Raw genomic sequence first — 288,358 nt, forward strand, 5'->3', positions numbered from 1 at the left:
CAAATGTCGAATAGACGCTGTAACCGATAGTTTGCAAGTAATTCAGGTGCGACACTTAGTTGAAACACCCAGTATCCTGTTGCAAAGAGTCATCTTCGAATTCGATGAACCATCTTGCAAAAGTTCGTATAGGATACAGCGTATATGACTTGTGCAAAAGTCGAAGTAGTCGACTAATAAAATTGAATGGGCGTGTATCGCAATTTGGGGAATTATTGAAGAATAGCGGGGCCTCGTTAAACGAGCGCGGCGTGGGTTGCGCGATTGAGTGCCGGTATAAAACCGAGGAACACGGTGAAGCTGAGCTGCGCAATGCCTCCGATCGGGCCCCGTATTTATTTGAAACAAAAAGTTTTCATGTTTCGCAGTATCCCGTCGACGACGGGGCTGTGAACGCGGCGAGCGGATGGCCGGGCTCTCGAGAACACAGCCGGGAACAACACAAAGTCGTATGGCTTTCTGTTAACGATACGTGCGTTATAGCTTGGCGCGCATGTAAATATCGCGTATCGCGCGTCGGATGTTCCCCGAAAATGGTCGGGGAAAGCTTGCGAGAGAGCGCCGTTTTCGGTGGATGGGCGCCCGCCCCGACGACGGAAAACAGGCGTGCGTGTTCCCCGAGTCTGCCTCGTATGAAAATTCGCCGACGTTCCGCGGAAACGGAATATGCCTCGACGCGAATCGGATTATCGTTTCACCTGTTCCCTCGGGGCGAGCATCGCCGTATTTACATGCTCACCCGGTACATCGCCACTCCACTTTCTTCCCGTTTACGGTCTCTCACGACGCGACGCGATGGCTGGATTATTTCTATATCTGTTCGCCGACCGGCGATATAAAGTCGCTGCGAAATTTGTTAGTCCGCTCAGGCATCTTCCAGCGATCCGTTTCCTTTTGTTCCTCGCATGAAAGATTCGTTGCTTAATCCATTAGCACCCGAGTGTGCCCCAACACCGACAATTTTATTCAATACATTCTGAAAAGACAATTTCATCCTATCAGACGAAGTGCCGTCTTTACTTGATATATGTCCCGAATATCTAGCAGATAAAAGTCCAACTATCCCCACTACCGCAGGGCATCCCCCCCCCTCGAGGGGCCATGAACCGAGGTCTCTCACGGGGGAGCCCCTTCTGGGACTTTTATCGGCTAGGCATTTGAGACATATATGAAGTAAATGGGCCTATTAAAATTGGACTACAGATCTTTGAAAGACCACTATAGCCATATTTTTCTCTTCCTTCTTTTCAGATTTTACAAGTCAGTTCAATTGGTTGCCATTTGACATTATCTCCGTAGCTGTCGCAAACGTCTCTACCGTAACTGTCAGAGTTCTATCCTCACCACTGGGGGGATCCCCCTTGGAACCAGCTATCAAAATGCGACATAGATCTTTGACAGCCCAATATAGCCATATTTTTCTCTTCCTTCTTTTCAGATTTTACAAGTCAGTTCAATTGGTTGCCATTTGACATTATCTCCGTAACTGTCGCAAACGTCTCTACCGTAACTGTCAGAGTTCTATCCTCACCACTGGGGGGATCCCCCTTGGAACCAGCTATCAAAATGCGACATAGATCTTTGACAGCCCAATATAGCCATATTTTTCTCTTCCTTCTTTTCAGATTTCACAAGTCAGTTCAATTGGTTGCCATTTGACATTATTTTCGTAACTGTCGCAAACGTCTCTACCGTAACTGTCAAAAATTTATCCTCACCACTGGGGGGATGCCCCTTGGAACCAGCTATCAAAATGCGACATAGATCTTTGACAGCCCAATATAGCCATATTTTTCTCTTCCTTCTTTTCAGATTTTACAAGTCAGTTCAATTGGTTGCCATTTGACATTATCCCCGTAACTGTCGCAAACGTCTCTACCGTAACTGTCAGAGTTTTATCCTCACCACTGGGGGATCCCCCTTGGAACCAGCTATCAAAATGCGACTATAGATCTTTGACAGCCCAATATAGCCATATTTTTCTCTTCCTTCTTTTCAGATTTTACAAGTCAGGTCAATTGGTTGCCATTTGACATTATCCCCGTAACTGTCGCAAACGTCTCTACCGTAACTGTCAAAAATTTATCCTCACCACTGGGGGGATGCCCCTTGGAACCAGCTATCAAAATGCGACTATAGATCTTTGACAGCCCAATATAGCCATATTTTTCTCTTCCTTCTTTTCAGATTTTACAAGTCAGTTCAATTGGTTGCCATTTGACATTATCCCCGTAACTGTCGCAAACGTCTCTACCGTAACTGTCAAAAATTTATCCTCACCACTGGGGGGATGCCCCTTGGAACCAGCTATCAAAATGCGACTATAGATCTTTGACAGCCCAATATAGCCATATTTTTCTCTTCCTTCTTTTCAGATTTTACAAGTCAGTTCAATTGGTTGCCATTTGACATTATCCCCGTAGCTGTCGCAAACGTCTCTACCGTAACTGTCAAAGATTTATCCTCACCACTGGGGGGATGCCCCTTGGAACCAGCTATCAAAATGCGACATAGATCTTTGACAGCCCAATATAGCCATATTTTTCTCTTCCTTCTTTTCAGATTTTACAAGTCAGTTCAATTGGTTGCCATTTGACATGATCCCCGTAACTGTCGCAAACGTCTCTACCGTAACTGTCAGAGTTTTATCCTCACCACTGGGGGATCCCCCTTGGAACCAGCTATCAAAATGCGACTATAGATCTTTGACAGCCCAATATAGCCATATTTTTCTCTTCCTTCTTTTCAGATTTTACAAGTCAGTTCAATTGGTTGCCATTTGACATGATCCCCGTAACTGTCGCAAACGTCTCTACCGTAACTGTCAGAGTTTTATCCTCACCACACAGGGGGATCTCGCTTGGAACCAGCGAGGCGGTGAACACGCTCAGAGTACAAAAGATTAATTATTATAAAACTTGTTCAATTGTTGTTAATATAAAAATTTTGATTATGGGTTTGTAAGTAGATGAAGCAAGAGTGTCGCGACTGATTAAGGAGGCATTACTAGTTTTTCTCGCGTTACATTGTAATTTGAACTTTGCAGTTTTCTTGGCTCGATTATGAATATCTAATTATTCATGACCTTGACTTATTCATTAGATCCGCGAGGAGAGTCTCTTCTAATACAGCTCCGTGGTTTTCCGGAGTTGTTAGCCGGAAGACTTAGCTCGCGCTTCGCTGTGCTAACAGTGGAAATTCTTTGAGGACTTGTTTCCGTAAGGTTTCCCTGTAGTCCGTGTCTGTCGAAGGTGTTTTTGCAGAACTCGGCGAGACGGTGGCCGTTTACACAGATCTTGAAGTTGAAAGTTTCCGGTCGAGTAAATTGAATTACTAGGCACGGTAAAGGTAAGCTATTATCCCGAAAAAAAGTAGTTTACCTTACCGCAACGGAGCGTTAATTATTCGCAGCCTGCTGGCCCCCGTAACGGTGATTAAAACGTTCGTCTACCGAGCAACTTCGCGAACAAAAGCCGGCCCCGTAATTAATAGCCATAAAAAGCGGAAATGTCTTGACAAACCATGGGCCGACCGGTCTGTGAAAATCACTCGAAACCTGAATTAAACACGGGAGGTGTGCAATTAACTGCAGACAGGGGCTGCTTATCAATTTCGCGCAAATTAGAGGGACCACTCTCCCTCTCTCTCTCTCTCTCTCACTCTGTAAATCCAATAATTCCTTATTAATTATGAGGGAACTCTCCTAGCGCGTAGCTTCTGGATAATTAGAAAAGCGTTCGATAATACAATGTTTACTCGATTTATGTCCACAACACGGGTCCTCCCAGGACATATATCGGCTAGATCGAAGTCTCTCGAGCTCCTTGACCCCTCACGGGGTATACCAGGACTTTTGTCGCTTAGACATTTGGGACATATATCGAGTAAATAATTCTTGAACAGTCAGTCTCGGACGCCCGCCCGACAGGAATTTTGTGAAACGCCTGACACCTGTCACACGTGTTCATATTAACCCCTTCTCCGTCTGCATGTTTTACGAGCACACGTCGCACGTGCTCGAGAGCTTGTATTATTTAATCAACGAGCTATATTTAAAACAGTACACCGGGAAAAAAGGTAAACGAAGTCGATACGAATTCAAAGGGCAATTGAATTACGAATGACGGTCAAATCGAACAATCCCGGAAACAAGAACGAAATTCCGGCATACTTACAATTAGCGTAACGGCGAGTCCGATCCAATTAAACGGTGATCGTCGCTCTCGTCAACGTTTCGAACCGTTAGTATTGAAATTTCAAACGATTCCGGGAATCTCGTCTCGGCGTTGGCGTTGCGCGCCTTTGTTGCGTTTCTCGGGAAAATGGTAACCCCACCGGTTAGGGTTCTTTACCGGTTTCCCTGCAAAATTCCTCACGCTTATCGCCCGATTCCCGGAGAAAATCCCCTCGAACGATCTCGAACCTGAACAGACGCTTCTTCAGAGGATCATACCGAAGCATCTGGTGGGTGGGGAGAGGTGTACGCACGGCTGGTCGCTGTATCGCATCAGGAATCTATAATTAACGGAGGATTACGTGGTTTTCTTGCTCGCTCTCTCGAGGCTATCCCGAGTGGCGCTCGATAGATGCACCACCGGATGCACTCGAGGGTCCGACGATGCAGGAGGAGACGAGCGCGGATCCTTAGACGGCACACCAGGGAAAGGGATATCACGGTGTCCGCGGGGTATGGGTCTCTCTGTTACAGCGAAACTTTTTCTCGGTAAGTTACAAGATAAAGGGAAACGTTATCGCGCGGGTCTGGCGCGGCGCGTGTTAGGACACCCGTCTGCGGAAACTTTTCTGATTTCCCGGGGCAACGGGCCGCGACACACGTGGCCCCGCGCCGGACACAGCCCGCGGACAACTTTCGGCCACATTCGGAATTTCGTTGTTATTATTGTTGTATTCGTCGATCGTATCGCGGTCGGAACGCTCGATACGGCTCTCGACGCAGCGCGCTAAAATTGGTCGGACAGACGCGTTCCGGGAATTATCGGAACGGGTGAAGCCAAGTTGCTTTGCCAGGGCACGAAATTAGGTTTGCATTTCTCATTGAATATTCTCTACGTTGCGACGACCGTGCGGTCCGAAAATAATAAAATACCAAGTACAGAGTTTACTCGATACACAGGGTGGCCCACATAACTCTGAACAGCTCAATATCTCGAAAACTATGACATCGATTTTAAAGTTCTTAGTCTTAAATTGCATGGAACTGAAGGGTCTTTCTGACTACATAAACGTGAAGTGGCCTCCCTTCCCTTTTAACGGGGGAGGGGAGGTACCTTTATAATTTTAAATGGAACCCCCTATAAAATGTTGCATATTTAGATTCTACCGGAAAAAACAAGTCAATTTTGTCTGAAACATTTTTTTGTCAGATACCTCCATGATGAGATGAGAACAACCTGTACGTATTAATGAAAGTATGTCTAGAAGGAGTGTTTCGCTCGGGGTACCTTTCTTCATAAAGTAGTCGGGCCTGCACTGCATTTTTTCTACATTCACAGTAAATCGTGATCATATCACACTTTTCAGTCATCGAATATAACATAGCGGAATCGCGTTTGGAAACATACTGATAGTAAATAAGAATGATGAAGGACCTTAGTATGTTCACTTTAACTACGACCATAGTATGTTTACTATTTCCTACAAGTCTCAACCGTGATAAACGTATTCTGCTTCCATATTTTAGTTTTATACGTTTTTTCTGTCCTTGACCTTGAATGACCTTGGACCAATTATAGTCACTGAATTCCTAATGAAAGGGACTATCATTGTAGGTGTTTAAAAAAGGGTGGTTCCATTTAAAAAAAGTCAAGGTGACCTTGATATCTCCAAAAAATGACATAAAAACAACATTTTTTTTGCATCGTGTCAGCTCCATTGTACCATTCAACTTTGTCCTTACCATGTTTTACGTATCTTTAGAAACAACAAAGATATTTGAGGTGCTAACGTTTGGTGACTCACCCTGTATATCAAGAAAACACTGTACCCCGTGAATTCTCGATACATGTCAACAATACTGGTCTTGTATCGTCCAGGAGCCACGTTATGTTTACTTCCTGACCCTGCGGTTGCGACTTTTATCGCCCCGGTCCTGGCGACATATATAGAGAAGTCACTGTATTTTTATTTGTATCGGTATTTCCGAATAAATATTTCGGAACCAGGTTGAAACGCGACGCGACAACAAAGGGACAGAGAGGAAGAGAGGGGGAAGAGAGTCGCGAAAAAAAACAGAGCGCGTACGAAAGGAAAAATTTGACGCGGGTCGTTTCGCAGACAAATTTATCGCTTTCACTTTTCGCCGGGGGATTTTTTTAAAAACACGAATCACCGGTGGAAGAATATTTTTCCGACGGAAGAGCATTTTTTTTTTTTCGGCGTGCACCGCGTGAACGAAAAGAGACCGGTGGGATTGTTGAATAAAAGCCGGTGAAAAATATCGGCCGCGATATCTGGAAATTTTACCGGTGCTCCGCAAAACGATCGACTCGCAATTTCGAAAAATATCCAACGGTCGTGTGCTAAGAAAACCGTTGAATTTAACTGTTTGCACCCGAAGCTATTTAACTTTCGAACCGAGAGAAACTAGAAACATTATTCAACTTGGCGTACACGGTGGATGCAAAAGATATTTGAACAGTGCATACCTGATTTGCGAGAAGTGGTATTTGTGTTCGTTCAACTCTGATATTCATATTTTGATCGAATATTTTCTGCCACGGGGTAAAATTGCAATCGATTTTATAATGTCGCGGAAAAATATAAAATCTTGTTAACGTTTCGAGTGGATTTTAACCGTATTATTTCAATCTTGAGAAAATCGTTTCAGAACTCTCCCGGTAATATTTTTCTGATACTTTTTGCACGGTCTTCACTTTCAGACGGGGACTCTTAAACTCCATTTTATTCGAGATTCTCGGATGGAGAAATTTCTCCTCGGATTAGTGTATTTCACTCGAATCTGGTTGCAATCGCGAGGCTTTCCATCCGCGACCACGGAAAACTCTCAGCTGATTATCGGTTTGCTATAAATACACACGTCAGACGGCGCGTTCGTGTTCGTGTTTGCGAACGATGTTGCAATTAAATTAATAATAGAAAATTATACGTTTAACCAGAACGTTGCAAATTCTGCGGAATTTTGCAGAGACCACGGAACGGATTGACGCATTCAAGTACCGAAAATGTACGAAATTCCGCTCGGCTTCGGTTTATGCAAATTTCTCGTTCGAGAGACACGATTCCGTTTCATCGATGCCCTGAAAACACTTTTATGGTCACGAAGGACAAAACGTCGCGTCGAAGTAGATTTTTACCGCAGATAGGAAAATGTTGCGCGAACCGTGTAAGCTCCGTAAAAGCTCTGCGGTGCACGGGGGCGATTATGGCTGCTAGAAGGGAGAATTTTCGTGGGGCTAGAATATGCTAATTTCCTCTTAAGAATAAGGTACATTACGGCCACGGTTCGATTGACGTTTACGACCATCAAATATGGCGATCTCGCGACATAAAATTTTATTCAAACTTGGCGGTAATGTACCGTGTTCGGCGAAATGGAGCGAAAGAGTCGCCGCTATTCCGTCTTAAATGAGACGGCGAAAACCTGAAAGAAAAAACATTAACTGACGTATTCAATCCTATCACGTGCAAATAAATTATCAAGTCGTACCGATTTGTCGTCTTGCAATAGATACGCGATGGCACATAAAAAAGAAAACAACATCCACAAAGTGAAAAAGAGAAGAAAATGGTATAAAAATCTTTACTCGATATATGCCTGAAATATCTCCCCGATATAAGTCAGTAAACCTCCCGAGGGGCCCCGAAGCTCGAGAGACGTCATAATACGTATTACGTTACACTCGGCGACCGAGATCACTCGAGCATCAAAGAATAGTACCTTCTACACGATACATGTCGCTAAGTAGACCGGCGATGTGGACAAGTATCGAGTAAACACTGTATTCTGTGACTTTGTAGCGTCCGGTCGCACGCACACAAAAGAGTCTTTCTTTCGTGCAAACGGCCAACGCAATTTACGACTCTCGTTCGACGAAGCTATTTTTGAGTGGACATTTTCCAGACCTAGTCGAAGTATGTTTATTAGAGTTTTGTCCCAAAGTCCTCAATAGGAAACTGAGACCGTCGTAAATTAAGAGACGAACCGAAGGGCACTTGAAGCGGACCCAACGGTCTATCGACACTTGGGTCAAGCATGGGTGGCCCGGAGGAAAGTCCCATCATCTTCTCCGATCACCTCGCCGTTCCGAAAACAAACACGCCAAGGGCGGAAGGAACGGGGGTGAGACGATGAAAAAGAACAGCTCCGATTGGAAGGACCCAAAGCGTGGGTTAGCCAATCAGGGTTGTTTAGGATTTTTACCAGGGCAAACGAAGGCGTTAGAATTAAGTTGTACAGGACTTTCGAGGAGTCAGTCAGAAGTCGTCGCGAGATACACTTCGGAGTAGTAGACAGTCGTCGAGCGTTGTTCGAAGACACCTCGCATAAAATTGTACAGTCGCGAACAATACGTGTATATATAGAGATTAAATTGAGTTCGCCAGCAAGTGTAGTTAATGATAAATAGACCGTACCCACAACTTCAAAGCCTGTCGCACAAATTGGTATCGTCCGTAGGCCGTTTGATTTTGATCCTGGCGCGAGATCGCCCTCCCTGTCTAGGTTGTATTTCAGTTTTTGAGTCCTGTCGGAGGGTGTGTGTGAACAAGTGAACATGTCTCATTAGAATCGTAGGCAACAAATTGGTCGATCTCCAGGCGACAGGTCCCTGGAGGTCAGAATCCAATATTCCGTGGAACAATACCGAGGCATTCCTCGGGCCGAGTCGGGCCATTCGAGGGATCGATCCTCTCTCCGTGGCGAAATGAATCCAGCGTGGAAGTCCAATCACACTCGTCTCGCGTAAGTCACGCTGTCAACGTGTCGTTAAGAGATCGATGCGACCGGGCCGGCAGACGTGGCATTCGTTGGCACCGTTGTCGAAGAAATACACGCCGTACGACGGACTATAGCGGTACGTTTCCGCCTAGTCTCCGCGCGGAATAGGAAATCGTCGGATCAGCCCCCTCCCGAGCCAGCGCAGCGTGGCAGCCCTGGGAATCATAGGCATTCCCAGACCCCCTTCAATAAGTCTCCTTAATTAGAATCTTATCGGGCCATGAAGCAGACACGAAGGACTGTCGGGCTACCAGGTGTTCCGGAAGCAAGCCTCCCCCCCCCTCTCAACAATAGGGGCTCGTGCGAGCTATAATCCAAATGATCTGGGGATTATTCTAGTCTGGTAATATTTTAGACTAACTTTCAGATTTTTTAATAGGGTCGCACGCGCTCCACGTGTTTCTTCACGTTTTATCAACCCTGAGCCCTCGAATCGCGACTGTGAGGCGCCACTAAAAATTGCTGTATTCAAAATAGTTTTTACGTTATTAACACGTTAACTGCCACGTCAGTCACGTATGACTGACAATGGTTTTTGACTGGGTTTAGAAATTCATTTTTATTGTAAGATATCCAGATAAACCGAATTTTATTGGGGTCTTTCGAATTTAAAAGGGCTAAGAGAGCATCCCCTGCAATACATTTTAAATTTCTAGGTGTGGTTTCATTAATTAAATTACTCTGATTTTTGTAAGAATCTCTGGGGTTGATATTTGGCACTTAACGTGTTCTTGTTTGTATAAATTACTAAACACTTCAGTATTGTACGAGTAAATTGCACCATTTTATAACGTGAAAAAGATATGTAGAAGGGAAATATTCTAGGTCGGAAGAAATGTTTCGTTTTCGAGTTAAAATTGCTTCGAGTGCAAAGGGTTAAACTTAAGCTGTAAATATCTGCACGGAAGATCTTATCCGTTTCTAAGAAAAACGTGGACGTAAACATTTCAGCTCTAAAGTAATCTGAAAGCATACCAATATATAATTTCTCACATTTGTCATTAGTCCAGGTCGGCCATAATTGTCCTGTACACACTATACATTCATATATGTAGGATTGGGTTTTCTGATGCCTCCCAATAACGTATCGGTAATAATTTGACTTTACTAAAATAGTTTACTTTATTAACAAAAATTGGACACAACCTGACATTGCTTCTCCGCTCGTCGCCCCTGGTGTAGTCCTTCATGTATCCGAAAATAGAACCACTAAAAAAAGAATAAAAAATAAAAGATTAGAAGAACATGAAATTTTAGAAGAAAATATCTTCAAGATGGCTGCCGTGGCGTCTCAAGATGAAGACAAAACTGTTCGGAACAGTCTACAAAATGGTAAGGATTAGAAGAACATTACCATTTTGTAGACTGTTTTAAACAGTTTCGTCTTAATCTCGAGACGCCGCGGGAGCCATCTTGGAACCATTTTCTTCTAAAATTTCGGGGACCTAGAAAAGCTTCCTCCGATCTTTCGGGATCTGCGTGTATAGTGTTTTACAATGCTTTCAGAAAATGAGAGACAAAAGGACGGAAATATTGATTTTTTAGAGCCGTAACAGTAGAGGGATCCCTTAAATTGTTACCTCTGGCAGCTTTAGAACATGCCGGCGAAACGAATTGCAACGAACACCAGACCAGGGATCACCGGATCCAGAGGGTAAGCTCCGCCCTCGCATCGTCCAGAGAGAATCGGTGTGCTTCTGTTTCCGCGACGATAGTTAGTCCAAAAGCGCCACCATTAAACGTAAGCGGGGCGCTCGCGTAGAAAATCATCCGACAACCAGTCCCCTGGGGTGTATTTTTTTTTTTTTATTCATTATTACTTTCATTACCGGCGCGCCGGTTCGTGCCGTGAATATGAAGGATCGTTGATGACGGATCGAGCGGACGGGTTTCTCGTTGCGCGCACTAGTGCGTTCGTTCACGATTACTATACGACTGTTGGCGGGCTTTTAAATAATTGAAGAGAGCGGACGTCGTCGAGAGGAGTAACACGGTGCTTCTAGAGACGGTGGAGAGTAAGATGTCGGAGAAACGGGTAATGCTATCCGAGTAGATGCCGAGATACTAGAGTCTAGAGAGTTGGAAACTGGTCGGGAATAGCCGGGAAGGTGTTTCTGGAGGAGTCAGGCGATGGGAAAAGAGACCGGAAAGTGAATAATAGTGTCTAGGTGAATTCCGAAGGTCTAGAGAGTTGGGAACCGTCGAGAGAGAGAGGGAGAGAGAGAGCAAAGGAGAGACAGAGTTCCGAAAGAGTTAGGGACAGGGCCAAAGAGACTGGGCGAAGTCGGTAATAGGACCTTTGTTGACTGCTGCGAAGGTCCTGGAAATTAGAATGAAAGATATTTCGAAAGAAGACGAATATGCAAACGAGAGCGGAACCGATGAATAATGGAGCCCAGATCGATTATGAAGGCTAAGAGGATTAGAATGCGCATAAAATACGAGAGGAATCATCCTGTTGAGCTGTGTACATATTGCATCTCTTTCAACGTGAACCTAGCCATCAAAATATAATTCCTCATCGTGGAGAATAATGGGCCTAAATACGCCAATGAACCCCGCGCGGCCGCAAAATCGCTTCAACAATCGCATGTTTCGCGCAATGGATCGCTATAGCGTCGATTCTAAACGATCCGTTGACAATGCGTCCAAAGAGTCTCCGCGAATTCGGAATCCTCTTCCCGCTGCTCGGCGGAAGAGATCCGCCGACGAGACGCGGGGTCGCATTTGAATAATTCCTCCGGCAAGTTGTTTTCACCCTGTTTCCGTTTGTGTAACGTTCCGTCGACGCGATAAAACCGTTTACCGGTCCGCGGGAGAAGCCTCTCGTAAGACACCCGAGAAACCGGCAAACCGGCAACCGGCCGAGCGAGCAGTGCATCCGAGGATAACGGCCCGAAAGTTTTAAGTGAAATTCCACTCCGGAATAACCGGGATGTGCGCGTTCGCGTTCGTCCCTCCCTCCCGGTTATGCGAACGGGAGTCGCGCCCGTTGCGTGCTGATTTGTCAACTGCTCGCGCGCGCCCGCCCGCCTGTGTACGCTTGTATACGCGAAGGGCGACACGCCGTTCGGCAACCGTCCAACAGAGGCATTCCCCTGAATGCGACCAGGAACGTTTCACTTCGCCTCGGTGACTTCAAACGACGACGCGCGCCACCCTGCGATGTCTACGGAATTCCAAGGGTGGGTTGACTCGATTTTCGATGAGCGTGCAACGACTCTCTATACACAGTCTTCGCTCGATATATGTCACACATATCTGGACGATAAATGTCACGGAACTATCCCCACTGCCGCGCTGTATACCCCGAGGCTACTAATCCAATAACAAAACTTTTTATTTTCTTATGGGACTTTCATCGCCGTATTCGTGGCATTTTTCTAATGAAAATGATACCAAACATGATATAATTCCAATCAGCCCGGTCACCCAGTGTAAACATAGTCGGGAAAAACTTCTTTATTTTCTTATGGGACTTTCATCACGGTATTCGTGGCATTTTTCTAATGAAAATGATACCAAACATGATATAATTCCAATTAGCCCGGTCACCGAGGAGTGCAAACATAGTATGGGTCGGGTGCATCGGTGTGACCAGGACCACTACTAGATCAGGAGACCACTACTAATCCAATAACAAAACTTCTTTATTTTTTTATGGGACTTTCATCACGGTATTCGTGGCATTTTTCTAATGAAAATGATACGAAACATGATATAATTCCAATCAGCCCGGTCACCGAGGAGTGCAAACATAGTATGGGTCGGGTGCATCGGTGTGACCAGGACCACTACTAGATCAGGAGACCACTACTAATCCAATAACAAAACTTCTTTATTTTCTTATGGGACTTTCATCGCCGTATTCGTGGCATTTTTCTAATGAAAATGATACCAAACATGATATAATTCCAATCAGGCCGGTGACCGAGGAGTGCAAACATAGTATGGGTCGGGTGCATCGGTGTGACCAGGACCACTACTAGTCCAATAACAAAACTTCTTTATTTTTCATTATTTTTTTATGGGGCGTTCATCGACTTATTCGTGGCATTTTTGTAATGAAAATGACACCAAACATTATGTAATTCCAATCAGGCGTGGATCAAAGAGTAGTATCTCCTGGCCGATATATGTCCCTGGTCAGACCCATGATTTGGACATGTATCGAGTGAACACTGTAGTAACAAGATTCAAGTATACCCCTTACAATAAAGACACTCGAGAAGACTTTTACGTCTTGATAGAAAAGCAAAATTGAAAAAGACTAATAATCATATTGTATGCTACTCTTGAAACCATACAACTTTCGTTCCAACCATTTTTTGGGATAAAGAACATTGCAAAACTGTCTTTTATCCCTTCGTTGAAACACTCGCGTAACCGACAAATAAATGACTGTCTAGTCCTTTGTGCACTGATAGTTGATCCACAATTCTTTGTCGCATATCTTCCGGCCTTGTTGTTAGAAAATTATAGGAATATTTCTAAAAAATTCACCGTGGCCTTGAAAATTCCTGAAAAGAGAGTTGGCAAAGTTCTATAATTGTCTTAAAGCTCGGTCTGAACAGTGCTATGCTTGATAAAAAGAAATCTCGATCGGCCCGCTAATAACAGAGTGTTACTCGATATATGTCCAAAACACGGGTCTAGCCACTGACAAATATCGATCAGGAGAATTCCTTGATCCACGCGACCGTAAACTCGAGTAGTGGAGATAGTTCTGGGACTTTTATCGGCTAGGTATTTCAGACATATATAGGGTAAACACTGTAACCTAAACTGGTCACGTTTCGTGGTTCGCCCTGTACAGGGTGTATAAAAATTATACGTCACGACCACCATAGCGCGATTCTACACCTCCGGCTCGGTGGACACCTTGACCTTGAAAATAAAGGTCAGAGTGTCGAAAAATTTGTTTCACTGTATCGTATAATCACTCAAATTTTTCGACACTATGACCTTGATTTTCAGGGTCAAGGTTGCGGTGCATTTTTTGAACAGATCTCCACCGATCCAGAGGTGTAGAATCACGCTCTGGTGGTCGCGACATGTAATTTTCGTACACCTTGTACAGCTTGTAGAAAGCAGAGAAACTTTTCCCTTTGAGAAGTACTAACCTACCGTCTACGGAAAGAGTGGTGATCGGTGAACCGCCGGACACCCTGTACACTGACAATTCCTCAAACGTATTCCGTGTCGAAGCAGAAAAGGCTAGTGCAATCAGTCCTGGATTGCTGAAAAGGGAATGTTGTGTCAGCGTGCCGAGCACTGCAATCTGTCGAAAGCTGATTAAAAAGTTAACGCAGAGCTCACTTTGTCAAGGACTCGGGGAATGGAGGAGATCGTGACTTTTGTGCGCGAACAAGCTCGGCTCCGAGGAGGAGGAATCGTTGGTAAATGCAGCGACGCGCGACGATTGAACGTAGCGCGAGACGACGCGGAGCGTCGCGGCTGGGCGGTAGCAGTAAAAGAGAGGGCAAAGCGTTTCTTAATGTTCGGTTTCGTGCGAATCCAACGAATTCCACGGGAAAATACGAGCCGGGTGTCGGGAACGGGCGCACCGGGGAATCCTCTTTTGTGTTTCAATTTGCCGCGCGGATCCGCGACGCTGCTTTATCGTCTCGTACCGAGCCGATGAACGGATTTCCGTGGGCACTGATAGGCGTGTTCGATACTCCATCTTGCGGATTTTCGGAAGAGTATTCGCCGAGAAAAAGCCCCTCGAATACATCCGGGCCAAGATTGTCGTGAACGACAAGGCCGCACGAAGGGTCTCTTTTGTCGCGGAATAATAAACTCGCCGCTAATACCGACGCGAAATTGAAAGACAACCCGTGACACACTTTGTCGGCCGGATGAGCGACACGGGACATTTTATCGGCGTCCGTAGACAGACCGAACTCTCCGAATTGAAGCCGAAGAGAGAACGCTTCGACACAGACGGCTCGCGTGTCAAAGCGAGTACATCCGCGTCAAATTTGGCCGCTGAATAAATACTTGAAGAAATCTCTCCGATAAATCGATATTATTCGCACGGTCCTTCGAACTAAACTGTTTCGCCGGTATGAATATGTACGTCGGCTAACGGGACCGGAAGCGAAATTTCGGTCCCGAGTTTCGGATCGGAAACCGTCAATCCGAGCCCCGAAAAGGGGAGTGGCACAGATGCTATTTCAGGAACAACAATAACTCAATTCCGCATTGCTTACAAAGAAATCCTGTAAAGTCAAATCAAATTCTGAACTAGTCGCTTCCATTTCCTGTTCAACTTTAGAGTGCTATTGTATTATATTATAGATAGACGGCGTTAAAGCTTCGTGCAGTTTTAAAGGCTCCAATTTCGTTGTTCGGGGAACGAGCATTCCGATTCGAAACTGTGTCAAAGCGGAGCAGTCTAGATGAACAATCGAACCGCCGAAAACCATGACCACCAGTTTTACTAAGAATGTTGTATTTCCTTGAAGGGGATAATTCCTGAGATCATTTGAAGCAACTTTTTCCTTTGCGAAAATGTTCTCCGCGGCGTTGTTAAGGAGTTATTAACGAAAAACGCGGACCAATCAGAGCGCGGCTATAGACGAGACTCCGCCCCGGCGACGGGTCCCGCCGAGCGTGACGTTGGCATTGGCCGAGCCAGAATCCGCCCGCTGTAGCCGTGTTCCGATTGGTCCGTGTTTTTCTTGAATAACTTCTCAACGAAACTGCGGAGAAGATTTTTGCAAAGGAAAAAGTTGCTTGAAACGACCTCGGGAATCGACCCCGTTCAAGAGAGTACATTTTTGGGGTAGCCCGTATTATTCAACTAGATTAACATTTCCGCGTACCAATAATATCTACCGACAACATAGCAACCGGAGCAAGTCTCGTTTCTAAAACCGGTGGTTCATTATTTATCGAGTATATCCAGGTATTATTCGTCGTAAACGAATCGATCGATCGTCCATTTCGTATTTAACGGACCGATGGCGGAACACGCGAAAACTTTCGAGACACGAAACAACGTAATATTTTTCCGAGGCACTGTTCGACGTCCACGCCCTCGCACTATCCCTTTATTTGGGCTCGTTTCCGCCAACAAGCCGTTCGTCTTGCGTTCTTCCTTGGCTTTTCCGGCGTTCTGCTTCTCCGGTCGTACTTTGCCAGCGTAATTGCATAATTTTACGAACGGGTCGACGGTCGAAAGACTTCATTATTTTTACCGGCGAAGGTTTTACTATCCGTCCCTTCGTTTAGTATTCTCGACACGGCTCTGATAATTGAAGAGAGGCCGAGAGAGCCGGTGAGAGAGAAAGAGAGAGAGAGAGAGACAGGAGCATCAAAGAATATTTTACGAAGGTGCTCGAATGAATTCAACGATGATCGCGCGCGGAATACACGAAAATCGTTTCGCTTCGTGTCCGCGAGGTTTCTGTGCGCGATACCAATATTCCTTCTCAGATTGCCACCCCCCCCCTTTACCCCTCCACTATCTATGTGGTATCATCGGCCACGATCAGAAAGTGCGCGTCGCGGACGACGAAAGCTCCACTCGGTAAATCCTCTCGCGTGCGACACTTACCGCGAGCAACGCCATTGCGGTTGGCAAGTCTGACGCCATATCTATCCGCAGATCAATGGAGTTCCCACCGTTGCTCACCTCGTGAAATCTCCTCAACGTTAAACGTGCCTAACCTTCGCCAATGCCGGATCACTTTGATGCGACACAAAAAGACAACACACCTCTGGCATAGGTTACCTTTAAGTCAACGACAAGGTCGCTAATCTATATTTTCTATAAAACCGAAGGTCACCTTCGTTTCTGGAAAAATATCGGAGAACAACTGATGTACACCGTTACGTAGCTTGCAGAAAACAGGAAAACTCTCTAACATATTTTTTAGCATTTACCTTTTATGTGAAAAAACACTGCCCAGTGAATCTCGAAACACTCTGTATACCGAGCTCTTGTCATGAATGATTTCGATTTTGTCTTATAACACCATCAATAATTGAAATACAGTGAATTCTCGATATATGTCGCCGAGCCCTGTACAATAAATGTCGCGGTATTATACTCACTCCCGCGGGGTATACTCCGTTAGGGGTAGAGAGACGAGACCTCGGTCCCTGAGAGTTGTAACATAACCGATATATGTCGGGTAGACCCGTGTTGTGGACATATATCGAGAAAACACTGCGAATTGTTTTAAAATTCGCAGAAATTGCATTCTGCGTGGAGTATGGCAGGCCGAATCGTTTAATAACAAAAATTGCTCCGACAAATATAATTGTTTGACAGGAGAAAATTAAAAATCAAAAATTAAGTTTGACGAAAACGAATCGCGAAAATAAAGTACATAGCTAAGTCGAGCGAATTCTGGAAAAGGATGAAACCAAGGACAAGAAAATTATGAAGACGTTCAGGGCCGTTGTTGAGGTGTTTTTTGGGGATCATCTTGAGTCGTATTGGTTCGCTGTCTGAGCCCAGTATTAAAAGGGTACCAGCGCGTGATACAACCCATAAACTCGACGAAGTCACGGCGCAATGGGTTTTCCCGAGGGCGGTGATTTTCATCGGTATCTCGCTAAACGGTAGCAATTGGAAGACGAATGTCCTCGCTATATCCTCACTAACAATTCGAGGAGCTAGCTCAGTACCGCACCGCCTACGTCTGAACCGGAGTTCGGGATTGTCTCTCCCTTCCAAGACCGCCGGGAGCCTGTTGGCGATAAATCCACGATTTCGCTTCTCAGCCGAGAGTGCCAGCGAAGCAACCTGTTCCATCGTTAACCGGATTTCCGCGAACTCCGACGCTGGTGCGTTTGCATTTTATGCGCCCGGTGCATTACTTTTATAAATAACGTTCGTTCCGAGTGTAACAACTCTTCTAACGCCACTATTACATCCACAATTCTTCGCTACGCTCTGCGATAATACCGCAAGGCACTCTACAGAATCGTTCAAATCGAGGTTATTGAGAAGAATTTGTCCCTGTCCAAAAATTTCGTGTTTCCTTGGAGGAGGTGATTCCCCAAGTCATTCGAAGCAACTTTTTCCTTTGCGAAAATATTCTCCGCGGCTTTGATAAGGAGTTATTAACGAAAAACACGGGCCAATCAGAGAGCGGATACAGCAGACGGATTCTGACGTCAGCCAATGCCAGCGCCACGCTCAGCGGGACCCGTCGCCGGGGCGGGGTCTCTCTGCTATAGCCGCGCTCTGATTGGTCCGCGTTTTTCGTTAATAACTTCTTAACAAAACCGCGGAGAACATTTTCGCAAAGGAAAAAGTTGCTCGAAATGATCTCAGGAATTATCCTTTTCGAGGAAGTACAACATTTTTGGGACAGCCTGTACATTGATTACTTCATGTCAAGTATTTTTAATTTTGCATTTTGTAATTTTATCTCTGTGGAAAATACGTTACATATTTATACTTCTTTCATTGAAATTTCGATGGATTTTTGTATTAATTTTATCCTAGCTCTCGTATCTGATATTATCTTATTAAACGTTCTCACAAAACTGTTTTTTTCTGATGCTTTCACAGCGGTTAACAATTTCCGGAGCAAACCAATTAAATATTGTTTGCATCAGCAAACTGTAGGATTATTTTCTTCCTCATAGTATGCATAGTAGCCAATCTAAAAATGTGTGCCTCATATTTTTTCGAGTTTCATATTACGTGGATACGTTTTATCAATATCTGGTAAATACGGTGTATTTTATTAACTATGCTGGAAAATTCTGTCCGATGTTCAACAGAAATTACGTTTATCAGTTTACGCATTTCGAAAGGTAATGGATTCGTGTAACTGCAACTTATCAAAATTTGACGTCACGAATTAGTGAATAGCAGTGTAAACAACTTTAACTTTATCGTGGGTAATTAATGTTGGAACTAGTAGAAATGCAGGAAGAATGTCACATAGTAGTTTAAAAGAAATTTCACTTTGATGTTATTTATCCACGTAACTTCTGTTTTCAGTCACTTCAGTTCACTTTCTAGCCCATGTATTTTAATTATTTTTCCTTGTAATTTTACAACACCACTGACTCTCTCTTTGAACACTTGATTTCCGTAAAACTACGATATTACCTCAGTATGATAATAGAACGAAATCAAATTCTGAAAGAAAATCGTCTCTCATTAATTCGACAGACCGGTTTTCTGTTCAGAAGCAATCGAACGAACTGTGATGCGGCGACATTTTTTTCTTCGTCCAATAATATTCCGAAATTCTACCTCAATTTTCATCACGCTTCCCCGTGTTCTTCTGACCGTTTAAACTCACAATTTCGCAATTGTGATCCAACGACGCACGGTCGAGAGAAAAAAAAATAGGTATATAAAAATGAAATTCGTAGAATTCTTTTTCCGGAGGTGAGCGTAAAAATCTGCGACCTCGTAAGCTACGTCGAATATATCGGTTCGCGGGCATGGCAGACTTATCGAGGAACAGAGTGTCGTTGTTTTACATTTTTCGTTTGTTTTTGTTTGTTTTCGAGCGGGTTCCCCGTTCTCGCCCTCCGGTTATATCGCATTGTTTATAATTGAAAATTTGCGTAGGAAAACGCGCGCGACTCGGCTCTTGTCGACCGGCGGAAAATAAAAATATTTCTCCGTCGTACGTTACTCGGCACAGTCGATTAAACAGAATCGCTACATGGACGAGTTTTTTTTCCCTTTCTGCTCGCTCGGCTCTGCGGATTCGCCATAGACCGTGAAACCGTGCCACGACACTGTCAATCGTTTGGCGGATAAATTCTCAGAGACGGTTGTGACGTTCCATTGACCGTGCCTGATGCCTCACTCTCGCGTCCAGAGAATGAATTTCGCCATAAGTCGACACATTCATCGATAGACTTCGAAACAGGAGAAAATGTCGAATGCACCAAAAGCAACCTGCGCAATCCTAAAAGTCCCTGAAGCGAACTGATTTCTCGATATTTGTCAACAATGCGGGTCTTGCCGGTGACATATATCGTGCAGGAGATTATTCTTTGTACCCGTATTATGTTTACACTCCTCGGCGTCCTTGGCCTCCCACGGGGTATACCCCGCGGTAGTGGGGATAGTTCTGTGACTTTCATCAGGTATTTGCGACATATATCGAGAAAAAGACTGTATCTTAATCTGTAATTGCCATAACGCGTGCCGGGTATTTCGATCGAGCGATTGCTTCCGTGATTTTAATTTATACTCGATGCGCAGGAAGACAAGAGAACTAAAAAATACATTTGCGTTTATCTTTTACTTCATTTTAAACGTTGATTACGACTTTAAGCGTTAACATTTGCGCCGATGCTTCGCGTGCACCGAAGATCGGAATTTATCAAGCACAAAAGGGATGTACGCGTGTAATCGCTGCAATGAATCTTAATTTGTCGGCTTTTGTTTCACGAGGTAAATTGCATCGAATTCGTGTGGTGTTTTTATGATTTCTGATCTGAGAGCGAACGGTGTTACACGGTTTTAATCGTCGATAAAAATTATTCATAATAATTCGCAAAAAGGGAAATGGAGTTTTGTGTTTTTCGATAGTGCTTGCATTACTGTAACACCGTGACCGCAGCGAATACATCACTGGGAAGTTTATCGATCCCGTTTAACTTTTATTTAAAAGCTTATTTTGTACAGTCGATTTAAGCTTATTTGTCCGGTACGTGTTTGCGTTGGACGATTTTCTGTGTATCACGATTATGTGCGCAATTATTTACCGAACCAATATTATTCTCTAGGATTTCGTGAAACTCGAACTCCTAAACGGAGAACAAATAACGGGGACTGTTGACCTACGAGTTTTATCGCGTCGTTATAAAATGATATGTTCCATTTTATTGGTCGTGAATCGTCGTCTCATATTTTCGTCCAGCAAAGTGCGTGTCCGGGACTTGAAGTGGTCGATTTCCGGTCGGCGAGTAACACGAACCGAGCTTTATTGGATTGAAGAGATCCTGCCCGTCCATTTTGTATCTCTATGTGGACGATTTTTGATATTTTTCCGATCTCGTTAACATCGTCGGACCATCATATAATATTAAACGCCTCACTACCAGAGACAGAGTTCATGTCCCAACGAATCGCTATATTACATTTCATCGTGATCTTGTAGCAAAGAACGTTTGAATATGTGTCTTATTAGCTCTTTCAACGATGAGGAGACTGTCGAACCGAATTGCCACGTCGAAAAAGAATTATTGAAGTACCATACTATACTATACTATACTGTAGGCTATACTATACTATACTATACTATTCAGTAGACTGTACTATACTATACTATACTACACAGTAGACTGTACTGTACTATACTGTAAGCTATACTATACTATACAGTAGATTGTACTATACTACACTATACTATACTATACTGTACTATACTGTAGGCTATTCTATACTATACTATACTATACAGTAGACTGTACTACACTATACTATACTGTAGGCTATACTATACTATACTATACAGTAGACTGTACTATACTATACTATACTACACTGTAGACTGTACTATATTATACTGTACAGTAGGCTATACTACACTATACTATACAGTAGACTGTACTATACTATACTATACTACACTGTAGACTGTACTATATTATACTGTACAGTAGGCTATACTACACTATACTGTACTATACTACACTACACGGTAGACTGTACTATACTATACTATACTGCACAGTAGACTATAATATACTTTGCTATACTATACAGTAGACTACACTATATAGTAAAGGAAAAATTGCCTTCAAATCACCTCAGGACACCCCTTTCGGGGAAGTACAACATTCGCGGGACACGTTGTACATCGGGGAAGTAGCGAGGACGTAAACATAGTCGAGAAAGCAGAGTGACTCTCGGACCAAATAGAACGGACCGGTTGAAAGACGCGTTTCAATTGCGACCTTGCTGACTCGGGAAACGATACTCGGTGGAGGTCTGATGGGATGGACGGTCAGCGCGTCAATCTCGAGCAAGACGCTCGCCGCAGGACTGGGCAGTTAGGGTACACAAGCGGCTGCTCACGAGTGTGTCCCATCAAGGGTTATCGAAGCGCACGGGCTTCCTTGGATCCCCGGCGTGTTGTCTCGGTCCGAAGCCGGAGTTGGATCATGCTTCATCGGGTCAGAAAAATCTTGCCGCTCTCGCGGGAAAAAAATGGGGGAAGGCAGGCAGGCAGGCAGGTCGGGGTGTTCCGGATAAAAAAAAATGGAAAAGAGTGCGTCGGAGGCAGCGGTAGATACTATACACGTAAAGGCCGTGAAAAAGGTAAACGAAAGACGAGGGATGAAGGTAAGCCGCAGGTAGAGCTCTCTTCCGCGCGCAGCTTCGCGTCTCGTCGCGTCGTGTCGTGTCGCGTCGCGTCGGCCTTTCACCCGGCTCGCCTCTTTTTCCCCCGCAAAACGAAGACGAGCCGAAAAGGGATACCCCTTTGAAAAATTATCCTCTCAAGTGGAAGCTCGCGTATTACGCGCGCGCGACGCTGTTTCGCTCGCCTTTATTTTTCAACTGGCGCCCGCAGACGGACGACGCGGCGCGGCGCGTCGCGGCGCGGTTCGGCGTCCAGGACCCGCGTGCGTGTGTCACCGACGACGGTCATCCGGGCTTTACGACCGTGGAAAATAGTCCGGAGGTTTTGTGTATCCTCTCTCGTGCTGCCACTGCTTTCCACCCCTCCTTTTTTCCGGCCACGGAAAAAAAGCGAAAGTTCCGAGAACCTGAAGGGTTGCATATGACCGCGGAAACAAGGTATCTCGTATTTGTCATGCTGCCACCGTTGCTTTCGTATTGTTTCACACGATGCCGCATTTAGCACCTTGGGAAGAAGTTATTTTGCATTAAACTAACTACTGCTTACAACCCTCCGCAGGGCGGACGCTTCTAACGATTTCGCTGGTATTGAGGACACACACGATCCGACTTGTCGTCTCTTTTATTTGCGCAGACATAAATAAGCAATGCAAGACTACACGATAGATTTTCTTATCAGTTCGAAAAGAACATGGCTGATGTACGGACAGCCGCAGTCGCCATTATCGTAAAGAAGAAAAGTAAGCAGCGACCTCGAACGAAATTGAATACAGTGATTTCTCTATATATGTCGCCGAGACCTGGATGATAAACGTCGCGGAATTATCCCCACTACCGCGAGGTATACCTCGTGAGGAGCCGAGAAGTTCGAGAGGCCTCGGATACCGAGGAGTGTAAACATAACACGGGTAAACATAACACTTACGTCTCCTGGACGATACACGACGCGTTGTTGACATATATCGAGAATTCACTGTACCAATTTTTCTGAATTCGCTTACAAGAACTCAGATTTGCATAAACTTCGACAGTGTGATCAATATTTGGAAGTACAATTTCCTCTTCCCGAAGCAATTAAATTCTGTTCTTACTGCTTGGTTGGAGATGATGAGAAACAGTAATGAAAGAATAATGAATTAAAAACCAATTTTATGTAAATTTGTTGGTCAACGTATTAATAAATATGAAATAATAAAGACGTTAAAATAAATAGGTAAAGGAATACACAACTAAGTCGATTAAAGAGGGGAGGAGGGTGCTCGGTAAGAGTAGACGAATAAAATAAATATTAACAAGCAAAGCGAAATGTGAATATTATGATTCGAACATCATTCATTCTCGGTTAATTAGAGACCGCATTTTAGCCTACCCGCGGAATTATTCCGACAATATCTTTAGCATATTTTGTAACCAATCAACGATTCGATGGTCACATCAGATATTACAGTAGGAATATATTTAAATAATTCATTGGCAGAAGAATATAATCGACAAAAACTAATCCACAAAAATGTTCTAACGGGAGAAATATGTTGTTACAGATAGACGATCGCAGGATGAGGCAATTACCGTGGATTTCGCTGTGTTTTCAAGTGCTCCTGGTGACGTCGTTGCTCTCCTCGAGCCTGTCGGCCTCGACGAGGTCGCGGGGCAAGAAGAAGATCGCCAAGGAGACGAAGGAGGTGAACATCTGTAACATAGAGGGCCAACATGTGCCGATTTACTGCCTCTGCGACAGCAATCTGATCAGGAACGCGACCACCGCTAAATGCTTGATCTTGAAGCCGATCAATCTGACCGACTCGACCTGGGATTACTTCGGCTCGCAGATCTATCTGCAGGAGTTGACGTTCAACGTGCAGACGATGAACAGCTTGGAGTACATACCGACGCAGTTGTTGCGCCAGCTGAAAAATCTGCAGAAGATCGCGTTCCAATACGCGAAGATCGACCAGCTGGCCGAATACGCGTTCTCGAATCTGTCCACGATCATGGAGATCAACGTGAACCGAAGCTCCATATCGACGCTGAAGAAGCACGCGTTCGAGAACATGAAGAACCTGGCGATCGTCAATCTGAACGAGAACCGTATCGCCGAGATCAACAGGTAACGATCGCATATCTTTGTTAATTTGTTTCGCGAGTCCACGCAATTTGCGACACTCCCGAGAACGGCGTATCGATATTTACCCGATTCGTTGTTACGGGCATCATTATTATAATAACATGTTATCCTTATTTCTGTCCATGATGATTGCTCGCTCACGTTTCTTTCTTTTCGGTTTAATTATATCGTGTTGCCGATAAATATACGATCGACATCGATATTCACTCAGAAGCTGTTTAATTTTAATCAACGAATGGGTTGATGTCCACGAAATATTTGAAAATTTTCTTTCGTTGTCTTAAACACTGTGGACGATGGGGCGATGAATCTGTTAAACAATTAATAATACTAACTAAGCTTTGCTGCGTGTCGTAATATGTTACAAGGCGATTGTTCAAAAACATGAGAACTTGGAGGACAGAATTCACCTTATCATAGGGGTTCAAAAATTTCCTAATTGACTCTGTCGTTTTATTTGGCAACATAATTCTTCCTTGATCGATTCTATTTGAAAAAGAATGCATAAACTGAACTTCACAGATTGAAACAATGTTCTAGTCAGTGTTTCTACAGCGTTCACTCTATATATGTCCCAAATGCCTAGCCGATAAAAGCCCCACTACCGGTGGGATATACTCCTTGATCTCCTGGCCAATCTATGTCCCTGGCTAGACCTGTGGTTTAGACATGCATCGTGTAGGATACGTATGTTAACACTCCTGGGAGATAGAGGCCTCTTCTAGAGCATCGCTGTTCTTTTCTACGTTTGGCGTGGATCATAGTATCTCCTGCCCGATATTTGTCACTGGCTACACCCGCGTTTTGGACATATATCGAGTAAACCATTTGTACCCTGTCAGTAACATTAAAATGGACATTTGGTCTTTACCAACAGTAGTACCCAGGTTATAGCACAAAAAGTGAATCTCTCTCTCTCTCTCTCTCTCTCTCTCTCTCTCTCTCTCTCTCTGAGTATGAGTCTTCCCTATACTAAAATTTGGGCTTGCAGATATATCTACGGAGTACTAATTCGGTGCAGGAGGTTCTGGATTCACGCGCGAGTCTACATCGGGTAGTCTCGGAACGATAAGAGCCCCCTCCACCGAGCACCCTTCATAATTCCGAATGATTCGTTCAATTATCCCGTATTGCGAGCGCCGACACCGCGGGGTCGGGTAAATTGGAAACGTCTTTAGCCGGCATAGGGCGATACTTAGGAGGAATACCGGCTGGATAAATTGCCGAGGAATTTCTCGAGTTCACGATGCCCGGGGTATACGTTCGGTAAGGCTCGAACACGTTTCGGTGAATCGGCGTGTTTGATAACATAATTGAATCGACGCGGCCGCCGGGCCGAGCGCGCGATGTCGCGAGCCTCGAGCGCTCTTGAAATCCGGATAAACCGGTGTTTGACGCAGTTAATAATTGATTGATTAATTAGTGACAGGGCATACGGGTATACGGGTTGCAAGGGCCCGTTTCTCGCCCGCCTGCGATCGATCGGTGGAATTAACCAATTCGACGAAAAAACTCCTCCCCTTGCGACGGAGCTTTACCAAATCGTTCTATCTAGTCGAATTTATTATTCATTCACTGTCATCAAATGGGAATCCTAGTGTACTACCACTGACGGAAAATATTCGATCGAAATCGTGAATATGATTATTAAACGAATTAATCGTATATTAACCCTTATCAAAACCGTCGTGTTAATTTGACACATTCTTCAAAGAATGATGTAAACAATGATGCTATTCCGTCATTTGTAGAACAATTTATTTGAAACTTTTCTTTTTTTTAATGTGACATATTTAATATAGCAACATTATTTGTAGTTTTTGATGCTGTGTAGTAAAATAACTCTTTCATTTCGAAAAGAGTAATACATTGCTAAAAATAAATTTTAGAAATTTATAAAAATGAAAATAAAAAATTAGGATTTGCCTTACACTTATAAAATATGGCTAAAGTATTCAGATTTTAGTAGTCTGTAGTCTACTGCATTATGCACTTATTTTTATAATTCAGTTTTTGACTAGGTCAGGCCTGGGCAATCTCTAGCATTGATTAGTTGACTGCAGCTGAGAGGGGGAGATAACTTTGTAATACAGTTTCTATTGTCGGTATTGGACAATCTTATTCCTCCGCAGAATTCATTCAATTTGAAGAGTATAGCAGAGGAAGAGCAGAACTTTGTAATATAGTTTCTATTCTACGTAATGGATGATCATCTTTCCCCGTAGAATTAATTCATTTCAAAAGTATAACTTCCATCATCTGGCCCGAATTGTAATATTCTACTCGATGACACAGAAATTCATCGAGAAAGTATACCATACTATATTGAACACGATTTTAATATTCAATAAAGTTTCTGCTTAATTTTAGAGGACATCTCGTATTATGGCTGACTTAAAAGAGCTTATACTACTTGAAAATGATAGTACGTATGAACCACGTTCAGTCGCGCTACACAGACTCAACGGAGTTCATATAGTTTGATATAGTACTTCAAATTGTAACCGTAGCACTTTATAAAATTATTTTATTCCATCACGTCAGTTATAAATATTTATTCGAACAAAACTCTCTCTCACAATTAATGGTTTTACGATGGTCATGAAATACTTCCTGACTGAGACACCAGATTTAATGATTGCTATATTTATTATTATAATGAATTCTTATAAACATTCTTAATTTAAAATTATTTTCCATTAAAAATCAACAACAAATTATTATTTTTATTAACAATATTCGAAGTACCAGAAAAATTCAAATGAATATTGTTGCAACGTGTATATTGGTACATTTTGTCGAGCCCCGGTTTAAAATAAAAACGCGTAGCAATTTAAAAATTGCGTTGTCATGTGTAGTAATTATTAAATCAAACTTCAATATTTCATGTTCACATGTAGAGAATACCTTTTTTTTTTATTGTATACAGTGTCGTGAAAGCAACTATATTTGTCAACTTGTCAACAAATTTTAAAGCTTTAATATCGTTTAAATGCACAATTTTTTTCGAAATGATCGATTCAAGTTTTCCAAAGCTTTGAATGTTCTCAGTTACTTTTTCTCGGACGTACAGCATTGAAGTTCCATTAAGGATCTAACGATCAAAGGGATCCGCCGGCAAGTAAATCGGTAATTTCCATATTTCAAAGCAAACACGTGCTGGTACCACTAATTAGGTCATCGACTGCAGTAGGCATCCCTTATCGATGAAGGTCCTTCATCGGCAGGTCCCTTATGGCATTTCAAGTTGAAATTTCAATATCGTGGGTCGGAAAGGCGGTTCTCTCCTGACCGAGAACCTTTTAAGTTCATTTTGAGAAATATGACATTTATTTTCATTGTATTTCACCGTAATTATTGTCATTTTACTTTCCTTGTAAAATACCTTTACAACAGCGCTTTCTTACGAATATTCGGACGGCGGACCATTCTTCTAACCATGCAATTAATAATGACTAGAACCGCTTACCGATTTATTTATCAACTTTTTAAAACATATTTTTGTAGTTATTTCTCGTTGATACGTTAATCTTTCTATTGTTCCTAAAGCAGTTCACCGAATTAATTTGCCAGAAACTGAGCAATTGATTGGCGACATGGACAAACTGGGTCAAAACAGACCCGGACGCTGGCGTTGGAGGGTTAAGGGAGAACCCGATTTGAGAACTTGAAGAGATCGATTTCTTTACATTAGTGAATACGCGGAGAATAAATCGCTAAAGTTTCTGCCGGAAATTCGATGTAGTTGTGTGGGTATAGTTCATGAAGTAGTGGCATCACGCGGATGGATATGCTTGTTGAAAACTTCAAACGCGTTTTTCTCGGATCCACTTATTCGAAATTGGATAGCGAAAAAACCGTTGAATCAATTGAAAAGTCCTATCAATAGCCAACTCCCACCGATCAACCTAAACGTTTCTAAAAAAGAGTCGTTCAAAAAGGCTTAAATCGTTCAAAGCCATGCCAATTTGTCAGAGTTGTTCGGGTTCGTTCAGATAAAGTGATCATGAAATCTGTACATCTAAATCAATTACTACAACTATTATTCGGTCTTTTCTGGTTGGTTGTATGATTACGAAGAAATCCTTGCTTCTATTTATAAAGCGAGTACTGTTGCTCTCCATTCGGCCTCCCATTGTTGTTTACGTACCGTACAACCGGAGAGTTTTGATTATCCAAGCTGAACATAAATAATGAAGTTTGCACTGTTTGTCTCGCGTAGTTCGGCGGACCCATATTTACGAGCATCGAACGTCTACACAAACAGAAAGACTTGTGTGCAATATTAATTTCTATTTGGTCTAAATTAGCGGTCCGCGATTATGACGACGGAACGGTTGACTCGAGACCTATAGTTCCTTCGGGACTTTTGTTCTTCGCGACGAGTACTATAGGATGCAGCAAAGAAAAAATGTTTGACCTTGAAAAAATGGTCAAGGTCAATTATGACTCGAGAGTCAATATTTATCCCGAGGTACAGGGTATAATTTTTAAACACCCTGTGCACGCATGGGGTAGAAAAATAAGGTATTGTTGAGAATTGTTTACGAGTGATGTGTGCCAGAAACTGGAAAACGGTTGGAAGCGTTAAAAAATGATGGCGGTGCAGGATTAATGCGCCGCGAGAGTAGGTGTATCGCGGTTTGGTATCTGGCGTGTTCGCGGAGCGTGCATACGCAATGCATTATCGAGGGATCGACGTGGGGAGGGGTGAGGAGGGGGAGGGTAGGGGAAGGTGGCGCGGGGGAGCGCGAGTTCAGCGACACGGTTCTCCGTTGAAAGCTCCTTATCGGCGCAGCTGGAGGGTGTCGCGCGATCACGATTGCGCGAGACTCGTAATCTCGGCATTGTTGCTGCTCGCTGCGACACTATAAATAAACGCGGAGATCGCTGACGTTCGATACCGGGGCCAGCCACGCGATAGAAACGCGGACAATGCGGTCCGGAGGATGCCGCAGTTTTCACGGCTGGCGAACCGCGCGCGGCGGCGCCGCGCCGCTCGACTTTCCCGCGCGTTTAAAAGCCCGACGCGTTTAGCGATCGCGGTCGCTGATTGAGTGACAAAACTTCATGACCGTCCGCTCGTTGCACCGATACCGTCGATTCCAGCACTCCCGCGAGCGTGTACCGACCGTTTAAAAATGTGTCCCGTCGAAACTGCGGTAAAATGGATTTTCGTTTCGGAAAGCAGTTTCTTTTTACAGGGCGGTTATCCTGGTTTTTCCGGACCGTTTTTCCCGCCAATTTGTCGGAATTCTTTCGGACGAACCGGTGAACTTTTTGTATCAGAATTTTCCACTCGTATTTGCGGATATTCGAAGTGCATATAACCTATTTTTTCCAAGTGAAAGTAATCGAAATTGATCGAAAATAAAGGAAGAATGTGGGCTGCGGTCTGAACCAAAATAATTGAACAATTTTAATTATTTACGAAATTACTGTTTTCTTTTTACTTTTCCGCCACGTTTACCTTGGACAATCAGAATACAGATTAAATTTTCTAAGTGCTCCGTCTAAATTATTAAATAGTCGTACAGTACTAGTAATTGTTTTGTGTTTGCACTATTCTTTTAGAAATGGTGATCTTCGGTGTTTTAAATAGAATGCTATAGGTACACTTTTCTGTATCATATGATAGCGTGTGTCAAGACAAATTCGCTCTTACACTACACAATGACGTTCAAGGTCGTGCAAGGTCAGAAGTGCAAGAAACATTTGGAATATTTCGTACTGCTGTGTTCACAAGTATTATTTATTGGCGAGGCTATAGTGTATGTTCAATATTCTGCAGATTTTATACATTTATGTCCATAACTACTAGATTCAATACAAAGTAAACAATGCAAAGTAAAATTGCGATTAGTCCCAACCGAATGATCAGAAGTTGCAACGACATGACCGTCAAGGAAGAATTAAGTTTGCCGATCATTGGTGCCACATGCGAGCAGTTATGCCAGGTACTGGATCCCGCGGCAGAGTAAAGGAGAAAAGGGGGGACGTGCTAATTGGAAAAAATTGTCGCAAGATCTCCCCCTCTAAGAAAATCCAAACTCCGTAGCGAAACCCGGCGCCGCCGATTCAATTTGGCGCGCAAGTGCGCAGAACTTTCGGGTCGCCATTAACACGGTCATAAAGCTCATCCTCCGGCAGGCTCTCCCAGCGGAATATCTTCGAAGACGTTCCCCGGCCCCAGTGTCTCTCACCCGCCCCATGCATCCAAAACCGTTTCCGATTCACACTGACACGAGTTCGTTTTTCAGGGACACGTTCGTGAATCTGCCGTCGATGAAGAGCCTGTTCCTCTGCCGCAACAACATCAGCACTCTCCACGACAAAGCGTTCATGCATTTGACCTCCCTCGAAGAGCTCGAGCTGGCCGACAATCAGATCAAGGTGATCACCATCGACAGTTTCCACGGTCTGAGGAACTTGATGAAACTCGACCTACGGAACAACCTGATCGACATGATCGGCGACCGTACCTTCGTCGAGATGTCCGCCCTGCGCGAGCTCAAGCTCGACTCGAACAGCATCCAGTTCATCTCGGAGAAGGCGCTCGACGGCCTGAGGAACCTGCGGAAGCTCGGTCTCAGCGACAACAGGCTGGCCAGCCTGAAACCCGATTTCCTCGCTGGAGCACCCGGCGTGTACTTCCTGGATCTCAGGGACAACCAGCTGAAGACCATCACCTTCGACAACATCAAGCCCATCGCGACCAACCTCTACAACAGCTCCAGTCACTTCTACATCACCGGTGAGTCGACTCGATGCATGCTTTACTCTCTTTTTCATTCTAGGTCAACAGAACTGTACAGCAAGGTTGAATCCATGGAACCAGTCTCTCAGAAAATTAATCACGTAGAGAGTTGCCAGATCAAGACTTGTCTCCCCACTCCTCCTTCCCCTTCTACCGCGCTGTTCCCTCACGCTTCCACGCGGTCACGTGACGCGGTTCGTCTCTGTCGCGCGTGCGTCGCAACGTCACGTGACTAATCCGATACTGGCAGGGAGGGGGTAACTTGTTCCCCTCCGTTCGTGGTCCCTCCCCTCATCTGGCGACTCTGACTTAAACCTAAAATCACTACCGAAAAAGAGCATGCTGAGTAAGAAGCTAGTGCTATTTTCGCAACTACTGTGAAGAAACAGTATTTTTTATTATGAAGAACGACCACAATCAACCATAAGTTTCCGCAGAGCTGTCAGACAGCGTTTCCATGAAATTGACCGAACGTTCGAGCCGTATCCCCGTTCTCTAATTGTTAAGCGGTACGGTTAATTTTCGTATTACCGCGAATCCATCAGTCATCCCCGAAGTTTAATAATTCCGGCGGGCGAACTTCGACGATCAAACCCGAACTGAATTTTCCCGTCGCGTCGTCGCGACGCGCTAGACGGTAACAGCCAAAAATTTTGATTTAATAATACGCGAACTTTACGAGCAAGAAATTTGGGTGGGGGTTGGTCGTCGGAAACTTTAATGAAACAGCCGTAACAGGTTTTATACGGGCCACAGGTTGAGGAAGAACTCTGACACAGCCATAAATTCGCCGCCCGTTGTTTCAAGAGAGCGACCGTTCAGCCTCCATTTTTATCGTCGGATAATAGATAATTTCGCGAAGGTATCCGTAACGGGCCGCCGTTAAAGAATATCTCACGGTGAATTTGAATCTGGACGACGAGGCGGCGCGACACCGGTAATCGCTCGCGCAGCGAACGATCACGCAGCTGGTTATCGCATCGTGGAATCTTTAATTCCGCTGGTTAGAAGCGATGCGTGCCAATTTCGCGGTCGTTACAGATCGGCCTTTCAAGGGAGCCCCTCCCCTCCCCCTGCCGCACCGCGAGCATCATGGTCTTTCACCCTTCTCTACGCCCCTAGACGCCCTGATTATCTTCTCCAGAGCTCGTCGATCCTCCACAGTCACAACCAGCAGCGTTCCTCGAATGTTTGGCCCGAACTTTGCCACCGTAATCTACTAACCGTGTTAGAACTTCTCTGGAACTGGCCTTATGACACGTACGTTCGGAACAGTGCCATTTCGGAGACCATAACGGAAGAGACCTAAAAAGATCGAGATTAGCGAAGAGTAGTCGTGGCAACTCAATTACTCAGCCCGGGCTTTCTGTAATTTGTACGGAACGTCTAATATTCGGGGATAGAAGTTTCGAAGCGTTCCAGTGCTGACACTGAAAAATGCCAGATCCCGGTATTTAACAATTTGCACTCCGTTCAATTTTGTTCTGAACGTAACTCGTTTGAACCCTTCGCGAACGAGGTTTTGTTTTGGGAAATTGAAAACATTTTTCACAGACAACTGGATTACGTGATCGAAGTTTTAAATACAGTGTATACTCGGTATATGTCCAATACACGGGTCTGGCCAGGGACATGTATCGGCCAGGAGATAGAGGCCTCGGTTCGTGGCCCCTCGCGGAGTATGCGGCAGTGGGGATAGTTCTGAGACTTTTATCGGCTAGATACTTGGGACATGTATTTTTCGATATATGTCGCCGAGCCCTGGATAATAAATGTCGTGGAATTGTCCCCACTGCCCTGGTCGCCGAGTAGTGAAAACTTCTTCATTTCTCATTATTTTTTTATGGGACTGTCAACAACATATTTCTGACATTTTTCTTATGAAAATGATACCAAATACGATACAATTCCGATCATATTTACATGTGTCACGAAAGGTGGAGAATAAACGACATCAAGAGTGTTGCCGACATATATCGAGAATTCACTGTACAGAGTGAACACTGTAACGGGAAAATGAACGCTATGTACTGATCTTCTCTTCTGTACATAAATAAATTACGTGCAGCAGAAATTTTGTAGGACTCGATGTCGTGAGTACGTCGACCTTCGTCGTCAAAGGACGAACTGTTTTGTTTCATATTTACTCGAGAGACGGTGCCTCTCGAGTAATAAATAAATTATCCTTTCTTACTGATTATTTAAGGTCGATTGTCGATTGTAATACGTAAATGAAATTGCTGAACGGTGTCAGGGCTTACCAGCAAAGCAGGTAAAGCAGGATTGTAAACAAATTAATTGTAGCTGCGGCAAGAGAAGAGAACGTAAATGGCATTATTTCGTTTCAATACGGAAGTTCTGGCAAGGAGGACTGAACTCGTTCTGAAATTAGTGTAACGCGTTCTCGTGACCGACTAACAATAAGTGGTTCCCGCGATCGGACAACCATAAAACGCCTCCCGGTAACTAACCTCGTAAACCTTGAAGAAGGTTGTTCTCCGCGCCGGCTTCGCCGCTGTCCCTGTTCCTTAGTTTGAAATGTAAATAATCCCGGGCACAATATTTCCATCCAGCGCGCGGTTTCCGATATACCACCGGGGCTGGTCTGTCTCTGCCAGGGTTCCATCCATTCTGAAATTACCATAGACCAGCAAAAAGACTGGCCGCGTGGGCGGAGGGGGGGGGGTGGTATCTGCCCCGTAGTTACGTAGCGAGGAAATAGTGGGAGTTACGAGAATTCGAATAATGCTACACGCCGAGCAAATGGGGACGAAGGTCCGGCTCTTTATTTCACCGGCGATCGAACGGAAAATAAGCGAAATTTGAAACTCTGCGAATAGTGAAAAATGAATGGTATGTATTTTGATACTGAATTAAAAGATCATCTCTGATACCGACCAGTTTCGAAAGCGGTTTATTTGAAGTCCAACGAAGCTTTTTCAATGGAGTATGCAGTAGACCGTCGTTTGACTACTAGAAAAACCGTTTGGCAAAAGTTCCTGCAGTGGATCAAAAAAAGTATTTAAAAAAGTATTTCCGATTCTCGGTAGCTTGTCAATGTTTAAATTGTGAAATTCATACTATGTTTTAATATTTCGTGAATGAAATAGCTATAAGAATAATTTCTCGGAGTCATTTTCTACGGTTCCTATTGCAAAGGTGAAATATTTTTTTAATGTCTTCAAAGACCGCCATAAGCGGTAAGGGTGGTTTAAAAATAAATTTAATTTTTCCGGACAGAATGTTATGGTTTTGTCTACGTGATGTGACAGTGCATATTTTAACGAATTCATCGAGGTGCTAACAAAGTCATTTTCGTTCGTGAAAGGTCGTGAAATTATTTAAAAAAAAACGAGCGTCGGAACACAGCACGCTCGTTACTGTCATGTCTGTCCGCTAAGCCTGTTTAAACTTGTATGCCGGTAAACTGTAACAGATACGACTATTACAGACATTTTTTTCCTCCGGAAAAACTACTATGGAGTAAAGCTAGTAAATAATTAAAAGCTAAAAATTAATGACTTTTGCGCTAAAAATATTCTTTTCGTTACAGCAGTTCTAGAACTCACTCAATTGTTGGCTGTTGTTCTATTTGGCTGTTCCATGTAACACCTTACATTTGTTTACATCAAACGCCATGGGGATATTAAGTTTGTTTTGGTTCAGTTGTACACAAAGTCAAATAGGCTTAGAGGACGGACAAGACAGTTAGTGGCGTATTGTAGTCCGACGCTCGGTTTGTTTACGATTTTGCGACCTTCCATGACAGAAAATGACCTTGTTAACACCTCGTCTAAAAACGCACTATCACATTGTATAGACGAAAGTATAGCACTCTATTTGAAAAATTAAATTGACCTCGTAATCTCCCTCGCCATAACAGGTATCAAAAGACTGTTTATACTACAAAACGTCCCCGTCTAAACCAAGCAACTTCTGTTACATTTTTTATCATAAAAAAAAATATTTTCCTTAAAAAATATTTCACCTACCATCATTTTACCATCACATTCGTCTAGTTTTTCTGATTAAATTGACACCGAACACGACATACTTACGATAATAATTACTTGTATAACAAGCCATTAAAGTTTCTTGTCAGTTGACAATTACAGTAGAAGAGCTACACGAATTCTCAACTTCGCTTGTCACACAAGCAATTGTGATCGCAATTATATCGTGTTTGGTGTCATTTTAATCAGAAAAAGGAGACGAATGCGATGGTAAACGTTTCATTAAAAAAAAAAAAAAAAATTAAAACCATTGCTATCTGTTGCCTCGCTCGCATTACCGTGAGTTTCACCGATGCTCGAGCGTGTTCTTCACCTTTCCTTCGAGCGCGTTTGTCGCGTGACTGGTTCCAAGGGGGATCCCCCTAGTGGTGGGGATAAAATTTTGACAGTTACGGTAAAGATCTTTTCGACAGTTACGAATCGAAGACTGTACAGAAAAATCCACTAACCAATTGTTAGTATTCGAGTTGCGGGCCAGACGAACAATTCCGTCCGACGTCCAGGCAGTGTAATAATAAATGTAGGTCGTCGAATTGGGCGAACGAAGTAGATTCGGGAAATCGACGTGCGGGTACGTGGTAGCTTGTTATCGAACCTTTCTTCGATATTTGACCATTCGCTCTATGGTCCGGTGAACTATCTTCGGACGGATGTATTCACCACCTAATACGACCGAGTGTTTGGCGGTGCCGGGATGCCGATGGGATCTGATAAATTGATGGGGACGCGCAACACGAGGAAAGGAACCATGGAAAGAGGGAAATGCCGGACGTGTTTGACCAGCACCGAGATCCCGAAATTCCATTTCACTGTGCAGTAGCATATGCTCCAGTTTGCATATTACTTCTGAAATGTTTGAATTTACCGCCGACCTGCCCTTAGCCCTTTCGAACTTACAATCAAATTCGCCTTCGTCCAATTCTACCATTATGTTGGTTACGCTAGTTTTGTTCCACGTTCTGCAACATGGATGCACAACTTAACTCTCGACTATTGTGCAATTCGACCTGGAAGCAAACCTTTAATCACACCACCGCCCGTAAGTCCTATTATAATACTCACAGTGGAGCCAAGAAGTATTAACTAAATTTGTCAATATTTGCTAATTTCGTTAAAATAACATAGCACAATAAGAAAGTTGGAAATATTTGCTGAGTGCAAGAGAATTAAAAGAGGAATTAATAAACTTTCAAATGTTTGTTTGAAATTTCCTTGGGAGGGATGATTCCAGAGGCGATTTGAAGCAACTTTCTCCTTTGCGAAAATCCTCTCCGCGGCTTCGTTAAGGAGTTATTAACGAAAAGCGCGGACCAATCAGAGCGCGGATACAGCAGGAGGATTCTGACGTCAGCCAATGCCAGCGCCACGCTCAGCGGGACCCGTCGCCGGGGCGGGGTCTCTCTGCTATAGCCGCCCTCTGATTGGCCCGTGTTTTTCGTTAATAACTCCTTAACAAAGCCGCGGAGAGCATTTTCGCAAAGGAAAAAGTTGCTTTAAATCATCTCGAGAATTATCCTTTTCAAGAAAGTACAACATTTTTGGGACAGCCCGTATAAAATCAATTACTTTAGTCTCATGGAATTTCTATGGTTGTTCGGTTCGCAGTCGACGCGTTAAACGATCATATGGAAAAACAAAGTTCGAAAGTTTTCCAATTACTTTAGTCGATGAAGGTTGAAGTAATTGTGTTGCTCGTTTAACTGTGCGGATAATGCGTTGCATATTATGCACTTGAGAAAGAGTTTTAATCTGTGTGATCGTCAGGCATAAGATTACATAAAGATAATATGTATTCGGTGGATGCACTTTATGCGCTAACTGACAACAAAATATGTACGGAGATCCAGACTCTCGTTTTAATGCACATCAGCGGAGGATCATTACGGTTTAATGTGCCGTGCACATTTTATGATTTTGCGTCGCGAACGGCGCGCTTTAAGCGAGATTCATTTAGGATCGGAATGCGATTTAAAGGAACGATACGAATCGATGAGCCGCAATTCGATATTCGCGAATGAAATCTTCGATGTGCTTACTTAATTGAAAATCGATCAACGTTAATACCGTGGAATTATTGTTTGATAGAACTATATTGTTTTAGGCGGAGTTGATCATATATTTCCGAATCGATAAAAACGTATCGAGCGTACATTTTTGAAAATTTTTCCAAACACATGCGAAAACATTGAAACGCATCAAACACGTTATAATCAGAGATCTCGATAATCCATTTTCAGCAATTGAACTTTTTGAACGGATTTCACCGCAGGGAAATACGAATTACAATATCGAAATGTCTCGAACAATTTATTCAACCGTAACGGTATTGATTGAATCCTAAGTGATTGTACGAATTAATAATATTCGTAGGAGCCGACACGAGCATGCATATTACTGCTGTGTTACGTTATACCAATCCGGAACGAGAACAATTTATCCAGCTGATCAGCGTTAATTTTGTCTGTCATTTTAACGTGCACAGGAGGAATTGTTATCGGTCGGTTGACGTCCCCTTTATCAATACAATTTAGTGGTCTGCGGTTTTTAATTAGCGCGAGTTCTTTTACCTTCCAAAGTCTCGTGACTAGACTGTGGATTTGATTCATTCATAAGAAAAATTAGTGGGCCAAATGGAAAACGGTCAAAATATTTAAAGAACTCATGTTTATTCTGTTTTCCACGTATTACAATGATTAATAAAAGAAATAAATGTCTAGACAGTTTTTATTTTGCATAAAAATCCCCAGTCTACTCACAACAGACGCCTTTGGCAGGATCTTTAACAATTTGCACTCACCTATTATTTATGAAATTAATTACTCTATTTAGGTAGGATTGGGCACGAAATTTTATTAAAACTGAGTTCGAAATTGATTTCGATTTTCCATTGAATTTTTAACTACGTACATTGTTCCTCCGAGTATAGAAGTTTACAATATTGCATAATATATCTCCAGAAAATTAAAGAATGAAAAAATCATTGCTCTCGACAATAGCTCACACTTGAATTTACATAAAACTGGTATCTTTAAAAATAGTAATATATATTTCTTCGGATTTTTAGAGTTTTCGAATCCTTTCTAACGTGTTTGCCTAATCAGAAAAATCCGAAAAAATACATATTAATAAGATACAACTACTATAACGATATAAGCGTGGTCATCTGATAACTTGAACACGAAGTCACCAATTTTACGTTTCTGGAATTTTTAAAGAATCCATTCCCTTGTTAAAAATTCGGAAAAAATCCATAATTGCGCGTGCTATGAGATAGAATGTTCGTGAATTTTTTCGTAATTTTTTGTAGAGCGAAACCGAAGAAAAGAGTACAATTCATTAAAACCGTGTTCGCCTACCCTCGTGGTAGAAATTTGAAACGTGCCACACACGGTTCTCTACGGTTGAAATCTGTCGATTGTTCGTGATACCATTAAACAAATGACTTCGAATTTCCACGGGGAAAAGGGCAGAACTTTCCCTTACACATAATACGTTGCGAAACATAATTCCAGCAAAAAGAAGATGGCCATTCAACTAGCAATTTCAATCGAGTTATTGGTGTTCGGCGAGAAACAGCGCCAACTGCGCCCGGAATCAGTCCTTCCGGTTACGTTCCCGGAATTTCTAGTTCGCAGAAACTCTCTCCCTCTCTCTCTCTCCCTCTCTCTCTCCCTCTCCCGGAGAGAGACCGGCGATCACGAGCGAGGGCGTCGGGACGCCGCTCGTCGCTTCGAAGGATTGTGTAACTCCGCTCGCTAATGGAATCGGACGAGGCAGCCTCGTCAAAAAGTTGATCAACTTCCCGCGCCAGACCGTGTCCGGACCCAACGATTCCGCGGCAAGAAATTTCTGGAAGCGTGAGTTTAATAAGGAGGCTGATGGACACGTAACGTCCTGTCGAGTTTCCTCCGAACCCGGAGACCAGTCCAGTTAAAGGCCGTTGACCCCGAACAGAGAAGCTTCGAACAGTTTTCGAGTGGATGGGGTGGAGGGGGGGGGGGGGGGCTCCTCCATTAGGAAAAAAGAAGACTGATTCGTCCAGACCCCGGGAAAACTTCGACCCAAAAGGGTGCGCTTTCCAGGAGGAAATTAGATATATACGCATCTGACAGCGATCCCTGCTACAGACGGAATCTATTGAATTTTCTCTCGAAGAAAATAGAACATGATGCTCGGAGTTCTTGTACTGAATCTGAATAGTTCGCGACTAGGGGGAGGGGGTTTCAATACTTTTGGTATCCTTTCCTTTGAAATTAACTTGTACCAGTTTATTTATTACCGTAGGGGCCCTTCAAATGCCTTTTTTTACCGTGATGGTAATCTCTTATTATGGATTCCTCGCTGTCCCTGGGGTCAAGGGAAGGGATAGTGGGGCTCCCACTGATTACACCACGGTGACCTTTCCAGGAACGCCACTCCGGGGGGAAGTGAAGATTCCCCCGGAAAATACCTAAGCTATTCGGACACCTCGAGAATCCCCCACCCGGTGTCCCCCCACCCGGGGGGCCTCACGGGTGGGCCCCCGGTGACCCCCCTCCTTGCGCATGGGAAGGGGGCCCGTAGGTCCCCCCCTCCGGCCGTGGGAGGGCCCCCCGAATGCCTGCTTCTCCCACCAACCTCTTCTTCCCCCACCGCGCACCTTCGTCGCGTTCGCTAGCGTTTTGCGTCTTCGTGACCCCACGGTGCCCTTCGATAACGGCGCTTTCTGGAAGGGGACAGTGGTCGCTGTGGCGGGGACGGTCTTGTCTCAGTTTAGACTAAGTTGCCCATCCGTGCGGACAGGACCATGGATTATCCTCACCTGCGATGTCTTGGAGGCTTTAGTGTTCCAACATGATTTAGATGTAAGTAGCTTGATCTGATCAAATTTGTAAAGTGTCAGTCGTTTACTATACGTGTTCAATCGTGCAATCTGAAGTTAGAAGCCTCTAGTTCGGAGTAAATTTGTGTATTTAATTATATGTTAAGGGGGAGGGGTTTAAATATTTTTTACTGTCGTCGTTTCATATTTGTGGAAATTATAATTTTGACACTTCAAAGGGATATATTATCATTTGATTAATACGGTCTATCCATCGATTTAACTGTTAAAACAATACTACTATTGTGACAGATACTCGTTCACAGAGAACAATTTGCGAAGAAAAGGGTTATAGATTAGGGTACAATAGATTACGTATCTGGATACATATCACAGTGGACACTATTAAATGACAATTCTATTATAACGCGTTACCGCAATAATTCTGTAATCTCGTCTGTACAGTTCCCAATAGTTCGACCCTTTCTCGATTCGGTAATTAAACAATTTAATTACAACCCGTAGCCTTGACGCACTCGACACTTAATATTTCTCATGTTTCGACGAAAATGAAACGCCCGAACGAATTTTCATAACGCGTGCCAACTATTGCGATATTGCATGCGTACATGTGAATCATTTTTATTTTTCCCTGTTCATTTTCCGGTATATCTTGTGCATACTGCTTCATTACGTCATGCATGTCGTTCATTTATAAACAAAGTGGCATAACTCAAAATATATTTGTAAAAAGAATTATAATAATAGATATATAAATTGTGGTGTCCTGTATAATTAATGTACACGACAGTTAACGCAGTATCTAAATAACAACAAATTATTTTACATTTCTAAGTTGGTTATATGCGATAAAAAATTGGCAATTTTAGATCATTTTCAAATGGCACTCCTGTAAAATTTCCCTTTTCTGACTTATGTCACTTTTTCTATGAATGAACGACGTTCTCACAACTTTGACTAATATTAAAATGTTGTTTTAAATAGACAGACAAGTGATTTAAGTAATGACACTCAAATTGGATAAATTGCCTGACATACAAATAAATCAAGAGTAATAAGTAAATGGTAGTACATCATATCGTAATAACAAATCAATAGGTACGTATGCTTACATTAATAATTAATAATTTCGGTCGTTAATTGCAATTTGTCATTTATGGTAACCGGTACATTAACGGAAACGTTTCCTTAATTATCCCAGTGCTTCATTAACTTTACAATTCCATATTGATAATAAGAAAATCATCAGAAATTACTGTTTTGCATTGATGATATTAATAATGAAACATTATTTTGGAACACCCTGTACTTCATTTTTAATAGGAGAAATATCCAATTGAAGAAAGAATTTTTTCCCTGGTCCGAATTTCTATAGAACGGTTTCATAAATTTTACATACAAAAATATTGACATACGTGGTTGTTTATGATAATAACAAAATAGCGTATTAGTGCAATTTAGAACGCGAAAAAATTACTACTAGGAAGTATAACACCGAAAACGGAAATCTTGTAGTAAAAATAATATTAGCACATTACTGATTTAATTGCACATTTAGGAGCATCGCGTTATAAAAAAAAAAGCAACAAAAAATTCGATCATGTGTCGAAATTGAATCCAGCGATATCGCATAATGATCCTATTGATTTCTATAAATTTTATTTCAAATGCAAATCTAAAACTGTTAAACTTAAAATTGCTTTATTTTAATGGTTGAAGCACTAAGATCTTTTCAAAAATTATGATGCGATACGACCGGATAAAATTTTAATTATAAACGCAGTTTTTATTGCTCTTTCTGGAACACGGCGCTCCTACTTGCACAATTACATGCAAATCAGAAATGCGTCGATACTTGTTCCACCGCAAGGTTTCCGTTCTCTGTACGGTATTTTTTAATGTTAAATAATGACTTTTTCCAAACGAGCGTGTTATTCTCGTACGTAATAAATAGACTCGCGGATTTTTCTGTAAAATAAAATTTGCTCCATCAATTACACGGGAGTTACATAAAAATTGATTTGTTCTCTCAATAATTTTAATAGGTTCTAAATAACGTATTAAATTAATCTCATTCATTTTTGCTATAAATGCATAAAATAATTTCCCTATATCGAGATTAAAGCAGTGGACATATTTAAAAAAATTCAAGGGCACCAGCGTATTAGAGTAATTAAAGGAAGAAAGTAATTTTGATTTCGTTCCTGTGTGTTGCAATCAATGAAAATATTTTGCATAAAGATCCGCAGTCTAATTATCATAAAAAATTGATGCTGAATACTTTCTTTGTCCGCTCTTTCTATATCATTTTCATACGGAATTTATGGCGTTTCAAGCTTATGGAAAAAGCGTGCGCATAATACGTCTCTACGTACGGGTTTCAACGCGACGGTTAATAAATTGTCGTCAATAACGATGTTTCCAATCTTTTTTTTTTTATCTGGCCGTCTTTTTGCTCGACACGGTCGCCGGGTGGATTAGCAAAAACGTGAATGAAGAGAAGAAAAAGGACGATGGCTGGAAAGACCACCGGCTCGAGATTGATATTTCGTGTTAGCCACTTTTTATTTGTCCGGATATAATGAATGTTTCGCGGCTTTCTGTCGTGTCCCGCTTCCCTATCGATCCTCGTATTAGAAGAGAAAGAAACCGTGGTTCAAAGCTTATCAGAGTACTCGATAGATTACTAATGGACGACCGATAGCGCAGTTGCGATACCTGTTTCATTCTTTTTATACTCCAATCACACAGAATTCGCAATTAATCTCGCGGACCATAATATCGAGCAGAGTCACTTCGGAGCATTCGATTCAACTTCATAATTATAAATATATCCAGCGTTTCTTTTAGCAATCGAATAATTTATTAGCCTCCTTTCTGTCAAGTTAACTTTTTCAAAATTAATATTAAGTTCAATCAAAAAGTCGTAATCCATCTTTGTGTACTATATTACTACACTACGGATCTTCATGCAGTTATAGTACTTACATACCCATTCCTAAAATTCAAGAAAACATTTGCAGTAACAAACAATGAAATCTCTATGACTACCACTAGAAATTTTTCAGTTAACAAATCGAACTTGTTCCTGATCCTAATTTTTTACAAAATAATCCACGAAAGTCGAAATTGATATAAATATGTCCACAGTCTAATTATTACGGAATTGGCATTATTTTTACTGCAAATAATTTTTGAAAAGTTGGAGAAAAACATTTGGGAGATAAAGAACCTTCAGGATACTGACCACTTGATGTGTCATTCAAATTAGGTACTTTTTGCGTTTTCAAAAATGAACCAAGATATTCGGGGGAGCAGATTTGAATAATTAACTGTATTTTCGTTTGACAATTATCGAAGCATATTTTCGCGAAAGGGGTGTGCAAAATGTCCTGTCAGATTATTCCAGAGATTTCTCCACTTATGCTGAAAATTTAGAAGACCGGTACACGGTGTTATTAGTTGCTAAGGTCTCTGTTTTTACCTGCAACAATTGTTGCGTTATCTGGCGACCGGTGCTCAACTGTCCGAGCACGAGCGTAAATTTCCATGGCTGTACGTAATCTCGCGTGACTATAAGGAACAATATTGGGGGATGGGGGGGTGGAGGGGTGGGGGTAAATATTGGAGCATCTGCGTGCCACCTGTGGCGCACATATTCAAGTACGTATTTCCTATAATCGGGTGTTTCCTGTATCCGATATCCAAGTTTTCCTCTTGCAGTTGGAGGAACAGTTTTCGCGATGAGTTCCCCGAGAGCTGGCTATACTTGGGGGATATTCCCGTATACATAAATTTGTAGATCAGGATACAGATCACGCGGACCGAATAAAAATTTTCCTTCGGACAACGGTAGAACTGGAGTTGTTCGAAGTTGTTCGATTTCCTAGCAAATATCGAAGCATTACTAGATTTTGCATTTACGTCGTTTATGGGGCCCTCTATTTTATTAATCCTCGCTTGGCAGTTACTAATTTGAGATCGACGTTGGCCCCCTTATTGGGCCCAATGCAAGTACAAAAAATAGATACTGGATAATTAGATACAGTAAATTCTCTATAAATGTCCACAACACGTCATATATCGGATAGGAGACACTATTCTTTGATTCTCGTCGAACGTAGAACAGGACAGCGGAGCTCTAGAGGAATACAGTGATTACTCGATATATGTCCAGAACACGGGTCCAGCCGGGGACATATATCGGCTAGGAGGATACTATTTTGATCCACGCCGAACGTAGAAAAGTATAGTGAAGCTCTAGACTCCTCGGTTTATGGCCCTCGCTGGGTATACTGTGCAGAAGTGGGGCTCCGGGACTTTTATCGGCTAGGCGAGTGTGACAAATATCGAGTAAAGTTTGTACTAGAATTAGATGTACTGGATAATTATAATACTAGCAGGGGTATTTAACACTAGATTTACGGGATCCGTCAAAATGACGGATTCTAATATTTTTAATTCACGAATATTGAGATTGCAAACATGGATCCGTGTGAAATTATTTAACAAATTCATTTCTCTAGGTATATATCATTTAAAAAATGGCTACAGATTTCGATAGATATATCCATGTTATCCCTTTGCACTCGAAGCCATTTTAACTCTGAAATGAAACATTTCTTCCGACCTAGAATATTTCTTTCTACATATATTTTGTCATGCTATTCATACGAAAATGGTGCAATTTACTCGTACAGTACTGAAATGTTTAGTAATTTATTAAATAGAAACAAATTTAATAATGTAAAAAATATTTTTAATAATGATACAGGAATTTTTAGTGGCGCCTTATGGTCGCCATTCGAGTGCCAAGGGTTGTTTTTATAAGGAAATGTAAAATAGTCATTTTTAGTGCTCCGTGAACCTAGTGTTAATCCCAGTGTTCGCGAATAAGTGAAGTTTCGAAGTCGCGTTGATTTTCGTCCCACTTTTTACAAATAATCGACCACCTTGCGTGGCGAGTTCAAGAACCCCGGACGCGGCGTCTCCGTCATTACGGATGACGCAGCCCGTAGTCGTTTCATTGATCGCTAATAGATCTACCGTGTCCGGCGGCAGTAAATCGCGATGCTGATCGCCGCCCCGTTCTCTTTAAGCACGCCATCGTAATAGAATAGAGCGACTCGGGGCGAAAGGCATGAAACAACGGGACGACGAATGCTCCCGGATCGGATCCGTGTCTCGAGGCTTCTGAAAACACTTGAGAGAGGGATGCAACCGTCGTGCGCCCCGAGCTCGCCGGAGTAATCGCCGCGAATTTATTACCCCATCGCCGTTGCTACGCTATATATCAGAATGCTAGCAGGTGGCACGACCGCTGCGGACGATTAATAAAATCGGCACGCGCCACGTTTTACTTGGTTTCGCGTAATCACGCACACGCGCATCGCTACCTACTGCCGCAATTGAGTAATCGCCGCGTTTCACAGCCACCAGTTTCGCCTATATACGGCATCATACGATTTCCTTGGCTGAACTTTACAACCCCCACTCCTCCCCCGCCAAGCGTTTGCTACCTATTATACGTCACTTTGCTCGTTTCGAATGCCACACCATGCCCTCGACGACAATTTCTTTTTCCTTTCTTGGCTCTCTACCCTTCTTCTCGAGGACTCGTACAGGCCTCTCGAATTTCTCCAAATTTGGGCAGATTTTCATACAATTTTTCACGTCAATCTCTGCATAGCTTGTCCAGGGACGTAAAATCGAAATTATTAACCCTTTGCACTCGAGGCCTTTTTCGCTTGCGCGAACCAGCAACTCGAGACGATTTCGGCCAAATTAGGGAAACATTTTACAAGTACTTTAAAATCATTTATCAACAAACAAACGTATACAAATAACAAAATTTCACCAATTTATTTATTTTTATATCAAAAACAACAAAATTTTAGAAATATTATACACTGTAATTAGTTTTTGTATGATATTGCGTGAAACAATGCCTAAGATGCAACCTAGGTTTATCAGGACACGTATCACAATAATATGTTACTTCCCGCCTACCTCCAGGCGTATTACGGTCAGAGCAAACCTTACAGTCCCTTTTCGGCCCTTTAAGTACTATGTGCAGCTTTCCATTGAGTCTAATGTCATCAGAATGCGACGTAGACGCTTGTTCACGATGCTGGCGATATGTTCCTCTCAATTGCTAAACAAGTGTTTTGAAAAATTTCAAATGGCTCAGTGGCTTTTTCCCTTTTTTAGTCTTCTCTTGTTTGTAGAGAAGGTAAGAATTGATGAGGCAAATTTCCATGACCCAAAAAAAAAAAGACTGTAACGCCGCAGCAGCGTCACACAGTGGGCAATTTGGACGAAAACGGATTCAAAATCAAAGAACTTTCGATAGAAATGATTTCATTAGTTTTTGTCACAAAAATCTATTTTTTACAACATCCTGACGTCGTAGACAAATTTTGAAACCAAATTTGAAATCAGCGTGAAAAAATCTATGGGAAATGGTGTATAACATGTTAAAAAAATTTTCCGCGCGTTGTATTGGAAAAACCACAATTTTCTTGAAATTGTTCAAGTTTAACGAATTTTCTCAAGGTTAAAAAACGTTCGTACCATAATCTCCTTATTTTTCCCTTATTCTACAAAGTTTCAGCTTTAATTAAAAAAAAAATTTCATCACTCTACCTCATTTCTATCGAAAGTTCTTTGATTTTGAATCCGATTCAAATCAGCCGGGCGCCGTATCGGCGCCGCTCGAGTGCAAAGGGTTAATATTGTTATTATACTTGTCACTCTCGGGCGTACCAATTTTTCGGAATTTATTCCGTGCTGTAATGTTATTGTCTTAGATATATAGTGTTTACTCGATATATGTCCAAAACACGGGTCTAACCAGAGACAAGTATCGGCAAGGAGAGATACTATTCTCTGATCCACGCCGCACAGTGGGCAATTTGGACAAAATCGGATTCATAATCAAGGAACTTTCGATAGGAATGAGGTAGAGCGATGAAATTTTTTTTTTAATGAAAGCTGTAACTTTGTAGAATATGGGAAAAATAGAGAGATTGTGGTACGAACGTTTGTTAACCTCGAGAAAATTCGTTAAACGCGCACAAATTCAAGAAAATTTTACTTTTTCCAATACCACGCGCGCAAAAAATTTTTTTTTAACATGCTATACATTACTTCCCATAGATTTTTTCACGCTGATTTCAAATCTGGTCTCAAAATTTGTCTACGACCTCAGAATTTTGCAAAAAATGGATTTTTGTGACAAAAACTAATGAAGTCATTTTTTCGTTGAAATGATTGGATGATAATAATCTCCCTATTTTTCCTATATTCTACAAAGTTTCAGCTTTAATTAAAAAAAAAATTCATCGCTCTACCTCATTTCTATCGAAAGTTCCTTGATTTTGAATCCGATTTTGTCCAAATTGCCCACTGTGCGCCGGCCTGATTGGAATTATATCATGTTTGGTGTCCACTTCGTTAGAAAAATGCCAGGAATATGTTGCTGAAGGTCCATTTAAATAAATAATGAAAAATAAAGAAGTTTTGTTATTGGATTAGTAGTGGTCACCCGACCCATACTATGTTCACATTCCTCGGTGACTGAGGTCTCTTGTGGGTACTAGTGGGAATAGTTCTGGGACTTTTATCGGCTAGGCATTTGGGACATATATATAGTAAACTCTGTACATCTCAATTTTCTCTTCACGCGCAAGAATCAAATTAACCCTTTACCACAGAGAAACTCGGAGTGACCGTGTGGGTAAAAAGGCAAAAATCAGGTAAAAACTAATTATCCCGTCGTGTGCTATGCTTGAAACCGTAGAACTTTTGTTTCAACTATTTTTTTCATATACCGAATAGTTCCCGTGTAATTTAGGCGGTTCACTTGGCTGAATCAGCCTGTACGGTGGAGAATCAATTTCGAAGAAACTTGATAAATTCGTATTATACGAACTCGTTGTAAATTAGCGACTTGTAGACAAACACGGGGCCAGTCGGAACGTCTAATTTATCATCGTGACCGCAGTACATTTAATTTGAAGAAAACACTAGTCTTCAATGGAGCAGCCACATGATAAATGTGGCGTCCCCGGCACACCGCGAAATTTAATAGAAGTATTTGTTGTGCCGGTGGTTGTTCGACCACCTGCATTAACGAGGATTTTCCTGCGGGGAATCGGGATTGCAGAAGGGTGGAGCGGGGGTGGGGGACGGGGTCAAACCGTAACAAAGACTACGGAGAAATCATAAATCAAGCACGTCCATTCTTTCCTCGTTGCCTCCGTGAATGGCCTATAAAACGTATTTAAGACTCGCGGACTTTCCGAGGAACGGGAAGTTCGTGTTTGAAGCAGTGAAATATCGCGGAACAAGATGATTGTGCCGTCGTTGGCTGAAATCGATGAATAAATGGCGGAAAGCTCTGATACGATCCTAGTGCGCTAGATTCAACCGGCGTGGTCTGCGGCCTTTTTGTTGCTCCCACCTCTCCCCTCCCCACTGCCGTACAAACTGCCGGGGCGTACAAATAATTTCGGTACGAATTACCCGTCGAAAAAATATTTAGTTTATCCGGGGGACCAGCTTGATTGTCCATCGACCGGCAGCGCCGCGGAACGCTCGGACATCATTTTTTTTTTTTTGCTAAGCTAATCGCGAGAACCAACGCAGCTGGATCGCCTGCGACTAATTACCGAAATATCGGAAATAAATTAGCGCGCCGTAAGTTCGTCAATTGCCGCGAAATGAATCCGCCGGCCAAACAAACGACCACCGCGAATCGGTCGCGATAAATAATGATCTGAGCGACAAGGGGCAAGATTTCTTGATCGTCTCCGTTTCAATCGTATTAGGTCATTGCATGTGAAATGTCCGACAGCCAGACAGCAAATATTCCGAAGCGTTTCAGTCAAGAAATACTGTTATACAGTGTTTACTCGATCTATGTCCAAAAACGGGTCCAGCCACGGACACGCATCGTCCAGGAGATGCTATTCTTTGATCCACGCGACCTCACACTTCTCGGAGACAGGTTCTCGAGCTTCTTGGCCCCTCACGGGGTATACCCCACGGTAGTGGGGATAATTCCGCGACACTTATCATCGAGGGCGCGGCGACATATATCGAGAATTCACTGTATTTACCAAGGGAATCCAAGGGTAGTTCTACGAATGAATTTTCATCCTTCAATAAATCTGACGGAAGAAAATCGTATTGTTTATTGTACGCGGTCGCCAATGAAGTGGCAGCCTCGCCCGTATTTTATTTGTGCCCGAAAGAATTCCGGACTTTCGGCGCCCATGTTTAATTATGCGGGTTCTTGATTGCCGCATTGTCGGGCTCGCCTAACTTTCTCGGCTCGATTTTAATTGACGCGTCGAACGGCGTCGCGCGAACGCGTCCGCTCGGTCTCGTCGCCGCAGAATACGCGCGCGCGCGGCCGTCAAATGCAAAAGTCACCCAGAAGCCACGCGTCAATTTTCGAGCCGGTGCGCTTTCGAGAGTGCAGCGGCCCGGTGCATCAAAGTTCGCTGGCACCCCCTCGAAACACCTACGAGTCGCACGCGCTCAGAAACCGCGGGGTAACAGCGGGGTGAAGGGGAAGGGGTGGGGGTGGGGGGTGCACGTGTCGGCTTCGAGATGTCTTGTTAGGCACGCGTGTCGGGGAGACACGAACGCGCATACAGCACGCTTATAATTATTCAAGCGATAGCGAGCACCGGGTTTCGCTGAGTTAACAACTTTGTTGAACAAAGAAATACTGTGTGTGACCGTCGCTCGACGAATAATTCGGCACGCAATCGTTCGCGCGCGTTTGTTCATGCTGGAAATTTGCGATATTCTCGTTTGATTAGGCAAACCGAGAGTCACGAAATTGTTCGATTCCATAGAGTCATCCGTTGCCTCCTGACGCGAAGTGCACATCATTCTTCGAGACATCATGGATCATGGAATCATGCAATCATTGGAATCATGGGTGTTGGATATTGTCGGACAAAATAAAAATTGTCTACGCATCAATTGCAAGAGACTTGGAATAACTAGAAATATGTTTCTTCCTTTGAGAATGCTAAGCGGTTGAAAGTGATATGTATTAATACTTTGAATCCTTCTAATGTTCTATAGTGCGTTTAAGGATTGTTGTGCTGAATGCACAAAATCCGCAATGTAGTCGTCACAGTTATATCTTTTTTAGAATTTGTTCCGTGAACATCAAAGACCGTAGGAATTTTCTTTCTGTTCATAAATATATGTGTACGTACAGGGTGTACCTAAAAAATCGTATCACCCACACTTTTCGAGTGGAGGAATTTCGTCCGGAAAAACGGGCTTTTGAACGCACTCTGTGCGACGATCGATCGAACTGCGACAGCGGAGAAGTAAATTGCACCGTAAATGTGCGATTTATTCGCGGGGAGCAGTGCCGGATTAAGCGGGCCCCAGACAAAATTTAACGCTAAACCTACTTTCTACTAAACATTTTCTACTTCACAATTATTGAAATCATAAAAATGTTTTCATAGGCAACTACTGAATCGACTTCTTTATTTAAGCACATATAATGAAAATCGTACGAAGTTTAAGTAAATTCAATCTTCGCCGTTGTATAAGACGTTTCTCTTTTATATACAGGGTGATTGGTAACTGGTGGTACAAGCGGAAAGGGGGTGATTCTACGCGAAAAAAGAAGTCGAAAATATATAATAGAATAAAAATTTTTCGTTTGAGGCTTTGTTTTCGAGAAAATCGAATTTAAAGATCCGTCGGGTTCGCGTGCTTTAGTATGCGTAGGAAGTAGAATTGGTAGGTCATGGTCAGACGCAGCAGACAATTCCTATCGAATAACACGCGCATTGGCTGCATTTTCAAACTCAATGTTCTCGAAAACAAAGGCTCAAACGAAAAATTTTTATTCTATATTTTCGACTTCTTTTTTCGCGTAGAATCACCCCCTTTCCGCTTGTACCACCAGTTACCAACCACCCTGTATATTGCGTGCTTGGTAGGTTTAGTGTTAAATTATACAAGCTGTTTCTGAAGAAATCTTGAGTCAGTTAAAATTTTTACATTAAAGATATATATTAGAAAGGTGATTTTTTACTATTTTTAAATTCGTTGTTTATTTTACTGAGGCCGGGCACTAGACATTTGTGTCATTTGTGGACGGGTTAATCCGGCGGGGAGCATCGAGAACGTCGGACTATTAAAACAGTTCGAGAATCGAACCGCGTGTTCCGAAGGGCCAGACCGGAAGCAAGGGGAACAATATTTTCCCGTGTACGCGGTCCCTCTAACGAGGAACTTTTTCTCCGGAGCAACAGTAACGTTGGCTCCGAGAAAATTACGTAAACAAGAGCCGCGCGGCGAAAATGTTACCGGAGCGGCTTATCCTCGCGGCGGTACCGCGAGATTGAAAAATTGAGAAATAAAATTAACCTTTGCTCGGGCGACGGGGGCGGACGTCTTTCCCCGGCCGGGTAATTTCATATTTCTCCCTTTTACGGGTCGCGTTGCCCACGTAATCCCCGTGTATACAGCCTCCGCGGACAAAGGAGCGGCCCGGTGTCGTTTGCCAAATGAGACCCGGAGACGAAGAAACGCCAAAGGGTGGAGCAAGAGGAGAACACCTGGAGAGAAACAGAGAGAGAGAGAAAAAGAGACTGGATTTCACGAGCAGAAGAGACGAGAGGGCAATGGCGTTTGGACGCTGAAACGAATCGAGCCACCGAACGATTCTGATTCGACATCCAAGGCATAAAGTTCGATTTTATTACAGCCACATGGTCCAAGTGTGATAGAACGTAGTAAAGAGTTACGGGCGTGACTCGGGCCGAGTCTATCATTTTTCATGGGCAGATCTCGCGGGGACCCGGGGCCAACGAAACCCGGATAATTACTCGACGCCCCGCGACTGGAAGCGCGTGTCCTGGTCGCGTTAACGTACACCATCCCCGGATACGAGATCGTGCTTCAATGCGTGCCGCTTTGCCTCCGTGAAATGTAGCGTGCGACAAAAAACTCGTATCGCGAAGCTCTAGACCCGTCGCCTGATAGCATTCTATGCAGTCTTGGGGTTTGTGCGGCTTGGCAGAGATTGGGATGAGAACAGCAATTTTTCTAATTGTATTAGAACAATGTTCGCACGTGGAAGCTACTCGTTTTGCGTATTTATTTATAATTTATTTCCATCTGCTCACGTTAAGTGTAAAGTCGTCAGCGACCATGGTACATTGGGGCTGCTAAATGCTCTCTAAATGAAAATTATTGATTAAAGTAAGCTCCATCGTAATCGTCGTCTTCCGTCTTCAAATCACGCAGCTTTCGGAATTGGAAAATTTAAGTTTTTGGACGTCCACGTTCTTCATTTCCGTCTCTGACCTTGTCTGACCTTCAAGGTTGTACACGAATTGATTCCATTTGGCACACGCTTTCAAAAAATTGAAGGTGGTCTCTATTCCTACAAAAATAATGCAGATAAAAAGAAGTTGCAGACACCATTACATTGCTTGCAGAAAACAGTATAACTTTGTCCTCTTTCATTTCCGTTCCACTGTTTACTATTTGCTAGAAAGACGCTGGTTAGCGTGAACACCCTGTATATTTGCGTCCGAAGTGTACACAGAGTGTGCCCTAGTGTGAAAACTTCGCAGGTTTTTGGTCGTCCACGTTCTTCATTTCCATCTCTGACCTTGTGTGACCTTCAAGCTTATACATCAATGAATTCAGTTTGGCACACGCTTTCAAAAAATTGAAGGTGGTCTCTATTCCTACAAAAATAATGCAGATAAAAAAGTTGCAGACACCATTACATTGCTTGCAGAAAACAGTATAACTTTGTCCTCTTTCATTTCCGTTCCACTGTTTACTATTTGCTAGAAAGACGCTGGTTAGCGTGAACACCCTGTATATTTGCGTCCGAAGTGTACACAGAGTGTGCCCTAGTGTGAAGACTTGGCAGGTTTTTGGTCGTCCACGTTCTTCATTTCCATCTCTCTGACCTTGTGTGACCTTCAAGGTTGTACACCAATTGATTCCTTTTGGCACACGCTTTCAAATAATTGAAGGTGGTCTCTATTCCTACAAAAATAATGCAGATAAAAAGAAGTTGCAGACACCATTAAATCGTTTGTAGAGAACAGTATGTCTATGTCCTTTTTCATTTCTTTTCCAATGCTACTACACTGAATTCTCGATATATGTCAACAACATCGACCAGCGTCGTGTCATTACATCGCCAAGGAGACATATACTCGTGCCGTGTTATGTTTACGCTCCTCAGAGTCCTTGGCCCCTCACGGGGTACACAGTGGGGATAACTCCGCGACGTTTATCGGCGAGGCCTCGGCGACATATATGGAGAAATCACTGTATTTGCAAGAAAATGGCTGGTTAGCACACCCTGTACATTTGTGACCGAAGTGTGCACAGAGTTGTGCCGGAACGCGAAGACTTCGCGGGTTGCGATTCCTCATCAGGGATCAAATTTTTCGCAGCATCGGGTTTACATAAGCGAATGAAATTCCAGCGTTGTTCGCGTTCTTCCCTTTTGTGCGACGGTCCGCGCCGGCAAGCGGAATATCGCCCCGCGGTAACTGCGAACGTAATTCCCTGTCTCTATCTCAATCTCTGACAGACCAACGTCGCCAGGATGAAATAGAGACAAAGACGCGAGCAGAATTCGAGCGGAAGCGTTCATCTCATCCCCGGGCGATGTTCATCCGCCAGCATCCCGTGAAACGCAATGATTTAACGTCCGAGATAAAACAAACTACTCGAAGACATTACTTTCCGGCAAGTTCTCGTCTCGGCACGGGGTGTTAACTTTATGACTGGCGTCTCCCGTCTGATTCACAGTGCCGGGTCGTGGCTTGATCGTTCCGACCCGCTTCCTTTCCTATGGCGTGCTTGTTGAATTTTTATACCCGCGCTAATTCCCACTCATTCTTGCTTCTGTGATCTTTTTCGACACAATTCTGGCGGACCGGATCGCTCGAAAAAAAAATATAGCCGCGCTTTTTTGATGGTCGAAAATGGCCCTTTGATCAAACTGAACGGCCTATGGACCGTTCGATAGGCCATCGGGGAAAAATACGTTCTGTAAAATTTTAATCCTATATCTCTACAGAGAGGGGTAGTTACGGGGTAACGGGGAACAGATTAGGTTTTGGCCTAGTTTCCCCAGTTAGTCATGTTCGAAAATTCTGAAAAAAATACGATAAGATGTCAAACAACCGGATACGTGTACCGCAATTAATGCAGATTTTTAAGTCGAAAATCCTGGTTGCAAAAAATCAAGAACCTCGACAAATCGGAAAAATGCAGACTTCGCATTGAGGTTTACGAGTAACAATTTCTATTCTTACAGTATCGGTGTATACTTCTTCTCGATTTATGCCACCAACACTGGTCTTGCCAGTGACATATATCGTCGAGGAGATAAACGCTGAACGTCGTACCCGTATTTCTGAACCAAAGTGCTTCATAACATTTGTATGTTAAAATCGGTCGTTTCACACGCAACAACCTAGTATCATTCTTCCAAAGTTTAAAAATCTTGAAACCATACAGTGGCGCTATAATTCTACACCGCAGTGCACGGAGGTTAAATTTTGCAAAACCTTTGAAAAGGTGTTACGTAGGATTTTGACAAATGGGGGTTTCGTTCGATCGACAGAACCAACCCTGTTGACATGGTGCGGTGTCGATCGGGCATTGGAAGTGTGAAAATAGCGCGAGTGACGGTGCTTACCGGTCGGGGCGGCGTTGCAAGGAAAAAAAAAAAATCGGTTTATGTGTTACAAGATCGTTGATTAAACGGCTGTCCGCGCGGTTAAAGATACAACGGCCCTCTTTCCTGGCCGATGCCCGGTACAAGGCTCGGGTGTTCCATTCCTGTCACCGATAAAAGCACCGATATTTCAACCCCGGGCCCCGCCCACGGTGAGTCGCGTGGAACGCGTATCGCTCGGCCCGAAACCGTTTAAGCATACGCTTAAGCGCCACGTGAAAAGTCCCCCGGGGGCAAAAGAGCACTTTCCCGGCGCGCGTTGCGAATTAAGTGCTACCGATCCTCTAAAGTAACTGCTTAACTGAAGCACCCCTCTCTGCCAGGAGGACGGCCCTCTCTCGCGCGGTGTTTTCAAGTAGCTGTACGCTTACCCCGCCCTTTCTCCGTTTTGTCGCCGAACCCCGGCGAATTCTTGCCGGTTTCTCGACCCACTGGCCCGGTGACTTCAGCCTTTCCAGTTCTCTCGCCTATCCCCCTGTACCCCCACTCTCTTTCTCTCTCTTTCTCTTCGCATTCTTACCCGAGAGTTTCCTTTTCGTGTCCTACGCGCTCCCCCCGGAGGTGGTGACTCCTTAATTGCTATCCGAAAGAGGTATACTTGGGGGTAACGATATGAGGAGCTAGTAAACCCAGCTGAGCCATGAACGGGGGAGCGCCTTTTATGGGGATGGGCCAGCTAGGATCGCAAGAACCATCTCTGGGGCTTCTTGCGAAATTTATTTCGAAGAGAGAACCGATCCACGGAAGCACAAAGTGCCACGCTTCCGGTAGAATGGCAGCTTCTATTGTCACGCAAATACTTTCCACGCGTCTACCCGTTTCACCGACCTTAATATGTATTGTAGATGTAAGTCAGTTTTGGACCTCTCACATAAGCGTGGATTCCCTAACAGAAATCTTTCGGAAGCCTTTCTAACAGAAGCTTTCGAGATTTTGACACTCATTGTGTGCCCATTATCTTTGACAATATCAATAAGTAAGAAACTTCCTTTATAAATACAGTGAATTCTCGATACAAGTCGCCGAGGCCTGGGTGATAAGTGTCGCGGAATTATCCCCACTGCCGCGGAGTATAGCTCGGTCGCCGAGGAGTGTAAGGGATCAAAGAATAGTATCACCTTGCCGATATATGTACCTCAATAAGTAAATACCGACCTTAATATGTATTGTGAAAATAAGTACTTTTGTGGACCTCTTACAAAAATGTGGATCCTCTAACAGAAATCGTACAAAATCATTGCTTTCAAGATTTTGACACTCATTGTGTGCCCATTATGTTTGACAATATCAGTAAGTAAGTAACTTCCTTTATAAATACAGTGAATTCTCGATATAAGTCGCCGAGGCCTGGATGATAAGAGTCGCGGAATTATCCCCACCGCCGCGGAGTATAGCTCGGTCGCCGAGGAGTGTAACGGATCAAAGAATAGTATCACCTTTTGCCGATATATGTACCTCAATAAGTAAATACCGACCTTAATATGTATTTTGAAAATAAGTACTTTTGTGGACTTTTTACAAAAGCGTGGATTCTCTAACAGAAATCGTACAAAGTCATTGCTTTCAAGATTTTGACACTCATTGTGTGCCCATTATGTTTGACAATATCAGTAAGTAAGTAACTTCCTTTATAAATACAGTGAATTCTCGATACAAGTCGCCGAGGCCTGGGTGATAAGTGTCGCGGAATTATCCCCACTGCCGCGGAGTATAGCTCGGTCGCCGAGGAGTGTAACGGATCAAAGAATAGTATCACCTTGCCGATATATGTACCTTAACCCCATAACGCACAGTTTGTTTTTAAAAAACCGGCCAAAAAAATTCAATTTTTGATCTACTGCGCTTTTGTTCCATGGAAAAAGGCTATATTTTATTCTTGAATAAATAAGTGTTATAGCTTAAAATCCCATGTAAATGATAAATATCGATAAAACGATTTTTTTTTTCTTTGCTTTCACATTGTTATTTTCAATTCTCGATTATATTCGAGTGTGAAAAATTATATCAGCATAAAATACAACGCCGCTCGAATTATCTCGAGTGTGCACAGTTTGGCCTGTTTAGCGCGCTCGAATTAACTCGAGCGTACAAGTTAAGGGGTTAATAATTAAATACCGACCTTAATATGTATTTTGAAAATAAGTACTTTTGTGGACCTATTACAAAAGCGTGGATTCTCTAACAGAAATCGTACGAAATCATTGCATTCAAGATTTTGACACTCATTGTGTGTCCATTATCTTTGACAATATCAATAACTAAGTACCTTCCTTTACAAATACAGTGAATTCTCGATATAAGTCGCCGAGGCCTGGATGATAAGTGTCGCGGAATTATCCCCACTGCCGCGAGGTATAGCTCGGTCGCCGAGGAGTGTAACGGATCGAAGAGTAGTATCTCCTTGCCGATATATGTCAGTAGCTGGACCCGTGTCTTGGACATATATCGAGTGAACACTGTATGTATCCTACTGTATATACGGTGCCTGTTTTCCCAGTTTCTCTGTACACAGGGTGTGACCGCATGTCAAGATAAGTCGAAGAGAAGGAATAATATTTTTTCGTCACGTGGCGTCAAGCGAAAATTCCTGTTTTTCGACTTATTTTTCACACGTAGGATCATCCCCTGTCCTATATTGTACCGTCCGTGTCCGGTGGCACCCTGCATTTTGTAACAAATGTTGCACCGTCGACGTAAGCCGACTACAGGATCGCACGCATTTGCGAGTATTCGTGATGGTTGTTGCGCGCGGCGGAGTATGTTGCCTTTTGTCGAACGGCAGTTGCGAGTCATCGCGGAATAAATTCGGGAGTCGCATAATGGTATTGGAGCAAGCTGACAGAGGAGTTCCTCCTTCCTTTTTTCGCCGGTTTTGTTTCAGCTCGTTTTTTGTTTTACTTCGGTGTTCCCCCTTTCTTTTCACTCGGCCGCATGCAACAGCATGAAACAAAGAACGTTAAACCCCCCGACAGGGGTGGCAGAGGGGGCAGGGGCCGTTCCGCGACGGTGTTGCGGTCGCGAGAGATATTCTTCGTATATTTTTTATTTTAATTTCCGTCGCTTATTTACCCCGCGCCTTCGTCCTCCCGTGAAGATAGAACCGGGAGCAAAAAATATTAACCCTTTGGGGGCGTAATTCTTTCGAGGCAGGGTATCGTACGGGACGGAATTATTTTGCGGCGTGACTCGGGGGATACACGCGAATCCACAAATTTCATTTTAATAAACTGTCAGTGAGAGGCTGCGTGTCAGGTATACAGGGTGGCCCATTTGAAATTCCTTGGGAAAATATCTTGAAAGATATGAACGATATGAAGAGAAGTTGGATGGAAGTGGTATGGTTTCGCGGGGAACATATTTAATCGGGGGATACACTATAAGGGTGGCAACTTTGAATATTTTGGAAAAGTAGTGTTTCGAAAACGTCTCGATGCCGGAAATAATAATATACAATATGAATTCCAATTGAAAAATGTATAGTCGCCCTTCATAGGCCTTCTCAAGGTCATCTCAAGGTCGAATCAATAACAGCTTAAGCCATTCATATCTTTCGAGGTATTTGCCCAGGGAATTTGGAATGGGACACCCTGTATACAGCGCATGTGCGCCCACCCTTGTCTCTTTTATTTGAAAAGAAGTCATAAGGTCGAGTTTCCAGCTTCTTTAAAATGATAACCGGCGAAACGCACCCGGCATCATCGCGACAGATTAATAATTTCGTACGGAAGATTATTTAACACGGTTTGCGAGCCGGTTTCATATCCCAATGTCAATAATAAACGTACGGGGAACGAATGTTCTTTTTAATTTTAAATCACTTTGACATTCGTTCCCACCGGTGATTATTTTATCTGGATAACTATCTCGCATGATCTCGAAGAAGCGTCGCTGGCGGGTCCGTTTTACGAAATTTCTTAATCGAATCGAAACGCAAGGAAAATAGAATCGACGACTCCTTTTTGCTTTTCGTGGCCCGATTACTATGGTGCATTTACCTGGGAGCCGATTATTTCCGGCGAAACCGGCCAATTGTCCGTGAACTGATCGTCCTGCAATAAATCACGGTCTGAGCAATAATCGGCCACCAAGCAGCCGGATCGATCGGTAGCCTTTAATGAATAAAAATCAGCGGAAACGATTGAACCGGCTAATGAACAAAAATGATTCGGTCGGCGGCAATTGATTTTTTACGGTAGAACGGACCGCGGCTACGGTTTCACCCAGCCGGCTTTTAATTAGACTTCGATTTTGATCCGGTGTAGCGGCGAATTAGATTTTAAATATGTACAGTGTTTACTCTGTGTATGTCCCAAATGCCTAGCCGATAAAAGTCACATTGCCGCGGGGTTTCCGTGAGGATCCATAAACCTGGTCCTTTTCTACGTTCAATCAAAGAATAGTATCTCCTGGCCGATATATGTCCCTGGCTAGATACTCGCTCGGATTAATATTCGGACGTTCTCAAAAAAACAATAACTTTTGTAACCCTTTGCACTCGAGCGGTGACTCTGAACCGCCACTAGAAATTATTGTGGCATTATTTAAAAAAAATTACAAGAAATATTGCAAAATATTTGTTACATTTCAAAATTTGTATTCGATAGATTACTAAACGTTTAAATATTATACGTGAAAATCTGATCATTTTCGTATGAATAAAATGGAAATATTCTAAGACGGAAGAAAAATTTAGCTCCAAAATAAAAATAGCGCCGAGTGCAAAGGGTTGATATTAGACTATACCACTTGAATTTTTTAAAAATATCAAGATTCGCCCAAAAATTTAGCGTTTCACTTACCCACGGAGGAAAGTCCGAGGTCCGAGAAATATTCCAACGATTTATGCAAAATCGCTTAATGAGAACCCGGTCATGTAAAAATATTCTAATCGAATTCGACTCGCTGGAAGTTCCTACGATCGCTTGAACGCGCACGAGTCATAAAGCAATTATCGCGAGATCGTCGAAGTTCGATCACGGGCCGCAGCAAGAAATCACCGCGAAGATAACAAGCTCCTCGTAAGAATTATGTTTTCGCGCGCGCTGTTCTTGGCGCGAGATCAAAGGATCACCACGGTGAAATTTTTCCTCGCAGTGGGGAAATCGGTTGAGAACGATGCGTCTCTATTCGTTCGCGCGAACACCCTCTCGAGTTTCCGGTATAGCCGGGGCGCGTCCGCCTTAATCGCGAAGGCGAATTTAAAGCTCGATCACCATAAAATCGGCCGGAATTATGGGAAATCGATCGCCGTGATAAATTGCGCGCGGGATAACGCGCCTCGCGCGGGGAGGTGAGCAGCGTTGCCTCTCGCGTAACGGTTCTCGCCGCGCCGATTCATTTAAATAAAGAATGTGTCCGCGGAGAACCAATCAGCCCGGGGGATGGATGAACGATGGAGCCACTCGAGAGTCTCTGGCCGGCCGTCATTTCCATGGTGGTGAATGGAATGCAATCCTTGCACCCCGCTGCGCGGCTGCACCACCGACTGCAACCGGTATAGCAACAGCAGCGCCGCGAATGATGCATTATCGAGAGAACATCGTGCTGTAACTCCCCCCTCCCTTCCCCCTACCCTCCGGTGTAACGCCGTTGACGGGGTAGTCGAATAATGGCCACCGGAATACAGAGAGAAGGTAAAAATTTCCGTACGTCGCGTCCGCACAGTTCCGTACTTTTTACTGGAACATCGGCACCCCCGTGCCACGGGAAATCGGCCGATTCGGCTCATTGTGCTCGACCGTAAATCATTGCCAAAGAGAGATAGATAGTGAGAGACACACAGATCGTCCCGCCGGCAAAATAAATGACAAAGCGCGGCCAGACGCGACTCGATGACGCTTTTCTGCGGGGACGTTCGTTAAAAATTGAAGTTGATCAACCGTGGAATTTCAGTCTCCGAAATTGTTCGCTCTCGATGCAGAAGTTGTTCGATAATTGCGTCGCTTATTCATGCTGCCTCTCGGACCCGGTCACATTCGATACAAGCTTTTCCCGCATTCATGATATGCGAATGCATTATCTATACGATTTTCATTCGGCGAGGTTTTACAGGTTCGGCGTTGATGATTCGCTATTTTTGAAATGTTACGTGTATATTTTCAGATGTTTTTGAAACGTTGTAGGAATCGTACTATTTTAGAGAGGTTGTTATTTGATTACGGTGCTTAGCGGGACGCGCGAGAACACGTATCTGCAATGTAGGGCAATTACGGGGGTCAACTTCGACCGAACCAAAGAAAGATGGTTGGGACTGCTCATACCGTGAAACAGAGTTCAGTTATTAGTTGGCAATGTTAGCGGCCGCAAATGCTCCGATTTATATTGCAGAACCACGCGGCAACCGAGTGAATGAGTTGAGTACGTCGGTAAAATATCTAGTCGGAAATAGTCCTTCACATGCCTTAACGGGATTATCAGTGGACCGGTGAATCTGTCTGTACTTCGTTCACCTCACGTTACATAATCAGTGGTGAGGAGTGTGCGCTTAGCAGGTCATTATTATTGTTGAGCACATACACAGTATTACTGTGTGGTACGTGTTATATTTTGACGAATTTATTACAATTGTGGTGATCCAGGTGCGTCGTTAACGTGCCCAACGCGTTTTGTAGAAGATTAACCCTTAGCACTCGAATGGTGACTGTAAGGCACCACTAAAAATTGCTCTATCATTATTCAAAATATTTTTTACAATATCAAATTTGTTTGTATTTAATAAATTACTAAATACTTCAATATTGTACGAGTAAATTCTACCATTTTCGTATGTATAACATGAAAAATATATATATATATATATATATATATATATATATATATATATATATATATATATATATAGAAGGGAAATATTCTAGGTCGGAAGAAATGTTTTGTTTTGGAGTTAAAATAGCTTCGAGTGCAAAGGGTTAATAAAATATTTCTTTATTTGTTCGTGTTCTATAAATCTTCATTTCTCATCGCAAAACTACAATCCTTTGAGATTTCTTTGTAATACTAGATGTCGTTTTCACAATTCGCCGCATTTGCCTGATTTCACATTAACAACGCGAGACACTTAAACTTTTGGATAGTTAACTAATAACTAGACTGCGGATTTCATGCATTTATGACAAAAACGGGGAAGCACAATTTAAAGCAGTGGACACATGAAAAAGATTTGACGACAGTAGCATATTGGTTTCAGCTTAATAAAATAATTAAAAGAAGAAAGAAATTTTCATTTCGCTCCTGTGTCTTGAAATCATGGAAATATTTGTTATTTTGCATAAAGATCCGTAGTCTACTGATAACGTAAGAATATCTATTTAATTCCGTAGTATTTTCACCTTACCACTTAGCATAATTGTAATATTCTTGAGTACAGTACAGTGTTTACTCGATATATGTCCACAAGACGGGTCTGGCCAGTGACATATATCGTCCAGAATATTCTTCGATCCACACTGAACGTAAAAAAGGACTTCATAGCTCTAGGGGCCTCGGTCCCCCAGGAGTTTAAACAAACATGTCCTACACGATGCGTGTCGAAAGCACGGGTCTAGCCAGTGACATAAATCGTCCAGGAGATTCTTCGATCCACACTGAACGTCATACCGGGCATCACGTTCACACTCCTCGGCGTCCGAGGACTCTCGAGCTTCGTAGTGGGGACAGTTCTCGGACTTTTATCGTCGAGGCATTTCGGTCATATATAAAGTAAACACGGTATTCCGCTCATCGTTCGAGAAAAGATTGCTTCGAGACGACGAGGGTCCTTCGACTGGTTCGAATTCGCACACGCGGTCCCCTCCGGCTCGGAGAAATAAATATCCGGCGTTTACAAATGGCGGGAAGCGGTCATGGTTCTTTAAACGTGCTGGAGGGTCCGCGAATTTCCATCCCGTCGACACTTGGAATGCAACACCTAGACGGGCGTAAATCATTCATAGAGGTCGGCCGGTCGAGAAGCGGCGGGATTAGAAGAAGGGTCCGTTTGCCACGGAACGGCCGATAAGCCGCGCCATTTGCAGCGACCCCGTCGCAAGCCACGACGCCATCGTTTCATTTATTAAAGCTGGCGATAGACGACGGCCGCGTTCGCGCGAATTCGGCTCGTGAAAAAGTTACTATTATACCACGCCTGAGGAGAATCCGGTCCGCGAAAGGTCCCCGTCGTCTCGAAACTCTGCTCACCGAGATTCGTTGCACCGACGTGAAATCGGATGGATCCTCCAGGGGTGATTCACCCCCGTGTCACCCCGTTTCCTCCATCTGACGTGGCTCTGATCATTTATTTGTCTTGCTCTTTCCCCTACGCCAACAAATCAGGTAATTCGAGAACTTTCTAACTTTTTGAAAAGTTTGCTCCCGGGAAATTTGTTTTAACGAACGTTTAGAAATATCGCGCAATCTTCCCTGAACACAAAACGAGTTAACTCGTCGTGATCGTGAGAAACAATTTTCGACTTTAATGTTAATAATCATGTAGCATTCATGATTGACTGCGGATCTTGAACATTTTTTCCCAAAAACGAATAAGTGGAATACAGAACATTACACTATTCTCAGCTTATTAAAATTATTAAAATGGAAAATACCTTCTTGTGTAACTCCTAGTTACTGTGAGTGAGGTAAAACATTTTTATTCTTTTTAAAAATCCCGCGGATGACAATGAGTAGATTGAATGCAAAGCAGGTAAAAATATTCAAAGGGTTTACAAACAATGTTGCATTATTTTCAATTGATTAAAATTATATGAAAAAGAAGATGTAGCTATATGTATCGCTTGTATCTTGAAACGAATGCAGACAATTTTTATTTTGCTTAAAACTCCACAATCTAATAATAACAATGTTGTAAAAACGTAAGATCGTTAACACTAGATTTACGGGACCCGTCAAAATGACGGATTCTAATATTTTTAAATTGTGAATATTTAGATTGTAAAATGCATCCGTGGGCAATTATTTAACAAATTGATTTCTTTGGGTATATATTATTAAAAAAATGGCTACAAATTTTGATCGATACATTCATGTTATTTTTATAAAGCAATGTAAAATAGTCATTTTTAGTGCTCCGTAAACCTAGCGTTAAACGTATTTTAAAGAATAAATAATCATTAGTTTTATGATCTTCACGCCTGAACAAGTTACTTTATTCTTGTAAATTTGCTAGGACAAACAGGTGTCTGAATCCTCATTTATTACGAGAGTAAAATGTTTGAAAATCGGATGGGATTTCGACGAGGAAGAAATAATATTTAGATCGGTTAAACTCCGGTTCCGTAATCTTCAACAATAATCCGAACCGGCATCGCCAGACAAAGGATTACTGAATTGATAAAATCGTTTAATAAACAATTTCCCCGAAGCGAAACATCCGGCAAACGAATGGAGAAATCTTTGGAGGCGGAACGGTAAAATATTCACGGTAGAATGAAATATGTATGTTACCATTACAACTTGTAGGAGGTTACGAACAATTGAAGTTCCAACAACTTTCCCCGGGAACAACGCGGGGAGAAAATTTATTTAACCAACGAATAACATTCCCTTCGAGCGAGACGCCTTAATTATTGCAAACGAGAACAGCTAACAAGGGGTTAACAAGGGGTTATTCGTCAATCATGCGAATCGATCATAAATTTGAATGATTCAAGAGTGCTACGTGTGGTGGTTGACGGTAGGGGGTGGGGGGTTGTGCAAGAACAACGATCAGCCGAGGGACCGCATCTTATGCAAATTCCATACTAAGACACTCGGTAAACATCGCGACGATGACGGTGGTTGCCGTCTCGTTGAATTTATTTTAACATCCTGCCCAGCCGAGCGTTAATTAAGCTCTGAAAGCACAGCAAATATAGTGAGTCCGTGAGTCGTTTGCCCCGGAGGAACTGCTGCCGGCGCGCTGCATAGTTCCGAGGGAATACGAGGGTGAGAATGAAAGGAGACGGAGCGGATCGAGTTTATTAGATGCGCCATATTTGTCCGCGTACGGAGCTACCTCAACACGGAAATCGACGGCTCGACGAATCATTAAAATGCGATCTCCGACGTCTTAAACGACGCCGCCGAACTGTCGATGACAATGGACTCGTAGGAAATGAACTGAATCATGTCCGGTAAAATTAGGCTAAACATAGGAGACACTCTTGCATTAGAAGCCAACAATAACTTTGTTTTCGTAGTACAATCCTCCCTCGATATATGTCGCAAATACAGCGATTTCTCTGTATATGTCGCCAAGGCCTAGATGATAAACGTCGCGGGATTATCCCCGTCTCTGAGGAGTGTAAGGTCGCGTGGATCAAAGAATAGTATCTCCTTGCCGATATATGTCCGCAGCTAGACCCGTGTTGTGGACATGTATCGAGTAAACACTGTAACTAAAAGAATTTATTTTTTCGTGTAATAGTACGTCCTTGCATATTTAAGAGCGTATAAAGCTAACAAAAATTAATGTATCCTAATCAAACTTTTTTCTAAAAATGCCTGAGAGATCACCTATTTAGCCTATGTACACTTTACCATTTGTTTTCAATCATTCTGACATAATCAGAGCTATCCTAACGCCACCTGCAGAAAAACGGCACGAGATTTCCGGACAACCAGATAATTTTTAATAATTTGTTAGAAAATATAAGACCAGGAAGATGAACAGAGAAAAAAGCTCCGTGTTCATGTTTAACACGTTGACTGCCATGTCACCCATACGTGGGTGACGGAATTATTTGTCCAGGCTTTAAAATGAATTTTTACGTTAATGTGTTCATTGTACCGATTAGGATCTGTAGAATGCAAGGAAATTGGAGGATTACCAAATATCATACATTTAATTTTGTCAATTTTCATTTCATTAAATAATTTACTTTGATTTTATGGAATTTTTGAGGTTTCTAGTTTGGCAGTCAAAGTGTCATTTCATTAAATAATTTACTTTGATTTTATGGAATTTTTGAGGTTTCTAGTTTGGCAGTCAAAGTGTCATTTCATTAAATAATTTACTTTGATTTTATGGAATTTTTGAGGTTTCTAGTTTTTGGCAGTCAAAGTGTCATTTCATTAAATAATTTACTTTGATTTTATGGAATGTTTGAGGTTTCTAGTTTGGCAGTCAAAGTGTCATTTCATTAAATAATTTACTTTGATTTTATGGAATTTTTGAGGTTTCTAGTTTGGCAGTCAAAGTGTCATTTCATTAAATAATTTACTTTGATTTTATGGAATTTTTGAGGTTTCTAGTTTTTGGCAGTCAAAGTGTCATTTCATTAAATAATTTACTTTGATTTTATGGAATTTTTGAGGTTTCTAGTTTTTGGCAGTCAAAGTGTCATTTCATTAAATAATTTACTTTGATTTTATGGAATTTTTGAGGTTTCTACTTTTTGGCAGTCAAAGTGTCATTTCATTAAATAATTTACTTTGATTTTATGGAATTTTTGAGGTTTCTAGTTTTTGGCAGTCAAAGTGTCATTTCATTAAATAATTTACTTTGATTTTATGGTATTTTTGAGGTTTCTAGTTTTTGGCAGTCAAAGTGTCATTTCATTAAATAATTTACTTTGATTTTATGGAATTTTTGAGGTTTCTAGTTTGGCAGTCAAAGTGTTAATCTAACTTATTTGACGACTTTGTCCGCGCACGATGTTTTACCCCCTATCGGATAAAGTAGAGCGGAGAGAAAGGCCAAACGACGAGGAAAGTTCCATTATTGAAAAATTACGAAAACGGGAAGGTTGTCGCTTTCAAAGTAATACCGATGGCCCGAACTTTTTCCGGCCGTCAACCAGCCCGAAACAGCTTCGAAAGTTTTCCCGGAGCCGGAATGCTTTTTCGGCGGTCCCGCGTGCTCCTTTGTGCGGGACCGAGTCGGTCGTCAGAATGCTTTCTTTCTGCCGGTACAAAGCATTGTTTCATCGCCATAAATGTTTCAAACGTAACGCCGCGCCGGCCTCCGGTTACAGTGTTTCGTCGGATTTGTCGGGAAGTTTTGCGCCGGAACTACGCGCCGCCGTCGTCCGAAATTTTTCTCGCGTTACCCGTCCGGAAAAAGAAGATGAATTCCCCCTTTTGGTTTCAGTATACATCATTTCATTGCGCCGCGCGCACCGGGAACAACTTTTTAATTCGCCCGCGGCGAGCTTCTTGAATTTTTCACCGGCCACCCCCGCAGAACGCTGTGTCTCCGTTTCTCATTTTTCTGAATTACATTGCTCTACGCTAAACCCCTCGGAAATCCTCGAGTTACGTATCCGCACCTGTCCATTGATTAATTGCCCCACGGAAATGAAACAAAAACTTCCAGAACAATTTTAGACACCGGACAGAAATATTGTATAATTTATAATTCACATCTTCCTTGGTCGAAAACATTTTCTATTTGGTCAAGTGTCCTGGTTGGGATATTAATTTTTGCTCGATGAGATTTGAAATCGTCGCACCTGAAAGTTCCAGTGGTAATCGCAGTTTACTCGATATATGTCCGAAACACGGGTCTAGCCACTGACATGTATCGGCTAGGAGATACTATTTTGATCCACGCCTAACCTAGAAAAGGACAGCGAGCATTGACAGAGTAAACATTGTATTGGGTGGTTACATAAATTCGTTCTGTTATCTGCAATGACTTCTTTTCATTTGTTGACGAAGTGAAATATTAATCAATTACGAACTCGAACAAAGAATAGCCAATCAATTATAAAATCGTTGATTACAAGTAGCAGCTTTCATTTAATCACAGTTGTCTGCATTCACAGCGAGTCACGAGTAAATCGTTAACATTAAATGATATTAATATTTACAACCGAACGAGTTTACGTTTGCGAGGCAATACCACAGTATTCTGCGCTTCCTTTTAAATTAATTAGTACAGTACGGAATATAAACTTCCTCTGTATTTAGCTTGGATATCGGTATAAATACGTATCGTGATAATATTCATCGAAACAAAACGAGCTGTGTTCCAGAGTAATAACGAGTTTCTCAACGTTTCTTCATTTCTTTTTTATCAGTTTGTATGTGTTTATATCACGAATCTAGGTGGATTTGAAATTGTTCAAAAAGTGGGGCACGAAACGAATTTTTACAAAAGAAACAATGGAGTAATTTACAAAGGGAACAACCAGTTTTAGTATTTTCTCTGCAATTCCGATCAGTTCCTATTGTTTCCAAAGTGTTGTTTGCGCACCAGCTAGTAAACTACCCCTTCTAATTTCTCAAAAATGCTCGAGTTGTTTGCACTCATTTTCAGAAAGTTATTCCGTTTTCAAGTATGTACCGAGGCATGTTTTACCGACTGTGTATTGTTCAGTATTCCCACTAATTAAGACCGATAGGCATACAATTTAGTTCTCTGAAGGTAATATTCTTTTGCAAAATTCTCGTCCGCAAATGGTTCAAACTCTCAAGAGTAATAGCACAGTGTTTGCACTATAATATGTCCTAAATGCCTAGCCGATAAAAGTCCCAGAACTATCCCCACCTTTAGAGGCCTTTAAAGCTTCACTATCCTTTTCTATGTTCGGCGTGGATCATAATAGTATCTCCTAGTCGATATATGTCCCTGAATAGACCCCTGTTGTGGACAAGAATCGAGTAAACACTGTACTCCTGGGCAACCGAGGCCTCTAGAGCTTCACTATCCTTTTCTACGTTCGGGGTGGCTGGGAGAATAGTATCTCCTGGCCGATATATGTCCCTGGGTAGACCCGTGTTTTGCGAGTAAACAAGACACACACACACACACACACACACACACACACACACTGAACTCGATCCCAAATGAAGCCAGGCTATTAGGCTCCCGAAGCATGGGCATACTTTTTCCAAAAGCGCATGCCTCACACCAGAGAGAACCTCAGCATTTAGAGCTTTCCCGCTCCACCCCGCTCGCTCCGCTTGGCCCGAGATTTTTATATCGCGGGAGACCGTCTCTCTCTCTTTCTCTCTCTCTCTCTCTTTCTCTCTCCGACAGGAATCAAAAAGAATTCAATTTGCATGAGAAAGAATCTCCGCCGCTCAAACGTGGTTTTACGCACGCTCGTAAAGGGGGTTGCAAAAAGGAAGAAAAAAGGAAACGGAACGGAGAATGAAAAAGCGTATAGCGACGCGGGAAGGGTGCAAGGAGGGACGGGGCGAGGGCGAGAGCGGGGGAGGCGTGACCACATTCTTCGCGGCATAAAAATTACGCGAAATTACGTATGTGCCGGAAGTAGTGGCTCTGGCATGCGGCCCGGTCCCCCGTTTTCGTAAATATTAATGCGCGTTCCTTCGTGGTCCGGCCACGGAACGCGTAATTATTTACGGGTCCCTGCGGGATCGGATGCCGCGGGGACACACGGAGGCGGCGGCGGCGGCCTCGAAGAAGAAGCAGACGCATTCCCTGCATCCTCGGGACCGACGAGACGCGACCATGCGAACGTCGTAAACCGTTCGATCGTAAAAACGGGGGAAATTCTTCGTGGTCTTCCGCGACGTGAAATCGGGCATGCTTATCGGGGCAATTTCGGCAACGTGTATTCAATCGAGCAGCTTTATGGGTGGGAATGTATCTTTGCTGCGGCGCGGTCGTGATAAGCAAGCGCCGATGGTTTACGAGCCAATTATCGGCGGACAGCCTCTGACCCCGTTATCAATGACCCCGAGGCCCTTTAGCTTGCGCCTCCGATGCAGATTCGAGTTTTACTGTACTATCGAAAAGGGTTCGTGCTCTACCCCCCCGACCGCGCTGAGGTTTTCTGTCTCGAAAAGTTTGCCCGTTTGATCCGCCATTGTTGCAACAAAGCAGTTCTTCGTTTCGAGATTCCTGCGGCGCGAATTCCCGAGTATGAATTTTCAACGCGTTGATCGCCGAATTACAATCTTAACGAAATTCGGCATCAAAGAGTAATATATCTGCTGAGAATAACGTTTCAACTACCCCTTTAACCCATTTGCATCGTAAGGAAATATGGAGAGAAGTCCTTTATCACCAAACACCTTTTTCGTTTTTATTATTAGGACCTTGAATAAGTTCTCGCTGTTTCTTTTACAAAATAAAAGCTTTTACCCAATGTCCTTGCTTCTGGATCATTCCTAAAACTTTTAAACGTTATGAAACAGTTGACTCATCTACTTGTAATGCTTTTCCAAGTTCTGCTAGCGTCTGACATCGGTCTTGATCGAGTAATTCCTCCAACTTTTCGTCTTCAAATTTTTTCGGTGCGCCAGAACGTTCTTTATCCTCAAGTTCAAAATCATTATTTTTGAAGCGTCGAAACCAGTCTCTGCATGTCGTATCCGACAAAGCATTGTCCCCATAAGTCTCAACAAGAATTCTATGTGCCTCAGCTGCAGATTTCTTTTGAATAAAGTAGTGCAATAAAATTCCCCGCAAATACACTTTATTTGGCACAAAAGTAGACATTTTCAGAAGTAAGAAAAAATTACTTTGTTTACACTAAAGTGAACTACCATACACTGAAATTTAAGGTTAGATACACTACTGCCTTGCATGTGTGTTACCATTCGAAATTCCACGAACGGGGTACTGCTACTGCCATTTTTGAAGAAACAGCGAGAACTTATTCAAGGTCCTAATATATTTAAGTACAAAAATGACTACAAGTGAAAGAACTTCACGTTTCAGCATTGTAAGAAAAAATAAATTGATAGTATACATTGTATATATGCACTAATGATGCAAATGTGTTAACATGGTGGCGTCCACACGTTCACTGGTGCTCATGGAACTCGATAGAAACACGTGAAATTCGCAAACAATGTTTATAATTTTGTGAAACATCAAATAGAAAATTTGCTGGCTTCAAGTTACTTGTCGGGATCTGTATGTCTTCATATTCCTAAATGTTTACAGTGTTTTCTCGATGTGTGTCATAAACACGGGTCTTGCCAGCGACATATATCGTCCAGGACTATTCTTTGAACCTCGTACAGGACCCGTATTATATTTACACTCAGCGTCCGAGGACTCTTGACCTTCACGGGAATATACCCTGCGGTAGTGGGGATAGTTCTGCGACTTCTACCAGCCAGGTATATGCGACATATATCGAGGAAAGACTGTACATTGAAGTACTAAGCTACACACAGCTTAATTTAAAAATCAATATTTAAAAATCACGAAACTCGTTGGGTTGTATGTCTCCACGTTCCCATTTAATATTCATATTGAAGTATCGAAGCTGTACATCGCCTAATTTGTCAAAAAATTACACGAAACCGCTTCGGAAGCATTTTTCCTGGAAAACCGTGCGTGCCTGTCCGACATCAGTTACGACACGAGCTGTCATCTGACAGCAGGTGAAGCTAATTCATCCTTCTCTAACACGATATAATATTCGTATTCGTAATTAGCCCGCGCTCGTGCGTCCCCAACGCTTCTGTACATTAATGACATATGGACATTAGCGAACGTAATGGCGTCCGCGAAGTAAGCGAACGCGCGTTGCGCCATGTTCGAAGAGAAAAATATTTTCGAAGAATCCGTATTCCCCCCCTAACGTTTAAATTAATCTCATGTTCGAAATAAACGTCATAGATGTCGCGCGACTGTTAACGATCGAACGGGGAAGATAGACGCGACCTCAAAAATAATTAAACGGGAAAACAAAACAACAAAAAAAAAAAACGGTGCTCGGTGAGTGGAAAACAGTCCGGGCACGATGGGGAAAACCGGGAAAAAAATTAACCAGACCGCCCAGTCGCATCTGGGGATACGCTCGATTGTGCCGGGGAATATTGAACACGAGAAATAACTTTTCCATCCATTTCCGGTGGATTTATGCAGCCGAGGTGTCCCGTAAAAATTTTCACCGGAAACGCGCGAGCCCCGGCATCGTTATTGCCGGGCCGCCGGCGACTTATAAAGCCCCGGGAACCGTCGTTATTTAAAGTTTAACGACCGCCAATAACGATTTACCGCAAAAATTACGCGTGTATCCCACGTAACGAACAAACAAAAAAAAAAAAAAAAAAAAAAGAAACGAAACCGAAATTGTCGATCGCCTTTAAATGAAATCGTCGAACCGGGACGAATATATATATATATATATATATTTATTTACACACGAGCAGGTTGTTGCAATTTGGAAGGGACCGCCGAAATACAGCCGCCGACATCGGTGAAAGAAATATTTTTATCCGTGCAGTTTAATTCTGACGCGAACACACAAATACACGGGGTGATTCAGCAGGGTAAGAAAAAGATCATTATTAAATTGTATATTTTTGCATATGGGAAATATCTTCTTTTAGGTCGCGTGCTTAGGTGAATCCGCCCTGTGTCGCGGGAGATTTGCGGAAGAAACGCGCGTGCGTCGATGATTGCAATAAAACGGACAATAAATCTTCGGATAAGATAAGGATCGTTAAGTCAAAAAGCGAGCACTTAAACGAGTCGACGAGAGCAAGCCGGAGGAGACACGAATATTCAAGTCGAAAGAAAAAGAATCTCGAATGAAACGGGGAAACGAGAAGAAAAGTAGGGTGGCTGGCGAGGAAGGGGTGGGGGTGGGGGGGTGGCGGATGAAAAGAAGAAATGTATGAAGTCTGGTTTATGGAAGGGAAAATATATTCATTGCATCCCCTTTTTCTGTCATAGCACGGCTAAAGAAATCCTCGGTGGCCGTGCTCAACAAAATTGCAAGACTTTTCGCGTGCGCGCGGTCTTGCGTTTCCTTTTCAATTTGTCATTTGTCTTTCTATTAAATTTCCGTCTCCGAGAAATCCGAGTCGTCGACGGGGGAACCCGGACACCGCGAGTTATGCGAATATTCGAAATTTCCCTGAAACAACGCCGGCGCGCGATTTCGAACGGAATTTTTGGCTTTTCGACGACAAGTCAATTTTCCGCGTTTTAAATGGGGAAAAAAAACAACAGAGCGGAGCGAACGGGAGAGGGAAACTTTAAAATAGCGCGCGATTTAATTTGATCGCCGAGCGAAATTTACGTGTGCAGCTTGTTAACTTTTTAAATCGAGTTATCCGACCTCGTAACAGGTCCGGCCCGGACGCGGCTGCTTTTGTTTAGCGATATTACGTTACGCGAACGTAAAACGTTAAAAACAAAACGCCTGTGCGCAACCAACTCGTTTATTCCGTGACACAATCTCTTGCATAACGTTTTGCCGCGTCCTTCTTAGAAGACGATCTTTTTTGCAGGGAGTCCGTAACGTCTTGACAATTTTTTATTCACGAAATAAACGTTTTCTGCATCAACCAGTCGGAAATCCGCAGTTTGAAAAGTTGTTCAAAATAGTCATTTCTACGACATATTAAAAAATTGTCGAGATCGGTGAGAGAACAGTGTTTACTCGATTTATGTCCAAAAAACGGGTCTAGCCAGGGACATATATCGACTAGGAGATACCATTTTGATCCACGCCGAACGTAGAAAAGAATAGTGAAGCCCTAAAGGACTCTAAAGGTGGGGATAGCTCTGGGACTTTTATCGGCTAGGCATTTTGGACATATATACACTGAACACTGTATCGATAATTACCAAATCTTAATAATCTTTAATCATTTAAAATTTATTATGCATAGCCTTCTATTTATCGGACAACGTCACATTAATAACAAGATCATTAGCAACGACTACTAGAACTACAATTAAAATTTTCTTCCAGAGTTTAATAACTTTGTCTCTCGCATGTAGCTGAGTGTAAAAATAAAAATTAGATAAAATGATTTTGCATGTTTGTAAAATACTTTGGAGAAACGTAAGTGGAAATTTGACGGCAGAAATCGAAGATTGTAATTATTACCATTAATTAAGCTCTTCCGCATATTAATTATATCCAGTCGAATATTATATGACTGTACAACGAAATACAGTCATCGATCGGTTATTGTGTACACGGAAATAATCTGCGTGGAGGAAGAGAGCCGATCGAGTTCTGTATGGATGCAAATATATGTTGCGCTAGGCAGGCGTCGCATTTTTGCTCAAAATATTACAACAACGGCGGTGCATTAATGCGATTGAACGGGAACTGCGAACTCGGCGCGGAAGCGGAAAATATGTACGCGATATTGTTTTCCGTAGCATCGGAAAAATCCGACTACACGCATACTTTATTTCCCGTTTATGATCACGGGCTCGGTGTCTCGTGTTTCCGAAAATGTGGGACACCTTCTTCCACGTGTGCAACGACTCGTAACGATCGTAAGAATGTAGGTTTCTATTGTATTCTGCGAGCTCTCAGGCACCAATCGCAAAAGTATTTCGCATTCCATGATGAACCTTTACTTTACACACCGCATAAAAATTGCATACTTCACACGTGAGGTGTGACAGACCTCCACTTTGAAAAATCTGGCAAAATTATATGTTAACAACCATAACGCGATGCTAGAACTGTAAAAATATAAACTTGGTATCTCGTTACCTCTACAAGAAATCGGCATTTCAAATATTCTATTTTTTAAAATTCCGTTTCGAATCTAAAAATTCTGCAAAAATTCATAGATGTGCACTCCAGTAGCTAAAGTATGCCAGATTTTTTTTTTTAGAATTTTCAATTGAAGAGGGTAGCGAAAATTACGGAAAAACCTGATTTCCTTTTTCACCCCATTGCTACCCCCCTTGGCAGCATATAGGGTTGAAAATTGGCAGAAAGTATTTTCTTTGGATAACCCATCGAATGGCCTATTGCAAATTTCCTTGCAAAATATATAAACATTTATTTCTGTCCGTAACATTTCCTCCGCCACTTTTGAAAGTGTCAAATTTTCTGGAATCAGAGATGTTCTTTATTCGACTTATATATATATACTGACTCGGTTCGTTGTATCGAGTATAGTCATTGCAGGTTTACGTTAAACGGTGTTGTTATTGCTGGTTGAAGTGACGAGGACGCGGATTTAATGAACATCAGGCGTCGGCATTTCCTCGTTCACCGGTGATCCAGATTCATAAAGGGCGCACGCCTGAACGACAATAAACGTCCGCGCGAGTTCGACGATGAAAAGAACAGAATCCTAACCATATGTCGTACGTAGAAGTGCCATAAATCGTTGGATCTTGAGCGCCCAGCCACGCTGCCTCGATTCAAGTTTCCGCGCGACGTATACGTGCACGCCTGCCTGAAATATCAGTTGTAAAGTAGCGAAGCATTTTCGTATAGATCACGACGGGAATTGCTACGCAGCGTTTCGACGCTGTCATCGATACCGATACGCGAATTCTTCTTTATATTTCTGCAATCCGTCGGACAATTCGCGGATTCCGTGGACACTCTGCAGTTTTTTTCTGGCCCATATATTTTATACGTTCAACGAATGCCGATATTCTACGCGCGCCAAAGTTTTAGAGAGGCTCCAAATATTTCGCAACTGCACACTCTGCACGCTGCATTCTCAGCAATTTGCTAGCATTGTGCAGTCGTTGAATTGGCTCCGTGCGCCATTTACTACAAAATTTTATTAAACATTCCACGAATATTCCGCGTAGATTTAATTCGGTGCACAATAGACTTAGTATTCTACGCGGTTTTATAGCGCGGCGCGGCACTCTTCGTTCGAAATCGAAATAACAATTGAACGGGGACAAATAATTACTCCGAATAAGATAAGATTCCTACATTTCTTAGTATTTCGAAATGTATATGGGTTTTGGTATAGTGTTACTTGAATTTCATATTTATATAAAGCTAGGAAAATAAAATGTTAAAATACTTCACCTTTTTAATGTATACTCAAATGCTGTTAACTGAGATAACGTAACAGGACAAATAACAAACGAATTAAAAAGGTCTCTTAAATAATTATTTGATAAATGTTTCATGTACAACAAGTTCACTTCCTACAAGATATTTAAACGTTCTATACACGTATATGTATCCTCTAATGGCCCTGTATTCTATTAGAGGTGCGCGAGAACCCGGGAATTTCGGGTACCCAATACTCGGGCCAGTTCGGGCCGGGTCGGGTCCCCGAAAGTACAGTCCAAGAGAACCCGAAAAATTCAGGTACTTCTATGGAATAGGGTATGTACTTACAAGGAAATCGGAGAACTGCGTTCCAGGACGAACTTTGTCCGAACATGACCGTGAATGTGACCGAGAGCCCGACCCGGCCCGAGCTCCGTGACGGCTGCTCGGCCGATCCCGGGAAGATGGATGGCCCCGTAGATTTTTACGGGCCTATAAATCTTCCGGGCGCGGCGAATCCCATTAATAATTGAAAAGGACGAAATTAACCCTCGCGGCAGAGCATTAGCACGGGGGATGAGAGGGGGTGAGGACACGCGTGCCCATCCTGGGACCGCTGTGTTTGCGGATTATTTGACACGGGGTAGGCGCGTGTGTGTGTCGTTTTGTCCCCTAATTCGATACATTTTTTTTTGTTGCTCCCGTCGGAAGACGCACCGGGCCGCCGTGTAAATGAACCCTTTGTGGACCGGACTGTGTACACAAACCGTGGCTGGAAATATTGTCGGGAAATTTGTGGTTATGTTCTCTGTTGGAGTTAAGAGCCCCCGAGGTTTTCCACGGGGTGGGGCCTTCGCGTCGAGTTCTCTGCGAGCGTGAGTACGAACGTGAGTATGACAGGGTGGGTGGGGGTGGGCTGGTGACTCTCAGGAAGCTGGTTTTGATGGATTTCATTTTAGTGGGGGGTGCGGGATAAAGTATGAAACACGCGGAACACGTAGAGACCGCGTACAATATTCGGGCATTCCTTTTCGAACACTTGTTGAATATTTATGGAGTTTTTGCGGAATGTTTGTCGAACATCTTTGGAATATTTGCGCGAATGACGCGGAGAATCGGTGCACTGGACGGGGCACAGTTTCTAATGTCTATGCACCATTTGACAATAGGATCGCTCTCTCGAATATCTACGGATCTTACTCAACGGAATTTATGCAGCGTTTATATTGCACTTGACTGATATTTCTAAAACCATGTGGAAATATTCGAACTTCAGAAATCGCGTTTCTTCGGTTAATATCTTTGCGAAGGCCAGGTATTTTTATAAACATCGCGTGCGAAATTCCAGTGTTGGATTTTATCGAGTTAATAGAATGTAATTAAATTTTGATGAAACTTCCACGAGAAATATTTGCATTTTTCTCGGGTTTTCGGAGATTATCAATTTTTTTAAATATGTTTGCCTAATCCGAAAAATCTGAGACAGTAGACGTCAATGATCATAATGAAACACAACTAGCATAATTATGTATAAACGTGGTATATACTCTTCATTATAAAATCAGCAATTTTAAGTTCTGTTCAAAAATTGATTTCGCAGTGTAAAATTCGGAAAAAATTCACAGTCGCGTGTACCATCAAGTAGAATGTTCGTAATTTTTTTCCTAATTTTTTGACCAACAGAACGGAAGAAATCAAGCATAATTTATTAAACCGTGCTCACCCTGTAACTACCCTTGTGGTGGGGGTACCGACTTCAAACTTGCCACAAAGGGTTTTCTTTGGGTACCCTATCGAGTGGTATGAAGAATGATCAATTTGGCTTGGGTCACAGTGTTTACTCGTTATATGTCCACAACACGGGTCTACCCAGGGACGTATATCGGGTAGAAGAATTCTTTGATACACTGCCAAACGTAGAAAAGGACATAACCCGCGGCAGTGAGGATAGTTCTTGGACTTTTATCGCCTAGATATCTGTGACATATATCGAGTAAAGTCCGTATACCCTCTCGAGTATCGGATACCCGAAAATTTTCGAATCCTCGCACACTACTACTTTCGCGACCCGACCCGACCCGATATTTTCGAGTTCTCGCACACCTGTAATTTGCACGTAGGCCTGTAAAAATGTGCAGGGCCATTAATTTTCGGTCGACCAGCCGTCACGAAGCGGTTCGGTGTTATGGCTTCGAGCGAGGCGAATGTAAACGAGTCGGCGACTGAAAGATTCAGGAAGAATCGCGCGGGCGGTTTGTGGATGCACGACGCCGACGCCGACGCCGACGCTTCTTTCCTTTGTTTAACGCCACAGCTACGGCGGGAAGTATTGTTTTTATGTTTAACGAAGCTGCGGTGCTATAGCTGCGCTCCCTTATTCATGGTTAAAGAGGAACCTGCTCTGGACTTGCCGAGACCCGGACTCCATTGTTCCGTGAACTTTCCTCTTAGATGCCTTGTATTATGGATCTTCTTTTTCAAATTCAGCGCATTACGCTGTTCGACTGTCGTCGAACGTACGCGATCCCCTATATGCACCGTCACTCACGTTAATATTCGAATACGATCCTATTGTTCCATTTCTGATCATTCATTTTACATCGAAAACACGCAAATAATTTTTTCCGGACGGCAACATTTAATTATACGCTGAAAACGTAACGGTTCCACATTATCCCCGAGGTAGTCAGTTGTTGTGTGTATAATTTTCGAAACATTGGGATTTCCGTGTTCCGTTGCAAAATTTAATAACCTCTCGCGAAATGCTGAAATTTTCATGAATATTCTGGAAAAATTCGATTTTTGTTTGGAACTCGGTCTTTTTAATTTATGGGATTTTATCTCTGTCGGTTTGAAGTCTGTGGACACGGCATATAAATTGCTCCCTGCTGCGCGCGGCAAAGAACACAGAAACAAAAGTAATTATTTTATTAGATATACGTGTACGATAAACTTCATTACGCGTCTCCAACCGGCGACGTGGATTTAAACCTTTCGACCCTGTTAGGTCACATATGTGTCGCAGGGAATTTTTCTGATCTTCTGCGGAACAATAAGTGTCACACGTGTAAGTTACTTTATTATTTTTCCGCCACGTAGTGTGCAACGTGCTGGTTCATTTTTATTTTTGTGGGGTACGTGGCAGAGCAGAGTCATAGTGACAGGAGACCTCTTTCTTTACACGCGTAATCCAACAATTCTCCGAAGTTTACTAATTTTCTAAATTGACATAAAACTTCCTTTGATTTGTATCTATCCACAGTTTACTAAATCCTCAATTTCTCCAAAAAAAAATATATAATAATACTCCGAATAGAAAAGTGTCCGTGACTGTGGATCATACGTAATTGCCTTAGTACAGTGTTAGTACATTGCTCGAGTAAAATTGTTATCAGTGAAATCTGTTATAGGTCAAACCTCGACTCGATGAAATATTGTCGGTCAGTAAATATTGAAATATCGTCAATTTAAATGGGTCCCATGGAACCCTGGGACTACCGTCTATTTGAGATTATTCTTTGTGTGGTTCTCGCACGGAGCACACACGTACGCACCAATGGGAGCGTACACATGGAACGACGTAAAAATCGACACGTATATCGCGACAGCAACATCCCGTAAACCCAGAGCGACGCGTCTCCTTCGTTTTTCCAGCGGACAGAGTGTATCCGCTCCCGGTTTCAATTATTAACGTTTACGGCTGCCGGAGGATTTACATGGCGTTCCCCCGGAGAGCGTCGGCGTCGCGACGCTGCCGGAGCCCTTCGAGCCGGGGGGGCCCCGTTCGTCGAAAACACGGCCAGCCGCCGCGTCCCTGCGTACATTGTTTTTCCGTCAAAAAACTCGGAATTCTCGAGCCGATCCCGCGTAACGGTCGTTCGAATCGACGACGCCACAACCCCCTCGGCACCGACCGGCAACCCCTACGCGCGCGTTAACACGGCGAACGAGGGTAGTGTGATCGACGAGGACAAACGGCAACGGGAGCGAAAGAGATATTTCCCACGATATCTCTCGCGGCGGTGTGTCGCGTGTACACGAGACACGCGTGTATACAGGGTGTCCCGGCTAATCTCGATTATCGCGAGCGACTGCCCAACAAAGCTCCGCGCAACTTTGGCGAAAAAATATTTCAAGTATTTTAAATAAACGTTGTTCCACGAGTCAACACGATTTTTAACACTAGGTTTACGGAGCACTAAAAGTCACTATTTTGCATTACTTTGTAAAAACAACGAGAATGTGGTGCCCAAATTTTTAGCCACTTTTTTTTAAATAACGTGTACCCAAAGAAATAAATTTGTTGAATAATTCCTCACGGATGTATGTTTAGAATTTTAATGGTCGTAAATTAAAAGTGTCAGAACCCGCCATTTTGACGGGTCCCGTAAACCTAGTAAAATTTCTACGAATCAACATGATCTTTAAATCAGTAAAATTTGTACGATTCAACACGATTTTTAAATCAGTAAAATTTCAAATATGACTCTGAAACTGTTTACTGACCTTGAAATATGTCGTCAGGGTCATAAATCTGATCAACTTTTTCCTATGTATGTGTGTATACTCTATATGTATAAATGTACCGAAAATATTTTAATTTTGATAATCTGAAACATAAAATAAAATATTTTGAGGAAAATAGTTTGAGGAAACAGGTAATATCGAAGTGCAAGAAACCATAATTTATTCCACATCTTTGACGTATTTTCTCACGGAGATGTACCCTTTCCATGGTTGTACTCAATACTGGGACACCCTGTAGACATATAGAATGGAATAGTTTCCGTAACTTCAAAGTCGTTTTCAAGAGAATGGTTCATTTGCGATCTATGGTTCCTCCGAGACTTTGGTTCACCGTTACTATTCGACACGATGGAAACAAAAATGTTGACCTTGTCCAAGGTCAAGGTCCTGCACGGACTTTTCTTTACTAATCCCCTAGAGGTATAGAATCACGCTGACTTCTAATTTACTTTTTATACACCCTGTGCATTAATATTTCCAGAAATATTTGATTTTACGAGTAGGAGAAAAAATAAATTAAAATAAGTAAAAACGAACAAGATTCTCACTATTTTGAGAATCTTTCGACTAAAATACAAACTTAAACACTCTTTCTAGCAAACAAAATATTTTCAATACTGCACGTACGATTGCAAATAAAACAGACTATTTTCCACTTGCTATTTGAAACAGTAGTCAAGGTTACTATTTATTATGAGCTGTGCGCACAACATTGACAATAAAATGTCTTATTCGCTGCAACCGGTTCTCAAAATAGTATTTAGAAATAATACTTTACTTGAAGAATATTGCAGATATTTCGATTTGATCTTAAAGTATTTTAACTCATTTTACTTATTTTAAACAGATTAAAATAATTCGCATCAATAAATTTGCGAGTACAAATTGTTTCCCAATGGAAACAACACGCTGTTTATCAACAAACCGCGGCAGAAAACTGCAGCTAAAACTTTGTTAACCTCCTGCGGCTGATCCTTCGGGGGTCAAGTTATTTTCATCGGATAATTATCTGCCAGGACCTTAACATTGCTCGTATAATCGTTTGACATGCGAGCAAAAATTATTTCCTTTTCGGGAATCGACTAAATAGGACGTTTATAGCTTGTGTAGGTTGAATTTTGTGAGTAACTGTACGGACAAAACGGCCCGGGGGCTCTTGTAAGCCGATCGACGACGCCATGTGGCTCGCGTCGAGACGCATTGTACGCCGCGCCGCGCGGCTCCCATAAAACAATGGTCGGATCGCCTTTTAATAAATGGAACGGATTACGTCATACAGAGAGAGGGAGAGAGAGGGAGAGAGAGAGAGACAAGGACGCCCCATTCTAACCGGTGGAACACACGGACACCGTCGACGTCGCGTCGAATCTCCGCGTCGTTCACTCTCGCCTTTCTTTCCCCCTTTTTCTCTCATTTTTCGCAACCGGGTTCGCCGAGAGTTTGTTCCCGTTGTTTAAGCTGATTATTCGTCGAACCCGTGTGACGGAGAGGAGGCTGGAGGAACATGTAACTTCGTTTTCATTTTTCCCCGCTTCTTTCGCGTGCCTCGCGCCCCCTAGCCGTTTTGTTTCGAACGGACAATGGCGAAGCTGACATCGACGACCATATACGCGCAGACGGATAATTTTTCTTGCAGGACTCGATGTCGAGCGATTCGCCAGAATATTTTCCATATTTGTTCTGTCTCGCGGGGCAAACAAGCGGGCAGCCGTGTTTGTCCGGTTCTGTTGCGAAACGTCGTGTTTACATCACCGCTGGAACTTTTAAATAGATACAGCGGTCAAGTGACAACTTTGAGTATTTTGACGGGCGATTTCGTGGAACTTTGGAAGATTAATCTGAACGAAGATGTGACCGACCCTAAATCAGTAGTTCAGGGTTAATACAGTGTTTACTCGATGCATGTCCAACGCACGGGTCTGGCCACGGACATATATCGGCAAGGAGATACTATTCTTTGATCCACGCGACCTTGCACTCCTCGGCGACCGAGGACTCTCTCTTCTTGGCTTCTCACGAGGTATACCCAGCAGCAGTGGGGATAATTCCGCGACGTTTATCATCCAAGCCTTGGCGACATATATAAAAAGTGTATACCTGACCTTCTGATAAGCTTAAATAAGGTAGTCCACAATGTTAGTAGTTATGCTTGAACACGTGATATAGGTTATTAAATAGCTTGAAAGTAAAAGCTTGAAAGTAAAAGCTTGCTTAATACAGGGTGTCCCACCCGGTTTTCACTTCTTGATTTTCTTATTATTATTAATCGTAGCGGAAAATGTTCCAGGAAAAAAATTTGAATGGTATCGAGTGGGGAAAACTTTGAGTGGAGGCGTGAAGGTCAAATGAAGGTCAACTTCGTTTTTTTTTTAAATGGAATGCTTTATTTTTTGATACAACAATGTATGCATAAATTAGTTATAAATAAGCATTAACCTACTTGTAAAAGTTAATAGTTTAGGAAATTTGGTTGTATTATATATTTGTGCATTGGGAATATATGTATATTTTATAAACTTCACACCTTCCTATCTAGGATAAAAATAATGTTTCCCTTGACATCGAATAACTATCATTTGGACCATCAGCGTTGTCATTCAGCGTGAATTCTGGATTCTTTTTTCCGTCACATGCTACTGCGACGATACAGACAGTACTGTGACAGTTAACGATACCTCTCCTCGCATGCGTTATACGCACACGCGCGAGAGTGCCTACTCTAACTTGAATTAGCTGCCAGGAGTGCATAGGTAAACGATATGAACGGTGTGAACGGTGTCAGGTGTCAACGGTGTCGTGTTTAACTGGCATACCTTTGACAATGGAAAGTATACTCAACACCTCGAAAACTGTTAAAAATCGAGATCGCACTTCAAACGCAATTGCATTCGTCCCCGAACGAACTATCGAATGATCTGAAAAAGAGAAATATACAACAAACCGTATATAACAACTCCATTTAAATCCGCGCGCATCTGCAAACAAATAACGTAAAACAAATTTATTATCTTAGTTTCTTCAAAATCTCTTTTTTCCCGGAATTTTCATTCACACTTTCTTGTATCTTCAATAGTTTCGAAATAGTTGACACATCAGTGTATACTTTGTTCTATGTACGATGATTCATCTAGTCATGCATCTAAAAATGACTAAGACAATTAACGTGATCGAATTTCGTGTCCCACCGTGTGTAAGGCTACAGCAAAAACGCGAACAGATGATCAACGAAGCCCTAACAGCGGGTATAGTTATCAAATGTCTATCTAATGTATGCGAGACTACTGTTTGTCTAATACAGGGTGTCCCATTTATTCTGGTGTCTCTAAAAATTTCTGTTACTTCGAGTAATGCAACAAATTTTCACAAAATAACTAACAGTTTCTTAGCCTATACACATGAGTATATGAATAGTTTTTTTATTCAGGATTCGATTCTCCTCTCAACCACAAGACTAAAATGTACCCTTCAGTATAAAGATGCTCAAGGTGACCTTTGTATCTTGGTAAAAGAGCAGAACAGAAAAAAAAATGGATTTCTGCATTCTATGCTACTCTTGAAACCGTACAATTCATTAATCAAATAGCTTACAATTAATTCAGGTGGTTGACGCTTAGCTGAATCACCCTGTACACCCTCCCTCGAATGCACGCGTGCATGTCAATCGTTTCATGGCCGCGAATTCGCCAAAGTATCGGAGTATCAATATTCGATGCGGCTGATATTTTATACTGGCCGGGATGCATCGAGCAAATATTTTCGACGATCAGAGGGATTGAGCGGTAACGAATTATGATTCGTCGAGAAGAACGGGCGGAGGGGGGAGACGAAACAAAAAAGGAATTTTCGCCGCGGCACAGCGTACCTTAATGAAATATTGTAGCGTAACCACGCGAGGGGGATGATGGTGCGGAGCAATAACAATTTCCCCGTCGACGTTGGTGGCTGTGCTGCTGCTGCTGCTGGCCAAGGCGATTTTTTATTTCAGCGGGGATTTCAATGAAACCTCTGCCGGCCGATAACGCCGCGGGAATATTGTCCAATGATCACGATCTGAATTTCAAATCTATAGATTCGCGCGACTGGTAAAGAGCCCGAAACCTGGGGAATTCCTTTTCTCCGCGGCGATATAGTAATAATCGCGGAACGAGATTATTCGCCGGCACGTGACGCGCGGCCGGGGGATTCGTTCAATCCGCCATTTTAAAGCGCGTTGCATCGGGGGGCATCGACTGCGTTTCCCCGCTTTTACCGGTTCTCGACTGCCTGGAAATAAATTCCCTCTGTACGATTCCCGGAGATTAATAACGGTAAGATTCTCCTGCGCCATCGCCTTTTTCATTTGTTGTGCTCGGCCGTTTAATTGATTCTTACAAAGTGTTCGGTTTACGCGAATTCCACGTTGATTCCCTCTCGGTCGGAGCATTAGCCGTGAAGCCTATTGTTTTCGGACTCGAATTCCTCCTCGATTACAAGACTTTGATAAATATTATGATATCAGAGAGAGAGAGAGAGAGAGAGCCCCGTGATTCGGAATTCTTTGTTTCCTGACGTTATAATTATTCTCGTAACGTCGTTGTCGATTAAACCAATATACGCATTTAATTTGAACGTGTAGAAATACGCGATATTACAAACAGAGGAAGATGTGCAAATCGATGTGCAATTCCTGGAATTGTTGTCCACTTGGCCGTGTGCAGTCACTGAAAAATCATTCGAAATAAATTGTATCTATGTTTTTCGTTTAAATGCCCGAATTGAACTGCAGGATACTTCATATTTCAACGGGAAAATGCAGAGCTACTGGCGCGGAAATGACGGATATTAAAAAGTATCGCGGAACTGAAAATACGTCGAGAAAAGTAATTTTACTAATGACTTGAAAAGAGCAGTTCAACGTTGATTTGATGCAAACTCGTATGAGAAATCTACAAAAACGTTACAGTTATTATAGAACACGTTTAAAGTAGTTTTGTTAATTGCATCATCTAAGACACTAATTTCGTCGATCATATCAGCATTGTTGCTGAACACCTTAAGCGCCGGAGATCGGTGCCAAAATTTCTCAGAAGATCAAAGTGAAAATTAAAGTTAATCGACGAAATCGAAATTAGAAAGTTGGAATGTGTTTTCTAAAAATTCTAATAAAATTAGGTTCATTCTTAGACCGACGGTGGAGTCAACTTGTTAATTAGAAAATTGATCAATCGTTGAATTTGCTAAGGTGTTCGTTACAGTTACAATGTTTACTCTATATATGTCCCAAATGCTTAGTCGATAAAAGTACTAGTGCTACAGTGATTTCTCTATATATGTCGCCAAGGCCTGGATGATAAACGTCGCGGAATGATCCCCACTACCGTGGGGTATACTATATATACAGGGGGGTATATTATATAGTAAGGTCGCGTGGATCAAAGAATAGTAACTCCTGTCCGATACATGTCCCCGGCAAGACCCGTGTGTTGGACATAAATCGAGTAAACACTGTACCGTGTCCCTGTTTCGCAGAGAACGCTGTTGAATATAAAAACGGTATAAAACTTTCATCTCAATCATTTTTAGTATTTTCAAATTTGTTCGCCAGTGTATATTCGAACAGTATCGAAACAAAGACTTCAATCAGCATTATGTACCACCCATAGACAAATCGTCCGGGAAAAAAAAAAAAGAAAAAAGAAATCGTACCGCGAGCCAACATTTCCAACAATTCCAACCGCTCGATCCCGTGTTTCTCCCGCTCGGTGACGTCCTCTCGCAATTCCGATTCAGACGTTCAATTTCCGCGCGTTGTCGCGGTTCTGTTTCGTCGGCGAAAAATCGTTTCGCCGCTCCCGCTAAATTAGAGTGGCGGTTGCACGGGGCTTGCTGTTTCCGCGCGATCACATTTTAAGTTTCGACGTAATCGCTCATAAACAACGCACGCCATTCCCCTAGTTTCCTCCCTCTCTACTTAAAAAAAAAGACAAAATCGACACGTTAAACGCGGGGATTGTAATCGCGGCGTTCGTCGACGCGTTTCCTTCTGTCTCTCTCTTTTTCTCCTCCTCTCTCTTTTTCACCCTCTCTCTTTTTCACCCTCTCTCTTTTTCACCCTCTCTCTTTTTCACCCTCTCTCTTTTTCACCCTCTCTCTTTTTCACCCTCTCTCTTTTTCACCCTCCCTCTTTCTACCCCTCTCTCTTTTTCACCCTCTCTCCCTTTTTCACCCCCTCACACTTTTTCACCCCCTCCCTCTTTTTCTCACCATCTCTCTTTTTCTCACCATCTCTCTTTTTCTCACCATCTCTCTTTTTCTCACCATCTCTCTTTTTCTCACCATCTCTCTTTTCCTCCCCCTCTCAGTGTTTCTACCCCTCTCTTTTCCTTCCCCTCTCTCTCCTTCTCCCCCTCATTCTTTTTCTCCCCCGCATTCTTTTTCTCCCCCGCATTCTTTTTCTCCCCCGCATTCTTTTTCTCCCCCTCATTCGTTTTCTCCCCCTCATTCGTTTTCTCCCCCTCTTTCTTTGTCTCCCCCTCTTTCTTTTTCTCCCCCTCTCTCTTCTTCTGCCGCTCTCTCTTCTTCTCCCCCTCACTATTTTCCTCCCCCTCTTTCTTTTTCTCCCCCTCTCTCTTCTTCTGCCCCTCTCTCTTCTTCTGCCCCTCTCTCTTCTTCCGCCCCTCTCTCTTCTTCTCCCCCTCTCTATTTTTCTCCCCCTCTCTCACATTCTTCCCCCCTCTCGCTTTCTCCCTTCCCCTTTTTCGCGGAATTATTCACACCCGCGAACGACGCGAGCGCGAACGCGTTTATCTATCCATTTTTCAAGTGCGTCCGACGATTCCTTCGTCCCGTCCGCAGCAGAGAGAGCCGCTCGATGAGAATGAAACGAGCCGCGCGCATGAAAATCATTCGATTAATTAAAACGCGGCGATCGAAGGCGACGAACGCGTGCGTGCGGCACCGATGTCCGCGCGAATCTTTGCTGCTAACGACTCCCCGTTATTAATTGCCGCGGCGCACTGTTCGCGGCAACTTCTCCCGGTAATTTTTCACGCTTCGGCTCGCGCTCTCCTAACCGGAGCATTATTATTCGCCGCGTGCGGCGAACGTTCGCGCGTCCCGTTATTTATCGATACAAAGTAAACTAACCGCCTCCGAACTGTGGAGCCTCTCCGAGACTCTCGAAAATCGAATCGCTCGTTACAATTTATTGTGCTGACTTACGCCTTGTGACTTACGCGCGGTTTCTTTTTTAATTAATTCGAGATTTCTCTTCTTCGCGAGACTCGATTAGAATTTCCACGAATAGCTATCGCTCGATAATTATCATTTCCGGCACAGTTGCCGTCGCAGCCGTTCACACGAAACACCGTTCCCCGGAGCGTTTGCAATGATCAGTTTGCGTTTTAATTAATCTCGCCACGGGTGGTGAGGGGGAGGGTGGAGGAGGAGGAGGAGGTGCGCATCGCTTAAGCGTCGCGTCCGCGACGAATAATTTTTCAGTTGGGCCATCGGCGAAACAGTAATTCGCGTTTCCCGAACAATATTGTTCGGAAAACAAGCGTTGATAGAGCGCGGGGGCGTTCATGAATGTATTTACAAGCGACCGGAAAAATACCATCCGGTCGCATTTGCAATCGGCTCGGAAAAACACGACGGGAAACCGTTGCGCCGCGGAGGAGGAAGAGGACGAGAGGACGGTTCTGTTCATTACAAACGCGTTAAAACCGATCGGTCGAGTGTTTTCCCATTCGCGCGACTAACGCGGCCAGCAGAAAAAATCGGAGATAAAGAAGAAACGACAGACGAAGGGATGAGAGAGAGAGAGAGAGAGAGAGAGAGAAAGGGGAACAAGTAGGAGAGAAAAAGAGGACGCGAGAAAGCCGCGAAAAGGGACGATCAAAACGGAATGATTTGAGAGAGCGACTCGGTTCGGAATGTTTAATTGAAATCCGAAACAACCGGTTAAGCTCCCTTGAAAATCCACCATACGATCGCGGCTCGCGCTGTGCTCGAGGTTTAAAGAGCCGCGATTTATGGCAACAATTCGATTTATAGCGGCGAAAACAATGGGGACCGGCCACGCTCGTCTTGTTCCCCTTTATTTGTTAACAAATGGACCGGATCGGCGCGGTCACATTCCTCGCGCGATTCAACGCTTTGCCCGCGCGCATCACACGGGAACACCCTGCGAGCGTGAGAAGGGACTATCGCGTTGCAAAATTGTATTTACGCATTGCAAAATTCCCTGGGCTCCCGGGGCTCGCCTAGGTCAATTTAGAATAATGTTTATTTTCGCTCACAGCTGCTTTGGCCGGGCCGGGCCGGGCCGGGCCGGGACGAAATATTTCAATAGTGTGCAAAAACGGGAGGAAATTTTTTAATTGTTTGCCTTCGCGCGTGTTGACGAAACGATAACGACGCACTCTCTCCCTCTTGCTCGCAGTGTGCCAGAAACATAGCGGAGAGTAGAAAGTCGAAAATTAATTTTTTCAAGTTTTATTAGGGATGGGATACTACATTAGCCTATCGTAATTTCGCAAGGAACAATCGCGCAGCAATAAACTTGGACTCGTTTTTACACTAAACGTACCCAGGGCCGGTCAAATTGACCTTTTCAAACTTCTGCGTATAATTTCGTACGTACAATATCGCATCGCTATTACTTATATTTACGACTTTCCTTAAAGTATGTGTACTATGTATTTTTCAGTATTTATTGCTCGTTTTATTTTCTTCCAAGAAATGTACGGAGCCTGTCCTGCCTACCGTGGTTCGTCAATTTGACCGCACGAGATAATACGGTGTTTACTCTTCGAAATTTAAACAATCAGTATAAAAGAAAGGCTATTCTGAAAGCGGCAACGCAAAATAAACGAGCCACCTTTTTGAATGAGTCGCTGTCAAGTTACGCACGTGCCTGATTAATAATTAGACTGCGGATTTTATGCATTTATGACAAAAATGAGTTTGTTAAATTTGGAACAGTAACAACATTAGAAGAATTTAAAGGTACTGTTATACCACTTTCAATCTATCAAACATAATCAAAACGAAATTAAATTTTTATTTCACCCCAGTCCGTTGCAATTCGGATAGAAAATTTTTATTTTCCATGAAGAACCGCAGTCTATTAACCCTTTGCACTCGGCGCTATATTCATTCTAAAACAAAATTTTTCTTCCGTCTTGGAATATTTTTATTTTATTCGTACGAAACTGATCCGATTTCCACGTATAATATTAAAATGTTTAGTGATCTATTAAATACAAATTTTGTAATGTAACAAATATTTCGTAAAATTTCTCGTAATTTCTTTGAAATAATGCCACAATAATTTCTAGTGGTGCTTCACAGTCACCACTCGAGTTCAAATGGTTAACAATAGACTGTGTTTGTTTCACGGCAAACACGTCCAAATCGCAATGGCGGACGACACAGTACAATTTTGTAAATGGAGGACAGAGCATAGCAGTATTTTTTATTTAAGATTATATAAAAATGAATCTGTATCGTCATTTTACGAAAGTTGTTCATCTACTAATTCATTCGGCAACAAATCGACTGTTACGCTGTTGTTACACGATGCAGCGAACTAGGAACCGAAGACGCATTTTCCAGCAAAAATTTCAAAAAATCGAGACCCCTGTGCAATTTCGTTAATCGTGGAGAAGATATTCGGTCGTTTGGTGGGTTCGGTGTTGAACGCAGCCTCTCATCGCTAACGACGCGCGTTGCAAACGGAATAGTTGCAACCCCCGTGTGCGCCCTCGAGTCCGCATTGATATTCCGTGGCAACCAGTTTTATCCACTTTGCTCGGCGAGGGCCACGTACCCGGCTTGTCCTCGTGCACAGGTAACCTCATTAGGATCTCCGCGAGAGGGTAACAATAACGTCGGACGATGAGGGGGCGTAGGGGCGCGGAGGCGGCGGGTCCGGTACGCTCGTAAAGAACCGGAGGGGGTGAGAAACGCATCTGGCCGGATTAGAATCTGACCTTCGTAATCGCTTTAAAACCGACGGCTAATTTATTCGCGGCACAGCTCGATCTCTGGGTTGACGCTACTACAGTCGATGCTCAGTCCCGTAGAAAAATTGGCGCAACCCCTTTTTTCCCCCGACGGAACTTGTCGGAGCCCCCCTCTCCCCCATCCCTCCGGGCCGAGGACCAAGGGGTGAGGAAATATCGATCGTGCCGGCGCGGCGCGATACTCGAACACGGGGCTGCTTGAATTTCGATGAGTACACACTCCTTTTTCCACGTTTTATCCTATCCCCGTCCCCTCCTCCTCCTCCTCCACCTTTCTCTTGCCACGAACCGCCGGTCCAACCCCTTTCTTTTCTTCGTTCGTTTTCGATGAGCCGGGTAGACCTGGCGGCGGGGGATGAAATTCCTCGGAGACGCGGCTGGAAATTATCGTGTCGCCGATATTACGCTCGAGTGCGTTCCTACGAGACGCGTGCCGGAAAACGGGCCGCTGCGCGGATCGGTCGATCGAATGGACCCCGAATTTATTATTCGCTTAATTCCTCGGGGATCCATCGATCCTTGCGGCTCCGGCGCCAAGATCGGCCGGTGAATACGTGGAATTTTGAATATCCCGAACGTGCACGGCTTTCATCCTGGAGATTTCCCGGGCACCGTACTCGCGAGAATTCGGCGGATAGCTCTATCACGTTACGCGTTTTTCCGCCAATTTGTCTACACTATTTCGCTCCTGCGCGGTTAACAATAATAACGACAATACGTCCGCGAAATGAGATTGCTTAAATACGACGTTACAGAAGCAGGTAGCTCGCCGTTTACAGTGTGGATCGAAGAATAGCATCTCCTGGCCGATTTATGTCCTGGGTGGACCCGTGTTTTGGACAAGAATCGAGTAAACACTGTTTCTCGAGATCCAGTTGCACGATCCACTTCGAACTATTGAGAGAATCTTCGGAAAATTCGTCGGTATTACCTGAACCAAAAATATCGATAAGTATTCATGTGTTTGTTATTTTTTTTTTTTTTTTTTTTTTGTTATTATGCCAAATGTGAGGAAGAAGCCTGAGAATCAAAATGCCACCATTTTGTAACAGGGGAAAATATTACGTAGCCCGCTTTTCGCAAACGACGAGGTAACGGTGCATGTCAAAGTTGGTGTTTGTGATATTTTTTTCGGGAAACGAAGGTAACATTCAATTTTTTAAACCACCTACTTTTCACATCATCGTATTCCATTAAAGGAATTTATCACGAGACATGTTCTACATTCTTTAACCCTTTGCACTCGAAGCTATTTTAACTCCAAAACAAAACATTTCTTCCGACCTAGAATATTTCCCTTATATATATATATATATTTTTTTTTAAGTTGTACATACGAAAATGGAGCAATTTACTCGTACAATGCTGAAGTGTTTAGTAATTTATTGAATACAAACAAATTTAATAATGTAAAAAATATTTTGAATAATGATACAGCAATTTTTAGTGGTGCCTTACAGTCACCATTCGAGTGCTAAGGGTTAATTTACTATTATTTTGATCGTAAAAGTGCATTTATAGGAAATTTATTTAACACGTTTATTCCTTGGAACACATACATTATGGTAAAAGCTGCTAAAAATCTGGCTGTTTATTACTATTTATTAAAATGGTCCAAACTGGCCACTTTTAGTGCTCCGCAAACCTACAGTAATGTTAGCTGAAAATGCACGTGAGTTCTCGATATATGTCACCAACACGGGTCTTGCCAGCGACATATATCGTGTAGGAAACACCCGAGCCCGTGTTATGTTTAAACTCCTCGGCGTCCGAGGCTTCTCAACCTTCGCAGTAGTGGGTACAATTCCGCGACATTTATCGTCAAGGCCGTGGCGACATATACAGAGAAATCAGTGTATTTCGTTTACAAAAGCAATTGAATTTTTCATTTCTTTCGAATACCACTGCGCCAGTTGAAAGAAGAACGGTGAACAATAACTTTGCGAGCATGTTGTACACCTGCATCAGAATTCACAGCGCGACTATAATGTAGAGGGTAAAGGAAACGATTCTACAATAGTTTCTTTGTCAGGAATCTAATTCTTGCTTTCTTCTCTTTCTCCCATTGTTGGTGGAACTGGAACAAAGCTTTTCTGCTGTCGGCGAAGTCTGAAACGTGTCGAGTATAATGTTGCCACTGCAACGAAGTCGACCGAGCATGATAACGAGGAGATTTTGATTCTTTCTCGCTATTATTCTTATTTTTCGTGTGCCGTGTACACTTTGTACATGCTGTGCGATTGTTGTTACTGGACTAAGGATTTTATGCATTTGTAACAAAAATTAGTAGGTGTAGTTTTAAGTAGCAAAAATATTAGAAAAACTTAGAATGCTTAATTTTTAATTCTTTTTTTTTTACACTAAACCTACCACCGCGGGTCAAAATGACCGTTCCATATTTTCTATTTTACAATTACTAAAATTGTAAAGATGCTTTCGTGGGAAATGATTAAATAAATCTATTTAGGAGAGAGAGGAGAATTCACAATCTCGTCATTTTTATTTCGACATGTATTAGTTACTTTTAAGGCTCGGTAGGTTAATTTTTTAAAAATAGAAATTGATTCTCTTTCTTATTATGCTTAGCAGATTGAAAACAGTATAACAGTATGTTTAAGTTTTTCGAATATTTCTGCTACTTAAAACTGCGCCTATTAATGTTAAATTTTGATCAAATTAAAAATGTCTATTTCAATGCAACAAAATTTTATCTTCCATAAATATCGGCAGTCCAGTTATATCGCATACCGCGAAACCGTGGCGTTATCATAAATCAGTGAGGTAAGTAATTGCTGGAGCAAAAGTTTTAATGTTGAGTCTGGCTCGAGGTAGGACCGGAAAGGATTGGCCGTGTTTTACGCACGATAATTCATTGCGCGAGCAGAGAAAGAGGAAACAGGTCGCCAGTTTCCGGCAATCATCTTCTCCCGTCCGACGGGGTCAGTCTTTTTTATGGTAGCCACAGGCGTGCGTCGACGTATAATCATAACCTCCTAGCCCGGGCCGTTTAGAATTTTTAGGTCATCTCGGCGAGTCGCGTGTGCCTCTGAAAATATTATGCAACAATTTCTGGAATGAGGCGAGATCGTTATCGGCCGCAGAATAATTACACGCGTGCGTGCATACGTGCAACGTATACGTGCGACGATACCGCGCAATTTTCCCGCTGGGGAAAGAGAAAAAAAAAAAAAGAGAAAAAGAAAACACGACGATAGTCGCTCGATACACGCGTCGAGCTGAACGGTTCCGAATGTGATTCGATAGCTGTTTCCGGTAAATCGGAGACGAGACGAGTCGACTCCCCGGGGAGCTTTTTCGCTCGCTCTGTGTTACTCGTTAGTAATTAATCCCGTTTCTAATGGAACACCCCTGGGCCGTCTACAGAATGCTGATGACGTGCCGGTCGAGATCTTGGCGATGCCGATCCTTCTCTTTGTTTGTCGGGAAACATTGTCCCGGAAACGCGGAGACTGGCTCCGGTGGAGCCTCGGTTTCTCGCAGAAGTGTTTCGTTTCGTGTTGTCCCGTCCCATTTGAATCTTTAACGCCGCCGCCATTTTCACCATGACTAACAACATAAGGTCAACGCGACTGCACGTCTCGCTTATAATTATTTATTTTACATTGAACACGTTCTTACTGTCGGGTCACCCACGCTTCGATGGCGGAAAGATTTCTGGAAACTTCAATATTCATTTCTCCAGTGATAGTGTGTGATTATTGTCCTTGGAATGTGAAGGGATTGAAGAGAGGCAATTAACACCAGAGATCTTAACCTCTCGATTTTAGTTGTTTCGATTTTACACAATTTTTGTGGTCGCTGTATATATTAATCAAGTCGATCAAGTGACGAAATTTTAATAAATGCGGTCTTATGTAAGACATTATTAATCACTCAACACTGTTCACCGATGCGACGCTAAGATTGCAAAGCAGAATAAATAATTGGGCAGTTCACGTAACTAAAACGATCGAACTACAGGCAATTCTCGATATATGTCGCCGAGGCCTGGATGATAAACGTCGCGGTATTGTCCCCACTACCGCGAGGTGTGAGGGGCCCCGAAGCTTGAGAGGCCTCGGACAGCAAGGAGTGTTAGCATAGCACGGATCGGTGTGTCTCCTGGACGATCTATGTCACTGGCAAGACCCTTGTTGCTGACATATATCGAGTACTTCTTGTATCGTTTTCCGCAACACATCAAAAAATCATTAAAATCATACATCTCAGTATTAACCCTTAATGGATCAATGCCGCGTACATGGCGGGGAAAATCAAATTAATTAATAATATAAATATCTAAATTTCCAACCCTTTCCACTGGAGTGGTGACTCTGAAGCACCACTAGAAATTATTGTGGCATTATTTCAAAGAAATTGCAACAAATATCACAAAAAAATATTTGTTACATTACAAAATTTGTGTTTAATAGATCACTAAACATTTAAATATTATATATGGAAATCGGATCAGTTTCGTTTGAATAAAATGAAAATATTCCAAGACGGAAGAAAAATTTCGTTTTAGAATAAAAATAGCGCCGAGTGCAAAGGGCTAATATAAATATTTTCCTCTCTATACTTGATACAAAAATGTGTCGAGTCCACAGTTTCTCTTCGTATGAAAAATAGCTGGTGGGGGGAAGTAAACTTGAAACATTTCCGGACCGTTTAAGGGTTAAATAGAGAAAGATCCTAAACTCGATAAATATAACCTCTCCGTGCCTCTCCGCATCCGGAATTCGCAAAGTCCGCCGGCCACTGATTAATTTGATCAACATTTTCCGCAAGGTGGATCGTCGCCGTAGGGGGTGTTCCGCGTCGGCCATTAAAAAGAGAAAGAGGATCCGGGAAAAAGAGGAGTCGGCCAGGATCGAAAATAAAAACGTCGCGAACGGAAGCACCGTGGATCGGATAAATTCCGGGAGGACGGGTCTCCGCCGACTCGAATTTCGCGAGAAGAATTTCGCAGCGCCGTAGGATGTGCATAGATCGGGTCCCGGGCACACGGGATACGTGCAGGTGAATCTCGAAATCCTGTCGAGTGTAAACCGAGAAAGGCGAGGAGAAGTTCTTCCGCGCCACGTGCGCGACGGGTGTGTCTGGCCTGGAATTCAATTTGATCGTTCCATTCGTCTTTGCACGGCAACATCGCGAACAACCGGTCCTGGTCCTCGGGACATCAACCCCCATCGGCCTTCAGCCCTTTCCCCTCCCCTTTCTGTCCAGTGTTTCTCGATTTATTCGACCCTTTGTGCCGACGCCGGTCGACGCGGTGCGTCGCGACGCTTGCCACACCAGCCTAGTCAGCCGCCAGCAAAGCGTAAACGTTTATTAATGCGCGTAAATCAAATCGGTGCTTGATATAATGACCCTCCCCGTGGCTGGGAAAGGTGGCTGCCCCCGCCGCTCTACTATCTAGTCAGATAAGGAGGATCTTCCTGTCGTGATTCCAGGGGAAATATGTAGTGGTACGGAGAGGGCGTCGAGCATTATTTCGCCTCCCGGGGAACATCGTCTCGGTAATCTTGTCGGGATTTTTTCCCGCATTCGCTTTACATAAATTCGACCGGGATGACCCTCCCTCGGTATGCGCTACGTATCCCCCCGACACCCTTCCGAGAATGCTTAACCCCTTTGATTTGAATTCTTTTATGAGCCGAAGATGATTTATCCGCCGGATTTTATTTGCTTCTCACGCTCCGGGAATATTTGTGTTTCTCGACGCGGGACTCGCCGGGCGTTCGCGAATCGTGAAATATTACTTGATCGTTCCCTGTCGCGTAATCCCTCTCGGTACTATTGTTTTTCACTGATACAATAATATTTGACACCTCTTCGACCTTGGTCTTTTAACGCGTTAAAAGACTGACGGCGATTTTTGACTAGGCTTAGAAGATTCATTTTTATCGTGACATGTCCGGATAAACCGAGTTTTGTTAAGATATTTAGAATTCAAAAGGGTTGAAACAGCATCCCGTATAATACATTTGGAATTTCTAGTTGTGGTTTCATTAAATAAATTACTCTGATTTTGTGAGAATCTCTGGGAAGTTGACGTGTTAGGTAAGTATTCAGTTTGTGAATTAGAACTAGCGCTGAAGAGTCCATAGTATACAAAATGTATGATAATTATTTGCAAAACAATACCTGCAGGATATTCATTATCAGTTGTCAACATAAAATTAAGTTAACACTTTATCTACCGGAAGCCTACTAATCGGCTTTTCAATAATTGTGCTATACCACGTGGGAGCTTGCAAATCTTCTTTTACACAATAATTCCAAACGAAATTATTATATTACGCTATTCAGGGTGACTTGCTGGTTCGTGATAGAAGTTTCTGATGCTCTAGAAGGATCTATTTACAAAATCCTCAGCCATGGGCCACAGACTTCCAAAATTATGGAATAATCGGCCCGGAGATAATGTGTTAAGAAGGTGTATTTTTAAATATTCAACAATCTTGCTCTAACCACTGTGATTTCTCTATATACGTCGCCGAGGCCTGGACGATAAACGTCGCGAGATTATCCCCGCGAGGGGCCAAGAAGCTCGAGAGACCTCGAGGAGTGTGAACCTAAGCTCGGGTATGTGTTCTCGACATATATCGAGAGTTCGCAGTATTTTCAAAGATCGGAACGTTTCGGAAATAAAAAATCTTCTCGTCTCGAACCGATCGGCAGTAAAGCGTGCCCAAAGAGAGGAAACCGTGATCGATAAAAGTTGAACTCTCGTGTCCCGCTCTCGTCCCTGAAAATCAATCTTCAAATGTGGGAATTTCGGGAGTAGAGTGCACACGCGGGGAAGAGTTCGAAAGATTTTAGGCGCGATTGCATGGCGCCCGTCTCGCGAACGCATTGTCGTCGAATTGAAAGTGACCGGAAACGTCGCGAAGCTCGTTCGCATCTTGTAAATTCCTCACGGTGGATCGCGTGTACCCGACATTTTCTGTACCGTTGCCACGGGGTTTGTATGTAACTTTCAGTTACGGTCTTTCCCCGCTCGCCCCTCGCCCCGTTTCGCCTTGTTCGCGCTTGTCATCCCCGGGATTTACACTGCTCCGTAAAAATGTAAATAAACGATAAGCGGCGGTCTGTGCCCCGTTTTTCTTTTTTTTTTACGGGAGGGCTTCATTTCGCTCGACCCGCGGTTATTAGCGGATTGCTTCGAGAATAACTTCTTATCGTTCGACGGGCACGTTGATAGACATCGTACACAACCAGGCATAATTAGCGAGAGGCACACGCGAACGCTGTGTTGACGATCGTTCGCCTGCCATTCCAACTCCTGCGGAACGGTTAATGTTATTGACAGAAACATTTCATCGTCTGATTACTCGGTTGCGGATTTTATGCGTTTACGAGGAAAACGAATGAGGGAAGACGTTGCCGGAAGAATATTATTACCTACACATTATTTTTACTCATTTTGATTGCTAGAAGCAAGAGTATATTTTTAAAATTCCATTCTTTATTGATCGATTCTTTAGGGAAGACCATATGCACTTGTTTAGGTTATTAGCGAGCACGATTGGGCCGTCCAGGCATTCTTATATTTGGTAGTACAATCGTTGGTTAAACTTCACCGCAGGAAACCAGAAATTTTTAACTTTTCTTTATGCGAGCTTGCAGATTTTAACGAGAAAATGTCAAAGAACCATGTTTCGATCCTAGGAGATCAGTAGTTGAAATGTTATGCGTGCTCAAAGATGTGTTAAGGGCGCCGCGTCACATACATATATAGAGTAAACACTGTACTCGGGTTATGAAAGAAAGACGGATACAGATACAGAAAATGTTTTCTCTGTCGACAAATCGTCACCGTGGTGGACAAATAAAACATTCGTTTCGTTAGAACGAATACACATAAATTTGCGATTTCGCAGATGGGAGTGCGATGCTCATGTTCCGAAGCGTTCGAGCGGAAGTCTGTAGTTCAAGTGCGGATTCTTGAAATCATTCTGTAGGAGGTTGCAAGCCCCATCGACAGATGAAGATTGATCAGAAGCCCCGTCGAGGGGGTAACGCCCTCGAGCTCGGAATTCGATCGGAAATGTCCGATCGTTATCGTTCGGCCGAGATTAAACTGAAAATCTCCGGGCGTCGCGGCGCTGGGCGTCGGAGAATAGAGAGAGAGAGGAGTGAGCATATTTTCGCCGCAGTGATCCGCCGCGAAGTTTGCAAAAGTATTCGTAGGGGCGCGTGGCGCGGGAGTAGTTGTCCGAAAAGTGCTCGAAACCGAGGAGAGGAGACCGGGAAGAAACTGGAGCGCGCCACGATTGTTCGTTTTTCACGGACCGGCTCCAAATAAATCAGCGATAAATCAAGGGCCGGCCGCCGGAAGTACTGTCGCGCCGAGCCATGCCAGACAGAAACTGAATAAAATCTCCGAGGCTTCCGAGGACGGGGCACTACTCCCGCGACTCAGACTTCCGCTCCCGACGCCTCGTCGAGTCGATAAAACGTGGTCAGCGATTTATCTTTATCCGCCGTTAAATCGTGTACCACGCGAACTCCTCGGGGTCCCCCGGCAAATGGAATAGAATCGGCCCCCGTGGCTCTCTCTCTCTCTCTCTCTCTCTCTCTCTCTCTCTCTCTCTCTCTCTCGAAGCGAACGTTTAACCGAACAAGCAACGGAAACGCTCCCGGAGACAAATTAGGTGCGCGTTCTTCACGGTGCTTCCGCTGCCGTATTACCCCGATATTAGATCGACGCTGTCCGTTTTGAGAAACGATCCGATTTAATCATTGCTCACTGATCGATCCCGCTCGAGGCTCCGCCTACGCCTCTAATCGCGTCTCCCCGTTTCTTCTAGATCGGTTCCGGATCTCTATGGCACTTAGGATAACCTTTATGCACTTTATTCACAATTTGTAGAAAATGTAAATCAACTTCTATATCGTCTCGACATAGGGAGTGTATAAAAATTATAGCGCGATTCATGAAGGTTTTGTGGAAATCGATGTACGAAAGGTGCTAGGAATTAACCGTCACCCTGAACTTCAAGGTCAAAAGGTAACAGTATTCTGTTCATCGTTCAAGGATAAAATGTGCGGAAGGAAGTATCGGTCGAAACTCAATAGTTCTCTTAAAAAATGATAGTAATGTTCTTTCGTTATGAAACTGATTTTATTTATATTGTATTTTATTTTTTTATTCCTCAGTCGGATGGAGTTTATGCACGTATATAGCTGTGCTATCGATGAAGCTGTTGGAAATTATTTCCTTGCGTGTGACGCGTACACTATCGCTCAAAAGTACAAAAGGACACTCCGCGGTGGATACGTCGATGAATCTCGTATTTAATTTTAGTGTAGCATTGGTAAGTTCCACATGAATAATTTTTAATTTGAAACATTTGATATTTCATAAGAAACTAATAAAAATCGACAATAACTTTCATGCAATGCTGACACATATTTCGCAAGTGTCCGAATACTTTTGAGCGGTAGTGTATATATCGAAATTATTATATAAAGTCAGTTTGACAATTACAAAAAACTTTATCGTAATTTTTTGAGAGAACGGTGCAGTTTTGACCCATGGTTTTTTCTGCAATTCTCTTATCCTTGAGACGAGTGGAATGAGACGCAAGGAACAAAGAATTGTTGACCTTCTGACCTTGAAATTAATTTTGCGGTGGAGTATTATTACATCAATTTCCACAAAACCGAGGGTGTAGTGGAATCATGCTATGATAGTCGCGACATATAATTTCTTTGCAATTTTTTCTCATATATAATTTTCTCATATTATTGCAAATGACATAAATATTTAAGATGGACAGAGTTCGTGGATCAACACTCCCTGTATATTTGTACCGTAGTTCAGCGATGTTTCTGAAATTTTTAGTGATTGTAAAAGTGCACAAAACAAGTGTTTTTCTATAAAAAAAAGAAAAAAAGAAATCCACAAGCTTATGAAACTGATTTATGAAACTGTGTGCGCCTGCTCGCTTCTACGATATCTTCATATAGGTCACGAACACATTTGCAATCGTCTAATGGGAACATGTGACTCGCGCAGATTCGCCCGACGTTCACAGATGTAATTGCAAAAGCAAAGCGCCGAACGAATAATAATGATTTACCGACGATCCTGTTCGCTCTCTAATCTTCAAAGCGAGCGCTTCTCGCGAGAGGCCTTTGGAATTTATTGCGAGCCGGAAAGGATATTCCTTTCGAAAATTCCTCGAGCAAACGATCCGCGCGGAAATTTAGGAAGCAGAGAAGATCAAACAGTAGACTAGGGCTGGAACGTATTATATTTTTCTTTTCTATTCATCAGTTTTGCATACCTAGTGCGGCAGAGCGAGAGGAAGCGCGATCAGCAAGAAAGAAAGGGTGGGAGAGAGAGAGAGGGAGGAAAAGTGATAAAAAAAAGAGAGATGAATTAACTGGCGAACGTGACAAAGAGCCGGGCGAATCAGCGCGGGTAATCGGCAAAAGAAATTCTGGCTGTCCCGCTTGCCGGTGATTTTTAACGTCGACAGTAAAAAAAAAATCTCGGCCGGATATGTATTTTTCACAGTTGCGAAACCATTCCTCATTGTTCCGCGTTTCGTGTTCCGTGTCTTTAGTCCCTTTATCCCGCCTGGAATGGAACGCAGAATAAAAGAAACAAAAAAAAAAAAAGAAGAAAATCTCTCGCAGCGGGCGGCCGGTACGCGCGCGCATCGATTGAAACAAAAACAAGGTTTTAATCCGTGCCGTTTCGGAGAAACGAAAAGAACGACGACAGATAAAAAAATGCTCGATCGTACATTCATTTACCGTCGCGGATTCATGCTCATGGATCCGAGAGATCACACACGCTGCATCGGAGAACAGATACCCTCGGTTTCGGGTACGCGTTCGGAAAATTCTTCCTCGTCCCGGTAGCAGGGGGTAATCGATTTTCGTTTACCCGGACATTTTTTTCGCATCGTTTCGGAAGCGGCACACACGTCCCCGGAAATTACTTACACAGAAGCCGCGGCCGTGATACCACTCCGAGACGAAAAGGTAGGCGAATCTTGCATTTCTTTAAAGTTTCGTGATCGAAACTGGTAAAAATACGGTTTTTTGTTGACAATAATAACATACATTCTGTATGGACAATACGCTCGATATTGTACAGAATAAAAATTGTGGGAATGAAACGATCGCGACGAGTACTATAGGATGCGGGAGCGAACAATTTTTGCCTTGAAACAGAAGGGTCAAGGTCAAGTACAACCTTGACCGAATAGCAAGTATATGAAACATGTAGTTTTCTTTCCCCTAATCATTTTTATAAGTCGAAAATAATGCAACATGTATTGTTAACACGTTGACTGCCATGTCACCCATATGTGGGTGACGGAATTATTCGTCCAGGTTTTAAAATGAATTTTTATGTTAATATATTCATTGTACCAAATTTGATTAGGATCAGTAAAATGTAAGAAAGTTGGAGGACTGCTCGATATCATACATTTAATTTTTTCAATTTTTATTTTATGAAACAACACTTTGATTTTATGGAATTTTTGAGGTTTTCAGTTTCGCAGTCAAAGTGTTAAATTTCTAGAATATGTTCTAGTTATAAATGAACGAAATCCGGAATCTAAATATAATATAGACTGAATCCAAAAAATGTTTGAATATTCTCGAGTAATTGTCGATATTAGAGTTCCGATAATTTCGTAATTTCTGGAGTACTTTCAAGCCTATTGTAAACATTATGGTAAAGTTTTTTCATTGCCAAATTCGTCTTGTTCATTTTACTCGTTCTGTATTAAAATTTCGAGAAGGAAAGTAAAATAAACGAAGTAATACGAAAACGCGACGTAAAAAATCTCCGCAGAGAGGAATAAAAATCAGCGAGCGTAATATAACATTATGAATTGCCCGGGAGCAAATATTCGGATACATTTCCAAATGTATTAAATGAAAAGCACTCCGGACGATGGATTGTAACTTCGCGATAAATTTATTCGTTCGTGTTCGTTTATTAACTTTGGTATAAAATATCAAATTCTCTATAGAAAAAACCTTTTGTTTCGCTGTTACAATGAGGTGGAAGCTTACGAAACGTGAGAAATAATCGCTAAGTAGCTAAAGCAAAAGAAAAACATAGTCATAAAATACTGCGAGACCCCAAAGTATAGTCCTCTCGTCCGTCAGAATGAAAAAGACAAGGGAGAGGGAGGGTTACGATCGTTGTCCCGAAATCTCTGGCGCACCCTGTTCAATCCCGATAATTTATTTACAATGACTGCCCCTCCCTCTATAGCAAACGTTTTATCGAAACGGGGATTAAGCAACCCATCCGCACCCTAAAACCACCCTTCCCCCGTATATCGAATCAAACAAACATAAAGCACTCCGCGTCGACGATCCGACGACGCAAGAGCTATTCGACGTATCACTGGCCTCGGCCTTTCTCACCATACATGTACAGGGTGTTGCGTATGCAATGGTGACCAATCACGGAAGCCATCCAATTCTTTCTCGTGACTTTCAAGTAATTTCCCCGTAAGCAAATACTCGTGTGAAATAGTCGAAGCTTATCGAAAGGTAAGGGTAGTTCTGTCTTACGATGGTTATCAACGTGTATTTTTTTTTGAGAATTTTCAGATTAGATAAACATTTTTTAGAAATATTTCAAAACTCCGAAGAATGCGTTGGTCATTCGAATATTTTTGGAAATGGTGTTTGGCCCATCGCCGCTTATGAGAGACAACGGTTGTCCGTGGTATCACGGAAATCCTTCGGGGTCGGCGGAAAGGCTCTCAGCGGTTTTCGAAGACGAACGAAATGAAAATTTCGGTAGAAAATTTAATATGCCCGGAGTATCCGAAGACTCGTGAGATTTCTCCGAAACTCCGCCGAAACTTTCTGGCCCCTTTGAAATTCATTAAAACTGTTAATGAACTATTCAAGGTCCTTAAGAAATTACAGTGTTCTGGAAGTTTCCGGAGACTTTCGAAGCTTTCAAGCTCCTCAAGGCCACACAGAGAGTCGCCCGAGAGAGATCGTCGTGGCTTTCAGGCTCCGACTGCGGCTAAACCTTGACGAGATACGGAATAGTGGATACCTACTAGAAATTACTTGAAGAGTTGTGGAAAAGATAAGCGCTCGTGAGCCTTGAAGAGATTTTAATATTTTGGAACTGGTCCCGGGGCTACCCCGTAGTTCTCAGCCTTGGCCGAAGGTGCCTCATTGCTTCAGCATCGTCTAAAACTTCTTAGAGCGTTCTGGACAGATTATTCGACTGCCGGGGAGCTTTGTGGTTTTGCAGTTGATAAACAGGAATAAAATATCAGGTAAGTATAAAAATATGCTAGTTAATCTCAATGTTCCGGAATCGTGTTATCAAGATTACAATTTTTAATCTGGTAGTTCTTAAACGACGTTCATTTTCTGCATGGAGAAAAACCATTTTGTTTTCTCTTCGTTCTTTCAACTATTAATCTTGATACGTTCCTTGGTTAAAAATAAAAAGAGGGTTAAATCGGCCAAATATTTCTTAAAGAGAATACCAAAAATTACAATTATCATCATGCATTAGAATATACTACGCGTGACTTTATCGAGTGACAAACAGAGGAAAACAAAAGCTTTCCATGCAGGAAATGTTACACAATTCAAACGAATTGAAACAGTTATAGCTAGGAAATGTTGTAGAGGAAAAAATAACATCGAAAAGTTCTTTTTGACGAATTCGCGTTTTTTTATGAATGCAACGACGCAAATATTTGAGCATCTACATCGATTTTTTGGTACATTCTGCCCAACAAATATTGTGGCAGAAATAGTGATTTTGTCGCTTTCAAATAGTCAGCAAAATTGTTCGCGAATCATTTCTCTATGGTTCTATTGACACGATTACGTGTTCAGTGTGTGAAAAGTTTAGTGTGACCAGTCTTTGTATGTTTTTCATTGAAATGAATAGCTGCGAGCATATACAGTGTTTATTCTCTGTGTATGTCTCAAATGCCTAGTCGATAAAAAAACTCAGATTATCTTCATATATTTAGTTCTTGCTAGTACAAATATTCACGAATACTTTTCAGATGTATTTTTTGGCTGTTTTCGTTCTACGCTTGACGAGTTGTGTAGCTAGGAAAATTATTAGAGCAACAATTCGAACTCCACCCAACTCTATTTTGCGCAGCTGCCTTTTTAAGTTTCTACGAGCATCTTTCGCGTTTAGAAGCTCTCAGACCAGAGAACGAGACAGCTAATAGTTTCGGATACAACATATCAAGATCGATCCTCAGAAACAGAAGAAAATACTCGTCAACACTGCACGGCACATGGCCCATACCGGCTACATTTTAGTTGTATTTCGTTCTATTTTATACGTATAATCAATCGTTTAACATTGTAATTTATTTGGTGCGAAATAAAGAATATTAGTTACAACAGTCAATGTGTTCTTCTTTCACCACCCTGCACACGAATAATAATATTAGAATAAAATTAATCTTCGAAAATTTCGGGAAAAGCAAAATTATTGAAATTGCCGCGAAAATTTCGACCGTCTGACTCGACGTTGACTTGTACTACTGAAATTTTCGTGCCACCTCCTTCGATATCATGTTCTCCCAATACAAAAGTTCAATTTTCACGAAAAATTTTCGAAAATTCCGAGAATCGATTCAGTAGTACAAGTCAACGTCAGGCCAGACGCTCGAAAAATTTTCGGAATTTCAGTAGTACGAGTAAACGACAAGCCAGACGGTCGAGATTTTCGCGAAATTTTCCGGAAATTTTGGACTTTTGTATTAGGAGAACATGATATCGAAGGAGGTATCCTATTTTCAGTAGTACAAGTCAACGTCAAGTCAGCCGCTCGAAAATTTCGAAATTTCAGTAGTACAAGTCAACGACAGGCCAGACGGTCGAGATTTTCACGAAATTTTCGGAAAATTTGGACTTTTGTATTAGGAGAACATGATGTCGAAGGAGGTATCCGATTTTCAGTAGTACAAGTCAACGTCAAGTCAGACGGCCGAAATTCTCGGAAATTTCAGTGGTTCAAGTCAACGACAAGCCAGACGGTCGAGATTTTCACGAAATTTTCGGGAAATTTGGACTTTTGTATTAGGAGAACATGATGTCGAAGGAGGTATCCGAATTTCAGTAGTGCAAGTCAACGTCAAGTCAGACGGCCGAAATTCTCGGAAATTTCAGTGGTACAGGTCAACGACAAGCCAGACGGTCGAGATTTTCACGAAATTTTCGGAAAATTTGGACTTTTGTATTAGGAGAACATGATATCGAAGGAGGTATCAGATTTTCAGTAGTACAAGTCAACGTCAAGTCAGACGGCCGAAAATTCTCGGAAATGTCAGTAGTACAAGCCAACGACAAGCCAGACGGTCGAAATTTTCACGAAATTTTCCGGAAAATTTGGACTTTTGTATTAGGAGAACATGATATCGAAGGAGGTATCAGATTTTCAGTAGTACAAGTCAACGTCAAGTCAGACGGCCGAAATTCTCGGAAATTTCTGTGGTACAGGTCAACGACAAGCCAGACGGTCGAGATTTTCACGAAATTTTCGGAAAATTTGGACTTTTGTATTAGGAGAACATGATATCGAAGGAGGTATCCGATTTTCAGTAGTACAAGTCAACGTCAAGTCAGACGGACGAAATTCTCAGAAATTTCAGTGGTACAGGTCAACGAACAAGTCAGACTCCCCAAAATTTTCGAAATTCAGTAGTGGAAGTCAACGACAGGCCAGACGGACGAAAAATTTTCGAAACTTTGGTGGTGCAAGTCAACAACAAGTCAGACGGTCCAAATTTTTCGTAAAATCGAACTTTTGTGCTAGGAGAATATGATAGTAGAAGAGGTGGCACAAAAATTCGAAAAATTTTGTAGGAACTTCGGGAAAAAGTGAGGGTTCAACAATTAAATACGCAAATACGTCTGCTTTCACTGCATTGTCTTTATTTATTCATAAAATTCGTACATAAAATGGTTATGTTAAATTTGAATATAAATTTTTATATGTAATGCGCGTATGTAGTCGCGTAACTAGCGTACGCGAATTAAAAGGACACAACATTCTTTCGTTTGCTCCATTATATATAAGCGTCCCCGATGATATTTCAAATTCTATCTGTAACATCACCGTTGAAGAATATTAGGTTCCGCGATACTAATTCTGGCCGATACGATGTGACATGGAATTGTAAGGGGACTTCTAGAGCTCGGGGAAGTTCTATACCTCACGCGCCTCCTTAATATGTATATATATGCATATATATAAAATAAAAATACCTAGGCCTCATAAAATTAGGTTTAAGGTGATATTCTCGTGAACTTGTCGTGCCACGAAGAGTTAAAGGGGATTTTCCATGTGAACGCTTCGACTTTAAAGCATCTTTCTAATGCGATTAAAAAGAATAGTAGTTAACATTCTCGGTACAATAAGAATAATTCCCATCGTAGTTACAGTGACTAGTAATTAATCTGTATTAAGGACAAAAATTTCAATTGCTGAGAATGCTTTTGCATGACTCACATGAATCTACAAACAATTTTAAACTTTCTTTCTTTTAAACTTGAAAACGTAGTGGAGAAGCTTGAATTTTTGTTCTTATTCAGACTACAAAAGCACTCGACAATTTTCATTACAGATCGTTTAGTAAACTAATCCATCTCGCTTGCCAGAAAAGCTGAGGGTCCATTCGGACCGTTTATAATAAATTTATTCTAATTGCCATCTGATGCCTGTGTGCGCCATCAATTGATGATAGTTACTGCATAATCAAACGGATTGAGGGTACGTCTGTCCGATCGGTGGTGCACGGAACCGATCCGTGTCTGCGCGGATGGTATGAATCGGCCTTAACTCGGTTGGAAAAGCAGCTAGCGTCTCTTTGGCCGCATCCCTCGATCACCCCCGAGATAGCCGCGTTCCAATTAGCGGGCTCGAATCGCGCTACTACGCCGGTAGTGGCACACTCCAAGCAGCCCTAGGGGACCCGGGCACGCAGCCGGTGCCCTGAAGAACACGACGTGTGTGTATCCCTCGAACGAGCGCGCCAACGAACGAACTAACAATGGTCCGTTGATTTTGCATTCGTCAACGGACAGAGAGGGTAGGCCCCGGTGAACGCACCCTTTCGGCCGTCAGCCGACGACGCGCGCGGCCCACCCCTCTGTTTTCTTCTCTATTTTTCGTTCATTGTTATCCTCTACGGGTAGATAGATCGGGACCGGCCCGGTGATTCCGCGCCGATGTTTTGACGTAATCCCATAAAGCGCGTTATTCGTGTGTAAATAGCCGTTCCGCCGCGAGGGTTGGAAAACGATACATCGGACACCCGGTAGGGGTGCCGTCCGGAAAGGTCCGGTTAATTGCCAAAACGTTGCCGGGTCAGGACCGGTGGGAACGCGCGGATACCGTAGGGGATCGTTTCTTGACTGGGCTGACCGCAGACTTCTCCATTCAACCCCCCAAATCTCGGCACAAGGGACGCTCGATTGATTCTTTCGCTAATCTTCCAGTATTATTGCCGATTTTCGCGCTGTCTGAATTTCAATGGGCCACGGAGCAGAGTTTTTATTCGCCGCCGGAGAATATTCGATACACGACCCGGCAAAATTTTTGAAAGCGGCGGCGAACCACCCTCGAGAGCACGTTGAGTGTGTTCGTACGTTTGATTTTTAACGTTTCCCTCGCCGTCTTATTTTCTTCTGGCACCGGTTCCCCCCGTACGGTCTTCGAATATCCAAGCTTCTTTTTAAAATAAACACGGCCCGCCCGAACACTGATATCGGATATTTTCTTTCAATTTATGTCGCGCACGACACGTCGCGCGCCGTTTGTTTAACATATCTTTTACCTTGATCAAAATTTCAATCGCCGCGCCCGTACCTTTCCGGCGAGCGGAATTTTAATATATCAATGCATTACTGCGATGACGGGAACCTCGGTTGCACGCTGCAATGGTCGCGCCGCGCGATCTGGACGTGACCCCGTTTCCTAATCGGTCATCGAACACAGTATCATTGGATGTCGCATTTCTACCTCGTAGAGAATGTTGTTATCATTTCGCTTTTCAGCAATTATTTCATCAAACTGACGTCGTTGCAGTCCTCCCCCCAGGATTGATAATTGGTACAGTAATTTCTCTATATATGTCGCCAAAGCCTGGGTGATAAACGCCGTGGAATTATCCCCACTACCGCGGGCTATACCCCGTGAAGATTCCAAAAGCTCGAGAGGCCTAGGACGCCGAGGAGTTTAAACATAACACAGCTCGGGTATGTCTTCTGGACGATATATGACGCTGGCAAGACCCGTGTTGTTGACATATATCGAGAATTCACTATATGTGGTGCGTCGTGCGCGTCCCACGAGATATTCTCGCTCTCTTTTATCTGAAAGAAAAAGGTCTAAGTTAATGGTAACCGCACACAATTTCTGTTAATAAATAGTAAAGGTCACACCTTCTTTTCCACTAACCTACCTTCTACCTAAATGTATTATTATTATTTCGATCGGAGAAAAATCCTGTTTCCAAATCAGTTTTGCAGGGGAAAAAAAATTGTCTCGGATTTCCAGAGAGATTCTCTTCTACGGGAAACAATTGTCGCGCAGGCCTCCGTTTTTCGCGGCCGGTTTGGACCTGTCATGATCAGAGATCGATTTCTGGACAGGTATCGCGTGGAAATGATGCGCGACGCGACTCGTTCGAAAATCATCCATCAACAGAGAAGTAGCGCAACGGGGAAACCAAAGAGAAGTGGCGGTCTGTCATTCGCAATTCCGCCTGGAGGCCTGTCTTCGATGCGGAAACCGCGCCCGATGACATCGAAATCGTTCGCGTTCATCGGAAACAATTCGAATGAGACATTGATGCTCCCTTGATACATGACCAACCCCTTTCGAAACCCACGATGAAAAATCTCCGATTTCGCGTTACCTCGATTCCAGTTGCACGCCATTTCCAACGATTCGGGATCAACTTGGACGGCACAGGGTGGTTTCGGAGAAGATTAACACTGAAATGAATAAAAATTACAAAAATAATAATGATAATGAAAATAATTCTGAAGTTACGAGTGATATCCAAAAATGTTTCAGACAAAAGTTATATGGTTTCCAGGGAGGCATAATTTCTGTGAGAACGGTTTTCTTGTAGGGGGAGTAGTAGAGGGCATACGAAGGTCACGAAAGTCCAGAACAAACCAAAAACTTCGTTCGGAATGTTGAAAACTGAAGTGTGTTTCTATCGAGTTTTATAGAATAAAGGCTGCAATACGTGTATCTTCCATTTCGTACTCCGGAAACTCGATTTTATTAAATTTCATATCATACCTTTTCAAGGAAGCAGTCCACGTTGTCGTGGGATGCTTGAAATATTTAATAAAGAAAGAGGGGAATACGATATCAAGAACAATTTGCATGACATGTATACATTCACTCGCATTTAAACAAGAAATACATATTTCCGAAAGGAAATAAAAGTCGTGAACTGTCGTAATGAAAGGAGATACGTCTCTGAAAATGTGTCCATTGCTAATTACTAGACTGTTGAACTTTGCACAAACTCGCCCAGTCTCTTTTAACCCCTTTCACCATAAGATAAAGTCGTAATGCAATAAGGAGCGCTTTCTTGATGAATGACTTATAAAAAACAGCCTTATTGACTGACACGATTACAGGCGTTTCGTTCATAAACTAAATTTAACTAAAACTAACTTATTTCAGGGGTAAACTAAAAGAAATAAAATGTCTGATTATTCAACAAAATTATTTCCGTACACACGCCATGTCCACTCGATAATTGTCCAAAACATGGGTCCAGCCAGGGACAATTACCGGATAAAAGAAACTCTTATATTCGCTAGAAGATATTATATCATATTTGGAATCATCTTCATTGAAAAATTGTCACGAATACGTTGGTGACAGTCCCATAAAAAGTAAAAATAAGTAAATAAAAAAGTATTGTTATTGGATTAGTAGTGGCCTCACACCGATACACCCGATCCGTATTATACACTCTCTCTCCGCGGTAGTGGGGATAGTTCTGTGACAATTATATGCTAGGTATTTGTGACATTTATCGAGACTATAAAAGGTCATAATTTAATTTCTAGTTTACATTTCGCGACACGTAAACCGGAATCAATTCCGCGAATATGTAAATATCCCGCTCGTTCTACGTACGCAATAATTACGAATTATCTTGAATGCGGTCTCGTTCGTTTCTCGCGTTTCCGCGGACATTAACGTCCGCGGGCAACGGCGTGTAATTGGAGCCGGTTTAAAATAAAAGGCCCCTGTCTCGGTCGTCGATGCGCGGGACTAGAGAACGTTGTAAGAAGGTCCCTTACCGAAAGAGAGCAGGTGAAGCGTCGGGGAAAGCCGAGAGTCAACAACGCGTCGCGTAGAACGTTTTCCTGTTCCGCTCCGGAAAAACCGATACCGTGTCTCGTTGTACAGGGTCAAACAAAACATTGCGGGAGCCGTGTTTGCCGGCTTAATGGCGACCGCAGTCGCTAGCCACCCCTCCGCGTCTATCTCCCTGAGAAAAAGACGGCGCTCATGTTCGTTCCGTGGAACACGGGAAATAAATACTCGGAAACAAGGAACAAGGCTCGCGGAAGCACAAAGCACGCCGCGGAACGGCGCTTACGAAACAGGCATGACAGAGTGCGAGAGGGTGAAAGTTTGGACAGTGTCCCCATCCCCCTCTCTCTCTCATTCTTTCTCTTTCTCTTTCTCTGGCCCGACACACACCGGGGGAGCGTTTCCATCGAGCGGTAATGCGATTCATGCGGGTTAATGAATGCCTCCACGTGTCCCCCGACCGAATGACTTTGATTCGACTCGCAGGGGTGGGGGTTAATCGTGATTCGATTATTTCTGTATGTTCAGACAGACCTGGGTAAAGTACTGTATCAAGTAAACAGCAGATAGCCTGTTTCATTTGAAGTCGCACGCGCCCCTTTGAAAATAAACTATTTTATTTGTTAAAGTTTTTGAAATGGTGCAGACTATTCTCGATATATGTCGAGAAAACATACCGTGCTATGTTTACACGCCTCTCGAGCTTCGTGACCCTTCACAAGGTATAATTCCGCGACGTTTATCCGACAGGCCTTGGCGACATATATAGAGCAAGTAATTGGAGCAAGATAGTAAAAATATACCAATTTCAACCGTTCAAATTTTTAGTTTAATTTCATGTCGATAACTGACGATAAATATTCGGGTATTGTTTTGCAAATCATTTTCATACATTTTGTGTACTATGGACTCTTCAGCGCTAGTTCTAATTCAGAACTGAATACTTACTTGAAAGACTAAGGACGAAGAGGTTTCAAATTATTGGGTTTCGTTTGACCGATCCTCAAAATAGTGATCATTTTATTTATATCTCTTGTTCGTAACGATCGAATATTACTTCCGAAGATATTAACGGTATAATATTATTAACTCCTTGCAACTCGGCGCTATTTTCATTCTAGAACTAAATTTTTCTTCCGTCTTAGAATGTTTTCATTTTATTCAAACGAAACTGATCCGATTTCCACATATAATATTTAAATGTTCAGTGATCTATTATCCCATTTGCATCATAAGGAAATATGAAAAGAAGTCCTTTATCACCAAACTTTTTTTTTTATTATATTTAAGTACAAAAATGACTAGAAGTAAAAGAACTTCATATTTCTGCATTATAAGAAAAAATAAGTTGAGTAATAGTGATCAGGAAAATTGAAGGTATATACAGGGTGTCCCAGGTTTTAATGTTCAAACTTTGTCAGTATATTCTACGGCACTAAATGAAGAAAATGTTATGTAAATGTTATGTTAGATAGTGAACACTCAGATAGTAAACACAGCTTACATAAACACACTGAATGTAAACATTGCTGATCTATTTGAGCCAATGCTTGCAGTAACAGCCAGTCGGTTACTATTCCTATATTACTTCTATTCTGTATTTTAGTTATAACTTTTTAATAAAGCTCTATGTGACCTACGTTTACATAACATTTTTTTCTTATTCAGTGCCACAGAATACATTGACAAAGTTTCAACATTACAACCTGGGACACCCTGTATACGCTAACGACGCAAACGGGTTAAATACAAATTTTGCAATGTAACAAATATTTCGTACCATTTTTTCTAATTTCTTTCAAGTAATTCCACAACAATTTCTAGCGGTGCTTCGGACTCGCCCCTCGAGCGCAAAGGGTTAAAATATTATGTACAGAAAATAGTTTCAAAATATCGATCAGCAAAGCGGTAAACGGTCCGAAAATCGTTCACGGTTATAAAAATGACCTACCGGTTCGAGGACGGAAGAAAGCTGTGATATGAGATATCATCTCGGGACGAATCACCGGAAGAAATTGCAAGGGGTTAAGAAGTCCGATGTGGTTCCCGGGCGGATCATTTCGACATTGTTTCAGCGTTCTCCGTGGCGGATATAAGTAATCCAAAGACAAAGGAATTCAAGCTCGGCGGGTTCGCCGGGAATCGATAAGACGCGGGATATCGGTGCTCCGTGGGGATAGCTACTCTGTCCACGAGGGCCGGCAAACAAGCCCGGAGGCTTCAGCCTCCGTGAAAGACGCGGGACACGCGCGCAGGATACCCGTGGAAGGGAATCGCCGGGGTGAAACTCGAAACGCGTCGAGTAAACGGACGGTCCCTCGGGGCGCAGACAACTAACCGCCCTCCGCCTTTCCCGTTCGTTCTGTCGCTCGGCCAAAAGAGAAAGAGAGAGAGAGAGGGAGAGAGAGAAAGGGGGCACACAGGATCGAAACAGAGGGCCTAGAGGCCTGGCAGCCGCGGACCCCCGCGGTGTCGTAACGTTCCGTCAGGGAAAAGCGGGCAGGAAAAAAGGGAAAAGAGAAAAGGGAACTCGCAACAGTGCATTCTGGTTATTAGCGCAGACCGGGCCGTGTGTATACCTTCGTGATGGGGAGTCGAAATATAATTAAAGGTTCGCCCTGTGGCCGGCCTAAGGGATGTTTTGGTTCCATTATAACGTGCTGCCAACCCCTACGAGTTCGAGGGTGGCCCTCGAAACCCGTGGCCAGTCTACAATTACTGCCCCCCCCCACCCTTCGCACGACCGGCTATAAATTTCGATGCATGCATATTCAAAGCGTACGTTATGTCTCTAACCCGGCCGGCCGGCCACCCCCTCGCGACCCTCCTTTCTTACCGGACGCACCGGTCGCTTTTACTTTATGCCCACCTGTTTTCTCCGTTTCTCCGGCTCTCTGTATCCATCACCTCACCCTCCCTCCCTCCCCCTCCCCTTATGGAATAATCATGGAATTATTGCACCGCGCGGCACACACGCACACACACACGCGCGCGGAAATCTCTCGAACGGAGAGGGTGGCCCCCGATTTATAATGCCTGGCAGCGAGACTTAAAAGGGCCCGGGGTTCTTCCCGGTATACACCCTTCCCGAGTTTTTCATAGAATTATCACCGGTGGCCGGGCAACACCGTGTAACGCCGTGTCAAAAATAATTCGGCAGAGGGCGGAGGGAGAGAGAGAGAGAGAGAGAGAGAGAGAGAGAGAGAGAGGACTCGTCGGGGATGGTAGCTGCACCGGTTCGCTCCGTCCGCGTTAATTACTGCAGATTAATTTCGTCCCGGCGTTCCTACGCGATTTCTTTTATCCCCCCCTAGGCTTTGACGCCGCGCGGACGTCCGCGGTTTTAATGGGGCCGCGTTTGAAGTCCACGGGCGGACGGCGAGTCCCCGGTGCCACGTTTCAATTTCACGTTTCGACGAATTCCTTCGGGCCCCCTTGTTGCACCCCCACCGCAAGCGCTCTTCCTTTCGAAGTATCCTTTTGTGCTTCCGTTCGGAATGTTTTATCACCTGCAAGCTTCCATTTTTTCGGATAATTTTTCGTCGTACCACGTGGACCCAGAGGTTTCAAACTGTTATACGATTTTCTTTTGTTCGCACACGACCTACACGAGCTGTGTCGCCAGTCTATTACGAAGTTTTAGGTTATTCTGACACCCGGATAACTATTGCACAAACAGGCGAAGAATTTAACCAATCAACTGCGCCCGACGTGTATACTCGTCAAAACTCTATTGCGCGCGGTTAATGAATTGTTAATTTCTTGTCGAATAAAAATGTAATTCTTTCTCATTTTGCTTTACTTTTTTCGTAAAATTTATAGTAGCGGCATTTGGTCTGCGTAAAATTAAACTCCGCAGTTAACTGGTTAACCATTATTGTTGCAAGCAGACGGGGGAGTTGACGCATTTATGACAAAATTGGTCAAATACAAAACTGTAAAGACATTAGCAGAATTTAAACATTATTATTTCCGACCAGAGAAACATATTAAGGAAAATAAATTTCCATTTCAATCCAGTTTGTTGCAATCCAGGAAGAAAATTTGTATGTTTTTAATAACGTCCGCAGTTTAATCATCACACAATTATAAAGAATGATACTGAATAAACTTCACCCTAATAATAGGTTTTGTGGATCTTTGAAATAAAAAATATTTGCATTGACCACAAGAGCGAAATAAAAATTTCTTCCTTCTTTTAAGTATTTTCTTAAGCTGAAATCAATACACTGGTGCGTTTACATTTTTTTAATATACGTCTACTGCTCTAAATTGTACTCATTTTTGTCATAAATGCACAAAATCCACAGTCTACTAATAAAATACGCCGGTTTTAGTGTTTCGGCACCGTGTTAACTATAATTATGCCTGAGACAAACCCTAACCTCCTGAAGACAGAGTTTTGGAATACCGGGTGTACGGATAAAAGCGATTTCGAGACTCCTGGCGGGATTCGTTGTTTCAACAAGGTCGGACAAATTCCGCCGTCGAATTCGTCGGAGATTTATGATTCGTTGTAATCTTTTATTTCATTAGGGGTCCAGAGCATTGCTGCCAGGTAAGGTACTAAAATATACGGACATTCAGCAGAATTAATTAATTAGCCTGATTCGAACAGAAGCTTTCTCGGCGATTGTCTCTCTCCTACTCCTCTCTCTCTCTATGTCCCCTCCCCCCTCACTAAAACGTGAAAAAGTGTCTCGAAATCGCTGCGATTCCTCGCGATCCAAAGGACGACGACTGGCCCCCGGGTAATCGACCCGCTCCTCTTCTTCTGTCTTTTTTCTTTTTCTCTCTCTCTCTCTCTCTCTCTCTCTCTCTCTCTCTCTCTCTCTCTCGTTCCCTGGCAGAAGTTTGCCGAGATGATTCACAGCGATTACGGCAGACGCCGTCTGCGCCCTTGTTGTAATCCATTAAAAGCACTTTAATAAATTGACAAATATATGAAATATCACACGGTCGACCCCTTTGTCTCTGTCCCGTTTGCATGCGTGGGTGGATTCGATTACTGGGCTAGGAGAATCTCGAATTTCTTGTCGTTGCACGGTGACTCACAAATTAGTTCGCAGCGTCCCTTTTTTAATAATCCAGAGAGTTGTTAACACTGTGCACGTTTCATCTCGCAGAAGTATCTTATTTCGTTCCCGAATGATGCTTCGACATTTATTCGCAACGTGCAAACAGAACTGTATAAAATCTGTGAACAATAGCCACAGATAAAATCACTCATTGTAACAAAATTTATTATGACACAATATTACACGAATTTTATTAGAATGAGTTATTTCATCTGTGGTGACTGTTTATACATTATATATATTTCTGTTTGCCAATAAATCAGAAATATAGAATCTTGATAGTAAAAAATTAATTAAAATTAATTCCTTTCGACTGGAAAGTAAACCTTATGATTCTATATTTCCGATTTATTCATGGTTCTAGATTAACAAATACAAGAAATCTACTGAATTTTATTACACGTACTCAATTAATCGACTCTCGTGAAATATGCAACCCTTATTTTTCTAAAATATTTACGTTAGATCAGGCGTGCGTAAACTTGCGAATTAACCCTGCTCTCAAAAATCCAATCATTTCTCGTACACGCGTGTAATCTTGTTTTTTTTTTTTAATTGGCGCTGCAGCATAAATTCGAAATAACTTCGGCGTACTTGTGAAATCGTATATCGCGATGCTTAATATTAAAATTATGCTTTTACGAGATCCCACGATAAATGGGCGTCGAGTAATAATTTTCTCGTTCGGTTGTTATTGCGAAAGTGCGGGAACAAACGCACGAGCGAGTTGATGCGGATCGACCCGATGAAAGAGAACGAAACGCGACTCGAAATAAAAACTTGTTCATTAACGTGCGTGCGGCGGCGCGGAGTAGTAGTGGGAGAAGAAAGTTATCCAATTAAAAATATACGGGAACAATGGGAGCCGCGCCGTGGCACTAATAGCCGGGAACGATCTCGCGACCATTCGTTATTTACATTCATAATACGATCGCGATTCGCATCGTTTTTGAATCCCGTCGACCGAGCCGATAAAATTGCGGCCGAGCGGTGCGCGCGCGAGTCATTTAAAATTTTCATGGGCCCGCCCCGCGCCGCCGGCCTGCCAACAATCTGTCTAATTGCATCGCCATCGCTAGACACGGCAGACCGGCTCCCGCTTACCGGAAATCAACAACGGCCGTTAATTAATTAATCCCTCGGCCGACGCCTCCGACCGGGATACGGTTTTGTTTTTCTTTCGAACTCGCGGAATTTTACTTACACGTAAAAACTCGGGGAAACGCGGCCACGCTCTGTGTGTGCGAACTTGTTATCTAATGACTTCCATTGTTCCACCGTGAACTCTGAGAAAATCGCCGGCCGTCCGAACTTTGATGACAAATAGTATACTTTGATCATTTCGCGGCTTCAACGAGTTTTACCACACCGCCTAATCTGAAATTGAGAGGTTTAATTTAGGCGTTAAGTAAAATATTTTCCATCATAATTGACCTTCAACGATCTTGAACGAGTCTCGAGTCGTAGGTCATTGTTCGCGTCTTGAAACACCCCATAATTCATAGAAAAGTATATTATTCTGATTTAGAAAACGGAGTTGACCTTCGTATGTCCTCTACGCGTCATATATGTCCTACCACGCATGTTTCATCCGACACATTTCTTCCAATCACTAACTGACCTGTTTCCGGTGGCCTCGCCCTATATATGAGAATAATACATATACAAAATAAAAATTTGTTCTATTTTTTCAATTTTTGAAATTAATCGAGATTTTTCTCAATTTTTTCGGAAACCGTTCGTTTTACGGAAAAAAGTGATACGGCGTGAAAGACGTAGCCTGCCTAGATCTACAACTTTTGTCGAACATATTTTTCGACACAGTCAATAATTTAGAAGATATTCAATGATTTTGTGAGCATTTACTTAATTATTTTAAAGTTTAACACTAGATTTACGGAGCACTAAAAGTGGCTAGTTTGGATTATTTTATAAAAATACCAAGAATATATTCAGGCAGATTTTTAGCAGGCTTTTACTATAATATACGTTCGAAGGAATAAATGTGTTAAATAAATTTCCTATAAATGCATTTTTACAATCATAATAATTGTAAATTAAAGAACATAAAACCCGTCATTTTGACGGGCCCGTAAATCTAGTGTTAAGGGCACGAAGCTCAAACTTTGCATAGATTTTTTTGTCTATTAAATCCTCCCGCTGTTTCGTATTTTGCACGCACAAAATCCCGCAGTCTACTCGCAAGTTAGTTAAACGTAATAAATCGGTAATAAAATTTCCTTAATTAAAAAGTAAAATGTTACTTACGTTTGTCCAGAGACAACGGTGCCGCTCGTAACTCTAATAACCGCATTCAGGACTCGTCGACGTGTTCCGTTCCTCGGCCGCGACCACATCGACGCTGACAAAACGTCTCCGTTTCTGCGGAAGAAGTCCGAAAGTTTGTTGTTCGTTCGGCGCGAGCAGGCACGCGAGAATGATCGACGAGAAAAGTATAAAGGCCAGTGGGACCGCGGAGGCCGCCGGTAATTTATGTGTTTGTCTCGAGTAGTCGTCGAAGCTATTTGTTCTCGTGTATCGCACGCGTCATTGGCAATGACAAAGCCCCTTTCGCCGACTCGGCGACGATGCCTTGTTTCGGGGAACGGTCGCGAAAGACGGTTAGGTGGTTGGATTTGTTAAGCAGGTTGCGGTATTATTTTCCATTACAGCCCCCCAACTGCAGTGCGCCGCAGTGCTTCTTGTTTAGTCTGGAAACGGTATCGGAACTCGGCGACTCCCGTGGCTCTGCAATTTAAGCCGCAGTTTCGCAGACCACTGTCAAACAGCCGTCCCAAACATTGTTCCATAAACTTTCCACTTAATATCATTGGTATTTGTTCTGTTCTTGTCGCAACGTTACAGTTTTCTCGGGCAAATTGAACCGAAATATTGACAGACGTTTACACTGTATGTATATGTCACAAATGCCTAAACGATAAAAGTCCCACAACTATCCCCACTGCCACGGGATATACCCCTTGAGGGGTTATGGTCAAAGAATAGTATCTCCTCGCCGATATTTGTCCCTGGCTGGGCCCGTGTTTTGGACATATATCGAGTAAACACTGAATATTCAACAGTTCAGTTTATGTGAATTCGGATTCAGAAAGATGTCTTGATCCTATTAGGGGTTTAATTCTCATTAAATAAATCATTTAAATAAAATATTATTTACCTTATTTGAGCAAGAAGAAGCTAGTTCTTTGTTATTAGTGTTTCGTTTTCAATGGAAGTGTGGACTCGCAATATATTTACATAGAATTCCATCTTCTGACAAATATTAACGACTGCCACGTTGGTCGCACACGTTAGTTGTCACAATTCCTTGTCCATCATTAAAAATTAATTTTTGTCTGCGTACACCGAATTGCATGAGGATTCCCGCAGGATCTGAAAAGGTACAAGAAGAAATATCAGTGCAATGAACTTTAACTTTGTAGTTTCATTAAATTTCACAAAAGTGTTCAATTTTCGTTCAATTTTTACACTATAAAATTCCGGCAGTCGAAGAACATAAGATTAGTAATAAGTGAGTAATAGTAATATCAGTTACCTGTAAATGTTGAACCCTCGGCGAACGTTTGTTTAACAATAATGAAATTCCTTTAGAACGCGGAACAATGCGAAATTGGCTGCGACACGGCGAGCCTGTGCGAAAGCAAATTTATTTATTACTGCTTCGTCAACTGGCGAAAGAGAGGAGGTACACGTTAAACGCAAAGATTCAATTTCGTTTAAAACTGTTAAAACAGATGGAAAATCGTGGGAGAAATCGCTTTGCCGTACACTTCGGTGAAATTGCTTGACAACTACACGCCGAGATCAATATTTCCATACCGGCGCCGGCACAGTGATTGAAAATGCATTCCGGCTAATATACAATAAAGACCCGCCGCGTGTAAACAGGGTCGCCGGTTCTGTAAAATGCATGCCGGACGCGGCGGAACGTCGTTCCGCGGATTTGTTCTGGTAGAAAATTCGCCGCCCGATATTCATTTCGCGTTAAATAATAGCTTGTTCTCTGCCCTCGTCGTGATTATTAATATTTGCACGGAGGATAAAACCCTTGCCCGGTGCGCGGCAGCAAGCGAGACGGAAAAATGCTCCGAATTTGTTGCAGCAGGTGCAACCGTGTTGACTTCGCATTAAACGATAATTCATTCGTGACCTTCGTGAACAAGGTAGAAACCCCGGCAGATAGAAATAAAACGCGCGCCCGCGCCCCGGCAACGTATCGCCGAAGCATCTTTCGATGATGCATGCACGCGAGAAGGTAAATTAATAGGTGCGCAACATATTAAATCATTTATTTCTGTTTTTCCGTATCTACCGCCTTCACAAATCATAATTACCGAGAGAATTGTACATTCTACGTTCCACGCGTACTCGACTACACCGAATATCGAAAACAGCAATCTGCTGTGTAAAGTACAAATTGGTCAACGATTTTTAATGGAAAATGCAAAAAACCGATTGATAAGTTTATTTTCCCTCGGTAATTAATCATTTTTCGTAACTTCAAACATTCCTATCATGCCCTTCCCCTCATTCATAAAATGCTACAGGGTGTCCCAAAAAATGTATACTTTGAATCTTGTTCCATTCCAGTTATGCCCCTTTAAACAGTGTATACATTTCTTAGGGCACCCTGCATATGTGAATCATAAACAAAATTAAACTTACTTATTGCACTTTGTGTGCACTTGAGCAGCCGGGGATAAAAAGTATTCTACCTGAAAAATTGAACATATAAACAGGTTACATATTTATATGTGAACTGTGAGGACATTAAAAGAATTTTAAAAATATCGCTACATCACTTGTAAAAATGATTGAACGAGGAAGTGCATACTTGTTTTCTGTATTTTACAAACAACACGGAGCATTTTTGTTTCGCATCAAGACCCGCAGTCTGTTAATGTGTTTTACTGTTAACAGAAACAGTAATACTGGATAAGTGGAAACGAAGTGTTTCACGAAAGATTAATTAGAAAAAGAAATTCCTTTCCGCGACATGGATTTGTACGGTTTCGCGTAGCGTCTTATGGCATTGTCGCGGAGTGTATAACACAGTAGACAAACACCATGGAAATCTGGAAATGTCTGGAATTGTGGAGAGAGCCCGAACGGGCAGCGCCGGCCGGCAACGGTGTGCAATCTAAAGCAATTCGTCAGCGTATGCGCTTAAGGACGTACCAATTAACCGAACGAGCAAATAGCGTTAGCGTCCGGCGCATTTACACGCGAATAAGCATAAGCCCGGCCTGGCCAGGATTCCTCCGGGCGATGGTCACTCGGTTAATGCACCGCGCTCCCGCCGCCATTAGCATAAAACGGCTCAACAAGACGCCGCCGGACCGAGAGCCAAGAACGTTTCTAACGATGACACTGCGCGCTCGCGGAAGTCATTGTTTCCGTTGGTAACGGTCGAGCGTTACGGCGCAGGAAAGAAGAGAATCCGTTGAAGAAAAAAAAAAAGAAAAACGGCACCGAGAGCTATTATTAAAGCCCATTCTTTTCATCGAACCCGGCGATCCATTCCTTTACACTCATGCTCGCTTTTTTACCCGATCGAATTCGTTACGGAGGAGAGAGCTCGGCTCGAAACTTACGCGGAGGTAAATAATGCGAGCTTAACCCGCGCGACCGGCCTTTAAAACGGCCCCCAACGTAATACTGGGGATTTTAATTTTGCGCCAGCCTGCCGGCGAATGATACAGTTTAGGCGCGCGGCCATCTGCGAAATCCCGGCGTATAAACGGTCGGCCATGCGGAAAAATCGCGAGCGTAATTGATAATATTTCGCTGGGTGTTTAGGGACGATAAACACGACGCTGGACGGAACTGGTGTTAGAATTTCGTCAAATTTTGTGTTCCCTTTGCCGTACGATTTCCATCGCTCTCAAAAGATTAGAAACTTTGTATTTAACCGTTTCCTAAAGAGAAAAGAAAAGTAGACAGCGTTTACTCGATCTATGTCCGCAACACGGGTCCAGCCAGGGACATGTATCGGCTAGGAGACACACTGCCGAACTTAGAAAGGACAGTGAAGCTTCTTAGCCCCCACGGGGTATACCCCACAGCAGTGGGGATAGTTCTGGGACTTTTATCGGCTAGATATTGCGGACATATATCGAGTACTGTATTTATTTTATACCCACGTTAACTTTTAGGTATTATTAGGCGTCTCACTTAAATCATTTTTACAAACAGGTATTGCTAAAAGTCGTAGGATAATAAAGCCGTTTAAACCAGGAAATATGAACCATACTATAGCACTTATTAAATAATTCCTAATATAGAAATTTGTAACGGACCAATTTACTTTTTACTATTTTTAGAAAAATAAAAACTGATTTTCTTTTAACCGATTAGGTGCAACCTACGACTTTTTCAATACATAGTTTTTTCATTGTAATATAGAGAAGAGCAAGATGGACGTTGAAGTTTAGCTCGCATGAAATACTTAAAAGTTTGGCTACTTTTTCATGTTTATAATTGCGTTCAAAGGAAACGTGTATACACTGAAGAAGTAATTGACATAACAAGGAAGGATTATGATATGCAGATACGTTGTAGTTGTACGTACAGATAAATCGTGTTCTGAAGGTTGCACTTCATATCCGCCACTGGCAGAGATCGCCTTTTCCTCGACATCCATAGCAAGACATTCGTCCTCTGACATAAAACAGACAGCAGCTCTTTATCTTCAGAATCAACAACCCTGAATCCATGTGATTTTCTCGGGCGCCAAAATATTCGCTTCCTACACGTATAAATGAAATAATATATGTACACCGCGTAAGAACTAGTTTCTACCAAAATCTCGTACAAATTTACGAGTACCATTTTGGTGTGTTCCCTCTTCACTATAATAGTGACACAGTTGTGATATACAACAGTGTACAGGAGTGATACTAATAACTACAAAAGCGGATATGAACTGCATACAAATCTACACTCACTCTCAGAATTGGTGGCACACCCTTTAAATCAGAATGAAATTTCTGGCAAAACGTTTTCTCATATTATGTAGACCTTATATTTATATTGGAATTATAAATAGTACAATTTATATTCTATGGATATATATAACTTTCTATTGAAAAAGTCGTATGTTACACCTAAGAAAAGGAAGGTTAGGCTGAAAAAAAATTACTATAACAGAATATAAATAGAATAGAATATAATATATCCATAGAATATAAATTTATAATTCCAATATAAATATAAGATCCACGTTCCTGAAAATCACTATACACGTTCATAGGTGCATGTCCCCCGTTGTATGTCAACAACGCTGTATAATTGCCGCATTCGGCGAGAATGAATTTGTCACTCTCCGGATCAATCGAGAAGTGTAGTTGTTTAAAGGAGACTAATTGTTTAGTTTCTCGCGCGAGCAGACTACGCCAGAAGTATCACCCTAAATTACAATCCTCCGGGCAACTCGATAACCCGGCGCAGCAGCAATTCGATTAACCGCCCGTTCGAAAATTCGCTGATCGTGCCGTGAACGAATTAAATTCGTCGGCGGCGGCAACGAGTCCGCGATACAAACACTAAAACAAATGCTCCAACATTAATTATCCGGTGAAAGCATTACCTTTGCAGACCGTCCGAGTAGAAAGCGGCGCGTTGCATTAGCTCGCCGGACGGGGTTCATAAAACGGGATGCGCGCGGGCTCTTCTGATTGTAACAGAGAGATCTATGTCACCTTTACAGTAACATCTCCGCAACTGTCGCAAAGATCTCTGCCGTAACTGTCCAAATTTTATCCTCACCAGTGGGACCTCCTTTGAAGATCAGTCAAGCGGTAAACACGCTCGACGGTGGGGTCAGGGATAGGTCGAGGTATCGGTGACACTAACACAAGGGAAGAAAAAGATTGCTACGGTTCTAATTTTTTTTTTTTTTTAATGGAACTTTTACCATCGTATTGGCCTCGTTTTTCTAATTAAAATGACACCAAACACGATATAGTTACGATTACAATTACTTGTGTCATACTCGATTGTGTGATTGTGTCAGTCACTCTTCCTTTTTGAGTCACTATCCTTCTCTATGTTCGGGATACTACAAAGAATATAGCACCGGAGTTGCCAGGCGGGTTCGTATTCCCCTCAAAGTGCTTCCCCTTCTACTAAATGTGGCTCGATACGCCCCTAGCGACACTAGCGACGTCTCAATGCATGATGGGACGCGTGATATTCCTCTAGTGCAGAGAGTCGCGGAAGGGGAATTTGCTGGTGGAGGGGGAGCGTGAAGACTCTACGCTGGCAATTCTGATGGCGCCTCTACGAGACCGATGATGCGACAGTTACGGAGATACTATTGTACAGTGTCCATGACGAAGGAACGAACACAACGTGGTGTTGGTGAAGAGGAGCTGATCCTCGAACCGTTGTCTCGGCTCGTGATCCTGTAACGCGAACGTCTTCTCGCTCGGGGTCACGCATCGTGGAACAATATTTCATCTTCTTCATTTCACGGCTGTCAATGCTCTCTCTTTCTCCCTCGTTCCTCCTCGCTCGATGACTTCCATGTATAGAGCCGGCAGGGGGGACAGCGAAGAGAGATAGAAGAAGGCGGAGGACAGGGGCGGCCGTGAATTATGCAAAGCACGGAGCAAAAAACGAGAGGAGCGTTGGCGGGAACTTAAGGCGGAAATTGCAAGCTGCCCCGGTGTCTGCGAGGAAATGCGCGCGGAAGAGGCCGCCGCAGCGAACCTTTTCTTCCCGGAAGAAAAGATGGGACACAAAGAGAGGACAAGAACCGGCTGCACACCCACTTCCACCTGACACTCTCAGGCCCGGCGAATCGATCACCCGGGTCCATTCTCGCTGATACCCGACCGCCACCGGAAACATCGGACCCGGGTCCCACAGCCTCTCTTCTTCTCTCTGCTCTGACACCCGCGTGGAGAACGCTCCATCTAGTCGGGTCGAGTAAGCGAAACGCTTGGGATGATCTTATAGATGGACCATAAGATACAGCCCCTTCTAACTTTTATTCCGGACCCTTGAACGTTTGCTAAAAATTATTAATTTTCATTATATAAACTGTTATAACTTCGTGAAGGAACATTTCACCTGGGCGCATTTTAAAACCTGAAATTTCAGGATCTCTCCTTGATTCCTTCTTTAAGGTACATCAGCATCACGTAGCAAGGGGTAGAATGAGCATAGTAACCTACAATAAAATAAATTCGTCAGTTATACTGTACTATACTGTCGGTAACGGTAGGCTAGATTTATAGGTTACACTGATTAGTAATCAGCGATCGAATTAGTAATCAGTGATTACCTTTTGTCTTGTAGTGAAAACAGTAGAAAGTTTAAGTGAACTCAATCTTTTCACTTGTACAAGGCTTTAGCGTTTAGCGTTAACACACACATTATTCGCATGCAGAAGTCCGTTGAGTGAATATTACTTTAAACGATTAGGCTGAAAATAGTTTGGAAGCTCGTAACGGATTAATTAAATATCGTGTCGTGGGGTAGGCGATGTGCTGCCACTGTCAGGGCGATGCTCTATCGCATTCTCGCGAAATGAAATACGGTCGAAATTTTCGTACGCGAATTAAAATTCTTTTATAGAGCCGTATAATCTTATACCGTGCTTTATGCGTCAAGTTTTCACTTGGCGGTTTTAAAATGTAACGCGTAAAAAAGTTACACCGCATTACCCCGCGGTGAAGTGCAGCCCTCTGCTCTTCTATTTCTTCTCAAAAAATGTCAGAAACGATTCTCTGACCTGACCTAAAGTTGCACAGGCTCCTTTTCGCGAGTATACAGGGTGTACCATTTTGAATTGCCGAATTACATCGTGCTGTTACTAATTCGACCTTGAGATGACCATGGAAAGCATTGTAAAGGTCAGTTTTGACCTGACCTAAAGTTGCACAGGCTCCTTCCCGCGGGTATACAGGGTGTACCATTTTAAATTGCCAAATTACATCGTGCTGTTACTAATTCGATCTTGAGATGACATTAAAAAACACTGTAAAGGTCAGTTTTGACCTGACCTAAAGTTGCACAGGCTCCTTTTCGCGGGTATACAGGGTCTACCATTTTAAATTGCCGAATTACATCGTGCTGTTACTAATTCGACCTTGAGATGACATTGAAAAACACTGTAAAGGTCAGTTTTGACCTGACCTAAAGTTGCACAGGCTCCTTTTCGCGGGTATACAGGGTGTACCATGTTAAATTGCCGAATTACATCGTGCTGTTACTAATTCGACCTTGAGATGATATTGAAAAACATTGTAAAGGTCAGTTTTCAATTTTTAAATTTTGGTATCTATATTTTTGATTGCAGGTTACTATTGCTGGCATCTAAGTGTTTTCGAAACACCGCCTGATTGCTATTCTAGCCTAAGCGTAAAGAGGAACGTTCAAAGAATGTTTTAGCACACTTTTTTCCCCGTCATTTCTTTTTCTTTGTTTATTGTTTGTTTTAACGTGGCAGCATTAGCTGCGAAGTCGTTAGCGTCCACATAGTTTACAATTGTTTTCCACGTAATTTGCAGAAACAAAAAACTGAAAATTGCTCCGCAATCATTTCTCATAGTCCTCTGGGAAAGGACGGAATTTTCCTCTCTGTTGCAACTTGCGAAAATTTCACTAGACTATATCATTATCGTTTCTAGGTTAGTTAATATTTATTACATAATATTCCTGTAATACTATCGCTGCATTAGTAAACATTACAGAATTTAAAATATCATTAATCGATAAACAATGAAATAATCAATATTCTGAATTGAAAATATTTAAGATAAATTAATTTAAAGAATTGCTACATTTCCGTGGCGTATATTTATGTGCAACGTCGAAAGAGTTGAAACACCCCTTGAGAAATGTGTGAACTACGCTGCGAGCTTTAATATGAAATATTCCAAGTGCAATTAGTTGACAAACAGCAGAAAATAGACGAATAAATTTCAATCTATATTATGATTGCAAACATATATTGTAAAATATGAACAGTGCAAATAAATTACAAACCTGTATTACTTTAATTTACGGACAGAATGTTCAGGAAAATTTTGTGACGAATGTATCTTGTGAAACATGAAAACCACAATATTTAATAGCAGTGAATTATGACTGAAACTGATGGACTTAAAATGTGTGTATCTCAAAATTCATATTGGTTAATGTTAAAATGGATTGTATTCCATACTATTAAATTAATAAGCTACTAAATTAAGAAATAGATATGTATCTGCACGTTTCCGAATAATTATTCTCGCGAATCGAAAATGCCCTAACAAGACTGTAATAGTGTGCACAGTCCTTACTGTGGAATCTGTGCTGCATGGAATTACGAGGAAAATATTCCTGTATAATTTTCTGAAGAATGTACTGCGAGGCTCGAAAACGACGATAATTTTGAATAATAGCGAACTACGACAGCAGTTAAATCATCCCGCGAAAAATGTATGTAGTACACCATAAGATTTAAGATGGAAATATTTCACATTTAGCTAGGAGATAAAGATATATTACCGCCAGCTAAATCCGCATCGGCGCGAAACGTGAAACAACGAAGCGTCGAGAAACGTAAATCATTCGGGAACGTGCCGAAAAGTGAGACGAGCATAACGATTGAAGCGTCCAGGCATATCGTTCCTGTTTTTCCACGGGAACTGTTTTGTAGGTTATGTAAGTCACGTGGCTTCGAGATTCAGCGCAGCCTCGGTAATCACCGATTACTGTTTAAATAATTACGCACCTTGGGAGAATGATAACTTTTTATTCCGAATGCAATAAACTTGAGGAACAACAGCTTGGTTGCAGGCTCAATACGCATCTTCTAAAAATGAATAATAAGAATATCGTTGTCCGCTGAGGCGTATACAGCGCCGCAGCGGGAACAAAACGAAACAATGGCGTCGGGCGACAATGCGCAGCCGCAACGCACCATCAGCACGCGACGCAGCCAATCAGACGACATGCAAAATCTGTACAGGAGCAATCATACAATCCGCGACAATACTGTAGGACCCTATGTATAAAATCATGCAAATCTGTGTAGCAAAAAGGAATATCTTTCTCTTGTGTGATATGTGTTATAGTTTACCACAAAAGACTTTCTTTAACGCCATATTGCAAGTAATATTTCTGAGAATGTGAAGCTTGTTAAGACTAGACAAAAACTATAAAATCACTTCTCATGAGAAGAACAATAACACTGTATAATTCCTGGTAATTCCTGAGATCATTTGAAGTAATTTTTTCCTTTGCGAAAATGTTCTCCGCGGCTTTATAAAGGAGTTCTTAACCGAAAGCACGGACCAATCAGAGCGCGGCTATAGCAGAGTGTTCCCGGGTCGGTGACAGCTCCTGCTGAGCGTGGCGTTGTCATTGGCCGAGTCAGAATCCGCCTGCTGTATACGCGCTCTGATTGGTCTATGTTTTTCGTTAATAATTTCTTGAAGAAGCCGCGGAGAACATTTTCGCGAAGGAAAAAGTTACTTCAAATGACGTCAGGAATCACCTCTCCAACATTTTTGGGACACTCTGTATATATGGGAGGAACAAATTCTCATGCATGACACAGATTTGTACAGCGTGTTACAGTATTGTCGCGGAGTGTATTCCGCAATAAACCAGATTGGAGAGTTTATCCGTGGGCCGATGGCGATACGGAATCACCCCGTTACAACCCTTAATCCTTCGCAACTCGTCAAACTTCCAATAAACCTCGGCGATATCCTCCCGGCTCAGGCGAAGGATGGCCACAGATTTCAGTCTCATCCGACGATATCGTGAACACGGATTAAACCGTTCCCGGAACTTTTCCCCGTAACGAGGCTCATTACGATAACGGGGGGAGCGAGCTGAATTACAAGTACGAAAAATACCGAAGAGTGCCAACGGCAACGCGGCGCCTGCGACTCGTGCTTCCAGAAAATCAGGACGCTTCTGGCAAACGCTATACCTCCCTGCATCCTCAAGGTGTTCCTCTAGGTTCGATGCTCGAATACCTTACCTACTTCACGAGCGTAGATATTTATACAAGTTTGCAATTTTCACCCCTTGCCGTCGTGTCAGGTACTAGGTGGAGGTATTAAATCAGTTTTAATAGATGCAAATACAGTGCTTACTCGATACATGTCGAAAGCACGGGTCTAGCCAGGGACATGTATCGGATAGGAGACGCTATTATTTGATCCACGCGACCTTACACTCCTCGGCGACCGAGGTCTAGCTTTTTGGCCCCTCACGATGTAAACCCCGCGGCGGTGGGGATAATTCCGCGACGTTTATCATCCAGGCCTTGGCGACATATATACAGAAATCACTGTAGTTCTGGATCTTTCATCAGATTGGTACATATAGTAAACACTGTATCTCGCAAATGGTTCTTTTCTGAAAAACATCGTCGAACCGTTGTTTTACTGTCAGAAAAATTAAACTCGACTGGCGCTGAAATCTAATTAAGGTTTATCTGACAAATAGAATGAGATCGGGTCGACACGGGCGCTCTGCGAGGATGGTAGCGCAATGAAACAGTGAACTGTGCTCCGGTCCACGGTCTCATCATTCTTAACAATATTTAGCTAACGATGATGTCGTTAAGTGCTTGTGAGACTGGAATCGCGGCACGTCTCTTGAACCCATCGGCTCGTTTGATGACACGAATATCCTCCGTTCCGCGTCGCGACGCATCGCGACGGCGACGCCGCAAGAGAATGCAGATGTTTCCGGTAGTAATCCGTTTATTTTCTCGAAACGCGAGCGGGGATTTGAACGTCCGTCGGTCAGTGTCCGCGAAAAAAGCGGCAGCCCGTTACCCGGTTTCCGGGCGGCGGGTTGAAAAACCCCGGAAAAATTGGGTGAATGGAGCGGCGAAAGCTGGGCTAATGTGGGAAAGCTTCGATGAGTGGGGACAAAAAACACAAAAAAAAAAAAAAGGAACGGAAGGAAACGTGTCGGCGATGGTTTTCGTGCAGCGGCACGAAAATGAAAATCGACTGCAAGCCGCGGATGGCAAAACGGAAATTCCCGGGAAACGTACAGTATTAATAAGGTCGGCTGGCTGCGTTGATAACGCCCCACCCCCGTCACGCTTTTTTCCCGCGGTCAGATTATGTTGCCGTTAACGTAACGAACGCGGATCGCAATTCCCTTCTTTTAATCGGAAAACGAGACGGTGAATTTCCGGGCGTTGATCAAATCGAATTGAAATAACGACACTTGCCGCTTGCAATGCTCATACATTGAAAAACTCTCGTTTCAACCGCACCGCGAACAGTATCGATGACAAGTGTCTAATTCCAAGCGAGATCGGACACTTTCCGGTGTATTGTTCCGGAATTTGTTCAAAATCGCCACCGGGTCCATTTTGAATCGCACCTGAACCGTTCGATAGCCTGCCAGAAAATAAATCTTTCTGCCAAATTTCAGCCCGATGCACCTCACCTGTAAGGGTGGTTACAGGGGAATATCGAAAAATCAGTTTTTGCCGAATTTTCCCCATTTAGTCATAATTAAAAATTCTGAAAAATATCTGACACATTGCGGGCAACGAGCCACGTGTTATGGGACATTCTCCGATTTTTCCGTTGCAAACTCTGGTTGTGAAAAATGAAAAACACCAAAAAAAGATTCTAAGAAATTACGGAATTAATTCAGCAATAAGATATTGTCGTGAGAATGATACTTAATTTTTTTCAGATTCCTGGGTTTAGTGCGTCATAGATAAACAAAATGGAAACCAATTTTGCCGACATTTTTCTCAAAGTTATAATAAAATTAGAAATTTCTTTGTCTTTCTAGTGATAATACATATTTGGGCCTCATAAATGTCGTAAATACGAATTATGTTGATTCGCTGGACAGGCCATATCTCACGCAATTACTAGTTTTTTGCATGCCTGTGTAACGCGTTGAATATTGGCCACATTATTCACTATGACAAATTCTACGAATACAAATGCGAATTTTGTACTACGCAAATGGGAGAAAATGGCAGCACAAGCAGAAATACGCTTCTCAGTTGTACATGAGCTACTAATTAACAAATATTGAACGTGAAACATAGTGAACGTGAAGCATAGTGAACGAGGTGTCTAATACCGTTTTGTGATTTATATTTATCTACAAAATGAGACACGTAAATCCTAATGTGCACTATCTTTTTGTAGCGTGTAATGCCATTCGAATCGTATCAATAAATTCCGATGATATTTACTTCCCGTTAGAATTATACAAGGTGTCCCAAAAAACGTATACACTGTTTAGCGGGTCATAAATTTCTGATTTTTCTTTCTTTTCAGGGTGTAATTAATTGGAATTAATAAGTGGGCCAAAGTTCAAACTGTATTTACATTTTTTGGGACACCCTGTATTAACGGAAAATTAGTGTAAACATGATTCGAACGGTATCGTGTTTGGTGTCATTTTAATCAGAAAAATTCCCTCATTATATCTATCGACGAACCTTAAGAAATTGTTAGTATTGGGGTACCTAACAAATTTTGTTTTTGCCTAGCAAGAATCAGACTCTTCGTCACTGCGCGTCGTCGGGGGCTTAAAGATTTCCTGTAAAATTTCTAGAATTCTCTATCTTTCGTATCTTCCGTATAGTTTTTTCTTTTCACGTTACCCGCCCGTTGTTGAACTGCTATCGCGTCCTCTGATTTACAAAGATTACTCTATACGTACCTATACGGTACATCCATGCGACTGTGCACTCGAGGAACGCTTTTACATGCACTTCGTCCGTGTCCCGCCGGTTGCTTACTTATGCGCGCGGCAATTTAGTCGACCAGAACGATGGCACGCAATCCAATAACTTGAAAGTTCACGGGGATCCCGTTTCCATACTAGATACGTGTCTATACGTATATCGTTCAGAACGTAGGCCGCATCCACTTTCATATTTATTTACCCTCTATCCATGATGAAAACGGTGCTTTAATCGCGAAATTGTCGATTCCCCCGACGTTGATGCCACTTCAATTCCTGCGGAGGCAACTTTCGATGAAACGTTTCCATCGTTATTGAATAGCATTAACTCCTACATATTCAGTTTCACATTAGTTATCATGCGTTGTGGACGAATCCGATATCAATCGATTATTATTACTTTCACAGCGGAATCCGGGAAAGTTCAAAAATTCATTTCTATCGCTTCGCGTTTCACGATATTGCCATTTTCATTTTTTTTTTTTCAGTACTTCAATATACCGCCTATTTTAAACAAAAGGAATAATACAATGAATTCTCGATATACGTCAACAACACGGGTCTCGCCTGCGTCTTGTATCGTCTAGGAGACGTACCCGGCCGTGTCATGTTTACCCCGCGATAGTGGGGATAATTCCGCGACGTTTATCATCCAGGCCTTGGCGACATATATTGAGAAATCACTGTATCCTTCATTTTTATAATTTCAATAATCGTTAAATAGTAGGTTCGGTGTTAAAAATTCGGCGTGATCTATATCACCAAAGACTACGACATATATAAATTTTAAGAATATTTTGCGTGGCATGACCGAGTATGAATGCGAGTGACTGTACTGTCGGGAATGTATGTACAAAATCCGTAGTCTAGTGGTGAATACCGAGGCAAAGATTTAGTAACAGACTGCGAGGATCTTTGTCCAGGCGAGGCTCCTTTAAGCCCCAATAAGATCAATGACCGATATATTTCACGTTCCCCGATCGATTAACTCGAAAACGTCGTTGGAAAATCCCCGTCAACAAGAAAGCTGAGTTACGCTAGGCTCGCAACAATGCCCTCTCGGTGTTCCCGATCGATCCGAGCGACCGGTATGGCGCTCGGCTTTGGCGGAAGGTCATCGGCAGCCTACACTTTTCGAGCTACCAACCGATCCTCCGTCCATCGCCGTTTTTACCAGTCACGCTGCGCCATAACTTACCGTTAGAGTCTAACGCGAGCCACCATTGTATCCTCGCGGATATCGGCCCCGGTGGTTCTCCATCCTGCGATGAATTTCCCCGGGAAACGATCATTCTTCCCCTTCTCCTCCCCTCCCCCCCCCCTCCGAAAGGGGAAGAGAGCTGCCTGGCCACGTCGGAACCGACGCGCCGCGCTGCTCGGAAACTGAATTTGCCCGACACAGTAGGTGCGGAATTATGTAAAGTGGCCCTCATTACGGCCGGCTGAATTATTTCCAGGCTTCATTCTTACCGATCCCTCCTCGGTGTCTGTCCCACAGGTCGATGTCTGTCGTGCTTCGCATGAAATAAACATGCACCCGCCCAGACCCGAGGAAGTGCAACGATGCGATGGCGATGACCTTTCGCGACGTCAAGGCCAGTGTCGCCTAATTGATACTTGTCTCCCATTCTAACTTTCCCCTACCACTCTTTCCTCACGGCTCGACGCGTTTCGTCTCTGTCGTGCTTCCGTCACAATGTCACGTGACTGACGACAGAGAGAGGGTAACTGTACTCCCCCCAATTTCCCTTCAGTTCCACCAATTCCCCTGAATCCCCAATAATTCCATTCTTCGTACCACTTCGAATTTGAACTGGTTTTCTTTGTATACTCTGTGACAAAATAATAGCGCACGTTGAGATTTTCATTTGTTTTGCAACTGAACTACTTTGGTTCTATATATCATTTCAGGACGAGTTTAGCAACGCACGTATAAGTGTCCGTTTTTGATAGTCAGTCGCACGTTTACTCCAGACGACTCTGCGCCTATTGTCGTATTGCTTCTTGGAAAAAAGTATGAATAAATTATTAATTTCGAAGAGCACCGAACTGAATTTTTGATCAGCATCGCGCAGTTTTGTTTCGCTATGCGGCACCCCCTAAGTTATTCCGATGGGGGTTGAACGGCCGGGCTCTCCCTTCTTACGGTCGTTGTATATTGTAAAACTGACGGGAACCTCTTCCGTGGCTTCTCCTTCGGTCGCGGACTGTTCCTCCTCTCTATTCCATCGCTAGTTTCCTTGTAACTAATGAATGGCTTCTGTGCGGCCCAAGGGCTTCTTTCTCTCGAATCCTTCACGGTACGGTGTTGCTCCGCCACGAGACTCTCTCCATCCTGGAAATTTCGTTCCGAGAGGATACCCGCTGAAAAGATGCTTTCACTTTTCTCCGTTCCGCATGAAACATTACGGGTTGGTCGTTCTCGTTCGTAATTGCGGTCGGTTCGCGGGTGCAAAAATTCGGAAAATCGCACGGTAGATTTTACGGGAAAATGATTCCGAATCTCTCAACAGTAACCGTACCACGACCCATTTCACATCTTTCATTTTGCAATTTCGGAAATTACAAAGAATTTTGTGTAACTCTTTTTATATAGTGTAATGCCATTATTACGGTGTAATAACCCCTCTAACAATTTCTTTGATTCTTATACAGTGTTTACTCGATTCTTGTCCAAAACACGGGTCTAGTCAGGGACATATATCGTACAGGAGACAAGGACTGCGGAGCTGTACAGGTCTCGGTTCATGGCCCCTCACGGGGTATACCCCTGCGGCAGTGGGGATAGTTCTGAGACCTTTATCGGTTAGGCATTAGGCTATTAATTTTGTGTAACTCTTTTTACATGGTGCAGTGCCATTATTACGGTATAATAACTCCTCTAACAATTTCTTTGATTCTTATACAGTGTTTACTCGATTCTTGTCCAAAACACGGGTCTAGTCAGGGCCATATATCGGGCAGGAGAAAAGAATTGCGGAGCTCTGAAGATTCGTAGTCCCTCACGGGGTATACCCCGCGGCAGTGGGGATAGATCTGAGACTTTTACACTGGGTTAGACATTTGTGACATATATAGAGTAGACACTATATAGAACCATCTAAATTACTCGAATTACGAATTATGTAAATTTTACGGTGCGCGTCGAACGAGTGCAATTTGACGTTTCTGTATCCCATTTTGTCCGAGGTGTCAAGGTGACGTTCAGAGCCGGAGGATGCGTCGCATCGCGAGGCGGGTATCTGGTACGCGAAGGGGTTAAACTACATCGATCAGGAGGGCGTCTATCCGGTGGTAAGCGGCCGTCGGGGAACGAGCGCGACAAGTTTGATTTTTCCGCATAAAATATGTCACGGTTGTGCAAGGCGGGCGAGTTTACGGAAGCGGGATCTGTTTATGCGCGATCGAAATTCGTTTCACGGTAACTCGGGTAAACGCGGGCGTGCCCGAACTTCCGATCAGGCGTGTGCATACACAAATAGTACAGATAACTCGGTTCGGGTACCGTCGACAGTGGCGGATCGGGAGAGGCTGGGTAGCAAGAACGTAGAAGGGAGACGCTGGGTGTTGCTGGTTCGAGGAAGAAGGGGTAACGCAGGCGACGGAGGGGTAGAACCGATCACCGACGGAGGGGTACAGGGGACCGCGCGGTGGAAACTCTATCGCGGCAGCTAGACACCGGAAGTTTCGCGTTAGCCTTCGGAGGATCGCGAGCTTCCGTTTAGCAGCCGGGATCCTTCTCTCGTGGCAAGTACGTCTCGAGGAGATAACCCCGAAAATGCAAATCGGAGCTGCGGGAAGGGACGGAGAGGAAGGGTGATCTCGTGAAAGCATCGCCGCGGGCCACAAGATGGCGTATCCCGTTTTCGAAGTAACTAAGAGAGAGAGAGAGAGAGAGAGAGAGAGAGAGAGAGAGGGACGTGGCTGTTGCGGGGGCGGCCCTAGTCAGCCGATTCGGGGAATCCCTTTGTGCCGCGAAATTGGCCGAGTTCGGTCGCGTTGGCTTCTATAAACAAAGCTGGATTCGCGTCCCGCAAGCCGAAGAGCATCCGTTGCACGCGTCTTGCCGACGAGGCGAAATCCATTCGATCGGCGAAACTCTGAATCTTTCCGGTCAGGAAGGAGAGGAACGCTTCCTTCCTTCCTTCCTTCCTTCCACTCCTCTCCTCCTCCCCTCCCCCTGCAATACTCTACAACACTCCCCGGTAAAAGATTCTGCAATAGGAATCACGGCAGGATGCGGCTTAACCGCATGTAAATCGATTCCTTTTGCGCCGCCGCCGGGGAAAATGTTTCGCGAAAAGAAACACGCCGGCGATCCTCGCTCGGGCAGAATCTAATTTCAGACCGGTGGGGAACGTTTCGCTTCTTTTGCGAAACAAGTTTTTTCATTTTAGGAAAGATATTATGCAGACACGGAAACACAAGTGAACGATACCGGAGGAACGTAATTCATTGTCGGGGGATGTTGTTGCACTCAGCGGAAACGATTTCTGCTTTGCGTTCGATGGAACGCTCCAGCTTCTATGAACTTATATCATCCTGTAAAGGTCTAATGTTATTACAAGTGCCGGTAGTTTTGTAGAACGTAAGAAGAAATAGTAAGTCAAACAATAAATTGATTTCTTCTGTCAATTATTGTAATTTGAAAACACTGTGCTCATAGGTATTCTTATACTTTTCCAATGTTTTTGTCAGCTTTGGTTCGTCGAATCATTTTGCGTATTTATATTGCTGGTAGACGAACAATCATACACACAATTATACACGTACGCACAATTTACAATAATGCCTATAATAGATTCAGAATGATTTATACTCTCACCCTTAGTTGTGTACGTTTAGTAACTCCCCTACATACGCTCGTCCACTTTACAGTGAGTTCTCGATATATGTCAACAACACGGGTCTTGCCAGCGACAAACATCGTCCAGGAGACATACCCGTGTTATGTTTACACTCCTCGGCGTCCGAGGCACCTCACGAAGTAAACCCCGCGGTAGTGGGGATAACTCCGCGACGTTTATCATCCAGGCCTTGGCGACATATATGGAGAAATCACGAAGAATGGAGATTTAAGGCATCAATCCTTAAATGTGACGCGTCTATTGTGCTTTCCACAGCTACACGGATATTTCCGATCATTTGTAAATCCGCGATCGTTGCTTTCATACGCTGAACAGCTTTTACCATAAAGGATCGAGCGGATCGCGCGAACCGGAAGCAAACGCCCGTGTGTCACGCGTCTAATACGTTATTCACCCCGGTGGCCTAAAAGTCGGCGGGCTGAAAGCCAAACCCAGTTACCGTGCGCAATCCTCGTGTGCTTTATTCCACGGTGCTGCATCCCCGGGCGACTTGGTCTTTCGTTTTCTTCGTCGTCGAGCCCCCCGTCTCGCCACTCCACCAAAAACCTCTTCGTCCCGTTTTCCTTTTCCGTGCTGTTTCGGCATCGCTCGACTTATCTGTTCCGTGGTGTACGAACGCGGCCCGCCACCGAGAGGAGACCGAGCAACCAAGCTCCGTTGAAATAAAAGAGAAATTTATAGGGCTCCCAAGCCGTATTCGCGGAATTCGTATCGCGGAAGTATTAAGAGCACCGCCGCGCAAGAAAAATGGACTTTTATGGATCCACCCGCGCCGACCCGATCCCCGTCCCAGCGACGACGAGATTTCACCGAGACGCACGGATGGGCTCTCGCGACAGCTGTCTCTCTTTTTCCTCGAGATCGCCGGAAGAACGGAGTTCTACCTCTCGTTCCGAGGAATACGTGCCGTTCCCATTGATTATTCGGAACGATCGATGCATATCGAACAGCATTCGGACCACAGGTACGGTGATTTCTCTATATATGTCGTCAAGGCCTGAGTGATAAATGTCGCGGAATTATCCCCACTACCGCGGGTTATACCCCGTGGGGAGCCAAGAAGCTCGAGAGACCTCGGTCGCCGAGGAGTGCAAGGTCACGTGAATCAAAGATTAGTATCTCCCGGCCGATATATGTCCCTGGCTAGACCCTTGTTTTAGACATACATCGAATAAACACTGTACTGTGCGTGCCGCGCAAGGAGTCCCGTGGAAGGCACGCGGGGCTGATTGGCCAGAGTGGAAGGGGCACCAGCTGCTCTATTGGCTAAAGCGGTTGCACATACTATACAGCGTGTGACGTCAAAGCCTAAGCATTGGACGACTACTGGATTCCAATAGTACGCGCGTGTTCGTAGAAGTTTCAACCTCTAATTTCTCTAGGCGTCAAATAAAACAGATTTGTTCTATATTTTCGACGTACGGAATAAAATAATAGTTTACGAAACTTTCAAGTCGTTTTTCAAGTCGTTCGTTCCTCGCGACGAGTACTATACGAGGCGATGAAAAAATTTGAAAAGACGGGTCAACTTTGCGATCCATCTTTTTAAGCTGATCTCCGCCGATCCGGAAGTATAGAATTTCGCTGTGGGAGTCATGAGACGTAATTTTTAAACACCCGGTACAGAGCTCCGTGCTAAATTGTTACGATCACGAACCGAGCGAATAAAAGTCTGTATTCTGAAAAAATTCGAATTAATTGGTGAAAAAACAAACAGAGTCGCATTTAAAGCAAGAGTACCCCGTTAACCGAATAAATCATTGTTGCAAATTATTTCTAGCAGAGTGCATTTAACGAGCGTACAGAACCGCCAGCGGAGGAGATTAAACCTCAATTGGTATAACACACCGGGTGATCCAGAGAAACTTGTAAGACGATGACGGAACAACGCGTACTTAACGGGGCTTGCACCCTCCGCCGGGCGGATAAACTGTAACCGCCCCGATCATCCCCCGTCGAAAACACAATTTGTCGACAGTAATGTCGTGTTTATCAACCGGAGTTCCGATTGGCCCAACCACGACCGAGTTCCGGCCGTGGTGAGCGTTCGGATTCACTCTCCCCCTCCCCCGATTGCTAATAATTTCTCCTACCCTTCCGACTCTCCCTTTCTCGATCGTCGACGCTTACCAGGTACGCGCGGGAGTTCGTTCGACGGTTTAATGGGTGACGGATCGATACGCGAGGGACTATTCGACGGCCGTGTGGCTCTTCGGTCAATCTATTATACCGGCGCTCGCGTCCATTGCGATAATTATCTCGGCGACGCCGACCAGCTCGTTAACAGGTATCCGATGCAGCCGCGCGGCGGAAAAGTGACTCGACGGAAATCGGGCAAATCGATCGCTCGATTCGATATCGAGCAGAGAATGTCTCCGGCATGCTACGACCGGTGAAATTCCGCGACCTCCACGGAACGTGGAAATTTCGGTCCTGCTGTAATGCCCGGCCGTTACCCGCAAAATGGTGGTTTTTATCGAGTCGTTTATGAGGTCTTCAGGTCGAAACGACAGTTATGTGCGGCGCCGTTTATTTCCTCTCGCCGCTGCCGGCCGATCTAGACACGACGAGCTCCGAGAATTTTGAGGGGAGGCTACGACGATGATCGCAAACGAGAACGAGCAAATTTAGTAGCGATAATAATGGAATATACCGGAGATAAAGATGTCGGAAGTGTCCGGTTCGAGGGTATCGATATGATCCTCAAGTTCAACGAATTTTACACTCGTAATTTGTTCGGAAAAGATAACAGTATTTTGTGAGCGGAAATAGCGTCATCGTACACAAACACTGGCAAAGGATATTTTCGTCACGGAAGTTCAATCGGACATGCTAATTTTCATACCGTCGCAGTACGATGCACAGGCTGTTCACGCTGATAGTAGTCAGCGTTTGCAGACAGTAAACATTGGGGGAAAAAATGAAAAGGAAAAAGTTGTTGTTTTTTGCAAGCAATGTAATGTAGTCTTTCTAGAAATGAAGGTCACCTTCAATTTTTTAAGTGGGATACTATGTATCTGGAAATAAAGATCACCTTCGATATTTTAAATGGAGCGCTATGTGTTTAGAAACGAAGGTCACCTTCAATCTTTTAAACAGAACACTGTATATTTAGAAATGAAGGTCACCTTCAATGTTTTAAACGGAACGCTATGTATCCAGAAATGAAGGTCACCTTCAATGTTTTAAATGGGGCCCTATGTGTTTAGCAATAAAGGTCACCTTCAATTCCTTAAATAGAACGCTGTGTATTTAGAAATGAAGGTCACCTTTAATTTCCTAAATATAACGCTATATTTTCTTTTATATATATTTAATATCATCCGAAAGCGTGTGAAAATTGTAGTCAGCATATTTTGATCGGCGAAAAAAAGAGATACACAGCTTTATAATGCACTGGGTGATTCAGGAGAATAAGGGGAAGTATGGCAAGATGGATTATCTGTGCAGTATCTTTCTATCAATAACCATTCGGAGATATCGACAGTACCGTAGATTAAGAATCCATTTGAAAGGTATTAAAAATTACATGAACTCATAAAAAGGGTGGGGAGTATGAACTTTTTCAATGGGATGATTAATCGAAGTTCCCTCGATTAATCATTAGCTGGATGGTCGGTGTTCGCCTTGGACAAATAGCCCGAGATGATATAAATTATAATTACGACACGTTCGAAAAATCGATCGGAATCGCGCAGCTGTCCCAATAATCAATTTTATTTCAACATCCTCCGAGTAATTAATTAACCGGATATACCACACGGTAAACCGTAACGATTTAACAAAGATCCGACGCGGGGTATCGGCAACACAGGCAGCCCCAATTCCGATTCCCATTTTGACGTGGAACGTCATTTGAATACGGCTGCAACGGTATTCAAGCAATAAAGCGGCCGAGCATTTAATTGCAAGCCCCGTGAAGCGCGTAATTGCACTTGTTGCGTTTTTCAGACGAGTAACAGAGTCACTTCTCGCCGTTTAACAGTCCGAATGGATCTCTAATCGCTTCAAGTGGACGTTTCAATTTCCACTTTCGAGTGAAACGAATCGCTCTTTTTTTTTACAAAAGTCCGTGTAACACACGGTATCCAAGAAACTACGAAACGATATTTACCGTGCAATGAGTTTCGACTAGGTCTCCGATTTTTAACAATAAATAACTTTTTTCTAAATAAACTTAATGATCAAGCACCGTTGCAATAAACAACGAACTGAATTACAAGTTTCTTGAGATTGTATTACGGTAGAAATTGAATTTTCTTTTTGTTATTTTCGTGCTGCATTTGCAATATTTTCATCTCCATTTTGTAGTCTTTTTTTTTTAATTTTTAACGAATAGTGGCGTTGATTAATCGGCACATTTTGACCAAACATCGAAGAATAGCATCTCCTGGTCGATATATGTCCGTGGCTAGAACCGTGTTTTTGACATATATCGAGTAAATACTGTACTTCTTTCCCGAAATGATTATGATAGCCTCGATTATTCTAGCGATGCGGATGGTTGCAATTTAATATGGGAATATAATTAAATACGGTTGCTTGTGTTCGTCGCTGAATAATTATCAATCTATTCATTAATTATAATAATTACAATTAACGATGTAACCAGAATATTGCGGATAATAATAATTTGTTTATATTCTCTTGCAAAGTTGAGAGACGGATCATTGACTTTCTATTCGCGCTGGCAATTAATCGGTTCAACGATACCATATGCAGAGAACATACTGTGTCCATGTTTAAACGCGATAATTATTTTTAAGGCGTAATTATAATTTCGTGTTATTTATTTTCTTCATAATTGTAATCAGATCAGATTGATGCAACAACATTTTTAACATTTTGAAATGTTTTCTCTATTATATAAAATAATATAATATTATTATGTAACTATCTTTTATAAATTCACACGAATGTATTCTATATATTATTTTTGCCATAAAAGCATGGGATCCGCAGTCTATTAGTGACTATATGCATAACATACTATACAATAATACTAAAATGACTATAACCGAGAAGAATGGCTGTACTATTCTTACAATTCGGAAGAACAATTAATTAAATATCGTTGAGAACGTTTTACCTCGCCGCGCGTGATCCGCGGAAACAACGGTGCTAACGAACGCGGACAATGGAAAGCTAAACAAGTGTATCACACTTCGCCATTCATGCTAGCGATCGTTATCCAAAATGAACCGTGATTTCCAGCAGGGGATAATAATAGCCCGCTCTACACCCACTACACGCTAATGAGCTTTCCGATATAGTTATTATCGGCGACAATGTTATTACGGCAACTTCGCCGGGGATCTTGGCAAAAGCAAATAAAAGGGGCCGAGAACGACGGAGCAGTTGTTTGGTTTTAGTTCCGACTACCGATTGAAAGTTTGTAATAACAGCTATCGCGAATGGTGTTCCATTCCCCCGTGACGTATAGTTTGTCGAGAAAGCTATGCACGGCTTACCGGTAACCAATCAATGTAACGAGGACGAGTCGACTTTAATGAATGTAATTGGAGAATTACGCCTCTTTAATCGCAAAATATTATTTCGTCTCATTCCTTCTTCGCACACTTGATTCACCTATACGATTCATTGATTTTGTACATATAAATGCACACAAACCTCTGTTACAACACGGGGGAGTTAGGTTTATTTTCTACTGCAGTTGACCTTGACTGACCTTGAACGACCTGTTTAATAGGTCATTGTATTCGTCTTGATACGCGAAAAGATTTCGATGAAATTTTCAGAATGTGTATAATTGATACAGATCTGCAAAATGTACTTTTCAAAAAATTTCAATATAGGCCGACGTTAAAAAAAAAGAAGTAAAACACAGCTTTTAGTATTTTCTCTGCAATTCCTACCGATTTCAATTATTTCAGAAATATTTCTTTTCGCGTTATGTAGCAAACCAATTGTTCTAACGTCTGAAAAATCTCCGAGTTATATGGTCCAACGTTAAAAAATTAAAAAATTTATCGTCTTTTGAAGAGTGTTCGAATATTGATGGCAGTCACTGTGGAAAGAGTTCAGGTTGATTCGTTGCCGTGAGAAGAAGAATAGAAAAATTGGTATCGGTTAGCCGGAACTGGAGATAACAACCGAACAATTCGACGGAACGTCGACGCAAACCGTGCAGCCGACGATGGAATAAAAATTCCACGAGAAAGGCAACGCATTTGCCGTTCTACTCCCGGCGTAATAAAGCTCCGCCGATCGGCACAATAATGGTACGTAATCCGCCCGGGTCCATCGATCAGCATGTTGCGCAGCTTCTTGCGATCATGGCCGCCACAGAACTCTCCGTGTTCGAAAGCCGGGAATAGTTTCGAAGCTGGCACGCTTTTTACCTGGTTCGTTCGCCATTAGCGGCCACGGGAAAAAACGAGAGAGAAAGAGTGAAAGAGAGAGAGAGAGAAAGAAAAAGAAAGGAAAGCGAGCGGCGCGGGGTCGACGGAGCAATCGGCGTTCGCGTTAAAAGTTTATACGCGAACATCAGCGCGAACACCGAGCTGGAAGAGGAGCAAAAAAAGCCGGAAAATAGGAAAACAAAACAGGCGAAACCATGCGCCAGGCAAACAATTCGGTTTTCGCCAATCAGCGTATAGTTAGCGAGAACGAGTGGAGCGCGATATCGGCCGGAGAGGCCGCCGATGTGGAGGGCCGAACGAGCGAGAGTTGGTGATTTGAATGCGTGGCATTCCGGGGGAGTCGGGCCGAGTCGGGCCGGGTCGGGCCGGGTACCGGACTACTGGCCGATGCTTCAGTCGATTTCGGCGAAACAATTTGCTCGGCAAACACGGCGAACCGCGAAATCAGTAGCGATTAAAATTAGTCGGCAAAACAGCCGTTTAGCTCCGTCCTTCGGTTCCGCTTCCGTGGCGTTTCGCGTGAACGAAAATGGCCCCCACTACCTCGCCGCCGCCGCCGCCACACCTGATTCATCCGGCCGCAAATTGCATCGGCCCGCTATCCGAACACGTTCCCCGAGTTTTGTTTCGTGTTTACTGTCTCGAGAAACGCCTCCAATGTTTCTTTTCAGAACAAGAAATTTCTATCCCTTCTTCTTTTGAAGTTGTCCACTCAACACCGCTCAGTGCCAGAACGGGGAGGATATTTTTACAGTATAGCCCTGCAAGAATTATTAATAATGTAATGATAAAGTAATTAATAGTGTACAAAGTAATTAATAATGTATGAATAAAGTCTCAAAAAACCATAGATTGTAATCTTCGCCCGGAAAGTGACTTTAAAGTTTCGTAAGCTATTTTTCTCCATGTATGTCTACCGGGTGTCCCAGAATTGGGTACCACCGAGGAGGGGATAATTCTATATGAGAAAATAAGTTAGTAATTTTATACAATTATTACAATAAGTAAGTTCCCTCAATATTAAATATTTTAAACACTATCCAATGCAACGTTCAAATATTCTACTCTGAGAATATTTTAGATTAAAAAGAAAATGTACTTTACTTGCGGAAATTTTACTGTTTATTTAAAATCGTATTTTATTTGAATTGTCGAGCAACAGATTCGTTGCTCGGTTTATTTGTCCCCAGCAGAAACTCCCGCTGAAGGGAAACGTAGTTACACGTTTAATCGAAGTCAAGGTATCGTTTGTAACCGCAGCTTTTATGCGCGGCCGTGCCATCGAAATATTTCTAGAGCTTCAGTTTCAATCGAGTCGGTTCTCGAATCGCGATCGTTATTCGAGTCTCGCGGGATCGGATTCCGTTCCGAAATCCTTTGTAACTTTCCTCCTCCCTTCCACCCTGACACGAACGTAAACTTACGCCGTGGTATTTGAACAAAACGGAAAGTGGAGTGCTCTCCCGCGGTGCTTCCTTTTTTCGGTTGACAAAGGCGTCGTTGCGGCTCTTCGAGACCTACTTCCAAACTCGTAATCCTGCGCGTTTCCCGTTGATTTTACAATGGGAAACGTATCGGCGTCCAGCGTGCACGATCATTCGCACCCGCGTCCCGTTCAAAACGAACCTCGAAGCTCATCCGGCGAATATTCGAAAAAAAAAATCGTTCCCGCCAGATGGAAGTTACATACCTGCCGAAGCCGAGATCGTTTTCGCTTCGGCGGCGTGTTAATTTGATCGCGGAAAATCGCGTTCGCGAAATTGACGAAAAATTCCGAATTTCGTAACCGATCGACGATCGTTCCACGATCGCCTTATACGTGTACCAATTTAAACTCTGTCCTGGGATATAAATTGTTAAATTTCGGACAAACAGACATTAATTAACATTGCGGAGAATTATATTTTATTCTTCCGCAGTAATGCAAAGACTTGATCACTTTTTAATGAAAGGGAAGAAAAATCCAAGCTTTGAACCATTAATAAAAATAATAGAAATCACACGGCAAAGTGTTAGGTGTGCAACTCGATGCAGACAAAAATAAATAATTTAATGGCACACGGTAGTCCCAAATTTCCAGAAATTTTCCGGGAAAAAAAAATTTCCAGATTTATCTCGACGGCTCTGTGTATTCGCGGCCCGGCCCTATCGCTAACAATTCTCTTGTGGAATTAATGGCGGCGATGTAACGATAAAGCGGCCGAACTTTTTCTCATAAATTCGCCGGCTCGATATCGGAGTCGACTCGGAAAGTTGTTGTCAATTTATTGTCTTTTATCTTGAGACCGCTCGTCTTCTTTAAGGGAAGGGAGGAATGGCCGCGCGGCAGCGGAAATTCAAGTCGACGACGACGCTCGACCCGTTTAACTTTTCGACCACCCTGCAACTCTGTAATATCGTTCATTCCGCGTTTTATTTCCAGCATCGCGCGCGGTCGGCCCACTTTCTTCCCTGCCGTGTTTCTTTCACGCCGAGTTTCGAGCTCCCGCAACTTTTCGCACCCCTTCCGACAGCGGATGTAACAAGACGGGCGTAATTTTGCCCCGCGACAAAACTTCCGCCCCCCATCTACCCCTGCGACGGCACGCACAAGCTTTAAGTCGCGAATCTTACGATCCGAGCACCAATGATCAATCTAGGTGCGTTGAAAACTTTGTCTCTTCGACAGTCCGTGGGAAAAGCAAGGAACCCCTTGAACATGACATCGGTACACTGTACCGATGCTGAGGAATATATTAAAATTGATTACAGCAGGTCAGATTATTAGATGCGACGCGCATTATTGTTAGGACAGAATTTTATTTCAATTTAATTAGAAAGAAATAATATTCCTACTCGACAGATTTTATTTGAAGTCTTCTTAATGGCAGACTTAACTACTTACGTTACTTGTAGTTATAGTTACAATTGTGTACTTGTTCGTGAACATTACCATTTCCATTCACGTTAACACTCCCAACTAAGAACGTTTTATTAAACTCAATTTCTTCTGTGCAGTGTCTATAATTGATTAATAAAATTATTTTATTCCTTTACGAAAATAACGAGTCTTATATTGCCACGTTTAATAACTGACACCTCGCTCATTGGTAACAAAAGAATGGAAGTAATGTTCGTATAAAGCCAGTGCCTTTGTCCGACCATATACCGACCACTTTCACTCGCCTCGTCCGACTTCACCGCGTTTGTACTACTTCTCGTTTTCGGTTGGTACCAGTACAAGTCGTTTGTCTTGGGGGCTAACTTTTATTAATAGTGCGCACCTTCCGTATACCACGTAATACCTATTTTGTAGCATAGATAATACGGTCATTACGCGCGATACGGTACGCGTGCACTATTAATAAAAGCTGGTCTTAAAGATTTCATCTACTCCACGGCATAGATAATATGTCCGACTATAAACGTACCGTAGCCACTTGCGCTATCGATCCTCCATTATCCGGCGCTATTTTTCCGCACGTTAACCGTATCAGGCGGGCACAGTTCCGTGTGCTCTGATTATGTGTCTCATTCTCGTTTAAAGGGGATGGTACTACTCTGTTCCGTCTTGACTGAGAGACTAGAGCAACGCCCGTCGACACAGTGATTACCGAATGACGATTTTAGCTTTCGCTGACGGTCACTCTTGCTGGTATCCTCGATAGGCAGTAACGCGCACACATCGCGTAAACCTCATCTGCTTCCAATTAATTCATACTCGCGCGCTGCTATTGAACTAGTTGGATTTGCGGGAACAATCGCCGGATACTGCGTTCGAACGGTCGTTTGATCGGTCAAAGCGCTATTGGTTCAGACATCAGTCAGCAACCGTTTAGCTATGACGGAACCGAGATTGCATAAGGAAATAGTTGATAGACAGCGATTCGACCGGCAGAATGCGCCGCCATCGTCCGAAGAACGGCACTACCGATTTTTCTCTCTCGTGACACTCTTTTTCGACCACTTAATTGAAAACAAAGACGAATTGAAGTTAGCAATTATTAGTAAATAGTATAAGTTATAATACTAAAACCCTTAGCACTCGAATCGCGACTGTAAGGCGTCGCTGAAAATTGCTGTATCATTAATCAAAATATTTTTTACCTTATTAAATTTGTTTGTATTTAATAAATTACTGAACACTTCGGTATTGTACGAGTAAATTGCACCATTTTGTAGGTCGGAAGAAATGTTTCGTTTTGGAGTTGAAACAGCTTCGAGTGCAAAGGGCAAATAATACTGATAGTATATTATTAGTATTACTAGTCAAGTTAGTAATTATTTTATCAATTTAAATTAGTGGTTTGTGAAATTACCGAATTATTTCCGATGACATTTTTCTGTCGGTGTTTGATTTAACTGTTGGCATTGTCATTAAAAATAGTTTAAAGGAACAGGGGGAAAAGTGACATAATCCCTTTGTCAGGCGTGCCAATCAATAAATATAGCATAATGGTGCGGAGTTTCGGGATTGATGTCTGTAAAAAATATTGCCTCCGCAACCATTGGAGAAAGTCATCGCTGTGTGACAAGATAATCGTCGCGTCGGTGCTCGTCGCATATCTTTTCAAAGCAAAATAGCTGGTCAGCCAAGCGGCGCAGAACGTGCCAGTTTTTCTGTATTTTTATACCGTTCCAGGAATTCCAAAATAGTCGAACCATTAAAACTACGATTTAGGAACGTATCAAATTTTTCTCGTCATCGCTACGATTGCGGATTTTATGCACTTACGGCAAAAGTCGGTACGAGAAATTTAAGACAGCAAAAAGATCAACGGAATTTCAATGTGTCGATTTCTATTTTCAATTCCCGCGTTTTGGACATGTATCGTGTAGGACATGTATATTTACACCCCTGGGCGACCGAAGCCTCTAATCCTGTCCTTTTCAAAGAATCTCCTGGCCGATTTTAGTCCCTGGCTGGACACGTGTTTTGGACATGTATCGAGTAAACACTCGTTCATCGATCGACGATCGAGATGCTAGCAAACCGAGGAAATCTAAGTAACGATAGAGGTCGAAAGAACGACAGAACGGCAAAAGAAACGTGAACACCGTTTACCCATTAAAAAGCAGGACGGCAGAAAGAGCACGTTTCGTTGCCGCCGGCGGGAACAATTTCATGAATTTAAATTACGTGTTCCAATCCAGAGCCACCGTGAGTTCTCCCAATTCTTTTTTTTTTTTTTCGATGCGACAGAGTTTTGCGAACCGCGGCGCGGCCAGACCCGGCAATTTAATGTTAAATTATTTCCTCTATTCGCTCCCTCCACCCCCGTGATCCTGTAACGGTTACACTGTACCGTTATTATCGATAATGGAAATTTCCTAGTTCATTGGGGAAATGGGCACTTTAATCTCGTGAAATTTAATAATTTATCTCGCGATCGTATCTCATCGGATGGGAAATATGGCGGTTGCCTGTTCGCGGGAGTATCCCGGCCGAAGCCTCTCACTTTTGACGACTCTTTCCTCTGCGTGTCCGTTTGGCGACCGTGCTTGCGACACTTATCTGACGCTTGATTTAACGTTTTATCTACTTGCTCTAGGAAGTCTATTACTATCTGCAAAATATTTTAATACCAACAAAATTAAAACAGTTGACACATAAAACTGTAAATGGTGATACTAATTGTGCAGTTGCCATACATTTCCGCTGTACGAGAGTTCATATCATGTTGGAAAAAATGTACATACATTGAAGTACATGCGTATGAGTAACATGCCAAAGTTAATTGAAAAAGTTGTTCCGTAAATGGGCTGATGTACAGTCAGTGTAAAAAGTACACCCTTCAAAAACGAATAACTTTCTGAACATTAGACCACACGGCCCGAGGTTTTTTTTTTAGATGTTAGAGGGATTAATTTATTCGGTAATGCGTAAATAAGTTTTTCTTTTTAAATTGCTATTCGTAATTGCCAAGAAAAAAGTACAGGACGCGATTTTTAAGTTTTTTTATCTGCGCCTGCAATGAAATTTTAGAAAGTGCCTTTTATTTCATGATGTGGATGAATGAGAAAAACGATGCGTTAAATTATTTTATATTTCCAGCAAACGGTAAATAAACTTGTCAATGAAAACTACTGCAAAGGCTTTATAAATTTAAACATAGCTTTGCACCATCTGTGTACATTTGTTATTTGTTTTCAACGTGAAATTCACTTGTTTTCGACAGGATAAAATACAGCATTACTGTTTTGCCACGCCATTTGATCTGAATCACGCGTATGTGTCCAAAAGGAACGACTTTCTGTTTGATAATTTCGTTAAAAAAAAAAAACTAGTACTAGCCTCTAATTTCGCCACACGTCCATTCATTTATACGCAAAAGTAGACGCTTTTTGAGCGAAAATGTTACAACTTGAAACGTCTGTAAAAATATTAAAAAAATTTTGTCACGACTGAAACCACCGTAGATTTGAAGATTGAAGCTTCCCCTTTATAATGACACTTTAAAAATTCAATAGATTTCTGTTCTGTCAAATGTAATTATCTTCAACACAAAATATTCAGAATCATCGTTTGACAAATTCACAAAACGACTGTGCCGTGTACGAGAAATAATACAAGAACGTCTTCTGCCATTCCACCCTTATTGATACGCAAACAGAAAAAGCAAAATCACCCTGTGTGATCCATCGAATAGGGGTGGTTACTGGGAATCTCGGTGCGTTACACGGCGTCGAAACTTCTGTTCCGTTCGCAGTGTCGCGCGCGGTACGAGCAATTTCATGAATTCAAATTACGCGTCTAAATTCAAAGCAGCTCCCCCGCGACGCGGCGTCGAGATTTTACCAACTTAAATGTAATGGAAAGGGAGTGGGGTGGGGGAAGAAGGGTTTTATTGTTATCGCAACGGTGAGCGCGCGATATCCCCGAACCGGCAAAGAAGTGTCGGAATCACGGCCGAATAATCGACCATGCTCGGCCCCGCGGCTATTTGCAAGTTTTCCAGGTGGCCTTCTTAATTAAGAGGAATATTTTAGCGCGCTGGAATCCGCTGCGAAGTGTTAAACGCGCCTCCACCATCTTCTTCTCGTCCCTCTCCTTCGTGGGGCCGAAGTTTTCACACGGTGGAAAAAAGGAATGCGGGGCGGGGAGGGGAGGGAAAGAAAAGCGTGTTACAGGGCACAGGCAACAAGAGAAAACTGAACTGTCGAAAATTCGTAACTGTGCAACTTACTCGGAGCTGTTCGCGAATTTCTCGAGTCTTGTTTCCGCTCGAACCGGGGAAGGATACTAATCCGAAGGTTCTTCTGCTTCGCGAAGTCGATCGTGCCGGGAATCGTTTAAACTATCGTAAGTGTTTGATGCGGACCAACCAACGAGTTGCAACTTACGTAAATTCTCGAATCTCCATTAACTGTGCACATAGAAAATTCCCGAAGCGAACTGCTCAGAACTGCCGACAGCAATCTAACAGCTCTTCAGTTTTAACACCTAAAATCGCACAACCAGTGATCTCCTAAGACTGAAACTTGGATTTTCGGAATTTTCTCGCCAAAATGTACAGGATTACCTAAAAAAAATTGCAAAATTTCTGGTTCCCCGAGGCAAAGTTTAACCCGTACTGAATCACACAGCTAAATTACAAAGATGCTACCATTCGAAATTATAGAATAAATGTCTCCATTCAAGCACATAATAAATTGCTAGTTTAAATTAGTTTTTCTGAAACAGTGTATACAATTTTGTGGTTGGTACCGGTTAGTGTTAAAGCGGCAATTGATTCCGAGTTTCGCCGGTTCACCGACACCAGACTATGGGTTTACGAAGAATAAAATCCTCGGAGTGTCTCCCTAAACAATTTCTCGCTTCGGAATCCGATACCGCGAGATTCCCTGCCGGAATATTTTCGAAAAGCGTCGAGTTCTTCGGAGGGACTAAACCGTATCGATTCCCTCCTCAAAAACGTTCCGACGCAGCCACCTCGGCAAATAGAGGGTCGCGGAAGGAGCAGCAAACAAAAGAAAACGCGGAAACCACTTTCCTCCGTTCCCTCCGGCTCGAGGATTGGTCCCGGTACTTCTCCAGGATACCGAAGGATGCATCGCGTTGAATAATTGAGAACCCAATTTCCTCGCTGAAAAACCGTCGGTATCGGTTCGAGACACATCTCTTCGACCCTTTCTTCTGGTCCCCGTGGCTCCTCCGTTGAATCGACGAGCTCATGAAACGGTCATTAGCTCGCGGACGGAAAGCTGCCCTCCGAGAACCCTCGATTCCCCTTGATTCGTGAATCGCGTGCACGCACCCACCTACCCGATCCTCATTAGCTTCGTGATATGGATTAATTGCCGTAAGAACCGCGCGTCGGTGACACGAACTGGAAAAATATTACTCGGCCTTCCCATTCGGTATCGTGATTTTTTCCCCACCCTGTTAGTCCTCTACTTGCGTTTCACCTACATTTCGCGATCTATAATCAGCGGAATATTCATAACTTTCATGACGTCAGTGCAGTGGATAAAACACAACATTCCCCATTCTCGAGAAATTTTCAATATTTCATAATTTTTCAATCGATTCAATTCGCCGTTGCGAATTTACTTTAATTCAGCGAAGTTATTTGTTCTCGAGAAACATTAACTCTCGACTGAAAACAACAGTTTACCGTTCGATCACTTTTCCTACCCGCCGTGTATTTCGGCGGTTCCTCCATTTTGAACTGTGATTTTTGCAATTCTGTTGGTCCCGCGCAGATGTTTGTGATTGCTTCTCATCTAAATTTCGATTTTTGACGAAGGGAATATGTATTTGTCCGTTGTATATCTATGAAATCCGTCCATGCGGCCGGGACAAAGAACGAAAACACAAACGAAAGAACAGCGGCGCGAGCGTTTTTGTTATTTTTTTTTATAAATTCACTTTGTCAACCGTAAAACGGCGAAACTTTCGGGCGCGAACACCATTCTGAAATTTAGTCCGCGCGACGCGCGGACAAAAGAGTAACGAAGACGAGCGAAGAAACGACGTCTTCGACTCTCGAACCGAAAGCACCATCGGCTGGTTTTTGGTTAACGAGTTGAGCGCGGTTCGTTAGTTTGATGCATGCGCGGCTGATTTAAAGGGGACGAGGGACTCCGCCGCGGAGAGAGCCCGGCAATAATTGTAATTGGAATATTTTTGCAACGAAGCGCGAAACTTTTATCGCCGACGGCGGAAACGCCATTTTCGAATGGCTGTTCCGGGTAATGAGGGTTAATTTCGGGAAATAAACTGATCGGGCGCGGGCGCGGGCGCGCTTGAACAGCCGGAAATTTGAAGAAACTTTCAAAGTTTCGATTGAATAGTTCCGGATTCGCGGTAAAATGGGGATCGAAGAGTTCGAATGGGAAAAGTTTCGGCTACCATAACGATTCATCCTTTACAAAGACGTTACACGTATAACATTCAAATGAAATTCGCCGAGTTTTTCGACAAGCCCGATGATAATTTATTAGACGGAAATCATACTCGTGCCAAAAAATTCTTGAATTCGACCGGGTGTGTTGGTTCGGTACGGAATGGCGCTGCAGTCGCAGTTATACCCTCCATTTTCGTAATTCCAGTAATTTCTATAAAATTCCTTTGTTCATCGAGCGAGCGTCGTTATTCCTTCGAAAAGAAACTAAATAAACACGAAATAACTCGGGCTTCTCATGTGCCTTGCAATTGACGCGGACAATGTTTATTTTGCATAAAGATCCGCACAGTCTGCTTACTATCTTGTCTGACGCAGTAAGATCGAGAACGTGCAACGTAACCGCAAGAAAAAGGTTCTATCTTGTTGGTGCGGGCTCCGAAGGTACCTCCAAATCTAAAATCGATGTCGTACCCCCTTATGCAGCGTAATTTCCGCGCGCTTGACCTCCGTTTGCGATCGGAGCAAAGTTTTCTCTCCATCCGAACAGAAATTCTTCGCGAAATCCGCTTTGCGATCGAGCTGCAGCCTCGGCGCAGGGAGATCGCAGCAATTTCCATCGCGAGAGAACGAGCGAGAAAAATAGAGAGAAAGGGGGGAGGGAGAGGGGAGAGGGGTGGCGTTTTCGGTGTCAGAGGAACCTCTCGTCGATGGAAGTTGTCCCACCGGTCGATCGGTCTCGGGTTTGCGTGGATCTCGTACCGAGAGCCGAAAGATTATAAATCGCGGGGCGGAAGATCGCGAGATAACGTAAATTCACGGGGCGGCTTACTCGCGAGCGGAGCAGAGCGGAGCGGAGCACGGCCATCGTGCTTTCGCGCCGGAGAGAGAAATTTACTGCAGATTACCTGGAACGGGGTTAGGTTGCAGACTTTTTCCAAGGCGAGACCATCTTCGTCCCCTCGGCGAACTACGAGCTTGCGTCTCCGAGTCTCCGAGTCGAGAGGGTGGGCTATACAGAGTGTGTCGCTTGAAATCGGACTCCTGATTATTTACCGAACGTATTCGAGCGCGCGGCGAAGTCTCGCCATCCCAGCATAACCTTCTTCAAATTTGTGAAATGGAATTCGGAATAAGCTATCTCAGAGAAAAAAGGATAAGGGCTTGTCTGCGTACGGAATCCCCGAATCGACGCGATTGCTCGTTTATATTCGAAGGGCGCAGGGTGGAGGGGCGATCAACGAAATTCCTTGAACACGAGGAATGAAATAATTGAGAAAAAAAAATAGAAAAATACACTTATCGGCAGATAACATACAAATAAATCTCCGTAAAAGAGAAATTAACTATGGTATGGTGTGAATACGCTATGGTTCGCATAAAACGATATGAGTAAATTGATACGAGAAAAATTCGGTAATTTTTAAGTGATACTTTTAGAAAAATTCGTACAAAATCAGCTATAAAATATTTTCTTGATCGACGCAAAGTGTATTAACTTGCCCCAAAGATCAAAACGGAATTACGTTAAATAACTCAACAACACAGCAGTTTCTAATACCTCCAGATAGTATGATATGGATAAAAATTTAGTACAACAATTTATTTTGTATCTCCAGAAAAATCTACAGGAATATTTACGTTCGCGCTGCAGGAACGAAAAAGATCGAACAACCACTACCCTGCGTGCACAGACATAAATTCCATCGTGAGAAACAGTTAACTAATGAATTTTAAATATCTAACCAAAAATGTGCTACACAATGTCCAGATAATTGTGCGAACCTGCCCCCGCATCAACTTTCCCCGGTATCTCCCACTATTTTTAATACGTTTTATTTACGCTTCACATATTTTTTCCATATACTTTGCATGAACCTTGGTATATAGTTTGCATATTTTAACCGTATAAAATTTGCATGAACGTCCGCAGTTTAGATATGAGACAGCTGGATTTACAGTGATTGGCTTCCGAGCTTTACATTTGTTTATTTAACCTGTGTAATATTTCGAGAATCTAACAAGTTGTACGGATTAATTATCCTTTTGGATAGCAAGCACGAAATATCTACAGGGTGTCCGAGAAATGTTGCGTTTCCTTGAAATGGGTGATTCCAAAAGACGGGTCTGGCCAGAGACATATATCGGCCAGGAGATACTATTCTTTGATCCATGCGACCTTACACTTCTCGACGACCGAGGTCTCTCGAGCTTCTTGGCCCCTCACGAGGTATACCCCGCGGTAGTGGGGATAGTCTTGCGACTTTAATCGGCTAGGCATTTGCGACATATATGGAGTAAACACTGTATACGTTCGAATTTCAGCTATGTTCTCGAGAGAAGTACACAGTAAACTCGATTTTAGTTGGAACTGTGAAACTAAAACAGTGTAAGGAGACATCTGGTATGATCAATATTAGATTACACGTACTAGTGGGTGCTAATTTAGCAGTCGACGTGATAATTAACCTCTTGAGAACCGACGCCATTGATGGCGCTTCGTGCTGAGCTCTGCTGGAACTCGGTTAGATCACGGTGTTCCACTTTAAAGGCATTCGTTTATACATTAAAACTAGAAAAAATAAAATAAAATGCTGAGACACTTGCAGTAAAATACTTTTGCATCGTCGAGAATAATATTTTGGAACGGCTATATTACGTTCCTATATACCGAGAAAGAACGTCAAAATCTTCATTTACAAAATAATCCCGAAATATATTATTAGAAATGTTCATCTAAGTGCAAATCTGCTGTGTTAAAATTCTCAACTGTGTTAAAAAAATAAAACTAGCAGAAATTAATGCCTACAAAAAGATTCATATTTTCCGCTAAAAGATATTTTTAGTCACCGAAGAGATGAAAAATATCAATGCATCGATTGAATGAAATGATTAAGGAAGTTCTATTCGATTCCGCGTAGACAGGCGCGCAAGCGATTGCGAATATATTCGAGACATCGATGAATTTCGGGACAGGAAGGGGGTGTGTTCCCGGCAGAGGAGCAGACTACCACGCCTCCGTCCCTAAAATTTCATCCCCTGAATGATTAAAACGTAATATGGAGACACGCCCACCGGAGGACGTCTCGAAAACCCCTCGTTCACACCGTTGTCCCCTCTGCCCCCTTCTATTTCCATTTGCGAACCCCTAAACCCTCCCCCCATGCTGTTACTCACTTTCACCCGTACTCTCGCTTTTCGTATCGCGCGCAATACTCGTCCTCTCACTTTCCCCGATTCTCCTCCTCCCCCTCTTCCTTCGTCCCTTTTCCCCTCCAGGACCTGAGCACAACCACCCCCTCGTTTTTCTCCTCTTTACACCACCCTGTCGTATATTTCAACGCGGTGTTTTTTCGCGTTTTGGCTTCGTCGAGGGTTCCCCGTGAGGGTTCGGGACACCCTCGGCGCAATCCGCGGCTGAATTTTCACGGTCACTGGCTCCAATTTCGCTCAGCGGTTTGCTCACGGTGGATCACGGGGTTGGTTCGAGGGCGCGGAGGAGAAGGGGGTGGAAAGCGGCGCCGGGGGTTGGGCAACGGGCGTCGAACCGGAGGGTCGAGAGAGAAAGGGACGTCTTTATTATAGGACGGGGCAAGTGGTCTGCGAGAGAAACAGCCTCCGCCACGGTTATACGTACAATTATGCGACGGTAAAATCAGAGGCCGGAGAGACAGAGAGGGAGGAAGAGGGATAGGGGCACACAGGCCGAAATCCTTTCGCGATTTCATGCGCGGTAATTGCGAGCCGCGCGCTCTTTCCGCTGAAATTGATACACCTTAATGAGACGCGGAACCGAGACCGGGGAAGATAATACAATACACACGACCGAATCGCGAAACACGGGACACGGGATCGATCGATCTCGAATTACGCTCTACAACAGCACATGATTCATACCGCACGCAAATCAGAATAACTGTTTTTATAAATTTACCAAATTTTTTTCTGCCAAGCTGGTAGGGTTAGCTCACCAGATGGCGTGTAATGAATACAATGTCTATTCGATAATTGGTCAAAGCATGGTCCAAGGACAAGTATAGACGAAGGCTAGAAGATACTATTCTTTGTTCCACTGCTGAACGTAGAAAGTACAGTGAAGTTCTGGAGACCTCTAACGACGGGGTATACCCCGCAGTAGTGGGGATAGTACTAGGGCAATTACAGGCTAGATATTTGGGACATCAATCGAGTAGAGACTGTAAAAATTGAAAATGTCATCAAAATCAGTCATTCCAATGAGCAACAAACGTTTAAAGATGGTGAAAATTGCAGTTCCCATTAGTCGCAGTATCGGAATTGCGTTGCGCATTTCTTTTTCAGCTTCCACTATTTCCCCAACATTTTTGTATCCGATTCAATTTAATACGCATTAGAGAAGATTTAGCGAGTATTACAGACTCGGTAACCGCTATTATAATCTTTCTTTGACGACTAAAATGACTTTGAACACCGGATCAATACGACTGGAGTCTCCGGTAATCGTCTTACGGTTCTCTCATGCCCTTCTGATAATACCAAAGTGGTTTTAACCGTGCTTTACAGAGTGCAACGTTGTCGTTGAATGGAAAAATGTATCGAAGGAAATGGAAAATGTATTAGAGGGTCTGAGCGACACCCTGCACTCCGAGACATCGCGATTGTGCATACCTGACCGTTTGGGATCGTTGTCCTCGTTGACTTTGTCGAGTGCACCGAAACTAGGCACGACAGACAGTCTTCTTGCAACGTGAGCTAGTAGTGTGCCAGCTGTTACCGGCATTATTTCGCCTCCGACGTAGATCGAATCCTACTGGCCATAGTACGTCAAGTGTGGCAGCATCGACCCTGAAATGTAAATGGAAAATCAGAACGATAGTCTAGAACGACCGTTTCCAGACTTTTTATTTTACATTTAGGTATTGAAATTGTAAAGGTGCTTATACACAATTCTTGAATCAATATTATAATAAAAAACTAAATCCAGGACTATTAAATAAAGGATCCAATCAAAAGCATAGTTAATTATTAAGGAGACGGTTGCTAAATAAATGAACAAATAAATTTATCTTTCTGAACACTGACAGTATCAGACGGAAAGAACAATAAACAAATAGGATCACGGTATTAAAGTTTTGTGCAAACCAATTTTTATAGCCTACTGTTTAAGAAAAGGTAATAACAAATTTTTGCAAAATTTAAATACTTCTCGCCATATATCAATAAAGATTAATTCGCCAAGTTTAGTTTTAACATGTACTTTGGTCGGCGAAATACATTTGTATATTATTTCTTTGGGTTTTATCAAATAATTTATGAAAATACTAACATGAACGAGTAATAACAGGTACAGCTTTACAAGCTAATGATATATGGATCCTTCATTCATAAATATAAAATATTTACATTGAAATCTACTGCAATTTACTTGTCAATATTTTATATTGTATTTAGAGAATATGCACAATATCCGGCGAAGCAAGAAACTGTACGTTCAGTAAACAATGCTATGAGCGCGGAATAAACAGTATTGTTTCGTATTATACGTACGAAACCGCTGACTGAACAAGAGCGTCGTATCCGATATAGCGTATAGAAACGCACAAACAAATCATTTACGAATCAAATGGTGCTGAAATATTACTCGATAGTTCGACCACTGAAATTCTGCGTCGCTATAACGCAATGTTCCGTCAATATCACCCGAGCAAATTCGTCACACTGATTTATCGCATCACGGTAGAACCTCGCTAGTTGCAAACTCGTTCTCGTTGCATACAAGGCGATTCCCCACCACGAGTAGTTAAAACTTCTGGAACTCGTGGTGGGGATTGTGGTGGCTACCAAGAAACACGAGAATACGGATCACGTGATTGGTTACTGGCTCCCTCTAGTACTTTTCGAAACGACAATCCGTCGAAATCTGTGCAAACGAATAATAAAACTCGAAAAGTCGTTGTATTATGAAACCAGTTAAAATCGGAGAATATTTTAGAAATTTTTCCAAAAAGCATCTTGAAATAAGCTAATTTCTATACGAATGGAAGTCAGGCAAATATTGCAGAAATTTTTCAAAAAATAATTGAAAGCTTTTAAAATTGATCCGTTATGGTTACAAATAATCGTTGTGAATAACTAAAATTGTTCTGGTCGCTAGTAACTATTGTACTATTATTTTTGGTTACGGTTTGCTATTATTGACAACGAATATTGTTTTCGGTTACGAATAACCATTATCGCTGATGAGAATTATTGGTCACCGTTAACCATTATCGACGACACGAGTTTCGTTTCGGTTACGAGGTAACCGATATCGATAGCCGGACTTTTATCTCGTTTACGAGTAACCAGTATCGATGACGGGACTTTTGTTTTGGTTACTTTCAATCATCTTATTTTTTAATATAATACTGTTACTAATTTCTATCTACGCACGATACAAAATGAATTATAGAATTTATATGTTTTGAAATGAACTGACCGCCACAAAGAAAAGCGTGTCGACATGGAAAAATGAATTTCGTACTGACGATCAGAAAAATTTTAGTCGTTCATAATAGTTTATTTGTAATCGAAATCTACTAACCGTCCGCTGGATAGAGCACACTTTTAACAAAGAAAAACAAAATACAAACAACAAAGAACATTTAAAAATAAGAACATTTACATGTCTGTATGAGAAGGCGAGAACTACGTAGAAGCCGAAACAACGGCAAGCAACAAAGACGCGCGACTCCAGCGCCATCTGTCGAGGTCTTGAACATATAGTCCAGCAAAGAATAACTTTTTAGAATTTTGTTTGTAACAATTATGGTCCCTTGTTAAAATCACACATTTCTGTATTTAACAGTGACCATACGAAGGTGTTTTGTTGAGAAATGATCGAGCTCGCTAATTTATTCTCGACGAGCGTTCTCTTGGAGATTTGGAGGTTATGACAAATCTGGAACGAGTCACTTTTTGACTGCTCGGTAGTTTTCAGTGTTGAGCAGCTCTTCGACCAAACACTCGACAGCGTGATATATACGGGGCCTACAATTAGACTTCGGAGCGCGAGTTCTGTGACTTCTTGACAACAAACTTGGATAACGAGGTGAGTTTCGCTGGCTGCATCGCGAAACGGTGCGTGCGGCGATAATTACGGTGCCATGTTTGGCGCGTGGAATCAGGATCATCCTCGTGAAAAAGGAGCGGAGAAGACGCGTCGATTACCGGAGGGGGCACACGTCGAACAGAGAGAAAGACTCTTCAATTTTCTGTGAGCTCGGTCGAGAGAAAAAAAAGGGCGCGTCGAGGACGTAGAATTCGCTCGCTTGACGGCTCACAAATGCGAAGAAGTTCCTTTGGCGACGAGACAGGACGTTTGACGACCGGCCGGGACCCCGCTGTTGGAAATGTAACTTTACGCCGAGCACCGCTCTTAAATCTAGAATTTCAATTTAGCCGAGAAGTTCGTGCGCGAATTCTGAAGAAGGTTTTAGCGGTCGTTCCGTGTCTCATAGGATAGTCACGGCGATTCGTTAGAAAATCTTGCGTGATAAATTTCGAACGGAATGCCCCGCATTAGAACCCGGCCTGCCTCCCCTCCCCTCCCCAGATCTTGCGAAACGTGTTCGGACCTGCAACACGTTAGCACGAAACTTGCATGTTTACCGCAAAACTTTAACAATTTCCCAGGCATTCAACGAATCTATTTCTCTAGAATGGCAAATTCACTTCTTGGATCAATTGCACTTCCGTGTCTTGCGAATCGAATGAAATAATTTGATGCAAAGCCTGCTGAAATATATTAGTTAGAATTCAATAAACTAGGGGGACACGTAAGCCAAGCGGCGGAACCTGAAGAATGCAGCTGAATAAAACCGCCGGTGTCGCACGATCCTGATACATGTGTATTAAACTCCGAGGTTTTTCCACGCGTTCATTAAGCTCGCGAATTAAATATCGGCTGGTCCGATGTACCGTGGAAAATCCAGCGCGCAACGGGGTATGCATGTTTCATGAACGAACTGAAATAAATTCGATTTCGTAATGGAAGGCTTTGCCGGGAAATGTTTAATGCCTTTTATCGCGGAACCCTGGTGAACTGAAAATTACATTGTTTTTTCTTTTTCTTTTCTACTAGCATTTCGGCGGGCGGCAAGAGCCTTGCCCGCGATACTTTACGCACTCTTTTAACGTTCTCAAGACTTGTCGGAACGCGCACGCTTTCAACTTGTATTTAGCGTCTAAATTTTTAAAATACTCGCGTTCGAAATAATACTGAAATTTTGCGAATAACATTATTCCACGATAATTTTTGAAAATGAAAATGCTGTTTACATTGTTATTTAAGATATAGTATTTGTTTCTGTCTCGGTAACTAAACTTATGATTTGTATGAGTTGTATAAAATACAAATACAAAAATTGTGATAGGGCAAGGAACCCAATTACTGCGGGGGCACCAATTACTGTTTCTACATTAATTCTACGTATTTTTAAAACATACCGCATATTTAAAAAGAAATATTAATTTTTTTCCATTAAAATCAGTTAATATATACAGGGTCTCCCATAAATGTTGCATGTACTTCCTGTTTGAGGAAGAACGTGCAATTTCGAGTTGGAAAGAAAATGGTGCAAACAGTTTCTCCGATTGAGCGGGAAACGATGGAAAAAAATGAGGGAAAAGAAGAACAGCAAACGAATTCGAACTGGGGCTTTGCTTGATGAGGGTCAGCTGGTTTTTAATTAACCGAACGCACGGAACGATGTTTTGCTTGTGGGAATGTACATACATAGATTCGACCGGGAGCTACACAGCGAGCGGAATTAATAATTGGCTTTTGATGAATTGCACACATTACACGTCCTGTTACGCGGGTAAGAGTTCAGGCCTCGCGGCGCCGGCAGCGCGGATTAATCTTCGGGGTAACGAGGATTTAACGGCGGCCAAACTTCCGGAAGTTGAGCGGATCTTCCTGAGGAAGGCGCAGGTTGCGGCAGTCACGCGCATTCGTGGCTCACCCGGTCCGAGGATCTTTCGCTTTTACGATTGTTTAATTAATCGAAAATTGATGATCGAGTTTCACGGAGTTCTGAGCTTGGTTCCTCCCGTCGTCGTAATTCTGTGTACCTGTCTCGAGGAATTTATTTGGTTTCGAAGCCCTTTACTTTGAAACTTACAGTTGGGTTGATTAACTTGCACAGTACCTCTCTCTCTCTCCCTCTTTCGGGCAGAAGCGTTAGGATACCGACCACGCATAAACTACGTATTATAGAGTCGATCGTACTTCGTGCCATACACTGCTTCAATAAGTGCTTCGACAATCTAATTTCCGAAACATTGTCCACATCAGAAATCGAAGCGAACGGTTATTTTTTGTTTCTAATCAATTCTGTCTAAACTGGCAGCCTAGACAACCTTGGAATTAGTGCACACAAATTTTATTTTTCATAAAGATCCGCAGTCTAGTCATAACTTTATCTCGGTGTCCGTTTCATTGAATAAATTACTTGAATATTGTCGATCGTTGTTACTGCGATAATCGAATTGTTTAATAACTAATAATATCGAAGCCGAGGATAGAATGTTTGATCGTGCGAACGTATCTGTACAGATGACTGAAACGTAACGACGGCACATGCACATAAGTATTCCCTCTACCGCCGCGTCGCTTCCGCGTGAAATATCTGTCTGGAAACGCGTGTTGCCGCGATATTTCGCGATATCACGCAATAGGGGCTCTGAGTGAACCCGGCACTTATCGATTTCATTGTCTACCCGTTCCAGCACTTACTCGGTCGGATAAAAATGTGCAAATGTTTTAACGCCGCGGCGTACGACGCGACGGTCCGCCGCAAAAAAGGGTAGAAAACTCGAATGGAACGAAAACATCGCCGGAGAAGCGTGGTACTACCGAGCGAAACCAGTTATCTTTTTTCGAGAGCTTCTTCTACGGAAAAAAGGATTGAGAGAAACGGAGAGAACTAATCTACATGAAAAAATACATTGTCACCGATAAAATATACGGAGAACGAATTAATGCTACAAAACCGGCGACTACCTTCGAGAGCAATTTTTACCAAAAAATGTTCTAAATTAGATTTGTTAGAAACAAATCCTGGCAAGTCTTCCAGTAGTCTGGAGAGTTTGAGGTTAGTTCGCGCGATCTCCACTCAAACCGCCACCGTACGCAAGATGGCGCTGCCGTTTGCCGATCGTCCAATCCACAACAAGAATCTCGCTCTATGAAATGGTTCATTTTCAAAGACAGGCGAAGAATTGTATTACCAGCAGTGAAAGTGTTAACCGGAACGCCACTTTAATTATCGTGTGTAACTATTAAAAATCTGTGAAGTTGAACGTCGCAAGTGAGCCAGCGGCCATTAACCGTAGAAATTCGAACGACGCGACGCGGGCGTCAGCGGTCGTTACACGGTATAACGGATGCGACTCTCGGTAACAGAGCGCCATGAATAAAGGAACAAAGGTTGATTGTGAAAAGGCGAACTGATTCGATGAAACGTGTAATTATTATTACTGGAGGTGAAAAGCGGGTCAAAGTGAGGGGAACGTTCCGCGCGGAGAAGAGCCGCCGCTGCAAAGGCCAAGACAAACATGAAAGCGACAAACGGCTGATGTAACCGGCCGCGGCGACCGCGAGGGAACAAATTCGATGGGGTAGTGCTCAAAAAGCACCGCGGAGAGGTCAAAGGGAAACGGGAATTAACGAAAGACGGAAAATTTGATGAACAGCGAAGACGACGCGACGGTGCCGTCCGAGGGAAGGAAAATGCAGGGATCTTCGAGGGAGAAAGAAAATGCTCGGGAATAAAATCAGAGTGCTGGAGGAGGTAGGTGGAGAGGGGCGGAGAGGGGAGGGATCAGGAAAACCGGTAACGTCGTTTCGTTTCGTCGAAAGACCGTCAAAGCGAATATGCGCGGGATTAAAATTCGATACGGATATCGCGTTTTCTTTCTGCCAATACTGTCTCTCAGCCATTCAACGGGAAATGCCGATCGTTAAATAATTCTTGCTGGCGGAAACCTATCGGGAGGAGGCATGTGCCATCCTACCGTTTCCCCCCTTGTTTCCCTACTCCCTGTGCCACCGTTGATCAGGAAGCCGCGGAAAAGCTTCTGTCGGCAGCTTTCACGGAAAATCGAAACTGGATACGGTCAAGGGTATCGTTGCACCGATTCGATCCGATTACCGATACCGCGATCAAAGAGGATGGGGGAGAAAACGCAGCGGCACCCTTTCTCCCCCTCTCTCTCTCTCTCTCTCTCGCTTTCTCTCTCTCTCTCACACTCTGTTTTCCTCGCTGAAACCCATGTTCGGACACAAGGCACGTATTCAATTTTTCCTAAGCGGCGCGTATCGACAGCGCATCGTCTTCCCGGTGACGGGATCTTACGCGACCGCCTGTCATGAGATTTAAATAGCCCGCCGATCTGTCGATACCGTTTACGCGTATGTACACACAATGATTGACGGTACCGTGAACCCTGCGTGTAAACTAGCTCTATCCACTTGCACCATTAATACACTGTCAGCAGCTTGTTGACAATGTCTCGAAGAGACGTACACCCTTGTTCACAAGTGTTAGGGAACGAATAATCTTTTCTAAATCGGTCACTGGACGATGTCCGAGCACATACCAACATGGCGGCGGTCTTTACCTGTCAAAAACGCTTGAAATCGCTTAACTTTGACACTAGGTTTACGGGACCCGTTAAAATGGTGGATTCTAATATTTTCAATTTACGATTATTGAGATTGTGAAGATCCACCTGCGTGGAATTACTCAACAAATTTATTTCTTTAGGTATATATTATCTGAAAAATGGCTGAAAAACTTGGATAGACACATTCTTCTTATTATTATAATCTAGTTTATTATAGTCTAGTTAATTATCTAGTGCTCCGTAAGCCTAGTGTTAAACACGCATAACTTCCGAACCAGTCAATTCCTAACGTTAAAACTTGGTTTTTTGACATTTGCTCGTCAAGATCTACAGGCTCCTACAAAAATAAGTCCAAAATTTGTGGTCCCCTGAGATAAAGTTTAACCCGCGCGTAGCGAAGATTAGTACGAATTGTGGACTTTCGTAGGTTTCTAACTTGATCAATTATTTTCTAAATTAGGGATTGCGATAAAAATTTCTTTCGTTAATATAGACGATATCTCGTGACAAAAGTAGTATGAAAAAACTAGTGGTCATAAATGCATAATGATGCACAGCCTAGTCGACGGATTCCTTGGCGCAAGTTTTCTTCGCCCATTTGCGAGAAAGTGGAACGAGACGCGGCGAAGTATGGCGCGGACGGTGGAATGGAAATAAAGAATTTTGTGTTCGCTTTGCCTGATACTGGAAATTATAATTACTGGTAGGCAGCGCAGCTACTTTGTAGGGCGCAAATAACGGCAAGGAACAGAGAGAAGAAGGAAATATTCTTATGTAAAGAAGGATCCTTGGAAGGATTTTGTAGCTGCTGCGCTCGTATTCAGCGCACGCAGGAATGTTTCCCCGCAGGAAACAGGAATGCACACGCCATCGGATAAATACGAGAACCACGTTCCTGGTATCTCTCTCTCCCTCTTTTTCCTTTTTTTTTCTGTCAGTAATAAAACAAAGACCACGCGCGAGTACGCGATATTTTCGCATGCTTGAAAAACCTACGTATTAAAATTCACGATCCACTGCCGCGCAATATTAACCGGAATATTCCGAAGTTATTTGCATAATTGCATCAAAGGTTACCCTAAAATCGACCGGGTGAAATGCTCTGCTGAACAAATTTTTTTCGTGCGCTCTGATAGCCGGCTGCTTTCTTATAATTGTTAATTGCGCATTTTATGCATTTATGCGTGTGCATATTTTGAAAATATAATTATTTAATACTGAATACACGGACACTGATTTTCTTAATGATTTCATCCGTTCGATTTTGCTCCCCGCTGTAGATTGAAGCGAAACAAATTGACGTTGTCATATAATCTGCAGGCTATCAATTACTTGACAGCGGCTGTTTATCGCCGATATTGATATAGATATTTGTGTTATTGATTTTACGAAGTAAACCCCGATTATCAACAAATTAGCGGTGGTCAGAGCGAAATATATCGATGTCCGTGCTCCGCGATGGTAAATAATGATAACGGCAATTCAATTACCAGTTGTTTGATTTTCATTTATCCCGGCAGTTTGGTACCCCAACTTCGCGCGTATTGACTTAGGTGCCTGTACTTTCTGTCAGAATCAAATCGAGGCCATCCCATTAGACCTCGCAACAACCGTTTCGCTTTTCTGGTTGAAGGTTAATCCATTAGTCCAGAAGCTGAATAGCTGATTGGTGTACCGAAACACCGGCGGCTCTAACAGTTCACCAATCCGTACATGCAGTTCCAGTGTCTATCTTGGCAACGACGCAACGGCAGCTGTAGTGAATAGGCATCAAACAACAAACGCGTCCGTTCGGCGGCATGTTCGTTTGCCCTAACTTATATTTCATAACAGTTACACGTGACGACAATATTTCATGTCCTCCGATTCAGTTCAACGCAACGTGTTACAAGGGTCGCGGTCAAACATTAACTGGACTCGCCTATTGTTACAACTGCATAATTGCTCTTACCTGCATAAGACCCAGTGGGAATTCAAGTAGGCATGCAGGTATGCTTCCAATCCAGTAATATAAATAGCTATATAAACAGCTTCAAATTTTGCATTCTTGAACGACACCCGCTACTGAAGAATTATTTTGTTCTGATAATATTTTATCGCAAGTTTTCCATTTCAAACAACGATTTTCAACAGAGTTCTAATATTAAATATTTTGTTTCTAGAGCAATACGTTTCTACAAAAAAGAAAGTACCGAAAGAATTCGGCATCAACATTGAAATGATGTAAGTCCAAAACACGGACATATATCGGCCAGGAGATACCATTTTGATCCACGCCGAACGTAGAAAAGGACAGCGAAGCTCTAAAGGCCTCCGCGGCAGTGGGGATAATTCTGGGACTTTTATCGGCTAGGCATTTGGGACATATATAGAGTAAACACTGTATTGGTTTCCGGCCAATTGCCAACAATAATGAGCCTAACACGTCGACGAACGGAGCCGCGAGAGAAGAAGCGCGAAGCAGCGGGTTGATCGCGCTGAAGTGCACCGAAAAAGGAGAACAAAAACAAAAACGAAAAGAAATAGGGGAAAAAGGAAAATCCTTTACCGTTTGCCGGAAAAGAAACAGAAGTTCGAACAACGTGTGTCCACCGGCCCAAGATTCATTTCGTTAATCTATTTGTCCTCCCGCTGTACCAATATCGACGCGCCACCGCTAATTCCCGAATTAATCTTCGACTAGCAAGCTGCGCAGTTTACGGTGGCCGGCGCCGCAACTTTTCCATTCGTTATCGTGGCCCGTTTTGTTTCGCGGTGAATAGCGTGCGGCCGCGCGTTTGCATTTATAGCGTGAACACGAAACCGATAATGGAGGAACGGGGAGGACGACGGCAGAGAGCGCGTCGGGGAAAGTAGGAGAGTAAAACAAAGAGAAGGAAAAAAACCAAAAAACCAAAAAACGAAATAGCCGTCAAAGAGAAAGGGAGAAACCGGTGAAATTCGGCGTAGGATTCAATCGAGGATTCTCGGCCGATTCGCAGCATTCCGTCTGCTCCTTTTTCTCCCTTTTCTTTTTCGATCCCTATTCTCGCTGCCCCTGTTGATCCCGAGCGCGGCTATTGGAATCCTTCGGAAGGACGCTCTTCATTCAGCTTCATTTCTGGGTAGTTGCCTTCGTTAAGCTGAAATTGATCAAACTATTTGCAATCTGTAGAACGAACTGTCGGTGAAACGCCGACTGGTCGAAATATTTCATAATTGACAGGGATCTCTTTGTCGAAACGAGACAACGAAATAAACGTTCTCCGTTGTGTTGTTGTTTTTTAGATGAAATTTCAATGTTACGTGATCTTTTTTTTACTTTTTTACATTTTTTTACTACCAAATATAATATAATTTCGATAACAATTATTTCTGTAATGAACCATGAAAGTTACTTCATGATTGATATCGTGTTTGGTATCATTTTAATCAGAAAAATTCTACAAATACGTTGGTGAAAGTCCCACAAAAAAAAAATAATGAAAAATAAAGAAGTTTTGTTATTGGATTAGTATATTAGATAGATCAAGGTCGACCGAGCCTCATGCCCCTCACGGGGTAATGGGGATAGTTCTAGGACTTTTATCGTCTAGATCTTTGCGTCATATATCGAGTAACCACTGTATTTGGTTCCATTAGCTTGTAATTGAAGCAGAAAATTTGTATTTCGCATAAAAATCCGCAGTCTAGTAACGAGTGTCTTGCAGGATTTATTATTCACCCGATAAATAATGAAAAATTTCTGAGCGACAATGTTGGCCCGACGAGAGCACATCTAAGAGAACGTTTGATACGTGTCATCCAAACATTCATTTGGTAACATATTACATAATGCGACTGGTCGCATATAATGGGGCCACGGTGAACAAATGTTTTATAGCGAATCTCAGCCATATAAAGTGAAACCTAGATGGAGGATGGAAGGCACAACAATGTTTTGACAATTGTTATAAATGTTGTCCCAGCAGTCGTTACTACCTTCCCCTTTATTTCTTTTCAATTTCCGGCCCGTGCTGAATCAAAGCTTGCTTCAGGTCCAACTATGGATTTAATACTGTATTAGTCCGTTGGGTGCCGTGTTTCAGCGATACACCGTAGAATTCTTTAGCGGCGCAGTCCCGGTATCCACTTTGTAAGTACGAGATTCGAAATAAAATATTTAAAGAACCAAACAACGACAATTCCCCGTCGAATGGCGCGGGAAGAGTCTGCGCTTCGGAACATTTGCACGCCATGAATTCTGAATGGCCTACCTATTCCTACAAAGTACATTCTCCCGGTGCGACTGGCTCTTTTCAGTGTCGTTTAACCGCATCGGTCACCCGAGGACACCAGACAATATCTATTAAACAATTCAATGTTTCGGTCAGTCGGCTACCAGTTATCATACATTCGTCGGCGAGGGGGGCCAACACGCATAACTTCAATTCTACTCGACTCATGAATTCATGAATTTTCATAAATATCTGCATGTCGTTAAATAATGGAGAAAACTGCTGAAAGGGCCAGAGAATCGACAGTTTATTTTTAAAAAGCAAACAACAGACAAAAGTAAATTTAGTAATTATTTAGAAAATGGTTCTGCTCACAGATATGTTGTCAAGGTCTGAACAACTTATCCCTATTATGTGTGCTTAGTTTTTTGGATATTTGTAGAACACGCAAGATAATAGAGCAGATTCCAGCTACAGTGTTAAAAAAGAATTATATATATATATAATTTAATTGTTTAATGTTGCTTCAACATCAAAGGTCATTAGCAACATGGTACATTTTCTTACAATATATTATACATATTTGAAGAATTATAATATAAATTGATAAAAAAAAAATAATTGAGAGCAAACAAATTTTGTCTCGTTGGTATACCTAATCCCGTAGTGGGGATAAATATTTTTAATTTAAATTGAATATATTTAATTAGTGGGGATAAATAAGGTATTGGGATAGCAAATTCCGCAGGGTTTTCTATGTTGAATTTTTCTTGGAAATGTTGACAGCCGAAAGTCGCGGTTTCGGCCAAAAAGCTGGCGAGGCTTTTTAAAAGGGAGCGTTGCTCTCTCGCCAAGTTGCGTGAAGATTCATCATCGCTGATGACCCACTTAGGAATGTGCGAACCGTGACACACGGCAAAGAAACGCGCGTTGAAAAGGGCAGGAACAGCGTATCTATGATTCATGGTGTACAGTGTCGTGCAAATATGACGCTCTAAAGGTGTCATTACTGGCGGACAAGTTCCCCTTTTGTCACCGTTCCTGTCATCGTCACTTCGATCGGGAGCAACAGATAAACGTGGCCAGAGCGAAAGACGCGAAAAGGAAATAAAACGCGGGAAATAAACTAGGTTGATAACCAGCGGACAGGTCTCGCGGAATAATACGGAAATAATCACGAGGGGGAGACGATTACGAGAAAAATTGTTCACGGCTTGTTAACGAGCTCCAGAATATTAAGATTAATGCATCGCTATCGGACGTAATTCTATTTTGAAAAATCAATAACGAGAACGCAGAGTCTTCTTTTAATAAAGATGAAGAATCCATCACTCGATTTACCGATATAAAAGTTGAAAAATTACTAGTGACAGATTACTAAAATGTGCCTTTAATCACCTGGAAATTTCAACTGCGAAATTTTCAGAATACGTATAATCTATATCTAATATAATGAACAATTTTCAATACAGGCCCACATGAAAAAGTTATGAATTTTTGGTATTTTCTCTGTAATTCCGACCAGTTGTAATTTTTTCAAAAATTTTGTTTCCAGTGAAGCTGGAGTGTTTACACTATATTTGTCCCAAATGCCTAGCCGATAAAAGTCCCAGAACTATCCCCACTGAACCAAGGCCTCCAGAGGCTATACTCACAAATCTCCTGGCCGATATATGTCCCTGGCTAGAACCGTGTTTTTGACATACATCGAGTATCAAATAGAAGTTGGGGCGACTACAAAAATTAAACGGCTTTCACTGGGAGCCTGCGTAAGAAAGGGACCGGCAAGTTACGCGTTGAGAAAAACGTAATGCGACCTACTTCCGTCTGTACGTCACTTTTTCATGCTTCTAACGATCTTCATTTGCATCCGCGCCGAAGGAACCTTCAAGGATGCAAATTTCCTGCGGGGATCGAAAGGAGCTTGACAGGTTTAAATTCGGTCAAAGATTCTTCTGAAAGGTATAATTGGGTGGTTCGAAATTTGCTCAAAGACCCCCTCTCTCGCAATCCAAACAACCCTTGTTTGCTTCCGTCGAATTTCAAAGTCTGACGACACACGGCTATCTCTCCCCCTCTCACACTTTCGTTAAAAAAAAAAAACACCGGCATCAAATCGTCCGGGAGCTATTGCGAAAGAACAAGTTTCGAAGTTGCTTTGTCAGTCGATCAACAACAATATTTCGCCCCGATTTGCCGAAACGACGAAGGGGGAGCAAAAAAAAAAAAAATAAAAAACAAAAAGTGTCAATCGTTCCGCCGATTTGCTCTTCGGGAGCGGAATTATTAAAGTTCGCTCGAGAGCTAGACTAAAGATGATATACCGATGCGGAGGTCGGAACGACGTATGAATATTCAGCCGCGTCAGACGCGATCGGTCGGACCCCGTATTTCGACGCGTCCGGGACTCGGCATTTATTATTCATAGTCGAAAATAAATCGCGTTCGCGCGAAATAAACCGTCGATGGGATCCCGTTGTTCTCCTTCGTGGTCGGCCGCCCATTAGTTGACCGTATCCGGTCAAAAATGAATATTGATAATGAGAGTATCGGTCCTGTCGGATAATTGCCCGGCCTACCGTTAATAGACGATTTATCGTACGGGCCAACGCGACCGGCTCACCTGTAGCGAGTGATTCTATGATTATTTAATGACCTGGAAAGGAGGAGTGTCGACCTAACGATAGCGACGCCTGTCAATACATTTGCCAATCACGATCGCCATCACCGAGAGATCATCGTCCTGGCGATTTTACACAATTAAGTGTGGATATTCAGGTTTTCAACTTTAAACAAACCTATATAAAAAGAATTCCTTTCAATTCGTAACATTAATTTGGAAGTAAAACATATCGGGTGTTCATATTGGGTTCCAGTTTTCGCCACGATTCTCCAAAACTTCCCTCACACTATCTTATATAGAAAGGAAGAAAAATAAATAAGGACTTAATTTAAAAAAAAAAAGTTATTGTCAGAGCCCTTCGCGACTTTTGACCCGACCTGTATCTCTCGTCTTTGAACGCGCGTTGCATTAGCCGGTGGCGATTATTTCGCATCGGCGAATTCTCTCTGGCAAGATAATTCGCGAACGGTTCCCCCCATTTATTCTCGTTGCTTATTATTCATCGAGCCAGGACACACAAAGGTGCAGGAACAATGGCAGGTAAAAGCAGGAAATATCGTATCTCTTTGCTAGTCAATAACCATGAACACCGCTTCGAGGAGAGGATATCCGTTCAAAAAAAAAAAAAAAAAAGAAAGGAGGGAGGGGATAAAAACGCAGAGAACCCGGTAGTGCCGGCTTTCCACCCCTCGGCTCTCCTCCGCCACCCCTCCGCCGATAAATATTCAGGGCGTGTGCGAGAGCGCACGTGGGCGGACTTTAATTCCAGAATTAATGGACGTTTTGTCGAAGTTGACACGATTAACCCTCGTTAGCCTCTGCCGCGATTATTTCACAAGAATCGGAATTCCGGCGTAGTTTAATAAACACCGCTAACGGAATTATCAGTGTCGCGATTTATGTATTTATCAGCTTCGCGTGGCAGACAGAAATTGCACGTCGTTACGCCGCGAAAAGAACCGTTTTTTTCTCTTCCGAGTCATTAGCTGGTTCTCGCTAATTCTCTGTCAATAACACGGGATACCCGGTTCGAATTTCAAATTTGTCTCACGTTCGTTCTCGGCGGTTTGTTCAACCGGTTCTGACATGGAGGAACATTTCCGTTAGAAGTTCTAGGGACTAAAGTGACACACAGGATCGTCGCACAGTCGCATTAACCCGTGAAATTTAACTGTTTTGTAATGATATGTGTGTTTAGCTTACGGTTGTTAATAGGGGTGATCAAATCTGTAGAGTAAATTAACGAGTTTAAGTCAAGATAATCAATTTTGACAATTGACGACACTGTTACTTACCCAGACCTAACCCACGGCTGCTCTTCGGTCGTATTCTCGGTTCATGGCTAACATTTCCACCTTTGTTCGCTGATTGGTGGCTTACACCAGGGCTGGGCACATTTGCCTAAATTGAGACAAAACCGTCCCCACGGTAGTTCCCGCTATCCCCTATCCGGTGAGCGCCCGTTACCATGGAGAAAGGACGCGCTTCGCGTATTGCTACGGTGCTACATGCGGTGGAGCAAGGACACTAGATGTTGGTGGGGGAAGCAAGCGTTTGAGGGGCCCCACCCGTGTCCAGCACCGGCTTACGTAGTGCCCTCCCCACTCTACCTTCCCCTTCCACGACGCTGTTCCCCCACGCTTCCGCCCCGGTCACGTGACTAATCCACTGACAGGGAGGGGGTAACCTTTTCCCCTAGATTCCCCTGATCAGGCTACACTGCATAGTCAGTTACCTTATCAACAATTGCTTTATTTATCCTTACATCTCACTTACATCGTATTTATGAAACACCCCGAAGAAAATTCCGGATTTATCCCGGACAGTGTACAACGATCCCGGTTTTGTGAACGGTCGATCGATTCTGGATCGTGCTCGAACAGTGTCGTCTCGCGGTCGGTCTTTCGCATAAAGCAGTCCGACAAAAGGGAAAGAGGAATAAGAATCGTCCAATAAGGAGAGACCCGGTTAAAGATCCGGCCGGACGTACATGGATGAAAATTCCTAAGTCCCCGACGGTTCTAGGGCAAAAGGGAGCCGAGCGGATAAGGTCACGAAGAGAGGACCGAGGAGAATTCGCGACGGGGGCAAAGAACTTTTCCTTATTTCACTCCTGGCTCCGTCGCGACGACTCTTTCGCCGGGCTTTCATTCCGCCGGGAGGACAATCGATCTTCGGTGTCCTCTGGCTGGCCGAAGGATCAAAAGGACTATGAAGATGTCGGTCGCTCGGCCGGGAAGATGTCGGTCGCTCGGCCGGGAAGATGCCGAGAAAACTGTGTTCGAACGGTTCCTACCTGCCTAACCGGCTAGCATTGCCTATCAATAATCAAACGCCGCGAGTCTCCTCGTGGGAAATACCCGGAGTTTGATACGGTGTATCGTGAAAAATGCTCTTTCCGTCGGGACGTTTCCGGCTTCCGAAGCGGAGCGAAAGTTTCGACGTGTTTCTGGTTATTGAACATATCGGATGGGCCGCCGATTTTTTCCTTACGACCAGCACGTCGATTTCAATCGGTTATTTGCTACGTCATTTCTTGTTGGTAATCCACGTTGAGGGGGTCAAACAGATCTCAAAATAGTAGGGGAGCCAATTACTGGGGGTGTACCAATCACTCTGCCTGTTTTAATTATACTTATTTTTAAAGAAATAACGAATATTAAAATCGAGGTATGTAAAAAATATATATTAACTGATTTTAATGAGAAAAATGTAATATACACTTTAAAAATAAGTATAATTAATACAGATACAGGAATTGGGTCCCTTTAAAGTCCAGCTGTGTTACTACATTTACCATTGGTATGTAGAATTTGTTTCTAAATTTACTTCTGTCACCGTGACAAATTCTAACCTAGTATCGATTGGGCTAGAAAATATTTTTGCAGATACCAAAATATAATTTCAACTTCCAACTTCGAGTTTTACTTCTATCAATATGAATAATTATAGATGGAAGGTTAAACATTTTTTCGAGAACTATTTTCCATAGAAATCTAATCGTAATCAGCGTTTATGCGACCGGTGCACATCTACCCCTAAATTATATCTAATTGAATGGTGAACTCATCGTTGCTGAAATCGGCGAAATTACGCATCGAAGACTGAATAGTGCCGAGTAGATTTGAAATTTCGAGTGCCAGCTATAATTAGATGTCAATCTGTCTTTACTAATTTTGAAGGGAGAAGAAAATGGAGCATAAAACATTTCATCAAGACCCATTCACCGTGTATCGATCCTCTCTGCAGAAAATTCATAATTACACCCGTCGTTCGGCCGTCGACATCGCGTCGCCAATCAGATTTCATTCAAACGTGTACAAACCTGCCGAAAATGGGAAGGGGAATACTATTTAAACTGCGGTATTGCGTACCTGCAATTTTGGCGGCGAATGCCGCCGGAGAATAATTTTGCCATAATATTTCTTGATTAATCGAGCCCGGTTCTAACAACGTCTGTATTTCAACCGCGTGGAAATACGCGGGAAATTAATTCGTCAAAATTTCATTTGTCCCTTTACCGAATTTCTACGATTTTCTCGAAAACAAGATCTCAGTATGAACAAATGTTATTCTACATTTTCGACATATTTCTTCACGTAGAATCGTCCCTTTTTCGAATGTACCCCCTGTACAAAATGATTTGCACGTGAAAGGTATAATTTCGGCGAAACTGCACGGGAGAGGAACTCGTGGCGAGAAATCCCGCCAAATTGTTTTATTATTTCATAAAGAGCCATCGATAGACCGCACTCGACGTCTCGGAATTTCTCGTCGGATCTTTTCGTCGAGCAAAAGCTCGAGCTATTTTCAATCGAGACCGGCGATATCGAGGCGAAATCCTGATGCCAGGGATGAGGGATCAAAAGGGGAGTAGCGCTTGCACGGCTAGCATTCCCTCCTTTGAACTGTCGCGAATGTTTTCTCTGACTGAAACCTACTTTCCGCCCAGATGAAACGACGCGCCGAAAGAGAACCCACGCGATGGCTTTCCCGACAAATTATTCGTTAAACCGGCGCGAACGTTTGCGAGAAATGTCGACTTTCCTCGCGGAGATCTACATGACGCACGATAAAGTGCTCGTAGATAATGAAACTCTTGTCCGAGAAGAATATCAAAATTCCCCGGGTTTCAGAAACTTTTAGACGAATTTATACAGGCTGTCCCAAAAATGTTGTATTCCCCAGGCCATTTGGAGTAACTTTTTCCTTTGCGAAAATGTCCTCCGCGGCTTCGTTACGGAGATATTAACGAAAACGCAGGGCCCAATCAGAGCGCGGCTACAGTTGAGTGCGGCGTTGGCGTTGGCCGAGCCGGAATCCGTCCACAGTAGCCGCGCCCTGATTGGTCCGTGTGTTTTCGCTAATAACTCCTTAACGAAGCTGCGGAGAACATTTTCGCAAAGGAAATTCCGTCTTCAAAAGACCTAGAGGTGCCGATGCTTCAGAAGAGGAGAGTTTAATGTAAACTATTTAATGTAAATTATGCTGAAGCGTTTATCAAACAGCGGGAACTGCCCCCGAATATTTATTGATGTATCGACCTCTTGCTGAAAGGCATAGAAACTCCATTTGCAGTTGAAGAAGCTAATTAATATTGCACGTATACTACTTAATTTAAATTGTGCGAGAAGATTGAGGGTTGATCAAATAGTAGAGACTGTTTCCGTAACATGTATTGGTTTATCGACCCATATTTGCCAAACGGTACTGCAGCTCTCTATTTGCATAATCGTTAAGAGAAATATGCACAGTTAAATATAGATATAGATAGTTAAGAAAATAGCTTGACCAAGATGAGATTGCTTCTTTAATGTTTGATTATTTGTTGACCTGTATTTACTCGTAGACATTGAAATTCCATTAGCAAAGTCCGCACAATGCTGCCCACACAGTACCGGAGTCGCTGGATTAGGGGAATTGACTCGAATTCAGGGGAAGAAGTTACCCCCTCTCTTTGCCAGTAGCAGATTAGTGACTAGCCAGGGACATATATCGGCCAGGACCCACGCCGAATGTAAAAAAGGACAGCGAAGCTCTGGAGGCCCCTCAAGGGCCTAGGAATCGTCTAGGAATTTGGGACATATACAGAGTAAACACTGTATAACTTGTCTATTGTTTTGAAGGAGTTGCCGATTCACCCATAAACCCTCGCAGTTTTTTGCGATCATCTCGGATAGTAAGGCCAAGCGATGTAAACACATATAGGGAGAAGTTATTCATTCAAAGTGATGTCCTTCACAACGTATGTCAAAGTCAAGGTCATTGGAGTTAAACGTGATATTTACCATCTAGACATATTACATTATTAAATATTAGTGAGTACACATTATACAGTGTTAAAAAATGTTGTACTATACATGTCTTAAGACTGTTTATTTATTATACGATAAAAAACAGTTTCTACTGCATCTCACATTTTCTTCGAACAGAACCGATACGTTAAAGTTTAATACTTAAGGTATAATATATACCTGTTAAAGGGACCCTCCGCTTTTATTATCGACTGCCGTACATTAAATATGTAGGACGAAATCTTCTGTCTTATTGAATAATGTAGGATCATCGCTTTGAATAGCCAGGGAAGCTGACAATAAAAGGAAGGAAAGAATTAGGCCCTCGAGGAAACGGTCTTGGAAAATTACTCCAGAGACCTCCTCGAAATTTCCCCGTGTATCCATTTAGCCGGGAACCGTCGTGTAACCACCACCGGATCTTTTCTTCCCAGTCATCTTACGGTTGATCACGATTGTAGATCGTGAACCGTAGTTCCAGTGAATAGAAAATGTTATCGGACCCTGTAAGCTTTTACCATAAAGCACGCAACGAAAATTTTTTTAAAGATTTCCGAGCCGTTCCAATTCGCAGCATTTTTTAGGAAAAATGGGTCTTCGGTTTCCCACCTTCTGTATCACGAAGACGCCTCTTAGATTAAAATGGACAACGAATTAGGAAACTGATTGTCGCAAAAGTGCAGTTGTGGATTTCCTCAAGCTGAAAGCGAACTTTCAAATATACTTGCACATCATTAATTTTTCCAATCTTTGTTAGTTGCAATTCCTCCGTGTTCCCATTCAGTCGTGAGCCACCGTTCGACCACCATCAGCCCCGACGCTTTATTTTCTAGTTGTCGCATCCCAGCATTCCGATGCGAGACGGTCTCCCAACAGCGCGTAGCTGCCACCGCAAAACGCTTTCAATCAGTGATATCGTTGAAGGGTGGTTTTCAGGTGGAAAGATTCCCTGGCGCGAAGGGCGCCGTATCAAAGGGAAGACAACGCGAACGGCTGGCGCTTCCCTTTTTTTTTCCTCCCCGAGCGTGCCGCGAATGTTTCTCGCAGGTTCCATCGATGTTTTCATCCGGCTGTAGGATAGGGGGCATATCGAGAACCGATCATCGATTGTATCGTGATGAAACCGAATGAATAGTCCCCCCCTCCGGGCCGGAGACACGATGCACCGTGTGCCGATGAACCGGCCTCGTTGCATTCGCAGATTTTGCTCCTACGCGGAATATCCTAATACGTATTTTTAACTTTTGCATTAAAAACTGCTAAAAAAATATAGATTTCGTGTCGATACCAGTTTAGCGCATGCCTGTTTAATAGCGCACAAGAACATAATCTACGCCATATTTTCAAATACAGTGTTTACCCGATATATGTCCAAAAAACACGGGTCTAGCCAGGGACATATAACGGCCAGGAGATACCTTGATCCACGCAGAGGGTAGAAAAATCTAGTGGCCTCTCACGGGGCATACCCCGCGGTAGTGGGAACGGTTCTAGGACTTTTATCGGCTAGGACATATACGGAGTAAATTCTGTAACAGTTTAATTGGCGGTACACCTACCGAGCCTTGAAAGTAACTGGATACATGCTCTACTAAATATTATTTATTTAATCATTTCCCATCTTTATAATTTCAGTAATTGTGAAATTAAAAAATCTGGAACCAATAATTTTAAGGAATCGCGTGCGAAGGATTTAACGAAATTTCCAGCCACTGTTAATCTCAAAAATTGAAGGAAACTAATAGAAATACAGCGTCGTGCAGAAGTTTCCAGCTAAACAGACTTTTAACCTTATATTCCAAGAACGATATTCAAAAAGTTTTCACAGAGTACGGAAAAACGAATAAACAGCATTTACTTGTCGCGCCGTTTTCTTCTACTTTCCGCGTTCTTGGCTGGAATGTTCGTTAAAATTCTTTTAAATATTACTTTTGAAACGTAACGCGAAAAATATACGTGGCTGGAAACTTTTGCGCGCGGTACTATGCAAAACGTTTCCGACAGGATAGCACGAAGGAAAACAGAATGGAAAAGTACGTAAGAATATAATCTTGTCGGAGTAATTTTCGTGGCCGTACGAATTTTCCTGTTATCGAGAAGAATCGAACAGCAATTTACATCGACGTGCTCGTAACCATTCGCGCGTCTTTTATCTCCGGATGACTGGCGAACTCACTTCAGATTCGCAACAGTGTTCATCCGGTAGCCTCTGCTCAACGAACGCTCGATTCCACGGGCTTTGACGATCTTTGTGCGAAAACTGGGCGATCAGTTGTTCGTCGGCGTTTCACCACGTCGCTCCGAGGCTTTCTCGTTTTCACTAAATCATCCGCAAAAACTAGCTCGCCTTTGTGTGCTCGCCGAGTCTGTTCCTCGAGAACGCACGGTTCAGATAACTCTGACGGAGCTACTCGATAATTGTCCAGAACACGGGCCGGCCAGGGACAACTATCGACCAGAAGATCCCCACGAGTAAATATCACCGGAATTATATTTGGTATCGTTTTCTTTAGAAAAATGCCATGAATATGTCGGCGATAGTCCCATAAAAAAATAATGAAAAATGAGAAAGTTTTGTTAATGAATTAGTAGTGGTCTGGCATTATGTTTAGGTAGTGCGGATAGTTCTCGGACAATTACGTGCTAGATATTTGGGACATTTATCGAGTAGAGACTGTACTGAATGTCTTTTCAATCTAGACTTGGTTCTACGACTATAATTGGCGTGCGCTCGGCGATTGTTTATAGACCTACACTACGGTGACGATGATGAGTGGACTATAACAATAATATTTGTAATAAAAGTAGGTGAAATTCAAAAAACGGTAGGCAGATTAACCCTTAGCACTCGAATGGCGACTCTAAGGCACCACTAAAAATTGCTGTATCACTATTCAAAATATTTTTCACATTATTAAATTTCTATCTAATACATTACTAAACATATCGGCAAGAAGGGCAATATTCTAGGTGGGAAGAAATGTTCTGGAGTTAAAATAGCTTCGAGTGCAAAGGGTTGAAAGAATCCGAGACCATTTAACTCATTAAAATTGCTCAATGAAGAAACTTCTTGAGCGGCAGTTTTTTTTTTTTATTGAAAAGAAAGGATCAAGAGCTGGAGAATCAAAGGATTATAAAATCTTTGAAATTAGACGAAACCTCTAAATGCCAGTAGACCTAAGCGCGGTAGGTTGGCGTGTTCAGAGCCGAATATTGTAATCCCAGATTGGTTCTGTGGCAAAACACTGAAACAGCATCAGGCTGCTTTCTCCTCCGCTTGTTTCAGCCTGCCATCTTTCATATCCTCAAGGCCGCGACCGTTTCGCCGGACGAGTCCTCCGGGACCTCGTCCTAGAAATTGAAAGACCGTGCCCGCTGAAACAAGCGCGACGATGATGGCCGGTGAAAGAATAACGAAATAATATAGAGAGAAGACGTACTTCTTCTCCTGTTCACCGAGACGCTCCGGGAGACTGATTCATCGTGAAATTGAGAAAATGCTTAGCCGGAGAGCGTGGTCATTGAAGCTCGCGAAATTAAGCGAATGAATGCAAATCCGACCGGCTTGAAATATTCGATTCGCTGGCTGGAATGAGGGCCCCTCTATCGAAATTCGCATTTCTCTCCGACATCTCTCTCTTGCTGGTTATTTAATGCCGTTTCTTCGACGGTGCAATATTTATTCGTACTTATTTACATTCCCCTTACGTGCCTTTCTTGCATTTTGCTTTCCCCCTTCCTGGTCTTTGTAGGGGAGAATTCGTAAATTGAATTCATCTGCTAATAAGTTAGCACTATGCAACCTTTCTTAATTGACCAAGAAAACTTTAACTATTTGTTTGCAAAATTAATAGAAAATATTACGACAAGCAAAACTTAAACTTCCTGTCCGTAATTACCCGTAGGTATCGGAATAAAACGGGACAGCGATTAGGGTAATTACGGACTTTACTATTACGGATTTTATAAATTGATTCTGACGAAAATTGATATTTTGACATTAAGTTTTTGGAGATCATTAAAAAATAGAGTGTACATTTTATGGAACACCCTGTATGTAATGAGCTAGCTTCTGGTTGCATAAATTCGTAACTATTTTCCTAACAGTTGTATTATTTTCGACTTGTCAAAATGATAAAGATAAGAAATGAATGTAGTTGCTCGCGACAAATTTTATTTTACATAGAAATCTGCGGTATAATGTATTATACTGGAAAATAAAAAAAAAGTCAATGCACAACAACCATTCCGTTGATGTTGTCGATACGACCGCAAGAATAGCACTCGAAAAAAGAGAACCGTTAAGTGAAGGGTCGTCGGTTACTTGAAAACAAGTATAATCACAAGCGATGACACCGAATCGAATATGCCGGCATTGTATTTAGGTTCTGAGGATCGGAACGAGTTTTTATTGGAACTGACAGGTGTCGCACGTCCAGATGATATTGGTTTTAACGTGTGTCTCTTGGAGTGCACCTGCTAGACATTATTCTGATCATTGTGAAACCGTCGAACAATATGCGTCGACTATCTATTTTGCGTAAAATATTGATTAGTGATTCTACACCGAAGCCTCGTCAATTCTATCGTCACGTGGAAATAAACGCGAAAATAAAACGTGAATCTTATTGCGTGCGATATCGATCTACAGGGTGTACAGTGTTTACTCGATATATGTCCAAAGCACGGGTCTAGCCACTGACAAATATCGGCCAGGAGATTCTTTGATCCACGCGACCGAGCTCTCACGGGGTATACCCCGCGGCGGTGGGGATAGTTCTGGGACGTTTATCCGCTAAGCATTTGCGACATATATAGAGTAAACATTGTAGTTCGGACTTTTTCCTGAATTTTGAGGGGAGGGGGACACGTAACTGGAGGGTTCAAAGCTTGACACAGTCAAAGCTCGTGTCATCCGTAACGGCCCAGGTTGTAGAACGCGAATTAACCAGATACAGCCGCGCCGGGGGAACAATGAGAGCATGATAAATGGAGATTGAAGGGACAGGGACAGTTGTCTGTCTTGGCTCGTCTTTAGTCACCGCTTCTGTCGTCATTATGAGCCATTACGAGCTTCAAAGCTCGAATATGGAGCGAGTTACTATGCGCGGGGGAGGCTCTCATTGTTTCCACCGTCGCTTTAAAATAATTGCTAAGCGCCATTGTCCACGCAACAATCACCAAGCTCGTATCCATTACGCTCCCAGCAGCGCGACGGTGTTGCCTTCCCGTTAATCTTTCTCCGCTGAATCGAAAATGAAACAACCGGCGGCCGTTATCTTTCGGCGGGAAATCCTCGTTTCTTAGACGAAGACGCGCCTATTGTCACCAATACGGAACAGTTAGCGGGCTACTTTGCCTCGGATGCCGGACGAGACGGTGAGGTACGTGTTTCGATCGGGATTTTCATCTACAGACTGTTTACTCGATATATGTCCAAAACACGGATCTACCCGGAGACATATATCATCGAGAAGATCCATTGAGATTCACGCCGAATGTAAAAAAGGACAGCGAAGCTCTGGGTCTCGGTACACGTCACGGCAGTGGGGATAGTTCTAGGACTTTTATCAGCTAGGTATTTGCGACATATATCGAGTAAACGCTGTACTGCTTTTTTTTTAATTTGAAATTTTACAGAACTTTTATAAAAATCCGTACCTCGTCCCTGGCGTTTTTAGCTCTCTGACGTTTTCTGTTTTCCTCCGATACAGCCGGAGGAAGATTCTAATTTCTGAGTCTTGTTGAAAGACCAATGAAATCAAGGGAACAGTGACTCTGTATCGCTGCAGTATCACACTTTCGCTGACAAAAGGCGTTCAGCCACGCCCCCAAGACCATTTCGTTCCCTCGGTCTCGAGGACCATTACATGTTGGTACCACTTTAATTGAACCACCGGGGCGGTGCTGGATTTTCCGGAAAATTAGATACGGTTCGCACGAAAATACCTCACGTGTAACCGGTATCACCGTAGCGGGTTCCCGAACAATCGCTCGCAGAGTGCACTCGATGAAATGGTTAAGAGCAACGTGTTCGGACAAAATCGCTCCATTGTCGCAAGTAATTCTTAATCCTTTGATTCCCTAAACCCTGATCCTTTGTTTTCAATGAAACCAAAAACCCCGTTGTAGAACGCGAAAAGCAATGAAATTCTCTCGTTACGGACAGAGAGAAAAACTGTGTCGACGCGAACGTTGGGCCGAGAAAGAACCTAATGTTTATGTTTATGTTTATGTATCGCAGACCTTAGGGCAGCCGACGGACGGTTCCGAGAAAGAGCCCAACCCAAACCTAACCAGCAGACCGCGGATCTTTATGCGAAATATAATTTTTCACAGAAATCACAGAAATTAATTTTTCTTATCGTCCACAAAATTGTCGTCTCTATTTTGGATTTTTTTTACTATCAATGAATAGTATCCCGGATTCAGTAATTACAATAATACTCTCGTCGATATACTGTTTTTCCACTCATATAAAAAGAATGCACGACGAAATAAAATTTATTTAAAAGTAAAATTATACAGGGTGAGTCGCCAAACGTTTGCACCTCAAGTGGAGGCTCACACACGATGACATAAAAATATTTATTAGCAAAAATAGTCTTTCTTTTCATACGTTTTCTCTGTCTGTGAGCGTGAACGACCTTGAGTAATTATAGTCACTGAATTCCTAATTAAAGGGGCTATCGACGTAAGCGTTTAAAAAGGTTTCTTTTAAAAAAATGGAAGTGACAAAAAAGAAAAAGAAAATAAATATTTTTAGAACCTGTACCTTAAAGTGTTGAACTTGTAGACTGTGATAGTATTTCTTGATCGAAACGCTTCCATAAAATTTGCATTGTAAAACCGGACATTTCATATGCAACAACCTGATACAAGTTGTAAAAGCACCGGAAACGGCGTAACTGTCGTTCCGAACGGTCGGAGGGACTTTAGTCGTACAATTAGTTGTACGATAAATCGTACCGTCTGTAAGCCGTTTAAGGTCCGATAGAGAGTTCAATTGCAGGGGTTAGTTTTAGCTCACATGGACGGAGGACTTACACGCGGTCTTTTCAGCGGTCAGCGAGTTTTGCAGACGTTCGCGGAAAACTCGGCCCGGTTTCGTTCTTCTTCTAGCCAGCCAACCGTGGCTTCTGAAATCTCTCACCGGTTTTTAGCGTGAGCTCGTTCTTGCCCCCACGGTCGAACAATCCCCCACTCGCCGAGCTTTTGTGCTAAGGTGAACGTTAAAAAATTAATTGCGATCTCCAATAGCCTTCCTCCATTAACACCGTCCATTAACACTCTCCATTAACACTGCCCATTAAGCAAGCGGACATGTGCATTTTTGCTACTATTCTCAGGTGCTAGGTGAAACGCGTATTCTGTGTGTTCTCGTTTGTAATCGTTGTTGTTGTAAATATCCGAAACTATAATTTACAAACTAGCCGTTCCTATGCTAACCAATGCGATTAGAGGCTAAATTTTTGTAATTTTCCCTATTTAAAATATTCTGCTTTAAATCTATGTTAATGTTCATCACAGGATTGTGCAATAATAAAAGTAGCTTTGCCATTTCCAAATATTTTCATTTAAATGTATCTACCAACAAGCAATTAGTTTTTTTTTAACAGTTTCTGCTGCTCATTTTCTGTAAAGTTATTGAAAAGTTTTGGAAAATTACAAGAATTTAGAAATTATTTACAAAAATGCCTCGCTTTACGATCTTCAAAGAAATCTATATTACATTTGAACGAACATAGTAAATTTAATCTTGGCGCTCCTAATATCTCGTATCGAACAGTATCAACAGTTTCTAAACAAAATAATCCTTCTAACCGTAAAAAAAAAGAATTCGGATCGAAAGTACTTGCACTTCACACTGAAGAGTGTGTGCTTTCTCGGTGACACCGATTGGACATAATTGATCATCCCCATAAGGAAGTACAATTTCGTAGGAGTGTTAAAGCGAGAAGGTCACTCGCAGGTCGAAATAATATTATCAATTCGCTCTGTTTAACCGGCAAATCCAATTTGACCGGCGAAGAGTTGGTAGCGTCTCGGGTTGAATAATTCAGGAATATGGCCGATGGCCTGTCGCGATGGTCGCGGTGGGCCCAGGCCCTGTTGTGACCATTTTAATTAATTGTTTAATAATGTATTCAGTGGCGCAAGGGCCGACACGCCCGCCTTTCCCGTACTCCGTCCCGGGCGACTCTCAGAAATTCATGCGATTGCGATGTGTCCTCGCAACGACCGCATATCCTACTGAACACGAGCGGCCAAAGCCCCGCATGAGACCAGCTTTCCGAGTTTTCCCGTGTTTCCACGGCTTCCACGACTGTCGGGAGGAGCTTCTTTCTGCCTCTCGCCTCGACTTCCGCCGGTCCTTTTCCGGTTCAAAGTTCACGCCGACACAGCTTCCCCGTCCGTAACACGAGAATTTTATTGCCTCTCGCCGTACCCCAACGGCGTTTTTATTAAAAACAACCGATCGAACGTTCGAGAGTCAAACGATTAAGAATGAAATTCGCGTGCAGACGATACTCGGATTTATCCTACGTGAACTTTATCCTAAATGAACAATCTAGGTGGAATCAGGAAATAGAAATGCTTGTAACAAAAAATGTTTCAGAGTAAATTCGAATGGCACCGAGTGGGGCATATTTTGGTGAGTGGACGCGTAGAGGACGTAGGAAGGTCAACTTTGTTCTTTTTTTTTTAATGGAATGATGTATTTTATAATACATCAACGAATGCAGCCCGACGTTAGCGAAACTGGGGAAACTCGTTGAACGATATTACAAAATTAATTTCTCGTTTTCAAAGTTCATTGTTTTCTGCATTGAGAAATTAACACGACGGTTGCTTCGTGTGTTTATATTTAATGACAACACACCTTGAAAATTAGAACACCCGGTTGATGTCTCGTCCCCTCCCTCCGCAGATTAATAATAAATAGTGCCACGTTCCACTGCAGAGTTAATGAACTCTGTCCGTGGCGGAACACCCCTTTCTAATCTTCAATTCAGTAAAAACTACCCCTGCTTCTTCCTCAGTTTACGAAACGTTACTCCACCCCTTTACTACCCTCGTAGACATTCCCTGTTTCTCTCTCTCTCTCTCTCTCTCTCCCTCTGCTTTCTTAGGGGTGTATATTCGAGAATAGAATTTAAATACCTTAAACTATTATCTCTGGAATTAGCATTCGAGAGTTCTGCAGATATCCAGTGGAGGATATCATCTCGAAATACCAAATTCCTACAACATTACTCCCAAGTACCGCGTTTAACATCTCGGTACCGTCTTGCCACGAATTTTTCTGTCACATTTTATACACTTTAAACGGATAAGAGAAGGTCAGTTAACCGAGAGATAACAGTTACAGTAACCTATATACAGTTTTTACTCGATATATGTCCAAAACAGTAGGGACATATATCGGCCAGGAGATACTGTTCTTTGATCCGCGCCGAACCACGTTAAATTACGTCCGCCCATTTTTATTACAAATGCAGAAAATCCGCAATGTAGTTACATATATCGAAATTTGACCGGCTAGAAATTTGAAATAAACAAATTTTTATTTTTCATTCGAAGGTTGATAACCAAACTGGTATGTAATCGCAATGTAAATAAGAAATTCGTAAATTGTTTTCTGCTGTGTATTAACACGATCAGACACCTATTACAGAACGATTGCAAGTATGAAATGGAAAAAGATATGAAAAAAAGAATGAAAGGAAAATCCTCGGAACAAGTTGCTGTAAAAGTCAGTATTACTAGAGACAGTGTACGAGGAATATCTCGGAAAATACAAAATACAGTAATGCCTCGATAACTCTTATGTTTCCTGCTGCACTTAACTATTGCGTTCTACATCCGCCACCTGTTAAGAATGGCCGGGTCTCCTGTAGCGCACCCCCATCTTTTACCTCAAGAAAAGTGAATAGAACACACCCCTTGCTGAGTCCTTCGGACTCTCGACTTCTGAACGAGATCCGTATCTCATTCTCTCTCATTATTTCTCTCTGCAACACTTCCAGACCATAAAAGCGCGTGAGAAAATCTATACTGTCACAGATTCGTGTCACTAAGAGTTCCTGAACCCGCGACAGTTATCGAAAGGGGGTAGAACGGATCACAAAATTTGGAATTAGTATATTGAATCCTAGGGTAAGGGACCCAATTACTGTGGGCGTACCAATTACTGTGCCTGTATTAATTACACCTATTTTTAAAGCATAAGGAATATTGAAAGAGAGATATTAATTTTTTTCATTAAAATCAGTTAATATATATGTGTAATATTTTTTTGAAATTATGCTTTAAAAATAAGTATAATATAGGCACAGTAATTGGTACTCCCCACAGTAATTGGATTCCTTACCTCAGAGACAATTAAAAACTTATAATATTTCAACTACCCATTTTCTATAAATTTTCCTATTATGTTATCTACGAGCTGGTTTTCTGGAATATTATATTAAGGAATATTATGAAAATGTAAATTCAAATGAAATAAAAGTGGAAAGTCTGTTTACAGAAATATACGTAACCTTAATTTTTTATACGAACTCGTATTACCCCCACTGTTAAACCGGTTGTTCGGTGTATAGTGATACGGTGAAAATACATTTACAGTTGCAACGTATAAAAACGAATTGTGGAAAAATTTACGTTCTTCCATAAATAAAAAAAAAAAACGAAGGAAAGCGTCCATACACATTCCGGCATAATAAGAACCCCATAACGCAAACGTTGTTAAAAATTTATTGTCTTTTAATCCTCTCTAAATCAGTTTTTACCCTTAACCACCGCAATGCCCGAATTTAAATCCCACGTGAGCACTTGAAGCATATGCTCGATCGGAAAATATTACAAAAAGAAGGTTACGGTCAAATAAAAAATGTACCGTGGCATTAAGAGATACGTGGAACGAAATAACATCAGAGACATTAAATAAATGAGGACGCCATTTGTCATAATAAAAACACGATTCACAACATTGCGATTTCCTTGTCCATTTAATTTTTCCGATACAAACAAATCCAGAAATATTTATTATTTCGTAGACCGCGGATCTTCATGCAAAATAAAAATTTCCCATCTGAATTCCAACAAATTGGAGCGAACTATTTTCTATCTGACGTTTAACATTATGAAAATAATATAACAGCATTTTTCAATTTTTCTAATTTTTTCCCTGTTCGAAATTACGTCTTATTTTCGTCATAAATGCATATTAAAATCCACAGTCTGGTGATTGAAATAATGTCATTGAAATTTAGAGAATATTGTGTTACGAAAATTATGGATCGAACATTTGACAAAATATTGATAAAGTGATGATGAAACGTGACTCACCGAACGTCGTCTTTCTGATTTCAGGCAACAAACTGATCTGCGACTGCAAGCTCTCGTGGATATGGGGTTTGAGGAACGAGACGAAGAACACGAACCTGCGGGACGCCTTGGAGAAGCTCACTTGCTTCCTGGAGAGCAATAACGCATCGCAGAAGATCAACAACGCGGACCTCGAAAGGAACGAGGCTCTCGAGATTGCACGAAATCCAAGTGGGTTGTTCTGCTTACACCGGTTCCACCGTTTGTCCCGTCTGCTCGGCGTCCGGTCCCCGTTAAACTTTCTTGCCCATTGTTACGTGAACGACTGACGCCGAAATTTCCGCGTCACTTATCACTCTTTCGCAAACAGCCCGCGAGGGCAGCCGTTCGGTTTTCTGATTCGCCGAGCGAGGGAAATTCGATTCGCGATTCGCGGTGTTTCCCAAACTGTGTCCCTCGGGGTACGGGAAGAGTTTGGAGGGGATACGCGCTACGTTTGCGGCCAGCGTCGCCAGATCGAGACTCGTGTCCCCACTCTAACCTCCCCTCCTACCGCGCTGAGTCCCCACTCTAACCTCCCCTCCTACCGCGCTGAGTCCCCACTCTGACTTCCCCCTCTACCGCGCTGAGTCCCAACGCTTCCGCCGCGGCCCGATCACTGATTCCCTATAGAGTGGGGTGGGGGGCAGAGAGGGGGTAACTTTTCCCCCGAAATCCCCGCTCCCTCCCCTCTTCTGGCAACACTGGTCCGTCGTGTAATCAGCCAAGCAGCGTTAGTCCACTGTTTACTAGCGCGAAGAACGCCTGCTGCTTGAAGTGTTTTCGATTTTTTTCTGAACGGGCAGTGCTCAGTGTTACGAAAATTATACAAGTGTTGCACAGATGTCGAAACTTTGGGAAACACTGGGATTTTATCCAACTAACCGACACGTCATTTCTGAACGGCGGATCTGTAAGTAGAATAAAAGTGTTCTACCTGAATTGCAACAAACTCGAGTGAAATTGATTTTCTTTCTTAATATGTTTGGTAATTTGAAAACAGAGTTCGGCACATTTCATTCGAAATAAAATAACAAATAACAATTCTCATTATTTGTAATTTACGAATAATATACATTTACTTTCGTTCGATTTCAATTACACTGTTCAAATTAAATAGGAAATATTTCCATCTCAAGAAGGGGTTATTGAAGCTACTATATTATTTATTGTATGTGCTAATTTTTGTAGTTTACCTGCGTTCGCTATTAAAATTGTTCTTTGGCACACGAAATAAATAGAATTTTTGAGAGTACGAATTATTTCATCAAATGAAAAATTATTTGAGTTTCGTTTGAAGTTCTAGTAATGAAAGAATTTTTAAAAAATTGTTTTCCTGCTCGAATGAACTAACGTATAATAAGATAAAATATTGTAGAGATTATATTGTCTAGATTAAATATCTAGATTGAACAATCTATTGGTTCGAGTCGTCTAAGCGTGTCGGACTATTTTAAAGCAATTGTGCAGTGCAAATGGCGCGTTCCCGTAATAATTCGTTTTAATCGGAGCGAGCCTCGTAGAAATATTAGCGATCGCGTAACGTAAATCACGGATCCATTAAATTCAGTTTTCAGTTGCTTCAACATTTTTACCAGCGAAAGCCATTTGCTATTATTGCCGTGGCGGACATAAAAATTTGATATATATCGAAGCTTTTCATTTCATAGTTGGCAACATCGAGAGCCTGCCTGCCATTGTTTCGCGAAAATAAAGTTTCGATTAAAATTTTATTAAAACCCTGCAGAACCGGTCTTGAAATCCGGGAATCGTTAAAAAATTGAGTTATTGTATTTTGATTGTCTTCCTTTTCAATCTATCTTGCTGAGATTCGACATAATGTGCGCGCGTAAATATTTACATTCAGAAATATTTTTACGATAGAAAAACGGTTTACCCGAATACAGCGGTGAACGAAAAAAAAAAAGCTTTGAAAAGCGGGTTGCGAGCGGGGAAAAAAAGTTGGGAAATTATGTTATAGACGAAGCGTGAAATGTGTATGCACGCGTAATACGCATGACGCCGCGGCATAGTTAGTTATTCGATCGCGAAACGGGCGAAAAACAGGAAACTGAAATATTTTTGTTTACGAACTTCTATTAACGACAACATCAGGTTTGAACATTTATCGCGCGTATGCTCGCGCTGTTTAATATCTCCTGTTACCGTGCCTGACTAATAACATACATTTTCACTTGTAGTACTAGTGGACTACTATTCCGAAATTATTTTTCGGATTCTGACATTCACTCTTCAAAAACAATTTTATATTCGTTTTTAGTTTTGTACGCGTACATCCGTAAATAAAATTCACCGTTTAATTGTTTAAAAATGTTCGAATCGATCAATTAAATATCTGATACTCGATGATTGTATTTCCACCTACATCATCACTTTCAATATCTGCAATTTTGAAAAGAAAAAAGAAAACAGTGAAAAACCGTTTGTTGTTTTATGAAGTACTATTTAATTTAACGGTTGATTTTTATCATTGGCTTTTAGTTGTGCGTTTGATTCATCAAATCTTTTATTCTCTTCTTTTATATTATTCTTTTATTTGAATAAAAGCGTTAATAAACTTTTATTTTATTTAGCACAGTTGTGTTTTATTTAATACTAGCTTTCAACGAAATAAAATACGAGCTCATTGTCAAACATTACATTTTTTTACACTGTACTATTTTTCCGAGGAATCTGCTTGCTATGGTATTAAACAGGGAGGCAATTTCAAGAATGCTGTAATGATAAATTGTTAAATATGTCAATTTCATATATTTAAAATGCGTTAGATCGTGTTTCAAGATTATGCAATCTTGTTTCCTAAAAGAGTTTTATTACGAAATTATAGTAATGCTATTAAAGCGACTTAAAAAAATTGAAATCATTTAAATACATTTCGATACATTTAAATACCTCTATTATTGATCGTTGAGAATTATTTCTATAAAATTGTTCATAACGGGAACATTTAGGTTTCACATTTGAACGGCCCACCCTGTACATAAAAGCTGGGGTCGCTTGCAAGTTTGCTTTAAATGTTAAAGTTTGAATTTTAAAATATTGGAAAATTCTAGTCGGTACGCAAAAAGGATATTTATTGAACATATTTAAAAAATTTCAAATAAATCAGACAATACGTTTTGTGATTGCAATTGCATTTACGAAACAGTGCATTTATTTCTGTATACTACAATACATTTTAAACAAAAAGCTATCACATTTTTACGTCGCATTAATGTTCGGACGCTATATGAAAAGTGAATATTTTATACATAAAATTTATGGAAAATTGCGATATTTTGTTGCACAATCGTTTCGTTCGGAGACCTCGTGTAACCGATTGGGCATATTAAGGACCATTTAAAATACGAAATATTACAAAATATTAAATTTTCACAAATTTTTCATAAAATATCCAAATACTGTGGCTTAAAAATGTGGCAATTTTTTTATCATAATTAGTAAATGCTACTGTTAGGCAAAGAATTGTTTCTGTAATATCGGATAAGAGTTCCATTTACAAATAAAACATAGGCAATTAAATTTTGAGACGAAAATTAAAGGTTCATTAATACGGTCAGCACAGTTCTCTACAATTGCTTACAGAATAAAATTTAGGGAAAGTATTTCCAAGGTGCTATACTTTCGAAGAGTAAAAACGAAGCAGTTTTATCGACCGGTCCCCTTTAAGGTATAAAATTGCATGAAAACGTAAAGGAGCAGTTTTGTTAGGGCTACGTCGGTAAGAGACTCTCCGCGAAGGTCGAACCGTTCAGAATTTTCAGTGTGTTCGGTATAATGAAATCGTGTTCCGCAAAGGGCAACAATTCCGAATGCATTTTCGACGCCTGGTGGATATGCATTTTGCTCGAGTGTTCGGTTCTATGTTGTTACAGGGGAATATCTTGCCGAGAACTTCAGAGGCGGCAACATCGAGGACGGCGGTTCTTACTTGGAAGACGAGTACGAGGGCGAAGACGGATACGAGGATTCCTCCTCGAATTCCGATTTTCAGCCGAAGGTAAGATATATACCTGCGCATCCATATCTCTTGTACATCTATATTTTTCTTACCTCCCGATACGGGATCAATTTCGGTTCGGTGACACGGACACCGTCGAATTTTTATCGTATTAAAATGTACACCGGAGATAACGGAATATTCACCGGTCGCGATCGACGCAACGGGGAAATCCTGATAAATTCGAACAATTGGCGAAACGATCGGGAATACGATGCTCGAATTTCTTATCGCGAAACTCGAGCGTTTTTCGCCCGTTCCTCTTACACCGCCATCGACGTGCCCCGAATTTCGCGGGGACATTTTTTATTTAAATAGTCTCCGGACGATCGCAGAGATAAGCTGGCCGACCGTGACAATTTTTTTCAAGTGAAATAAAAACGAACGAACAACGGGAGAGAGGGAGACAAAGAGAGCTATGCGATTTCAAGAAAAACTCGTTTGCGCGGGGACCGAAAGTTTAAAAGATTTTTTTTTTTTTTATGGAACGAAGATTTATGTACACCGCGACACTCGAACCGGGCCGCGAGTTTTAACAGTCTATCAGATAAATTTGTTTTAACATCCGCAACCGTCCGGAATTTCCATTTTTATATGTACAATTAACGAGTAGCTTGGACGATCGGTTTAGCTTTTTTTTTCTGTTTTTCAATTATATTCGAAAGCGTCTGCCATAACTCAAACCGATCGCGGGCCATTCTCGTCGTTTTGACAAGTGCAGAATCGATTTTGAAGAAGCGTCCATGATAGTACTCTTTTTTTTTTTGTTTTTGTTTTGATACGGACGCCGGGAATGATATATGGCCAAGCAGCAGAGGGTTCTGGTGTGTATTCGAAATAATACAAAAATTTATTCCTGCTGTTTCGTTTGAACAAAAATGCGATGTCACCCTTTGCGGGAAACTTTTCCCTCGAGCTTTATAGTGTATCGCGAATCGAAGAAATATTGTTTTTATAATTCTGTCTTTTAATACTTTTTATGGGAAGTTCGATGGATTTGCATTACAGCGGAAGGATGCTTCATCCGTACCTACAGTCAAATGGAATTTCAAATGGAATACAGTGCTTACTTGATATATGTCCAAAACACGGGTCTATATAAGCCAGGGACATATATAAGCCAGGAGATACTATTCTTTGATCCGCGCCGCAAGTATAAAACGACCCCTCACGGGGTATACCCCGCGGCAGTGGGGATATTTCCGGGACTTTTATCGGCTAGGCATTTAGGACATATATAGAGTGAACACTGTAACTTGTTTAAAATTTGACCCAACAGCTCGAGTTCTTTTTGGATATTGTATCGCGTTGTATAACTTACTTAAATTTACAATAGACATGTTTCACTTTTTCCTTCTCAATTGCGACCAATAGGAATTAAAAAATAAAATTATTTACGCATTAGCTAGTAAACTAATTCCTTTTAATATCTCAAAAATATTCAAGCCGTTTAAAAGGCCATTTAAAAAGCCATTTAAAAAGCCATTAAAAAGGTATACGTTTTAAAGAGTGTACCAATACTTTTTACGCTGACTGTATGTATCTCTGCTCCAATTTTTTCCATTAAATAATTCGACAAACATGAACCGTAAAATGGATCCTTTTATTCCCATCAAAGCGTTTAGCACATAATAACTCTCTTTGAGAGATAGACTGTTGATCAAATGGTTTGATGGATATGTATAGGCTCTCTCAATGGCCTTGAACAAGCAATTTGTCTCCATTGTGGTCGAACACAGGCTCGATATTGTCAAATAACATCTCTCAATCATCGAGACCGTCCCACTCAAATATCCGAACACTGATTTAATAGACTACGGATACACTGAACGTTTAAAGCACTCTTAGGGTATGGGATACAGCAGTTTATACACAATAAACTTCATTAACTTTTTCATTTCACCTTTCGCCAACCGGAATCGTTTATCGGGATGATTGCACTGCGGTTCAAAATTCATTTTCACAAATTAGTCTATGAAAATGTGACTCGGAGCAAATATTGCAAATTCAAATCTCGATCTTCTCGAGCTGTAGGTGAAAAATGCAAAAAATTTAGAATGACACCCCCTCCACGGTTGCACCCTATACTGAGATACCCTGTAGACATACGGAACAAAATAATTTACAAATTTTGAATATCGTTCTCCAAGAGAGAACGCAAAATTGACCTTGACAATTATGCTGACGGTCAATTTTGCGGCAGCAAAGATGTAGACTTCCGCTGTGATGGTACCATAACTTCTTCTCTTCTCGATGAGTTGTATCGATGCAAGAACAATTTTGAACAACAATTTTCTCGGTTATAAACAATTTTGAGGCAAGTTTCTTTTACAAGTCTCCACCGATTCAAAGATGTAGATTCTCCCCTGGAGGAATTACTATTCTTGCACCCTGTACAATTAGCCCCCGGACACCATCGAGTTCTAGGACTATGCCGGGGTCATTTCTGACCCACCATTTCACTATAATACATATCGACGGTCGCTCGAGCTTATACCGCTACCAAGGCTGGTCAGAAATGACTCCGACGTAGGATACAGAGTCCGTAGGCCATATAACTAGGCTGGTATAGCAATCTCGGAACGATCGGATCGATCAGAATTAACAATCGTCGTCCCGATGCTGTGTTACAGGTCCAAGAGATAGGAGGCAAGTCAATGCAGGTAAAGAACCTGTTCGAGCTGAAAATCGAGGAGCTGCCTTGTCCGAAGCCCTCGAGGGAGGATCTAATGGCCTCGGAGCAGCCGTCTAGTCGCCACGAGAACGCTCCCGTGGGATCGTCGGGTTCCATCTGGTTCTCATCCGCTGCAAAGTCCATCCAGCTCGAGTTGTCCGTCCTCGTGTACTCGTCGGTCTTGTTGCTGTCGGTGCTCTTCACGTAGAAGCGGCTCTGGAAGCCGGACGACCCACTAAGCAGATCAGAAGGATGGCCCATGGACGAGGACGTAGACGAGGACGTAGACGAGGACGAGGACGAGGACGAGGACGAGGACGGGGACGACAAGGACGAGAACGGTTCTCGGTATTCCAAAACGCGAGCATAATTGAACCGGACCGGTCTGCGTGCGTACGTGTGCGTGGCACATGTGTTTCCGCGTATACATATATTAATACGTATGCGTATATGTGTGTGGGTAGGCGCGCGTCGTTGCGCGTGTTCTCGAACCGGGAGGCTCGTCGATCGATCCGCGTCGGAGGATCTTCGACGCACACCTTGGGCGTCCTCGAGCCACGAAAGAGGAAAGCAAAAAGAGAGAACCGAAAATAATACACCTCATCCTCTTCCGCCACCTTGCTATCTCTCGCGAACACCGATGCATAACCGGAAATGGAGAGAATCGAGAACACGGTCACGATCGAATCCGTATCTTCGGCACCACTCACCGTATCATCCACTAAAACCGTTCGAGCCGGAAAACCGGCGAAGTTGATCTTAGGGTCCGGAGGGAAGCAAGGTGAGCACCCGATATATAGGTGTATATATATATCTACGAGCCAGAAGAGGGCGGTGATGAGTCGAATGGATCGGAGCCTGTCTAGGGACGAGGACAGCCCAGGTGTGCGTCACACCGTCCCGAGGAGATCGACGGATCCTCCACGACGACGACGACGATCCTTCGCGGGATCGAGGAAACGGTCGACGACGCGCGTCCATCATCGCGTACCAATACACCTGGACCCGCGACAAAAAGAGATACGTACCGGGGATATCGAGTCGGACCGGGCCGGGCCGGGCCGGGCTTTATCGAGGATAGAGGCGTCGTTTGAAACACCTTGAACGAACGTTCGGATTCCGTTTCCACGTCGGATCGTTATCGCTGCACGTTTTAGAAGATGCTTACACCGTATCTACGATAGATGGCACCTTTTTTTTTTCTATTTTCCTGAGACATCATCCCCTCCACCCCACATTCTATAGCCATCGATCCTCTCGTTTCCTTTGTACAGTATAGACGAACGTTTCTCATCGTGGCTTTCGCGGTTTTCCCATTTTCTAACAAAAGAACATTTTCTGCGAAAGACGGTCTCCACGTTCGTTGACGGACAGTCATCGCGGATGATCGGAGACGCTCGAGATCTCGTCCGTGTCGCGTCCACGCCCGAACCTGTCGGTGTTTCTATAGATCGTGCACGGAGCACGCATGTTCGCATGTTCGTGTATAGTAGGTGAACGCGCGCGAGCAGGTATACGGTGCACACGGTTTTACGGGAGAGTTCGTGGCAATTTTTCGACGCGTATCGGTCCTCGCGAGGATCTCCCGGAAACAAAGTTTCGCCGATTGGGACCGACTACTGGAAGTCGGGAGACGATTCTGCGCGAAGCTTAGTCAATTCCCAGTGCAATCGCGTTGCTTCTATCGGCGACGAGATTGTCGTAGATCGCCGTGGAAAAAGTTTCTCTCTCTCGCCTGGAAACAAGTGGGCGTCCGCGATCGCCGAGAACAGCTGACCGCGACACGCGACACTTCGTGCGAGCAATGACTATCAACTTGTCCATGGATAGCAATTTGGGGTCTCGTATCGTCCTGGTTTCATCGATAATGCTGTTCTTTTTAATCGTGATTTATTTAACGGTGCGATTGCGCGGGAGCGTGTGCGCAAATCTGTGCTATGAAAAATTAATTTTTGCCGAACTTTACAATTGCCCTCTCCAACGTACCGAACCAATGCCGTATTGCAGTCAGTAATACAGTACTACATTGTATATGTCGTTCTGTTCGGTTCGACTTTCGCTTTCGGCGGAAATTGCAAGCTCCGAAGGCATTCGCGAAAAACTTGATTACCAGTGCATGGAATTCTGCACACAAGTGCGCGTCTGTGGCACGGACACAAGCATACAGCGGCGGTAGGGTTCTGAAACGAACACTGGTTTGGTTTGGATTAGGTTTTGCGGGGAGGGGTGCGTGGGAAGAGACGAAGCCACTGATCTGTTTGTAACAGATGCGACCGGCTGCGTCTGTGACCGTGTCACGGATGCACGCTTATAGGCAGAGTTCAATGCGCTAGTGAGAAAGTTATTCGCGAATATCTCGGTAACTTGTAACTTTCGTCAAAAACAAAAGTCACATTCGTATTCGGCGCATCAAAACGAGTAGAACGACGTATGACAGATGCCAAAAGCTTGGGGGGACAATTGGAAAGTCTTTACTGGCATCAACTTGTCCGAGAGCAATTTCGATCCCTCGTATTTTTCTGTTTTCGTCAATAACGCTGTTCGAACGCTGGCTTGGTTTTTTGTTTATTTGTTTAACGACGTGATTGCACCGACGAAACGTGTAAATATATCACGTGCGAGAATAAAGGACGCAGAACTGTTTGATGTTGCGCAAAAAAAGCGATTCCGGTTCGAATAACTGCAGCGGCTATCGCGTATTCATAATCGACAAGGGACATTCAGAAGATTCTCGATGTTTTTGCTATTTCAAACCGCGAGCGATTATCGAAATTCTCTGGGAAAATCACGGTTTGATTTTATCTGCTGCTGAAACACGCCATGCACAGGACGTTTTATTTGTCCTGTTCATTTCAACACCTCCGTCGCATTTGTGGAGGTATGAAAAACCGAAAAGACAAAGTCGCTTGTTTCATTCTGATCTTTTGAACATATTATATTCAGGGCACGTACTTTTTCATATATTGTTCGTTGAAATGCGAAGGTTATTGGTGAAATACAGCAACGAGCTATAGAGTATAGTGAGTGATTCAAAAGGATCAAATGCACCGATTACCGGGCGATTTTTTCTTAAATTTATCGAATATGGGATTTTCATTCATCCATCAAATATATTTGAAGTATTAAAAAGTTCAGTATCGATGCGACACGCGGTTTTCTCGTGTTCCGCCCAGTCAATTACGTATCAAACGCAGTAACTCTGACAGTCCGTTGATTAACATACTGATGAGCACCGTGATGCAGTAGTGTTATGACACGTGTACAAAGGTGCGCGTTCACGGGTTCGGCGATAGACGACAGGAAACCAAACGTTATTCACGGTTGAGAGATACGCATTCGTTCGGAACCCGAGTAAAACAGGAATGCGATGACGGTTGCTCTGAAATTCTGAAGAACGTGCAACATTGAACCGGGAGGAGAGTTAAATAATGAAACGAGGGAAAAGGGCCGGGACCAGAGGAAAATTGACCGCTCAAAGACAGTGAGATACTCTCAGCAGCCCTGTAACTTATGAGACCTAAGCGGACGCTTTGTCTCCCGGACAGGTCAATGATAAGATTCATCAAAAGTTTCGGAGATTAAAGACATTTATCCTCTCTCATTCACGCTCGAGAAGTTTGTTGTGAAAATCTCCACGGTCTCTGGAGCTGGTTAACGCGCGCCACTTTTTTACTCGAACAACATTTGTGTCGGTCGCAAACATGCGCACAATGAAAGACTGCATAGAGAACAATAACGCATATCAAATACATTAAAATCGACTTTGGAAATTTCCATACAGTCTTTACTCGATATATGTCCCAAATATCTAGCCGATAAAAGTCCTAGAACTATCCCCACTGCCACGGGGTATATTATGTTTACATTCCTCGGCGGCCAAGGTCATTCGCTGTCCTTTTCTACGTTCGGTGGTGTATCGAGGAACAGTATCTTCCAGCCGATATATGTCCCCGATCGGGCCGGTGTTTTGGACATATATCAAGTAAAACACTGTAATCACCATAGCGTCGAGCTGGTGAGTAGAACTGAAGCCTAGCAATAACAATGGAAGGTGAACCGTCGTTAAACGTTCAAACCCCCTTCAGTTATCGGCGATCTTTCCCCGAGTTGGATTTATCCCTACGATCAATCAAGTTCCGCAGCGAGCAACCACCTCCGGTGAGCATCTACGACGATCCGAATTCCCGGTGTGTGTCGTCTTCCGACTTTGGCTTTCCCAGCCGTTCGGTTTCCATCGAAATCGAATCACGGTGTCAAGAGTTTGGCTCGCGCGAACAACCCATGTCGCATTCGATGAATAAATTAGCCTGGTCTCGATGCTAGATTTCCATCCTCCCGTCCACGCTCCTCCTCCTCCTCCCATTACCCCTCTGTTCATCATCCCCTCGTCCCTATCGAGCCTCCTTCAGTTGGCGAGTGTGTCTTAATTACGCTGCTAATTGCACGTCAGACAATCGAGAGCGAAAGGTCGCGGAGAGTCGCGGCAAGCATCTGCCGCGTGTACAAGTAAACGAAAAGTGGGACGACGGAAGAAAGAGTGAGGAATAGTCCGACGGGGACACCCCCGTCGTCTTTTCTTGTAATATAGACAGCGAGCAGCGTGTTTTATATTGCGTAAGAGGGATGCGCGCGGTCGGCTACTGTGCGCGACTCGCAAGAAGTCTCGTGGAGGGAGCGCGGAGCTGATTGGTCCGAGTGGACTTCACATGCACTTTCGGTACCAGCGAACTGTGGGTCGAAGCATACTGTGTTGCGGCTGACGTCAGAAGCGAGCGTCAATGGTGGGGATAGGCGGGGCCAACGTGGGACTTCTTGCGGAGACGCGGACAGTACCCGAACTGTTCGACTCGGGTCGGGAAACGTCGGGAGCTCCCGGCATCCTTATTCGAAGGAGTCGAGTGCACCCGAGCCCATCCGACTTTCTCCGAGCCCGACACCCACGCGTCCCTATGTGTAACCCTCGGTTTGCTTGACGCCTTCAGTGCCATCCCGTCGACGTTAATTTATTAGCCGGTAGCGATTAGCTTCCCGGCGACGTCGATCAGTGTGCCCCATTGTTCGACTCGCCAGGATTATGTTTAATAAGCGACTATTATATGCGAGCACGTATCCTGGACAGTGGGTCTTCGCGTGCGGCGTCCCTTCAGTTGTTTCGACATTCAACACCCCTTTCATTCTATCGTCCTGAATAAGGTCGATGGCGAATTCGCGAAGCCATGGCAGATTCGTGTAACTCTCCAGGTTCGCCGAATTGTTTTCCAAAAGCCAGTAACACGAATTTTTACTTCGTTTCGGTTTCGTGTTTCATTGTATTTTTGACTTTTTCAAGCTGAAGTTTTTCTGAGGATCCGTAGAGGTGGTTTCAGCCGGTTGAGTGCCGCGAGCTTTTACAACAATTCGGATCGGATATTTCCGAGCGGCGCGATCGAGCTTCTTTTGTTCCGCGTGAAGAAATGCCAGATATTGCGATACCGCTACTGTTTTCAAGTCGTTTGCCGTTGATGTCGATCAATAGCAGTGCACGATCCAGCCTGCTACATCTATGTTTATCGGAGAGATTTTACAATAATTTGAAAACGGATCTATCGCAACAAAATGGCCATTAGAAATTTTTGTCTTACAAGAGCATCGCTCGAGTATAATTTGAAAAAGTAATTTTTAATAATATTTTAAGAACTAGAAGGTCTAGGACAATAAAATTTACTTCAATTGGATTTTCAAAGAGATTCAAGAAAAGTTATTCGTTTAACCGTTTGCACTCGCGTGGTGACTCTGAAGCACCACTAGAAATTGTTGTGGCATTATTTCGAAGAAATTAACAAAAAATATTACAAAATATTTGTTACATTACAAAATTTGTATTTAATAGATTACTAAACATTTAAATATTATATGTAGAAATCGGATCGGTTTCGTATGAATAAAATGAAAATATTGTAAGACTAGTAAGGTAAGTTTCAGATTGAAAATACCGCCGAGTGCAAAGGGTTAATATCTAAAAAATTGAAATTTCGATTTCAATTTTCAAATGATTAGGTGTAGAACGCTCGATGTCCGATATCGATTAATCGGTAATATTCATTCACATTCCAGACCCCCAATACCTAGCTTACAACGGGTCGGAATAGCGTGTTTAGAGTCGGAATCAATGTTCGTTGACCTGACCATAAAATGTTTAGGCGAATCAATATTGGGTATTATCGAACGATTACCGTGCGAATGCATAATCAGTGACCAAAGCTTCGGCGAAACGTTCGTCGGGCTCGTCGAAGTTGAAATCGCCGGGCGCCGCTGCACCGGTTTAAATCGCCTATTCTCTGGAACCGTTCAAACGCGCAGGCGGTTATTCTTCTTTCGACGGCAACAACTTCGCGTTCGACGCATTACCCTTTGACGGCCGATTAATTGGCCACGCATTACACGGGCTTGCTGAATCGACGCTGCTTAATCAGCTTTCGCCGGCGAGCCGGTGCTCGACTTGCGGGTGTCGATTAATCGGGCTGGTCCCGATGCAGCCGACTGTGTCGAACGGGAGAACGCGAGAGAGACTCGGATAAACGTGAACGTTCACAAAGAACAATTTTTGCGGACCACCAGTCTACAACGCCTGGCAAAGAGTTTCCGATCGCACGCACTAACACGAAATTTATTAAAGATATTCAGACTTCAGACTTCTACCGAACTGTAAAATAACAGTATTTTTCGGTTGTTCCTTCGAAGCCCTTATAGAAAGCGAAATACAGTATTCTCACCGTAACTGTCGAACAGATCTCTACCGTAACTGTCCAAGTTGTATCCCCACCGCTGGGGGATCCCCCTTGGAACCAGTCAAGCGGTAAACACAATAACCGACCGACCCAACCAGGGGTGGAGTAAGCGAAGTAAAAAATTGCAACTTTATTAGTTTTTGATATTTTTCATGAAACTCTTGCCATTGCATTCGTCTCGTTTTTCTGTTTAAAACGACACCCAACATGATACAATTACGATTATAATTATTTGTGTAACGAGCGATTTAAAGTTTCGGGCTCGAAAAAATATAGGACGGTCGGTGCGCTACAAAGAATGACCTCTAGATGACCTCTCCTAGAACTGTCTAAGATACAGTTACGGAGAGAATACTTTCGGTTTCTCTATTTTAGAATTTGCCAAAATATTTCTAAGCACAGCTTTAGAACCAGCATAATTTTATTATCGATGTTCATCTAAATCGGTGATGTAGCGGCCGTGGCTCCGAATAATTACCATAAATTCTGCCGGTTATGGTTCTAAAGCGGCAGAGCGATTTCCATACATAATAATGTCGGGGCGTTCTCTTCCGAGATTCGTCTAAAATATTCAACCGTGAATCGGAGGAGCCGTTATCCGGATAACAATTTTCACATCGTTCGGGATCATGAAACGCGGAGTAAAATCGAGGATCCTCATACATGAATTCTGTATTCCTGAAGAGGCACGGAACTTGGCGAGCCACCTTATCTTATTAAGATCCTCTTAAAAAACAACCGGCGCCGAAATTACGAAAAACAGCAACCGGCTCCTTCGAATAACACGTTCCGCCGATACTGCTGCAGATCACGAAACGAAGGGTTGAAGGAATTCAACACGGGGTACACGAGAACCACTTCCAGGAAGGGTGCACTGCGTGACCAAATATGCCTATATAAGTTGATCCAACGGATCGTCTGCGTTCGACTATAATTTCATAGCATCATCGTGACGAGATCGGGGGGCGGTGCGCAGACGAAAAAGTCTGGAAAGGCTCGGGGTCCTTCCGGTTTATTTTTCGTTCTGCTACCCGTCACCTTCACCAGCCTACGCGCTACCATAAACGCGGACCAGGGCATGATCGAATTGCGTTGCCATCGATTTCGAACCGATGCCGGAAAGGTTCGAGAGAATTGTATTTACAGTGTTTACTCAATACATGTCCAAAACACCGGTCTAGCCACTGACATATATCGGCAAGGAGACACTATTGTTTCATCCACGCAACCGACCGAGGTCTCTCGAACTTCTTGACCCCCCACGGGGTACACCCCGCGGTAGTGTGGGTAGTTCTGCGACGTTTATCGGCTAGGCATTCGGGACATGTATCGAGTAAACACTGTATAGCGGATAAGAGTGACTCGTTAAGTTGCGCGCGAAACCAGCGTCTTTTTTTATTCGAATTTACAATTTTTTACCATTGTGATCGTTTCTACGCGACTTTTTATACTTTTCTACGTGACCCCACCCTCTTTCTATTAATCCTGCGGAGCTCTTCGTTCCGAAACGCTTATCGTTACACCGATTTATACATAGGCGCATCTACAATAAGTACAAAGACAAGCAAATTTCATTGGATGGCTCGTTTCTGACCGTTTTTACGATTCACCTGTTTACAAATGTTTGTACAAGACTTTACTTTACACGCATCTTCTAGACCGTCTCCGCAGGATTAATTCGAAAGCGATGCTATATTCTAAAAATTAAATATTGGCAGGAGGAGACGGACGTTTGCGTCGTCTTTGGTAGCGCGAGGGTTGATCCAACGAGAGAGACGAGAATGAATCGTGGTATCGTGTCGAAACATTGTCACTGATAACGACCGACTGATAACGTGGAGTATCGCATACCCCTCCGCGCGCGCGCGCGCGCACGCGCACGGGAAAGGTAAAATGACACGGAAAAGTAAAAGAGAGAGTAATAGGAAATTATCGATAATGTTGAAATTGTTTGTCATAGTATATGCGTTATCATATATAGTATCGCGATATATGTATAGTATATGAATGGTCGGACTGCAAAATGACGTGACCGGAAACGATATGGGGTAAGTTGATGGAGAAGTCGGTCCGAGCTAAATGAGGCGAGAACGCGATTAATCGCTGCAACCGTAGTTAACTACAATCGTGTAACTGAGACAAGCGCCGATGCACCGTTTTTTCTACTCTGCTCTAGTCGCAGTATCGTAAATAATAATCGACACGGGACGTCGCGAGAATCCTGCCTCCGCGCGAACGATCACTCACGGAGAAATCTTTTTTAATCGTGGCGAAAGAGCGTTTTGCAACTTGGTCGAACAATTGGAACAGTTTGCCTGCTCTCGGTTGAATCGAATTGTATCGAATATAATTGTAACAGCTGAAGAGAGGCGCTATGATATTTGAATAGTTTACTGGTTTGAACGTTCGTGTTCTGGAAAAAAGAAAAAAAAAAAAAATTTGGTGACATATCACAGAATCCGTAGAATGCGAAACGAGAACGGATCGCTGGATTCCGAAAGCGGAAACTGTAATAGTTCAGCGCAAGTTTTCTGGTCTAACGCTTGCTGGACAAGTTCTGAGAATCATTTTCCAGGGTTCCATTTCCGTGATCGCCGCAGGACAAAGGAGTTGCACGGCGTCCCGCGTCACTTTAGCCTAAAAACTTTCTTCTCATCGTGATTGTTCTTCGTCGACTTCGTCGTACTTCGTCATCCAGGCGTCCAGCACGATGGCATTTTGTGGCACGACGTCTGTTGTCAATCGAGACGCGCGCACGCGTACAAAAATGAACGAAAAAAAAAAAAGAAAAATAAGATGAAAGAGGAAATGAAACGAGGACAAAAGAATCATACGGGAAACACCTAGGATAGAGAGAGAGAGGAGACTAAAAAAAAAAGATAATAGAAAAACAAAAGTAGAAAATTCCCGAAAGCTATGCGAATAAGGAAAAAGATTCAGCGACCGGGGTACCGCGTGCGCCACGATATTATTCCTCTCCGATTCGAACGATAGGTATAGAGGCGAGGGAAACATAATTTTTGAAGAGATCGAGGAAAACAAAAAGCGCACTGGACTCGCCGGTCTACCGCGCGACGCGTGTTCTCTCTGATTCGTGATTCCACGTGATGTGTTTAGAGACGTTCGAAGTTTTTTCAATGATTCTCGAGCATAGGATATGTAAAGTAAGATAGGCTTAAGTACAACTAACGAATCTCTCTCTCTCCCCCTCCCCTTCTCTTTCTTTCACTCACTCACTCACTCACTCAGCGAGTCAGTCAGTCAGTCACTTACTCCGCTCACTCACTCAGCCACTCAGCCAGTCAGTCAGTCAGTGATTGAGTCGGTCATTCACTTACTCTGCTCACTCACTCACTCACTCAGCCAGTCAGTCAGACAGTCACTCTACTCACTCACTCTCTCAGCCACTCAGTCAGTCAGTCAATCGGTCAGTCAGTCATTCACTTATTCTGCTCACTCACTCAGCCACGCAGTCAGTCACTCAGTCAGTGAGTCAGTCAGTCAGTCATTCACTTTGTTCACTCACTCAGTCAGTCAGTTCATTGAGTCAATCAGTCAGTCATTCACTTACTTTGTTCACTCACTCAGCCACTCAGCGAGTCAGTCAGTCAGTGATTGAGTCAGTCATTCACTTACTCTGCTCACTCACTCACTCACTCACTCAGCCAGTCAGTCAGACAGTCACTCTACTCACTCACTCTCTCAGCTACTCATTCAGTCAGTCAGTCAGTTATTCACTTATTCTGCTCACTCACTCAGCCACGCAGTCAGTTAGTCAGTCAGTCAGTTCATTGAATCAATCAGTCAGTCAGTGAGTCAATCAGTCAGTCAGTCAGTCATTCAGTCAGTCAGTCAGTCATTCACTTTGTTCACTCACTCACTCAGTAAGTCAGTTCATTGAGTCAATCAGTCAGTCATTCACTTACTTTGTTCACTCACTCAGCCACTCAGTGAGTCAGTCAGTCAGTGAGTCATTCAGTCAGCCAGTCACTTACTCAGCTCACGCACTCACTCGTCCAATCACACAACACGAAAATTGGAAACAGACACGTACAATCACAAAACGACACATTTGGATCCACTGGAAATATTAAGCTCGTAGGTACCAAAGATAAGGAAAGTTCGGTGTTAGTCGTTAGGAAAGTCATAACATGATTCATGGTCCGCGCCTGATCACAAACATTAATTGTTAAACTCGTGGTAATTATGAACGAGTTCGCGACGAACGAGCGTCACACGTCCGGCGGCAAGTCTGAAAAGGTGGTGTAACTCTCTTCATGTTCGAACGATGTATCGGAAACGTGTGCTGTGCTTTATTCGATTCTCGTTTCGTCCCTTCTGTTCCACTTCCGTTCTGTTCTTATCCTAGCTTTCGTATTCTAGCCTCTAACGTTTCAGGCTACGTTACGCTCGTGTGATTCGTTCTTCCTCTTCGCGTGCTCGAAGACGTACGCGGATACACACCGTTCCACGATTTCGTTCTTTCCTTCCCTTCTTCTTCTTCTTTTTTACATATTCCTGGCCCTCTTTTGTTTCTCTCCTAGACATTCTTCGTTCGCCGTTGTTTCGATACTAGGAGGACGTCCTACAGTGGACACATGCGTATGTACATACCTGTTTTCACTGGTCCTCCGCGTCACATGTCACGTGTCACGCGCGTATTATGTATACCCATCCGTTCTCGAGGACACGACAGTTCTTTTCGGTAGGATTTATCGTTTTTAAGCTACGAACGTAAGACCGCTACAATCTAAGTTTAAGGTTTCATAAAACTACTTATGGATTTACTGTCAAGCTGTAATATGTATTATATGTTCTTTTGTAAGATCTAAATAATAAATAAATAAATCGTCGAAGAAAACGGGAACTCGAACACGTGTGCGCTGGAGTTCATTGCCCTGAGATATCATTTCGGCAATACCTTCCATTCGCCTAAATTCTTTCCATTCGTACGTCCCGTGACAAAACTATAGGACATATAGAAAAATAAATGGAAAGTGTATTCTATTACAGTAAGAATTTTCGTCCCCCTTTATTTCTAATATTTATTGTTTATATAGTCCTAACTCTCTATACAATTCACAACATTTACATAAAAATTTCACTTTTAAGTAGCATCCGGACGTACAGTTAAATCATTCTATTTTCGAAAATCGTAACTCCCTTGAAAGTTTTACGTGGCAGTTCCGAAATCCAATACGGTATTGGCAATCTGCCAACATTAAAAAGTAGCGGTCTATTCCCACTCAATATTTTATAATATCGCCTATAATTTGACACGATTGTAGCTTCTAAAAAGTACACGTTCATTTTCAATTATTATAAGCATGAAAATTGGGACAAAAATGGAAAAAAAAGTTAATTATTTCAGAAATCGAAAACTGCTGTATAATCTGATTCATTAATATCTAATACCAATTACATCAAATACTAATATCAATTGAATTTCATTTATAACTAAATGAAGAAGAAGAAGATTGAAACCGTTGAAAATTATTCAAATTTTAATAGTATTTTCCTTTCGTCGAACTGACGTTCCGAAATGTTCGAGAAACTGAAAATGTGGCTTTAGGGTGGTAGGATAGCAAAAAAATTATTTAGGTAACCGATGTAATTCGTAGTACAGTGAATTCTCGGTACATGTCAACAACACTATTCTCCGATCCGCGCCGAGCGTAGAAAAGGACAGCGATGGTCGCCGCCGATGATTGTAAACATAACACGGGTCAGGTATATCGGTGTGAGGCCAGGACACCACTACCAATCCAATGACAAAACTTCTTTATTTTCCATTATTCTTTTATGGAGCATATTCCAGATGCCACGTGGCATTTTTCTAATGACAATGATACTTACCCTGCGTAATTAGCGATGGGTACTCTGAGGGTATACCCCGCGGTAGTGGGGACAATTCCGCGAAATTTATCGGCCATGCCTCGGCGACATATACAAAGAATTCAGGTATATCCCGTAATTTAAATATTTGTATAGAACTGCTTTTGAACCTACTGGAACCTTTTCTGTTTTATTGGATTTAGTTCAGTAATCATAACAGCAATTGCAGACCGTAGAAATAGCTGCGGTTTTTTGCGGTATCTCGAGATTTATAATCGGAAAGTCACAAAAAACTGTCGAGACAGAAAAATTCAGTTTTCAATTCTATTATAAGCGAATAAATGAAATCTTGAGTCATATTGATTTTCGTCCCACTTTTCCACGGCATCGCCAACGCCACCGACAGACTATAAAATATTTCGGTGTTTTCAGTTGAGATACAGCATCGCGAGAGTTCTGATCGATCGATGACCCGCCGTATCATACTATTCTCGCGACTTCTGAAACGCCCCGGGAAAACGTCTTATTTGCTCGACAGTGCTCCGAGCGGGCCGGAAAAATATTTGCAGACAAATTAAGCGCAGTTTAGTATCGTTTCGCTGTTTCTTTTCTCGGTACGCCCTTAAACTAGCCTCTCAAGCTTTCAGCTGTGTACACACAGCGGAATATTCTCGTTATCGTTGACGGGATTAAATTTTTTTTGCCAGTAATTCCTTCCTCGACGACGCGGCGTGTAAATATCAACGAAATTTCACTGGTTTTTAGAGTGTCGTTTAAATCAGTGACCAAATTGACGTACGTCAGTCGCGATCGATTCGTGTCCCACTGTGAATCGATCATGTGACATCCGTCAACATCGAGCAGCCGCTCGCCGTGAGTTCCATTTTGCTCGTCTTCAGGAGTAGACCTGCGACGCATAACGTAAGAAAAACATTTTTTAAATATATTATAATACGCTTGGAATTTCTACGATTGGGAAAATAGTTTGTTGGTAATCATTCGACTGCTCTTCGTGCGAAATATAAATTTTCTGTGTTTGTAAAATACAAGGTAAATATTTATTTCGTCTCTTGATAGCTTCGATCCAATCGGAAGTAATATTAGAATCTTTTTAAATTCGTATAAAGTTTTTTCTGTTTTGCATTCTACTTGTCCATCTTTGTTATAAATGTGAGCAGTCTAATTACGGACATATTATGTCGGTCATCTACTTTTACACGTGATCTCAGAGTTGCGTTCTTACATCGATTCTTTCTTCCAATTTCCAATATTATTTCCTGTTTGATGCAAAACTTAAAAACTAACTGCGGTTTAATTTCTACTAATTACAGATCTATTTTTCGTATAATTTTTGACATTCTTTTATTCGTATTTCTATTTGCTGTAGTCATATTTTAGGATTCTGTACATTCTCGAATTTTTAGTAACATTACTGAGTAGAAATATAGCCAGGCAATAATCCGTTGTAAATCACTTTTGTCTAAATATTCATTGAAAAATATTGTTAGTAATTGGTAAATTATAGCAGGTCTTTATGCAAACAAAAATTCGTATACAAAGGCTTTTACCAAAAATTGTTTTCGATGACTAGGAGTAAGATAGAAATTGATTTCCTTTCTTAAATAGAATTAATACATCGACAATAATATCGACAGTATTTTTTTAATTTTTCTGACATTTTCATATTTCACGTACGCAATTTTATTATGAACGTAATAACATCCGCAGTCTACCGATCACAAACATCACAGTGTTTACTCTATATATGTCGCAAGTGCCTAGCCGATAAAAGTCCCAGAACTGTCCTCACTGCCGCGAGGCCTCTAGAGCTTCGCTGTCAAATAAAAGAATAGCCTCTCCTGGCCGATATATGTCCATAGTTAGACCCGTGTTTTGGACATATATCGAGTAGAAAGTTACAACGAAACTTCTCGGTCCCTCGGTGGTCCCCGGCAGTGGGGATAGTTCCGGGACTTTTATCTCCTAGATACCTGGGACATTTATCGAGTGAAGACTGTATTTGCTAAATTTTAATTTGGTATTTTTGGATTTAATTCGAGCGATATAATGCCTCATGTTCGAAATTCGTGGATACACGACGTACAAGTGTAATTTTCGATGTCGTGTGTGTAAAAGCTTGTTACAGTTTTTTAGTGGTATCTCTAACTGGGAAAAATTGGGTTCCGTATTCGCAGAAGTTCGCGTCGAACGAGCCGATCGGCTTAACGCGAATTTAGAGCCAGCGAAGCTGCTGATATGACGGCATAAATTACTGGCGGAGTAGTGTTCAGTTCCATCCAGGCTTTTCTGGAGAGACACGGTAAGCTGTCCCGGAAAATGTGCTCCAGTAAGTAGCTCGTAAATATAGTAAATATCTCCGTCTAGGATCGTACAGGACATACTTTCGCGAATTTATGAATCGATATCGATCTATCGCCTGTTTTCCGGCTAATCGAGCACGCTATTATACGAACGCTGCGACATCTATTGCATAGGCGAGCGATTCTCGCGAGATATCGTTACGAGACTCTGGAAGAACAGCTCATAATTTCAAGAAAATTTATTTTTTCACCAGTTGGTACAAAAGCGGTGGGAAAAATTCCATGGAATTTTCTATACCATCGTAACTGTGGGAAATACTGGATCAGCTTCATACACATTTATTTCGAGTATTTTCAAGAATTGTTAATAGAAATATTTCGCATTAATTTAGATTTCGAAGGATTTATTCTACAACGGTATCGTCGCACTAAAATTGAAATGAACAATAGATTGCTCTATTATTACATTCGTCTACTCGCGATAGGAACTTATTTGCAAGCAATACAGTGAATTCTCGATATATGTCAACACGAGTCTTGCCAGTGTCTTGTATCGTGCAGGAGACATTCCCGAGCCATGTTATGTTTACCGAGGCGTCTCGAGCTTATATGCCTCTCACAGGGTATACCCGAGGGTAGAGGGGATAATTTCGTGACATTTATCGTCGAGACCTTGGCGACATATATATAGAAATCACTGTAATCGGCAAATCGCTGCGAGAAGGACTCAGTTACGAAACGTGTGGCGAAATGCGCTCGAGCGTAGAATATTATGCATTGCGCAACGACGAAACTGCCTTAACATATTAAACTACAAGCGGAGACAAAGCAAACATAAGGAAAATCGCAATGTTGAGACAAGCGTTCGTATTGTTCGCGAATATTGTTCGGGGAAAAAAGTTTTTCGGCGGAATTCGAGCGTCCGACATTCGCGGGGAGTGAAAGCGCGTGGCCGGGGAAGGTCGTGGAAACGATGGAAAGTGGCAAGTTGAAGAGCAGTTAGCCAATTAACGCGGCCAAGTGTAGTTAAAAATTTATTTCGACCGTTAACGAGCCCGTAAATCTCATTTAAGCCGGCGCTGTTAGGCGGAATTTCTTCTCCCGATCGGTTCGAGAGACTCGATCAAGTATGGACCCGAAGTCGAATTGTACCGTTGAGATTGAACTCTTTTTTTTTAACGGTAAAACACAACGAAAGCTTCGGTAATTAAATGGACAAAAGATTAATGAAAGGTATCATTCGATCGAACTCTTTACAATTTCTTTCCGGATTATTTCCTTATTCCTACTGAAAACTGTAAATCAAGAAATAGTTTATTCTAGTAACAATTTCTTTTTTCTCTTCTAATGTTATTGTTCACGTCATCTAGAGTAACTTTATACAGCATTCTTAAATCAGATTTTGTCGCGTGGGTGCTCTTTCCAAATTCCACTTTCTTTCCCAATTTTCTTTCCAAAACGAAGGTTAGAAACAGTTTCGCATTAGTTTATAGACCACGTGATTTATTGAACGATTCGAACGCGTTTGCTAATTCCAAAATGAATTTGAATATTCGAACGCGGTTACTAATACCAAAGTGCATTTGCATATTCAATTGCCTTCGCACTGATCCATCGGTTTCTCGTCACCCCCACCCCAATCAGTCGGCTTCGACAATCGATGCAAATACATTAATTTCACATATTGTTTCGTAGCAATCAGCTGTCAACAAATTGGAAAACGTTGATCCTTGAACATTTTTTGTCTCGCATAAAATCCGATCCACGAGCTATATTTAACTCGTACAAACTCTTGATTAAATAGAGGACGTGTGAAACATAACCTACATAGCATTCAACGTGGTAATCGTTTCAATAAGCAACTCGTGTCACGAAAAATCTTTCTTCCTAATATCTGAAACTTTACCATAACGTAAAGACTGTGATAGAATCAACGAAAAGAGAAAAATTATTCGTTTAATTATACTTAATAATTCTCTTGAAATTATTATTCATTACTGTTATGATCTTCATACCACTTGGTCAGTAAATACGATATCAATTTGTCAAATAAAAATAGCTCACGGTAATTTAGCTTTATCATTTATTTTGTAGGAGCTTTTTTAATGCAGTTTTTATCGTAAATATGCTAAAATGTCTGTTCAACGAGAACACTTTTCGGCGAAGATCCCAAGGCAGCCATTCTTTCCATAAAAATTCCACAAGATTTTTAAATAATTCCAGAAATTTCTCGTTTACCTAACCCGAAAAATACACGTTAATAACCATAATAATATACGTTCAGTATACAATCAATAATTTTAACCCTTAGCACTCGAGTGGTGACTCTGAATCACCACTAGAAATTGTTGCGGCATTATTTCAAAGAAATTACAAAAAATATTACAAAATAGTTGTTACATCATAAAATTCGTATTTAATAGTTCACTATACATTTAATTATTATATGTGGAAATCGGATCAGTTTCGTACGAATAAAATGAAAATATTCTAAGACGGAGGAAAAATTTAGTTTTAGAATGAAAATAGCGCCGAGTGCAAAGGGTCAAGTTTCTGGAATTTTTTGAAAATCGATTCTGCATCGAAAAATTCGGAAAAAATTCACAGTCGTGTGTGCCGTCGGGAGCATTGTTCATGAATTATTTCGTAATTGTTTGTTAAGCAGACTAGAAGCAGTGGTGTGGTAGTTGTGGTAGGGGTACCGTCTTGAAGCTAGCCGCAGGTTTTCTTCGGGGGCCCTATCGAATGGTATGAAGAAAGATAAATTTCGTTTGGGGGGCGCGTTTGCTGGGAGGAAGAAGATGAAAAATTTCATTCTGCGCTTCATATGGCTTAGGGCCAACATCGGGGTCTCCGGGCTGCACCCGTTGCGTTTCCAGGCTCCCGTTGACCTTCTGGTCGTTACTGCCGTCGCAGTTCGCGCGGCACTCGCCGTCGCGGCGTCATTAGCGTTTAGGAATGGACTGGACACAATAAATCCTCATTCTCTGGCCGGCCTACTTTCAATTAGCCCCGGTAATTGCCGGGCGACCGAAGTGGTTTCGTGTTTCAGCTTGAAAAATTCGCGACGGCGAACTTCGTAGGACCCTCTCGCGCCCGTCCGTAGAACACACAAACGCCTATTTCTGGAGGAGCGGCTCCGCGGGAATTATATAAAAAGGCCAATTGTTTCTAACTCGAGGAGTTTATATAAACCCGCGACTAGACGCCGGCGGATGCAGTGGCCGATCGCGGATCGAGTGCGGTGAAACGGAGAGAGAAATCGAAAGTGAAGATCCTGCGAGAAGATCGCAAACGAGTGTGAGTCTTCTGAGGGGTGGAACAGCTGGAACAACGAAAGGGTTTCGTCAAAAATTCGACGACTGTGAAAGACGGTACTCTCGGAGCCCCGAAAAGCTAAGCCGTGAGAGAAATCATCTCTTTCTCGATTTGAAAATTTGTATTGTCTATATCTTAAGAATCTACGGTAAAGTCTTGATTCAAGCCGAACGGATCCACACGATCTTAGTTCGCCTACCCCCTTCACTGGGGGGTATATTCAAGGTCGCCGAGCAATGTAAACATACCGCGTCATCCGATACCGGGTCGGTGTGAACCACTACTAATCCAATCACAAAACTTCCTTTATATTTAATTATTATTTTTCGGGACTTTGGCCGGCTTGTTCGTGGCATTTTTCTGATTGAAATGTCACTGAACACGGTATACTTTCGGCGCGGTCGTAAGAAAAGTCCTACACGATATACGTCACAGCGCGGATTCGAGGATCCGGGTCTTAGAATCAAGGCTCTACTGTATATAGAAATGTACAGTGAGGAGAAAATGAAGTTCGTTAGAGGTTTGTGAACAGAATCCGGCCTTTGATTATGATTGCTGTCAAGTAGAGGATACTAGAAGACGACCGCAAACGAGCGTTGTTGCTCCGTTTCTTTTTTTAGTTTTTCGGGTGGCAAACGAGCGATAGAAATTCGCAGTATCCTCGGAATATTTCCGGAATTTCGTCTCAAAGAATACGCGGGGCCCTCTTAGATCGCGCTCGCGTGTTAGTGCGCGGTACGTGCGTTGATTGCGAGTCGTACAATTATTTCCGAGCGAGGAGTTCGCGCCGGTTCGCCGGGCGCCGGCACCGATTCGAATAGCTTTCCGATGGAAACAGAAGCAAATCACAGCTGCAGTCGCTGCAGAGGATTATACGGAAGCTGCGTTCATAAATTATGCGATTTATCTTAAGGAGCGCGGAAGCTTTTTTAGAATAACGATGAGCGAGCTCGCTCGAATAACCAACGAGTCGCGTTTCCCTTTTCGACGTCTCCTCTCCTCCTCCTCCTCCCTCCCACCCTTCCTCTCGTCTTTGCGCTGAGTGCACGGAACTACCGACCGAACTGGGAATCAATTTGCTCGGTTCAATATTGGTTCGAACCGATATTTTCTTGACCGCGGGTTAAAATAGAATTTCCTTTTTATCGGCGATTGGTACGGCCAGTCACGAACTCGTTTAAATTATTAGATTTGTTGGCTGGCCCTTTTCTGCGTCTCGCGACCCAATGATAAGCGAGGACCGCGGCACAGTAATGATTCGATCTACGTGGAATGAGATGTCCAGGATATATTTTTGAAAAATTTATTCTCACTGCCGCGGGATATTCCCCCCTCGAAGGACCCACTGCCTCCGTTGCCAAGAAATCTAACGTGATATACGGCATCAGCTGTATCGATGAGACGATACCAACCCAATGACCAAACTTCTTCGTTTGCAATTATTTATTTGTAAAACCTTCGACGATATATTCGTGACATTTTTCGGATTCGTTCAAGACCAAACACGACACAATTCGGAACATATTTGCTTCTCCAATTGACGATTTAGTGGAACCTCGGTTATCCGAACCGACGAAATCTGAATTGTACATAACACAAACTCATATATACGAGCAAAACTGAGTCCACACTATTTGAAGCAACATAACTTTTTAAAATTCAGATCAAATGACTTGAATTTTATTGAGAAGTTGGAAGGATTAGTTTTATTAGACGAGGTGTAAAAAATTGTTGAGAAAAGTTTGAATTGGTCGGAATCGCAAAAGAAATAGTAAAAGTTGGTTTTTTTAGCTTTTTTATCTGAGCCTGTATTGAAAATTTAAAGAATGTATTCGATTCGCTTGAATAAATTGTATCCATGCTGAAAATGTCATCGATATTGGTTGATTCGTTTACGAGTTATAAACGATTAAAAGTGCGATTTTAAGTCGAAAATCGTGAAAAATGGCAATTTTTCCACTTTTCAGCAAACAGTTTTGCTCGTTACTGTATATATAAGTATTTTTGGCTAAAATATAAATGTGCAAAGAATTTTGTCAAGGCTTTTAGTAATGAACTGCTTTGAAGACATGTGTTTTTGTTAACAACTTTTAAAGAAACATCGACGTGCCCTATCGAAGGGAACGCGTTTGAACGACGATTTAAATGTTGCACGCGAAACAACCGTTACGGCAATTTCATTATTCCGTATGAAGTCGCGCAAACAACACTGTCGTAGCTTCATCCCATTGTTTATGCATCTGAAAGGATCGATGGTGGTCGCGTGACATGAATCTGTGGAACATCGAAGGGGCAATCCTTCGATCGATACCGCGTTATTATTTAATCGAACGAAACGACGAGCAATCGACATGTCCCTGTTATTTATTATTCGCGAACGGTCTTGCACTGTTTACTGCAGATTTTCTTTGATGAAACACGCGACGATTGTACAGTGTGATCGGCAACGGTGGATCTGGCAGCCCGGGGCTCCATTCGCGATCAAAAAATACAATTTAAATTAAAAACTTAAGAGAAAATAAATGACACAAAATTTTTTGGTAGGTGGGAAAGGTTTTAACCTATTCCATGTCATGAGAATTTTTGACTTAATTCCACCTATGTTATAGGTGCCCGGCAAATAATGTTATGAAATTGATTAAATGATGTTATTAAATTGATCGAGCGGATGACCGACTCGCGGAACCGATGATCCCCTCGCTGACATAGAAATCTCTCGCGGAATCTGGCAGAGATCGCGGACGATGTCAGTCATTAATATTTTACAATCCTCTTTTTTACGATCGTAACCGTGGGCCGTTTCGCGTCGAAGATCGATCCAGCCTCTGCAGGACTAATAATTCTAGTTTTATATACGAGTGGGTATATTTTTCAGCATGCGAACACGCTCGGAGGCGAGCTCGCAACTGTCGGACGGCAGGCGAACGTCAAACGCAGCATCGGTATTAAGGGAATAGCGTATATCCGTGGGGGAGATTTAGACGACGGGGTCAATCAGGATCAATCGCGGTGTAATTGGATCGCGCTCGGAATAAATGGATAAACAATACACGTATCGGAGATTTTCGCTGAATCCGATTGTATAGACTGAAAAGCAAGAGGATAATCTTTCGCGATGAATGTCTCTTATGCAGCGATCGGGCAGCGTCGAATGCTTTGAAATACACTATCAAATACTTCTATTAAAAAATAGAATACTTAATAAATTTTAATACTTCTATTTAACGCATAAATCAGTTGACGAATACCTTGGCAATTTCTATTTAAACGTGTGAAATATATTTCTAATTTGTATTTGAGAGCTTATCGAGTATCGAATACAATAGTACAGTAAAGCCTCGATTTAAGCCGAACGAAACTACATGATCTTAGCTCGCGTATCCCCTCCACCGGGGGGCATACCCCGCCTACCATATCGGTGTGAATCACCACCAATTCAATTACAAAACTCCTTTATTTTTAATTATTTTTTTACGGGACTTTCACCGACTTATATTCGTGGCGTTTTTCTGATTGAAACGACACTAAACACGATATAGCTTGAACTATATTTAATTCAGTGCTCCGCAACCGCTGTGCCGCGATTTTCTCGAAAATATTATATTTTCTATTATAATACTATTATAATATTATTATACTTTTATTATATTATATTATTAACCTTTTGCACTCGGTGGTATTGTCATTGTAAAACTAAATTTTTCTTCCGTCTTGGAATATTTTCATTTTATTCGTACGAAACTGATCCGATTTCCACATATAATATTTAAATGTTTAGTAATCTATTGAATACAAATCTTGTAATGTAACAAATATTTTGCAATATTTTTTGTAATTTCTTTGAAATAATGCCACAACAATTTGTAGTGGTGCTTCAGAGTCACCACTCGAGTGCAAAGGGTTAATATTCATTGTGTTTTTATTTTTTATTTGCCAGCTTTTACTTGTGGGGTGCCACGGATTTGTCGTAAAAACGTTGGTACGCCGAGTATAATAAAAGGTTGCGGAGCACTGATTTAATTGACTGTATGTAGACCGCGTGCTTCGTGTTTACACTCGCTGTCCTTTTCTACGTTCGACGCGGTCGTCGCGGTCACAAGAAAATACTAGTCTTGCACGATCTGCGTCACAGCACGGACCCGAGGATTGGACTTAGATCGAGACTTCACTGTGCTTCGTATCGTATGTGGCAGTAAGTGTACAGTATAAAACCTAAAAATTCGTGTGAAAATACTTCCTGAATCTACAAAATAATGTTTCTTCTTTCTCTACATTTACTGGCACAGAAGATATGTAAGGTAAGCGACCCAATCACTGTACCAATTACTGTACCCATATTCATTATACTTATTTTTAAAGCATAGTGAAAAAAGAAATATGTAAGTAATATACATATCCACCGATTTTAATGAAAATATTTAATATTTCCTTTTTAATAGTCATTATGCTTCAAAAATAATTATAATTAACATAGGCACAAGGTAATTGCACATTAATTGGTCCCTTACCCTACACGTGCCGGGAAAGATTTTCACCTAGATTTTTGTTTCTGCTGTTTTTATCGATAACAGACAAAATCTTTCGGGAACAAAATGTTTGAATCGGAGGCGGGGGGAAGGGGCAATTATTCTAATAAAAGAAACTTCTTTATCACACGAATTGACATTTTTGAATGGGTGAACGTACTAGGACGTTTATATAAAATGGGATGTTTATAAATTGGCAAATGAGGTCAGATGAACGGAGTTCCACTGTAATGTAAAATCGGTACCTGTAACTTTAATTAACCTTAATGTAACCTTAATTACCAACGGTTTCCCCGAATAGAGTTGACCGCCGCTCGAATAATGAAATTGTTATTGTCAATCGCGATGCTTTCAGCCGACTCCCGTCGCAGCGAAACGGTCAAACCGATCAGTTTTCGCGCACTTCTGCGTCGACAATCATCGTCACAGTCATTGCCCCATCGATCTCCGTTGCAGCCTAGGCCATCATTGTACAAATTAAGGGTACCCTCGTTTAGAAGCGGACTACGCTCGGGACAAGCAGCTTGCGTCGTTCACGAGAAATCCTGTCCGCGAGACGGAATCGAGAAACAATAAAAGCACCGGCGTGTAAGCGTGTGTGTGTGTGTGTGCGCGCACAAGTACGCGGGGCGAGCGCACGGTATAGTGTACGTGTGTGCGCGTGTCCCTGTGCGACCGAGTGAAATGATCGACAACCAGTGAGGAGATACGAAGCTTCTGCCGGCCGAGGAAATAAACGGTGTCCAAATCAAAATGGGAAAGGTATTGCGCCGGCGATGTCACTCCCGATGACAATCGTCACGCGAAAGTTTAACATCGTCGTTCAGATTTTCGTCGCACGTTTACCACCGCCTCGTCTGCATGCCACCGACATTTTCGATTGTCCTCCGCCGAAAGGAGCACGCTGAAAAGCTGAAATATCGATAAGCTGTTGTTATTCGAAGAAAGCGTAAGCCCACCATTATTTATCGGCGGAGTGACGAGAAAGTTGTTAACACTAGGTTTACGGGGTCCGTCAAAATGACGGATTCTACTATTTTTAAAATATTGAGATTGCAGAGATGCATCCATGAGGAATTATTTAACAAATTTATTTCTTTGGGAATATATTATTTTAAGAAATGGCCACAAATTTTGATAGATATATTCACGTTATTTTTATAAGAGTAATGTAAAGTAGTCATTTTTAGTGCTCCGTGAGCCTAGTGTTAGAAGAAAAAATAAGTGGAAAATATGGAATACAGTTTTTGAGTTTGAGGTTTCGTTTTGTAGAGAAACAGCTTTGAAAATTTATTACAACTTTTTCATCATTTTGAATAATTGTGAGTTTACAGTTTCTTGGAGCCTGCAGAATACAACAGCTTCCCAAGATCTAGTCACTTTTTAAAATCCTTCTTTTCTGGCAAATGGCCGCCTTCTACGTTGCTCTGAATACATAATACGTGATCATTTACGTTCGTAATGAATTGATCGCAGGATTATTGCTGAGGGGGCATTACCATTTGGAGCCCTCAATTTGAAACAATTTGTGGGATAAAAATAGTTCGGTTATTGTAGATCAAGTGTTTCAAAATTTTCTATACAATTTCAAAGTAATTGTCTTTATCATTATTTAAGTTATCTTATGATTCCTACAGGAAATCACTTTTCATAGCTACCATGATATCTCAGTAACGAATTCCTCAAGTTCCATCAAATTGCACACACGCATAAAACAGAAGTCTCTTCGTTTGATGAACTAAAAAAAGATACAGAATAAAATTTTTTGACAAGATGACAGAAATTCATTAAAATTGAAAATTCTTCAAGCGGAACTAAAATATTTTAAACGTGTGTCAAATTTGAAGAAGATTGATCAGTTTATTAATACGATACCAATAATTTGATAATCGAGAATTTAATAAAGATAATCGCATAAAAATTGCACTGTGCCATCTTGAAGTATAGTCAATCATCTATACAAATATTTTAAAATATTGGATCAACAATAATCTAATCGTTATCTCATAAATTGTCTAAAATTGACTAAATTGTTTAAAATTGCTTTAAATATCCCCTCGAGGGTAGATACGAATTATTTCCGATTAATTTCGTACAATAAATAACAGTTATAATTACAGTCATTAGGGCAATATCGCAGGTCTCGTTTACGAGTTTGAAACGTCGCGATATTAATTTAAAGAACACTCGTACCTACGTAACCTTATAAACCAGTAATACGTATGATGATGCGCGATGACTGCATGCTACGCGCTGTACGCTTTTTGCGTTCAATCTTGCGGATAACTGGGACGCAAAACAACTCAAATAGTGTAGGCAGCGTGTGTTGCAGGAGCTGTGCCTGAAAGCTTACTCGTTTAACACGGTTCCGTCCGGCTACTAATTGTTTAGGTCGTTCCAACGAATTTATTAGTTCGAAGCTGTCACGTTTTCATCGCGGTGATATTCGTTAACTGCGAAGATGACGTACGGTCATTAAAAAGCCGTGGGTTTTATGCATTTATGAAAAAAAGAAATTAGCAGATGCGTTTCGAAATAGTAAACAAATTAAAAGAATCGAAGAGTACCAATGGCACTCGCTATAAGCATCTATATGTATAATAAATCGCGGGGGCATCGTTACTTCCGAAAATTTGGAATATATTTTTTACGCGAGTCTTCTTCGATTCTGAGAATTTGGAATATATTTCTTACGCGATTCTTTGATCTTGGAAAAAATCAGTTTAAAAACGGATTAAATTTTTCTCGCGGCACAATTACTAAAGTAAAACGGGTACCGGATATTTGTATTATTGATTAATTTGTGTGCATACCTTTCTGCTAAATATTGTCACAGAGATTAATTGATCGGAGCTTTATCGACAACGTTGATGTACACCAGGCAACTGCATGCACGTGACATGATCGAAAACGACTGAAATTTTTGCTTCCCTACTATGCGATCTAATTATACCGAATAACTCGACTATCGTTTCCGCGCGCAGTTTCCTCTACAAATATTATCCCTATAAACGATTAACGGATTATCGAGATTTCATTACAGAAGCATCGATCGGCTTCGCCCGCATGAAATTATTAGATTCTATTTGCAATGCACAACTTTAATCCAACAATTACTATATCCCCGCTAGCTGTAATTTCTCTAACTGCAATGTTATTGTGTAATCATGATTTGTTATCGAAACATTTTCAACGACAGGGTTGAAACTCCGAGCGAGATCAACTTCCGTGAAATAAATGATGTATTACAGTTTGTTTATTTTTTCATGTTGAATATAGGGAATGTTCTCGACGGCGAGCGGAAAGCAGCAAGTATGTCTGCTGTTCTTCGTCCAAGTCATCCTAATTGTGCTAATGGGCGCGCTGATGACATATGGCCCGGAGGCGAGAGGTAATTTACTAAAAAAAAAAAGAAAAATCACGCAAGTCGGTGTCCATTTGCACGCGCGCGCGCACCACATCTCCCGCGACCATGAGTTATGCAACGGCGCAGGTTATCACATACTGCGGCGGTTCCTTATCGTGAAATATTCGCAGGCTTCCGGCATCGGATCGGTAATTGCATTGCAACCGCGTTATACACTAATTTTTTAAAAGGCACCGTAACGAAAAAGAAACAACCTGAAAGTACTGTTCTAAAAAGTAATGCCAAACGAGCGCGTGCAGTTATTATAGTTCGCCGGGTCAAAATTGACAACTATTACGTTACAACGTTTGGTCCGCTTCATATGATTTTCAAGGCCAACATTTTTCTTTCCGTTGCATCGTATAGTACTCGAGGAAAGTCTCAGAGAATCGCAAGTGAACCGTTCTCTTGGAAAAGCACTTTAAAATTTCGTAAACTTAAATAAATCAAAATTTATGGGATAAACTTTCTTTATATGACGCCTCGTTTTCGGGAAAATCGAGTTCGAAAATATTATGGTTCCTGGCATTTTAGTATTACCTGTTTCCTCGATCTACAGTGTCTACTCGATAATTGTTCAAAGGATGGGTCTGGCCAGAGACAATTATCGTTTAGAAGATACTATTCTTTGATCCACTGTTGAACACGTGGGAAAGGACAATTATAACCTAGATATTCGGGACATTTATCGAGTGGAGATTGTATTTCCATCGTCAAGGAACGCTTTTTTTTTATTTGCAGAAATTCTACTGTTTATTTAATATAGCATTTCATTTGAATTATAGAACAACGATTATTTGAGGTAACATTTCAACTATTTTTTCTCGAAAATTTTAACCGGTTCTCCGACTACAATGCTTTCTGCGTCAATAAAAAGTGAATCTGTTCCTGCTGGAACAAAAACGAAAAAATCTTCCGGGTGTGTCGTCAGGCGCTGTGTGACGGAGTAATTAAACTTTCAGGTAACCGCGAGAACTGGAGATCAGTCAAGGAGCCGGACGCGTTGCGAATTTATCCAAGTGAGTAAATCGAATTACTTAATTCCGTATTTGTATTCGCCTCGACGAGAAATGAGTTCCCAGAATTCTCTCTCCCCGGAGATGCGTATACAGAAAATAAAAAAGCGAACAAAATAGAGACATAACCACACCCCACCCCTCGAACAAAAACAAAACGAAACAAAACGCGAAATTGAGGAACTTGTTCTCCGAGATTGTTCGCCGGGGTCCGGCGTGCACGGCGAGAATCAAACGGAGATGAATCTTTATTCCCTTAACAAGCCGAGAATCCTGTTGATCCTGTGCGCTTTGTTCTCCGAGCGGGGAAAAAAAATGAAAAAACGGGGAACCATAAACTGCGATTCGTTCCCGAGCTTCGGACCGAATGGTTTTAACTCTCTTTTTTGTTATCTAATAACGCTTTAATCCATTCACTGGGAATTTACAGTTTAAAAATTAATTCGAGTCGACCAATCTTGCGAATTTTATTAACCTCGTTGTGCACGTACCGCGAGCGTCGGACAAAATAACGGAAACTTCGATATTTAGAAAATTGTTTGCAATGAACTGCGGATTTTATGGATTCGCAGCAACATCGAAATTGAAAATATTAAGTTGGTGCAAAAATAATTGCGGATTTGGAAAAAACATTTTATATTTGTATTTGAGATCGATTTCCGTTTGAATAATATTTTTAGCAAGAAACGAACCAAATTGAATTTTCAAGGTGCTTCTTGAGTGAAAGTCTTCCTCTGGAAGAACCCGTTCAAGTGGTTCGATTAATATCGGAAACAATTTTTGTATTTTTATATTCCGTTTCGAGCGTGTCCAATAAAACCACTCGAATTTGCACTTTTACCATTCGACTCTAACCGTATCAAGTGGACGTCACGAAAAAATAAAACCAAAAACCATTTGCGAAATCAATAGGGAACGTTCTACGACGGTAGAATGTGGTTGCTTTCATAGTTCCGTGGACTGCAGGTTTTATGCATTTATGTCAAAAACGAGTATAACAGAAAAACAAGACAGATTTATCGAAATTATTAAAGGGAGAAACACTTTTCTATTTAACCTCTATTTTTTCGTAACTGATACGATTTTTTCGTAACTGAAAACGATGTTTCCACTATTTTGTCCAACCCGTGTATTTTGGGTCTGTAAATATTGAACATATCCTGTTAAGGGATTATTAGCAATAAATTGAATATTGCAAGATTGGCCATTAAAAACATTTTTATTTGTAATAATGTAAAAATTTTATATATACAAAGCTTGCATGTGATAGAGGGGGGCATATTGTGATGCAATAATTTTTTATATGGATGTAGGTGTTCAGAGATTTCAAGGTCACCTTGATTTCTTTAAACGGAATGACCTGTATTATACGCAAACGTGTATTGACCTTCACGTGTCCTAAATCTAATAGTCAACGAAATATTATCGAAATAATTTTCAATACGTAAATGCATACCTATCTAGAGTAAATCATAACACTATTTTTATACCATACGACTTGGATTTTTTTTTTTAGAAAATTACAATAATTACTACATGGCTTGAACAAAATTTTAAAAAGTTATACTTGGTCAGAATTACAGAGAAAATACTAAAAATTGATCACAACAATATTGTTGTTCACAATATTCCTCCCTCCGTATCGTGCAAATTTTGTATACACAATTTTTTCATATTATTACAAATAACGGCGGTCAAAATTATTGGTCCACCCTGTACGTTAAACGCAGTCACGTAAATCACAGAACTCTGCAGGATCTTCGGATTTATGGTCGAAAGGCGAAAGCTCCGAATAGAAATTACTTTTCTTCGGACTTTAGTTTTCTCGAAAAAATTGGAGACCGACCTAAAGTAAAAGAAAAAAATAATTTTGCATTGAGTATATTTGTAATTGAGCATTCGCTGTGAATTAAAGCTTTTTTGAACTCGAAATCGCTCGCTCTTTTGGAAATCCTAAAATTAATCCGGAAAGGTAACTCGATGCGCGGATACTTTTCGTCTGTTCAACGCACTAATTCCGCAGCCGTATTAATTATTCCGCTTCGAACCGAGCGAGGCGTTCTTTTCGCGTTAACTTCCACGTCAGAGAAAGAAACAAGACTAACATTCTGCACGATGCACCGACACCGGCGACATGAAAGGATCCGGTCCGCTTGTATGAATAGTACATTTCTAGCAAAGCGTGCTTTTCTGCGCGCGTGGTGGTCCAATAATTTCATTTAGTCTTTGACCAGACGGAAATGTTTGATCAACGCCCGTCGAATAATCCGCATGAATTCGTTCGTTTACTTTGTCGCTTCGAGGACTTCTGTTAACGTCCCCGTTAATGCTACGGCTAATAATAACGACTATTAATTTCACTGAAACATCGTCGTCGACGGTGTGCAGTTAACGGGCGCGTACCAAAACTTTCACGGCTCGAAGTTTCCCCGGCGACATGGAGTTAAAATCGAAAAGTTGAAACATGGCCATTCTCGGGATCGCCTGGCAATGAAAAATTCCCTGCAGGACCTTTTAGAGTTTTAGGATCTTTTGCCGAAGGGCAAAGATGTTTAAACTGAATCTGAACATGCGAATATCACAGTTCTCGAATTCACCCGTTGTATTTCAGTTTCCCTTTTTCTTCGGATATTTTACCATTTTCGAACAAACGAATGAAAAAAATCAGCTAATAAATCGATTGGAGCTTGAAATTAATCGAAACCGTAAATGACAAACTGAAAAGTACAAATAATTGCTAACATGGTACCGGTAATGGAATTCGTAATTGTTTATTTAAACGTAACGTCCCACCCAATTAAGTAATTACCATTTGACTGCTATGTACTCCGGAAAGTACAGATTTCTGTAGATTTTTCTTGAATTTCAATTATGGACTGTTTCAAGAGTTACAAAACTCTGTCAGTTTCGAAAATTGATATTCTCTTATTGTTAGAAAATATAGCTACAAGAAATTCTTAAAAAAGGGTACTATTTTAATACATAATTTATTGTTATAACGGTAGTAGGTTGTGTTAATCGCGAAGCAGCTGGGCAACAGAAGGCAATCAATCTTGTACCCAAAATTAATCCGGTCTCATTAACAATTAACGAGTGGCCCTGTTCAGTCACTGAAGGAGACTGGTTTTCAATCTTCGTGAGAAGCTCAATTGCGTTAGCTGTAAGTTCATGCCCACGTGTCCCGGTCGCAAACGTGTTAATTAAATGACACGGGAATAATCTCGTTCAGGAAATGTGCAACGAATTTAATTAAATTCTGCAGTTATAATGTAAATTTTTAATTAAAGAAACAGTATCACGAGACGGGCACAAGGCGCCGTCGAACACGAAACAACAAGTAACTGTGAAAACGAAATTGTATATCAATACGTTAAATGTTGTAATTGACATTACCGCAACGAAACTAATTGCGTCAATACCTTTTTCGTCCAATGTATATTGCGTGTAGCGTTCACCGGGAAAACGCGATCGTTGACAATCGTGTAATTGGAACTCCGCAAACTGAAATTTTGGCGCAGTCTCGGGTTAACAGGGACGCGCGTTCCCTCGCCGCCATTATCCCATGAAGAACAACACGGTGGCGAACTTTCCGGTTGCGAAAGCTTCGTCACCAGCACGCGTTAAACGTTAATTTCGGTATTCGCAGCCAGAGGACTAACAGTCGCGTCCCGCGGTCCCTACACGATGTATGTCACAGCCCAGACCCGAGGATTAGACTTGGATCAAGACTTTACTGTTACTTACATCGGTGAGGCAATACTCATGCGGTGACAAAACACGTTTTCAATTATCTTTTTATGAAATTTTTACCAACGTATTTGCGCCATTTTTCATAATAATTCGAAACACATATTCTCGTTCAATCGAGGATTCGGTAGCAGTTAGTATTAATTGTTAGTATTCGGAAGTTGCTCTGTGTGAAGCTTTTCTATTTAATCATGTCGAAGATATATCACATTTACATTCAAATTTTGCCAATGTTAGCTCCTTTCTTCCATGATACTGATAGCGTTTGTTAGACAGACAACATACAGGGTGACCCAAAAATGTAATTCCTCGAAAGAGGAGATTCCTCAGATCATTTCAAGTAACTTTTTCCTTTGCGAAAGTGTTCTCCGAGGCTTTGTTTACGAGTTATCAACGAAAAACTTGGACCAATCGGACCGCGGCTACAGCTGAGCGCGGTGTTGCCATTGGCCTGGCCGGACTCCGTCCGTAGAAACCGCGCTGTGATTGGTCCTTGTTTTTCGTTAATAACTCCTTAACGAAGCCTCGGAGAACATTTTCGCAAAGGAAAAAATGACTTCAAATGACCTCGGGAATCGCCCCATTTAAGGAAGCGCAACATTTTTAGGACACCCTGTATACAGTTAGAGCGAGGAACACAAAACGCAACGTGTAACTCGGAATCGTGTATGAGCTAGAATCGATCTAGATAAAAGGAGCGTGTTAATATTGCAAACATAAAACGAGATTATCCCGTGAAGGGAAAAATAAAAGAAAGCGATACAAATCGAGTTGGAGCATCAAGCAGTAAAAACCATTAATGTTTTTTTTTACAACGCTCCGGATACATTCGTTTTGATTGATTCTATCGGCGCGAAACCGTCAAAAGAATATCAATCGGATCGCGTCGTGTCTGTTTGTTAGGTGTTCCGGTGCAAGTGTACCAACAAAGTTCTCCGCAGAAACGAAGTAGAACGGTGGGGGGGGGGGGGTGTTTCTTCTTTTCCTGGAACGGAAAGGACAGAAATTCATTAGAATATCCCCTCCACTCCCCCCGCTCCCCGGGATCGGCGAAACATACGTTAGCGATGCTTTCGACAAACGGGAACGCGCAGTAGAAGCAGTCGTGAACCGGCTGGCCTGACCTCTCTTACTTTTTCAAAGAGATGGCACTGATCTTTATCGGGTATTCAAAAGAGCTCTCCCCCATCTAGTCGGAGGTGCTTCGGGATGCAAAAGCTTGTCGATCCTCGACACTCCGGATCGAGTATCGCGTGAGTTACGAGATCGAATTCCAATAAACACCGAGAACCGGAGGTACGTCGGTTACCTGGAGCTTCCATCTCCAGTTTAAAGTGACTGCTAAACGATTCGGAGATATATTAACGAGAAAAAGGTAGTCTACTTTCTTTTTTCTTTTCTTTTTTGGCTTTTCTCACCTCCCTATAATACTCCGCGTAGAGCCTATGAACGTCCGCGTGCTACACGTGTCCAGATATCGGCGCCACATATCCGTCCACCGTAATTCGCAACTTTAATTTAGCCGTGAAACTCCCGAGAGGATGCTGCTCGTCAAATAGTTTGGATTTATTATTCCGCAAGCATTTGAGCCGGGCCTCGAAAGAGAACTTTTTTTAATAAGCTACATTGAAAGCTGTTGGACTGTGGAATTTTTCCAGAAACAAGCCCCGGTGAGAGCAGGTGAGAAAATATTCGGATAAAAGGTTTGGTTTCGATGGAACTAATATAGTATGAAAATAAAGCATTTAAAAAATAAGCACAAGAAGATAGTACAATTTTAATTCTGGAATTCGTTCAAAACCGCGTCCATTATATTTCGTAGACAAAAGTGTTCTATATGAAAAAATTAAATAATTTTGAAATCTCCAAGATATTTCACTGTAATGAGATCAAAACAGACATCCTGTTAAAGATCGTTTAACGACATATTCGGAGATAAATTTCGCAACCCGTAAAATACGAAAAATATTGGGATCAAAGCATCGTCTCGGGAGCGTCACGAATAAATAGCACAGGTTCTATGGCACAGTTTATACAGGGTGTTCGACTACAGGTGGGAGAAAATTGGAGGGTTGGTTCTCCAAGAAAATATAAGACCAAACCGAAGAATAAAAAAATTGCAATTTCGGCTTCATTTTTTAGTTATCATCAATTAAAAATACGCCTAAACTGCGGCAACCCGACCAACAGAGGTGTACGTCACAGAAGCGCGACAGTTACGTATCAAGTGACAGATACTCCGCGTGCCTCGCAAGAAGTCACCCTGGCAGGAATTCAGCAGGAATGCGGGTGTACACCGTCTGATTGGGTCATATTCCACACGCATTTTCGGTTCTAGCTGAATTATTGGCTAAACTGTGTGACGTCAAAGCCTAACCATTGGATGCGAGCGAGGAGCCCCTTTGATACGCGACTGTCGCGCGCCTTTATGTCGTAAGCAACGTGTACGCCTCTGTTGGCCGGGTTGCCGCATGTTAGGCGGATCTTTAATCGATAATAACTCAAAAACTAAACCGAAATCGCAATTTTTTTATTCTTTATTTTCTTCTCATATCGTCTCGGAGAACCATCCCTTAAATTTTCTCCCACCTGTAGTCAACACTTTGGTCGTGTCGCGCGCCTTTATGTTGTAAGCAACGTGTACACCTCTGTTGGCCGGGTTGCCGCATGTTAGGCGGATCTTTAATCGATAATAACTCAAAAACTAAACCGAAATCGCAATTTTTTTATTCTTTATTTTCTTCTCATATCGTCTCGGAGAACCATCCCTTAAATTTTCTCCCACCTGTAGTCAACACTTTGGTCGTGTCGCGCGCCTTTATGTTTTAAGCAACGTGTACACCTCTGTTGGCCGGGTTGCCGCATGTTAGGCGGATCTTTAATCAATAATAACTCAAAAACGAAGCCGAAATCGCAATTTTTTTATTCTTTATTTTCTTCTCATATCGTCTCGGGGAACCACCCCTTAAATTTTCTCCCACCTGTAGTCAACACCCTGGTCGTGTCGCGCGCCTTTATGTTTTAAGCAACGTGTACGCCTCTGTTGGCCGGGTTGCCGCATGTTAGGCGGATCTTTAATCGATAATAACTCAAAAACGAAGCCGAAATCGCAATTTTTTAATTCTTTATTTTCTTCTCATATCGTCTCGGAGAACGACCCCTTAAATTTTCTCCCACCTCAGTCGAACGGCCTGGTCGTGTCGCGGGTCAGATCATTTCGGGGTCGGTCGATGCGGGTTTAATTAAAGAGAAGTAGGGCGATAAGTTGCTTGCTAACGAAATCGAACGTTCCTCGTGCATAATACACCGGGGAACCGTTTCCGGCATGGGAAGAAACGATCCGTACGTTTATAGAATTCTTCGGGAACGGTTTGAAACGATGGATACGCGGTTTGGGGGCTGGGAAAGTCACCCTCGGGTGCCGGCCTGGGCAATCTTCACCGGTTCGGCTGTTCCCGCGTTCGAGGGTCGACGAACGAGGACATCGTCGGAGGAAGGGACGACGGCGACGAGAGACAGCCTATCGGACGCACCTCTGCACGCGATCGTGCTTCTCTTTATCGAGGGGTTCCTCGTCTGTGGTTTTTTGGCCACGTTCGTTTACGCCCCCGAGGTGGACGCCAGAAACAAGGATAACAGCTTTTGGCCTCATCTAAATGGAAAACCGAGTTCTTTGCCGGTCACGTACACACGTAAGTCGTTCGACTCGCGCTCTTTTTCAGCGGGCCACCCCCCCCCTCTTTTTCTCCTTATTCTTCCTCCACTTCCTCCTTTCTCCGTCCCCCGCAACCCCTTTCTCTCCTACGCTTACACCCGTTTTCACCCTCCCCTCTCTCTCTCCCCTCCCCCCGTGCTCACGGTACTTTGCGTTTTAACGGGGCAAACTTTCCGGTGACACGGAGACACTCGAAACGAGAAACAATGGGACTGCGAGTGTGTACACAGAGCTCATTGTAACGGCGTCCCATGATTTTTTTAATCGTTCGGGAAATTTTTTTGAGGTAGAGGAGGGATATTATCCTTTCCACCGGGATGGGCACTGTGGAACATTTTTATCCCTTTTTTCTTTTCATTGCCAGACCAGAATTTCCCCGAGGTTCTTACGCTGAAGTATGATTACGCATGTATATAAAACACGGGAATGTGTAAGACGCGCGCTCCCGAGGAAAAGTGCAATCTTCGCATGAATATTTGAAACGTTAATACGAAGCTCAAACTTTCCTGAAGACCACGCCGGGATACGTTCCCCGATACGCGCGTCTTCCCGTCTGGACAATGTCTTGTCCGTGTCTATATACAAATCTTATATTAAACTCGGCTGTGCATCGTTTCATCGAGGTGTCCCTGAACTTTGCAGATAAATTGTTTGAAGACAGACAGATGAGGAATTTAATGTCAGTGAGCTTTTTATTCGGCAGTGACTAAAAGCACGATTAGTCGAGCTACACGTATACATTTATTTCTTTCCTGAATCATTTTAGTACTGTGACTTCTCGATACATGTCAACAACACGGGTCTTGCCAACGACATACATCGTCCAGGAGACATACCCATATTTGTTTACAGTCCACGGCGTCCGAGGCCTCTCGAGATTCGTGGTCCCTCGCGTAGTATCCTTCGTGGTAGTGGGGATAATTCCGCGACGTTTATCATCCAGGTTTCGGCGACATATATAGAGAAATGTCGATGACAATATGAAAGTATTTTTAAATTCTTTAAATATCTTCACTCCGTTAAATTTGATCTGCTCACGTAAATGGACTCCGGATCTCTGTGCAAAATAAAAATTGTAGAGGAGGTGTTAATAATATATTAATATTCTTAGTCTTTTAATATTTTCGCGGCTTTCAATTGCACCTATTTTTTGGTTCATAAATGCATAAAATCCCCGGAGTCTAGTCGGGAATTCATAAAGCCACTCTAGCGAGAATAATATATGAATACTCTTAAAATCTTCTAATCTTTTCACTGTTTTAAATTGCACCTATTTTACGTCGTAAATGCGGAGGCTGTTCGTAAATGCATAAAGTCCGCGGTGTCTAGTCATAATAGCGCAAAGTGCTACACCTGAACGAGTCGGTTCCGCGTTGTAGGTTGATTTCCCATTCAATGGGAAAAATGATAAATCAGGAATCGTAAAACAATATCCGACGGGGAAAGTTTTATATTTCTCCCGTAAACGGTGAATACGTTTAAGGGTTAGAGCAGCAGGGGGTTGGTATCCCCGGAGAAGAAAGCTAGTCATTCCTTCCGGCCAAATTACTCATCGGGGGTTTAAATGGCAGAGCGGGCTTCTTTCCCCCACACGGGGAAGTTCGTCCGTAAAACCGGAAGCTGGCGGTACTCGGGGGCGAAAAACTCGCGACCGGGGGTGTCTCAGGCCCCTTAGGATCGCGAAAAGGGCGAAGCAACAGGGGTTGGAAGAGAGTTAGAAGGATCGGAGAGGGGACCAGAGAATCTCTGAAAGATAACTAGGGACGCGTGGGTAATATTCCAAGAAACTCGTGTACCTATACAGGGATGCAAAGAGGCGACGCCGGAGAGGGTTTAACTCTGCCATGGAGTCGGATAAAGTACGTATATTAACGTCGCGCTACTACACCAGAAACCTCTTTGTGAGATATGGCTGGGCATTGTGTTACGGGAAATCGTCTTGCGTTCCGTTGCCTCGCTGCCACCGCCGCTATGATTACCTTCACTATTACGGAATTGCCAGTCTCGGTCCTGGTATTCGGCGCGCTTGACCCCCGAATGCACCCCTCCGCGATTCAAGAATTTTCTACATCAATACTGGAAAATTTTCGATTGCGAGATGGTAATTTTTAATAGCATGGAGTTAAAAATTGTAGCAATGAAACAGGTGAGGGACCCGATTACTTTAGGGGTACCAATCACCCCCGCGGGGGTTTTCATCTTGTAGGGGTGCGTATATTACACTTATTTTTAAAACATTATTGGGTCCCTCAGAGTTGAAACTTTGCGAGGATCAATTTCTGACCTCGACAGGTCACGAATAGGCATAGCACACGCTGATCGGGGATTAACTAAAATTAGAAGATATTCTTCCAAATTACATATTCTCTAATCTGCGTATTGTAGTAGTATAATATTCCCGATAAACATGTTTTGTCGGATTCCGCTGAAAAACTTTGAAGCCCAATCTATGTATTTTCAGTCTGCGTCGATCGGGCCGGTAAAGGCGAGTTAACGTGAAAAAGTTTTTAATCCGCGCGCGCGACGGAGTTCGATTAAATGTTTTGTGCCCCCGGAGGCCATCGCGAGTCGACAGAGTCTCGGCGGCCATTCTTTCGAGCACACTCGTAAAGCGGCGCGGATTATCGGCCGCGCGTTTCTACGCGGTCGGTTATTATTCATAACCATCGATTAGCTGAATTTTACGGGTGCCGCGCGATAATGCCGCGGTTATGCGCGATATTGAACGCGTAAACGAACCGGCGGGTAATACAGTTTGGCCGGTATCTTGAGAGCATCTCTCGGCTGAAACTGCCGGCGGAGATGAACATGTGGTCAACACTTTAGCCCGGCGAATCTGAATTTCAAAGTGATACTTTGTGTAGATTACAAAACCAGCTCCGGCCAGAAGCATAATTGGTAAGGTAATCTCGTTGCTCTTCAAAGATTATAAATTTCAGCGCGGGCGGTGGCGGGGGGTATCCGCGCGGCAAGCCGGAGCGTGTACGTGTTTTCTTATGGAAATAGCCTTTCAAGCGACGTGGACAAAATTTCCTTCTCATGGAGATGCGACGGTTAGCAGGAAAACACGGTATAAAACCTAAATAGAAGATCGTCGTGTCGTTCTCCCCTGCCGCCTTTTTTTTTCTACCCCGTGTCTCGCTTTAGGCATTCCGTCGCCGGTACTTGAAGAAATTAATATTCTCCACATTAAGGGAAGTAGACGGACAAACTGCCGAAGGATGCGCAGTTCCTCCTGGAATTAATTCCGAGAAAATCAGATGAAGCGCGGACATCTCTTTTTACGTTATACTTCTTCCTAGCACATCCATCCTTTTTATCCACAGTGCTGGACGAAAGAACAATACACTTCGCGTGTTTCACATATTTCATTGTACTCAAAGGTGTAAAATGTAATTTACACCTTTGTCTGAACACGCTCCGAATAATACAAACACGTCTTATGCACGTGCTATGTATGTTAAAGATGTTGCACTTCCTTGAAAAGAGAGATTCCCGAGGTCATTTGCAATAACTTTTCCCTTTGCGAAAATGTTCTCCGCGGCTTCGTTCAGGAGATATTCGCGAAAAACACGGACCAATCAGAGCACGGCTTATGGAGGGAGGGTGGCGCCTCGGCGAGAGGTCCCACTGAGCGTGGAGTTGGTATTGGCCGAGCAGGGGTCCGTCCGCTGGAGCCGCGCTATGATTGGTCCGCGTTTTTCGTTAATAACTCGTTAACAACGCCGCGGAGAACATTTTCGCAAAGGAAAAAGTTTCTCAAAATGACCTCAGGAATCTCCCCTTTCAAGGAACAACAACAACATCGTCCCTTTCGAGGTACAACATTACTGGGACGCCCTGTATATACAATTTTAAAGTACAATGCTGCTCTTTAAGATCCTCTCCCGACTTTTTACTGAAATATTTCATTTTTATTCCCGATATAATTTAGTTCAATGCGAACCACTGTCATGGTTATGTATTCTTTTTATATGAACAAAGGAGCAAACATATCGACGACAGTATTATGTGATTTATAGTTAAAATGTGCTAGAAAAAACTGAAAAATTGGGATGACTTTGTACAAATACTCGAAACGCAACGCAGGTAGAAAATGGAGGAATTCGAGCAGCGCGCGTGGTTTAATGGAAATCTTATTTGCAAGAGAATCGATTTTAAACGACGTGGCGTGGGAAAAGGACCCAGCTAACTAAACGACGGTATCCCGGCTTGATCAATGAAAATGTTTTACAGTGAAACAGAAAAATAAAGCAGGAAGATTTATCTCCATGTACACGGTTATACCGGAGGGCCGATGTGTTCCGGCCGAAATTATTCGAGACGCGTCCGTGTAATCTATTTATCACTTGAAGCATTGCTGTCCCCGCCGTGACTTTTATACGGGAGAGGCAATGGCGAGCGAATCGAGGGCCCTTTCATCCCCGTGCACCGTGGATAAACATTTTCGACCATCCAAAAAGCCGTGGGATATCTCGAATCCCGAATAAGACGAAACGTTAGACACGATCCGCGCGTTACAACGAAGGGTCAGAGTCTCTCGTTCTGCTCGAAACCAAAGGAAATTCGATTCGCAGCGACGCGACTCGATTATCACTTCAAGCGGCCAGTTAAGATCGTGTAATTCGATTTGCCCGGAGCTCGTTACCCGGGGCGCTGCCTTTTCTCCTCTTCTTTTCTTTTTTTTCTTTTTTTTTTTTTTTTTTGGTTTCTCAAGATAAAGTTCATCGGCTATTCAGCCACCATGAAACTTTTAATTGTTGAGCTGCTAGCCGGAGCTGTTACATGGTTTTTTCCCTCCCACGTCGCGCACCGCCGGACTGCATTTCGCGACAGCTCGCCGAAATTTGTTGCGAATTATAATCCGGGGCACAAGTTCGCGGAAGTTGAGGCTGGGGATGCGCGCGTGTGCGTTATCGAAGTTGTGTCGGAGGGTTAGATTTTCCACCCGGGGTCGTGGAAAAGTTTTGTGCGTGGAGCGACCGACATTTCCCCCAGTTTCCACCTCTCGGTGTATTTCTGTTCCGACCCATATAGAAATTCCTTGCTTTTTCGCTGTATGCAGAAGAAACTAATTTTCAATGTGCCAGATTTACAGATACGGTGGCCCGAATTAATTTATTCGGGCACCTCTTAACCCATTATCCGCCAATGTCCCATTTTTGGAACACTCAATAAAACGAATATATAATTTTAATCCTTTGCACTCGAAGCTATTTTAACCCCAACACGAAACATTTCTTCCGACCTAGAATATTTCCCTTCTATATATATATTTTTCCTGTTATACATACGAAAATGGTGCAATTTACTCCTACAATACTGAAATGTTTAGTAATTCATTAAATAGAAACGAATTGAATAATTTAAAAAATATTTTGAATAACGATACAGCGATTTTCAGTGGTGCCTTACAGTCACCGTTCGAGTGCTAAGGGTTAATTTTACTTTTTTAGTATACTATAGTACATTCCGCCAACGTCCCAAAAATGGGACGGGCTTTAATTTTTATACTTAAATCAAAATAATAACAATTATGGCAAAAATAGTTCCAGTTGGTTAGTACGAATATCACTATACAGTTAATTTAATTTTCTTTTGCATTTTTGAATTGCGGCGGGTAATGGGTTAACAAAAGGACAACTTTTTTCAATATTGGACCAAATGACTTTGTTTGAGAAGTCGGAAAAATTAGCTCACTACACGTCTTGAACGAAAATCTTGAATAAACTTGCAATCGTAATTTTATTTTATTATTTTCTATAAATTGGTGTGCATATATCCATTGTGTCCACAAATATTGAATGAGCAAGTGCAAGTATTCACAAAAATGCACATATTTGTCGCGCGCCTCAATGACGTACGGCAACGTACACGTCTGTTGCTCGGGTTGCCGTATTTTAGGCGAACTTTTAATCGTTAATAACTAAAAGACGAAGCCGAAATCGCAATTTTCTTATTCTTCATTTTCTTCTTGTATCACCTCGGAGAACCACCCCTTAAATTTTCCCCCACCTGTAGGCAACACCCTGGTCGTGTCGCGCGCCTTCATGTCGTCAGCAACGTACGCCTCTGTTGCTCGGGTTGCCGTATTTTAGGCGAAATTTTAATTCTTAATAACTAAAAGACGAAGCCGAAATCGCAAATTTTTTATTCTTCATTTTATTTTTATATTGTCATGGAGAACCACCCCTTAAATTTTCCCCCACCTGTAGTCAACACCCTGGTCGTGTGTCGCGCGTTTATGTAGTCACCACCAACGTACGCCTCTGTTGCTCGGGTTGCCGTATTTTAGGCGAACTTTTAATTCTCAATAACTAAAAGACGAAGCCGAAATCGCAAATTTTTGATTCATCATTTTATTTTTATATTGTCATGGAGAACCACCCCTTAAATTTTCCCCCACCTGTAGTCAACACCCTGGTCGTGTGTCGCGCGCCTTTATGTAGTCACCACCAACGTACGCCTCTGTTGCTCGGGTTGCCGTATTTTAGGCGAACTTTTAATTCTCAATAACTAAAAGACGAAGCCGAAATCGCAAATTTTTGACTCTTCATTTTATTTCTATATCGTCATGGAGAACCACCCCCTAAATTTTCTCCCACCTGTAGTCGAGAACACCGTGTACGTTATTATTATGTAAATCAAAATTGCGAATGCATTACGATTCCTCGATCCCCCGTATACAGTATTCATCCATCGTGATCGAAAAACTGTCGACGCAAAGTATGCCGGAGGACTTCTTAATCCTTGCTCTCTCGTTCTTATCGGGTTTTTCCTGGTCTCGGTCTCGACACGTGGATATTGATACGGGTACAGGCGAGTTCGGCGTGTGGAGCGTACACCGAAGAAAAGCTTTCCGCGGTATGATATGTGGTCGTCCCGACCTACTTGAATTTCGACTTGACTTCCCGATCATCGGTTATCCGCATATAAATTACACCGGTGACAGGGGCACACCCCGCCCGCCCCTCTATACCTATGATAAATAAATAGATCACCCGTGCGAGACGGCCGGGGCCGCGCGCGCGCTCTTCTTTGATCCGCGCGGGTTGCACGGAATACCGTGGAATAAGTTGTCGATTCCGAGGGAAGAAAAATCTTTTGAAAAGCAGCCGCCCGACTCTGGACTGGCAACTGGCCGGGGAGGAATCATCATCTTCCCGTGACGTTATTGGAATACGTTCGATCCGGGATAGGAGTGAACGGCGGGGAGGGATCGTTAAGATTTTTTTCTCCGTAGGATAATTTCAGTTCCGCCGGATCGGATTTCAATTTCATCGACAGCCATCGGCCATCGGCTGTCCGGGTCCGAACGAATTTTTCTTGCGCGTTAACGCTGACCCGGATCAGCAAAGATGTCCTACCCCGGCTGCTATGCATTCGCGCGTGCGATCGCGAATTTGCGAGAGCGCCGACACTTTGTGATGGATGAGCCCTCCCCCACCCTTATCCTCACCCCCACCTCCGGTAACGAATTATCTGTTTCGAGATGGCTGGTGACCTAAGACGTCCACCCGGTTTTCCAATGATTTACGAACATGTTTTACACGGCCGGGCGTCTGGTCTTAATCCAGCCCCTCTCACCGGGTTGATTTATTCCCGCTTAATGGGAGGGATGAAAATTTACCGGCAGGGATCGATTACACCTCCCCGACCGCGCGCGCGGGGCAAAGTGCCGCGATCAAAGCTTCAATAGACGGATCAATATTAACTCGAGACATTAATAACCGTGAAACGGACGACCTTACAAGGGATGAAATAAATTCTTTAGAGTCTAGACGGCTAAGAAAGTTATGGCTATCGACGTTCGTCTTAACCGCTTGTGACGGAGACGTTTCCCGATATCAGTCAGGACGCGTCTTCCGTGGCGTGTGTAATTTAGGAGATGTTTGAAAATTATTCAAACCGCCAGTGGCCAGCAGTGCTACGTTGGATTTTATTTATTTTTTTTTTTTTTTTGTTGACACGTTCTTGTTATTTTCGAATAATTCATCTCACGATATATCTCCTCTTCTGGGCATTTTTGTGCGCGTTAATAAAGTAAATGTTATCATCATTATGACGTTCTAGATAATACTTTGTATTACAGTATTTTTTAGTGAAATATCTTCTATGCTACTGACTCTTAAATTAAGGAAATTAAAAGTACAGTGTTTTCTCGATATATGTCCACAACAGGGGTCTACCCAGTGACATATATCTGCTATAAGATGCTATTGTCCGATACTCTGCCACATATAGCAAAGGACAGCGACTGACCTTGGACTACAAAGAGTGTAAACATGCATGTCCACAACAGGGGTCTACCCAGGGACATATATCGCCTAGAAGATACTATTCTCTGATAGTTTGCCGAACGTAGTAAAGGACGGCGAAACTCGAGTGACCTCGGTCGCTGAGGAATGTAAATATTGTAAACAAAGCTCCACTCGAGCTTTGGGGGCATACTCCGCGGCAGTGGGGACTTTTATCGGCTAGATATTTGGAACATATATCGAGAAAACACTGTATACAGTTTCATTTCGTTCTCTCGCTACGGCAAATTATGATTACAGAGCGGATTTAGTAACAGGGTCGCAGTATAACTTCCTTTTGAGGAAAGAAAAAATATCGTACAAGAAAATTTCGCATTGTTTAACGAGGTCTATCATCGAGTAGTAGTCGTAGTAGAACATTTGCTCAATTCCTCATTATGGACTATTTCGTCTCGCACCAATAATCCATGAACTGGCTTGTGCATTTATCGAAACGTTACCGTACGTACCGAACCTTCCAGAAAGCGACAATGAAACCGAGAAAAAATGTTTTCGATTGATCTTTCGAGGGAAAGATTGAAGGGGAGAAAGTCGAGGGGGAATTACGTCGCGTTTGCCAAGTAATAAAATTACCATTACGCTATTAAAACCGGCCCAGCACACTCTTCAAGTTCGAGGACGGTGACAAGAAACCAATCCGAGATTTCAATCGCGTAACCAACCGCAATTTTCAAAGTTACCGGGCAAAACCGTGGCTCGGCGAAACCAATCTCCGGGGCAGCCCTTATTAAAACGTTCCGGGTCGCGAGTGGGGGAAACTGATTGCAGCCGGGGGGCGTGAATTATTCGAGGCTACGGTTGCAGAGCACGGAATGTCTCGGACATAAGTCTGCGGTTATCTTCGAATCGGTCAGTAGGAACCGCGTCCTTCCTCTCCCGGTGTGGCCGGAGTAATTGCTGCGATCAATTAACGCGCGATTAACAGCACTCAACGAGCGAGAGCGGGCCAGCGAACGGCCGAGCAAACAAGCAAGCAACGCGCGTGCGCGCGCGCGCGCGACCGCTCATTAACAGCACGCGAGCCATGCATGCGCCTACAAAAAAGGTATTTCTGTTTTCCCTGCATCCCCGTCGTTGTTCCGGCCGTGCCGCTAAAACGGTTCAGTGTATCAAGATGTCCACGTGATGATTTGGATCGGCTTCGGGTTCCTGATGACGTTCCTGAAGAGGTACGGACAGAGTGCTGTTGGCCTCACGTTCCTCGTTGGAGCGATCCTCGTCCAGGTTGCCCTGCTCTGCCAAGGCGTCGTTGAGATCAAGAAGTCCTACGGAGCCAACCTGTCTCTCGAAAGGTGCGTGAAAACTTAATTAACAATTAGAAATAATAATCCTACCAAAGATACACGACAATACTCTATAAAACGTGTAAGGAAATTAATAGAAAAAGTTTATTTGGTGTGTTTGAGGTTGGTCTTCTTCACTGGTTCTAATGACCTTGAAACGTGTTGTCAAGGTCATTCTGAACAACTTTCCCCTATACTATGCCATTTTAGACAAACTTATTAGAAACAGTTTATCCGTCCACGACTGTCTATGAAATTATTCAGCTGGCGAGGTTTAAAAATCGTCAAAAAATTATTTATCATATTGTACACCCTCATTTTCCGAAAAATTTTAGTGCGAGAAAAGTGGTATTCATCTATAGTGTTCTAATATGCAACGGTTGGCCCATTTACAAAGCCGCAAATTTATAGTTGATGGCCGAGCATGAAAAATGCTGAATTTTGCTTGCTAAGGGCTTTGAAATATTATGCAATACATTGTGAGATTATGTAAAGAGCGTATTTCATAAAAACTTAGCAGTCATGCAACCTTAGGTCGTTGCAAAAAATCATCTCTCCAGCCACAGAATATAGTTCGTCAATTGCTGGTTAACACTTTGACTGTCATCTCGGCCAACATAAAAATTTCATGAAATTAAAGTAACTCAACAATCCAGAGATCAACAATTATTAAACATTTCGGTTCGAGAATCGTTGTGGAAAGCGATCGAAAGTTATCGAAACTTTGCCGCGCTAACATTGAACCGAGGGATCTTTCCAGCGAAAGCCACCGAAAGCGAAAGCAATTACTTTCCACAGCTAATTATATCATTGCATTGCATCCGTAATGAGAATTTTCTGAACGGTTGAGAACTCCGAAGTTTGACCAGATTACTGCTAAAATTAACGCGAAATTGGCACCGTAAGCATGCTAATTAAAACGTATAATATTCATGACCGTAGCCACCCGAACACTAGATTAACTTTTCACCCGTGGAAATCCCCTTTTCATCATTTTTGCATTTCGAGTGTTCGGTTGCAGTTTAGTTCGAGAACTCAAAAAGCATATTTACAACTTTTCAATTTTTCACCGACCACAAAGGAGGTATAGAATAACTAAAAATGTGGTTTATAAAATTTATTTGTGAACTGGTGTTCGCCGTAAATCTCGATTTAGTCCATCGGATACGATGAAGAACAACAAATTGTTTTATTTAACGCGAGAATTCTCGGTTTCCCGGATTCGCCGAACCAAGTTTCTCGGGGAACATTATCTGCGCAACGTGTGTATCGAAAACAGGTAAATTCGCACGGTCCGGGTAATATACACACCGGGTCCTGGTTGGCTGAAGAGTCCAAAGATATTTTCGCAGGACCCACATACAAAATACATTCCTTTCGGATGCGCCATGGAATACGGAAGCCGGGTTGTAAGATTGTGTCTGCCTTTGTGTATGAATAGTTAATAAGGAAGGTGGTACACAGGTACTTTCGTCCGTCGAGTTTCCCTTCTTTCCATGGAAATTGTAATTCTGGCTGGATCAGGAAGAAACGACAATTTGATGAAATAACACCTAGCACGTGAGAAAATGGACCGGATGCGGGGTGGCATAACCTCGATCCAAGTGAAATAGTTCGGCCGCTTCTGTCGTGAATCCGTAAAATCGGCCGTCGTCTAGTCACAATGAATAATCAGTTTAAACCTGGACTCAATGCCACGGTGTTCAATAGTTACATTGTTCCATCGAAGCACGTGAATCCCGAAATGAATTGATTGATCGAGCCTGTTATTTTCACGAGATCGGTGTGTCCGTGGTGGCAATGCGATTCGACGATCAGCATTCGGGCCGTCTGTTATTATTGATAATGTTATCGTAACCAGCAACCTGAAAGCGAAATAATTCTGATCTCCACAGAGGCACCATGATATCAAACCTCTTCTCCCATTCCGTGATGCGTCCCGTTTGCATACCGACCCGTCCCGATATATTCTTGCGGATGTTATGAATACTGATCTGTGGTTTCGAGGTTCCACCAGCAGGTTAATAACGCGGATATCGATCATCTTCTCGGTAACCACTTTCAGCCTTCTGAGCGCCGACGTTGCAGTGGCCACCCCGTTGATATCCATGGGCGCGCTCCTCGGTAAGACGACCTACATACAGCTCGTGTTCATGGGTATCCTAGAGCTGATCATGTTCACCGTGAACAAGTACGTGGGGGAGCATATACTCATGGTAAGTTTACCCTTTCTCGCCCACTCACCGACCGCCTTTGTCCTCGATTTTCGGCGGAGCATGGGAATATGCACGCAGACCCTACTCTCTCTTATAGGGGCCGTCCCGAAAACCGAGTGTTTATGGAATTCGCCAGTAACTTTTACTACCCCGTCGTCTTATTTCCGGAGCCACCAAGCTACGTGGAAAAGGGAACGGTCAAACCACGCTTCGAGGATATTGAACATCGTAGACAACGTCGGGACAATTTTTTCTCAATTTTTTCCGTGGACATTCGATGTAATAACAGAGTCGGGTTAAACTTTATTTGAGGAAACCAGAAATCTTTAACTTTCTTTATGTTATCCTGTAGATTTTGTCGAGAAGATGCTGAGAATCCAAGTTTTAATCCTAGGAGATCAGTAGTTCAAAAGTTACGCGTGTGTAAAGATGTTAGATTGTCAGCGGTTTTGACAGGCAAGGGCGCCGCCATGTTGGTATGTACTCATCGTCGCGCGTCGTTTGATGAGCGGAACCGCTAGGTGGCAACACAAGCACGCGGTCATGTCGATAAGGTAGATTTCCAACCTTCTCGCGGCTTCGCTGATTGGACGATATCCGAGTACATATCAATATGGCGGCGCCCTTACCTGTGAAACACGCTGAAAGTCCCACATCTTCGCAAATGCATATCTTTTCAACTACCATTCCCCTAGGATTAAAACTTGGATTTTCAGCATCTTCTCGAAAAAATCTACAAGTTCACATACAAGAAAGTTAAAAGTTTCCAGCTTCCCGAAGTAAAGTTTAGTCGTAACAGTAGAGTACATTAACAAAATTGAGTAAAGTCATTTCTGCAAAACCAGACATATTTCCGCGATCCATTACACGTTTTTATAATTTCACATAAAAATAAATCAGTGAAGGTAGTCTCTGTCGAAGCCGATTCAGAAAGATGTGAAAATATCTATCGCGAATAATTAGGAAAATATATTGCACCCGTTTCATGGAAATAACCTCCTATTTCTGGAACGCTTCGACGTTCGAACGTATAATTATTTAAATGAAGCTATAGTCCGCGATTCCTTCGGGTAATATGTGCCGCAAAACGGGAGTGAGAGAGATTCGAAGAACAAAGGGAAGGAACGAACAATTATCGGGTCTACTGTCCACCTGGGTTTCGCAAAAAGAACAACGGGCGGTGGGGGAAATTTGTTCTGTGCTTTGGGACGGCCCGCTATTGTCTTCCTCGATGGCGAGAATCGATTTACAGGTGGGAACGCGACTTCCGGGACAGACGAAATGAAAACTTTTCTCGTGTTTCGATAGGCAGTTGACTCTGGTGACAGCATGTTTGTCCACGCGTTCGGTGCGTACTTCGGCCTGGCCGTCAGCTTCGTGATGGGAATGAAGGAGAAACCAAAGGAACACCATCTCGAGGGACCCTCCTACAATTCGGATATATTCGCAATGATCGGTCTGTTTAATCGCTATGTTTATCAACCTTTATCATATATTCGGCGTCCAGTCGCCGAATAGCATTACATCGTTTCAATTTCCGAGATAATAACTCGCAGGTGTCTGCTCCCCAGTGGACACAGGTGCGAGAGATACTCGTGAAAGATACTATCGTGTGGATACATACACGGCAACACGACTAAATATATAATACCATTGGCCCACTGCAATAATCTTGATACGATTTTCGGTTTATCTTGTATTTGCTCTTTATTACAAAAAAATGTTACAATCTGTCGGTTAAGTATTCTCAATTTTAATTTAGAAACACTGCGAACTTTCGTTTCAACTCAGTAGTTACACATTAAATAACTATCATACATTCCAGTGGGGATTAACTATACCTATGTACAGTGTTTACTCGATGTCCCAATGAAAGTCCGGGTATACCGCGTGAGGGGCCATGAGCCGAGGCGTATCTCCTGGACGGTATATGTCCCTGGCCAGGACACCCGTGTTTTGGACAGAAATCGAGTAAACACTGTGTACACGTACTAGAAAAGAAAAATTCTGTAATAGTCAACCATAATCGAAATTGACTTGAATGAAAAATGTGTGAGTGGTCTCACAGACGGTCTGTAGCACTTAGGGGTCAATGATCGCAGGGTCGGACGATCCGAAGATTGGACATCGGCGCTGCCACACCAGTGTTTAGAGAGTAAAGCAACGGTTTTTATTTGCGACAGGTACGGTGTTCTTGTGGCTTTTTTGGCCGTCGTTTAACAGCGCCAGCCTCCGAGGCGATGACCAGCAGAGGGCCATTATAAACACCCTTTTGTCGATCTCGGCCAGCTGCGTGATCGCGTTCGCTGTCTCGGCCCTGGTCTCGAAGGACAGCAAATTCAACATGGTACACATACAGAACTCGACCCTGGCCGGTGGTGTGGCCATCGGCACCGCGGCAGGTACGACGTGTATTAATTAATTGGCCGGCCCATATAGACGTTGAACCGTGGCTAACCGGCGCGACATTTTCTGTGTAAACATAGCCATGATGTGTGAGCCGGTGGGCGCTCTGGTCGTGGGATCGTTGGCCGGACTGCTGAGCGTGCTTGGATACAAATACCTCACGGTAATTGATTCCCTCTCTGTTTTATTGTAAGCTTTGTGCGCCCTCGTTCGGCATCGACTCCGACGATTAAGTTGATTGATGTGTACACAGTAAATTATTCCACGTTAATTGAAATGTCGACCTCGCTGACATCTCGTCTTCTCTCGTACGAGGACCAACCGGCATTTTCGGTTTGTGCATACACAGTCACATACGCGGGGTAAGTCGCCGAGAACTGCTGTCTGAAATAGTTCGGCATTTCAAGGAACTGATCGAACAAGTGCAATTTGAGTTTTTTCGGAAATATCAAGGCGATATTGAATTTTTTCAACGTTAACGCACCCCTCTAGTTCTAATAGCGCGTTATTTCCGATGGAAGGACGAATTCGGCGATCTATAATTTGATGACCTTGAGTTGACCTTGACTCTCGACGGCGATATTCTCGCATTTTTTGAGTGAACTGCAGATTTTATGGGAAAACTGAGCAGATCAAATGCAAAACGGTACATTTAAAGAATTTAAAAATATTGTTCCATTAATTTTTAATCTACCACTCATCAGATTCTTAGAACCAGCACTATCTCGTATTAGGGTACTATTCCATACTTGGCGGTTTTACTACAATACTCATGAAATACGGTCGCACAGAGTACAGTTTTTCAAATAATTTTCCAGGTTCCGAAATCGCGACACAATTAACTTTTGTAAACTGTAGTTTTATCAAACGGCGGCAACGCGCGTTCGAACAAAATCCGCTTTGGCGGCGTTAGTGTTGTAGAAATGCTCGCAGCGAACAAAGCTCGAGTCCCGATAGAAATTCTGTCGGGCACCATTAAAGTGAAACTTGACCAACCGTTTGTGCAATCCTTTGATCTCATTACGATGCAGTTGAAATGTTTACGCAAACATCACGATCGTCATGTGTGTTGAATAATTGTTTGAAAACGTGCAAATTTTTCCGAATTCGGGGGACAAAATCGTGCTCGCAACCGGAGTCGTTGTTACACTCTGTTTTTACTCAAATAACGTACGCTGGTGGACAAACGACGTGTACGCTATACTTAAGTTTTCGAACAGTACAGCGTTGACTCGATAATTGTCCAAAACAGGGATCTAGGCAGGGACATATATCGGCTAGGAGACTGTTCTACTATTCTTTGATCCACGCCGAAAGTATAAAAGGACCCCTCACGGGGCAGTGGGTATAGTTCTCGGATTTTTATCAGCTAGGCAATTAGGACATATATAGAATAATCAATGTAAATATACCCCGCTTCTAAACTATAGAACATGTATGATTTATAGTTCAGGAATTCAGGAATTCCTCTATATTAATGATAAATCTTTGGTCCCAAATATCTAGCCGATAATTGTCCCTGGCCAGACCGGTGTTTTGGACAATTATCGAGTAGACGCTGTAGCCTTGGACAAATTAAAGATGGCACGCACGTGCTATCATTTTCTCGCGGTGTGTATTGTGTTGAGGTTTCAAGGACGCCGGTAAAATTAATTTACGCGCGATTCGTAATCGTCGCAGGGTTGCTCGCGCAACGACGTCGCGCGTCGTCTGTGCGCGTCGTTCTATCGACGGAACCTAGTTTCAGTGGAAATTTATATTCCACGTATACGGTGTTGCCGGCGTGAAGTTTCGCCGCCACTTTGGCAGCGTAAAAATTTCAGGCAACGTAGATAGATCACAGAACTCGTCAACACGCGCGCGTACGCGCTCGGTTATGCGCCCTACATGATTACTAAGGCCGGATACACCGTTTATGCTGCCCTCAAAAATATTCCGGTTCGTCCGACGGGGAATTACATTGTCAATTTTCTGGCAGCTCTTATAGACGTTCCGTGGAAGATTCGCTTCTTCTGTGCTGTTGCGTAACGGGACACAAAGGGAACCGGGGAGAAAAGGGATCTTTTCACCGAGTCAGTTGACCGTGAGAAATGAATAAGCATCGGAAGGTTCACCGAACTATTATAAAGGTAGACGTCTTACGAAGCTCTTCTGTGGAAATCGTAATTACCGCTGCGGGTAAATCGGAAGCAATGTTTAACATTAAATGGTCTATTTATTGCATGAAGAAATAACGAGTGGTGCAGTGGTGGAGAGAAAAGTGTTCGCACACCCTTTAAAAAGGGTTAAAGTTGAACTTTATCATTGAATAAAACTACTTAAATTTTGTTGGGATATGAGAAGAATTAGTTTACTAGTTTACTATTTTTCTTTAAATATTGTTATTTGTCGTAATTGCGAAGGAAAAATGCGGAGGTTACAATTTTTATAATGAAAGTTTAAAACATTTTTTCTCTCGAGCTTCTCGGCCCCCCACGGGGTATACCCCGCGGCAGTGGGGACTTTTATCGACTAGGCATTTGGGACAGATCTAGTGTAAACACTGTGTAAGCAAAGTTCAATGAAACTCGGAAATATTTACGGAACTTCTGCGCAACGATCGATCTTATTTTCGTCGTAGATTTTTATTTTACATTCACATGATCGTTCCAGCATTTTCCGTTCTCTCGGTAGGATCGGGAAAGAGGGACAATCATTGGAAAAAAAAACGTTTCACCGGTTTCGACGGAAGTTCTTTTAATCATCCGCCGATTCATCCGGCCGCGCGACTCCATATTCTTTATATACTTTGTTCTTTCCCGTTCCTCCTCGGCGGAACTTCCGCCCCGGGCCTGCGGATCAAATGCAGTTCGAGCGCATTAATTAACGATTCGCCATTAAGACGGTGGAAGCCTCTGTCCCGGCAATTCGCGCCGATATAGAAGAGGAGACCGACACCGTGGAAGGGCATGGAAAGAGGGACAGAGAGAGAGAGAGGAGAGAAAGAGAGATCGGGTATCTTCGGAAACCACGGGAGCCCAAGAGGCACTTCGCGGTATCGTTAAAAGATTCAAGCAAATAGATTCTCGAACAAAAGCAGCCACGGGAGGCGTCGTTCCATTCGAGTGGGGCGACCGGTGAAATAAGAGAAACGCCGGGAATGAAAAACGCGAAGTTTAACGAACCCGTTGACGCTTATATCGGGTCGGCGGGGTTCGCGATTCGACAGCAGTCTCCATCGTCCTCCATCTTTTATGTTCCTGACCGTTCCTCGGGCTCCAACCACGGTGAAAAACGCTTCGATTGCTAATACAGCCCTTGAACGATTAAATTCGAATGGTCGGAGCCAAGCAAGTTCCCATCGATTTTTGTAGCGACGAATAATTTGCAATTGTAAAACGGATACTTGTGGTTTAACGTCCCAAGAGAATCCGCCACGATGGCCAATGATGCTTCGAAAGATGAAGCAGACTTGACGTATCAATCACTACGCGAGCGAGCTAAACATTTTAACCCTTCGCACTCGAGCGGTGACTCCGAAGCACTACTAGAAATTGTTGTGGCATTGTTTCAAAGAAATTACAACAGATGTTACAATGTATTTGTTACATTGCAAAATTTGTATTTAACAGATTACTAAACATTTAAATATTATATGTGGAGATCGGATCAGTCTCGTATGAATAAAACGAAAATATTCTAAGACGGAAGAGAAAAATTTAGTTTTACATTGAAAATAGCGCCGAGTGCACAGGGTTAAAGTTCAAAATCACTACGTATTTGCGAAACCTTTTGTTTAACATCTTCTCGATCGGCGTCTACTTCGTCAATAGTTTTCATAGTTGCAATATTCGATCAAAGAAACGTTATACCTTTCTGCCGACTTATTTTTAAGTGCGGTCACATCCAGGGTGTTCGACTACGGGTGGGAGAAAATATAGGGAATGGTTCTCCTTGGCAATCTAAGACGAAAATGAGGAGTAAAAAATTCGCGATTTCTGCTGCGTCTTCTAGTTATTAACAATGAAAAATCCGCCTAAAATGCGGCAACCCGGCCAACACAGGTGTCCGTTGTGCACGTCATAAGAGGCGTTGTGTCGGTCACTTATATCAGCTGACAAATACATGCTTACACCTCGGTTCTCATTTTGGGCTCCAGCGAAGTGAAAATGTATTAAAAATTCGCAGATTAATCATCAAACGATATTGAACCTGCCTACACGTTTAAAATCCACAAGGAATTATCGAGTAAAAAGGATCAATGCCTTTACAATCAGACTCGCATAAGTAATTCACTCGTGATTACTATAAAATGGTTTGCATATATCCATTGTGTCCGTAAATATCGAATGAAATCCTCGCAAGTGCAAGTATTCACAAAAATGCACATATTTGTTTACGTGACTATCGCGCGCCTGCATGACGTATGGCAACGTGCACCTCTGTTGGGCGTGTTGCCGCATTCTAGGCGGATTTTTAATGGTTAACTGAAAAATGAAGCCAAAACTGAAATTTTTATATTCTTCATTTTCGTTTATCACGGTGAACCACACCGTAAATTTTCTCCTACCTGTAAATATAAAAAATTTGTTGTAGATCGTCGTTTTTCTTTGCGGATGTCCTTATAAAGGGAGATGTGCGTAATTTTGTTTTGAAAAGCCTCGGTCGTTTCGATACGTGCTCCACAAATGGTCTTGATAAAAGGGTAACAAAACAGTCAGTGAGAACGCGTGTTTATTGCACAGCATAAAGGCTGACACTTCGTGTGGGCAAAAAAATCGATCGGCGTATACGCGATAACGATATTTTTCATGAAAATCGCAACCTCGGCTCGCTGCAAAATCAAAATGGAAGTTATTTCAACGCAGTCCGTTATCGTCCGCTTAGATTCCCTTGTTCTACTATCTTCCGTTTGTTCAACGTCCTTGTGAATCTGCGCTTTCCGCGTCACGGACAGTGTACAACACTAGACGACAGAACCTTATCAGAAAAATTTACGTATTGCGCGTGTTATTGTTAATGATCGTTAAAACTTTATACTTTATATTTATCTCTCTCGTTCTACAAATGACTCGCACGCGAACACAACTAATAGACACTCCCGAGCGGAAAGTTTCATCCAGGAATTGACGATAGCAATAACAGCTTACGATAAGCTCGATGGAAGTTTTCATACAGCAAGAAATAAAAGTTTACTTCTCGTAATAAATTTATATTGGCTCGAGAGAGATCTGTATTACAAGCACGCGGAATGCGAAACGTAAAACAAGCACAGGTAAAATTTTATTCGAATGAAACAGCAGCGTTAAAGCAAGGCCTGGCCCGTAAGAAATTTTAGTCGCCATCGTTGAATCGGTAAGCTTGAAACTAGGCATATTTATCAAATTTTATTTCATACTTTTGAATTTTAAATTGTAAACCATTTATAATAGTGTTGTGTTGCACTGTATGCGCGGAAAAGAATTCTCCTTTTTCATCGCGTGAGAGGATCAAAGGGACCAAAGTGAACAGACCGTTAGCTGCACTCTAGCTTCAATTGATCCGCTTGCTTTCATTATTCTGGATCATCCCCTTGCTGTACGATTCACTTCACGACTACAATAATTCGAAGTACTTTGTCTTTCATAATTTTCTAACAGAAAAGGCAGATTTTTTTATATTATACCTACATATAGTGTTTACTCGATATATGTCCAAAACACGGGTCTTGCCAGGGACATGTATCGGCCAGGAGATTCTCCACACGTCTTTATACGTACCGCGATACGAAAACTGTAAGGACATGCAAGAAAATTAATGAAAATTGAATTCCTGTAAAAATATTTTTCTTCCTTTATTTCCAATATTATCGTTTACATCATATAGTAATGTTTTATATACGCCTTCCTTAAAAAGCTACGGTTCAAAGAATTTCAATAATAAGTAAAAACACGTTTGTAACTGCGAGAAAACAACAAGACATGTGACACCTTTTAGAAACAATCAGATAATAAATTTTACTGTACCTTATATTGGTAATGTCTAAATGGCGCGTTTTATGAATCTGACTTCTAAATGAATGTGTGAATGTCTAAAATTTCTAAATTTTCTATTGTCTTCTGCTTCATGGATTTCTACGTTTCCTCCACACACACACACACACACACACGCACACACACGCACATTCTCAAATCCTCAATGTTATTAAATTGTTTACCTATCGCAACAAATCCGCAATAATATTTGTGTAGGTCCAGAGGAATTTATCAAATTACCGACAATCATTTGACCAACAATGTATTAATTGACAACATTTGATAGGCATTGATTTCATCGATAATATTAATTCGCCGACAATGTTTACGTCGACACTTGGTTCGTCGACATCGATCTCGCCGGGGAAATATTAATTCACCGACACGGACTTTGTGTTTACCTGCACACAAATACCCGAGTTTCAACAACAACTTCTTGCCATTGCCATTCCTCGGCTTTGTTTCGAATAATGCTTACATGTAAAAACACGGGTGCGTACGACTGTCACAGATTTTCTCGGTAATATTTATTTCGGCTTTTGTCGCTGGGTAATAAACTAATTGAGTTTCCATTTCCTCGGGAAAGATTTTTCAATTTTCCCACTTGCGTTATTAAATGTATGGTCCCCTGAATAAGGCTTTCGACGTGTTTCTTGGGAGATGGAAAGGTTCAATGACCCGCCTTTGACTGATTTCGTTTTCAAATCGAATTTTAAGGCCTGTAAAGAAAAACATAATCCCGAGTATCGCCGCATTTGTTTTCAGCCTCTGATACAGAAGCGTCTGCGGGTGCATGACACGTGCGGCGTCCACAATCTGCACGGGATGCCGGGTGTTCTGGCCGGAATTTTCGGCGCCCTGATGGCTGGCATAGCCACGGAGACATCTTACAATAAGTCCCTTTACGAGGTACGTAACTTCCGACGGCCGGTGTGGCCCTCCCGTGCCGTTACAGAAATTAATCGGCCGGCTGTTCGGGTAATTAACTTCGTAAGGGATACTTCGCTAAGTATGCGGACTAGCCACCGCCACCGCCGCCGCGAGTTCCTAACTGAGCTGAATGGCGCCGAGGCGAAACTTCCTCAGGGTCCGGCTGCAAAAACGAGCAATTGCTTAATCTATTAACCGTGAAACGCACGTTTCGGTCACCGTTCGCAAGAAATTCGCAATTATTATTCCAGTCGGTGGAAACCCAATGCCAGGCCAATCCCTGCGGTGGTGCGTCCCGATTCTCGTTTTTGTAATACTTTTATTACGATTTTAAGCGAACAGAGTTCGAGATTCTCTTTCTTCCGATTTCTACCAATTGTTTACACTTTCCTCTAACAGATTTTCCAGGCAAGGGCGCCGAGTTCTCTGGAAAAGCTGGCCGAAATGAGGGACGATTATAATATCACACTTGGGCAGGACAGAACAGCTCTGCAACAAGCCGGCTACCAGTTGTTAGCTCTCGCGATCACTCTGGGAATCGCCATTGTTTCCGGATTGGTAACAGGTGACACGATTTTTTCGCACACTGTCCCAACGATAAACAGTATTCCGACACGAACACACTTACCTGTTGATCGATTCAGCGGCGGACCGCGGGTCCCAATTCACTTATAAAATCTATGAAATGTAAAAGAATGTTTATATTAACAAACAATATACAATTCTACGACCATTAGTTTTGCTTTGTTCTAAATTTCGCAACAGGAATTCGTCTAATTCGTCTAATTCGTCTATTCGTCATCGTAGTCCACTGTCGACTTCGTTAGGATCTTATAGATATAAATACATATAAATTCGCATTTAATTTCAAGTAAAGTTGAATTTTTCTATTTTAAATTAAAGGCATAAATAACAGAAAACACTTGAAAGTACGTGAACAATGAAAAACACTTTTAATTTAACTGAAACGATCGATCAATATAAATCAATGTAATTTATTGTATTAGGTTTAATACTGCGACTGCCGGTCTGTGGTTCGATACCCGAGGAGTTAAAATTCGACGACGAGGCTCATTGGGAGCTGGAGGAGGAGGAGTCTTCGCACGAATCGAAAGTTAAAGAGAGAACCAACTCGGGTGATCAGTTACCGATGGCAACTATCTGAAGCGAACAACTCTTTACCGCCTGCACGAGAAGTAAAAGTCTGTCCCTTTGATTAAACATTATCGTAACGTTGATAACCTCCGCCGGATCGTTTTGCTTAATCGAAAAAATGCATTTTAGTTTTGGCGTGAAGGACATCGAACAGAGGCGCGAGATCAACAGGTAGCATGGACACCGGACAAAAGCGAAGAGGCGAGAATACAGAAAATGTTAAAAGCTAAAACATTCGAGACAACACATGTAGACAATTACAAATGTAATCTTTATCGAAGAGAGCAGCCAGCAACGGACGTACAATATATGTACAACATTTTTATTGACATTATTTATATTTTTTAGAAAACTTTCTATAAATTTATATAATAAATAATTTGTAACATAAACAGATTCGGTATAATATATATGTACGAATGTATCTGGAAATTGCACAGCAGAATTTACCGTGATCGCCCAAGCTTCTGTTTATTTTAATCGAAGTGTGTATAATCTGCATCGTCAAGGCATCAAGAGCAATGGGTTTCTCGATGGTGTTGCGTTATCCCTTCTAAGTATCTGTATATCATTGTAATAATAATATCAGTAGCAATGATTCATTCCCTGAATCTGCCAATAACAGTCCACGAACAGTCCAGAATGATTAAGTTCAATATTTTATTATTAGAATCAACAATTATTTCATCAGAGCATGTACTACAGCTTTCGCGTTCAACGACTTCAGGTCCGTATACGTTTGTCCCGTGCCAACAAAAACGATTGGTTGCCCGGTAATGTACGTCATAGAAATCGCCGCGCCTACCTGTAAAATGATTAAACAATAAACGGCTTGACGAGTTCCAGAATCGAGGCGTCCTTTACAGTAGCAAACTACGCCGTGTTCCAACGAGACCCCTTACCTTATCATCGATTGTATCAAATTTAGTCAACACGATCCCGTCAATGATATGAGGATTGCTGGATTGACTATGATCAGCTAACGCTTGATTGAATTTCACTAATTGATCGACAGCTTCGTTACCAACGAGAGCTTCACCGACGAAAAGCACCAGATCCGGTTCGTTCACTTTGATCAACTTGGCCAAGGCTCTCATCAACGGTTCATTGTCTTGCATTCTGCCAGCAGTGTCTACCAAGACCACGTCGATATTCGAGTCCTTGGCAAACCGGATCGCTTCCATAGCTATGCCAGCCGCGTCTTTGCCGTACCCTTTCTCATATAATTGAACCATAGATAGATTTCCATGTTTCTCCGGCGGATGCAGAGCATTCAAATGGCGCGTATGGGTCCTCAACTGTTCAACCGCACCGGCTCTGAAATCAAATGAACAATTAACCAATTTTTACGAAAACTATTCTAATTCTGTTAATAAAAATCTTGGTACAGTATCACCTTATTATTATAATCAATTATTTCATAAAATAGAAAGATATACTAAATTTTTATATGCTGCGAGTCAAGACGGTCAAGTTTCAAGTGTCTTTTCTCAACTGCTTAAATTTCCAATTCGTCGGAATTTTGTATTCTTTCTCAAGAGTTCGCAATACAGTAGGACTTTGATTAACCAGCGGTAAACGGGGGACAAACGATTCGGATAAATCGAGGTAAGGAAGAAATTACTTAAAACATGTTTGTTGTAACCGAAACAAGCTTTTATTCTTAGGCTTGTCATTATAATAACGTAAATACGTATACTTATGTACATTATAAAATAGTATTTACATGTTCTAGTATTGTTATCTGTGTATCTACATCCATATTAAATCTTCTTCCATTGCGTCATCACGTTGTTCTACATATTGTATAGGCCGATTTAAAATTGCAGCGCTTTCTTTACGGCTTATTTCTTCATTTTCCACAGCTTCATCGTCGATGATCTGTGAGTTGTTATCTAATAGCCATTCTTGTGCGACGGATTCATTTCTTTCTTCGCATGTTGGCACATTTTTGAAGAATGTGATTTAAAGGTAACCTCTTTGTATTGTTGTGCCGCTGAGTGGTCAGCAGAAAGGCTTTCGCCTTGTATAGTTGCATGAAACTTCTGTGGTTCATTGCATTAGAGCTTTTGCTGGTAAAATGGAAGCACAGATCGTTGATCCGATAGCTCTTTGTTGTGAAAACCAACCACATAAATAGTTCTTTCTCCAATATCTGCATTAGCAGCTGTTTTCGAGGTTCTCCTTCTTGGTCTCGTTCCTAACAAGTTATTTGTATCTGCATGATCTTCTATTTCAACTCATCTTTTCTTCCATTCCCTTACGGTAGATTCTCCTGCATAGCAATCGAGAGCAATTGACTTCATAGAGTCTCCTGTATCCATTCTTCGTAATGGATAATACTTGCCCTTCCATCGAAATTACTGTTCTTTTTCTTTTCCACTTTATTTCTACGTTCTCCGAATACTCACTTAGTAACAGTGGAAACATAAATACATCGTTCGAATCGAACGTCCACGTCCGTTCACAAACACAAGACAACAGGTAACCGAGAACCCCCGATAACCAAGACCGCGGTTAATCGAAACGCTGGATAATCGCGAACCGGCTAATCGAGGTCCTACTATGTGGCTTTCTCATTAAATACCGCTTGCACTTTATATTACTTACAACGTGACATAAAAACAATCGACGAATATCGTACTCGTATCAATGTTCTCACTGATACCTACAACAGGATCTCATCAACTACTCCTGGCCAGTGAGACAATTTTTATAATTGCTCATATTCATACCCGTGTAGAACTCAGGCCATTAGAAATAGTAGAAATTTCATGAATTATCAAACCTTTGTCATGAAAGTTGAAAAATCGAAATTCTAAATAATAACATCTACACCAGGCAAGTAAATTTACTTATCTAGTGCCAATGAAGTCTATAAAGTAAAATTAAAAATCACATTGTTTGTTAGAAGATCATATTGTTAAATTGTGAATCATACCTGAAAGTGTCACACGCAGCAATAAGCACGCGGAAATTGTTCTCGATGAGCCAGAAGCAAATTTTCGCCAGATTAGTCGATTTTCCCACACCATTAACGCCGCAGAAGGTCATCACATATGGTCTCCTATTCTTTTTGGCTTCCATCGCGTCTCGCAGAATGTCGACGCGTTTCTTCGGGGATAATATTTGCACCAATGCGTCCGTTAAGCTTGATTTAATGGTGTTCGTCACGCTGTCAAACGTTCCGAGCACCTTTCCCTCTAATTTCACACCAACGGAATCGCACAATTTTTGGGCAATATCTGCAGCCACATTCTTCGAGATCAGATGATCCTTCAGCTTTTCCAACACCGGAGCCATGTCGTCGTACTTCAAACTCTTATTGCCAACCAGGCTCTTGAACATGGAAAACATACTACTGGATTTCTTTTGTACTTGCGGTTTGGAATTTACAATTTCCTGGTTGGATTCGTCCTCCGACTCGCTTTCTACTTCTAAGTCACGGATGCTACCCTTCATCTGACCCACTAACTAGAACACAATATTAAATAGGTTTCAATAGTTCATAATGATTGACCTTCATTCGTTCCACAATTTCTTAATTTGCTTTAACAATTTTCAAAATTTGTTGATGATATATGAGAAAAAATATTTTAAATAGAACAATGAACCAATGTGAGTTGAATTAAAAGACTGCAATATTGAAAGATGCGAAATTACTGTTGTATCAGCTGCCACATAATCGCCACCTTCTTCTGGCTTATCTTTGGTACGTTCTAAGGTAGCTAGGTCCTTGGTGGTCCCACCTAATTCCCATACACGAGGCTTCTTGCCAGCTTTCTCCAATTTATTTTTCTTCCTATGGAATAGAAATTGCAAGTAGTCTGATTTCAAAAGTAATTTTCTTAATCCCTAGTATAATGAACCTACTGCTTCTCAACTTTCTTCCTTTGCGAGGTCATGCTCTGAGCCAATTTCAAACGGTTCGCGATTAGAATATCCTCGTCTATTTCCCCGTTATGATTATGATTATTTGTTTGGTTATTTTGTACATCCTGCTTTGGGACCTCCTGAACTTTTACTAAAGAATTAAATGAAAATGATGAAGTCGAGGAGTTAATTTTATGAAATACGAAGAATATAATAAAAAATTCTGATAAAAATAGTTTAATTATGTTAGAAGACAAAGTTATGCTAAAGAACTTAAACCGTCAAGAAATGCAGCTATTGTTAATATTATTACAATCATTTTTTCAAAAGAAGAGAACTGAAATACACTGCTCAATTGCTTCAACTGTTTACTCCAAGCATCAGTATTATTAATTTGAGATGGTTGAAGTGCAGTTAGATATTACGACTAGTGGTTTATGTTAAATCTCTTTTTTTGAAAAATAGACTACACATGCCAACAGCTCGTGCAAGTAACATATTGCATGTAAAATCCAAAATCACTTACTTTGATCATCTTTATTAGTATTAACTCCCTTCTTCCTTTTACCTAGAAGCGAAGAATAAGATCCCTAAATCCTGTTAGTGATACCCATATTAGAAAGAATACTACCTAAATGATAATTGCTTGTGATTCTAAAGTCATCAACAGACTTCCTCGAGAACTTGTTAGAAGCAAGTGAATATCTTTTTAGAAATCATCCTCAACCTCGTGAATTGTAAATTATTCTATGAATTATACAAAAGATACAGACTATCCCTTTAGAAGTATCCATTACGTACCCTGTTTTTTATTATCTTTATCATCCTTCCGCTCGATCATACTAGCCACAGTCTTTTTAGATTTTTGGCTCTCGTCGAACGTGCGCATTTGTTTGGGTATTTTAGCCTGTGTCCGTGCCCATTGTTCAGCCATGACAAGTACATTCTCGTAATTACTTTGAAACTCAAATTTATAAAACCATTGAGATTTTTCCAATTCATTTTTAAATCTGTCTCGGAATTCTAAATGAATATCATTTAAAAATTTATCTACATAAGATAATTGTAATATTTTCTGGTATGCTACAACAAATACCAGTTCAAACTCATTGTCGAGTTTATACTGTAGACGTAAAGAATCATGTTCAAAAGTATGATTCCCTGTACGTTCCTAAAAAAGGTTAATATAGTGTTAATAAAGGAAATAATAATATTTATTATATATTATAAAACAACAAAATAAGACGATGACAAAAAGGAGACATAAAAAGGTAAACGAAATTGTAATTTGTTACAGTGTAAGGATCAAAGTTCATCAAGAAATTTCTGGTATTGATACTAGAACTTAAAGATAAAATGTTGATTCTAAACGTTTCATGATTAAATTTTTGTGTATGAAAGGTTATCAACATTCTTCTATTTAAATTTTATATTTGTTGTGCGGTTCACATTTGTCACAAGAGTCCATATGGATAAAGCGAAAATTGAAAAAAAAATGAGAAACCTTAGCAGAAACACTTACTTGCAATATGACACTTCTTATAAGCGCATTTACACTAGGAGCAAATATTTGCGAGGTATTTTGAAAACACCAAAGCACAATCCCCCCTTTACTGAATATGGTAAATAAGTCGAGCATTGTCGCACTATATTTTAATAATAAAAAATGTTTTTAATTCAAACACTGAGTGGTCTAACCTACTACTGATGATCGCACAATTTGATTTCTGTACACGTCAGATACTGAGTGAAACCATAAACCAAAAAGTGCAAGAATACGCACTGCAAATGTGAAAAGCTACCCACCAAAAACTTAAAAACCCTAGAATCATCAGCTGAGTTGGCAATCGTTGACTACCCATGAAGTTAGATTCAATCAGAGAGGATACCAGAGTGCTGTGTCATGTCCTACCGTATCGGTCGGAACTAATATTGTGGAACTAATATTACAGACGAGATGTAGGAATAGGCCAGTTTAGTCATCTCATCTTACGCTGTTTCGTGTCGCACGAAATGAAATACCGCGAGAATGTTCATGGTTCAAAAGTTATTCTGTATCATGAGTTCTATCAATTACTTTTGCTAAAAAATTAGATAGCAAGATGGTCAAGGGAGTGCTTGTCTATATAGTTGGCAAAAAGAATTGTTATAAACATTGACCAGCTAGAAATAATCAATTTACCAGTGAATTGTGTACGATAAATTACTGCGTGCGAATATTCATGGCTTAAAAGTTATTCTGTATCTCGAGTTCTATAATTTATTTTTACTAAGTAATTAGATGGCAAGGTGGCCAAGGAAGTGCTTGTCGACATCATTGCCGAAAGAAATTGTTATAAACATTAAACAGCCAGAATTAATAAATTTTACAGTGAATTGTATACGATTAATTACAGCGTGCGAATATTCGTGAATTAAATGTTACTCTGTATTTCGAGTTCTATAATTTATTTTTACTAAATAATTAAATGACAAGATGGTCAAGGGAGTGCTTGTTGATACCATTAGCAAAAGAAATTGTTATAAACATTAAACAGCCAGAAATAATAAATTTATCAGTGAATTGTGTTCGATAAATTAATACGTGCGAATATTCATGGTTTAAAAGTTACTCTGTATCTCGAGTTCTATTAAGTATTTTTACTAAAAAATTAGGTGGCAAGATGGTCAAGGGAGCGCTTGTTGATACCATTACAAAAAGAAATTGTTATAAACATTAAACAGCCAGAAATAATAAATTTATCAGTGAATTGTGTTCGATAAATTAATACGTGCGAATATTCATGGTTTAAAAGTTACTCTGTATCTCGAGTTCTATTAAGTATTTTTACTAAAAAATTAGGTGGCAAGATGGTCAAGGGAGCGCTTGTTGATACCATTACAAAAAGAAATTGTTATAAACATTAAACAGCCAGAAATAACAAATTTATCAATAATTACTATCGCGGCGATCGAAATCTGGCGCAGCTAGTTTGGGGTGGGGGAGTTGCGCACCGCGCACCGCGCACCCCACCACGGCGTCCGCGCTCAGTCAGTCAGTCATAGTGCGCACTCAGGAGTGAGCGGAGGTGCTCCGGGACCAGAAGGCCGAACGACCTTGGAGTTGCCCAGAGATTATCCAGAGCTGTCCTGGCCCACCCTGACCACCCTGGCCTACCCTCGCCTACCTTCGAGTGGACCAGGGATCCTCCAGAGCTGCAGTGGACATCACTGGTCAACCCTGGTCCACCTTAAGCTGTCTCGCGGTCGGCCAGCGGTTCCTGGAAGCTGTCTCCGCTCACCTTGGTCAACTTTCAGCAACCGGTAAGTAACAACACAAATATACATTTTCTGTTTTGGAATACGCATTGATTCAACGAACGTCGTCAATTATTATTTCTGTATTTTTAATTCGAATTTGCCTCGGAATTTTTCAAAAGTTTCTTTTCTTGAAATTACATTATATTATATTTTTGACATAAAATTAGTACTCTGAAATTTGATTATATTATATTATATTTTTGACATAAAACTGGTATTTTGAAATTATATTATATTATATTATATTTTTGACATAAAATTGGTATTTTGAAATTGTATTATATTATGTTATATTTTTAACATAAAATTGGTATTCCTCCGATCGGAGGTCCCTCAGGGGCTCACTCACGGGCCGGGCCGTGAGTGAGTACGGGTATTAGCAAACCCGGGGCAACCCAGCTTGTAGGTCGTTGCGTTCTAATTTCCCTATATTTATACCTGATACAAATTGTTCAACTTTCAAATTAAAAATTATTTCTGAACTTTCAAAAGTTCTTCTAAAATTTATTTATCTGATTTAAAATTGGTATTCCTCCGAATGGAGGTCCCTCGGGGACTCACTCACGGGTGCGTCCTGTGGGTGAGTGCGGGTATTAGCGAACCCGGAGCGATCCAAGCTTGTAGGTTGTTGCGTTCTAATTTCCCTATATTTATACCTGATAAAAATTGTTCAACTTTCAAATTAAAAATTATTTCTGAACTTTCAAAAGTTCTTCTAAAATTTATTTATCTGATTTAAAATTGGTATTCCTCCGAATGGAGGTCCCTCGGGGACTCACTCACGGGTGCGTCCTGTGGGTGAGTGCGGGTATTAGCGAACCCGGAGCGATCCAAGCTTGTAGGTTGTTGCGTTCTAATTTCCCTATATTTATACCTGATAAAAATTGTTCAACTTTCAAATTAAAAATTATTTCTGAACTTTCAAAAGTTCTTCTAAAATTTATTTATCTGATTTAAAATTGGTATTCCTCCGAACGGAGGTCCCTCAGGGGGCTCACTCACGGATGGGGCCGTGGGTGAGTACGGGTATTGGCGAACCCGGGGCGACCCTAGCCTTTATGTTGTTGCGTCCCAATTTCGTTTGATTTATTTAGGATTGGAATTGTTCATCTTTCCAATTGAAATTTATTTCTGAACTTTTTAAAAGTTCTGTTTCTTAAAATTGCTATGACCCTAACCTTTATGTCGTTGCGTCCCCATTTCGTTTGATTTATTTCCTATTGGAATTGTTCATGTTTCCAATTGAAATTTATTTCTGAACTTTCAAAAGTTCTTATTCTAAAATTTATATATCTGGTTTTAAGTTGGTATTCCTCCGAACGGAGGTCCCTCAGGGACTCACTGCTGTGGGTGAGTACGGGTATTGGCGAACCCGGGGCGCCCCGAAGCGCCACCTCAGTAGATGGAAGTTCTGACTTCATCTACTCTTAGTTTCTTGTCGGGTAGGCCGTACTTGTGTACGGGGTTGTTATGGCTCCCGTGAGCCGGTTAGATTCGCACTCTCGTGCATATTAGGTAGGCCGTACTCGTGTACGGGGTTGTTATGGCTCCCGTGAGCCGGTTAGATTCGCACTCTTGTGCATATTAGGTAGGCCGTACTCGTGTACGGGGTTAGCTTGGCTCTCGTGAGCTGGTGTTAGGTTTGGCTCTCGTGAGCTGGTTAGATTTCGCACTCTTGTGCGTGTTAGGTAGGCCGTACTCGTGTACGGGGTCATCGTTTGTTCTTTATTTCGTCGTCTTCTATTACTTCGATTCCTCCGTTGTATCTTGCCTAATTATTATTAGTCTGTTTCAGAGCGAGTACAACAGATGAGAAATTTTATGGTCGAACGAAGACAACACGTGGTACGAAGACGTCATATTATTTATAAGTTAGTATTAGTTGTCGAGCAATTATTGTGTTAGATTCACTTTGTTAAATTCGCTTGCTTTTATTTTGTCTCGCATTGTTCAGAGACTTGTCAGATTTAGTTTTTTTTTTGGCTCACAATAATTGCTCGATTCGATTGCGTGCGTTAGTTATTAAGCTTGTTTATCAGTATTGTATAAATGTCGAGTAATTATTGCCGTAACTTCAGTTTGCTCGGTTCGATTTTTGATTCCGACACAGCCTTATGCTGTGTCGGACCTTGCTTGTATGTACCAGACCGGTTGGTACCGGTGCTCGGCGTAGATCCATTGAGAGGGATGTTCGAGAGACCTGTTCACTCGTGTAAAATCCTCTCTGCTGTAAGGCCACCCGAGTCGCCTCAACGCTAGTCGTTGCCTGGCGACAGGTGGGTGGGGGAAAAGGGTATCGTTTGAACGCTTCTCTCGGCCATCGCTCTTCGTGATGACACGTCGGGTATCGGTGCTGGCTGGAGTTGGTTCTGCAAGCATTGTACGCGTCGCGTCACCCTCGATCCAGAGCCTTCTGCTCTGGTTCGGTTTTGTTTCTCTCTTTGAAAGAATCAGAGCCTTCTGCCTGATTCGTTTTTCACCCACCGTGGATCGGAGACTTCTTCTCCGACTCACACATTTTTTATCCGCAATAATTACTCGACATACGTTGCGAAATTTAGTTTGTAAAACTCGAAAGCGTCGTTGTAAGAAAGGGAGTCAGAAGGAAGCGTATTGAATTCCTTCTGGCTTCCTTTCGGGTCTCTCGTGCAGCAACCTCCTCGTGGTGAGACCCGGGCAATCGATAATATTCTCTATTTGTTAGATCTTCTATTATCTTGCAAATAAAGAATAATATCGAGCTAATGGCTGCTCATTTATAATTTGCGATAACATTGTGAAATAAAATTTAAGACGTACTGATAATAAAAACTTGTGTATTTAATTGAATTGTGTGTCTGAATTTATTTTAAACCTGCATGGGGTGGGCCAAGGGTCCTTCCTGCTTTCCTTCGCGCTTTCCTTGTTTACCTTTGGCCCACCTACGCCTTCTTGGCACCTCCTATTAATTATTAATCGAAACACACACTTCTTGTTTCGGAATATTTTTTCATTCAATAAACATCGTACATTTTTTCTGGATTTCTAATTGAAATTTGCTTCTGAACTTTTTAAAAGTTCTGTTTCTTAAAATTGCTATGACCCTAACCTTTATGTCGTTGCGTCCCCATTTCGTTTGATTTATTTCCTATTGGAATTGTTCATGTTTCCAATTGAAATTTATTTCTGAACTTTCAAAAGTTCTTATTCTAAAATTTATATATCTGGTTTTAAGTTGGTATTCCTCCGAACGGAGGTCCCTCAGGGACTCACTGCTGTGGGTGAGTACGGGTATTGGCGAACCCGGGGCGCCCCGAAGCGCCACCTCAGTAGATGGAAGTTCTGACTTCATCTACTCTTAGTTTCTTGTCGGGTAGGCCGTACTTGTGTACGGGGTTTGTTTGGCTCCCGTGAGCCAGTTAGATTTGCACTCTTGTGCATAGTAGGTAGGCCGTACTCGTGTACGGGGTTAGTTTGGCTCTCGTGAGCTGGTATTAGGTTGGCTCTCCTGAGCTGGTAGATTCGCACTCTTGTGCATATTAGGTAGGCCGTATTTGTGTACGGGGTTAGTTTGGCTCTCGTGAGCTGGTAGATTCGCACTCTTGTGCATGTTAGGTAGGCCGCACTCGTGTGCGGGGTTAGGTTGGCTCTCGTGAGCTGGTAGATTCGCACTCTTGTGCATGTTAGGTAGGCCGTACTCGTGTACGGGGTTTAGAGTTTGTATCTCGTCGTTTATTTATTCTCATCGTTTCTTCTCCTATTCATCGTGTTCTTCTATTTTTGTTCCTGCATTGAATTGTGACTAATTATGATTTGTGTGCTTCAGCTGGTATAGGGCAGCTGGTCTTATTTATCATCCTCCGAAGCCAACGCATCGACCGAAGACGCCGAATCGAAAGAAGACGCCGCCGATTCGAAAGAAGACGCAGATTTATTTGTAAGTTAATATTAGTTATAGATTCGCACTCTTGTGCATGTTAGGTAGGCTGCACTCGTGTGCGGGGTTAGCTTGGCTCTCGTGAGCTGGTAGATTCGCACTCTTGTGCATGTTAGGTAGGCCGTACTCGTGTACGGGGTTTAGAGTTTGTATCTCGTCGTTTCTTTATTCTCATCGTTTCTTCTCATTGTTTTTTCTCATCGTTTCTTCTCATCATTTCTTCTCATCGTTTCTTCTCCTATTTATCGTGATCTTCTATTTTTGTTCCTGCATTGAATTGCGACTAATTATGATTTGTCTGCTTCAGCTGGAGTACGACAGCTCATCATCTTTGTCATCGTCAGAGGACAACACATCGACCGAAAGCGTTAACAACATCAACAACAAACGAAGTCGTCAACAACATCAACAACGAACGAAACCGTCAACAACATCGTGTCTAATTATTGTTAGTCTGTTTCAGCTGAAATACAACAGCTGAGCATCTTGGTCGTCGAGCGAAGTCATCACATCAACCAACGCATTGACGAAGACCGATGTAATTGTAATTTAGAATTAGTTTAATTGTTAAGATCGTCGTTGTAAATATGTCGAGTAATTATTGCCCTAACTTCACTTTGCTCGACTCGATTGTTAACTCCGACACAGCAGAAGGCTGTGTCGGACCTTGCTTGCAAGTGTTGAACCGGTCCAGTTGCGATATTCGGCGTGGATGCATAGAGAATTGATGGTCTGGGAGCAGTACTCGCCAGGTAGAACCCTTCCTTCGTAAAATGTCTGCCTAAGTCACGTCAACGCTGGCGTGGCTCGCGCCGGGAGCAGGGGATCCTTCGTCCGTAAGTCTCTTCGTCGCCTTGTTGCGCCAGCGTTGCTCGTGGCGGGTAGTTGGGGAAGGTAGTTCTACCGTACGGTGGAGGCGTCCCTGGCCGTCGTTCTCTGTGAGGAAGCGTCGGGTACCGTACTGGTCGGCAGATAGCTTGCAAGCATTGTACGCGTCGCGTCACCCTCGATCCAGAGCCTTCTGCTCTGGTTCGGTTTTGTTTCTCTCTTTGAAAGAATCAGAGCCTTCTGCCTGATTCGTTTTTCATCTCCCGTGAAACGGAGACTTCTTCTCCGATTCACACCTTTTGCTCCGCAATAATTACTCGGCATACGCTGCGAAATTTAGTTTGTAAGACTCGAAAGCGTCGTTGTAAGAAAGGGAGTCAGAAGGAAGCGTATTGAATTCCTTCTGGCTTCCTTTCGGGTCTCTCGTGCAGCAACCTCCTCGTGGTGAGACCCGGGCAATCGGTATTATTCTCTATTTGTAAGAACTTCTAGTATCTTACAAATAGAGAATAATATCGAGCTAATAGCTGCACAATTATAATTTGCGATAACATTTTATAATAGAATTTAAGACTTGCTAATTGTAAAAACATGTGTACTTAATTGAATTTTATATGAATTTACTTTAAGCTACTTCGGGACGGTCCAACGGTCCTTCAATGCTGTCCTCGTTTACCCTTGGCTCACTTTCACCTTCTTGGCAGTTCCTTTCAGTTAATCGAAACACACAAGCATTCACAGCTCACCTTGGTCAACTTTCAGCAGCTCTTTGTAAGTCACAATTCAAATATACATTTTTTGTTTTGGAATACGTGTTCATTCAACGAATGCCGACAATTATATTATTCTTGTATTTCTAATTCGAATTTGCTTCGGGACTTTTCAAAAGTTCCTCTTCTTGAAATTATATTATATTATATTTTTGCCATAAAATTGGTATTCTGAAATTATATTATTTTATATTTTTGATATAATATTGGTATTCCTCCAATCGGAGGTCCCCCAGGGGCTCACTCACGGGTGGGGCCGTGGGTGAGTACGGGTATTAGCGAACCCGGGGCGACCCAGCTTGTAGGTTGGCTTGGCTCTCGTGAGCTGGTAGATTCGCACTCTTGTGCGTGCTAGGTAGGCCGTACTCGTGTACGGGGTTAGCTTGGCTCTCGTGAGCTGGTATTAGGTTGGCTCTCGTGAGCCGGTTAGATTCGCACTCTTGTGCATGTTAGGTAGGCCGTACTCGTGTACGGGGTTAGCTTGGCTCTCGTGAGCTGGTCTTAGGTTGGCTCTCGTGAGCTGGTTAGATTCGCACTCTTGTGCGTGATAGGTAGGCCGTACTCGTGTACGGGGTTTAGAGTTGTATCCGAAAGTATTTTGAATTGTGACTAATTATGATTTGTCTGCTTCAGCTGGAGTACGACAGCCATCATCTTTGTCGTCGACGGAGGACAGCACGTCGACCGAAGACGTCAACAACATCGTGTCTAATTATTGTTAGTCTGTTTCAGTTGAAATCCAACAGCTGAGCATCTTGGTCGTCGAACGAAGAGACTACATCAAACAACACATCGACGAAGACATCGAAGTAATTGTAAGATAGAATTAGTTTAATTCGTAAGATCGTCGTTGTAAATATGTCGAGTAATTATTGCCCTAACTTCACTTTGCGCGACTCGACTGTTAACTCCGACACAGCAGAAGGCTGTGTCGGACCTTGCTTGCAAGTGTTGAACCGGTCCAGTTGCGATATTCGGCGTGGATGCATAGAGAATTGATGGTCAGGGAGCAGTACTCGCCAGGTAGAACCCTTCCTTCGTAAAATGTCTGCCTAAGTCACGTCAACGCTGGCGTGGCTCGCGCCGGGAGCAGGGGATCCTTCGTCCGTAAGTCTCTTCGTCGCCTTGTTGCGCCAGCGTTGCTCGTGGCGGGTAGTTGGGGAAGGTAGTTCTACCGTACGGTGGAGGCGTCCCTGGCCGTCGTTCTCTGTGAGGAAGCGTCGGGTACCGTACTGGTCGGCAGATAGCTTGCAAGCATTGTACGCGTCGCGTCACCCTCGATCCAGAGCCTTCTGCTCTGGTTCGGTTTTGTTTCTCTCTTTGAAAGAATCAGAGCCTTCTGCCTGATTCGTTTTTCATCTCCCGTGAAACGGAGACTTCTTCTCCGATTCACACCTTTTGCTCCGCAATAATTACTCGACATACCCTGCGAAATTTAGTTTGTAAGACTCGAAAGCGTCGTTGTAAGAAAGGGAGTCAGAAGGAAGCGTATTGAATTCCTTCTGGCTTCCTTTCGGGTCTCTTGTGCAGCAACCTCCTCGTGGTGAGACCTGGGCAATCGGTATTATTCTCTATTTGTAAGAACTTCTAGTATCTTACAAATAGAGAATAATATCGAGCTAATAGCTGCACAATTATAATTTGCGATAACATTTTATAATAGAATTTAAGACTTGCTAATTGTAAAAACATGTGTACTTAATTGAATTTTATATGAATTTACTTTAAGCTACTTCGGGACGGTCCAACGGTCCTTCAATGCTGTCCTCGTTTACCCTTGGCTCACTTTCACCTTCTTGGCAGTTCCTTTCAGTTAATCGAAACACACAAGCATTCACAGCTCACCTTGGTCAACTTTCAGCAGCTCTTTGTAAGTCACAATTCAAATATACATTTTTTGTTTTGGAATACGTGTTCATTCAACGAATGCCGACAATTATATTATTCTTGTATTTCTAATTCGAATTTGCTTCGGGACTTTTCAAAAGTTCCTCTTCTTGAAATTATATTATATTATATTTTTGCCATAAAATTGGTATTCTGAAATTATATTATTTTATATTTTTGATATAATATTGGTATTCCTCCAATCGGAGGTCCCCCAGGGGCTCACTCACGGGTGGGGCCGTGGGTGAGTACGGGTATTAGCGAACCCGGGGCGACCCAGCTTGTAGGTCGTTGCGTCCCAATTTCGTTCGATTTATTTTTGATTGAAATTATCCGTCTTTCGAATTGAAAATGACTTCTGAACTTTTAAAAGTTCCTACTCTAAAATTGACATATCTGATTTAAAATTGGTATTCCTCCGAACGGAGGTCCCTCAGGGGCTCACTCACGGATGGGGCCGTGGGTGAGTACGGGTATTAGCGAACCCGGGGCGACCCAGCTTGTAGGTTGGCTTGGCTCTCGTGAGCTGGTATTAGGTTGGCTCTCGTGAGCTGGTAGATTCGCACTCTTGTGCGTGCTAGGTAGGCCGTACTCGTGTACGGGGTTAGCTTGGCTCTCGTGAGCTGGTCGTAGGTTGGCTCTCGTGAGCTGGTAGATTCGCACTCTTGTGCGTGGTAGGTAGGCCGTACTCGTGTACGGGGTTTAGAGTTTGTATCTCGTCGTTTCTTTATTCTCATCGTTTCTTCTCATCGTTATTTCTCATCGTTATTTCTCATCGTTTCTTCTATTTTTGTTCCTGCATTGAATTGTGACTAATTATGATTTGTCTGCTTCAGCTGGTGTAGGACAGCTGGTCTTGTTTATTATCCACCGAAGACAACGCATCGACCGAAGACGCCGAATCGGAAGAAGACGCCGAATCGAAATAAGACGCAGATTTATTTGTAAGTTAGTATTAGTTGTCGAGCAATTATTGTGTTAGATTCATTTTGTTAAATTCTTCTACAGCCTTCTGCTGTGGCCAGTAATTTTTGCCCACAATAATTGCTCGACTTGCGTGCGTACATTAGTTATTAAGACAGTCGATCGTCGTTGTAATTGTGTCGAGTAATTATTGCCGTAACTTGACTTTGCTCGGCTCGATTTTTGACTCCGACACAGCCTTCTGCTGTGTCGGACCTTGCTTGTATGCACCAGACCGGTTGGTACCGGTGCTCGGCGTAGATCCATTGAGAGGGATGTCCGAGAGACCTGTTCACTCGTGTAAAATCCTCCCTGCCGTAAGTCCACCCGAGTCGCCTCAACGCTAGTCGTTGCCTGGCGACAGGTGGGTGGGGGAAACTTAGGGTATCGTTTGAACGCTTCTCTCGGCCATCGCTCTTCGTGAGGACACGTCGGGTATCGATGCTGGCTGGAGTTGGGCTGCAAGCATTGTACGCGTCGCGTCGCCCTCGAACCAGAGCCTTCTGCTCTGGTTCGGTTTTGTTTCTCTATTTGAAAGAATCAGAGCCTTTTGCCTGATTCGTTTTTGATCCCTCGTGGATCGGAGACTTCTTCTCCGACACACACCATTTTCTCCGCAATAATTACTCGACATACGCTGCGAAATTTAGTTTGTAAAACTTGAAAGCGTCGTTGTAAGAAAGGGAGTCAGAAGGAATCGTATTGAATTCCTTCTGGCTTCCTTTCGGGTCTCTTGTGCAGCAACCTCCTCGTGGTGAGACCTGGGCAATCGGTATTATTCTCTACTTGTAAGGTCTTCTAATATCTTACGAATAGAGAATAATACCGAGCTAATAGCTGCTCGTTTAAAATTTGCGATAACATTGTAAATTAGAATTTAAAGTTTTAACTTACTAATTATATTTAAAGTCTTAGTTTTACTAATTATAAAAACTTGGTGCCCCCTACTTTTCTGCGACTCTTCTAATTCTTCTTCTTTTCCGATAGAAAGTTGGTATCCGACAAGGACTTATTTATGTACTTTACGGCCAGAGGGGACTGATACAGACCCTTTTCGTTCGCCTGCGTAGTTCATGAGGTAACATTGTTAATAACTCGCTTATTAAACGATCCACAGATGTTTGCAATTAGAAAATACAGAGTGAACTTTCACTTACATTCACAAAGAGTTTTCAGTTGGATTTTTTCACTGTTTTCGTGCTACAGATTGCGAGTTGACTGCCCAAAAATTATTAGAGTAACTATTAGAAAAGAAAATTATTAGTGGAACTATTGAAGCTCTACCGAACTCTACTTCCGCATCTGTCTTTTTAAGTTCCTGCGAGCATCTTTCGCGTTCGGAAGCTATCAGGCTGGGGAACCAGACTGCCAAATAGTCTTCGGGTAGAACGTCCAAAATCGATCCTCAGAACGGATAGTAAATACTCGACAACGCTACACGTGGTACTGCTACTATCACCTATTACAGTAAAAATTCTACTGAAGTCACTCTTTTGGTTCTTTTTCAGTGACTTCTGTAGGGAACGTCGGAGGTACTCGCCGGCGTCGCGTTTGAAATACGATGTTGTACGGAGGTGCTGACAGCGAAACTCGAGAACCGTCGCGGTCACCACATTGTCGGGTATATCGGTGTGAGACCCGAAGACCACTACTAATCCAATTACAAAACTTCTTTATTTTTCGTTATATTTTTATGAAACTTTTACCAACATATTCGTGGCATTTTTCTGATTAAAATGATACCAAATATGATATAATTCCGATGTTATTTACTTGTGTAACAAGCGATAAAAGTTTCGAACGCAGAGGAGGACAGCGTATGGGAAAGAAAGAGACGCAGAGAGTCGAAGCGTTCGGAAAAGATCAAAGACTGGCGTGAGCGCAGGCTTTTAAATGAAAAATTTAACTTTTTTATTATTAATTATTTTTTTATGAGAATTTCACCAATATATTTGTGGCATTATTCTGGTTAAAATGATACCAAACGCGATATAATTTGGATCACATTTACACTAATTTTCCGTCAATGTAATTGTTATGGAAAGTAACTTTCATCGTTCATTATACAGGTAAATATTATCGGAATTATGTCATATTTGGTTTCATTTTCATTACAAAAATGCCACGAACATCCTGGTGAAAGTCTCATAAAAAAATAATTAATAATAAAGGAGTTAAATTTTTCATTTAAAGGCCTGCGCTCACGCGAGCTTTGATCTCTGCCGGCGGCCGCGACTCTCTGCGTCTCTTTCTTTCCCATACGCTGTCCTCCTCTGCGTTCGAAACTTTCATCGCTTGTTACACAAGTAAATAACATCGGAATTATATAATATTTGGTATCATTTTAATCAGAAAAATGCCACGAATATGTTGGTAAAAGTTTCATAAAAAAATAATGAAAAATAAAGAAGTTTTGTAATTGGATTAGTAGTGGTCTTCGGGTCTCACACCGATATACCCGACAATGTGGTGACCGCGACACGACGGTTCTTGAGTGGTATGAGGTGTTCGAGTGTCATAAGTAGGGAACGTCGGCAGTGACTTCAGTAGAATTTTTACTGTACTACCCATTCGCCTGCGAGACGGCCAATACCATTCTTCATTTTAATTCTATTTTGTTTTATCGAGTAATGTACATATTAAAATTGTAATTTATATAGTGAAAAATAAAGAATATGAGTTACAAGAGTTACTGTGTTCCCTTTTCTCTACCCTGGACACGAATATATTAGATATTAGAATGACATTAATAAAATTTTCGAAATTGCTGCGACAATTTCGAGCGTCTGACTTGTCGTTGACTTATACTACTGAAATTTCCGAGAATTTTCTAAAATTCTGAGAATCGATTCAGTAGTACAAATCAACGACAAGCCAGACGGTCGAAATTTCCACGAAATTTTCGGGAAATTTTGAACTTTTGTATTAGGAGAACATGATATCAAAGGAGGTATCCGCATCCGAATTTCAGTAGTACGAGTCAACGTCAAGTCAGACGGCCCAAATTCTCGGAAATTAAGTAGTATAGGTCAACCACAAGTCAGACGGCCGAGATTTTCGCGAAAAATTTCGTGAATGTGAACTTTTGTATTAGGAGAACATGATATCGAAGGAGGTATCCGAATTTCAGTAGTACGAGTCAACGTCAAGTCAGACGGCCGAAATTCTCGGAATTCAGTAGTATAAGTCAACGACTGGCCAGACGATCGAGATTTTCGCGAAATTTTTCGGAAAATTTGAACTTTTGTATTAGGAGAACATGATATCAAAGGAGGTATCCGCATCCGAATTTCAGTAGTACAAGTCAACGTCAGGCCAGACGCTCGAAAATTTCGAAATTTCAGTAGTACCAGTCAACGACGGGCCAGACGATCGAGATTCTCACGAAATTTTTCGGAAAATTTGAACTTTTGTATTAGGAGAACATGATATCGAAGGAGGTATCCGAATTTCAGTAGTACAAGTCAACGTCAGGCCAGACGCTCGAAAATTTCGAAATTTCAGTAGTACCAGTCAACGACGGGCCAGACGATCGAGATTCTCACGAAATTTTTCGGAAAATTTGAACTTTTGTATTAGGAGAACATGATATCGAAGGAGGTATCCGCATCCGAATTTCAGTAGTACAAGTCAACGTCAGGCCAGACGCTCGAAAATTTCGAAATTTCAGTAGTACCAGTCAACGACGGGCCAGACGATCGAGATTCTCACGAAATTTTTCGGAAAATTTGAACTTTTGTATTAGGAGAACATGATATCGAAGGAGGTATCCGAATTTCAGTAGTACAAGTCAACGTCAAGTCAGACGGCCAAAATTCTCTGAATTCAGTAGTATAAGTCAACGGCAAGCCAGACGGCGAAATTTTCCAAAAAATTTCGAAATTTTAGTATTATGAGTCCAAGGACAAGCCAGACATTCGAAAATTTTCGAAAAATCGCATTTTCTATTAGAATGTGATATTGAAAGAGGTGGCACGAAATTTCACTGGTATAACGGGAGATAAGTAGGAAGTTCGGGAAAATCGAGGGTTCCATAATTAAATACGCAGATACGTCTTTTCACTACCATAGTCTTTATTTATTTCTCGTTAAGTCTTACATAAAATTATTGCGGTAAAATACAATATGAATGTTTATATGTAATTCGGATCGAGCATCGGTAACCGAGTTATCGCACATGGTAACGTCCAGTAATTTAAGGTGGCGAGATGACCGACTGTTATCGACAAACGATAAGTATTCTGGACTTACCCTCCGTAGGTATCGTTTCTGTACCAGTTTGGTACCAGTTTGAACGTTTTACCGCTACGAAGACTGGGCGCTAAATTCTAATATCATAAAGCAACTAATTCTTACCAAAATTCACATACTACCCGAGGGGAAAAGCGGAACGAATCATTCGTACCGAATTTTGATCCTACTTTCTCGACATAAATTCATAAAAATGTCTTTTTCCTCCATTTTTCCAAACTACTGCTTCAATTGCGAGTGTATTTAACTACCAATACTTTTATGTCGATTTATTTTTGTGTTACAGAACCATCTATTTGTGGAAGTGCTCTTCCTTAACAAATAACTATTGGATTTCAAGAGATGGTGCTACATGTTCCCCTGTTGCAACCCCTTCGCCCAAACAGAACTCTACTCGAGCGAACCATCAACTTTATTAAAATTATGTTGTACTACCAATTTCAGTTATCGATTCCACGAGTTCTCGTCAATTCTGAGTAGCGTGAATTTTATATCAAAATCATCAAGTTGCGTGAGTAGGATTTTCAAGTTTACTGAACCTTACAAGTTCTCGCGATTTTTCCAATGGAATAAAAAATAATTACATTTATTTTAGAACATGGAAAATTGTCATTTCAATTATCAACACCGACACCGGAGTTCTTTAGATTTTCTTTGAAAAAGGCTCACCACAAACAGCATCCGATTCGACGATAATAAAATCGACAGAAATCAATACAACAGAAATCCGAAACCAAATTCGAAACAATAAGCATTCCCACGTCTCGCAATACTTGCGCACACGTTCCAAGATCCATCTCTAGAGAACAAATACGTACTAACGTTCACCAGTGAACAGTAAAACAAAGCCCCTCGCGCAAGTTTCGATTTTATTTCTACATCGGTCCCGGACAATCTCGAACGAGCCCGTGCACATTGTTCACAAAATCGTCGTAAAACCCGCGAGGCTTAATGGCTCGCGACACAAATTCTCCGTAGCAGAGTGGTCCATCCTCGTCGACAGCCGGAAACGTGCATCCGACACCGAAAACGTATCTAGGCCGCGCGAGTATCAGCGGATCCGTAGCAAAGAAAAAATCCTTCGCTCTAAAAGCTTTTTAAGAACTCTCTGACGCACGTCGACGGTGGAACCACGTAAACGTAAGAAACGCGGTTCTCGGCGGGAACACTCAGCCTACAGATCCCCAGACCGTGATCAGGCGAGCACAATGAGTCCTCGAACCACAGATCTCTGAACCGCGATCTTGTGATCACAGTACGATTCCAAATTTCAAATTCCAAATCTTCCGATCACGGTGGAACCTCGGACGGCAGATTTCTGGATCGCGGGACATCAAGCTTTAAATCCTTCGATCACGATCTTGCTGCAAGCCCCAAGATCTCGATTCTGTCGTCACAATAGGGGTTCAGATCTCTAGTTCGATGTCTCCTGATCACAGTGGGGTCCTCGGATCCAGAAATTTCTAAATGGCGAGCCGAATGGAGTCTCAAAACTGCAGATTTTTGGATCGCCATTTTGCGGTCAAGGCGGTATCTCAGACTTCAAGTCCCAAGATCTCGATTCTGTGGTCACAATAGGGGTTTAGATTCTGGGATTGCTATCTTCAAGGTGGCGATGGGAGATCACAAACTGCAGATCTCTGGATCGTGAGCTCGATAGGATATCAAACTTCAATTCTTCGGATCGCAATCTTGCGGTCAGGGATCCCGAAGCTCGAGGAACGTTCGCTCTCTCGAGCGGATCGTTTCAATCAAAGGGAGAAGCAATCTCGGATCGATGAAAAGTGCATCGACTGCGCCGTGTCGCTCTTTCATCGGGCGAGGATGATCCATCGCATCGTGGAAGCGGCGCGCGAACCGATCCGAAGCGACCAAACTGTCCAAGTATTCGGCAAGCGTCGAACGATTCGCGGTTTGCAGTTGTAGCAGCGGGCCGGGATCTATTTTCGAGCAGGATGTATTTATAACGAACCTTACCTTTCGAGGGTCGAACCACGTGCCGGCACTCGCGTAAATGGAATTGCGAGACCGTCGTCTCGGCTCAACCTCCTTTCGAGCCCGATAACCGGGAGGATCCGGGACGAATAATGTGCATCCACTAAATCCCGCGGACCGGACATAAATTCCACGGAATCGCCCCGAAAGTCGACAATGCGCCGATTTCTTCTCGGTTCATCGAGGAATGCGGCTTGATGTCCGTATCTTGGGAAATCGATCGCCGTTATTCTTTATCTGTACGGCTCCCCCGGGGAAACTTTCGAACTTAAGGACTTCCACGTATCGATGGATTTCAAACGGTTTTGAACATTGTTTTCCAGAAAAGAATCGCCGCCTGTCACCGCAACTGACGCACGGTCTCCAACTACGTTACTTCAACTTCTGAAAGATATTCTCCTTTCGAGTCTCTGCTGGATGCTTCGCGTGTATACAGGGTGTCCCAGAAATGTCGTACTTCCTTCAAAGCGATGATTCCTGAGGTCATTCGAAGCGACTTCTTCCTTCGCGGAATTCTCCTCCGTGGCTTTGTTAAGGAGTTATCAACGAAAAACACGGACCAATCAGGACGCGGCAATAACGGACCAATTACGGGTCGGCCAATGACGACGCAATCCGTCCGCTGTTGCCGCGCCCTGATTGGTCCGTGGTTTTCGTTAATAACTCCTTAACGAAGCTTGTGCTGTTCCAATTTCTGCAAAATTTACAATGCTAATTAGACTGAATAAAATGAATAAGTAAAATATTATACGACACCGTGAGGGCATTAGAAAAATTTAAAAATATACGTACACTATTTTAGATTCACTAAAACGAGTACATGAAATATTGTACAATACTGTGCTAATTAGACTGAATAAAATGAATAGGTAAAATATTATACGACACCGTGGGGGCAGTAGAAAAATTTAAAAATATACGTACACTATTTTAGAATCACTAAAACGAGTACATGAAAAATCGTACAATACTGTGCTAATTAGACTGAATAAAATGAATAGGTAAAATATTATACGACACCGTGGGGGCAGTAGAAAAATTTAAAAATGTGGGTACACTATTCTAGAATCGTTCAGACGAGTACAGAAAATATTGTGCAATACTGTGAGGGAATCAGAACAATTTAAGAACACGCGTGTTTTCACAGAAATTATCAAAAGAAAAAGTTCGTTCACTCGGAACATTTTTCTTTTGCATAAAGATCCACGGTCCGTTAATAATCTTTCGAGAGACAACGCTCTGAAAGAACGCTCTTCGGCTCCGTTTAAACAAACCGTGATAATCGAGAACGTTAAAAAAGCATTGGATAAAGGGACTGGGAAACAACGGCGCAATAATTCCCTGCGAACTTATTAAGAACGCGAGTTAATGGAGATTGCAGTTCTGTTGAAATTCCTTCGCTCGTGTCGCGGGATTTTTTTTTCCCCCGAAGCGGGGAATAAATGAATTTCTGAACAGTCGCGCTGTATTATCAACGATTGCGCCGGCACTTCGGACTTTTTTGCGCGCGGACGAGCGCGCACCGAAACCGCGAAAAACTCGCGTCGTAAATAGCAATACGCGTGATTTAGTTTTATCTCGGACCGCGGAGCCGCGACATAGCTCATTCTAATAGCCCCGCGATCCGCAGTTCGACGACATAAATTCGCCGAATCCACTCTGGACGGTTTAACTCGCGGTTAATATTTACGCGGTCGACTTCGCCGGACCGCTTTACGAGCCGGTGGCTCTCGTTGATCACGCTTATTATCGGCCGTCGCGTCGCGTGAAAGCTCACCTACAGCCGCCGGTCTATCACCTTTGTTCGGCGAATCTGGTACCCATGGTACCTTGCAACAACCCTTCCAAACAGTAACGGTCTTTCGGTGGAGAAAAATGATTTATCGCCCGTTCGCCTCCCTCGTGAAAAAGGATTGCTCTGTTCTTATTTATTTCGTATTTATTTCGTATTTATTTCTCTGTTTTTATTAATGTTGTAGTTATTCCTCTGTTTTTATTCAATGTCCGTTCCGAAGGTTCTGCGAATTTTTGGTTAAAAAATACTGAAGAAATCCATGTGGACGCCCTGACTCCAAATCAGTATCGCCGGATCAGGGGAATACAGTCACCCCCTCTCTATTGGACTAGTCACGTGACAAGTTAGAGTGGGGAGACAAGTCTGAAGACTGTGCTCTGAACTGTACTGCTAGTTTCGTTTCTGAAAAATTTATAACGTTGATGCATTATTTACTCATCTATTGTTAACATATTTTACACAGGTATCGAATTCGGTCCTTCAGTAGCGACAGCAATTTCATTGTTTAAAGGACAAACGATTCTCAGTGGCAATTCAGTTCTAATTTATGTTACCTCGTTCAGAAGGTTGGATTTGTTATTAACAAAGAAATGTTCGTACCTTGTTCCATTGTTTTAGTCGATGACAAGGAGTAACACTGCTAGAACGGTGTTGATTTAACAGTGTCAAAAGAAAATGTAACAACTCTTTTTACAAAATTAACAATTTGACTGTTTTCAAATCTTTTCCCCACTGCTTTTTTTAAAATCTCCGTTTACGACAAAAATGATTAGACGAAATAGAAAACTGTGACAACGTTTAACGAATCTAAAAATAATCTGGGAATATTCCTGAATCTTTCCGAGACTTTTACTGTTTCGTTTCTCGCTTAAATCAGCAGTCTACACGTAAGTATGATTTCGTCCTCGGACGCCGACAAAGCGAACGATATTAAAAACATTCGTCTCGACGAAGTTGTAGCACACTCGGGCTTCTCACGGTAGAAAAACCGATTCAATTCCGAAAGTTGAAAAATGGGACTTTTGGCAACGGAATGCTTTCAAGAGAGCCCACAAGCAACGGTGTGTCGCAAGGCGTCGGACGTTTCTTTTTCTCGGCGAGCGCGGATGCAAGAAACTCGTAAATAAAGGCTCTTCAGCTTCGCTCCTCGACGAGACGCGATATCGACGAGGAAATCCAAGGCGGGGGAAGCTAATTCGCCGGAACCGGGTTCGAATTCCTGTCCCGCAAAAAACTGGACCACCACCGGCAGGCACCGTCTAGCTCGCCGCGCCGGCATGGCACCATGGGAAAATTGAATTTCGATAGGCGCGAGACGCGGGAATTAAACGGGAACGCTAATGAGCAAGCGTGCGGAGGACGCGTTTCCTGTCGGCGTCGCGGATTTATACCGAAAGAAACCCCGTGGGAAAATTCGGAAAATGCCACACGGATTCCTGCGCTGAACGGACCGGGAATAATTTCTGCGACTCGGGAATCGCTAACGTCCGGTTGCAGAAAATGAAGTGGAATATAAAAAGTTGTAGTGTCAGTTTAAACGAAAATAGATTATCTTCGGTATAGCGTAGGATTCTTCTGATATCCTGATTTCTCGAATTTCTACAAATGTTTAAAGTTGATATTTTTCAAAGATATTTCCGTTTCCTTATTTTTCAAAATTATTGAAAAATCGTATGGTACGCTTTTCACTGCAGTTTGACAACAATTTTTGATTTCTCAATGGAAAATTATTACCGTAAACCCATTTGCATCATTAGTGTATATATACACGCTCAATTTTCCTGATCAAATATAATAAAAAAAAAAAGTTTGGTAATAAAGGCCTTCTTTTCATATTTCCTTATGATGCAAATGGGTTAACAATTAGTTTATCTATCTAAACGTGAGTACTTTTCTTTCACTATTGCGACACCCCATTGTTTTCTAGAAAATTAGTACAGATCGCACTTCTAGAACTTGATGACTAGTAGACAACGTCTCGAGCCGTCAAACTGCGAAAAATGTGCCGAAGAGAGCTCGATCTTTTTCCGGTCGCAAAAATGAAAATAGTAGGCCAAGATTAATGCGCAGAAGAAGGATTCCAGCGATTTTTCAAATAGCTCGCCGTGTGGTCCGTCGGAGAGGGCTTCTTTGACCCTGTGTCCAGCCGGCATTAAATCATGTACAGCGTTTTCAACGTGGCCTGACGGAAATAGCGTTATGGCCTACGCGAGAAGAAACGTTGCGAGATGGGGGATGATAGGGAGAGGGGGGCTCTTTCGAGGGGCAAAGCCACTGGAGGGGAAACAGGAGGAAAAACCGAGAAAGACGAACGAAAAGCACCGAGAGAAAACCGAGGAAACCGACCTAAGGGTGCGGTCCTGCTAAATTTTTTTTAGCAATTAGCGATTTTCCATAGAAATTACACAGATATTCCCCGCAATTCCTTATGCTCACCTCGGGACACAGTTTCAACGAATAACATCTTTGTCTCGTTAACGCAGGACTAATTTTTATTTCCAATTCCGCGCGAGGTTCACGTCCACATTGATCCGTACAGCCCTATACAGTGATTCGAACAGCCTCATACAGTCACTCGCATGTCCTTTATCGTTCGCTAGTTCCTGGAAGAGAAAGAAAATTTACATGTACTTGACGCCTATGCATTTTCTAATTTATCGACGATAGCATCATTTAACCCTTTGCACTCGGCGCTATTTCAATTCTAAAACTAAATTTTTCTTTCGTCTTGGAATGTTTCCATTTTATTCATACGAAACTGATCTGATTTCCACATATAATATTCAAATGTTTAGTCATCTATTAAATACAAATTTTGTAATGTAACAAATATTTTGTCATATCTTTTGTAATTTCTTTGAAATAATACCACAACAATTTCTAGTGGTGCTTCAGAGTCACCACTCGAGTGCAAAGGGTTAATATTTAGTAGACTTTGTCGGCGTTATAGCAGAAGAGGTTATATGCTAAGACCAGAGTGGTCAGATCAAGACTTGGTTCCCCCACTCCAATTTCCCCTTCTACCTCGCTGTTCCCCCATGCTTCCACGGCCTGGTCACGTGACGCTGGTTGTCTTGGTATTGTCACAGAGAGGTTAACTTTTTCCCCTCGATTCGTGCTCCCTCCCCTCATCTGGCGACACTGTGCTGAAAACAGACGCGTTAAACATGCATCAATGTTTCCAGCCATTAAGGAGCATGAAGATTTATTCATTTTAAAGGAGGACAAATTTAAACAAATTTTATAACCGCCAGAACTATTATCAAAATAAAGACTCGAAGGAAATATGTCAAACATGCTCCACTTTTGAAGACATTCCGGAGCATGCTGTTCCGTCAACTTTGGAGGCCTGTATCTCGGTAACCGATGCACGCATTCAAAAAATTCCAGCCGCATAGAATGCACTAATGCGTACACAACAAACCTGCTGTGACAGAAAAACTTGGAAAAATTGAGTTTCAGAGTGCTCCTACAAGAAAACGCAGCACCACCGTGCCGAACCAATACATCTCGGCGAAAATGGTTGAGATAACGAGGAAAATTGCTGTCGCGTCATCAAACCCTATATTATTTATTTCCTTATTTACTATTGCTTTCAGCCAAGTGTTTGTTTAGCAAGTAGAATATTTTTGCATGTAGCTTCGTTGAATTTTGACGCAGCTGAAACGCATCGGAACAAGCAACCGACGCGTGTCTCGCGCGCGATCGGAAACTGCATTCTGCGGAACTGCAGCATAAAGTTCGCGCTCGGAACGAACGGATCGACGAGAGGGACCGGCAAGGGAGGGATCGCGAGAGACTCGGAGAGAACATCGTGGAGGGTTGCTCCTTTTCTAACGGGACAGGTGCATGCCTCTATTTCGGCGAACCCGATGGGAAATGTTTTGTCCAACCTGGAATAAAATCGCGGCATTCCTCCGCTCCGGTCCGCTTCTGTTCAGCCCTCAGCCTGCTCCTTTTAGTCTGTTCGGATCCCTGTTTAGCTCGGCAGGCGAGGCGGGAATCGCGGCCCGCGAACGCCAGAGTCGGCTTTCCAACCAGGAGGAGAGCAAAGCTCGCCTCCCTTCTTCCTCGAACAACGATGCAATTGCATAATATTTCCTTTTGATATCTCCGCCCGGCTCTCCTTTCTCCTTTCTCCTTTCTCCTTTCTCCGGATGCTCCCCCGTTCCGCGTCTACCTGACGATAACGATTCCGCCACTGTACCGCTCTACTCGCGATTCTTTTACGTTCCCGACGTTGCCTCAATCACTCCGGCCATTAGCGTCTCGCCGCACAAATGCTTCCATCCCGGGAGAAAACGCGAATGATCAGCGCGGTTCTGTCATATTAGGTTGCCGCATACCAAATGATTTTTAACAGTAGCCCCTCTCGCTTTTATTCAGCTTCAAACGCGTCAAATCTGGCAATCATCTTTCCGGATTTGTTAATTTGAAATTAATCAACATCTCCAAAGCGGATCTTCTTGCAAAATTTAAATTTTAAATATCCTACGCGAATTGGAACAAACTGCAGCGAAATGGAACGTTATTTTCTTTTTCAATGTTTTCGACAGGCTGAAAATAATACGAGTTACCGTTTTAAATTGCAGCTGCTCGTTTCAGCCACAAATGCAGAAAATAAATAGTTCAAGGAATTAAAAACTGGCTCTAGCATTGATTGTTAACATTGCAACGTTGTAATATTAAAAGATTGTAATATTATTAATATCGTCTAGTATTAATATTGTATGTTTTACAATTTTCCGGAAAAGTAGAATTGAATTAAAGTACACACACAGTAGCAGGTAATTCTGCGATTCTTTTTTTAGAATTTCAATTTTTCCACAGCGCTGTTATATATGTTGCACAGTACGGTTCTTTGGATGGAAAAACGGTTGCTATTAGCCCGCAGCTGGTTATTAATTTTGTAGCATAAAGTACAATGGACTAACTGAAAAATTTTCGTACGGGTTTACCCCGTTATTAGTAGACTGCGGATATTGTGCATTTGTGGCAAAAATGCGCTGGTGAAATTGAAAATTTATGCGTGCCGATGCATTATTTTTCACTGTACACATTTTTAAAGGATGAAAGGTATTTGTATTCCTACAAAGAAATTTCTTATTTTCCAGAAAGATCTGTCAGAATTTACTACAAGGTAGTAATTTTTCAAAAACGAAGCCGATCGTTAATTGGGCGGCGTTGATTCTACCAGTCTTTCTCCGATTTCTCCTACAGTTTTCGTGAGACACCGGTAAAAATTTGTATTTGTCAGAATTTAACGAGGCGGAAGCAACGGAAGGCAATTTTCGCGATTCTCCTTCTCGCGTTCGCAATTTTTACACGCCGTTATTAAATATTCCATAGCAGCATGTTCGCCGGGATCGCAGAAAGATGGTCTCCCCTGGTTAGGCTCGGGGCTGCTTATTAATTCTGCCTCGCCCGACGAGGACTCGGTTCGTCGCGGACGGTAATGAATTCCTCGCCGATGCGTTCAATTTAGCGACCGTGACGAGACACGTAGCTAGAACGCGAAAAGAATGCCAATATCTTCTCGTAAAAACTCCAAGAATTCGGGAACGCCGAATTCTTGGCGCCTGCACGTCCGACGGAGAACACCGCGTCCCGGCATCCATGCTACCCCCCCCCTCTCTCCTCTCCTCTCCTCTCTTTTCTCGTCTTTTGTCTTCCGCGCTCTTTTATTTTCTTGCCTTTCGCTTGTCGCATCACCTTCGTTTCGAGTTCCCGCGCGATTCTACACTCGTCATTACGAGTATTACGTCACACACTGGGAAAGAATCGACGAATTATCCTGCTGACATCCGACAGCCCAAAAAGCGACTGCGAATTTTCAGAAAAAAATTGTCGTGCTCACTTCGACAAATCGTGGCGAAACGAATATTACGTTATTCAGAGATCCAGAAAATGACTATCGGAAATGTGACTGTACCTTCGGCAATTGCCAATATCTTTTGATGAAAAAATTATGCGAACTGCTCGAAAGTATACTCTTCCAGACGCGACAAGTTTCGTCGCGAAAGATTCGCACGTTCCGTAACGAAAAATTCACAAAGTACTACCCCTTGTTTCGATAATTGTGACGACGGAAAGGATCATCTCTGGAGAAGCTACTGCATCTTTGACGCTTGTAGATATTTTCTAAAAATGTAGTCTTTCACGGAAACAATTATTCGTAAATATATTGGATGAAACAGAGATAAACATTGGAGTTCGAAATAAAAATTGCTCGGCAGTCTTGAATTAGAATAATCGGCCTACGAATATCGGGGTTCGACAGAGGTCGCAGTATATCTGCTGTGTCTTCAGCAATCTGCATGATCGTCGAATAAAAAAATTAGCAGGGAAGCACGGAAAGACGGGCTCCCGCGCGCAAAAAGATTTACTGCTCGAACATCGCGAGTTCTGCAAAGAAAAATACACACGAGCCCGGAAAAATCCGCTTCCTGGCGGTACTGTAAGCACGACGGAGCAGCGTAACGCCGTTCGAATGTAATCTATCCGAACACGCTGCGAGCGTCCCTAGCGAAACAAATGTAACAGTCAGCAGCCAAGGGTTCCCGGGATAATCTCGGAAAAGCGGGATAAATAACCAGACGGCCCGTAGACCGAACAGTTTACACGTTTATATTTGGCTACCGATGCATTCTGCGATATTCCCGCGGGTTTTGCGAGCGAGAGAAAGAGAGAGAGAGAGAGAGAGAGAGTGGGAGAGAGAATGCGAATGTCTGCGAGAAGATGCGTCATCAGTTCGCGAAGCTTTATCGCGTGACGCTTTTATCGCGCGCGCCACGAGCGGAAGTTCGCGAGGACGTTTTTCGAGTTTCGGCCAGTGACACACTAACGAAATCTAGACGGGGAGTAACGACGCTCGACAAGGCCGCTATTACGCGAAATTCTGAGCTACGACCTTCGCGCGATCACTGTACTGCAGATCTAACTGCTTCCAGGAACGGTCCAACGACGACTGTCGACCCAGTTACTCAGAATTCGCGAAAACCGTCTCGAATTATGCGAACCCGCTCGCCAGAAAACAGGAATCGCCGTGGAAATGATTAGTTCTCGGTCATGAGTCCGGTCGTTCTTTGATGCTCGGCTCTAACAAGTGTGAAATAATACCGCTTGCTCTATTAGTCTACGCTCTAAATCTGTATTCTGTGTGGAAATTCATTTTCTGCTTGTATACTTCGTTCTGCGTTAACACTAGGCTTGCGGAGCTGAGACTGGCCAGTTTGGATTATTTTATAAAAATATCAAGAATATATTTAGCTAGATTTTTGGTACCTTTTACCGTGATATGTGTTCCAAGGAGTAAATGTGCTAAAGAAATTTCGTATAAATGCATTCTTGCAATCACAATAACTGTAAATTAAAGAATGTAGTCATTGTGCCGTGAATCTAGTGTTAAACGTGTTCTCGATTATGTCGCCGATTTGATTGATAACGTTGCTCTAGAATCTGGAGCTATTAATTATTTCTCTCTTTAGTGGTTTTATTGAGCTGTTAGAACTTCCTGTTCGACCGTTTCTGCCATAAATGCATAAAAAGTCACAATCGAATCGTTAAAATTAGAACATATTTCCATTTGTAACCGAACGAGTTATTACCTTACTGAACAACCTAATCAAATAAAATGGTTCTCTCGAGCTAGCTAGTTTTTTTAATAACAACCAACTGTTCTGGTCACCAAGCCTATAATATGCCACTAAAAAATTATAGCGAGGCACAACCATTGAAATAGCACAAGAGTAAACTGTTAATTTTTCAAGAAATTGTAATTAACTAATATCAAGCGAATTAACTCACGTTATAATATTCAGGCACGAGTTTATAGTAAAACAAAGATGTGGTAGTGCTTTCGTTCGTGTGTGCAATACTTGTACCGGGCTGTCTATTGTGTTCGGGAAACAACGGCGACGACACAGTCCATTAACCCCTCAAGAGTTTCTTTATCGTAACTTTGATAATAATCTACCGAAGGACAAAATTGATATTCCTCCAGCTGCTAAACATCAATCACGGGAAAAAAATAGAATTTTTTCCTCCGATCATTTAAAATTTCTATTTGTCCTAATAATTGCTAAACATCCGTCACGGCGAAACGAAATTTTATGGAATAAAAAAACATCGGAAAAAACGTATGTAAGTATACTCACGCGGAGGGCAATGTTATTATGATGATAGGCCTGGAGGTCGCCGGCTAGAGAGGTTCATCGTTTTTGGTTCTTGAACCGGGATAAAACACAAGCGGATACGAGGCATTCCCGTGGGACTCGGTCACGTGAGGTTTTCAAAGCGTTCAGAGTCGTCTCTGTGAAACGAAAGCTTATCATGCAGCGATGTTTTTTAAAAACCCGAACACGTTGCTCTATTTAGAAAATCCTGTGAACGAACGTACCGTTGCGTAAACAAAACCGTCAAGTTGAAAGCGAGACTAATTGATTTAATTATCCGTTTCACCGACGACAGCGTTCTTTTACAAAAGAAAATTTCGAACGAGCTTGTCTCGCTGCGGCACAGCTTCCGCCTCTGCTCTCTGTTTATTGTTCGTGGTCCTGCAAAAATAGTTATTCGTTAGGATCGGTCATTAGCTTCGAAGCAATTGTAACTTTGAAGCAGAATCATTTTTGAAAAATTTGACCGGAAGAGTTTTGGAGAAATTGCGACTGGAGCCTGCGTGGGAAGTTAAAAAATTGATTAAGTTATATTAATAATATATTAGAAAATAATTCTCGGATGCATTGCAATCGTAGCTTGAAAAATGTCGAGTTTCGTCTATAATTAGTAGCGAATCAATTTTTGTCGTAATTGTTTCCGCAACTCCGGCAAAATTTCATTCACCAATCCTTCTCAACAAATTTCGAGTGGCTCAATTTTGGAAAAGTTATTTTCCGTCAAAGCGAATATAAACGACCAACGGTGGGTCGCGCGCGCGCGCTCGTCCCGCTAACTAATACAGTGATTGCTCTGCCGAAGACTATAGCGAAGAGGTTAATACGTTTCTGTGTGGAGTTTCGAACGCGGTCCAGGCTTCATCGGAGCGGGGCAAAATCAATTTTGGCCTTGCGCAGCTTCGGGCTTGGCTGCGTATGAATTTCGAAAGCGCTTAAATAAAGAAGGCACCGCGCGCGACGATAAACGGAGTCGGCGATGAATAAAACAGAACGGTTTCCCGACGAACACTTTGTTCGAGAGGTTGTCGCAGCGGCTTCGCGGTTCTTAATGCATCGATAAATCTCGAATGCCGCCGGTTCTCGTTCGTTCATTCGTTCGTTTGTTGGTCTCGTCGCGGCGAACACGTGTGCACAAGTCCCTCGATCCCGTCACACGTTTCTCGCTCGCTTAGGCTGCACACGCCTAAACGCCCGCCCCGACACACATACTACTCGTCGCCGAAATTAGAATCGTCTTTTCATCGATTTCATTCCACGGACATCTCTTCCCCTGCAATTCTACCATTTGCTGGATAATTTCTTCCCGTTTTAACACCGACATTTACAATTTTCTTCGAACTAATACATCGTGGTAATTAATTCTCACGACCCCTCTTTGTCGTTGAAATTAGCATTGTCTATTCATCGAATTTATTCCACGGAAACCTCTTCCCCGCAATTCAAGCATGTGATGGATTAATTTCTTCCCATTTCTTACTTTAACACCAATATTTAAAAGTTTCTTCGAACCAATACACCCGGGAACTTAATCCTTACGAACTCTTAGGCGTTGAAATTAGAATTGTCTATTGCGATTCTAGTGCAATTGAAGCACTTGATGGATAATTTATTCCCATTTCCTATTTTAACACCGACATTTTACAATTTTCTTCGAACCAATACACCGTGGTACTTAATTCTTACGACCCCTCTTTGTCGTTGAAATTAGCATTGTCTATTCATTTAATTTATTCCATGGAAACCTCCTCCCCGCAATTCAAGCATGTGATAGATTAATTTCTTCCCATTTCTTATTTTAACACCGACATTTTACAATTTTCTTCGAACCAATACACCGTGGTACTTAATTCTTACGACCCCTCTTTGTCGTTGAAATTAGCATTGTCTATTCATCGAATTTATTCTATGGAAACCTCTTCCCCGCAATTCAAGCATGTGATGGATTAATTTCTTCCTATTTTTTACTTTAACACCAATATTTAGAAGTTTCTTTGAACCAATACACTCGGGTACTTAATCCTCACAACCTCTTCGTCGTTGAAATTAGAATTGTCACGATTCTAGTGCAATTGCAGCATTTGCTGGATAATTTCTTCCGATTTCTTATTTTAACACCAACATTTAAAATTTCCTTCGAACCAATACATCCGGGTACTGAATTTATTAATTAATCTAATTAAATTAGAATCGTCTATTGCGATTCTAGTGCAATTGAAGCATCTGATGGATAATTTATTTCCATTTCTTATTTTAACACCAACATTTCAAATTTCCTTCGAACCAATACATCCGGGTACTGAATTTATTAATTAATCTAATTAAATTAGAATCGTCTATTGCGATTCTAGTGCAATTGAAGCATTTGCTGGATAATTTCTTCCGATTCCTTATTTTAACACCAACATTTCAAATTTCTTTCGAACCAATACTCCCGGGCACCAGGGCCCGCTCTAGCGGTTACGACGCCCCGGGCAAAAAAACAAATTGCCGCCCCTTCTTAAGCACTAAGCACCGCGCTGAACAAAATGACCTTTTTTTTTTTTAGCAAAATTGTCTGGCAAGGGTAGTCAGAAATTTTCTATTAACTGAATATTTAAAACATCAATATTTTTCTCACACTTACAGCCAAAGCCAAAATGGCGCCCCTAAATTTTGGCGCCCTAAATGGCTTAATCTATTAATTAATCTAATTAAATTAGAATTGTGTATTGCGATTCTAGTGCGATTGAAGCATTAGCTGGATAATTTCTTCCGATTTCTTATTTCAACATTTCAAATGTTTTTGTCGAACCAATACACCCTGGCGCTTGATCTTTATTTGAATGGGATTTGTACGGGACAAATATTTTCTCGTTTGGTGAAGAACATGTTGCCGACTAAATTCACGTGCAGCGCTGATGGGTTAATTCGAAAACGTCTAGGATCTGACGAAGAGATTGTGTTGGGCAACTACGTTCAGGAAGTCTGCTCAACTTTCAAGGCGAAACGAACCGCCGCGCCGTGGGACGACTGTCGAGCAATCTAGCTGTTTTTCTTCGAGCATCTCTCTGTCAGCGCACAGCTATCGGTCCGAAATGGTATCGCGTGACACGAATCTGTCAATCCGGACACGGGAGTGACTCGGTCTGGGAAGCACAAGTTTTCGTCGTCCGGCACAACGCTCCGCAAGAAAATCAAGAAATATCGCCTGGGTAATCGACCAGCATTCTCGGCGGGATTGAACTCTGACCGAGATGAACAGGAGACACTGGGAGAATGCAATTCTGGCGACGAGATAAAATGCAAATATTAGGTCATCGCGTAAGTCCGTTTCTTATCGCACGTGCTATCCGGAAACCGTGTTTTGTTTAGGCGACGGTCTCGCAGAGTACTCCCCCGTCAGTCTCGAATGCACACTCGAGATATTTCGAGAACGATCTTTCTCGTTTAAGCGCTGCTTAAATGGATAAGTCGTGCGCTGCGTGAATTTCAAACGCGTTGAAAAACAAAAGACGATGTTCAATGCATTCGGGTAAGAAAGTGTGATAGAATTAATGCTGAGGAATGTTGGCTCGTAATTGGATGACTGATTACAGTGATTTCTCGATATATGTCGCCGAGGCCTGGATGATAAACGTCGCGGAGTTAGCCCCACTACCGCGGGGTATACTCTGTGAGGGGCTACAGACGCCGAGGATTGTAAACATAACACGTGTCACATACATAAACGTACATACATACATACATACGTACATACATACAAACATAACGTGTCGTTGACATATATCGAGAATTCACTGTACTCAGCGGATTTTATGCATTTATGACAGAAACGGGTGCGATTTAACACTGGATTCACGGGAGTCGACAAAATGACGGGTTCTAATATTTTTAATTGAAAATTATTAAGCTTCCAAGGATGCATACACGAGAAATTATTTAGCAAATTAATTTCCTTGGGTATATATTATTTTAACACTAGGTTTACGGAGCATTAAAACTGAATATTTTACATTACTTTATAAAAATAAGAGGAATGTGTCTGTCCAAGTTTTCAGGCATTTTTTAAATAATATACACCTAAGGAAATAAGTTTGTCGAGTAATTCCACGTAGATGGATCTTCACAATCTCAATAATCGTGAATTAAAAATATTAGAACCCGTCACTTTGACGGGTCCCGTAAACCTGGTGTTAAAAATATTGCGAAAAAATGTGGGCAGCACGTTCTCGTTATTTTTATAAAGTGATGCGAAATATAGTCACTCTCTTAGCGCTCCGTAAACCTAGTGTTAAAATAATAACGAAGAAATTAGGAGAATTCAGGAAAGAAAATTTTTCTTTTGATCCGCAGTCTACCGATTAAGGGCTACGAAAGTCCTCGCGTTGATTCTCGAAAGTTATTTGATCGCGTGTTCGCCCGCGTTCCGAGCAACAATTCAACTGAATCAGATTTCAGGAAGAAGTACAAAACTGAAGGGTCACGGGTGCCACCCTTTCGCGATGCACGCCGGAGAATTGCATTTCGAGGGCGCGACGATTTGTTCGTAGACGAGGCGGCTAACTAATCGCAGGTCACGGCTGCGAAAGCTGCGACCCCTGTCCGGTTTCGGGACCGCGAGGTCTCCGGGGTGTTAACAAATGTTTCCTATTAAACGAAACCGCACGGGCCGCTCGCAATAATTAGCTGCGGCGGACTGTATGATTCCATATGGGGCATCGTTCTGGGATTTCTGACGATTCATAGAGAGAGAGAGAGAGAGAGAAGAAGAGAGGAAGGCGCCGCCTAGCCTAGAGTGACCCCGAAGGCTCGAAGGGTGCCGAGAAAGCCTCGGTTCTCGTGAATCATGGTGGCCACGCGAAAACACCATAAAACTAATACGGTTGTGTCACGATAGGCGTGACTCATCCTCCTACACGGCTCGCTGGAACAGTTGATCTTCTTCTCGGGGACTCGATCGATAAGCCATGGGGGTTGTTCTCGGACTAGGGTGCCCCATCGACTGGGGGGTTGCGCCTACCAATCGCCCACGCGGAACGCGCATAGCTTAGGATGCTCAACCGTTTCTCGATGTTGCGGAGATCGTTCGGATTATTCAACTCGTAGAAAATTACCGAGGAAAAAAAGTTCTGAGAGAAGAGAGAAAAGAGAGAGGAGATGTGTGACGAAATGGTCGCTTTTAGTGCTCCGTAGATCCAGCACGAACCATTCTCAAGAACACGGGAGCACGATCAACATGAATGTCTTTTCCCTTCTAGAGAATGATCGAGGAAGACAAAAAGGTTCAGAGAATCATCGGAGACGGAAAAAGAAAGTGGTACATGCGGCATTCTTATTCCGGGGTTGGATGTCCCCGTCTCGAAAAACTGAGATCGATATCAAGCGCATCCCCGCACGGACGAAGCGTGTCAGGCTCAGCCATCGCGGGCATAAATAATAGAATTACAAAGGAGAAGCAATTGTCGTGAATTACCGCGAAATTTATGGTGGCTGGTGGGTGGTCCTTAAATGGCACTATCGTGGTCCCGCGACTGCCGCCTGCTGCGACGAGAGAGAGAGAGAGAGAAAGAGTATGTGTTCCCCCTCTCTCTTCTCGATCAATTCGAGAAATGAAGTTATTATCAAAATTGTTGCGAGAGAGAGAGAGAGAGAGAGAGAGAGAGAGAGAGAGAGAGATGGTTCGCGGAAACACGTGGACAGGATGCGTCAGCGTTTAACCGCCAAGCCGATATAAATCCTACGTCCTGTCCGGCCGGTGTCATAACACTCTTCTCCTCCGCTGACAAATACGAGCCTCTATATATTTTTTAATTAACACCGGCGATCGTTAACCGCCCGGCAGAACAGAGCTCTGGAGTTTACTGCGAGCGGGTTGCCCATTCTCGATTTCCTGCGAGATAAATCGTCCACATGCGGGCAACGAATGCGACGCTTCCGGTCCTGGACCGCTCCCTCTCCCTCTCCCTCTCCCTCTCCCTCTCTCTCTCTCTCTCGTCTGTGATCTCTTATCCCAACCTCGTCTCGGATCGAATCAAAATTTCAAGTGGCTCGCGCGGTTAACGACACAGCAGCTAATTCCAATCGAGACGTTCAGCTCTCGCGTTTACCGTCTTCGAGCAAGCAGACTCGAAATGAGCGGTCGGGCTGATTGCCCGTTTACGCTGTTTGCTACCAAACACGCTGCCAATCTTACCGAAT

The 288,358-nt window shown here is 42.5% G+C and overlaps 3 protein-coding genes and 2 long non-coding RNA genes across 15 annotated transcripts in view; 3 read left to right on the plus strand and 2 right to left on the minus strand.

The window, feature by feature from the left end:
* Positions 1-23,839: 23,839 nt before the first annotated feature.
* Positions 23,840-194,279, plus strand: Con (leucine rich repeat protein connectin). The gene is made up of 5 exons (XM_076800678.1): positions 23,840-24,390; positions 30,669-31,162; positions 186,789-186,974; positions 190,679-190,803; positions 193,437-194,279. Exons 1-5 carry the CDS (start codon positions 23,840-23,842, stop codon positions 193,683-193,685), a joined length of 1,605 nt encoding a protein of 534 aa, XP_076656793.1. The 3' UTR covers positions 193,686-194,279.
* A 9,491-nt stretch (positions 194,280-203,770) lies between these two features.
* LOC143361341 (uncharacterized) lies at positions 203,771-205,117 on the plus strand. Its single transcript, XR_013083439.1, has 2 exons — positions 203,771-203,863; positions 204,138-205,117. It is a non-coding gene; the product is annotated as an uncharacterized LOC143361341 (long non-coding RNA).
* A 1,750-nt stretch (positions 205,118-206,867) lies between these two features.
* On the plus strand, positions 206,868-250,850 carry Rh50 (Rhesus blood group-associated glycoprotein Rh50). 10 transcript variants are annotated; one of them, XM_076801574.1, is made up of 13 exons: positions 211,590-211,700; positions 216,600-217,006; positions 219,524-219,635; positions 220,613-220,669; positions 237,552-237,738; positions 239,795-239,945; positions 241,254-241,401; positions 242,129-242,347; positions 242,432-242,514; positions 249,110-249,253; positions 249,674-249,839; positions 250,282-250,476; positions 250,559-250,850. In XM_076801574.1, the coding sequence occupies exons 2-12, from the start codon at positions 216,998-217,000 to the stop codon at positions 250,437-250,439; spliced, it is 1,434 nt and encodes a 477-aa protein (XP_076657689.1). In that variant the 5' UTR covers positions 211,590-211,700; positions 216,600-216,997; the 3' UTR covers positions 250,440-250,476; positions 250,559-250,850. The 10 variants fall into 10 exon arrangements, with proteins under 10 accessions (XP_076657696.1, XP_076657689.1, XP_076657697.1 ...); XM_076801579.1 differs by having other exon boundaries at positions 211,621-211,774; positions 237,561-237,738; XM_076801575.1 differs by having other exon boundaries at positions 211,622-211,803.
* A 218-nt stretch (positions 250,851-251,068) lies between these two features.
* Positions 251,069-256,057, minus strand: Srpralpha (signal recognition particle receptor alpha). 2 transcript variants are annotated; one of them, XM_076801571.1, is made up of 8 exons: positions 255,825-256,057; positions 255,104-255,473; positions 254,829-254,870; positions 254,303-254,453; positions 254,093-254,231; positions 253,371-253,903; positions 251,332-251,746; positions 251,069-251,234 (listed from the first exon to the last, which is right to left on the minus strand). In XM_076801571.1, the coding sequence occupies exons 1-8, from the start codon at positions 255,939-255,941 to the stop codon at positions 251,109-251,111; spliced, it is 1,893 nt and encodes a 630-aa protein (XP_076657686.1). In that variant the 5' UTR covers positions 255,942-256,057; the 3' UTR covers positions 251,069-251,108. The 2 variants fall into 2 exon arrangements, with proteins under 2 accessions (XP_076657686.1, XP_076657687.1); XM_076801572.1 differs by lacking the exon at positions 254,829-254,870.
* Positions 256,058-276,567: 20,510 nt separating this feature from the next.
* The window catches only part of LOC143361529 (uncharacterized), an 11,872-nt gene continuing 81 nt past the window's right edge, over positions 276,568-288,358 (minus strand). The window contains exons 1-3 of the long non-coding RNA XR_013083482.1: positions 288,354-288,358; positions 277,032-277,148; positions 276,568-276,610 (exon numbers count right to left, since the gene is read on the minus strand). The exon at positions 288,354-288,358 is cut by the window's right edge and continues 81 nt beyond it. This is a non-coding gene — a long non-coding RNA (uncharacterized LOC143361529). The remainder of the gene's footprint in view (positions 276,611-277,031; positions 277,149-288,353) is intronic.

Source organism: Halictus rubicundus, chromosome 15 (assembly GCF_050948215.1).
Source record: "Halictus rubicundus isolate RS-2024b chromosome 15, iyHalRubi1_principal, whole genome shotgun sequence".
Classification (NCBI taxonomy): domain Eukaryota; kingdom Metazoa; phylum Arthropoda; class Insecta; order Hymenoptera; family Halictidae; genus Halictus; species Halictus rubicundus.

Excerpts from the sequence above, each read along its gene's own strand:
- Con (XM_076800678.1), top strand. The coding sequence starts at position 23,840 with ATGAGGCAATTACCGTGGATTTCGCTGTGTTTTCAAGTGCTCCTGGTG. Across the intron at positions 31,163-186,788 it reads CAGTCACTTCTACATCACCG|GCAACAAACTGATCTGCGAC; the intron begins GTGAGTCGACTC and ends TTCTGATTTCAG. Across the intron at positions 186,975-190,678 it reads CGAGATTGCACGAAATCCAA|GGGAATATCTTGCCGAGAAC; the intron begins GTGGGTTGTTCT and ends ATGTTGTTACAG.
- Rh50 (XM_076801574.1), top strand. Across the intron at positions 219,636-220,612 it reads ATATGGCCCGGAGGCGAGAG|GTAACCGCGAGAACTGGAGA; the intron begins GTAATTTACTAA and ends TTAAACTTTCAG. Across the intron at positions 242,348-242,431 it reads GGCCATCGGCACCGCGGCAG|CCATGATGTGTGAGCCGGTG; the intron begins GTACGACGTGTA and ends GTGTAAACATAG.
- Srpralpha (XM_076801571.1), bottom strand. The coding sequence starts at position 255,941 with ATGCTCGACTTATTTACCATATTCAGTAAAGGGGGGATTGTGCTTTGG. Across the intron at positions 251,747-253,370 it reads GCTGCGTGTGACACTTTCAG|AGCCGGTGCGGTTGAACAGT; the intron begins GTATGATTCACA and ends ATTTGATTTCAG. Across the intron at positions 251,235-251,331 it reads TTGATACAATCGATGATAAG|GTAGGCGCGGCGATTTCTAT; the intron begins GTAAGGGGTCTC and ends ATCATTTTACAG.